Source organism: Mauremys reevesii, linkage group 3 (genome assembly GCF_016161935.1).
Source record: "Mauremys reevesii isolate NIE-2019 linkage group 3, ASM1616193v1, whole genome shotgun sequence".
In the NCBI taxonomy this organism is placed as follows: Eukaryota; Metazoa; Chordata; order Testudines; family Geoemydidae; genus Mauremys; species Mauremys reevesii.
This window is the reverse complement of record NC_052625.1, coordinates 170,341,750-170,630,107: the sequence shown is the minus strand read 5'-3', so window position 1 is coordinate 170,630,107 and position 288,358 is coordinate 170,341,750. Positions and strand designations below refer to the sequence as shown.

The following is a 288,358-nucleotide window of genomic DNA, read 5'->3' as shown; positions in this document are numbered from 1 at the left end:
ACGGCAGCATCTGGACACAATGAAGGGAGTCTCTCAGATCCGCTGGTACCATCAGAGTTGGGCTAATCAGTGCATCGACTAACCCCATTTCCGAATGTCTACCAGACAAAGGTTGTGGGGGCAAGATGATGGAGTCCTCCCGAGTTGAACAGGACCACTCTGGAAGCGAATACTGAGGCCTTGAGGAGCTCCACTATGACCAACCCACAAAAACAACGAGGAGTCTGGTGACACCTTAAAGACTAACAGATTTATTTGGGCATAAGTTTTCGTGGGTAAAAAACCCACTTAAGTTTATGGCCTCAACCCACGAAAGCTTATGCGCAAACAAATCTGTTAGTCTTTAAGGTGCCACCAGACTCCTCATTGTTTTTGTGGATACAGACTAACACGGCTACCCCTCTGATACTTATGACAAACCCAGTTGATCCTGCTGTTGCTGAGCCTGTGACCAAGGAGCTGGGTACCAGCTTTATTGGTAAGGCAATGTGGGGAACTGCTACAGGGCCACTGGAACCCATCAGTAGTCATGCTTCTAGAATGTGAGCATTGGGCCATGTTGAATGTTTGTATCCTTAGAATTGGAGAAATCAGAGACCTCCACTAGAGGAAGCCAACAAAGCTGTCAGAACCATATTCAAATTACAGTAGTTAATTTTCATCTGTATTCTTTACTCTCAGACAGAATGGATTGATTTAAATCAAAAATTATTTATATCCTGATTTAAAATCAGCAAGCAAGAAACCTTTGATTTATGAGGAGATATTAATAAGAAGACTGGGACTTTTCAGTTTGGAAAAGATGACTAAGAGGGGATATAAGAGGTCTATAAAATCACGACTGGTGTGGAGAAAGTAAATAAGGAAATGTTATTTACTCCTCCTCATAACACAAGAACTAGGGGTCACCAAATGAAATTAATAGGCAGCAGGTTTAAAACTAACAAAAGGAAGTATTTCTTTACACGGCGCAAAGACAACCCGTGGAACTCTTTGTCAGAGGATGTTGTGACGGCCAAGACTAAAACAAGGTTCAAAAAAGAACTAGATAAGTTCATGCAGAATAAGTCCATCAACGGCTATTAGCCAGGATGAGCAGGGATGCAAAACCATGCTCTGAACTGTCCCTAGCCTCTGTTTGCCAAAGCTGTGAATGGGCAACGGAGGGTGGATTACTTGATGATTACCTGTCCTGTTCATTCCCTCCGAAGCACCTGGCATTGGCCACTGTAGGAACACAGGATACTGGGCTACATGGACCATTGCTCTGACCCAATATGGCTGTTATTACGTAAATAATTTTAATCTTTTTTTGCATGTGTATTTGAATAATTTTCCTAAAGAAAGGTTGATTCTTGTTGGTTGGTAACCACCAAAATGTGTTGATTTGAAACTACATATATACACACACATACATATACACACACACCCACACTTTACACTAAACTTGGTACTTTCTGCTAACCAGGAGGACATACCATGTATACAAATTTATTTAAGCTATTATATAGCATAACATACATTTATTGAAAGTCTTAATTTTTACAATTTTGTATTATGTTACAAAAATGGTAAATGATGCATTTCTTATTAGATGATTAATTTTTTGTGATTTATGTCAAGCTCTGTTTGGATAGAAATTGGAGTTCAATTAAAAATGTATAAAAATAGCTTTTAAAACTTTTGTTAAACTATCTTAAATGTGCTGGATACAAAAGAATGGTTTGCATTTAAAGCTAACTTATTTATTAAACAAAAGAAGTATTACCTGTAGGTAGTGAATCTAGCTGATTATTTCTGGTCATCATGTCCTTCAAGACTTTAGAACTTGTAACTCTCATACCCTCACAACTAGTTTTTATTTATAGACTGAAAGAGGAAAACAAGCTTTCCTGCTTTTTCAACTCCCAATCAGTTTCTTATCTTCAAATGAACTGAACTACCTGAAGAAGTGAAATGAAGATATTGTTATAAAAAACTGGTTTAGCACTTAAAACACACACACACACACACACACACACACACACACACACACACACACACACACACACCAGATTTCATGTGCTTAGCCTGTTCATTAGTTTGGCTTGCTTTAAAACTTTGGCAGCAAGCAGATGTAAGCTAGGTCTAAATGAGTTCTCCCCTGACAGCTATCTGGGAGGAGGAGAGACTTCAGGAGCAAACTGTATTTACATGAATACACCTACTTTGCATAGGTGTCCAGCAGACAGGAGCTGTGTAGCTCCAAGTGATCAAGTTTGGCTGGTGTTGGGTTACAAATCACTTTAGTACTGAATGCAGGGGTAGTGACATTTTATCAGTTATTGTCTGTGTTATATAAAGAAAGGGGAGCAGAACTGTGCTTAACCTGTTCCAAATGAAGGGGTTGTCCTCAGTTGAAAGGATGATTAAGCCAGGGGCTCGAATACCAGACCCCTGTGAAAGTAAGAGGGGTGGGGACAGCGAGCCAGGAGGAGTGGGCTCTGTCCAAGTGTCCCAGGTTTGGTTTAACATGTTCCTCCCCACTTTTCAAAGATAGAGCTAAATAAGCTCCATTAGAAGCCTTTTGTTATTTTAGGTGCTCCAAAGATCTGACAATCACTTGTGGTGGGACAGTGTTTCTGCCCAGCCTAAGAGCTGACTAGCAGATGTCACAGCAGAGAGGCAGGTGGCAGAAGGTGACCGGTGAGTGGAATAGGGAGGGGGCAAGCAGAGGGAGCTGCTGACAGGGAGCCAGCAGAGCAGAACGAGCAGCTGGTAGGGTGGCCAGCCAGAATAAGTTCTCAGAGCAAGCAAGGTGCTTTCTTCCCTGGGTGGGAGATGAACTCACACAGATGTGCCTCTGGGTCCTCGCTGATCAAGGATAACCACTGTGAGCCGGGATATGGTGAGGGAGTAGAGGGGCACAGAAAAGGAACTTTTGGTTGTAGAACTCAAAAATATGAGGCAGAACGCACTTCCCCATGCACTCTGGGGTGGGTGTCCTATCACAGTTTTATGATTATGAATCCTGCTTGTAGCATTTTCCCTAATTAATGTCTGGTGACTTCGCTCCTTGCATTAAAAGTTTCTTTTCTACTCTCAGATTCTGTGCTTGTGAGTGGGGAAGTACTGTCTCTCAGAGGTGCCCAGGGGTTCTGTGTGATTTTCCCAGGTTACTGGGTGGGGGCTTCAGCTGGTTATGTGTTGTATCAATGAAAAGGAACCCCTAGATTTTGAACCTGGCCCTGGTTGCTGCCAGCGCCACCTGGCAGAAGGGTTACACAAGTACTGCCTATTTTTTTAAATATTTACATTAATGTAATAGTTTAAATTTAGGCTGTAACACAGGTTATCAATTTCAAAAAATAGTTTTAAATAGATTTTTTAAAGAAAAATGTATGTGTATTAAAAATCTGATTTTTATAAATCATCCATTTTTATCCACCCTGCTCTCAGCAGCATAAAAGTTTAAACAACAGATAAGTTCTTGAACTGTTTAATAGACTGGTAAAGGGAAGACAATATAATTGTTTTGTTGTGTTTTTCAGTGAATGCTAAAATTTGATATATCTGACTTCCCAAATTCCAAAGCAAATATCCTCTTCCATTTGAGATAGAGGACAAGTCTTTGTAATTTACTTTACAAGCAGTTCTTCTCCTTCCTTCTTAATCTAGCTCAGAGTTTACATGAGATTGAAGAGTATACACCTCTACCCCACTATAACGCGACCTGATACAACACAGGTTCGCGTATAGTGCGGTAGCAGTGGGGCTCCGGTGACGCTTTAAAAGGTCCGGGGCTCTGGCTGCTGCAGGGATGCCCAGGCCCTTTAAATCACCGCTGGAGCCCTGCCGCCGCTATCCCGGGCCTGCGGCAATGGGACTCGCCAGCGATTTAAAGGGCCCGGACTCCCCTCAGCGGCCAGAGCCCGGAGCTCTTTAAATCACTGCTGGAGCCCTGCCACTGCTACTCCAGGGCTGCGGCAGCGGGGCTCCACCGGTGATTTAAAAAGCCTGGGGCTCCCCGCAGTGGCTGGAGCCCGGAGCTCTTTAAATCACCATCAGAGTCCTGCCGCCTCTACCCTGATATAACGGGGTTTCAGCTATAACGCGGTAGGGATTTTTGGCTCCCTATGACCGCGTTATAGTGGGGTAGCGGTGTAAAGTATTTTAGTCCCTTTTGCCTGATTTTTCACCACACACTGCATTGCCCTATTCCTACAGAGAAATCTGAAGTAAAATGTACACTGCATTCAATATCCTTTGTTTCTCAACTTTGTGCTCTTTATCCATTTGTTGATTATCCAGCATGGAATGATAAAGGATACCACTCTTACAATCCTACTAGTTGTGGCCAGGAAAAACAGTCAGCAAGAACCACCAAGCAAAAAACCCAAAACAAGACAAAACATATAATAAAACCCACTAAACATCTCTCAGGCCTTTGTTATATATCACAAACCCAACAAAATCAGTAAACAAGCAAGGAGGAATCAGCATATTGAGATGTCCTTCCTACATAAAGATAGCATATTACTAACTTTGAAATCTTCAGAATTCAGTAGGGTACCATTCCGCTCTTGCTTTCACAACAATTATGGAATTATTAATAAAAAGTGAATTATCAGTCAAGACAATCAAATTCTCTCACTACAAGACGACAATGTTTCATAGCTATGATATTCGCTACTTCTAGGAAAATTCAAATGTGCATTATTATATACATGTATTTGTTTAGATATATCTATTACTTCCTTGGATGAATTCTAAGATGACTCAAGAACCTCAGAGTTACATACAAACACTAATCACATAGCTTTATGGCAAATAAGATCAGATATACAGGCATGAATATGGAACAAAAATTATGGAATGAGGCATTTCAGTTCAAATTGATTCTTTATTAAGATGTGAAAATACTATATTTTTGCAAGTGATACTAATAAATAAAAATACCCAGTAAAGAACTTTTATTTAATGTTAAGTGACTAGTTACAGCTATAGAGCATCTTACTCCAATTAAGTTCAAGACAACAATCATGCAGATTGGTGATGAAAAAGCAATATAAACAATATTTTATTCATTTTGTGCAATCTTAGTATACAATTTCGATGCTATCTTCTTCTAAATCAGTTCACATAGACTGAAATGCAATTTCAAAACAAACTTTAAGGAGCATATTCTACTCCTGTTCCACACATGGAGTTATGTATAGCATAAGTCCATGAATGTATAGTGTAGTTAAACATTGAAAAAGAAAAAAAATCATAATCTCCGGATAGATATTTAACAAAAAGTCTATGAACATTACAAAAGAAAATGTCACACCACTGTGTTCTCAAAACAGAAATGTTACCAAAGCATAACAATAAATTATATTAAATTTAATATTTGTCTTTATAATTAAAGAATGATGTCTGAGGACACCACTTTTTAAAAAATATTTGTATATATAAGAAAGTCAGACCTTACATTTACATATCTCAAGTTCCCATTTAGATACAGCTTTCTTTTATAATAAGTTTCTGCCTTGAGACTATATCCTTTATTGGAAATTTAAAAACAAAAAATGAAAATTAACTTCTCAGTTAAGCTGTGCATCACATATACATCATCAGGGTGAAATACAGGCACTTAACAGTATAATGTGCAAGGCATAACTTTTACTGGAAACAGTATAAACGGAGCTTCCACTGGAGGGAAAAATGGCATCCTTGACTCTCCTCCCCCAATCAAACATTGAGGGTTCCTAGTAGATTTGCTTCAATCCCTTTATGTTAGCACTAACTGTCAACATGTCACACTTTTGCTCCGGCTCTATAAATGCTTTCCATAAACTGTAGAACAAAGCATCTTTTTAGCAAGGATTTTCTATACTCATGCCCAGGACAGAAGTTTGTATAAACCTGTTTCTTGCCTAAGATGAATTTGTATTTTTCCTAATAGGGCCAAATAATAATAATACCTAACTCGTATACAGCATAACATAACTCCAGCCCTTTCTCCCCTATTCATTTTTGTATTAATAAATTTACAAACCAAGAGACCCAGTTTTGCAGCAGCCAACCACTGCTGTTCCTTTATATAATTTTAAAATAGTGTCTCATAATGTTCTATTTTTTAAAAAGACATGCTTTGACATACTGTTTCCCTACAGGCAGATCTATATAGCAGAGATTTCACTGATTTCAAATGAATATCCATTTGGATACTGCAAACCAGGAGGACATACATATGTGTATGCACTGGGGAGCAAATGTGGCAGTGGAAAGAGAGGCAACAGCAGAAACGTTTTAAGAAAATTGCAACTATCCTTTTTGGTTAGCAGAGACTTTGTGTGAAAAATATTTATACAACACAATATGCTTGGCATATTAACAGTACATTTTAATTTCTTATAAAGGTTTTATTTTGTCTGAAATGGGTATTTGAGCTTCCTACTTATGGTGGTCATATTGCTGTAGAATATATAATATAGAAAGAGTTACAAATGACATATCTTATACTCTATCTAATTTGTAACTATAATACAGTTTAACATTCAGGAGAGAAAAATCCTAACATCTGTATTTGATGAAACATTAGGGTTTTTTCCCTCTAAATGTTAAAATAGTATTTATACAGTATATATAAAACAAAATGGAAACTGGTTTTAGATCTGATGTTGGACATACTGCTAATTATGTCATTAAAATAATGGCATGTTATAAAGAGGCACTTTTAGTGTTTTATATACATCTCACATCTCTAGTGTAAAGTTTCATGTTTCACCCCTTTTCACTAAAAATAAAAGTATCAATAGCTAATTAGATGGAGCCTTATAACAAAAAACCATTAAAACTTGTGTGTGTGAATCTACTTGCAATTGCTTAGCTACACTGAAAATGCCAAAGGGCATCATCAGAGCCTTTCTTACCAAAAAATAAACGTAGGACCAAGATTAAACAATTTGAAGGAGAACAAGGACCAGCTTTTGTAAAAACAAGAACATTCACCACCTCCATGAGAAGCAATATATCCCTAGATTGAAGGGTAAGGGTTTTGAATATTGAATTCCCCTTACATCCAACTGTAATGTCTGCTTTCCTAATGTTTAATACATTTTTTTACATTTTATTTTTAGCATGACAAATTTGTTTTTAAAAACTGCCAACTTTTCACAACGATAAGGACCATTCAGTATAAACTTCGGAAGACTCATTTGGTGTTCTCACATTTCATGTACTATACATAGCACATTGTGAAAATTTAGCATCTTGTATGGACAAACCAGAGAAGCATGTGCTCATGCTGAAGATCTGAAAAACGGTGTAACAAATGGAAGCATTGTTATGACAAGCTGCAGATCAGCACTGTTACTTAAAGAGACAGAATCAAAAATAAAATCTTGAGTGATCCTTAAGAATCAGAAACCCCAGAACCCCACGCTCGTGGAAGTTCCTACATAAGGCAGTCAAAATTTACAACCTGTATTTTACATTCACTAAGGAATTACTTGTTTTCTTCTTTTTGGTAAAACCAACAGCCCAACATACTGCAGAGTCTGAATATGAAATATAGGCACAAATAGGTTCTCCATCTTTTTAGTGCGGAAAACCTGACTATCTAACAATGTAATAAGAAAATGTGAGAAAAAATCTCTAACAATTCGAATAAAACAAAGTACTGTATAAAGGTGCAATATTGAGCAGATTTAATTTTGGTTTAAATACACATGTAAATCATGGAACTTTTCTATTCTTATTTGTAAAGTATTTCACATTATCAATGTCATTCTAGTTCTTCCCAGTTATCAGTAAGGTTACCTTTGCTCTGTCTTCTAATACTAACCAGCTTTCCTGCTGATTTGATACTCCACCTGGAACTGTTTCCTGAGCTGGCCAGGTTTGTGTATTTTGTGGAGCCTTTGGTCTCATCTTCCCAGCCTGACCAGGATGGATAGTCACTTAAAGTATTTCCTGCATCACTGATGGGGTCTCCAGCAGTAATCTGTGGTGGTTCCCACCCTTCAATCTGATCTGGTTTCCTGCTTTGGGTGTTCTGTTTTATTGCCAAACTGTCCCAAAATCCAAATTTCTTTTCTGACTTCACATCTTCTTTTAATTTTAAATTAGTTCTAGAGAATAACAAAAATGTGTTATTTAAACATTGATGTTTCTCCCCATTAAAAACATCAAACTCTCTTTAGAGGACATACTTATTCAAGATACCAAAAGATAAACTTTCCTAAACTGGTTCTGCCAAAGCAACTCACAAAAACAGAAGATTTGCCAAAGTGTAAGATGTTTTTTTAAAAACCGAATAGCTTTTTTAAAAATCCTCTCTGTTTCATACAAAGCTCCCACAAAATCAGTATCTAAATATGTAACAAATCTTTGTATCATTAAATTATGTATAATTGTTATATGGGACTTCATTCCTCTACTATATTTTCACATCTCTAGCTACCAAAAAGTATATGTTTGCAACACCCTTATATGAGAGTGTGGAAAATTCAAAGCTATCCTTGCAATTTTTTTCTTTTGAACAAAAGGAGAATATTTTTAACAACACACAAACAAATCAAATCTCTATATTTTTTCAGTAGAAAGAAGTCTGGAGATGATTTTCACACACTGAAGAAGAGATTAGCCCTGCAAGTTGTTCTGCACAAGTTGGCCCCTCTGTCTGCGTTAAGCTTCCAAGAGGTCAATGGATGTGCACGAGCCTCCCAATATGAACAACTTGCAGGATCTGTGCCCTGGGAGATCATGAACAAAATTGTAAAAATAAAGAGCAAACACACACAACCACAAAAACTTTTCCAGCTGACAGAGGAATACAATAATTTAGATATGAGAAAAGGAGGAAAGAGACAAGAGATTTTTTCCTAGTTTTCAAAGAAATACTCTGACAAAAAAAACCAAAGCCAGCAATATGAGCATTTGAAATATTTTATGCTACATTTCATTATCTTTATTCATAAGGAATAGTATTCATTACTCTATGAATGATCACATTGCAATTAGTGGAATCACTTGTTAAGTAAGGTGCTACGCAACCTGACACTCTATACCCCTTTGTACTTAATGCCCTAACTTACCCATGCACTAAAGCAGAGTTTGTATGCTTTTTTTAAACAGAGCCAAGTTTTGAGAAGTTAAATTTTGTTTGCAACCAAGTTCTAAAGACTTTTTAAAGTGTGTTTATAACCATCAATGTTTGAAGAATATATTGCATCCTAAAAATAATTTGTTCCAGTTTTCTTTGAGCAGTTCATAGAGAAATGTTCAATTATCTAAACTACTTTGTTAGACTTAACACATGCATACGAAGTTATGTAATTTCATTTCTCTAATTAAGCAAAGTGTACAATGGTCATTCATAATACTAATGTAATTGTTACAATTCCAAGTTATAGACTTGTCCTCCAGAAATAGCAACAAGGTCATGCAGTAATTCTTATATGTTAAAATTATGTTTGCAGTTTATCCAAAACTGAGCATGAAGACACATTCACTGAAGTTAAGGTGTTAGCCCATGATGGTGACCATGCCATGCTAACAATATCCAGGCTTCATTACTGTCAGCTTCAGAAAGAGCAGCTCGCCAGACTTCTGGTCTCAAGCAAGGTACAGTGATATGATAATCTAGAACAAGCTATGTGGGTGAACGCAAGACAAATTAGGTGTTACAATTCAACCAGATCTTATGGTTCATATCTTTTTATTACATTATTTTGGAACTATGCTTAATAACATTATAACATACATTAAGACAATTAGGCAAATTTACCCCAGCGGTAAAAGGAAATGAATTATGAAAATGTTTATCATTTGCCAACCAGTTTTAGTATTCAGTCACTGTAATGCTAAGTTTCATACATCAATTGTCACCCTGCCAGGTTATGTCCAAAATATTTAATGTGCATTACAATGCTTTTATAGCTACCAGCTTTCCTGAAAAGATTTGTATTATATTGGCCGCAATGCATTGCCATAAAAATCACCTTATGAAATCTCTGCTATCTCTTTTTTTTTAAAAAGAGGGACTTTATACAGGGTACTTGAAATAATTTAGATTTTAAGCTATGTATAGGTTAATAAACTTAATATTTGCAGTGTGCAGCATTTAAAATGCAAAATGTCAAGTGTTTATACAAGTAAGTTTGTATATAATTAAATAGTAAGACACAGAAGATCAGGTACTAGTGCTGATACATACATAACCTTCGATGTGCAATGAGTTATGAAGTGAAGCAGATTCAAAGTTTCCATTACCCACTAATAATGCACAGTCAAATGTCCTTATTGCAGTTAAAGTACCCATTGAATATAGTTGGGGAAGAGGGGGTTAAAGATGAAAACACTGTTTTAATTTCAGCTTGCAACCTCTGAAATAGGGAAATTTTTAATATCCCAATTAAATAGAAGTGACTGAATATCAGTACTTTAAGAAATCTTTCCTCTGTTATTAAAACCAAAAATCTGTTTTGGCTATTTTAATCTCATAGACTCATAGATTTTAAGGTCAGAAGGGACCTGCATGATAATCTAGTCTGACCTCCTGGACCTTGCAGAGCACAGAACCTCACCCACTCACTTCTGTAACAGACCCCTAACATCTTTGGCTGAGTTACTGAAGTCCTCAAATCATTATTTAAAGATTTCAAGCTACAGACAATCCATCATTTACAGTACTTTAAACCTGCAAGTGACCGATGCCCCATGTTGCAGATGAAAGCAAAACACCCTTAGGGTCTCTGCCAATCTGATCCAATGGAAAATTCCTTTCCAATTCCAAATCTAATTAGACCCAGCCTTAGATTTCCCAGTGATTTCCTCATTTTTCATGGCTAGATCACTTAGTTTTATTTTCTATAAAATAATAATAAAAAAGATCAAGAGCTGTTTACAACAAAATTAACCTTAAGGTGCATTTGTACTCTGAAAACTGATTAACAATGACAATGTTTTCTCATGTTTACAGAGTCTCAATTTCCATATCATGTGTGCTTGCTTTACAAGTCGGAAGATATTATGCAACTGGCAATTCTACAAACTCAACCTGAGAATCTGGACTTAAACTGGGTTCTTTCCTTTTCACATTAGCATTCCATAAGTAACCTGGGCTCAAAGTGACTGTGTAACTATTGTCTTCAGGTTTAACTTGATTGGCCGTGTCACTGGAGCTTAGAAAACAACTATACTAAATTAAGCAGAAGAGCGAGAGAAAGTTGGATTCTTTCTAAGATGTGCTTGTTCTGGAGTGTTATTAAGAATAAAAGTAGTCAAAACTTTTGTTACTAAACTGAATCTTTATATGCAAGGAACAGATATGACGGATTAGAAAGTACCACTTTACACAGTCCCTTTTCAATATCCAACCACACTTTAAGGACTTATTTGAGAGGGTTTTTGTTTTGTTTTTGTGGTTTTTTTTTAAAAAGTAATACTGGCTTAAAATTTCAGAGTGCTGCTATTGGTTATCCAGCACTTCACTTTAACCCCAATCAGTTACTTAATTTTGATTTATACAGAAAAATCAGTCATAAGTATTAAAAGAAGCTTTAGACTGATTTTTTCTCTACAAAATGAAATTTAGTTGAATCAGAGGAGGAATTACAGTGCAATAGATATTATGCATATAGCACTGATCACAGTTTAAAGTGCCAAATTATACCTAAGAGGGGAAAAAAATCAAAACCTTTTAATTACTTTCTACAGTAAAAGGCTGTTATTCCAACAATATTTATTGTGGCTGTCCCCCAATATGTACAGGAGATTGCCCAGCCTAGTAGAGGGGGGAGGGATAGCTCAGTGGTTTGAGCATTGGCCTGCTAAACCCAGGGTTGTGAGTTCAATCCTTGAGGGGGCCACTTAGGGATCTGGGGCAAAAATTGGTCCTGCTAGTGAAGGCAGGGGGCTGGACTAGATGACCTTTCAAGATCCCTTCTAGTTCTAGGAGATTGGTATATCTCCAATTATTACCTTTATTACCTATTTAGTAGAGCAGGCCCTACACGTTTTAAGTTCAAAGCTTAAATAAGAGATCAAATCTGAAGAATGCAAATTTAATAGTTTCAAAAATATAACCATTTAGCTTTCAGAAACTTTCAATAGATTAGTAATTTTTTTTTCTAAATTGGTTCTTTAGGTCCTACCTTTACTAACTCCAGTGATCCTGCAGCCATTATCCTCAGCTTGCTGATTTTCTTATTCATTTGCCACTACGTTTTACTTACCCTTTTGATTTTGGAGCTTTGCATCCTGCTAGCAATTGTTGTTCATCATCTTTATTGAACATAGAGGTCACTTCTTTCCAACCCCGAAAACTTGCACTCTGAACCTACAAAAGGTAGTAAAAATACCAGTGAAAATGCATTAAAAACTTACTCCCAGGGCTTGAAAAGCCCACGCCCTATGGCAAGTATAAATTAATCTTGTCCAGGCAGTTACCATCAGCTTACACAGAATGTCTTTCTCCTCCTTCCTCCCAATCATCCTTCTGAGAGAAAGGCATTTCTTAAAGACGTATCCTGGGCCAGATTCACTGGTCCATTAAAGCTACTTTGCACCTTAAAACCAGCTGACCTGGCCAGTGAGTACAAAAGTAGTAGCTCCTATGACCCTCTGTGACAGACTCAGTCACAGAGATCCCCTTGGGACTTCCACCTGATGTGCTGAAATTACCTCTGAGCCTGTTTTCCCTGCCAGCTTGAGCCAGGCACGCTAGCCTGCAGCAACACAGACCCAGGGTCTGGGCCACACCCCCAAAGCTGCAGACTTTAACTAAAAACAGCTCAGCAGGTTACCTTTCTCCAGCACCCAGACACCCTGCTCCCAATGGGATCCAAACCTCCAAATAAATCTGTTTTACTCTGTATAAAGCTTATACAGAGTAAATTCATAAACTGTACGCCCTTTATATCACTGATAGACAGATTTGCACTGCTGTTTGCTCCCCCAGGTATTAATCACTTACTCTGGGTTTATTAATAAACAAAAGTGATTCTATTAAGTATAAAAAGTAGGATTTAAGAGGTTTCAAGTAATAACAGACAGAACAAAGCAAGTCACCAAGCAAAATGAAACAAAACACACAAGTCTAAGCCTAATACATTAAGAAACTGATTACAGGTAATATCTCACGCTCAAAGATGTTCCAACAAGCTTCTTTCACAGACTAGACTCCTTCCTAGTCTGGGCCCAATCCTTTCCCCAGTACAGTCCTTGTTAGTTCAGCAGGTGGTATTTCAGATGGTAAACAGGGGTTCTCTCATGACTGACAGCCCCTTTTGTCCTGCTCCACCCCCTTTTATTGCTTTGGCACAAGGCAGGAATCTTTTGGCTCTCTGGGTCCCCACCCCACCTTCTAAATGGAAAAATACTAGATTTAAGATGGATTTCATTATCAGGTGACATGGTCACACGTCACTATAAGACTCCTTGTCTCCATTCTTCCTGGGTTGACCCACACATACACAGGAAGGCTTTCAAATAACTATGGCTATTTACAATTGATTGTTTCTGGAGCACCCTTAATGGCCTCCACTTAATATGTTTACATCAGTGATACAAGTTTATATCTTATTCTCCTAACTCCAGATATAGAAATAATACATGCAAACAAATAGGATGAACACACTTCGTAGATTACAAGCTTTCTAATGACACCATACAGGGGGTTTTAGCGTAAAGCATATTCCAGTTATGTCATATTCATAAGCATATTTCCATAAAATATATGGAGTGCAACGTTACAGCCTCCATCCTGCTTCTTTTTTTCTGGCACAATGAGAGTGCATAGAGTGTATACATCTGGGCATTCACAGCTACCAGACCCCTTTTTTGGGGCCTGAGGCTCTTTTATGCCAGAGACATAGCCCAGCAGTCTCATGGCCTTAGGATTTGGGGAATGCAAAGACAGTTTAAAGCCACCTCTGTTAACCTTTCTCCATCTGTGCTGTGGTCCTGCACAGACACAACAAAGAATGGCTCTTAGCCCTTTGGTTGTGAAGATAATCTTCCAAACATGACCACTGTGTAAAATGATCTCTTCCCAAGTCTGCAGATAGACAGCTCCAGGACCTCTGCCGCTATTCAGAGCTTTCCTGAGCTGGAATATAGTAAAAACTGACCAGTCCTCTTAGTTTTCACTGCTACTTTTTAAAATCCTGTGGCCAGCAATGAAATGGACATGAATCAGGTTATTTTCACTCTGCTGTGGCTGCTTGGGAAAGCCCTTAAACATCAATGGAGGAAGACACTGGAGTTATTCACTGAGGAGGGCACAAAAAACAGAGGTCATGTAAGCAGCGAGGTAGAGGACCAGAGACAGCCTGTGCTCAGAAGCCAGGAGACTCTGTGGTTATAGGTTTATGGGAAGAGAGAGAGAGAATCATCTTCCCTTGCAGTAGCCAGAGGGGATTTGGAGGTAGCTTCAAATTTAGTCCACATCTAACTAGTCAGACATAGCTACAAAACAGACTCTAAACAGAATTCAAGAACAACACTCTAGTAGGAGTCCCAGCATACTCCTTTTCTCAGAAGAATGGAAGGGATCTCTCCAAGATATCATCATTCCCATTTTTCCATACTGGTCTTTGGGAGTAGACTTAGTCCTTTGGCTACAAGAAACCTGGCACATCTTCCGGTCCTATGTGGGAGTGCACAAGGGTACACAGATCAATGTGAAGAGGTGGGTAAGAAAGACTGGAATAAGTGTGGGTGAAGGGGAAAAAATACAGGAAACAAGGTGTGATGCTGTATGGAATCTGTGGAACACTTGAGGATATTATGAATATCAATACTGTAAAACTGTAATGACTTGTTCCAGATGGGCCATGTAAGGTATCTGTAAAAATGTTATAATTTGCCAAATATTATAATCTCATTTATGTGTTTGTATCACCTTTGTATTATGAGTTAAAGAGATGTCTGTATTTCAAACTTGTACTATGCTTCTGGGTAACACCCTGCAGACCGTTTGGCATCAGCACTGCCTAGCCTGCTTAATGGCCCATTAAGGCCCATCAGCTATAAAACTGGACTGAAGAACTTGTGGATATAAATGCAGAGGAGGCCTGGAATTACTTCAAGTCAAAGTTGCAGAAACTATCAGAAGCCTGCATCCCAAGAAAGGGGAAAAAAATCATAGGCAGGAGTTGTAGACCAAGCTGGATGAGCAAGCAACTCAGAGAGGTGATTAAGAAAAAGCAGAAAGCCTACAAGGAGTGGAAGATGGGAGGGATCAGCAAGGAAAGCTACCTTATTGAGGTCAGAACATATAGGGCTAAAGTGAGAAAGGTGAAAAGCCATGTAGCCAAGGACCTTGCAAAGGTAATTAAAACCAATAGTAAAAGGTTTATAGCCATATAAATAAGAAGGAAACAAAGAAAGAAGAAGTGGGACCACTAAACACTGAGGTTGGAGTGGAGGTTACGGATAATCTAGGCATGGCCCAATATCTAAATAAATACTTCGCCTCAGTCTTTAATGAGGCTAATGAGGAGCTTAGGGATAATGGCAGGATGACAAATGAGAATGAGGATATGGAGGTAGATATGACCACATCCGAGGTAGAAGCCAAACTCAAACATCTTAATGGGATTAAATCAGGGGGCCCAGATAATCTTCATCCAAGAATAGTAAAGGACCTGGCACATGAAATGGCAAGCCCATTAGCAAGAATTTTTAACCAATCTGTAAACTCAGGGACTGTACCATATGACTGGAGAATTGCTAACATAGTACCTATTTTTAAGAAAGGGAAAAAAAGTGATCCAGGTAACTACAGGCCTGTTAGTTTGACATCTGTAGTATACAAGGCTTTGGAGAAAAATTTGAAGGAGAAAGTAGTTAAGGACATTTGTAATTGGGACAAAATACAACATGGTTTTACAAAAGGTAGATCATGCCAAGCCAAACCAACCTGATCTCCTTCTTTGAGAAGGTAACAGACTTTTTAAGACAAAGGAAATGCAGTAGATCTAATTTACCTCGATTTCAGTAAGGCATTTGATACGGTTCCACATGGGGAATTATTAGTTAAATTGGGAAAGATGGAGATGAATATGAAAATTGAAAGGTGGATAAGGAACTGGTTAACAACAGGTCATACTGAAATGTGAACTCTCAGGCTGGAGGGAGGTTACTAGTGGAGTTCCTCAGGGATCAGTTTTGGGACCAATCTTATTTAATCTTTTTATTACTGACCTTGGCACAAAAAGTGGGAGTGTGGTAATAAAGTTTGCAGATGATACAAAGCTGGGAGGTATTGCCAATACAGAGAAGGACCTGGATATCATACAGGAAGATCTGGATGACTTTGTAAACTGGAGTAATAGTAATAGAATGAAATTTAATAGTGAAAAGTGCAAGAACTCTCGCTCCAGCCTGAGAGTTCACATTTCAGTATGACCTGTTGTAGCCTCCCGTTTAACCAGTTCCTTATCCACCTTTCAATTTTCATATTCATCTCCATCTTTCCCAATTTAACTAATAATTCCCCATGTGGAACCGTATGGGAGGAGCCTATACAGGAGAGATGGGCTCCCCCCTAAACCAAAGTGGAACCAGGCTGCTGGCACTAAACATTAAAAAGGTTGTAGAGCAGTTTTTAAACTAGGAGATGGGGGAAAGCTGACTGCTGCAGAGGAGCATGTGGATCGGACACAGACTTCTCGTAGGGGAGAGTCTGATGATAGAGAATCTCCAGGTTATAGTCAGGAGCAGAAGACGGAAGAGGATAATGTAAGGGCCGGATCAGATGATAAACAGTCACATAAAAAAGAATCTGGCACATCAGAAAAGGGCAGACAAATAAACAGGGACAAGTTTTTAAAGTGCTTGTACACAAATGCTAGAAGTCTAAATAATAAGATGGGTGAACTAGAGTGCCTTGTGATAAAGGAGGATATTGATATAATAGGCATCACAGAAACCTGGTGGACTGAGGGCAATCAATGGGATACAATCATTCCAGGGTACAAAATATATCGGAAGGACAGAACAGGTCGTGCAGGGGGAGGAGTGGCACTATATGTGAAAGAAAATGTAGATTCAAATGAAGTAAAAATCTGAAGCGAATCCACATGTTCCATAGAATCTCTATGGATAGAAATTTCATGCTCTAATAAAAATATAACATTACCGATCTATTATCGACCACCTGACCAGGACAGTAATAGTGATGATGAAATGCTAAGAGAAATTAGAGAGGCTATCAAAATTAAGAACCCAATAATAGTGGGGGATTTCAATTATCCCCATATTGACTGGGAACATTTCACTTCAGGACAAAATGCAGAGATAAAATTTCTCGATACTTTAAATGACTGCTTCATGGAGCAGCTGGTACGGGAACCCACAAGGGGAAAGGCAACTCTAGATTTAATCCTGAGTGGAGCGCAGGATCTGGTCCAAGAGGTAACTATAGCAGGACCGCTTGGAAATAGTGACCATAATACAATAGCATTCAACATCCCTCTGGTGGGAAGAACACCTCAACAGCCCAACACTGTGGCATTTAATTTCAAAAGGGGGAACTATACAAAAATGAGGGGGTTAGTTAAACAAAAGTTAAAAGGTACAGTGACTAAAGTGAAATCCCTGCAAGTTGCATGGGCCCTTTTTAAAGATACCATAATAGAGGCCCAACTTCAATGTATACCACAAATTAAGAAACACAGTAAAAGAACTAAAAAAGAGCCACCATGGCTTAACAACCATGTAAAAGAAGCAGTGAGAGATAAAAAGACTTCCTTTAAAAAGTGGAAGTCAAATCCTAGTGAGGCAAATAGAAAGGAGCACAAACACTGCCAATTTAAGTGCAAGACTGTAATAAGAAAAGCCAAAGAGGAGTTTGAAGAATGGCTAGCCAAAAACTCCAAAGGTAATAAAATGTTTTTTAAGTACATCAGAAGCAGGAAGCCTGCTAAACAACCAGTGAGGCCCCTTGACGATCGAAATACAAAAGGAGCGCTTAAAGACGATAAAGTCATTGCGGAGAAACTAAATGGATTCATTGCTTCAGTCTTCACAGCTGAGGATGTTAGGGAGATTCTCAAACCTGAGCTGGCTTTTGTAGGTGACAAATCTGAGGAACTGTCACAGATTGAAGTGTCACTAGAGGAGGTTTTGGAATTAACTGATAAACTCAACATTAACAAGTCACCAGGACCAGATGGCATTCACCCAAGAGTTCTGAAAGAACTCAAATGTGAAGTTGCGGAACTATTAACTAAGGTTTGTAACCTGTCCTTTAAATCGGCTTCGGTACCCAATGACTGGAAGTTAGCTAATGTAACGCCAATATCTTAAAAGGGCTCTAGAGGTGATCCCAGCAATTACAGACCGGTAAGTCTAACGTCGGTAAAAGACAAATTAGTCGAAACAATAGTTAAGAATAAAATTGTCAGACACATAGAAAAACAAACTGTTGAGCAATAGTCAACATGGTTTCTGTAAAGGGAAATCGTGTCTTACTATTCTATTAGAGTTCTTTGAAGGGGTCAACAAACATGTGGACAAGGGGGATCCAGTGGACATAGTGTACTTAGATTTCCAGAAAGCCTTTGACAAGGTCCCTCACCAAAGGCTGTTACATAAATTAAGCTATCATGGGATAAAAGGGAAGGTCCTTTCATGGATTGAGAACTGGTTAAAAGACAGGGAACAAAGGGTAGGAATTAATGATAAATTCTCAGAATGGAGAGGGGTAACTAGTGGTGTTCCCCAAGAGTCAGTCCTAGGACCAATCCTATTCAATTTATTCATAAATGATCTGGAGAAAGGGGTAAACAGTGAGGTGGCAAAGTTTGCAGATGATACTAAACTACTCAAGATAGTTAAGACCAAAGCAGATTGTGAAGAACTTAAAAAAGATATCACAAAACTAAGTGATTGGGCAACAAAATGGCAAATGAAATGTAATGTGGATAAATGTAAAGTAATGCACATTGGAAAAAATAACCCCAACTATACATACAATATGATGGGGGCTAATTTAGCTACAACGAGTCAGGAAAAAGATCTTGGAGTCATCGTGGATAGTTCTCTGAAGATGTCCACGCAGTGTGCAGAGGCGGTCAAAAAAGCAACCAGGATGTTAGGAATCATTAAAAAGGTGATAGAGAATAAGACAGAGAATATATCATTGCCCTCATATAAATCCATGGTACGCCCACATCTCAAATACTGTGTACAGATGTGGTGTCTTCACCTCAAAAAAAATATTCTAGCACTAGAAAAGGTTCAGAAAAGGGCAACTAAAATGATTAGGGGTTTGGAGAGGGTCCCATACGAGGAAAGATTAAAGAGGCTAGGACTCTTCAGCTTGGAAAAGAGGAGACTAAGGGGGGATATGATAGAGGTACATAAAATCATGAGTGATGTTGAGAAAGTGGATAAGGAAAAGTTATTTACTTATTCCCATAATACAAGAACTAGGGGTCACCAAATGAAATTAATAGGCAGCAGGTTTAAAACAAATAAAAGGAAGTTCTTCACGCAGTGCACAGTCAACTTGTGGAACTCCTTACCTGAGGAGGTTGTGAAGGCTAGGACTATAACAATGTTTAAAAGGGAACTGGATAAATTCATGGTGGCTAAGTCCATAAATGGCTATTAGCCAGGATGGGTAAGAATGGTGTCCCTAGCCTCTGTTCGTCAGAGGATGGAGATGGATGGCAGGAGAGAGATCACTTGATAATTGCCTGTTAGGTTCACTCCCTCTGGGGCACCTGGCATTGGCCACTGTCGGTAGAGAGATACTGGGCTAGATGGACCTGTGGTCTGATCCGGTACAGCCATTCTTATGTAAAGTCATGCATTTAGAGATTAATAACAAGAATTTTTGTTATAAGCGGGGGACTCATCAATTGGAAGTAACAGAGGAGGAGAAGGACCTCGGATTATTGGTTGATCACAGGATGACTATGAGCCGCCAATGTGATATGACCGTGAAAAAAGCTAATATGGTCTTGGGATGCATCAGGTGAGGTATTTCCAATAGAGATAAGGAGGTGTTATTACCGTTATACAAGGCACTGGTGAGACCTCATCTGGAATACTGTGTGCAGTTCTGGTCTCCCATGTTTCAGAAGGATGAATTCAAACTGGAACAGGTACAGAAAAGGGCTACTAGAATGATCCGAGGAATGGAAAACCTGTCTTATGAAAGGAGACTCAAAGAGCTTGGCTTGTTTAGCCTCACCAAAAGAAGGCTAAGGGGAGATATGATTGCTCTCTATAAATATATCAGAGGGATAAATACCAGGGAGGTAGAGGAGTTATTTAAGTTCAGTACCAATGTGAACACAAGAACAAATGGATATAAATTGGCCATCAGAAGACTTGAAATTAGATGAAGGTTTCTAACCATCAGAGGAGTGAAGTTCTGGAACAGCTTTCCAAGGGGAGCAGTGAGGGCAAAAGACATATCTGGCTTCAAGACTAATCTTGATAAGTTTATGGAGGGGATGGTATGATGGTATACCCTAATTTTGGCAATTAATTGATTTTTGACTATCAGCGGTAAATATCCCCAATGGCCTGTGATGGGATTTTAGATGGGGTGGGATCTGAGTTACTACAGAAAATTCTTTCCTGGGTGTCTGGCTGGTGAGTCTTGCCCACATGCTCAAGGTTTAGCTGATCGCCATGTTTGGGGTCGGGAAGGAATTTTCCTCCAGGGCAGATTGATAGAGGCCCTTGGGTTTTTTCGCCTTCCTCTGCAGCATGGGGCACAGGTCACTTGCTGGAGGATTCTCTGCACCTTGAAGTCTTTAAACCATTTTTTGAGGACTTCAATAGCTCAGACATAGGTTAGGGGTTTATTACAAGAGTGGGTGGGTGAGATTCTGTGGCCTGCGTTGTGCAGGAGGTCAGACTAGTCTATCATAATGGTCCCTTCTGACCTTAAAGCCTATGACTCTAATTGACCCATTGAGAGAAGGCAGATACACCTTATGCCTCCGCAAAACATGCAGGGGCAAGCCTATGGACAGAACTCTAAGGCTTTCAAGCCATGTGCTGGGCAGCTTGTGCTTGAAACAAAGGAAGCACAGGCCACATGGCAAAATACTATAAAAGGCAGCTGCATCTTCTCCATTTGCCTTCAATTCTGCTTTTTACCTCTGGAGGAACTTTGCTACAAACTGAAGCTCTGAACAAAGGACTGAATGACCCATCCAAGCTGTGAATGTATTCCAGAGGGACTTTCATGCCAGCAAACTCACCAACACTGCTAGGAACCTGATATATGGACTTTGAAGTCTTTGTATGTATGTAACTGTTTTAGCATTTACCATTTCTCTTTTTGTTCTTTCTTTTTTCTTTATAATAAACTTTTAGTTTTAGACACTAAAGGATTGGCTGGCAGCATGGTATTTTGGGTAAGATCCAAACCTATACTGACCTGGTAATGTGGCTGACCCTTTGAGGTCAGAAGAACATTTTGTATATGTGAGCAGTGTTTTTAAAACAACTTCTCACTTTACTGGACCTACGTGGTGACTGGGAGCCAGAGAACTGAAATTCAATAAAGGGGTCTGTGTGGTTTCTTTTTTTGCTTCTTGATAACCAGTGCGGGGAATCAGAAGCAGAGTTTGTGACTGGTTGAGGAGAATAATTTTGGTGTTACCCACCAGTCTTGGGAGTATCTGCCCTCCCTTTTGCGACCTGCCTGACCTTGGCATTTCCAGTGAGGGCTGCCGTAGGCACCCCAAGTCACACAAGGTAGAGAACAAAATGTCAGCGAAGGGAGAAAGAAAATTATTAAAATAGCCCTTTATCTTTTATAATATGATCTAATTATAGCCAAATGGCAGTCTAACCCATATGAAATCATGTAATCCAGCCTAAATTACAAGTGTCTTAAAGAGGAAGTATAGGGATTAAAACAAGAATTTTGCAGACTTAGCTTCAAACTCACCTTTTATCAGCACTATTCCTTAATTCAGAATTGAGATGTGCAGCTGCAACTTCTGCATCCCTAACCTGCCTTGCACTGTTTTGAGAACTCCTCCAGCAATGCCTCTAGCATGATAACCCAGACCAAAGAACAAAATGTTCCGAAGTTGTAATTTTCCCAGTGAAAGCCTGGTAATCTCTTCTGTGTTTTATATTCAATTTAAAATATCTAAATTAATTTCACTGAACTTGATACCGATTTAAAGATCTCCATTTGGAATAACTAACAGGCCTAGTACTCCAAACCAATAAAATGTATAGGTCTGCAGATGCACTTAAGAGAAAGAATGAACAGCCAATCTCCTATCTGTCATGGTGTTATTCAATAAGAACATAATATCCTCTTCAGAGAGCTATTCCTTCAATACATAGCAATTTACATATTTACAAAAAAAAAAAAAGGGGTGCCTTCAACACAAGCCTATGCTCTTGGCAGATATATAGCTATGGTAATAGTTCTGTAGCAGAAGTCTTTCCAAAATTATTTACTATACTTCCTACCCCTTAATGGAAACTTCTAAAGCTTATTCAGAATTTCCAAATTTAAAACTTCCAGTTCAATTTATAGAAGAGTCTTAACATCCAAAGCAGCATGAATACAACTTTTACTGAAAGTTAAACATGCTGTACATTATCTTTGACTAGGACTTCTCTCTAGGTCCTCGCACCCACGCTATGTCTAAATCTGGCAGATAGAATGGATAGAAATTCTATATTTGAATAATAAGAATATAGCAGTAGGAATATACTACCAACCACCACACCAGGATGGTGATGGTGATGGTGAAATGCTCCAGAAGATTAGAGAGGCTATAAAAATTGAAAACTCAATAACAACGGGGGATTTCAACTATCCCCATATTGATTGGATACATGTCACCTCTGGACAAGATGCAGGGATAATATTTCTAGACACCATTAATGACTACTTCTTGGAGAAACTGGTCCTGGAACTCACAAAGGGAGAGGCAATTCTTGATTTATTCCTAAGTGGGGCACAGGATCTGGTTCAAGAGGTGAATATATCTGAGCCATTTGGTAATAGCGACCATAATATAATTAAATTTAACATCCTTGTGGGAGGGGATGCCAAAGAAGTTAACCACAGTAGCACTTAACTTCAGAAAGGGAAACTAGACAAAAATGAGAAATCTTTTAATTTTGTTTAACATGCTACGGTCACAAAAGTGAAATGCCTGCAAGCTGCACGGAAAATTTTTAAAAACATCATTATAGAGACTCAAACAAAATATATATCCCCAAATTAAAAAGCAATAATAAGAGGACCATGGCTAAAAAACAAAATAAAATAAGTGATTAGAGGCAAAAAGGCATCCTTTAAAAATTGGAATTAAAATGTTACTGAGGAAAAAAGAAAGAATCACAAACTCTGGCAAGTAAAGTGTACAAGTATAATTAGGAAGGCCAAAAAAAGAATTTGAAGAGCAACTAGCCAAAGATTCAAAAACTAACAGCAATTATATATATGTACATCAGAAGCAGGAGACCTACCAAATAATCAGTGGGGCCACTGCACATTTGAGGTGCTAAAGCAGCTCTCAAGGAAGAAAAGGCCATTGCAGAGAACCTAAATGAATTCTTTGCATCAGAATACACTGCAGAGGGTGTGAGGGAAATTCCCACATCTGAGCCATTTCTTTTAGGTGACAAATCTGAGGAACTGTCTCAGATTGAGGTGTCAATAGAGAAGGTTTTGGAACAAACTGATACATTAAACAGTATTATCTCAGGACCAGATGGGATTCACCCAAGAGTTCTGAAGGAACTCAACTATGCAACTGCAGAACTACTACGTGTGGTATGTTACTTATTACTTAAATCAATTTCTCTACCAGATGACTGGAGGATAGCTAATGTGTCACCAATATTTTAAAAAGGCTTCAAAGGCAATCCTCGCAATTACAGGCCAGTAAGCCTAACTTCAGTCACGGGCAAATTGGTAGAAACTATAGTAAACTATAAAATTATGAAACACATAGATGAACGTGATTTGTTGGGGGAGGGGAAGGGGGAAGAGTCAACATGGAAATCATACCTCACCAATCTACTAGAATTCTTTGAGAGAGTCAAACATGCGGACAAGGGTGATCCAGTGGATATAGTGTACTTGAACTTTCAGAAAACCTCACTAAAGGCTCTTAAGCAAACTAAGCAGTCCTGGGATAAGAGGGAAGGTCTTCTCATGGATCTGTAACTGAATAAATGATAGGAAACAAAGGGTAGAAATAAATGGTCAGTTTTCAGAATTGAGAGAGGTAAAGAGTGGTGTCTCCCAGGGGTCTGTACTAGGACCAGTACTGTTCAACATATTCATAAATGATCTGGAAAAAGGAGTAAACAACGAGATCTACCCCACAATGAAGATAGAGGTAAGAAACCGTTTTCAGGCTCTCTGCACAAGTACTATGGCGGAGAATGGTTTGGGAGAGTCATCTGAGGGAAGGGATCAGAAGGACACCCCATCGACCAGAAGGCATGGAATGCATTGTCCTAGGGATGGGAGTTCCACCACCACCACTTCCAAGAAGAGACGACGGGTGGTCAGGGACTTGCTCCTAAGGGGGACGGAGTCATCCATCCGCCATCCAGACCAGAAGCTGGAAGTGGACAACAGGGGATGGACCACTCAATGATTGTCGGTTCTGTTCATTCCCTCTGAAGCACTAGGCATTGATCACTGTTGGAAGACAGGCTACTGGGCTAGATGGACCATTGGTCTGACCCAGTATGGATGTTCTTATGTGCTAATCATCTCTAAGATATATCCTTTCCTATGCACACAACTAAAACTCTCATTCAAGCTCTCACCATTTACATCTCAATTACTGCAACATCCATCTCTCACCCTTCACAAATACAACCTTGCCCAGCTCATATCCATTCAGAATACTTCTGCAAAGATCATTTCCCTACCCCATTACTTTCACCATGTCACCTCTCTCTTTGCCAGAGTCCACTGCCCCTCCACCACCCGCTATCACATCAAGAATAAGATGTTTGTTTTCATTTGCAAGACTCTTCCTAGCCTATCCCACGCTACCTATCATCTCTCATTTGTTATATGGAAGTCAACCCTCACCTACAATTGGGCCATGATCTCAGCCTCTATTGCCCACTTGTTAAATTTTCTAGAAGCACCTTCGTACTTTCTCCCTTACTGACCCTCATATTTGGGAGGAGCTCCCGGTTAGAGTTACCACCTTTCTAATTGCTGGTAACCAGACCCCCGAGCCCTCTGCTCCCACCCCGCCTCTTCCCCAGACTCCACCCTTCTCACCCTATTCCCCCAAAGCCCCGCCTCTGCTCTGCCTCTCCCCCAAAGACCCCATCCCCATTGCTCGCTCCTCTCTCCCCTCCCCAATGGATTGTCTCAAGGAGCTTGCCTGCAGGCAGGAGGCAGCCACAGCTGAGCTGGGGCTGGCACAAGTTAATGACCCAGAACCTGCCCTCCACTCCATGGTAACCAGACTTTTGGTTCGAATTCCATTTAAGGTTTCCAGGTTCCCTTTTTGACCAGACTTTCCAGTCAAAAACCAGGCACCTGGCAACTCTAAACGGCACCTGAACACAGAAGCCAAAAACTGGACTGTCTGGGTAGCAGCCCTATTCCCAGTAAACATCTGCAATACTCAAGTATCAGAGGGGTAGCCATGTTAGTCTGGATCTGTAAAAGCAGCAAAGAGTCCTGTGGCACCTTATAGACTAACAGATGTATTGGAGCATGAGCTTTCGTGGGTGAATACCCACTTCGTCAGATGCATGTGATACTAACTCATGATTCTCCTTAAAAACTCTCCTCAAAACTCTCCTTTGCCATGATGCCTACAAAAAACTTGACAACAGTTAGGCTGCTGGTGCACTGAGACCACAGCCTATCATGCTGACCAACAGTGTTTTATAGTTTCCTCGTACCACCCCCCCCCAGGTATGTCTATATCCATCTGTTTCTTTCTTGTCTTGGCTTTGTAAGCTTCTTGGAGCAGGGAGAGTCTTTTTCTTGTGTGTCTGAACAGATCCTAGCAAAATGGAGTCCTGCTCCATCACTAGGGTTCCTAGGTGCTACGATAATACAAATAATAAATAAATAAATAAATAAATAGTGTGAGCAAAAGAGGAATCCCTAAAAGCCATTAGGATTAAAAAGTTTCACACACACAAACTTCATTTAATGACAGTTAAATTTGAATCAGGACACATCTCACCAATTCAAAACCTGAAAAGCATGGAAATAAGTTAACAGTAAAGTCTCCTGTGTTCCTTGACATTTTCACATTGTCTACCTCTCGCTCAGTAATATTCCCCAACCCTCCAAAAGGCCTTCACTTTCAACTCCAACAAAAACCAAAAAACAATGCATACTTCAACTTCCTCAAACTCACACTTTAGCGTAACACCTTAACAGTGACCTCAAATGCTGTTGCACTGATGCTCTCTCCCCCATGTGCTGACTGACTGTTTTCTCCAAGCCCTTCCCACCCTTCCTTCATGCTCTTCCTCCCTCTCCTTCCCATTATTTCTCTGTCTAGCTAATTTCTTCCTAATACAACCTCACTGGAAGCATTGAAATAACAAACCAAAAAGTGTGGAACTAACATGACATTTGCAACCAATTCATTGTGTATTCTGCTTGAAAGTTCTATCCCTTTCTCCTACCCTATGTATGACTTTTCTATTTACATTGTAAGTGCTTTGGGGCAGGACTGTCTCTTGTTCTGTGTCTGTACAGAGCCTATTACTCTGGGAGCCTGTTCTCAACTGGACCCTGGACACTATTGTAATAAACATGATTCATAACTGTATCAACACATTCACTATCACACATTCCATTCATTTGGGAAGTTATTCTACCTTAACTTTAGTGAGATCATCGCTAGAGTGGTGCACTATCATCAGAGTATGACTAAATTGAAACACATTCTGCTTTTCCTATCTCTTGGAAGTAGAAATACAAGGAATCTACAAGGCTTTTAATCTGTCACATTATTTCCATGGTTTTCAGGTTTTGAGTTCATGGGCTGTGTCCTAATGCAACCTTAACTGTCACTAAATTAAGATGGTGTATGTTTATTTCTTAGGTGTTTTATATATAAGACACTCATTCATTCATACACGTGCACAGGCTTGAAGAACCTTAGTAGATAGTTCCAGGGTCAGGGAGGTGAGAGGAGGAGTTGACAAATGACTGAAATGTGAAAACACTTGCATTTTAATGTGTCAAAGCCACAATTTACACATAATAGTTCTTAAAACTACAAATGTGTGTTACAGGGTGTTTTCTCATTGTGTGAATTAAATAAATCAGTTGTTTTTAAAAAGAAAACGTTATAAACATTTGTCACGTACAACCATAACACCCCTTCACATAGGTCAACAGCAGGATTTGAACCATCAGACCAGAAATCTACCATTTGACCCACAAAAGTAATTGCTAGTCTCTACTTAGTTCAGCCACTAGCGCATGATTTTACGCACACTTTCCCAGTATATACATTTATTTTCTAGACAACAGTAGTATACTGAAAGTCAGAAATTCTTAGTTCGGTACCAGGAGAAGAGTGTGGTTTAGCAGTTAGAGTCAAAACAACAAAATGTATTCAACTGCAGCTGGATAGCTAGGATTTGAGTCTATCACATTAAAGTCCTGGGTTGTTTATCTGCAGTGACCTGATGTAACCACTATAATTTATTTGTTGAATAGATAGGCAGCTCATACATGACAGCTTTCTCGAGCCGTTAAGTGCATGGGAATAAAAGCTAAAGCTGGTTAAAAAAAATTTGTATGAAACATTTTGCTGATCAAAACCAAAATATTTTGTGGAAACATATTGGTTTCAACTAAAATTTTGTTGGAAAGGTTTCTCAGGTCGAGGACGGAATGTCTGGTCTGAGACAAAGAGATCCCTCCAGAATAGCCAAGACACTCACCTCACCTGTCCGATTCAGAGCAGGGACTTTAATCTGTATCCCCCACATCCCAGGTGAATGCCCCAACTATTGGGCAATTGACTATTCTGCAGTGGGTAGCTCTTATGATTTTACACACACACACAAAACAAACAAGCCCAACATTCCAAAGGTCCCATTCCTCCAACGAGGAGGAAAACAAATGTCAAAACATCAACATTTTTTGTGAAACAGAAATGTTGTTTTCCCATCAGCCTAATATAAACCGCAGTAGTACACATGAGATTTAAACTCATGAACTCCTCTTTCAAACTTTCCCCTAACCTACTGGGGTATTCAGTTGGGGAGTGTCACTGTCTCCCCCACCTCCATAGGTGTGTCATGTTATGTTGTTACTGAAAAAAAGGCTTGGTAGAATTTGATTGTTTTTGCAATTTTGATGGATAATATTAATGTTTATTTTTAAGCTTTTTAAAAATATTTTTATCAATAGAAATTTTCACAGTGAGGGAAATTATGGGAGGGATCAGACAGTAATGATGTAATGACCATAGAGGAGATTCAAAAAGTTAACAGTTTTATAAAGCTTTAAAATACAAACTGTCAATATCACGTCAAAAAACACAAATTAAATACTCTTAAATCAAACTCTAATTTCTAAAGAAGCAATTTTCTTACTTTGCCTATCTGTAAATTTCAATGATCATCGCTGGCAATATTTTTTAGTAGGTTTGTGTGTATACTGTGAAATCGATGTTTACTGACATTTACCAATAAAAAACTAATCCTTCCAAGCCTACTGATAAATCTGATAGGTTTGTGAAAGTGAAAAATCATGACCCAGATTACCTAACATAACTGATATTGTATAAGCAGAATATGAAGAGCAGCACATGAAGAAAAGCACAAATCCCGGAGTATTTAGATTTCCAAAGGGTGTCTGAAAAGCGGTAAGACATCCAGTGAAAATTTTAGAAAGGTCATTTTGCAAACCTTATACATTTCTCTGTAGAAACCCAATTTTCAAACCACAATGAAAAAGTCATAGTAGTAAAATTTTACTTTGTTAATTTTTTGTCATCGTAATGACATTATTACAAAATAAAGGTTTCAAGCTCCAGTTAAACTGAAAAATTCTCACTCAACCTTACCTAGGAAGTTATGACTAATGATTTCATAGTTAGTTTGCAAGTCTCCACTGTCAATGTAAAGGTCAGGAGTGGGTACTCCCACCTCTAGAAGTCTCTTTTCCATAAAGTATTTAGAGAGAAAAATCCATTGTAAGGGTAATCGGATGATTTGTAGATCCCCAAACTCTTTGAGTGTTGTTTCACATCTCTGATGAACAGGAAACAATCTAATTTCCACAGCTTATTGGTATCATTATGCCAAACTCAGTTATATACTCAAACAATGACCTTTAAAATTAAAGAGATGTAATTTAACAAAGCTATAATTCAACTAAAATCTCGTCTGACAAGAAAATAGAATAGTATTAAAGACTATATTTGCCTGTGATATTAGCCTTTTAGAAAGGTAACTTTAAAGTGGACCCATGAGGGGCCAGGATCCATCTTACATATTGCAGTCAACTGTTCTCATAGTGTCTCTGAGAAACAAAGCAGAAACTAATGAAGGAGCATCCCTTGGAAGTCCAATACCCATCAACAGAACTGGAGGTATATGAAGGTCTGACCTATGTTGGCTGGACTCATAAAAGCAAGGAGTGTTCCCTTCAGAGAAAAGCCAGCCACTGCAAGACTCCCCTTTCTTACCCTATCTGACATTTTAGGTGATTAAAGGACTGGCCTGTTGTAATGCAGTGTCCCACACAGTCCTACTTCAGTACCATTCAAGGTCAATAGGACTAATGATTAAAAGTCAATCAACTAGAATCAGGAAAACCATCTTCTCTTTACAGGTTTCTAAGGATCTGATGCCCTCAGAGCAAATTCCTTCACTTCAGCTGGCCAAAACCCCAGCTCCAGCAGTACTCTACTTTCTGTACCACGAAAAAGCTGCCTTTAACTGGCACAGCTGAAAGCGGGATCTTGCATAGTCACTTCCACAAGAAATGACACAACATAACATCCTTCTGAGAAGAAGTAAATCATCACTAAAGAGTCCCTTTTAAGCTGAATTATGTACCTTTGGCAGTAAAATTATCATTAAAACTGTGCCAGAGGGCTAGAATGGGCATGAAGAACTGGAAGCGATAAGAATGAGAGTCACAGTTAAAAGGAAACAGAGCAGGAATTCTGACAGTGGCTAAGTATTAAAAAGGAAATTGCAAAACACTATCTAGAAGTCTGACACACTGAGTACATGATGAACCTCCACTAAAAATTTTAAATTAAATTAAACAAAAATAAAAATGAGAGACTATTTGTAAATGTAACTGAAGGTAGGATGGCAGTCACTAAAACATACAGAATACCTTACCTTGAGAAATCACAAAACTCAGTAAGAGTTAGACAGTGAAGTTAGACATCTGGACATAAGATTGTACAGGTGTGTAACAGATGGAGACAAATAAGGTGTCAAAACAGGAGAGTAAAATATGTTTGGGCTGTTGGGTTTACTACAAAAAATTAATTCCCTTTTAAGGTAAACACTGGTTATAAATTTGACTGCATTCCACCCAGACATTTTCCTCTTCCTCCTGATTACATGGACTCTAAGTTGGGGGAGCTTTGAGAAAACAAGAGAGGGTCTCCCTGCTCTCAGTTCTGGTGCCACAGCAGTCCCTGGCTTCCAAGAGTAGCAACTGGAGAAAAGTCTTGCTCAGCTCTCACAGCCATATGATGGAGAATATTCTGTGCAGACGGAATCTTCAGAGAATTTAGCTGCCAAACTCTTAACAAGTCTCTACTTAGCATTTGTGAACTGAGTTTTTCAGAGGTTCATAAATTGACCCAGTTTGGCCATATTTTCACCAGAAAAGCTTAAGGCACATTTCTGACACTAGGTCAATCCCTTTGCCAAAATTTCAGGCCCATTCCCCAACGCATGGATGCACTAGAGCAGGGGTCGGCAACCTCTGGCACGCAGCTCACCAGGGTAAGCACCCTGATGGGCCGGGCCAGTTTGTTTACCTGCCACGTCAGCAGGTTTGGCTGATCGCAGCTTCCACTGGCCGCTGTTCGCTGTCCCAGGCCAATGGGGTGGCGGGAAGCCGCGGCCAGCACATCCCTCGCCCGCGCCGCTTTCCAATGCCCCCATTGTCCTGGGACGGTGAACTGCGGCCAGTTGGATCGGCCAAACCTGGCCGATGTGGATGTGGCAGGTAAACAAACTGGCCCAGCCTGCCAGGGAGCCGTGTGCCAGAGGTTGCCGACCCCTGCACTAGAGCTTTTCAGCAAAGATTTGTAAGAATTTTTTTCACCTGGGCAAAATAATGTATTTTCTACTAACTATGATCTGAGAAATGAGTGAACTGTTTGCACAGAAATGTCTCCAAAAAAGTTCAGCCTGATACAGATACCTGACATGGAAATTTTTCCTCCAAATGGTTGAAGTTTGGCAAAGTTATAAGAAACTGAAAACAGGGTCTTATAATGGAAAGTGTCAGGCAACCTTAACTACAAGTGTTGCTAACTCCACTGTCTATAATAAATACATTAGGCTTTATTGCATATATGTATTTAAATATAATACCAAATACATCTCTTATCCAATCTGGAACTTGCCCCCAAATACCAAAAGACAAGAAAAACTGTTTCTGGACTCAATTGCTGGCAAAAGGCTGCTCTGCTCTGTGGTTTGAATAGGCTGGAGCTCCAGCGCCTAGGCTGACTTCATATCCACCTACAATTTCCAATACATATGGTAAAAAGTGAATTACTTACTTCCTCACAAACCAGCTCCACTCCATCTTTCCAAAACTGGCCTGTTAGTCACTGTGAGAGTCACCAAATTCCCTCTCCAACCACACAAAACTTCCAGCTGTGCTTTATTGTCCTTAGTTATATTGATTCAGTACAGGGATTCTGCTATAGCCATGAAGTACATCAATGGCCTCCCAACATGTGTAATTCTTTAACTCTTTATCAAAGATTAAATGTTCCAAAGAACCTCACTGCATCACAGTTTTTAAAAGTTTAGATTACCCAAATAAAGAACTGAAATGATTCTACAGACACTAACAGTTGGAGAAAAAGGCAATAAAGGGAAAAGGCAGGGCTGCCAAAAAATTTCTCTAATGTATCTGTTTAACAGAAGTTTGTATGATAATGACAGCTCACTGATTTAGCTGGTGAAATGTTTCCTTGAAACCAAAACAAGGGTTACAAGTCTTTACAAAATAATCAAGAAAGCCTATAAAAAGTACCAAAATAGAAACAATTTTAAAGAATTATTTTTCATTGTTTTGAATTTCCAACATCTGGCCTGAAATCCATTAAAATTTATCTTTGATACAAGGAGTCAATTTTTTCGAGTACCATATTTTACATGAAGCAAAAAAAAAAAAAAATACAACCCCATCCCCCCAGGAAAATTATAGTGCACTTTGAACTTATAATTTCAGTAAAAACCATCATTTAACACAGTGGTTTTCAAACTTTTTTTCTGGTGACCCAGTTGAAGAAAATTGTTGATGCCCATGACCCAATGGAGCTGGGGATGAGGGGTTTGGGGTGTGGGAGAGGCTCAGGGCTGGTGTCAAGGGTTGGGGTGCAGGGGTGAGGACTCCAGGGTGAGGCCAGGAATGAAGGGTTCACGGTGTGGGAGGGGGCTCTGGGCTGGGCAGAGGGTTGGGGTGCGGGAGGGAGTCAGGGCTCTGGGCTGGGGCCAGGGATGAGAGGTTTGGGGTCTAGGAAGGGGCTCTGGGTTTGGGGGGGCTCAGGGATGGGGCAGGGGACTGGGGTGCGGGCTTACCTCAGGTCAACAGTGTAGCAGGGATGCAGAGGCAGGCTTCTTGCCTGTCCTGGCACCATGGACTGCACTGTGCCTCCCCTCTCCTGCCAGGAATCAGCCAATGGGAGTGTGGAGCTTGGGGTGGAGGCAACCCTCGCCTAGGAGCCAGACCTGCTGCTGACCACTTCTAGGGCTCAGCACAGTGTCAGAACAGGTAGGGACTAGCCTGTCTTAGCCGGGTAGCACCACCAACGGGACTTTTAACGGCCCAGTCGGCAGTGCTGACCAGAGCCGCTGCTACCCAGTCCCTTCCATTCCACGACCCAGTTCTGGGTCGCGACCCACTGTTTGAAAACCACTGATCTAACAAAGATGAGGCAAAGAAGTAACTTTCATACATTATTAATAGAAAGTATCCTTTTACACTAATTAAACTATAGTTAAATCACTTTTCTCAATTCATTTGGAAATTCAAAACAAGTTCTTACTTGCAATAATTAAGCTCAACTTCTGATCCTTTAACCTTCAAATCATGCATTTTTAAGAGTGTATGTTGTGGGGAGGTTTAAAGACATAAATTTTACTGCAGAAATTGTTTTAATTTGCTTTTGCTTAAGATGTAAAACAGAGTCCCAAACCACTTGTGGACAGAGGGCAAGTCAAACATGGAAAATTGTACCTATACTATAGTTAAGATACATCTATTTGACTTTTTATCTTTTATAGCTTGTTATACATACCCTTTGAAAATTTTCTTAGCCCTCTACTTCAGTTATTCCTCTGGTTCCTTTTTTATTTTATTTTAATAGTACTCCAACTTTTGAGAAAAAATTAGTAAAAGACTTGAACAGATATTTAAAATGTTTTTCTTCAAAAAAAAAAAAAGAATTAATACAAAGCCACAGCTAATAAAAACTCAAGTCAAGGTGCAGAAAAGAAATAAGGATTTTCCTAACATGCATTAACAGAAAAATGCATAACATGAAACAAGTTTCATTACCGAAGGAACAAATATTTACCTTTGTTGCAAGTTGTGACACAGAAGATGTAACTTCATCATGAAGAAACTGGTCCTTATTCTTGGGGTGGAGGGAGGGGCAGGGGGGAGGAAGGAAATATACTATAGTCAGTTATAGTTGAACAGTAAGTAATACTTGTTTCAGAATATTCATGATGTCTCTATTTTACTCATCTCATCGGTAAATTATTATGAAGATATACTATTCAACTCAAATGTTAATAAACCCTAATGAAAAATGAAAGTTGTAAACAAAACCTCATTCAGATCAATGCCAAGTTGTGTTTCAAAAGTTATAGACAAACCATCGCAATATATAAAAGTAAAGAAATAAACTTCCACCAGGGATTATCTTTACCTCAACATTCTATTGATGTCGTTTTGAACTTTATTTGATGTCTCATTTCAATGACCACGTTTTACTACTATCTCATGTATAGAGGTATTTTTTTCCTTGGATGTAATCTTACTAGTTCTCACAAGTTAAGCAAGATGAAGCCTGCTCAACAGGCCAAGCCTGCTCACTATATAGACTGGAGACTTCCAAGTAAAACCAAAGTACTGCGGGAAGTGGTAGCACATTTCTCTCCAACTCAGAGCTAAAACTATTATCCTACTGGGACACTACTATACCATGCTGCCACAGGTGCGGTCTTCAAAATGAGACAAAGTAAGATCCTAATCACTTGTGATAATTAGAGACTCTATGCATGTCTTCCTTAAAATCCTGCCCAAATTCTATTCTGCTTACACAAATTCCCCACCATGGGCTACAGTCTTCTACTTCAGTTCCCGTCCCTAAATGTGGTGTAGTGTTTCTGGAACCATTACACTGGCTGTTATATCCCAGAGAAAGCTGCATTTTGGAGATAAGTACAGTGATATCCACATTAGCAGTAGCAGGCCTAATTGTTAGAGTACAGGACAACATCAGGACCTCCTGGGATCAGAAAAAACTAAAAAAATTACTTGCTTGGGTATCTGGCAAGTCAGTTAACCTCTGCATTTTGGTTAGCTATCTTTAAAATGGGAGAATACTACTACAGATCGGAGTTGAAAGGATTAAAGAGTTATGGCTTATACAGTACTTTAACAATGAAAAAGTGTTATACAAATTCTAAGTATTATTAAATGGTTAATACTTTTCTTTTAAAAATGTTGAGGCTTTGAAAAGGAGCTATATTAAAAATAAAGTCATCCCCCGCCCCCCATTTTCACCTCACTCCTGTGTCAGCTCTAACAGAGTTGGCACAGTTTACAAGACCTTACGCTCTACTTGATGGCACTTCTCTCTTTTGATGTTTAGATGTAATATGTTATATAATAAAAATAATATATGGAGATATACCTATCTCATAGAACTGGAAGGGACCCTGAAAGGTCATTGAGTCCAGCCCCCTGCCTTTACTAGCAGAACCAAGTCCTGATTTTGCCCCAGATCCCTAAGTGGCCCCCTCAAGAATTGAACTCACAACCCTGGGTTTAGCAGGCCAATGCTCAAACCACTGAGCTATCCCTCCCCCCAAAAGACAAATACAATTACATTTCTGAATGCTTCATCCAATCAATTCAAAAGTTCTGAGCATGTTCTAGGCATCAATGGGGAGAAACCTACTCATGTTGGTGGAAAGTGAAAAAATAAAAGGAGGAAATGGAGGACACACAGAGCACCTGACATCTGGTTAGCAGAGCTACCAGGTTCAACCACCTCTTTCATTGTCTATAGAGCAAAGAACCAGTTGATAGCAGCGAGTAAACACAGTCCATCATACCAATACTCCTCATTTCAGCTCAGCTCATCCTCCCACCAGAATTTAGACAGAAAAAGAATGGGAAAGGGGAAAGGAGGGAGCTCCTGGCATGGAGTGGGGATCTGCAGGGAGTCTATTAAATAAAGAGGCAAGGGAGATTGACACAGGAGAGTAAAAGAATGCAAGGTACCCTTGCTGTTTGCAATGAGCTTGGCCTACACAAGCAACAATGTGCGGCCTACTAGTATTTTAACTAAGGGTTTGGCACACAATTAATACCAACATTAGTCCCAAACTCTGCTGATCTTTTGTTGCAGTCTGAGAAGTAAGATTCTTTGTATGTGTTCACACACATAAATATGCTCATGTAATGGAGATGTGAGCAGGGTAGGGGAACACCACAGAGTTAATTAAACAAATTCAAATTAGCTCAGTGAACCCCCCAGGAAAGAAATGGATGAGAAAAAAGCCAGTTAAACATTTCCATCCACACTTATTATATCTTTATAAATACATATTTTGAACACAGCAATTTCAAGATGACAATTATTACTATTAATGAAACTACATTCCCTGCTTTTTTTCTTTCAGCACCACACATTACTAAATGCTTTTGTGATTGATAAATAATAGTATACATTTATTTCTCCTATTATTATAGGTGGGGAGAGATTATAGGTTTTTTTTTTTAAAAAGTTTTATTCTAGAATTTCTCTACCTGCATATTTCATGCTCAGTTTCCTTTACCATGCTAATTTTTCCTACATAATAATTTTTGATGTTCTGATTATTTCAGAATTATTCACTGTAATTTAGGTTTAGATAATGTACAATATTAGACTATTTATTTTCGCTTCCATGTTGAACTCTTAGGGCTACAGTCTTCTGTTGCTGAACAGGTAACTAAATGCTAATGTTCCATGCATTTGGGAAACTCTGATCAAAAACAACTTTCTTGGTTTGGCAATAGAATGTCAGTACACGCAATGTTTCCACAAGGAAACACAAGTGTCCTTTTGTTGGACATACTGTAAACCATAAAGTACTCAAGGGATTAATTCCATAAGCAACAAACTTCTTTATACAAAGATTATACTGTTGATCTACTTTTCCTCAGTTTCTCTTGTTGTTAAGTAATAAACTAGTCTCTTTTGATCATTCACTTTAATAATAAAGAATGTATCAAAAGGGGGCATACAGGGCAAGAGCTGCCCTACTACATAAACGGCAAATTATTAATTATTTCCAATCAGTGCGTCAACCTCATACTAAGCAAGTCTGGATGTCGAAAATCAAAAGCATGAAAAAAGTAAACAATTGATAGCAAAAATAAAACATCTATAAGAGAGATTTGGGTAATGATCACTTTTACTGTAAATTCTTAAATATAAATTGTTGCTCTCCTGCTCACCTTTCTTAATTCCCCACCCCGCTCCCCCAACTGATCAAGGAGTTAGGCATTGTAATTTTAAAATGTCTATATTGTGGTGATTACAAATTTAGGCTAGGTTAAAAACTTGAGATATTTAATTTCTCAGGGAAAACATCAAAGTATATTCCCAGCCTCCCTCCATGCCTGAAAATATGCTTTGAAAAAGGGATCTGAAAATCACCCAGGAAACTACAAACCTGCAAATTAGCCTATATAGTTGGAAAGATTCCCGAGTCACAGATTACAGATCAAACAGTAGAACAACTATATAGCCTGATCAGAGACAGTCAGGGCAGATTTAGAAGAGGTGGTCATGCCACCTGATTAACTTCTTCGAAGAAGTGACAATGAGAGCTGTTGCGAAGTAGTAGATAGTTTACTGGAGTTCAAGGTGGCTTTGGTATTGTGTCAAAAAAGATACACAGGACTAAGTATATTATAAAGGCAAAATTTCTTGTCTGAATTAAGAATTGGCTTCAAGGACAAAAGACAATGGTAAATGTCAACAGCTTCAGGTAAGAAGGAAGCAACAAGAGGTAGTGGAGTGACATTAGCATTATGCTCCATTTTGTTCACTGTGCATGAATATATCTGGAAAAGGGACTGTTCAGGAAGGTATACATATTTACAATCATGTCAACATTTGAAGATGAGTGATTGTGTTTAAATGAACACAGAAAGAACGGACATAGTAAAAGCTTTAGTGACATATTTCATTTAATATTATGACAACTACCTGAAATAAAATAAACTTAGGTTGGAGGTGAGCACTGTCACATGAGTGAGCATGCAGATGTTAGAAAAACTAAATCTGCACATTTCAGAAGAAGAAATTAAGAAGGGTTGTGTGTCAATATTACTCAGCAATATTTTTTTACCTCTAGGACATAAGGCTACATGTTCAAGTACCATGCAATGATTTGGCTGTATATCCAATGTTGACTACTAAAGGTGCTGCATTGTAAGGTGCCAGCCTTTCGAAAAGTCATAAATCAAAGATCCTTCTGCTAGCAACAGTGGATGGGAACTAGAACAGGTGATCTAATTATAAGAGTGCCAAGATTTTAGGCTTCATTTTGTGAGATTTGTTTGCCTATTTTCAGAGGAAAGTAGCTAAAATCAATTTGGACAGATTATTCAACTTTAGACTTCCCAATACTATCACTGGTGAAAAATATTAACTAGATTATTTCAGAGGAAGAGCAGATTCAAGATATGAATTAGGGGTCAACCACTGTTTTCTTTTTATTAAATATTTTAATTCTTCCCATTATTTTGTGTACCTCCATACTGAGCCACCTCAACCTTCTCAAGTAGAGTTGGGTTCAAAAGATCATGTTATTTAGACTTTTCTCATTATAGAATGTTTTTTAAAAAGGAACACCATTGAACCATACAAACCTAAAAGTATCGCTGGTCAGAAAAAGGAATGTCCATGATGCTGGAAATTCTGACATTTCAAATCAAGATAAAAAGTAAAAATATAAAAATATTTTGCAGAATGGAAATTCTGAAACATTTTGATTTACCAAACAACATTTGCCAAACAACGTTTTCTGAGGGAACATTGTTTCATCAAAATTTTTTAGCCACACTCTACCTAAAAGGTGACATCTCACACACACAGTAAAGTGCATATTTGTTACCTGCCTCCTGATCCAGAAAATAAGCCCTCCAAAGCTGAGAATGCAGTCACACCATTTTGAAAGAACACAGTATTTGAAGCCTATATTTATCAGCACCCAGAGGCATTTTGACATGACATAAATGCTACATCTGAAAACTCAAAAGCTCTCCCCTATCAGTTCTGGCAACATATCCCAGTTTAGCATCTGAAAATAAGTTTTCAAAATGTTGAAGCTCAACACACTATTTTGGAGATTTAGCATTTACTTTATTATCAAATCCACTGTTTTGTTTGGTATGTTGCTTTTAATACCAATTTTGGTGTTAACATAGGCCTATCTGTGCTGTACTTCTATATTAGGCCTAATACCGTAGTCCTTTCTCAGGCAAAGCTCTCATTGAACTCTTTGGGAGTTTTAGCTAAGTAAGGACCAGAAGATCAGACACTATTTATTTGCTGCAGAATTCATTCACTAGTTTTGTTTAATTAGTCTCCATAAGAGAATCTATAACTTGAGTGTGCAATTATTGGCAAAAAGGTTTTACTCTTTTACTAACTTCATTTTTTATTTTAAACCATCTTCTTCGACTGAATCCTCAAATGATTAGAAGTTTAACCCAGATGGAAAAGCTTAATTCTCTTTCATAAACTGGATATTTTAATTTACTTCCTATAAGTCATTATTTTATATGTATTACAATAGCACCAAGAGGCCCCAAACTGTTCAAACATATAGAAATACATTAATTAGCTGATTTCTTATGGGCAGGATAGGGGAGGGGGATCTTGAGGAGAGAACTGAAGGAGAAGAGGATAGTGGCTTTATGGATCAATTAATAGAGAGCATTCCATGCATAAAGGCCAGCGTGGAAGAAGCCACAGAAGTATTTCTGTGAAAAGCTGACATTGGCATGCCTGGGAGCAGAGCAGAAGTGGCACATGAAATGACATGACAAGAGACAAGAGCTAACAAGTAGGGAGGAGCAGAGTTATGAGGGGCCTTGAACTTGATGTAATGAAGCAGGGGAAGCCAGCTGTGGCCAGTGCGGCCTGGAGGGGTACCCCCTTGTTGTATCAACCAGGCAAGGTACTAACAAACTTCAACAGGACTTTATTTTTAAAGTGGAAACCTCTTTACCAAGCTGCTGCTGCACCCTCTGTAACTCTCACTCTGCCTCCTCAACTCCTCCCTGCTCCTTCCTGTTTCCTGTCCTTTCATGTGGACAAATTGGAGAGAGTACAGCGGAGGGCAACAAAAATGATTAGGGGGCTGGAGCACATGACTTATGAGGAGAGGCTGAGGGAACTGAGATTGTTTAGCCTGCAGAAGAGAAGAATGAGGGGGGATTTGATAGCTGCTTTCAACTACCTGAAAGGGGGTTCCAAAGAGGATGGATCTAGACTGTTCTCAGTGGTAGATGACAGAACAAGGAGTAATGGTCTCAAGTTGCAGAGGGGGAGGTTTAGGTTGGACATTAGGAAAAACTTTTTCACTAGTAGGGTGGTGAAGAACTGGAATGTGTTACCTAGGGAGGTAGTGGAATCTCCTTCCTTAGAGGTTTTTAAGGTCAGGCTTGACAAAGCCCTGGCTGGGATGATTTAGTTGGGTTTGGTCCTGCTTTGAGCAGGGGGTTGGACTAGATGATCTCCTGAGGTCCCTTCCAACCCTGAGATTCTATGATTCTATGCTCCCAACAGCCAGTGCTCCCAGTTCTAATAATTATAAGCAACATCTAAACAGTTTGAGCATTAGTCTGCTAAACCCAAGGTTGTGAGTTCAATCCTTGAGGGGGCCATTTAGGGATCTGGGGCAAAAATCTGTCTGGGGATTGGCCCTGCTTTGAGCAGGGGGTTGGACTAGATGACCTCCTGAGGTCCCTTCCAACCCTGATATTCTATGATTCTAAACACCACACCCCTCCACACCAGTGGAATGACTGATCCAGATAAGGGGGATGTGGGGCACTGGGACATAATAGAGCTTCTCCATCAGCAAACTCAGATGCTGCAGACCCTTGTGGACATTCAAGTTCAACAATCCTGGGCTCAACTCCCATTGCAGTCTGTGAAGAACTGCTGCATAGTACTTCCCTACATGCCACCTCAGCATTCCACATGGCCTCAGCGCCCGCATGCCTACCCCTACCACTCTACACCTGGGGAAACATAGACAACCACAGCTTCACTATACTGACCTGTGAGAACCACAGTTGATGTATGCGTAGCTACAGAGGACATCAGTGTTCCTTCCTCTTTTCATTTATTAAGGTTCAATTTTTTTTAATTAAAATGTTTTCCTTGCAGGTATTTTTGGAGCTGTTTTTTGTAAGTAAATAAAACTTTTGTTTTGAAAGTTATTCATCATTGTTAGTTTACAACACATGGTATATAAATCCTGCTTGCAGTGAAAGTAGTGGTCTCGTACACTCACAATCCATAGTATTAGTGCCAAACAGTGCAGTCATCATAAACACACAGCAAACACCCCAATATTAATAGGTCCACTGTCAGTGATAGATGCACAGATGGGCATCTAGCACCACACAATTCCTAACAGGCCCCCAGACTGCAGCGCCAGGTTGAGCACAGTACACTGCAGCACATTAATGTGGCTTACTGTTAAAGCTCTCCTTCAGAGTCTCCCTGAGCAACATAGCTCTGTGCTAAGTTCTCCTAATAGCCCTTGCGTCTGGCTGTTCAAACACAGCCGACAGCCACTCCACCTCTGCAGCAACCTTTCCCCCTTCGCTTCATAGATATTAAGCAAGACACAACAGGCAGCTATAATCATTGGGATATTTCTCACACTGAGATCCAATCTGGTGAGTAAATACCACCACTGCCCTTTCAATCTACCAAAAGCACATTCAGTTGTCATTCTGCACCTGCTGAACCAGTAGCTGAATCTTTCCTCAGTCCTGCTGAAATGGCCGGTGTACAGCTTCATGAGCCAGAAGAGTGAGGGGTAGGCTGGACCCTGCAGGATCGCTATCGGCATTCTAACATTTGCCAGTGGTAATCTGCAGGTTCGGGGGAAAGGTCCCTGTTTGTAGCTTTCTGAACAGGCCTGTGTTGTTAAAGACGTGAGCATCATGCACATTCCCTGACCAGTGAACACTAATGTCAGTGAAGCATACACAGTGAGCCACCATCAGTTGCATAATTATGAAAAAATATCCCTTTCTGCTGAGGTACTCTGTGGCAAGGTGCTCTGGGGCCAAAAAAGGGATATGTATGCTATCAACTGCTCCACCACAAAGCCATCCACTACATCCTGCACATTGCTGAGAATCACTGTCCTGCATGGCAGGAGATAATTAATGGCTCTACACACTTGCATGACAAGCCCCCCACGGTGGATTTGCCCACTCCAAAATGACTTTCCATGGACCAGTAGCAATCTGGCATTGCAAGTTTCCCTAGTGTGATTGCTACTCACTTCTCCACTATCAGTGCAGCTCTCAGTTTGGTGTCCCTGCATTGGATGGCTGGGGTGGGCTCAGTACACTGATCCAGGAATGTGGCCTTGAGCATCCAAAAGTTCTGCAGCCACTACTCATCATCCCAAACCTGCATTATGATGAGATTCCACCAGTCAGTGCTCATTTCTTGGCAGGGGCGGCTCTTGGATTTCCGCCACCCCAAGCAGGGCAGCACGCCGTGGGGGGCGCTCTAGCGGTCGCCGGTCCCACGGCTCCGGTGGACCTCCCGCAGATGTGCCTGTGGAGGGTCCGCTGGCCCCACGGCTCCGGTGAACCTCCCACAGGCACGCCTGCGGATGCTCCACCGGAGCGTGGGACCAGCGGCCCCTCCGCAGGCACGTCTGCGGGAGGTCCACCGGAGCCGCCTGCCGCCCTCCTGCTGGGATGCCGCCCCAAGCGCGCGCTGGGGTCTGGAGCCGGCTCTGTTTCTTGGGCCCAGAAGCAGCATTCCACCATTTGCAGCTGCTCCGTGAACACCACCAATAACCTTGAAATAATTCTCACCAGGTCCCACAGCAAAACAACTGCCAGGAACAACAACAATTGCCATCATGTTCCCTGTGGTTCTTCTTGAAGCTCTGCAAATACCAGAGAATCATACATCCTGTGCTTGCAATGCTCATGACAATAGTGCAGATTTGTGCAGGCTACATGCTTCTACCAGATATGATAGGCAGCAACAAGTCTTGCGCAGATTCGTAGGAATTTGAAAATAGGCACAAATATTATGGAACAGAGATATTATGGGATGAAGAACACTGCATTATAGGAAGTTGACCCCTTGCTCCCCGTCACCTCTGTGCGACTCAGTTCTGTCCCACCATGCATTGCCAAAACTACTCAAAAGACATAGCACTGAATGGTGGCAGGTTTCACACTGGAATACCTATCGTGCACCACAATCTGCATCAACACAGCACTCCTGGTGAGTATGCACAATGCCACCAAAAGGAGTCAAGTATGCCTATGCATAAGCAATATACTAACTTTGGCATCTGCATGCCAACATAACTGGTGTCAGCAAAACTTTGTAGCGTAGATATGGCCTCATTGTCAATAGCTGTGATTTTTATGGACTAGAGGGGAGCAATGTAGGCATTAGGGAGGCCAGAGATGGGGTGGTTACAGTAATCAGGATGGGAGATAAGGACCTGCAGAAGAGTTTCAGTTGTCTGGACAGAAAGAAGAAGGCAGAGTTTAGAGATGTTACGGAGTAAGAAGCAAGACACCACGGTGCAAATAAGTGGTAGTCACATTAACACCACCCTATACCGAAAACCTACCGACCGCTATGCCTACCTTCATGCCTCCAGCTTCCATCCCGGGCACACCACACGATCCATTGTCTACAGCCAAGCACTGAGGTACAACCGTATCTGCTCTAACCCCGCAGACAGAGACCAACACCTAGAAAATCTCCACCAAGCATTCTCAAGACTACAGTACCCACACGAGGAAATAAGGAAACAGATCAACAGAGCCAGATGTGTACCCAGAAGCCTCCTACTGCAAGACAAACCCAAGAAAGAAACCAACAGGACTCCACTGGCCATCACATACAGTCCCCAGCTCAAACCCCTCCAACGCATCATCAGGGATCTACAACCCATCCTGGACAATGATCCCACACTTTCACAGGCCTTGGGTGGCAGGCCAGTCCTCGCCCACAGACAACCTGCCAACCTGAAGCATATTCTCACCAACAACTGCACACCGCACCATAGTAACTCTAGCTCAGGAACCAACCCATGCAACAAACCTCGATGCCAACTCTGCCCACATATCTACACCAGCAACACCATCACAGGACCTAACCAGATCAGCCACACCATCACCGGTTCATTCACCTGCACGTCCACCAATGTAATATATGCCATCATATGCCAGCAATGCCCCTCTGCTATGTACATCGGCCAAACTGGACAGTCTCTAAGGAAAAGGATAAATGGACACAAATCAGACATTAGGAATGGCAATATACAAAAACCTGTAGGAGAACACTTCAACCTCCCTGGCCACACAATAGCAGATTTTAAGGTGGCCATCCTACAGCAAAAAAACTTTAGGACCAGACTCCAAAGAGAAACTGCTGAGCTCCAGTTCATCTGCAAATTTAACACCATCAGTTTAGGACTAAACAAAGACTGTGAATGGCTTGCCAATTACAGAACCAGTTTCTCCTCCCTTGGTTTTCACACCTCAGCTGCTGGAACAGGGCCCCATCCTCCCTGATTGATCTAACCTCGTTATCTCTAGCTTGCTTCTTGCTTGCTTATATATACACACACCTGCCCCTGGAAATTTCCACTGCTTGCATCCGAAGAAATGGGTATTCACCCACGAAAGCTCATGCTGCAAAACGTCTGTTAGTCTATAAGGTGCCACAGGATTCTTTGCTGCTTCTACAGAACCAGACTAACACGGCTACCCCTCTGATACAAGATTTGGATACAGATGAACTGTGCAGTGTAAAGAAAGGAAGAAGTCAAATACAACAGGTGACAGTAAGGACGGTGGTGTTGACTACTGTGGGAGAAAGCAGAAAGTAGAGGTTTGGGGATAAAGAGAAAGAGGGGGTTTTTTTTGCAGTGATTTCAAAGAGAAAGAATAATAAGGAGGATTGGACAGAAGTAGACTGATCTACCTCTCTTCTCCTGACCATCAATGTAAAGATGGTAATAGAAACAATATGAGCAAATAAGGTCATCCAGACAGAAGGTGTAAAAGGAGGAGAGAAAGGGACAGAAAAAGAGCTCTGTGGGACCTTTATAGAGAGTTGGAGAAAGAAAGAGGACTTAAAGAGTTGCTGAAGGAGGGATCAGAGAAGTAGGAGGAGAGCCATGAAAGGACAGTGATGAAAGCCAAGGAAAAACAATGTTTCAAGAAAATATGTACAACTGACAAAGTCAAAACCAGTAGAGTTCAAGAATGATAAGGATGAAATAGAAGACTTCAATTTGGCCAGGAAAAGGTTATTGAAGAACTTGTCAAGCGAAGTTTTGCTGAAGTGGAGAAGACTGAAGCTAGAATGGCGGAGATCCAGGATGCAATTGCAAAGACAGGAATGAGGCAACGTTGTAAGCGACATAATTTGAGGAAATGGAAAGCGAAGGGGAGAAGCTAGTTGGATTAACATTTACTGCTTTCACTTAACAAAAATAATTTGATTTAATTATGAACAAAATTGAAACACTAATACTTAAGTCCATTCCTGACTTTTAGTAGAGTATCCCAAATCTCTACATGAATAACCAGGAATGAAATTAAAGTAGAAATATGTCTGGCTTACAGTCCAAATCAGAATGTGCCTGTTAGCAGAATCTCTTCTCTGAAGCTAAAAGACCAAGACCTCATTCTCCAATTCAGTCAACTTAGCCAAGCTGTTCACGGAGCTTTACTGTTTCTTGATTCTTAACATCAAAAACTGATGTCATTGCCCTTATTTGATTTATTTCACTAATATACATCTGAAAGCTTTACTGATTTCTTATCCACTCCTTCAGGGCCTGTCTGAGTTTTATTAATTTAACATGAAAGCCTGTGTTAAAACTGTACCAAAGACTTTTAAACACATTAATTAAAAAGATAACTACATTTCTGTAGAGCCCAGCTTTGAAATGTTCAGTGAGAAGGTCTAAACTGTAATTAACATGAAACAAGTCTCTGCATTTCTTTCTATTTGAATATAATAGAAATTAAGATAAAATGAGAACAGGTCAAGGAAGAGGAACTCCAGTATTTTATATTGTCTTTATTTTCTTCCTTTAATTTAAGAATGAAAATTTAGTTCAATTCTCCCTCCACCGATAATCAGCTATCTTACTAAAACAGTCAACAACATCTCATGTAGAGAGTCCCATATCATATTGACACATCACTGACATCTTAAGTTTCATTTGCTATATACTATACTTTAAAAAATATTAAACATACATAAGAACTTTAGTCAATGAGCACTTACTCAATATGAATGCCAACGCATTAAGTCCTACAAAAGTACAAAACGTATTTTCAAGTACAGACAATTGACAACTTGAATCACAATGAGTATCTTACAAAGTAAATTTATATTCGTCATGCAAAGTTGAAAAGCTCTTTGAAAACACATTAGAAAAAGCAAGTTAAGAAGAGTACATTAGATTTTACTAAATACTTGTGCTCTTTAGTTTTATTAAAATCTACTCATGTATTAATTCTTACTTTAGCCAACAAAGTACATTTTGTGCGCAAAAGGGTTTATACACATAATTAAAAGGCATTTTTGTGATTTAAGGAAGAATTGTCTAGTAAAAAGTACATGAAGTCAAATGTATAGTCTGACTAATCTTTCAGAGTTTGTCTTTTCACTCTCAGGAAACAGTTTTAAACAGCGTCAACAACCCAACCCACCTTTGTGTTATGCAGACACTTCCATCTTCAGGTGCTCAAGGATGATGATTCTGTTTTAGGAAACTTTTGAAATTGCATTGGAATGAAAATCTCTTCATCATTTTTGTGAAAATGGTGTCAAAATGTCCATTTTCTGATCAAAACCTGAGCTTTTTGACTTAGGAAGATAGGGTTAAGTTGGTGTCTGTTAAGGGTATGTCTACACAGCAGCTAGAAGCTATGATTCCCAATTCAGGGACACATGCTAGCTCTGCTCAAGATAGCAGGATAAAATTGCAGTGTGGCTGTGGCAGCATGGAAGACAGCTCAGGCCAGCCATCTAACTACACTCACCAGACTCCCTATGTACGTAATTAGGAGGTTAGCAAAGAAAATACATGTATGTACAAGCAAACAGGGAATCATACCTCTTAGCTTCTATATTATGGCAGTTAGGGCACTAACCAGTGGTGTAGGAGACTCAGATTCAAGACCCTGCTCTGGATGGTTCAAAGCAGTTTCAGATCACTCTGAAGCAAACAGTAAGAACTCTGAATCCCAATCTCCCACAACCCAAGCTAGTGGCCTAACCACCAGGCTATAGAGTGAAAGCTTGAGCTCTCTCTCTAAAATACTTTTTCAAAACAGATACATATTTGCAAAATGTTTTGGCTTCAACAAAAAGCATATTTTTACAACATTTCATTCGGTCTAAAAATGTTCTGACCAGCTCTCTCTCTGACAACATAGATGTTACTTCAAATTATTTTTAAAAGTCAGAAACTATAATAGTTATAAAAGTTTTAACACTAATTATGTAAACTGTATGCCAGAAGTCTTTGAAAATCCTATTAGACTTGACTTATAAAAATATAGATATCTGATTTTAATGCTTGGGGAAGACAATATACCACAAATTCAAAGTGAGATTGAAATGGTCTCATAACACAACCTGAAAATATTGATTCTCTCTTAAGAAACTAGAAGATTAGCAAAAGAGAACTCGAGGAAAAGGAATAATGATCACATTAAGGGGATCTATTTTGTCACCATGAAAAGTAAGTTTATGCCAAAAAACAATACTGAGCTCTCTCATTTACTTACAAGCATGCAAACAAATACTAGTTTTGTGGTCCAGCCACTGAACCATATATTCAGATAATTGAAGAGATCCCAGGCTCCTAGTTCTTGTTGAGCTAACTCTTTGATCAGGGCCAAATATTTATGTTATGTACAGCATGATTAGCCAGGCTGTGCAGTGAGGAGGTACACAGTATTAGGGGGTGAGGACGGAATCACTCTCAAGCAGAATTCATAGCAGAAGCAGAACCAACTCCACAGCAGTATGTTAGAAGCATGATCCTGTTCCTAGAGAAATTAGTGGCAAAATGCATTTATCTCAATGGTGCATTATCAGGCCCTAAACCATATCAACTGCAATCTAATTGGTTGTACAACATTATGTTATACATCCTCCTTAAGACTCTTACCTAAATACTGAGGTGTAAAAATACAGAATCTTTGTTTTGAGTGATGTTCTAGCCAGAAGGTTCATTAGAATTAAAATAGATTCATCCAAAACAGCTTTCAGAGTGGTAGCCATGTTAGTCTGTATCAGCAAAAAGAACGAGGAGTACTTGTGGCACCTTAGAGACTAACAAACTTATTTGGGCATAAGCTTTTGTGGGCTAAAACTCACTTCATTAGATGCATGCAGTGGAAAATACAGTAGAAAGATATATATACACAGAGAACATGAAAAAATTGGTGTTGCCATACCAACTCTAGCAAGACTACTCAATTATGGTGGGCTATTATCAGCAGAAGAAAAAAAACTTTTGTAGTGATAATCAGGATGGCCCATTTCAAACAGCTGACAAACAGTCCACCTTAATTGATTAGTCTTGTTAGAGTTGGTATGGCAACATCCATTTTTTTCATGTTCTCTGTGTGTATGTGTATATATCTTCCTACTGTATTTTCCGCTGCATGCATCCGATGAAGTGGGTTTTAGCCCATGAAAGCTTATGCCCAAATACATTTGTTAGTCTCTAAGGTGCCACAAGTACTCCTCGTTCTTTTTATCCAAAACAGCCCTTAGCCATATTTTTAAAAATTAACATATACTCTGACTTTTCATTTTCTCTCTCTCTCTCTCTCTCATAATAAAAGGTTTAAATAAAGGAAACTTTGTTAACTAAACAAATGTTTTACACTACATTTAATATTTTACTACAATCATCAAAGTTGTTTTGATTTCAACAAACAGGCAATTATAGCTTATTTTGATTTACAGAGCTCTATAATTACTGCACTAATATATAACATAGATTTGGTAAAAAATTTTCTGACTACACACCAATGGTAAGACATCAAGAGTTATTGAATGAATAACTCAGCATACTCCTGTGCTGGCACACCCATCCAGTAAAATTAAACTTCAATCAAATGCTATAATTACAAGGCACTTGCAAAAAAAGAATACATCAAAACTGGTAATAGAGGTATGCCATTAGACTCACAATTACTAATGTAATCAGTAACTATTTTAGTTGTTCTGTTTGACATTTGACTAATACCTCTCCCTTACCCAAACACAGCCTTTACTACAGCCTGTAAATGTATCTTTGTAGTATTTATACCATCTTTTGTGTGCTGAGGGATATCTGACAGCGAAAAGTCTTGAAACAACATTGTGTCTACTTTAATAATAGTAACAGCTGCCTCTCCTTAAGTATAAAAACACTCCAGCTATAACCAAAGTCCCCTCCTACCCCCCCCCCCACACTTTTATGTTTAATGGGGATTATGCCTTTGGGGATCATTTGTTTATTGTGTTTAATGGACTAGTTGCAGTGCCTGTGCCTGGGGGTGGGAGAAAGAACGTGTCCTGTAGTATGAAGTCGTGGGAATGAGTGTGGCAGGTCCCAGCACTGCTAGAGGACCGTTTTTAAGGAGGGAATCACAGAATCCCAGCAAACAGCAGCAGTTTATACCCACTCTACAAATGCCTCGTCGTCCCCGAGTCACGCCACGCCTCGCCACCCAATGGGGACAGACAAGTGACCCGGGGGAGTGGGTCCCACAGGGCGCACGGGGTTGCCGAGATGCCGGGCACACTTGTTATTAACCGAGTCCCCACTCCGGTTACCTGCGCGGCGGCGCTGGCGGCTGGCTGAGGTGGCGGCGGCGGCGGGTCTCGGAGCCGGGTCTCTTCCTCGTCGGGAGAATCGTCCAGGAGAACTTTGCTGCTCTTGTTGAGTTTCCACATGATGGGGCGCGGAGGTCCCGCCTCACTCAGCCCTGGGACTGACGGGGGAAAGGGAGTGACTCTGCGGCCCCGGGCGCGTCTGCCCGGGGGGTTCCCCTCCCCCCGGCCCCAAACCAGCCCCCTCCCCTCTCCTGCCCCCGCCAGTGCCCGGCTCCGTACCAGGGGGCTGCGCCTTCTCGGGCCCCTCCCGCCGCCGGCCGCTCTGTCCCCTCGTCGCAGCGGCTGCGAGGAGCTCGGCGGGGAAGGTCCCGCCCCCGGCCGGCGGAGCGGTCCGAGCGCGGGGCGGACGGGCCCGGAAGGCGGTGGCAGGGGGAGGGAAATGCCGCCGTCTCTCTGTCCCCTTCTCACCTGTGACCTTCCCCCACGGGAGCCGCGGCCCGGAGCCGCCGAGCGGCCGCTGCCATGTTTGGGAGAGGGCGGGGGGAGCACGGGCTTTCCGGTCACCACGGCAACCAGCGCGGCTCCGTCCGGCCTCCGACATCCCGCCGAGGCCTACCGGGGGGCGGCTCTCTACGTGCCCGTCGCCGAGCGCTCGCTGCCCCAGAGCACAGAGCCTCCGGTCCCTTTCCACTATCCCATACAGACAGTGCCGCACACAGGCAGCACCCCATCCTTTCCAACATCCCACTCCTTCACAGCACCCCCAGGCCACCCCCAGAGAGACTGCACCCCGGCCCTGCACAGAGAGCCTCCGGTCCCTTTCCACTATCCCATACAGACAGTGCCACACACAGGCAGCACCCCATCCTTTCCAACATCCCACTCCTTCACAGCACCCTCAGGCCACCCCCAGAGAGACTGCACCCCGGCCCTGCACAGAGCCTCCGGTCCCTTTCCACTATCCCATACAGACAGTGCCGCACACAGGCAGCACCCCATCCTTTCCAACATCCCACTCCTTCACAGCACCCCCAGGCCACCCCCAGAGAGACTGCACCCCGGCCCTGCACAGAGAGTGCCCCGGTCCCTTTCCACTATCCCATACAGACAGTGCCGCACACAGGCAGCACCCCATCCTTTCCAACATCCCACTCCTTCACAGCACCCCCAGGCCACCCCCAGAGAGACTGCACCCCGGCCCTGCACAGAGAGCCTCCGGTCCCTTTCCACTATCCCATACAGACAGTGCCACACACAGGCAGCACCCCATCCTTTCCAACATCCCACTCCTTCACAGCACCCCCAGGCCACCCCCAGAGAGACAGCACCCTGTCCCTGCACAGAGAGCCTCCGGTCCCTTTCCACTATCCCATACAGACAGTGCCACACACAGGCAGCACCCCATCCTTTCCAACATCCCACTCCTTCACAGCACCCTCAGGCCACCCCCAGAGAGACTGCACCCCGCCCCTGCACAGAGAGCGCCCCGGTCCCTTTCCACTATCCCATACAGACAGTGCCGCACACAGGCAGCACCCCATCCTTTCCAACATCCCACTCCTTCACAGCACCCTCAGGCCACCCCCAGAGAGACTGCACCCCGCCCCTGCACAGAGAGCGCCCTGGCCCTTAACAGCACCTCACTCTTTCACAGCACCTCCACAGATAGAGCCCTGTACAGACAGTATCTCACCCCTTCACATACCCTCAGACCACCCCACCACCCCCACACACAGCACCCCTCCCCTTCACAGCATCCCACACTGAACATGCTGCACAGAACACCCCACCCCATCACAACACCCACCCGCAGGCAACACCCTTTCACAGCACCCTCAGACCACCCCCACACAGCTAGCACCTCACCTCTTGACAGCACCCTTGCAGAGAGGACCCCACCCCCTCAAAGCACTTTTAGACCAGCCTCAACACAGAAAATACCTGGGACAGACAGTGTAATATTAGGGACAAATATTTCACTAGGAGGGTGGTGAAGCACTGGTTTGGGTTACCTAGGGTGGAGGTGGAATCTTCATCCTTAGAGGTTTTTAAGGCCCAGCTTGAAAAAGCCCTGGCTGGGATGTTTTAGTTGGTGTTGGTCCTGCTTTGAGCAGGGGGTTGGACTAGATGACCTCCTGAGGTCTCTTTCAACCCTAATCTTCTATTATTCTATGATCTCACCCCTTTACAGCACCCCCATGTATAGAGCACCCTGCACAGAGAGCACCCTACCTCATCACATCACCTCAAACACAGAAAGCATCCCACACAGACCGCCCATGCATAGGCAGCAGCATTCCACCTCTTCACAGCACCTCCACACAGAGCACTGCACATAGTGAGCAGTCTACACAGCACCCCTCACACCACCCCTTGAGGGGGAAGGGATAGCTCAGTGGTTTGAGCATTAGCCTGCTAAACCCAGCGTTGTGAGTTCAATCCTTGAAGGGGCCACTTAGGGATCTGGGGCAAAATCAGTACTTGGTCCTGCTAGTGAAGGCAGGGGGCTGGACTTGATGACCTGTCAAAGTCCCTTCCAGTTCTAGAAAATAGGTATATCTCCAATTATTACCACCCACACAGAGAGCACCCCATACAAAGAACAACTGCACATTACTCACCACACAGACAAGACCTCTGGGCTAGCCTACACACAGAGAGCACCCCAGACAGCAACTCCCAGAGCACCCTACAACACACCCCAACTTTTCATAGCACTCCACACACAAAGCAACATACAGAGAGAATTTCTCACAACAGCCTCCACACACATAGCACCCCACCCATCACTACCCCCCCAAACACAGAGATGGCACCCCTTGCAAACCATTCACAGAGACATCACCCAGTACAGTTCTCCACACATAGCATGCTACACAGTCAGTGCCCCTTGCCTCCTTTGTAAAGTTCTTTGAGATCTATTGATGAAAAGTACTATATGAAATATCAGTATCATTTTATTATTATGATATTAGTATGCCACTGCACACAAATACTTTCACATAGACAGTACCTCACATACAGACAGTATCCCCCACAGCATTCCATACATACACATATAGCAACCCACACAGTCACTACTCCCACACGGACAGTACTCTACCACATTACCTGTACATTGTCACTTCCCACTGATCACCCACCACTCATACAATAACCCCCACACAGACAACCCCGAGAACAAGTTCCTACAGTACTCTACACACAATCACCTCTCACTCATTGCACACACACAGCATCCCTAACAGTGCCCTCTCACTTCCATATAGTCACCACCACAGAGTCAGCACCCAGTCACCACTCATCCAGTGGTGAGCTAGAGCTGGTTCGCACCAGATTGCGTGAACCAGTTGTTAAATGTTGAAGCAGTTTTAGAACCGGTTGTTAACCTGCTTCCCTGCGAGGGGGCACTGCGGCTTTGATGGACTCCGGCCAGGAAGTGATGTAATTCCTCCTCCGGCCACCGGGGGTGCTGCGCATGGGAGCCATGTGGGCCACTGCCTGGCCCTGGGCACGGGTCCTGTTGCTGCTGCTGCTCCCCCGACCCCTGGCCCTGGGACTCCCGCTGCTGCCTGGTGGGTCCCCGGCTGCTCTGCTGGGCCTGGGCTGCGTCTTGCTGCTCAGGCTGCTCTGAGCCGCTCTCCCTGTGAGTACCCGCCACCCTGCCCGTAGCCAGCCCGTCTCCAGCCAGCCCCGCACAACCTGCCCGCAGCCAGCCCCTGCTGCACCCCCTGCCCACACCAGCCCAGCACCCTCTGCCCTGCCTGCAGCCAGCCCCGCACCTCCTGCCCGCAGCCAACCTCTGCCGCAACCCCGAGGGCCTGCCCGAAACCAGCCAACACCACACACCCCCGTCTCCAGTCAGCCCCGCACCTCTCTGCCTGCCTTCAGCCAGCCCCTACCTCCAGTCAGCCCCTGCCCTGCCTCCAGCCAGCCCTACAACCCCATCTCCAGCCAACCTCGCATCCCCTTGCCTCCAGCCAACCCCACACCCGCCTGTCTCCAGTCAGCTCTGCACCCCCTGCCCTGCCCACAGCCAGCCCTGCACCCCTTGTCTCCTGCTAGCCCTGCCCCACACCCCTATCTGCAGCCAGCCCCACATCCACTGGTGCCCTGCAGTTCCCAGGGCAGTAACCCTGCACACCTGCTTCAATGAGGGGGGCAGGGAGCAGCTGGGACCCACACATGTGCACACCCTAGGGTGACCAGACAGCAAGTGTGAAAAATCGGGATGGGGGTGGGGGGTAATAGGAGCCTATATAAGAAAAAGACCCCAAAATCAGGACTGTGCCTATAAAATCGGGAATCTGGTCACCCTAGCACACCCCCCAGGGAGTGGCGGGGACCCACACATGTGAAACGGAGCTCATTTCGGCCCATCTTTTTAAAAAAGAACTTTAGGTAGGGTTAACATATATCCGTATTTTCCCGGACATATCAGGCTTTTTGGTTCTTAATTTGCCATCTGGGAGGAATTTTTAAAATTTAAAAATTTAAAATTTAAAAATTCCTCCTGGGAAAATATGGACGTATGGTAACCCTACTGGAACAAAAAATACATACTGTGGCAATCCCTTAAATCAGAACTTTTTCTAGGGAACTGGTTGTTAAGATTTTGACAGCTTATCACTTCACTCACCCCACAAACATCACCTTCTACACAGAGTAGCCTCCTCACTCATGCAGAGACTGCACTCCACCCAGTGTCTCCACACATGCAGTTACCTCCCACTCATCCCACTAGATCTTCAACCATCCATAAAGATTTCCAAGATAGAAAAGACTGAAATTTCTAATTAGCTGAGCAAAGTGAGATCTTACACTCAACTCAATGGCATTTCTCTGTATGTTCAACCTGAATATACCAGATTTGATATTTTTAATATTTTATAGGTAAAAAAATAAGCAGGCAAATATCTTTAAACTTTCGCTCATGCTGTCAGGGAAAAAAGTTAATGGAAAAGTTTAAGAGCATACTATGAATGGACTGTAATGAAGGGGTGTCTATTTATCATTGCTGGTTAGTGACGGAAACAGGAGTTTGCCATTGAGCAAAAGAGCAGTGAGTTTTCCTTCAACAGTAATAACAACATTTAATTGTAAATAAAAATTTTTCTTTAGGTATTCATTCAAATTTCACCAAAAATATCTAGTTAACATTTCAAATCAAAAGTAAACTTAAAGATCTGAGTAATCATACAATTTACAAATGTTAATTAAACCTTGGAACAAGTATGTAGGAGAATCTAGGTCACTCATCAGTCTTCCCTGAATTCTGGAAAGGTGGAATCATTATTATTATTTATTCTAATACTTATTTTACACATAGGGAAACAGATTAAATCCCCTGTGTACTACCAGCCATAGCCTTTTGCAGCACACCTCTCTAGGAGAGAACATCCCTGTCTACACCTGTTCAGCAAGGCTGAGAGGCTGGTGTAAGTTCTAGAAACTCTTTAACCTCCAGTACCTCTCCTTCAAAGTTACAGGGTTCTCTTTTCTCCAGGGACAGCCGCATGAAATAAGGTTTGGAACTGCTGCTTTCTCCAAGAGATGATCCCGGTGGATACAGAGTCCCTTCATGTAAATTAATATTCATCTTTCAAAGATTGAACAATCAAGCTTAGATACCATAAATCACAAACTAATCTGCATGTCTGTCCCAGCCAGTTTCTGTTTTGTCTTTTTCAAATAGACAGATTGGTATTTTCTTCAATAGAAATTCCCACACAGGCACTCATTTTTCATTGTCATGAATTAGGGATAGATGTCCAGAGATCTGTCACAGTGCTCTTGGAAGCTGACTGCATTTGAGACTGTATGAATTGCTTATCCTTACATGAAATCACACATATCCAGCACATTTGCTCACAATGGAGACTGAATGCTGCACTCCCTATTGTGCACCATACAAGGACTTGCAGCATCAAGGCCTAGGTGAGTATATCTGTAGCCTACTTGCTCTGCTCTTCTGAACCAATTATAAGTACTTCTAGCAGTGTTTTGCTTAGGGCCCTTTGGGGCTGCAATGCACTCCTACCTGCCTGTCAGGAAAAGTGGGCATATTTAAAATGGAATGCTGAGTCCTCAAGGCCTGTTACTCAACATGCTGTACATACAAAAGGGGAGTTAATTTACCTCAATGCTAGTGGATTCTGATCCCACACTGAGTCAAAAGTTGCAGGGTCAATATAGCAGTATCACATTTTGTGTCATAAAACAATGTCTGAATAACATGAACTGAAACCTTAGATGTATCATCATTCTAACCATAGCACTGGTCTGTTCTGAATGAAGATAGGGTTTCTGATTTTTCTAGTTAATTATAATGTATAATTTAAACTTGCGCACACATGCATGCACTTCCCTTGAACCTGCAGTCATAGAATCTATAGCAATACCATTTTAGGCCCCACCCTGGAAAATGCACCTGAGGCGTTCCATTGAGTTCAATGGCATTCATATGTGTTAAGTTTAAAATGCAAAAGTGTTTGTGGAACTGGGGCCTTACACGTTATAATAGGTTTTCCATCCAAGTCTGCTTTATTTTCCTTTTTATCCCCATCTCCCATAGAACTAAAATCTATTAACAGTGTATGGTAAAATTCCTTTCCACATCCTCCATTAATATTAACTGAAACTTGAGAGGCTGAAAGACAAAGCACGTTTTCAATTATTAAAGACAGATCAGATTTAGCATGAAAGTTCCCTTTAAAAAAGCAGGCTGGTTGTAACTGGTTTTTCTTACTCCTCATTCATATCTAAAACTCAAAGATTAATCAAGTGCAAGAGACAATCTCTAACATTTCTAATTTACATTTAATTACATTTTCTCATATTAAAATAGTAGATAATGATTCTTACCTTATTTAATTTAGTTTTCATTTGATCATGTTAGTTGCTATATAAATAAATAGTTATGAATACATGAGCCTACAGTTTCAACCTTATGTCTTCCTTCCCCCTTCCCCCTCACTGTTGTTTGTTACCTAACTTGAAACATCATGTCTAACATTAGGTTCTAACCCTGAAAATACTTTTGCACATGCTTAATTTTGCCCTCATGAGTGGACCCACTGGACTAGTCACATGACTAAAATTAATCACATGTATATGTTTTCAGGATTAAGGCCTTAGAGTGCAAACTCTTCAGGGGAAGGGACCTTGAGTTAAATCCTGGTCTCATTGAAGTTAATGGAAAGACTCATATTGACTTCAATGGAGTCAGGATTTCACCCCTTGCCTTTCTGTTTGTTCTGAGATGCCTAGCACACTCTTGGGAAGTATCAATATTTCATAATCCTGTTTCTTTAAACAGTTCAGTTTGTTTACAGATTTCTGAAGTTTAGAAACCTTTGGGTTTTTTATCCTCTTTTATTAAAAACTAATTATATAAAAATATCAAATTTTTTCCTCTGTCCTTCAGATTAGAAAGTACATCCCATAAACTAGGCTTGCCTGGTGTGAAGGGGAGGCCAGACTCCTAAGGGATGCACTCAGTTCCAATGTTTTCTCTTTTATCCTGCTACAGCATGGTCTAAAAACTGATTCAGTGGTGGTTATCAGCAGCATGATAGGAAGTGTGAGAAACTGGGACATTTTTCAGGTGGCAGGGGGGAAAGTTGCCTATATAAGACAAAGCCCCTAATATCAGCACATCTGGTCACCCTAGCAGTGTGACTTATTTCCTAGAATGCATTGGCTTTATAATGTAGGAAGACTGTGTCTGGAGAAATCCCACCAAGACATAACCAATTATGCCTCAAATATTAACTCAAAAAATATTAAAAATATACCCCTTCCATACTGAGTGTCCCCTACCAATAATATATAAAAACCCAACTTCCCAAATCATTTCCACACCTCAGAAAAGGAGAAGCTCTTATCTAATTATTAAAGTGAATCATCCCTCTCCCCAACATCAGTGATGTCTTCCTGGAAGTAAAAACCTATGTCCACAACTGAGGAGAAGAGAAGTGGCAATAGTGATTATAAATAGACTTGGAAATATTAGATTTTTTATCAGTAAATGTTAATAAAAACCTATTTCAGCATACATACAAACATATTAAAAATATTTTCATCTACGAATAATCAAAATTTGCAGATAGGCAAAGTCAGAAAATTGTTGTTTGAAAACTTCTTAGAGTTTGATTTAAGGCTATGTACTTTGTATATTTTGACATTTGATACTGACAATTTGTGCGTTAATGTTTATAAAGTTTTAACTTTTTGAATCCCAACATCTATTGTCATTAAATAATTATTTTCTGATGCCCCATAATTTCTCACAACTGAAAATTTAAATCAATAAAATTCAGAACAAAATGCTTAAAATTCATATTTGTGCACAACTGTGAAAATGTAAATCAATAAAAATCTAAAAAAGTTTAAAGATAAATATCAAGATCCATTGAAATTATAAAAAAATAAAAATCAAATTTTGTCAAGCCTTGCTATAAAATACCAAATGATTTGATCCACCCACATTAGTAATATGTCTCCAACTAGGGCAAAGCTTTTGTCACAGGTGGAAAATAAAGTAGTAAGTGCAACCATTATAAAAAGGAAATACTTCTTAACTTTAACTTCTTAAAAAATTAACAAATCAGTGTCAATAGCCTATTGTATTGCATAGGCTGTGTCTCAGGTCCAGCAAGGGATAAGATGTTAAAAAAATATTTACTGTTGCAACATTGAATGGTTAAGTATGATTCAGGGTTTCATGCCAAGTTATTGCTGGCTTATGTCCATTGTAACAACCACCAGTTAAAATCTCTTTAACCCATTATTAAACTCACAGAAAAATAAACAAAATGTTTAAAGCATTTAAAGACTAAGAATTAAGGAAAGCTTTCATTTTAACAAATTTCCTTATTCCCTTTAGATGTGCAAAGTCTCCATACGGAAAAACTTAGCTTTATAGATTGTATTAAAAGTTCTTTTTGGAAAAAGAGAGACAGCATTCATTTATATGGTCTTGAGCTGTTATTATTTTTGAAATTTAATCCTGTTTCCTTTAAAAAAAACATATGTCAAATGGGATAAAAAAAGAACAACAAACACAGAAAATGAAGCTTCTGTCTCTGGTCCTTACTTTTACTTGCATACTAGCTGCTGGGAAAGTGAAGGCAGAGTACAGGTTTGTAGATACCACAACGAGAGCCGGCATACTTTTTACCAGCATCAGGCTGTTTAAGGCATTACTTTGACCTTGGCTTTTTCAACACAGGCTCTCAGCAGTGTTGCAAAAGGTGAAGTTGATTTTGCTGACTAATCCAGATTCTTATTAGATAGAAGGCAAAATGAGAAGGATAAGAAAGAAGACAATTAGGGTAGAGGAAGGAAAATGCCAAACTAGGAAGATGATGACAGCCAGAAGCTAAGGCTCACATCCCAGGGTTTTTCAGGATTTAGCTGAAGCTGGTAGAGGTGGTGACATCCTCCTTTTTTCTGTCTGATTAATGTGGTCAGGACCTCTGTCTGAATCAGGACAAAAAGACCCAATGGTGTTATGGTAGATCCCAGGATGCCAAGAGATTTCTGGGAGGGTGCGAGGATAGTTGCAGCCATTATGGCAAAGCTCTTTCTTTCCAATCCACTCATCCCATTGTTCTCCTTCAGGGACCCCCAAATAAACAATGTCCAAAAGGGGTGACAACTTCATCCAATTTAAAATTAACCACTCAAAACATATTTTGGTGATTTCAGCTATAAACATTTCCTCCCATTTTTAGAATATTTCAACTTGTCATATCAACTCATGAGTCTGTCAGGAGCTTTAAAGACGCCTTATCTTTCTTCTAACTTAAACAGTCTAGTTAGTACCAGTCTTTCTGTCTCCAACTTCTTCTTACCCTTCTATACAATTTAGTATAATGAGCTGACCTGGGCTTTTGTTGCCTTGGGCAACACAGAATACAGGCTTCTGCACAATAAACTGCTATAATAAATGAAAATTTCTTCCCAATCTCATGGCAGTAATCAAAGAAATAATCAAAATGTAGGACTGGAAGGGACTTTGATAGGTCATCTACTCCAGTCCCCTGCAGGGGTCTGGACATTTTCCCATGACGTCCACCTCATGGGAAAATCTAGGATCCTGGATGATAAGCAGGACAATAACGGGTTTTGGATGGCAACAGTACACAAGTTATATAAGTCTCCCAAACTCTGAACTCATACTAATAAAAACTTTATATTACATCACCCCATCATGTTCTGTTTGTCATATTTGTTTCAAAGAAGCTAATTTATAAATGATTGAGAGAGTTTTACAATTTTGTAGTTGTAACTCTTTTCTTGTAAATCCAGGTTTGTACCAGTATAATAAAACCACCTCCCACAAGTGAAACATGCTATACTGGTAAAAAGGCAGCTTTGCCAGTATATCTGTGTCTACACTAAGGACGTCTGCCAGCGTAGCTATGTTAATCAGGGATCACACCTGTTCACACCCCTGACTGACATAGCTATGCCTGTAGAAGTCTTGCACAGACATGGTATTAAAATTGCACTTCAAACAGCTCCAATTCTAAAAAAGCAGCTTATTAGGACAATGTTTTTGCTTTTCCCCTAAAAAACTACATTGGCTTAAGGCCGAGGTTGAGCAAGATTTACTCCTGAAGCAGAAGCAGTTTTTCTATACATAAAAAATGTTATGACTTAAAATCTTATATCTCACTGCCTTAGCTCATTACAAACAAGCACTTTATTCCTTAGGGGAGATTTTCAGCTCCTCAGTGGAGCTCGTTACTTGCTTCTCATACTGGCAGGTCTTAAAAATAGGGCTGTCAAGCAATTAAAAAATTAATCGCGCGATAAAAAAATAATTGCACGATTAATCACACTGTTAAGCAATAATAGAATACCATTTATGTTTTCTACATTTTCAAATATATTGATTTCAATTAGAACATGGAATACAAAGTGTACAGTGCTCATTTTATATTTATTTTTATTACAAGCTAATACAAGTTCTGTAGTGCAATCTCTTTATCATGAAAGTTGAACTTACAAATGTAGAATTATGTACAAAAAATAACTGCATTCAAAAATAAAACAATGTAAAACTTTAGACCCTACAAGTCCACTCAGTCCTACTTCAGCCAATTGCTCAGACAAGCAAGTTTGGTTACAATTTTCAGAAGATAATGCTGCCCACGTGTTGTTTACAATGTCACCTGAAAGTGAGAACAGGCTTTCACATGGCACTGTTGTAGCCGGCATCACAAGATATTCATGTGCCAGATGCGCTAAAGATTCATATGACCCTTCATGCTTTAGTCACCATTCCAGAAGACGTATCCATGCTGATGACGGGTTCTACTCAATAACGATCCAAAGCAAAGTGGACAGATACATGTTCATTTTCATCATCTGAGTCAGATGCCACCAGCAGAAGGTTGATTTTCTTTTTTGGTGATTCGGGTTCTGTAGTTTCTGCATTGGACTGTTGCTCTTTTAAGATGTCTGAAGGCATTCTCCACACCTCATCCCTCTCAGGGTACGTCTACACTACGGGACTATTCCAAATTTGCATAAACCGGTTTTGTAAAACAGATTGTATAAAATCGAGTGCGCGTGGCCACACTAAACACATTAAATCGGTGGTGTGCATCCACGGTCCGAGGCTAGCATCGACTTCTGGAGCGTTGCACTGTGGGTAGCTATTCCATAGCTATCCCATAGTTCCCGCAGCCTCCCCCGCCCCTTGGAATTTCTGGGTTGAGATCCCAGTGCCTGATGGGGCAAAAATCATTGTCGCGGGTGGTTCTGGGTAAATGTCGTCAGTCACTCCTTCCTCTGGGAAAGCAACGGCAGACAAGCATTTCGCAGCTTTTTTCCCTGGATTGCCCTGGCAGATGCCATAGCATGGCAATCATGGAGCCTGTTTTGCCTTTTGTGACTGTCACCGTATGTGTACTAGATGCCGCTGACAGAGGCGATTCAGCAGCGCTACACAGCAGCATGCTTTTGCTTTTGCATGACAGCAGAGATGGTTACCAGCCATACTGTACCATCTACCAATCCATAAATTGGTAAAAAGATGATCATGGTTACCAGTCCTTTTGCACTGCACCATCTGTTGCTGTCATAAGTGCTCCTGGCTGCTCTTAGCCAGGGGCGCAAAAGCCAAAATTGGGAATGACTCCCTGAGTCAATCCCTCCTTTTTGGTATCTAAAAATAGAATCAGTCCTGCCTAGAATATGGGCAAGTGTACTAGAGAACCACTGTATCATAGAACCAGAGAGCACAGCTGCTCTGTGTCAGATCCAGCAGAAATTATGAGCTGTATGCTATTCACAGGGGGTGCTCCTGCAACAACCCCACCTGTTGATTCCATTCTTCCCCCAGCCTTCCTGGGCTACCGTAGCATTATCCCCCCACTTGTGTGATGAAGTAATAAAGAATGCAGGAATAAGACACAGTGACTTGTTAGTGAGAAATGAGTGGAAGGCAGCCTCCAGCTGCTATGATAGTCCAGACAGGACAGTAAGGAGTGTGGAGGAGAGGAGCCCAGCATCCCTCTGCTAGTCCAGGGGCAATTGAATCTTTGCTTTACACATGAAGGGTGGGGGCTGATGGAGCTCAGCCCCCTGTTGCTATGATGAGGATGGTTACCAGCCATACTGCACCATCTACCAGGAAAAATTAGGGCCAGGCGCCCTTGATCGACCTCACGGATGCTAGTCGGCATGGTTACCAGTCCTTTTGCACTGCCCCATGTGCCAATAGGCTGATGATGACAATGGATATCAGTCTTATTGCACCATCAGCCACCCATGGCGGGGGGGGGGAGCAAGGATGTTGGTGTTGAGTGCTGCAGCATCGCGTCTATCTGCAGCATTCAGTAAAGATAGGGTGACATGTAAAAGAGTCAAGAGAGGATTGTTTTCCCTTTCACTTCTGGGGCTGGGTGGGGGGGTGCGTAAATTGCCGAACTATGCCCTGACCCACCGCGGACACTGTGTTTGACCCTAGAAGCATTTGGAGCTCAGCCAAGAATGCAAATGCTTTACGGAGACTGCAGGAACTGTGGGATAGCTTGAGTCCTCCAGTCCATGAGCGTCCATTTGATTCTTTGGCTTTCCGTTACGCTTGTCACGCAGCAGTGCGCTGAGTCCCTGCTATGGCGTCTGTCTGGAGATTTTTTAAAAATGATTTTGAATTTCGTCTTCTGTAAGGGAGCGCTGATAGAACAGATGGGAGCTCTTTCTTTATTTTGATTTTTAACTGCATCACCACACGTGCTGATCGGAGCTCCACACTGGGCAAACAGGAAATATTCAAAAGTTCGCGGAGCTTTTCCTGTCTACCTGGCCAGTGCATCCGAGTTCAGATTGCGGTCCAGAGCGGTCAGTGGTGCACTGTAGGATACCGCCCGGAGGCCAATACCGTCGATCTGCGGCCACACTAACCCTAATCCGATATGGTAATACCGATATTAGCGCTACTCCTCTCGTTAGGGAGGAGTACAGAAACCGGTTTAAATAGCCCTTTATACCGATATAAAGGGCCTCTCAGTGTGGACGGGTATGGCGTTAAATCGGTTTTACGCTCCTAAAACCGGTTTAAACGCCTAGTGTAGACCAGGCCTCAGATTTGGAAGGCACTTCAGATTCTTAAACCTTGGGATGAGTGCTGTATCTATCCTTAGAAATCTCACATTGGTACCTTCTTTGCATTTTGTCAAATCTGCTGTGAAAGTGTTCTTAAAACGAACATGTGCTGAGTCATCATCTGAGACTGCTATCACATGAAATACATGGTAGAATGTGTGTAAAATGAACAGGAGACATTCATTCTCCCCCAAGTTCAGTCACAAATTTAATTAACACATTATTTTTTTAATGAGCGTCCACACCAGTCGGTCTTATCTCTATACGCCCATAGAGTCCTCCGTGTTCCATTTCCAGCTCTGATGCCGCAGAGTGTTTACCCCATGTTCCCCTTCCCAGCTCTGATGCCAGAGAGCGTTTATCCCGCAGAGCCTTGCCTATGTCCCTGTTCCCATTCTCATTCCCACCCCCCTTAGCAAACATTATTCCAATTTTCCTTTCCCCCACTTCCTGTTTCACCCCAGTTTATATACACTTCTACCCCGATATAACACAAATTCAGATATAACACTGTAAAGCAGCGCTCTGGGGGGGTGGGGCTGCGTGCTCTGGCGGATTAAAGCAAGTTCAATATAACACGGTTTCACCTATAACGCAGTAAGATTTTTTGGCTCCCGAGGACAGCGTTATAGCGGGGTAGAGGTGTAGTAATATTCTCAGCTATATTTTACTGAACCAATCATTTTACTGAAATTTAACTAACCAAACCTATTGTAACATAATTCTCGAACCAATTATATCCCACTACCCTAATTAACTTACACGTAGCAAAATTAATTATACTGCAGACAGAAACAGTTAGAGAACCAGACAGATTAACAATAGAAAAGTGGGGGCCATAAAGATACAATAATACAGAAATGAGGGTTTCACAACCACAACCATTGATAAGTGATTTCTTGCCAGACAGGATGCTATCAAACTAAGTTTTCTTTAACCATCTTAAGATCAGTTTCTTTATCTGGTGGTGATGGGCACTATCAGGACAGGATTGTATTCCTAACAGCCCAATGCCACCTTATTTTAACGTGACTGGTTTGGAACAGGATGTGACCATATGCTTCCCAGTTTTGGTTAAGCAGCAGAGGCAGCCATAAGGTCTTAGCCTAAGAACCAGGCCTCAGGCGATCCTAGTGAGAAAAGGCCCATACACAGGCAGACTTGTGATTTTGATTCTTTGTTTTATACCTCTATAACTAGATAAGTGATAAAAATACACCTGCATATCTATATTCTAACATAAGGGATTGTTTACATGGGGAAATTTACTTCCATAACTATAATTTTATATAGCTGTGTAATTATACAGCTATAGTTATACCAATATACTGATCTAGTGTTGGGGCCTGGCGGGTCAGTTTATTTGATGAGGACTAAATAAATGCAACCCCTTGTGGGGATTGCTAGAATTGCCTGTGGACTGTGAGTTCTTAAAGGGCCAAGAAGACGGGGAATACAGAGGCAAGGTGCCATAGATAGGGCCCTACCAAATTCGTGGCCATGAAAAAATGCGTCACGGACCATGAAATCTGGTTTCCCCCCATGAAATCTGGTCTTTTGTGTGCTTTTACCCTAGACTATATGGATTTCATGGTGGAGACCAGTGTTTCCCAAATTGGGAGTCCTGACGTTTCAGGGGATCAGGTGGTTATTTTAGGCGGTATTGCCACCCTTACTTCTGTGCTGCCTTCAGAGCTGGGCAGCTGGAGAGCGGTGACTGTTGGCCAAGAGCCCTGCTCTGAAGGTAGCGCCCCACCAGCAGCGCAGAAGTAAGAGTGGCAATACCATACCATGCCACTCTTACTTCAGCGCTGCTGCTCCTGGCGGCTCAGCCTTCAGAGCTGGGATCCCAGCCAGCAGCTGCCGCTCTACAGCTGCCCAGCTCTGAAGTCAGCGCCAACACCAGCAGCTGTGCAGAAGTCAGAGTAGCAATACCGGACGCCCCCTTTACAATAACCTTGAGACTCCCACACAACTCCTTTTTGGGTCAGGACTCATACAATTACAACACGATGAAATTTCAGATTTAAATAGCTGAAATCATGAAATGCATAATTTTTAAAATCCTATGACTGTGAAATTGACCAAAATGGATTGTGAATTTGGTAGGGCCCTAGCCATAGAATGACCTTTGGTCATGAGGGGTGCTCGCCAATGTTACAGATCATCTATAACATATTATTGGCATCTATAAATGCTTAAAATATCTATTAATAATTTATTAATACTTTATAAACTATTTATGTAACCTTATCATACAAAGTATATATCATGTTGTATGTTTTGACAAGATTATGTACTGCCTCCCAGCAAAAGCGAAGGACTGTTTCTTACTTTTGCAAAGAAAATTGGTTACAATTTCTAAAAATACCTAACAAGACTGCAGTCACTCGCAGCCTGCAAATAACATCCATCTAATAATACAAATGTAAGACAGTGGTGAGCATTTATGAAAGAAACTGCTTTCTTGGTGACATTTTTCACATTACAACTGACCAACAGTGCTACTTTGTTGAAATTTATAATGCAGTGCAAGGGAACATTTCAAGGTATCTTTTCCTTTATTTCCCAACTAAGAAGCTGAAGTTACAGCATGTGTGCAGTGTAATTAAAATTAAAAACCTAAGCAGAAAAAATCCCCTTTTTTCAGTTGGTTTTCAACTAGTCAATTTTTGCTTGGTGAAAATTATATTATAAAAGATGACCCTGTAATAAAATAAAAGTTTATTTCTCTTGAAAATTACACCAGCTACTTTATTTTAAAATACTGTACATAATTCTAAAGCAGTTAATACTTAGCATTGCCAGTTTTAAACAGTCATTGGGATGTTACCACGTATCTGCAATATAACATTTTAAAGTATTTAAGGGAGGCTTGCAAATTAAGTTTTGAGCCTCATAAGCTCTGAATGAAAACTGCTTTGGAGACTAGTGCTTTTCTGATGGAACTTCAATTGCTGAAAAGATATCAGTTCATCAGTTTAGCATAGTTTAACACAATTGCTATATTAACACATAATCATATATGTATGACCTATGAGGGAAGATTGAAAAAATTTGGTTTGTTTAGTCTGGAAAAGAGAAGACTGAGAGGGGACATGATAACAGTTTTCAAGTACATAAAAGGTTGTTACAAGGAGGAGGAAGAAAAATTGTTCTTCTTAACCTTTGAGGATAGGACAAGAAGCAATGGGCTTAAATTGCAGCAAGGGCATTTAGGTTGGACGTTAGGAATAACTTCATTACTGTCAGGGCGGTTAAGCACTGGAATAAATTGCCTAGGGAGGTTGTGGAATCTCCATTATTGGAGATTTTTAAGAGCAGGTTGGACAAACATCAGTCAGGAATGATCTAGATCAGAGTTTCTCAAACTGTGGTCCGTGGACCACCAGTGGTCCGCGAGCTCCATTCAGGTGGTCTACGGATAGTTCACTCTAAGTTGCACACCTAGGTGGCCGCACACGAGAGAATGAAGGGCCACCCTCCTAATTAGTGGAGCCACGCAGGCATGGCTCCACTAATTAAGTGCCTGGATGCTAGAGAAGTTGCACATGTAAGGTGAGGTAGTGGCCTTGTGGGGAATAGGGGGTAGGTGGGAGAAGACGGGACGGGGGAATTTGAGGCATGCAGAGCTGCAGTGGCCAGAGAAAGAGGTGACTTTCCCCAGCTCCAGGGCTGCGGCTGCCAGGGAGAGACAGCCCTCCTTCCCAGCCTCAGCTCTGTGGCTGCTGTGGCAGGGGGACACCCCCCCTTCTTCTGCGCTCCAGCTCGGGGGCTGCCACGGTGGGGAAGAGAGGGCACATCTATCGCCTTAGAAAGGTAAGACTACTGATATTAAAATATGAGTTGTGTGCTTTTATTTGTAGAACAAAAAATGTTAATTATTATTAAGGTTTTTTTTATATAGCGCTTTTATCCAAAGCACTTTACAGTAGTTAGCTAACGGTACAAACAACATTTGGAAAGATCATTAAGTGGTCTGCCGAGACCCTCAGCAATTTTCAAGTGATCCATGAAAAAAAAGGTTTGAAAACCACTGGTCTAGATAATACTTAATCCTGCCATGACTGCAGGGGACTGGACTAGATGACCTCTTGAGGTCCCTTCCAGTCCTATGATTCTATGATTAACATATAAAACAAACTTAAATGATATTAAGGTTGTGAGAAATGCCTCTGGGCTGCCACAAAAGAGATCTGGTTCTAGCTCATTCTCCACTATCCAGGTCAATTTAGGCTGGAACCATGGCAAAAACAGCAAGTTCAGATCATAGGGAGTACCCCATATCATTCTCAAGCAATCCCTTCCTGTCAAACCAGGAACGGCAGAAGAAACCATGTCCAACCCTCATTGTGTGGAAAGACAGGATGTTCTGAGATTGGGCTTTTAAGGGGGAGAAGAAAGGTAAAAATTATTTAGTGTGGGGGAGGCAGAGATCTAATATGTTGCCCAGGAAAAGAGAACACCTACAAAAAGCATTTTTTTGGCTCCAAATTTCCGTATGTCCTTTTTATTCTTAAAGATATTGATCAACCATCCAGATTTTGTTTCTGTTCTAGTATTTCTCGTTGTTTCTTGGAGTCATTTGTAAAGTTGGTATAATACCTGTTATGGTCAGCAGGTTTCAAACCCATATTGGCATGGTTCATGGGCAAAGCCACACTCCAGTCTTCCACCTGGCAGCCTGCTGGGAATAGCTTACGTTAGACCCAGGAACCCCAGCCCCAGTGTGAAGCTGTGGCCCAAGGTCCAATTGGCAGACTGACTGGCTTGCTGGCCTACTTAAGCCAACAGCAGGACCAGGAAGCTTTCTGAAAAACTGAACTTCCCTCTCCTCTGGTCTATGTGACTTGTGCTTGCTGCTTCCCTGGCTTGATCCCCTGGCATTCCAATATGCCATGATTCCTGGCATCTGACTTGTGTTTCCTGACCTCTAATCTAGTTACTACATTGTTTTCTGATCTCCAGTTTGTCACCTGCTTCCAACCTACGAGTATGCTGACCCAGCTGACTCCTGTTGTGTGACAGTGAGCTCTAATCTCTGACTGCCCATGCTCCAGCTGTGATATTATGTACCTCACAGAGGTGTTTTGAATATAAATGAATGGGTCAAATTCATCCCTGGATTGAATTGGGGTCAAAGTTTGAAGACTTTTGAGATCCTTGAATGAAAGGCCTTGTAGAAGTGCAAAGTATTAGTAAGTATTATTATACTGTTAATTGAAGTTATAATCATATTTATACTGTCAGTCTGTTACTGTGAAAAGAATTGTGATGATCCACTTCAATCAAATTCTGTAGACCACAGGCAAAAGGAATTTTGACTGAATGAGGAAGGTAGGATTTAGCCATAAGATTTAATGTAAGGTTCATATACTAAAAAAGGAGGAGGAGTGACAAGGAAAGAAGGCCAATATTTTCCAGTGTAGGTACTTAAACATAAGTTTCTAAATCCATACTTATGTTCATTCCATTTAGCTATCTTTCAATAGCTCCAGCTGCTATTGTCTTAGATGGGAGCTGGGAATACTCAGGAGCTCTGAAAATTAGGCCTGTTGTACTTAGTAATCCAGCTATTTCTAAGAAAGATGCATTATAACTGAGATGTGTACTGTGGGTGAGGAACATCTTAGAATCATGCAGCACTGGAAGGAACCTTAAGTGATCATCTAATCCATTCCCCAATGCCAGCACAGGATGAACTATAGCTAGACCATCCCTGATGGATGTTTATCTAACTTGTTCTTAAAAATCACAAATGACAAGGAATCCACAACCTCCCATGATAAACACTGGAACAGGTTAATTATCCTTATAGTTAGGTTTGACATTATGGAATCTTTCTAAGTCTCTTCTTGTAGTAATAGGCTTAATTTTCTTCTCCTACCATTGGTGGATATGGAGAACAATAGATCGCAGTACTCTTTATAACAGCCCTTAACATATTTGAAGACTGTTATCAGGTCCCCTCTCTCGTTTCTCTTCTCTAGACTAAACGTGCCTAGTTCTTTCAACCTTTCCTCATAGGTCATGTTTTCTAAATAATTTTTCTAATATAATTTTTTGTTCTCCTCTGGACTCTCTCTGGTTTGTCTACATCTTTCTTAATGTGGGGTACCCAAAAATTGGACACAGTATTCTGCAGCTGAGGCCTCACCAGTTCTGAGTAGAATAGTTATTTCAGATGGCTTACATATGACACTCCTGTTAATACATCTCAGGGTAACACATGCCTTTTCACAACACATCACATTGTTTACTCATTCAGTTTGATCCACTGTACCCTCCCCCTCATTACAAGTCTCTTCTGGCAACAGACCATGATGCTGTCACCTGCTGCCATCTGCAAGTGGTTTGCTAGTGTGGCTATACCTGTATACCTGCACTGGCAAATCTTCCCAGTGTAGATGCAACTTCTATGGGAAATGTGATTTTTGCCAGTATGGTTTATACTAGTTCTCCAGATTAGATAAATGACTCTGGTGAAAATGCTTTTTTTGCCAGCATAACAGCATCAACACTAGGGCTTTTGCTAGTATTAAAAAATCACACCACTAACCAATATTATTATTCTGGCAAAAGTTTCTAGTGTAGATAGGACCTTAAATTCTATAACACCATATAGACAGCAGCTATTTTAATCATATATTAACATTTAGTTTACTAAACAGAATGTATTCCTATATTAATACTTGGTCATTAGTTCAACCTGTAACTTCTGATTGTTAATTTTTTATACATAAAAGAAGGATACTTCTTTTGAGTATTCATTTCTTGGCTCCTTCAAGCTCTCTAACTGAGATGAAACTTATTAAATGAGCCTACACTTGGAAACACACAAAAAAAATTCATCTTCATTGCCAGTGTATTAGCATAAACCTGGTAGAAAATTCTAACTAAATTCAGGAGGTATGTAACTGTTTCACACAGGAAGGATACAAAATATGAAAAATTCATCCAGCAATATAAGAGGAAATACTAGAAAAATAAAGAAAACAGACAACATTATAGTATAAGTCATTTGTGGGGAAGATAAAAATCAGCTATGTAAGAAGACTTACAGAGAAATGAGCACTGTTTTTAATTCCTACTATAAAACTATATATTGCTCACTACAGAGAAAAAGCTGAAAGCTAGAGCTACTCAGAAAATGGAAAAACATTTTGCATTTTTCCCATTTTTTTGTTTTTTTTAATCAAAATTAATATTATAAAAATATTCCAAACAACTGTAGTGAAAACAACCCCCAACCTTGTCATCCGGTAATCACCCCCAGACCAGGAATTTTTGTTTTGGGAAGATATGCAGGAGTTTCTCTTCTACAACAGTCTCAAAAAATATCAGTTGCATATTTGACAAAGCAGATATAGCTTTCCTTCTTCTGGAAGTGGAAACTTATAAAGCAAACAGCTGTCAGTTCCTCAGTTTCTTCTCCTTCAAGAGAGTTTGCATGATGTGATATTGGCTCTATTTTCATGTTCAGAAAGTACGGGTCTGTTAGAGGGCCTCTCTGCCTCCTCTACATACTCAATAATTTACAGCCACATTAACGATGTTCTTATTTGTGTCACCGTATGTCTGTAGTTCTGTAACTACAGATGAGTGAAAGTTAACAACAATTCCCTGATTATGCTACTCTCTTGGTTTGTGCAAGATAGATATGTTACAAGAAGATTCTGTGGATTGTGTCAAATCCTCTGATTTGTAGGTATTGGCAGGAACTACATAGTCTGGAAGATGAGGCAGAATAAGAGCAGTAGCCACAGCTTGGCAAAATAAGGAGATTATGGTAATACTTCCTCCTTACTGTCCACAACTGAGCTATCATCATTTCTTGGGTGCTCCCATTCAAATTGCTTAGGTCAATGATATATTTATCTTCCTTACTATTTTTAATCTCAGCAAATTTCATGAACAGATGGAGTGGACTGAGAATGTGAGCATAACCCTTGAAGGAAAACACCAATGGCTTTTTTTTTATTATTTAAAATTTATATTGGTTGGTCTATCAAACACAGTGAGCTTTGCCTCTCTTTTTTAAAATAACATTGTAATTAATGCTACAATAAAGGTAAAGCCACTGATGTGCTGGAGCTGCCTCATAGGGGCTACTTTGTTAAAGTTGTAGCATCATTTTGACGGAAAAATTGGTCTGAGTTCCCTGCCTCTGATAAAGTTCAGCTCTTCCGTACATACCCTTAGTTCACCCTTACTGGAAATGACTTGTTGTTCAGGCTCATGAGTACTCTGAAGCAAACATTTTTCTTTGACTGGGACTAGATTACAACAGGAGCTGAATTTAAAAAAAAAAATTCTCAACAATATTCCACTTAAATACCTTCATCCCTTCTCTTGACTTCAGATTTTTTGAGCTGAGCTCAATGAAACACTATCTTTAGTATGATTGTCAGGAACAAAGTATAACCTTTTCCAGTAAAAGGACACTTACACTGATTTTTGTTTAAATGGGAAACTGTTAGGTTCTCCAATCTCTCAGTCTTCCCCTCTGAAAGCATATGCCACAGGGCTGCTTGAGAAGAACCCTGTATGAGATTCAGGCAGCAAGCCTGAGCCATCGCCCATGCCACTGTGGCTACATTGCTATTTTTGCTTCACTAGGTCAAGCAGAGCTGGTGCATGTACATCTACTCACATTGGGAATCATCTCCCAGCTGTTGTGTAGACATATCCCCTGACTCATAGCTCTTTCTCTGCTTCTTCTCATTCCATGGGGAAGTTATTTACTGCAGTCCTTTACAGTATTGTATCTTTCTTCCTCCCTTGTGCAGTCTGAACACTGCTGGCTCAAGGCATTGAGAGGCAGAACCATGACTCCACCCATTCCATGCTCACCTACTGAAGTTGGGAAGTGGGAAGTGTTACCATGCATGCTGTATGGTGGGGAGGAGGAGAGGGCATCTTACTCCGCAGTGCCAGCCACGTTATATTGACTTATAATCTGGTCCTATGGAAATATTAACAAATACAAGTATCAACTTTATTTCCTTTTATATTGTGCCCTCTACAGCTTTTAACTTTCTTCTGGCTTCTGCTACTGCTATAGACAAAAATATTCCCTTATGTGTGCATCTTTGACTCAGCCTTTGGTATGATGATACACAGTGCAGAGCAGCAGAGCAGCTTCTTAGCTGTGAACAGACAGCACCACAATGCAGTACTTGGCATCTCCTGCTCCAGTGGAAGAAGTTCTTGGATCACCTTCTCTACAGGCTTGTCTGAGTTGGAAACTTACTGAAATAACAATTCCAGAATAATTTTTCCAGAATATTATTTCAGTATAAGCCCCCATGTGTACACTCTTATTCCAGAATAAGTGTGTTCCTTTCCAATTTAGCTTAATATACTTTCCAAGCAAAATCAGAAAAAGAGTATCCATGTGGGGGCTTATAATGAAATAACTATTCCAGAATAATAGCTAGAATAGCTCTTTTGGTAAATTGCCAAGTGTAGACAAACTCTCAACATTCTGCAACCTGTACTTTTCTGGGAAAGGAAAATCCTTTTGCCAAAGAGTCTTACAAGATAAATGGAAAGCCTTTTAAATGTTATCTACAGCTGTTGTGACAAATGATCAGTCAGTAGGTACTGACTTTATTTTTGGAGCTTGAAGAAGTGAAACCAGAATTTTAGCTTGTATTGCATCACTGTATTACTCATTGAGTTGCTTTAATCTTAAATAGGGAAAATGATTCACTTGTATCTAATGGCAAGGAAAGGAAATGCTCCTTAGAATACTGAAATGATGCATTGGTTTATTTCTCTTGCATTGTTACTGAGGTTTGTCATTATAGTTATAGGGACAGATACTGGGCCTTGTCACTGAAAGGGACTATAAAGCCAGTTTAACTAACTTTAGGGAATCCTCTGGTGGTACAAAGTAGATGTAATTGGTTCTATCTCCCTCCTTCCCTAAACATAAGGAGCATGGCCAATGGAGAATTTGTACCTGGAGTTCCCTTGCTTCACTCCAGTGATTCCCAGCTGCCAGAATTACCTCTTGTGGCTTCTGCAGCCTGCTACAAATTAGAGCAGCCCTGAATCTGGAGTTCTGTCAGACCAGAGGATAGGACAGATCATATACAATACACGTGTTTCAAGTGTTGTTCATATCCCAGTAAGTACTCTGTAAGTGGTATGTTTTCCTATAGACTGTAATACTCAGTTTCATACAGTTTAAAGATGGAAGTCCAAGGTGTTTGCAGAAAGGAAGTTAAGAGGCCTGTTATAAAAGGTAGGAGTCCCAGGAATGCTGGGAAGACTCAACTTTATTTCTTGGTCGCAGACACATCATCTGGGTCTAGTTTAGAAAAGGTTAATACACGTGCTACATGGCAGAAGTCAGCATCCACAGACTCTTACACGCCCAAAAGATAGAAAATAATTGTCATGTGATCATACAAATCCTTCTGCTCAATTTGGCTAATAAAAGGCCTCAGTTATTCATAGTACAGGGATCTGCATGCTGAATAGTTAGTGAAAAATAATGGTTGTTCATTGTATTTTCAGCACTCAAAAGAACCTCACATTTTTGGACAGTGAAAAATACTACTACTAACATAGCTATTAATTATTAGTTATATAATAACTATGCAAATCAGAACCCTTCAGTCAATCAGAGTGCAAAGAACTGAAATAGAAATAACTGTGTAGGTTGGTCTGTAACTCTACAGAATTCCTCTGCTTTGATTGGTTGAAACCATACTATTTCTGTATAACCCTGAAAACACTCTTAGAGTTTGAAATTTGCAAGCTTTTTTGTTATGAATAGCAATCATGAATAGCACATCATCCAAGGACCTGGAAGTAATTTACACATCAACTAACTTCTTATAACACCCCTGTGAAGGTTAGATGGGTTAACTGAATCACAGAGAGAGAGGTTACTTGCTCAAGGACACACAAGGAGGTAGCAGCTGAAACAAGAAGTATGACCCCTTTGTGATAGCTCTCTGACCTCTGCTCTAAACACCAGATGGATTCCCCTTTTCTGGTCTGTCAGGTAAATCTGGTCTACTGTAGTCTATATTAGGTATTTACAAAATGCCTATCAACTTGGAATCAAAGATTATTTAAAAATGCATATTTTAACCAAGCACCAGTCTAAGAGCCATCAATTGGGAGAAAGGCCTATTCATCATGATTACAGTTACGAATCACCAATTATCAGATCTTATTTTCAAAATGGGTGAGCGTATCTCCCTTCATTTGTAAGCACCCACAAGATGCCAGAGAAGAGCTAAAGGATATTATCTTAGAAGGCCATTTAGTAGCAAAAATATCACTACAAGCTTCCATGGATGCTTTGGACATAGCAGTTAGATCCATGGCCACCACTGTGATCATGGCTCCAAGCCTCTTGCATTCCAAAAGAAGTGCAAGGCATTATCAAGGACTTGCCAGTTGAGGGAAGAGAACTACTCAGCATGCATATCGACAATGCACTGCTTTCTCTCAAAGATTCCAAGGCTGTATTATATTGTTTGGGCATATGCACCTCAGCCCTGCACCATAAGCCCTTCAAGTACCAAGGGCAGTCCATGCAAAACACACCTACCTATCATCAGAACAGATCCTCCAATTATCCTCCTAGGGAAAAGCCTATATACGCTCAGAGAACATCATGATCTTCCTCAACAGTTGGTCACTCCACACCTGCATCCACCTGCTGTAAGGCCATGCATCACCTAGCCATGAGTCTTCACTGGTAGACTACTGTCTCTGTGAAGTCTGAGGTAGCAGTGCTTTGGCTCCCTGGCCAAGGCACGCTTCAGTCCTACCCTTCCAGGGCACTATAGTTTTAAAGAAATTGGGACTAAAACCAAAAAAAAAACCAAAAAAAACCCAAACTCCACAACTCAAAAAGAGGTTCATCCAATGAACCATCATTGGGACTCCCCACTTCTGTTCAGAGCTTGTCTTCACATAGGCCATACTTCAGCCAAGCTTCTAGCAGGAGGCTTGTCCATCCGGTAAGCAGGGCCGGCTCCAGGCACCAGCGAACGAAGCAGGTGCTTGGGGTGGCCAATGGAAAGGAGCGGCACGTCCAGGTCTTCGGCGGCAATTCGGCGGCGAGTCCCTCACTCCCTTTCGGAGGGAAGGACCTGCCGCCGAATTGCCACCAAAGAATGAAGTGGTGCGGTAGAGCCAGGGGCGGCTCTACAAAGTAGGCTGCCCCAAGCAGCGCGGAGCGCTGCGCCGCCCTTCCCCAGTCCCGCGGCGGGTCCCCTCTTCCCGCGGCTCCGGCATCCTGGGGAGGCATTTGGCTCCGGTGGAGCTCCCGCCGGCATGCCTGCGGCAGGTCCACCGGAGCCCGGGACGAGCGGACCTGCCGCAGTCATGCCTGCGGGAGCTCAACCGGAGCCGCGGGACGAGCGGACCTGCCGCAGTCATGCCTGCGGCGGGTCCCCTCTTCCCGCGGCTCCGGTTGAGCTCCCGCCGGCATGCCTGCGGCAGGTCCACCGGAGCCAAATGACGCCCTCCCCAGGATGCCGCCCCAAGCGGGCGCTTGGCCCGCTGGTGCCTAGAGCCGCCCCTGGGTAGAGCTGCCGGCGAAGTGCCACCGATTGCGGCTTTACCTGTTTTTTTTTCCCCCACTTCGCCGCTTGGGGCAGCAAAAAAACTGGACCAGCCCTGCTGGTAAGCCAGCTCAGTCTCTGTGCTGCAACCCAGCTTCTCTCACATTCGGAGTAGCAGAACTCTGCTCTCCTTCCTGCACAGTCCTGACCTAGGCTAGATCTCCTCCCTTTAACCGCGCTCTCCATGTCTGACACCTAGTGCAGGTATAGTGGTGCATGGTCCATTGGCTCCACAGGCCCTCATTAACCCTCTCGTTCCTCTCTTCTAGGAGAGAAAAAAACCTTGGACTTAGTATATACCTTGACAGGCAAAGCCCTTTAGATTCTCTTTCCATCTCTTCACTGCCATCTCTGGTGCTTCAAAGAGTCGAGCCATCTCCACCCAGAGAATATCAAAACGGGCTATGCGCTGCATACCACATGGCTGATATACCTCTCCCCTCAATGTTAAAGTGCACTTCATTAGAGCGAAAGCTCCCTCTGCATGCTTCAGAACTATCCCCATATCTGAAATTTGCAAGGCAGCTATATGGAATAACCCCTGGCTTTTGTTATGCACTATGCCCTTGACCGAAAGCAAGATCAGATGCTAATTTCAGGAGGGTAGTGCTGCAATAACTTTTTAGTTAATGTAAGGACTACTCAATCTCACCTTCCAGCTTGTGCACTGCATATCAATCACCAAGAGTGGGAACCACACAGATACATACTTGAAGAGAACACTTATGTACTTTATAGTGGATCCATGACCCGGCCTCCATCCTTGCTTTTTTAGAGTCCTTATTATCTGGGATTCTGAATTATCAAGTATCAGAGGGGTAACCGTGTTAGTCTGGTTCATCCGAAGAAGTGGGTATTCACCCACGAAAACTCATGCTGCAAAACGTCTGTTAGTCTATAAGGTGCCACAGGATTCTTTGCTGAATTATCAAGGAAACTGAGTGTTCATTGTGGCTTCTCTGCCCTTTATGCCTTTGGGGGTTGAGAGAGGGTAATGAGGGTCATGCAGAGGGCAGGTGCAGCCCAATAGACACTGATTTTCAAATGAATCAGATCATGTGAACTCACAGTGGGATGCACATGGATGAAAATATCACTTTAAGATAAATAATCATTCTTTTATACTAGTATAACAAGTGGAACAGCCATTTTGTATCTTATTTATTGTAATGCAAATAATATGCTAAAGGCTGCCAGTGGGAGTGTCTTTGATCTACAAGCTATCATGGACCTCACTGAAGCTGATGTGCATGCCAGCCAGCTTTCATTCAGGATAAATGAAAAAGAAATTAAATGTATTTATGGTGTAAGATAGCTGAAACAATAGAAACCAATGGCCAAAACACTAGACCACGTGGGAAGGCCTAAGCATGAAGTAACTCAGGGAGAACAGTAGGGGCTTCACTGCTGGGGCATTGATTGGCAGCTGTTTGTGTCTGAGAGTGTCAGAAGCAGAAATAAATCGGAAAGCTGGGAGAAAGCTAAAGACGCATGGATGGGATGGTCCTGAGAGGAAGCAGCAACTGAGCTCCTTGGGGCACAGGGCTGGATTTCTGAACAACAAAACTGCCTCCTATTTGTTCCCAGTGTGTTCAGGGAAAGAGGATCTTGTGTACATTCCTCACAAATAAACAGGATTGCACCAAAGAAATATCTGACTATCATCAACACAGCTACACCCCAAATATTGGGTAGCCACTTGGCCCAAGGGTCAACAATAATGATATCCATCAACATACTGACAGTCATGATACTTGCCTTCTGAGTAAAGGACACAGCTTGAGAGACCAGAGAAGGATCCAGATCTTACTTACTTCAGGTTTTCCCCAGGGTAATTCCAAAACCACAGCAGAATCAGACTAAGACCACCTAATGAAGCAAAGGAATAAGTTATTCAGTAATTGAATTCAGCAAAAGCTCCCATCAGAGCAGAATAAAGGAAGTGATTTAAGTAATCAGGTTTGTGTTTGTATATAGACAATCTTAGACAAAGAAACTCTGGTTTCAATCAACCCTGTAATAGAAGGTGTCTGTGGGTTTCAGAATGAAGGAACGAACATTATCTTTTTGGGTTTTCACTAAAATCCCCAGAAACAATTCTCGCTCAGCTATAGTAGATCATCTGAATGGAAGTGGTTCTGATCTCTTCTAATTCTTCCTTCTTTCTTCTCTGTACTCCTCTCTCTCCCCATGCCACCTCACTGTTGAAATATTATTTATAACCGTTTTTTTTTTCAAATTACATTTTAGTACTGGCAGTTGCCCATCCATCTTTCAAGAGCATCACTATGAATCTCAGAACCTTCAGACTCAAGGCTTTCTTTTCTTTGCTCATTTCAGAGATACTGGTTCCGTGCAGCAGCAGAAGAAAACCTGGTTATCAGGTATAAAATAGAGCAATAATTTACTTTGCCACAGGCAGATACATAAAAATCTTCATTTTTCTGTCTATCTCACCTGCTGTTCTGTGCAGCTGAGATCCAGTTGCAGAATGCAATGAGGAGGTTACAAGAAATCTCATTGTCTTCCACATCAAGCACAAACGTCTTGTCATCACCTTCAGTGAGCTGCACAATTCTGTGCCTGTCTATATCTGCTCTAATCTATTTCTGCTTTTTAACTCACCCCTTCTGCTCTGCCACATCTGTATTTCTGTTTCCTTTGGATCCATCACCCACTTTTCTCTTCTCACCTTTTTTAACACTGCCCCTTATTCCTTCCTCTCTGGGTACACCAGATAGCCTCCCTCTTTTCCTCCAGATCTCTTCTTGAAACACATTTCTTCCATGGAACCTATAGTACAATCTTTAATCAATCTTATGCTGTCATGTATATTGTTTTCAGCTTTGCTTTGTGATAGATCCATCTCCTGGTCACATGGTACTTTGTTGGTCTGAATTGGTTGGTTGATATTTTAGTTGGCTCTTCCTTTGTGTTTTGTATAGCAGCAAACACATAATCATTATAAGCTGATAACAAAATTGCCAATCTGAGGTTCAAGCCTCTGGAGGACAATCTTACCATGAAAATGCAAGGGTACTCTCACTCCTGGATGAAGAAATGTGATCCAATGAGAACATTGCATGTGTACTTAATTCTGAGTCTGTGGGAAAATATTCTCTTTATTTAAAAAAGAAGAGATTTAAATGATTTTGCATGTCTCAATAAACCTGATTAAACAAACTCTGCTGCCAGTTTGTCAATCTGCCAACTTTTGCATTATGCTCCAAATACAAACCCTAAAATGGACATTCGGCATGTTCATAATGTAAACCTTACCTCTATGAGACATGCCAACATGCAGAATGCTAGTAATTCTACCTTTACAGTGGAAGCTTGTTGGAGCATGGCCTTACTATGAAGTAAGATAAGTAACTTTAAACAAATCTATTGTATGCTGTTGAAAATGCTTCTTATATATTTATTTCTTAACTTAAAATGTATAACATATTTAAAAAAAAAAAAAAAACAACTTTGCAGTACCAGATAATAGTGGGGAAAATATGAGGCAAGCCTTAGCCTTAAGGCTAGCTCCTTTCTTTAGCCTGCAGACTTACTGTCTCAGGCTGAACAACTCTCACAAGATAAGCAGGCTTGAGCCTTGCTAGTACTTCGATGATGGACTTCCCAGGACACCCCATGTTGCTGTAGATTGTAGTGACTCAGTAGGTGTCACTTTTCCTTCTTCACTGGAACTGAACTAAAGTCCTAATATGGTGTGAGGGCCAAGAGCACTGTGCTGCTGGGAGTCCCATGGTTCAGATGAGATGAAAAGCTGGAGGTCTTGACCATTTGCAGTAATTTCATATCCCATGGAACTTTTGGCAGGAGTAAATGTGTCCATTTTGCCATCTTGACCAAATTCTAATTTGGGTAGTTACATGCTGCCCCGAGGCTGCTCTAATTTACACAGGGGGCTGACCTGGCTCCTGGAAGCCCTTGGAATCAGGACAGCAGAAAGATGCTTAAAGCCACTTGTTCAATTCCCTCTCCTCTGTGGAATTCTAGCACACCTGAGGATCTGGTCAGAGGAGTTACTGCACTGCAAAAATATCAGGCCTTATGCATTTTTTGGCACCATGATCATCAGAGGCTATGCAAATATAATAAAGATGCCAGCGTAAGATATTACACTGCTGTTAGATGGGGCCTATAGCACTAAGCCTTAATGGCAGTATGAAACAAGGCATAAAGACAAGAGTCAGTGAAATATACAAATAAAGCCTTAGGCCTTGATCATGAACCATTGAAATCAATAGGAGTTTTGCGACTGACTCAAGTGGGTGCAGGATCAAGTTCTTCATGCAGGAGAATGGGGGAGCAGAGATATTATTATATGAGCATTTGCAGAGCACCGTTCATTTTTATTTTGAGAAATTATACTGTGGTGTCTAATTCTTTTTCCTGGCTGGTTTTTCAGTTATATGTTAAAGATGTTACGCAAGATGCTGTTATTAAGGAAATAACAGTGGATATGAAAGCACAAAGCTTCCATTTCTTTTAATGACATCCTGCTGCGAATCACTGACCTTGACATTTCTGTCTCCATGTTTATTTTTTCTTTGGGGAATACTTTAAATTCCTGAGCAATAATGTGGACTAAGATTAAATACCAAGCAAAGATTTCTAAAGGTGGCTCTTTTACTGAGAACGTGGGTTTTATTATATTTCCTAGGGAGATATAAAATTCACAGCCTAAGAAGAGTAATATGCACTGTTCACTTTGCTATATGTCATAACCATGAAGACACTTTACTAAAGTAAATGAAGAGCTGATTAGACTGAGTAGTTAGAGGGGTTAAAAAAAATATCTCAGAATGAATGTGCATTTTAAACTTCCAGACACTAATACTAGACACTGGGATTCTTTAATTGATCAAACAGAATATTCAGAAGGCCCTGAAAAAGGAAGCATATGTATTATCCTAAAGATTTTTCTAGAAGACCAATACTTCACAGGTTGGAATTTTCAGAAATAGCATCAGTCAACCAAACCCAGGAACAAATTTCCAGTTTGCCAAAAAGAATGAGCATTTTCTCGTTTTCCAACCACACTGACACTTAGCTGATCAGACCAGTGCTATTTTTTTGTTTTGTTTTCTAAAGTTGTCCTCTATGTTTCTCCAAACTCTGGCCTTTATTTATTATTAATGGGCCTACAGTTTATTAATTGAAAAAGATAGATGTCTCTACTTAAGAGACTACCTTAATATTTTCATACTGCTTTTACAATAGCATATTTATATATAAAAACATCAATACATGAAATAGTTTCCTCCTCCCTGATTTCAAGAAACATCTCAAACTTTTCTCTTTTTCTCAAATCGGCCTAGGGGCCTCAACACACAGGACTGGCTACATTTTTGTAATGTTTCCTTGACTGCAGCGTAGAATGCACTTAAGTCCAAATCCAAAGCCCATTGAAGGCAATTGAAGGACTGTCCTTGACTTCAATGAACTTTAGATCAGGCCCATATACTGTTACTCTTGTAGATCAATGAGTTTGACTAATAAGGGCTTGTCTACACTGGCAAGTTTCTGCACAGTAAAGCAGCTTTTTGCACTCAAACTGCAGACGTCTACACACTGCCAAGTCACTTGTGCACAGAAACTCCTCAGTTGCAGCACTTCAAAAAAACCACCTTGACGAGAGTTGTAAGGCTATCTTCACAGAGGCTCCAGCGCTCTGTTGCCAGTGTAGATGGTTGCTTTTTGCACTGTAATTGGCCTCTGGAGCTGTCCCATAGTGCCTCAAGTGACTGCTCTGCTCATTGTTTTGAACTCAGCTGCCCTGGAGACATGCGCCCCTCCCCTTTCAAAGCACCATTTCTGACAGCCGTTGCGTGGAATGCTCATGCTGTTGAACACAGAGGCAAGGGGTGTGTGTGTGTGTGTGTGTGTGTGTGTGTGCGTGTGTGTGTGTGTGTGTGTGAGAGAGAGAGAGAGAGAGAGAGACTGCTGTGCAGAGAGGTGGGGGCTGATGTTGGGGTTTCCCCCTGCCTCAGGACTGGTTGCTTCCTGGTGCTGTCTGAACTTACAAGACATCATGCTGACACACTCTCTGTCCCCCAAAACACACTGTCTCTCTCCCACCCTCCATACACACACACACTCCCTGCCACACACTCTCTGCCCTCCCGCCCTCCACTTCAGTTGAAAAGCAGCTGGCAATGTAGTAGGATGCCCGTGAAATAATGGGATTGGGAAACCTGCATCATGTGATGCTGTGCCTGCCCCATGAGGCATTGCAAGCCCTTCCCAAAGCACCCTGTGGCCAGTTCCACAGTGGGATAGCTACCACAATGCACTACTGTCTTTGCTGTTGCAAGAGCTGCTAATGTGGATATGCTCCAGTGTCACAAGGAACACAGTGTGGACCCGCAACAGTGGTTTAATTCCTTCATTTTAATAAAAGTGGTATGACTTGAGGCACAGAAACTTGCCAGTGCAGAGGTACCCTAACTGTTCCAACTCTTGCATCTCTCTCATTACAGTTGTAAGATCTGGGAGACAAAAGCCTGCTTGCCCTTCTTTATATCAATACATGAATAAGGGTAGGAAAAAGTAAGAGGAAAGATTCTTCCCATTGACTGTAAGTAAGTGCCGTTTGCACAGCTTTCTCAAGGTCAAAGGGAAAAACCGTCGGGAGGTGACATTTGTACAGATTATGTATACTATGGCCCAGATTTTGACACCCCCCTTACAATAAGTAACACCAAGTAGTTTCACTGACTTCAATAAGGCTCCTGGAAGTGTAACGTACTACCAAATGTGAGTAAGAGTGTCAGAATCTGGACTCATACAAACTGACTTAAGTCATTGCTGGATCTATTTAGAAATTGACATTTTTCTTTACAAGGGACACATTTCAACAATTTTAACATTCTCTGATAACGAGCCAGTGGCATATTTAGTAAAAAACCCAATGTTCAAACAAGTACCATTTCTCATCCAGCAGCACTGACGTCAAAGTGTCTGTCTACCAAACTACCTCAGACAAAACAGCCATTTTTCACAAACGCTGCAACAAGTTTTAGGGTCCATATGACATCAGCTGGAAAGTTCTGTATTGCTTATGTTATGAGAAATAAATAAAATTAGGTAGTGATAGAACCTGAAACACAGGCTAAAAAAGCCACACTAAGAAAAAAATACATAACCTATCCAGAGAAGCTGGAATAGAGGAAATTAAAGGGTGTTAGTGAATAAAGGAAGGAGGCTCATAGCTACTAAAAAGCAGAAATTCATTATTGATCATCTTGTCCCTGGACATCCTTAATATAGGAAATCTTGTTAATGGTTTTCTCTTAAGAATTTGTCACCATGAATCCATCTTATAACCAAATCCCAATCACATGTCTATACTTCACCAGTAGGCTTTTTCTTGGCCTCGAGATGATATGGTTGCAATGTGCATGTATGTGGCTTTTATAGTATGAGATATGCCTTTCTGCATTTCTGTTGCCTATCTAGCTGTAAAAAGCATAAAATGGAGAACAGCATTTTATACCCAATCAATACCTTATAATGGGGCTTATGCTGGCTCAGCACACTAATGTCCTATTGACTATCCTAGTGTTAACTCTTTGCTTTCAGTGCCACCAGAGCAGCTCAGACTTCAATCACGCTGACTATGGAAGAAATTCTTCGGACAAAAAGAACAGTTGCTTCTAAGGGCTGAAGAAGCAATGGGAAAACCAGGGCAGACCTTTGGTCAGACAGCATTTTGTTAGTCCAAGCCCATTCTTCCCAGAGAGGTACTTCAGGAGGTACTTCAGGAGACCTAAGTTTCAGTTTCGGGTTTTACAGGGGGAAATGGCCAAATTATTGGAAATGTGTAAGTCTTAAGATGACAAACCGACTATATTGCTTGCATCAGTGGACACAACCCCACTGAAATCACATTTGTGCCTACTTATGTCAAAAGTGAATTTGGCCCAATAAATCTAAATATCTAAAATGGCAAGTTTATGGGGCAGATTTTTTCAAGGAGCTGCCTAAGTGAAACCTGTTTGCATGCAGAGGTGCTTGACGTGACGTGTTTTCTACAGAGAACCCCACTTAACAAACATAGCGTGGGAGAGGCCTTGATTCCTTGAGCTGTAAGATCCACACATGGATGGGATTTCAAAAAGAGCTTAACATTGGCCTACCTCTGCTCCCACTGAAGTCAATGAAATTTTCACCATTTACTTCGCTGAGGTAGGCCACTGCTGAGTGCTTTTGAAAATTCTTCTCCATCCACACCACCCCTTCGCTCCCTTAATAATACTGCACATTTCATTGCAGACTTCACTCCCTTAATAATACCACACATTTCATTGCATGCTTTTCATAGATATGTAGATTTTTTTTAAAGCCAGAAGGGACAACTATGATCATGGGGTCTGACCTCCTGCATAACAATGGGCAGAACCACCCAGTGACTTTTGCCTCAAGCCCACAGCTTCTGACCAGGTTAAAGCATATCTTCTAGAAAGATACCAATCTTGACTGAAAGAATTTGAGTGACAGAGAATTCACCACATCCCCAGGTAAACTATTCCAATGGTTAATCACCCTCAGTGTTAAAAGTTTTAATCGGATTTCTAGTCTGAATTTATCTAGTGTCAGCTTCCAGCCATTAGATTTCATTTCACTCGTCTGCTGTTTAAAGAGCCAGAGAGACAAGGTGGGTGAGGTAATATCTTTTAATGGCTCCATCCACCCACATGCACCCCTCCCTCCCCAGCAAGGAAGGAAATTCCATTCTTTCTTTCTGTTTTTAATTCTCATCTCAAACCATGTGATATGGTGTATTTACATGCCAATAGGATGGGTTACACATCATTTGAAATAATAAACACTTTGGGTGAGGAGTTTGTTTTTATTTTTTGTGGCTTTTCCTTCTCCTCTGCCTCTTCTTTTGTTTTGTAAATACATGTGGAAGGAATTCACTATATCACCATGTGTTGCTGTGCCTTCCTTGTGCAATTTATTTTGAAAGTAAAATGTGAATGAAAACAAAACCTGCCCATTTACATTTACAAATACAGACATTTTTACATGTGGACTGTTGCATGCACATATTTTACAGGCATAATTTAGGAGCTAATGTGCTAATTCAGAAGGCTTGTTTGGAAATCTGCCCCTTTATGCATAGGAGTGGTTTCTCAAGGTGAGTATTCAACTGCAGTTATTTGGCATTATAGATGGGTTAGGTATCAGAGCTAACTTAAGATGAAACACATTGGATTATTTTTATAGAACAACCTTAATAGGCAATACTGCAAAATGTTGTACAACAAGTCAAAGAGCTGTGTTCAATAAGACTCCTTAGGCCCACTGAGCTGTGGAATCCACTTCATTCCTGAGATTTCCAATCTGCTGGAATGTTGTGCTAATTCAGAAGGCTTATTTATAGTGACGACATTTCAGTTGGGATTTACACTGATGTAATCACCCTCTCCATGGCAAGGGTGTTACACTCACCTTTGCTACTGCAACAAAATGGGGCCAATCTTGGCAGTAGCAGTTAAAATTAAAGCTGCTTTGCCTGACCCCACTATGAAGGCTGATCAACATGTTGACAAAAATACCTCCCGTCTCTCCCCCAAGTATTTTGTCTAGTTTTAGAGATTGCCAAAAGATTTCAAAAAATCCAAGGAAAGACCAAAATATCGGAACCTTTTCACTGAACATTTGTGCTAATTTTGACCAGCTCTGCTGACTTCTTATTTTCTACAGGAGAACTCTCTTCTCTTCTGGGTCTCTAGTACTCCCATCATTGTGGTATCTAAGCACCATACAGAATTAAGAACAAACAAAGAGGTTGTGATGAGTTCCAGTCCCTAGATGATCAATTATCTGTGCAATGCAATTCAATGGACCATTTCAACAGAGAGAAAATAAATTACAAGTTTGTTGATACCCATTAACACTCTTTGAATTGTTTAAATATATTTGGGACTAAGGGCAGTTTCCCTGCATCCCTCTATAATAATGAGTAGTGTTCCTTAAAAGAAGTCACATTAGATTACATTTCCCCCATTCTATAATTCTATTATCTCATAAAATGGTATAACCAGAAAAAAAAATGGGATCCAATTTTCTCTGCGAGTCTAACACTAGATATTGGGTAATATACAGATACACAGAAAGAGTAAAGGAACTGAAGCAGGCTTGAAAGGCTAACAATATGATATACTGTTAAAAGAACAAATATTTACATATATTTTGGGGATACCAAACTAAAATTTTAGATTGAATTCCAAGCAGCAATAACACCCCATCAAGCTCTAAATTAGGCTTCTCTTCTCAGTTTCTGATTTGAAAATGGATGATGTCAGCTATCCAAAGTCTCAGCCCTGCCAGTTGGCCAGCTGCTCACTCCTGAGTGAAAGGTAACACTTCAAGCCTTTCAGTTCACTCCTCGGGCAAGCCAGGGATTTCACTTCCACTCCAAGCAATAGATCCATCCGGACTGCCCAAGTCAACTCTCTTTTAACTTCAGTAAGTCTAAGGCCTGGTCTACACTAGGGTGGGGGGGTTGAACTAAGGTACGCGACTTCAGCTACGCAAATAGCGTAGCTGAAGTCGAACTACCTTAGTTCGAACTTCTTACCTGTCCAGACGCCGCGGGATCGAAGTCCGCGGCTCCCCCGTCGACTCTGCCACCGCCGTTCGCGGTGGTGGAGTTCCGGAGTCGACGGGAGCGCGTTCAGAGTTCGATTAGATGCGATAGTTCGAACTCCGAGAAGTCGAACTCTACCCGTCGACCTGGCTGTAAGTATCGATGTACCCTAAGATGTGCGTAGTTTCCTTGGCAACTTACCTGTGGCCAACACAACAGTTAAAAGTAAAATTCAGATATGCCACTTCAACTCATCAGTGCATCCTCCCTTGGAGAGCACTACTAATGGGTGAGGAAAGATTTTCTCTTACTATTTTTCTGAAAAATGATATGTGTAGTGCTGCAGGTGTGCTGAGTACTACAGGATTGCATAATATTTATTTGGAGATGTATATTTCATCAGAGATCATTAATATTACTTATTATTTGCAACAACAATCTAGTCAGCATTATACAGAACACAGTTCCAGTCCTGGAGAATTTATAATGAATATAAGATTCAATAAAATGCATAAAGCTTTTAAAAACATCTCCCCAATGAAAAGAGAACAGATTCTGATCCCCTAACTCACCCTGAATAGTACCTTCCTCCATGGAAAGACCTATTGACACCAATAAGTAAGTGTTACTAAATTGGAGTAAGGTATCATAATATGGCCTGGAGGAAGCAAAATGGCTATGACATCTTGTCAAGGGGCAGGTAAACCATGTCAGCCCCTTAGGGTAGTGTGGCACTGTGGTCTGAGTCAGTAAGGCTGGCTTAGGCTTCAGGACCATAAGACCTAGTAGCTAAAGTCTAAATAGCAACCCTCTTACCCAGGGCACTATGGCCCAACAACTAGAGACAATAGGGCTATCCTGGGGTTCAGGACAGGAAGGCCCAGTGACCCAAGTCTAAGTAGCCACCCTTCTTCCCAGGGCAGTATGGCCCAATGGCCAGAATCAGTAGGGCTGTCCCCTGCTGTTCAAAAAAGAACTAGATAAATTCATGGAGGATGATGGTGTCCCTAGCCTCTGTTTGCCAGAATCTGGAAATGGGTGACAGGAGATGGATCGCTGAATGGTTACCTGTTCTGTTCATTCCCTCTGGGGTACCTGGCATTGGCCACTGTCAGAAGACAGGATACTGAGCTAGATGGACCTTTGGTGTGACCCAGTATGGCCGTTCTTATGTTCTTTTGTCCCAGGGTTCAAAATAGTAAGGCCTGGTGGCCAAAGAATGTAATGGCCTTCAACAGTCCAATTCACTTCCCCGCATGTTGGTGGTGTCCATGGTGGGTCAGCAGAGTAGGGAGACCTGGACCACCATTCTCCACAGGGTCCCGTCCCAGCACCCTAGAGAGCAGATAACTCCCTGCTCAGTCTCAGTCACCCGTCGCTACTGTCCCATTTCTGGGTTGCTTCTTACCCCTTCTTCCAATGCCAGCAGTCCCTCAGCAATCACTGCCTTGCTTCTGTCGGTCTCGGATGGGGTTTGGTAGAAGCACCAACCTGGCTGGTGTTGGCATCTGGTTGCTCTGGTACTCTCCCAGCAGGAGTCTGCAGTGCACATCTGCTCTCATCAGTGGTCATCCCAGCTGAGCTGAGCTGCTCCCACTTATACAGTGGTTCCAGTCAGAGCATACCCAGAAGGTGTGAGGGGACGTGGCTTCCTCAACTCATAGCATGGGGTTAAGGCCCATTTGCCCAGTGCTGGACAGGTATACGCTATCATATATCCCAGATAGTCACCAACACATGTTTTAACTGAAAACTATGACATTTTGTTCATGAATACCAACTACACAACTGGTGAGTGTGGCATGTATTTTTAAATAGTGGACAGAGTGAATATTAATACTACAGGGTGAGTACATTAATGTCCTTTGCAACTTCAAAATAAAACATTAGCTTCAGTGGAGAAGCCGTCACTATATGTGAATTTTAATTTTGGAAAACTCGTCAGATTAGTGCACTTATTTGTGGTTTTCTTTTTTATAAATGAAACATCAAGTGCAAGAACTCAGTTCTTTTATTGTTTAATTAGAATTGCTTGGAAAATGAGGAGAATGTTAGAAAGCTCACCAGAAGATCTGAATTTAAAAGTTTTTGTCGCAAAATATATGTTCACTACAGTGAACTCTCCAGGCTATGGTCATAGGGAGGAATTCACCTCTGTGCAGGAGGGGATGCACAAGGCCCATGCACAGCTTAAGTTCTATTTATGATCTATTGCAGTGGTTTTCAACCTTTTTTCATTTGTGGACCCCTACAAAATTTAAAATGGAGGTGCAGAATTCAACCTGTGGTCTGCAGACCCTTACCATAGACGTCTTAGATTGAACAGAATTCCACTATAAATGTTGCACATGCTCAGCAAGGCATTTGACGCAGCATGAGAAAGGGCACTGAACTGTGGGTTTCTAGGGAAATGGCAACACTGCTGGGTTTTCACCTGTAGGTGGGGGGTCTTCACATAATTTTGATTGATTAGAAAAACGGAATGCCTTTTCTGGGATCTGAAACTGTATTTTCATAGTCACCATCCATGGACCCCTTAGACATAGTCTGCCGACCACAGGTTGAATACCATTGCTTTAGAGCACAACTCTAGCATGAGTTGGAGAGGCATCTATCCATCTAAGGTACTTATATGGCTCCCATTAACATAGTATATGAGCATAGTATATGAGGGGTGTTCAGGGAGGGGTAGCACCTCTGGTGTAGGGGCATGTCGTGTCCTTCCAGGGCAGCTCGTCCACCTTTGGTCCCCACCTGTCACTCAGCTCTCACCTGTGGCTCTTAGTAGCTGTAGGGGGGTGGCTGGGGCCTGGCTGGGGGCAGGGGCTGGCTGGCGGTGGCTGGGGGCAGGGGCGGGCAGAGGGCGGCTGGGGCGGGGCAGGGGCGGCTGCGCGCAGGGGGTGGCTGTGGCAGGGAAGGCGGGGAGGGCACAGATACTCACACGGGGGGGGGGGCTGGGAGCAGCAGGAGGCAGCCGGGGATTCACCAGGCAGCAGCAGGAACCCCCAGGCCAGAGGTCCAAAGAGCAGGAGCAGCAACAGGGCCAGGAGGCAGCTCACATGGCTCTCGCAGCACAGCGCAGCGCCCCCCGGCGGCCGGGAGGAGGAATTACAGGCTTCCCAGGCAGAGCCCATCAAAGCTTCCCTCGCAGGGAAGCTAGTTAACAAGCGGTTCTAAAACCGCTTCTAAATTTAACAACGGATTCGCGCGAACCGGTGCGAACCGGCTCCAGCTCACCCCTGCTTAGATCCTTGTACGGACCTCGGCCTTCAGGGAGTTCCCCTCTCCTGGACTTAGATGGTGTAACTCTCATTACTGAGAAGACTCTGATTCTACAGCGTTGGGCTGAGCATTTCCAATCCGTACTGAACCACCCATCTTCCATCAATAAAGAGGCGATTGACAGACTGCCCCAGGCGGATATCAACTATAGCCTGGACGTTCCACCATCAGAGAGTGAAACCCTACAGGCCATCAGCCAGCTGTCCAGTGGCAAGGCCTCAGGATCTGATGCGATTCCAGTGGAAATCTATAAGGATGGTGGTGCAATGCTTGTTAACAAACTTACTCAGCTGTTCCAGTCCTTCTGGAATCAAGGGTCCATTCCTCAGGAATTGAAAGACGTGTCCATCATACACCTCTATAAGAGGAAAGGAAATTGAAAAGTTTGCGATAATCATAGAGGAATATCACTGCTTTCTAGCGCAGGTAAGATCCTTGCACAAGTGTTGCTGAATCGCCTGATTGACCACCTGGAACAGGGTCTACTACCTGAGACACAGTGCGGCTTCCGCAAAGAGCGTGGCACTGTGGACATGATCTTCGCAGTCCGACAGCTCCAAGAGAAGTGTCAAGAGCAGAATCGCGAATTGTACACCATCTTCGTGGATCTTACCAAGGCTTTTGACACTGTCAGTCGCGAAGGTCTGTGGCGCATCATGTCGAAGTTTGGGTGCCCTGACAGATTTATCCTGATGGTACGTCAGTTCCACGACGGCATGACAGCTAGTGTTCTGGATGACAGAGAAGCTTCAGAGGCCTTTCCTGACACGAACGGCGTCAAGCAAGGGTGTGTGTTGGCACCGACCCTGTTCAGCATAATGTTTTCAGCTATGCTGTCAGACGCCTTTCAGAACAGTTCCTTGGGAATCAGCCTGAGATACAGGACTGATGGGAAACTGTTCAACCTGCGAAGACTCCAGGCTGTCACCAAAATAAAGGAGACTGTGCTACGAGTTTGCTGATGACTGTGCCCTGAATGCTGGATCAGAGCAGGAAATGCAAGCTAGCATGGATAAATTCACAGCAGCATGTGACAACTTCGGCCTCCTCATCAACATAAAGAAAACCGAAGTGTTGCACCAGCCAGCTCCGAAAGCCCAACACCAAGAGCCCACCATCACAGTGAAGGGACAAAAGCTGCAAGCAGTGGACCAATTTACATACCTTGGTAGCACCCTTTCTTGTGCAGTGACAATTGACATCGAGGTCAATTGCAGAATTGCCAAGGCAAGTTCTGCATTTGGCAGACTGCTGACCAACGTGCGGGACCGCCGTGGAATAAGCCTTGCTACAAAGCTTAAAGTCTACCGAGCAGTAGTGCTAACTACCCCGATGTATGCCAGTGAGACTTGGACTGTATACAGGAGGCACGCTAGGCAGCTGAACCACTTCCATATGACTTGCCTCCTGAGGATCCAGTGGCAGGATAAGGTGCCAGATACAGAAGTCCTCTCTAGAGCAGGCCTGCCGTCAGTTTACACTCTGCTCATGAAAGCCCAGACACGCTGGGCAGGCCATGTTGTAAGGATGCCAGACTACCGCATCCCCAAACAGCTCTTCTATGGTGAGCTGTCTCAAGGAAAGCGATCGCACGGGGGACAAAAGAAGCGATACAAAGACACGCTGAAAGCCTCTCTTAAGTCCCTGGATATCGACATCACCTCCTGGGAAACCTTGGCACAAGATCGATTGACATGGCATACGCTGATCCACCAAGGCTGCCAGACATCTGAAGCCAGAAGGATAACCATAGCACAAGAGAACCGAGCACTTCGTAAAGCTAGAGCTGCAAATGCTGTAACAGTGGTGCCCACGCATGTCTGCCCAACATGTGGCAGAACATTCCGTGCCCGTATTGGCCTTGCCAGCCACCTGCGGACACACTGCGGACAGCTTACAACCTGCTAGATGTCAAGGTCTTCTTCAAAAAACGATGGACGAACATCATCATCATCATATGAGCACTTCCCAATCTTTAATGTATTTATCTCTACAACTCCCCTTTGAGGCAAAGAAGTGCTATTATCCTCACTTTACAGATAGGTAACTGAGGCACTGAGATGCTAAGGGCTAGATTCACAAGGGAGACTCAGGTGCCTAACTAGTAAAGTTGGTGAGGTGCCTAAATTTCTGTTGCTGGACATGTGCACAGCCACCTAAGACCTGACACTGCCAAGCAGCGTGTCACCTAACTCATGCCTAAGCCTCAGTGGGATTTGTAAGATAGGAGTTTCCTTGCCTAGCTCACCTGTGGGGACTGATCCAGTTGGCATGCTCAGATGCCCTGTAAAAGATCACCTATTGGACTGGGCCTTGTACAAAACAGAGAGAGAGTGATAACTCACCTCCCTCCCAATAACCCAGTGGTCAGAACTCTTGCCTACAAGTTGGGAGACTGATGTTCAAATCCCCCCCTCTGCTGGATTCAGAGCAGGGACTTGAACCCATATCTCTTCCCTCTGACATGAGTATGCTAAACACACAGGGGTAGGTAGCTAATCTCTCCTGCTGAATCTGTTCCTCTTGGTATGAAATACTTAAACATGAATTGGAGCAGGGATTGGAATCTGGGTCTCCCAAGAGAGTGAACTAAGCTATCAAGTCATTCCCACTTTGTCTCTGTACCAATGAATTTATGGGTCTCATACAAAGTAGAACAGTTTCACTAGATGGAACTAATCTTCCAGAACCTTATTCTTATGTTCAGTAATAATAATATATGGAGATATACCTATCTCATAAAACTGGAAGGGACTGTGAAAGGTCATTGAGTCCAGCCCCCTGCCTTCACTAGCAAGACCAAGTACTGATTTTGCCCCAGGTCCCTAAGTAGCCCCCTCAAGGATTGAACTCACAACTCTTGGTTTAGCAGGCCAATACTCAAACCACCGAGCTATCCCTCCCCCTCTTTCTGTGAAGAAGTAGCCCAATTAAATCAACAAGATTACTCCAGTGAGTAAAGATTACTCATGTGGGTAAGGAATTGCATGTTCTGGGTGTATTTTTAGTTATATTTGTTTTAAAACTTAATTGGGAGGCAGGAGTTGTGTTGTGAACAATATAAACCATTGATGTAAGTCACAAACTAAACCAAACAGCAAGATAGAGTAGTTATTAAAAAGAACTGTCCTGAAGGGGAGGAGACCAGAGAGGAACAGAAGTAAGAGGGAAATGAGTCAACGGATTTTTAACATGTTAATTCATGCTATTCCCCTTTCACGAGTTTCACAGCCCTGTTTTTTTTTTGCTTGTTTGTATTTTTTTCCATTCCATATCAGTTTAAGTCTCTCTCTGAGGGAAACAAGATATAAGAGGACAGTTTTTGTTGCAGTGAAACAGATTAAAAATCTGAGCCAGACAGATCAGAGGGATTATAGTAGCCCATGAGAGTAAAGAGATTTGCAAAACAGTAGTTATTGAGAAATAATGGTACAGGGAAATGTATGCGCTCTGATAATAATGGCATGCAGCTCATCCAAGTAAATTGATTCTCATCTTAGAAAACAACCATATAGTGATTATATCTATTAGATAACCAGCGTTCAAAGAATTCCATAGCTAGGAAATAACCTGTCAGTTTCAGCTTCAGTAACTGTACAGCATCCCAGGATTCTTGGTAAAACATCTCCATTTCAACATTTTCTTATATAATGCAGATATTTGCAACAAGGTGACTGATTGACAGAGAATAATTATTTCCACATTCCTGTTGAACTGGAGTATTGATTTTTGGTACACTCGGTCATTCTGAGGCACTTAGTACAGGAGGGAAAAACAAATCCCAACATTCAACTTTGACTTTTCCATCAGAGAATACCAGAGATCACTAGTCTGTCCTTTCACATTTCAACCATTAAAGTGCTCATCTGAGCTAATACCTAGGAATTTGTTAAACTCTGCTTGGATATCGTCTCTCTTTCTTCCACCCCTTGTTTTTCTTGTCTGTTTAGTTTGTACAGTCTTAGGGGAAGGAACTGTTACTTACCAACATTTGTACAGGACCTAGCACAATAAGGCCCTGAGCTCAGCTGTGGACTCCAGGAACTGCTGGAATACAAATAATAAATAAGTAATAATTAATTTGTTATAGGCTGCTACCATCGCTCCCCGTAAAACACTTACCACACAGCATAAGCAGCTGGGGAGGGAAAAATATAGAAACTAATAAAGAAAGATATGGAATATAGGGAGGTGTCAAATGGAATGTTGGGGGGGGGCACTCTTGTGATAGATAGGACTGCAGGTGTCCAGAAGGTCACAGCTCTAATTAACAGATTTTAAGAAAGAAAATTGTCAAAGGCAATTGTTTTTACAGTTTTATTTTTACACATTTTTGTATTACAGTAACTCTTATGCACCCTAACCAAGATCAGGGCTCACTGCCAAACTAGGACAAATCTAATGCAGCCCCATGGGATCAGTCCTGGGTCTGGTCCATTCAGTATTTACATTAATGACTTGGATAATGGAATGGAGAGTATGCTTCTAAAATTTGTGGATGACACCCAACTGGGAGGGGTTGCAAGCACTCTGGAGGCCAGTATTGGAATTCAAAATGACCTTGACAAATTAGAGAATTGGTCTGAAATAAACAAGATGAAATTCAATAAAGACAAATAGAAAGTGCTTCACTCAGGAAGGAAAAATCAAGTGCACGGCTACGAAAAGGGGAATAACTGAGTGGTGGTACTGCTGAAAAGGATCTAGGGGTTAGGATGAATCACAAATTGAATATGAGTCAGTAATGTGATGCAGTTGTGAAAAAGGCTAATATAATCCTGGGGTGTATTAACAAGACCATCATAAGTAAGACAGAAGAGGTAATTATCTCACTCTACTTGGCAATGATGAGGCCTCAGCTGGAGTACTGTGTCCAGTTCTGGGCATCACATTTTAAGAAAGACGTAGACAAACTGAAGAGAGTCCAGAGGAGAGCAACAAAAATGATAAAAGCTTTAGAAAACCTGACTCTCATGGGGTGCACCTCTTACCACCAGACTGGCACCTCCTCCTGGTTGCTCTGGGGATTAGCTCGAGGCCAAAACCCCCATTGACAATCTACACACCATCACTCCGTCTCTGCTTCTGCCTACAGCCCCTCTCTTGGCTTCCAGAACTGCAGTGTGCTCTTCATGATTCAGCCCTCTACCGTGTCATCATCCAGGTTTGCCTCTTGCAGGGGTGAATATTCCCATCCTATTCTCCAGCCATTTCCCCAGCATCAAGTGGGGGAAACCCAGGCCCAGGGTTCCCGGCCCAGGGACCCTGTAGAGAGCAGCTTCCTGCTGCCTCTCCTTAATTCTCCACCAGTGCTCTTCAATTCCCAGGGCCACTTTCCTGCAGTCCCAGCATCTTCTTCCGCCTCTTCTCAGAGCCTCCAGACAGCATGTCCAAGCAGCCATTCAGGAGCTCCCTCTTGCTCCCTCAGTCCCTGCCAACAGCTGCTCTGTCCAAGCTGCTTGCTTCCATCCACCTTCTAGGAGCCCAGGTCTCCCTCCTTGAGCTCCAGGCAGCAACCACTGACGTCTCTGGCCCTGCAGCTCCTTTCAGGTAAGCCTGCTTGGCCCTGATTGGCTGCCCCATGCAGCCTCTCGCCAATTGGCTGCTCCCTGCGCAACTTCCCTAGGCTGTTTTTAAACCCTCTCTTTCCGGTGTGGGGTGAACACCCCAAAACCTAGGCATGTTTAGTCTTGAGAAAAGAAGAGTGAGGTAGGACCTGATAACAGTCTTAAAATACATTAAGGGCTGATATAAAGAGGATGGTGATAAATTGTTCTTCATGTCTACTGAAGGTAGGACAGGAAGTAATGGACTTAATCTGCAGCAAGTGAAATTAAGGTTCAATATTAGGAAAATATTTCTAACTATAAGGGTAGTTCAGCTCTGTAATAGACTTCCAAGGAAGGTCGTGGAATCCTCATCATTGGAGGTTTTTAAGAACAGGTGGAACAAACACCTGTCAGGAATGGTCTAGGTGTTCTTGATCCTACCTCAGCACAAGGGGCTGGACCAAATGACCTCTGAAGGTCTCTTCCAGCCCTACGTTTCTATGATTCTATAATTGTGCTAGTCACAGTACAAACAGATATTAAGAGACTCTGCCTTGAAGAACTTATAATTAAAATGATTTATTTTTTGAATGGAAGTAGAACCTAGCAGCCCTCATCAAGGATCAGGGCCTCACTGTGATAGGCACTGTACAGACGTATCATGAAAAGTTGGTTCCTGACACAAAGAAATTAGAAACCAAGTTGGTGAGACAAAGAGTGGAAGAAAGGAAGTTTTATTATCCACATTTTATAAATGAGGAAGGGAGGCAAAGAATAATCTCCATGATCAGAAGTAAATATAAAGTTTGAGTTTTACTCACCATAGCCCATATCTCCATTTCTCTCTCCCTTAGTAAAGTGAGTGATTGCAGGTCCTTGGCATCTTGTCAGCACAAAGCACAGAACATTATTTACAGTACACCATGGATCTACGGGTAATCATCCACAGAGCTATTACACAACTATGTATACACAGATGCATGTACTGAAAATAAATGAAAAAAATATTTATATACAATCCTTCAACATTACCCATGGGTGAACAACATCATAATAAGTAACAACCCCTATATAGCAAACACTTCGTTTACAGAAAGAATTCAACAATAAAGGTATTGTCATATTAATATTCAGGTAAAAAGGTTACTAGGCTATAAAAAGGTATGTATAAGTTTAGTTTTAAGGAACCAAGAATGTCAGCTGTGCAGCACAATTCCCTCCTTAATTCCATTTTGGAATGGTCACAAAATACACAAACAATGCAGCCCAATGGCAGATGAATTTCTACACAGTCAATACAAGTATCCGTTCATCTATCAAATGTATCCCTATCATATCAAAGTGCCATGGATATACATTATAATAGCATTGTTTCTGTCTGACAAGGAGCATGGCATCATGATTTAGGGAAGGTTAATACAAATATATGTGTCCTACATTTGCCCTGAAGTTGGCAGGACTCAAGTTCAGGTTGATCTTCTGTGGTAGAGAATAGCTGAGGGCCTGAGGGAGAATGCTTAGCCCCCGATAGTTTCACTTTGGGGACCCTCAGTCGTTGTAAAGCCCCAGTAGAGTATAGCTGATATAGTTGGCCACACAAAGAGAGGTGATTTCTAAGATTGCTCACCACAGTCTCATGCAAAACATGATGGTTCTAAATCTAATGAACATGTCTGAATTCAGTCCTCATCCTAGGACTCAGTACCCATAGGACTACTTTAAAGTACCCGTGTCCCAACACCAAAGAAAGGGATCTTCAGGAGGTCTACATCTCAGATGGGGGGCTCTCAGGATATCCAGTCTGAGGGCCCTATCTTACCATCAGCACAAGAGAGGCCTTTCATCCAAGATCCATAGCTTGGATACAAAGGGCCTTTGCTGGCTCCAAGCTCTCTCACACAATGGCTCTTTTCTCCTCCCCTCCAAAAGAGGCTTCCCAGGAGAGCTCCCCATGCTTAGTGAGCAGGTTAAATGGACCATTCTGCTTTGTCTGAAGGTACCTCTTCTCCACCCCTAAAGCAACAAAATCCTTGTCCTTTATTGCTTCCCTCCCTCAGACCGTGTCATCCAGAGGGTGAGCTAGAATCAGAATGGGACCTGTGCATTTTAGCACAATCCCTTCCCCTCCCCACCAAACACCTCAGAAAATCTTAGGAGATCATGCTGGAGCAGTGGGGATACTTGGTCTTCCACAGGACAAAAACCTTAACTCTTTCTCTAGTGGATGAAAATTCTTTGGCGAGTGGGGCAGAGCTCCTTATGTTCTCCCAGGGGACCCCCTCAAAGTTGACTGTGCCTATCCACCTTCTTTTGGTAAGATGATGCAAACAGGCTGTGCCTCTCCTGACTCTGTACCCATTCTACCAAATAACCTCCTCAGTCTCTAAGCTGACTCCCACAACCTCTGGTTGTCCCCCAGCAAATATGACTCAGTGGTGGCTTCCTATTCTAATTCTCTGCTTCTAGAGGTCAGTGTGTTTCTTCATAACCACGCTGGCCTGGAATGTAGAAAGGGCTGTTAAACAATCATTCAAACTGGGGACACTAAGATTGTTATCACAATCAGTGCCTCACACACTTTGAGAATGGCCATCCAGTAGCTCATGGATTCCAGGAGGACAAAGTGGTTTACTCCAAGCTGCCTTTCTTGGTACACAGGAACCTATCAAAGTGCCTTATTGATGTTAATGTTCTGAACAACATGACTCCAGGATTCCATCTGCTTAGGTGGTCAACATTTTGGGAGTTTCTGTCCAGATCTGGAGATCTTTTTAGATCCAACGTTGTTCACCCTCTTGACAATCAGAAAACAAATGACCTCAATGATGGCAGACCCCCAGCCAGTTTCTCAACCTGCTTCCTCCATTTTGTGAGCATCACATCTGATTTACCTCAGTTGAACTTGAGTCAGCTGCTTTTCATCCAGATATTTATTTTCCCCAGGAACTGTGATGCTTGATAATGGCACTGTCTCTGCTAGATTTATGTACCGCCGGGTATTGTCAGTGTATGCCTGGCATCAAAGCTCACAGCATCGCACTGTTAATGGTTTAACACAAAGGTGAGAGCTCTTGAAAGTCACAATGAGCAATTACTCATCATAACTTTCTGGGATCTATCCAATAAGAATGAGCAAAGACAGCTTACTGCTACTCCATTTGTATCTACATTATTTCAGTCCTACGTGCATTCAGCTAGAGCCCACTGCTTTTCAGGCAGTCACTTACTTCTCTCTGGCACTAAAACAGCTGGCCAATAGCAATGCCTGCGGTTAATGTGAAAGACATGTAGCGGTAAGTGTCATCAGCATATTGTTGGCAATGAAGGTGTGAAGGAAACCAGCTTAATGCAATTCCAGCCACCTCTGCCAGGACTCATAAATGAGTCAGAACCATCTTTTGATGAATAGCATTGAAAGCTGTCACTAGATCTAACATTACTAAGATGGATGTTTGCCTTCTCTCTATAAGTGAAAGAAGCTCAAGAGTAAACAATATCTTCTCCATACCATATTCTGGTATGAATCTTGACTGGGAGGGATTCATATCAGAATATGGTAAGATCAGGTGTTAGAGCCAGTTTGCCATCTTGATAACTGTGCCCAAGAAGGGGAGCTAAAGGACAAGGCAGTAGTTGATGAGATTGTATGTGCTGAGTTGTGGACTATTGAAATTTTCAGAATGGTTGGAAGGCTGTCATTTTTGAAAAGGGCATTTGCAGTCTAAGTTAGCAGTGGCTTCAGGCCAGGCACTCCTCTTTAGCATTCATCAACCATGAAAGTCATAGTTCTATTTCATATGCACAGATTTTTGTTCGTGTCTTGACAACCTTTGGTTTTGAGATTTGGGCAGCCTCTATCAAAGAAGAGGTTGGGTTTACTGGCCAGTGCTCCTATTCCAGTTCCTCAGACTCATTGGAAAGAGTCTCAAACTCAGCTGACCTTTTTTGAAAAACAGGCTGAGTGCTCCACACAGCAGGATGTGTTCATCTGGGAGAATGCACTAAACTGATCCACCATCTGGAACATCTCTATCTAGTCGGCATTTTGCAGACACAAGGATTCTGAGTTTTTGCCTCCCAGGGCATCTTGATAGACTGCTCAGTGAAAATGTTTGCTTAATACACAATGGCAGTCAACAAAGCAGAAGTCAGGCTTTGTTAAGGACGGATAACAAGTTATAAAGAAAATATTATAATGCCATTATATAAATCAAAGGTATATTCTCACCTTGAATACTTTCTATCCACAATGGCCTGATACAATACACATTTTGAATGTGGTGCTTTGGTCCATTTCCCTCACTTGGCCAAACTGCTGTGTTTACAGCACTAGATAGTCAAATTCATCCCAAGGCCCTCTGCATTTGATTATCTGAGCTCATCTCATCTAAACAGGAGGGTGCACGTTGTGCTTCCCATATTCTTCACAGCATTATGGTCATCTCCTTTCCTTTCACTCTTTTGCAAGATAGCATCAGTTGAGGCCTCTGTGCTTTTTTATATGGCAAAGGAAAGAGACACAGGGACACACACAGAAAGGATGGAAAGGAGCGGGGGAGAGGGGAGATTTAAATATGTTCCAAAATGTTATCAACAACAATGAAGAAAAATGATTTACAAATTATGGGGGGAAAGGACCCTTTTAATTTTACATATGGAAAATACCCCTGGAATTTCTTAAAGCTTCTGTTCAGACATCTCCTCTTGAAACTTGATATTATCAAATTCCAGTAAGAGATGAAAGGTGAAAATAATACCAAGGCAAGCTCAAGGTCTGAAGCATAGTGTGTAATCCCTAAGTGAATGAAATGGAAGGATAAAAAGAATCAAAGTTGTCTGATGAAAGATCAGATTCCTACCAGATCTACACTACAGACAGAAACTAGGAACCAAGGAAGGCTATAGTTTTCTAAATAGGTAAGGGTCAAGGATTTGCACAAAGAGTAGGTTATATAATGGCATTCTTCTTCACACCTCTTCATTATTAAGCTCTTCTGTAATTTGAGTATCAGAGCTCTGTCCTTGCCCTTGAATGCTCTCTCTCAATCTCTCTTTCTACTCCTGTAGTACAAAGGGGCCAGAAAGCTGCTCTAACAGGATAGCTGATATGGGGAATGGTGACATGGAGTCAGTACGCTGAATCCCTCCTAGTGTAGAGCTTCCATTTCCAGCTCTGTGCCAATCCCCCTGGTGTATCTTGATGTGCAGCCAGAGCACATAATACTTAGGAAACCCTAATCCTTAGAGGACTGTTACAATCCAGGAGACATTAGAAGAGCTTTGAGGCTGCTCTAAGTTATGCAAGGGGTTAAATGGCCCCTGGCAACCCTAGGGAGCAAAGTAGTACAAATACAGTCTTAAGGCACCATTCCTCTCCCCTTCTCTCCAACTGCGCCAAGCAGAGCTCTCATGTTGCTGCAGGTCTGGCTCAGAGAGTATAGCACAATCATATACACTAGTTTTTAATAGGTGGAATTCTTACTATCTTTTTGAAAGAAATCCAGACCATAGACTCATAGATTTTATGGCCAGGAGGGACCATCATGATCATCTAGTCTGACCTCCTGCACATAGAATCATAGGACTGAAAGGGACCTCAAGAGGTCATCTACTCCAGTCCCCTGCAGTCATGGCAGGACTAAATATTAGACCATCCCTGACAGATGTTTGTCTAACCTGCTCTTAAAAATCTCCAATGATGGAGATTCCATAACCTCCCTAGGCAATTTATTCCAGTGCTTAACCACCCTGACAGTTAGGAGGCTTTTCCTAATGTTCAACTTAAACCACCCAATTTGCTGCAATTTAAGCCCATTGCTTCTTGTCCTATCCTCAGAGGTTAAGAACAATTTTCTCCCTCCTCCTTGTAACAGCCTTTTATGTACTTGAAACTGTTATATTCCCTCTCAGTCTTCTCTTTTCCAGACTAAACAACCCCAATTTTTTCAATCTTCCCTCATAGGTCATGTTTTCTAGACCTTTAATTGTTTTTGTTGCTCTTCTCTGGACTTTCTCCAGTTTTTCCACATCTTTCCTGAAATGTGGTGCCCAGAACTGGACACAATAATTCAGCTGATGCCTAATCAGTGCGGAGTAGAGCGGAAGTATTACTTCTCATGTTTTGCTTACAACACTCCTGCTAATATATTCCAGAATAATGTTTGCTTTTTTTGCAACAGCGTTATACTATTGACTCATATTTAGCTTATTGTCAACTATGATCCCCAGATCCCTTTCTGCAGTACTCCTTCCTAGGCATTTCCCATTTTGTATGTGTGCAACTGATAGTTCCTTCCTTAGTGGAGCACTTTACATTTGTCCTTACTGAATTTCATCTTATTTACATCACAGGCCACAGAACTTCGCTCATCCATCCACTCCTGTAATAGACCCGTAATGTCTTGCTGAGTTACTGAAGTCCTCAAATAATGGTTTAAAGACTTCAAGTTATAGAGAATCCGCCATTTACACTAGTTTAAACATGCAAGTCACCCATGTTCCATGATGCAGAACAAGGTGAAAAAGCCCCAGGATCTCTGGCAACCTGACCTGGTGGGAAATTCCTTCCTGACGCCAAATATGGTGATCAGTTAGACCCTGAGTATGTCAGTGAGACCCACCAGTCAGACACCTGGGAAAGAATTCACTGTAGTAACTTAGTATAACTCAAGTATAAGCAGGAGCTATACTCTCCGACCTAGTCACAACCAGTAGTGAGAGTGCTATGCTCAAGGTTCTGTGCATTGCCCAGCTATGCACCATCACCACTTCTCCAGTATGCAATTTCAGCTCAGTAAATTCCTTGGTGTATAACACACATTAGAGGGCAAATGATTCTCTTGTTTACTCTGATACCTTTTTTAAGTTGGCAAAGTCCTTAGCAGCAAGGTTGTTCTTCCTGTACTTTTATAAACAAGAGATCAGCAGGATTAAAAGAAAAATAAATGAACATTTACATGTATAGTAAGAACATTCACATTCCATTAGACAAGTGAAGCATGGACTAGTGTTTTGTAAACAGAAGGGAGTTCCATGAACTTCTGAGATCTAATTCTGTGGCTCTAACTTTGGGTCTCCCCTGTGACACTTGTCACATAATTTAACCTCTTGCCTTAGTTTCCCTCATCTGTAAAATAGGGCTATCAGTATTACCCACCTGCAGTGCATTCTGGGGGTGTTGTTGATCATAGAATTTTTTTAAGTTGAAAAATGCTTCTTCTTCTTATTATTATTATTATTGAAGATGGAGATTAACATGCTTGTATTTTGTAAGATCACAAGAGTGACTGAAGTAAAATCACTCACATAACTTACTGGGTAACAGTTTTTAGGCAAGAATGATGTATGTATACATAAAATTCCAATATGAAAGTGAAGAAACATCTCTTTCAGGCCACATTGTGTCACTGGTTTTTAAACAGAATTCTCCATTAGAATCAGTGGGAAGCACTGTTTACAAATCAATGGCACAATATGGCTCTTGATTACTGCGGAAGTAAGTGATTAGATGCTGAGTTAAAAGCTGAAGTGAAAGGAGCTCCTTGAACCTTGATACATTACTCTTTGATGAAACTTTCAGCAACCTCATTAAACTACTGTATTTGTGAAATAGTAACATGAGAGTCATATAGAAAAGAACAGACAAATATATCCACTTATTCTATATCTTAGTGCTGTTGCTAACTATTTTTAAACCAAAGGGTAAAAGCCATGAAATGATGAGCACTAGTATAAAAAAACAATGTCAAAAAACCATTTGCCCTGAAATCACTGTAACCTGTATAAAATTTCAAAGGACTCTTCTGAAAGCAAACACCTGTATAAGCATAAAAAAGTACTCTGCAATTTAGATGTAGTCTATTCATCTAACAGTGCAGATGATGACATGCAAAGGTATATTTTTAAGGCAAGCTTCTGCACAGAAAAAGTCTGTATTAACCTGGGCATCCTTTTTATTATTATTAGTAGTAGTAGTAATAGCAGCATTTCAGTTACACCTTATAGGCCCCAACCAAGATGAGAGTTCTACTATGCTAGGCACTGAATAAACACACACAGAGAGAAATCCCTGCCCTGAAAAACGTATAGACTATACAGACAAGAAAAAAATGGGGAGACGTAACAGAGAGGTGAAGTGACTTGCTCAAGGCCACGCCACAGACCACTGGCATAACTGGAATTAGAATGCAGCTCTCCTGACTCCTAGGCCAATGCCCTATCTACTAGACAATACTGTATCCTTGTTTACTAACCGTGTGGACTCTCTGGGTCATCATCATCCCTGGGGCAACTGTAGTGTTATCAATACAGTTACAAAAGTGAAGCATCTGACATAGAGATAAAATCTCCCTCGTGGCTTTTCATTTTTTAATTAGAAACTTGATACCAATTTTTCAGAGTCTAAAATCCTACAGTGTTTGGAGGAAATATCTTAGACAAGTGATTTTATTATTCAATCTGCAGCACCTCTTCTCCATAGTGAAAACATACACATAATTCAGGGAAGGAAACATGCACTTTCCCATTTAAGCTTTATGAGGATTATTATTTGAGTATTGTGGAGTCTAACTGAAACAATCATAGTTACAGATGTTGTGAATACTATGAATTTGTTTTCAATGAATTCATAGTTCAGGAAATACTTTTTCTGAGTTCTCTTCCCACATTTGTTCATCATTTAGGTCATTTAGGCAAATTGTTCCACATAGTTAGGCCCCTGAGTCCACACGGAGTCCCTTTGAAGTAATCTTTTTCATTACCTTTCCTGAGTTTTCAGCATATTTGTTCTATGGTGCATGCATTTTAACAAGCTTTTTACATAAATTATATCCTGTGACGCCAAAACCTCCATTGCTTTTCCCCTCAGTCTCTATGTAGTCCCCTAGCCAATCTCTGGATTCGTGGGGCCCAATCTTCCTCCCATTAAAGTAATACAAATACTTCAATAGAAGCAAGATCAAATATTTCACAACTTTGTTTGCCACAGATACACAACCACAGCAATCTTTTGAAGTACCAGACAAATTGGGCCAAAAGAAAACTGATGGGGTTCAACAAGGACAAGTGCAGAGTCCTGCACTTAGGAAGGAAGAATCCCATGCACAGCTACAGGCTGGGGACCGACTTGCTAAGCAGCAGTTCTGCAGAAAAGGACCTGGGGATTACAGTGGACGAGAAGCTGGATATGAGTCAACAGTGTGCCCTTGTTGCCAAGAAGGCTGACGGCATATTGGGCTGCATTAGTAGGAGCATTGCCAGCAGATCAAGGGAAGTGATTATTCCACTCTATTCAGCACTGGTGAGGCCACACCTGGAGTATTGCATCCAGTGTTTGTCCCCCCACTACAGAAGGGGTGTGGACAATTTGGAGAGAGTCCATGGAGGGCAACGAAAATTATTAGGGGGCTGGGGCACATGACTTATGAGGCGAGGCTGAGGGAACTGGGCTTATTTAGTCTGCAGAAGAGAAGAGTGAGGGGAGATTTGATAGCAGCCTTCAACTACTTGAAGGGGGGTCCAAAGAGGATAGAGCTAGGCTGTTCTCAGTGGTGGCAGGTGACAGAACAAGGAGCAATGGTCTCAAGTTATAGTTTGGGAGGTCCAGGTTGGATATTAGGAAACACTATTTAACGAGGAGAGTGGTGAAGTAATGGAATGGGTTACCTAGGGCGGTGGTGGAATCTCCTTCCTTAGAGGTTTTTAAGGCCCAGCTTGACAAAGCCTTAGCTGGGATGATTTAGTTGGGGTTGGTCCTGCTTTGAGCAGGGGGTTGGACTAGATGACCTCCTGAGGTCTCTTCCAACCCTAATATTCTATGATTCTATCACCCCATATTTTCCAAGGCAAAGTACTAGCATAGCTACTGTTCTATCCAAGCGTCTCTATAGATAGCATTATTTTAGTGCAGGGATTCTCAACCTTGAGGTTGTGACCCGAGGTGGGGGGGTTGGGGTTTGTGAAGTGGTACCAGGGAAGTTGCAACTATACTGCCCTTCCCATATTGCCAAAGGAGAGCTAGATCCCAGCTAGCTGGGATGAGTTGGTGGTTTTGTCCTGGCCCATTATTATGTTAGAAGATATATTCAGATATATTTTGTCCTGGCCCAGATACGGAGGAGTTTGAGAATTATTATGTTAGAAGATATAAACACACAAGTCATTAGTATTCAAGTCTCTATACTGGATTTCCGGACATTCTTTGATATATGTGCGCTACAACATTTATCTCAAATAGCTCAAAACCAATCCCAGTGTATTTCTCCACAGGATCCCTTCCCAATCTCAGTATCTCTGTCTGATGAGAAGAATAATGAAAATATTTGATTTACTATTTAACATTTTCATTTCATTTGACTTTAAGAGATACACTTATGCGTGCAAACTAAACAGCTACAAAATCTTCTGAGGTTGCTGCTGGTAGAATATAATAATTAACTTGAACCATCAAGCTGTAATGCAGACTTGAGAAGTTATTGCCGACCAAAGTGGATTAGTTTAGTTAAAGATTGTTTGGCATCAAGAGACATTCATTTAGATGTGCCTGACTTTGAGAGTTAATAAAAACAAGAGATAAATTCTGTGAAGCAGCTTTTAACACACATTAGTGAGCAAGGCCTAGTGTTTATTCATACAGCGCTGCTATTTAAATATTTTCACACAGCGAGGGAAGATAAAAAGTAATTCCTGGCATATATTGTCTCAAAACTAACAAATTATGTGCCAAATTAAATACATCTCTGGTGTTTCTAAAAAGCTTTACAGTATTAAGAAAGCAGCTTTAACTTACAAGCACTCAACACTTTTGCTCTGTGTTAAATTGCTGATGAATCGCTGAATCGCCAAGATTTTCAAATTTAAAGTCATATACACTAAAAAGGTGAAGATGTTGAAAACACAAATGTTTCTCTTTGGAGGTCCAAGGAGAGGCAAGGAGATCAGCATATTAATACCATGATTCAGCAAGGCACTTTAGCATATGCTTAAATCTCTTTTACCTCATTGGGACCTAAGAACATGCTAAAAATTAAGCCTGCCTACAACCCTAATTTTTCACTGCTAGAGACTTTGGATTATAGTAAAATTAACTTTGTGGTCACATAAATTGCCTATGGCTGGATATTGTTGACGTTCTAGAGACACATGCTTATGTCAAATCTCCCCACACTATACTTGCCTATCGCCAGTGCAGTCAATCCATCGCTTTTATCAGCACCAAATAAATCTGGTAAAATTATTAAAAGCAAATGTTGAGAAAAAGAACACACATTCCTCATGAGTTTCATAACTTTGAAATTATAGCTGCATTTCAGCCATTTTATACAGTTGTAGTATATCTACTGAGCATCTCATTTTGTTGTGTTAGTTCTACTTAAAAGCAGGTCCAATATATGATACACTTATCTAGGCAAAAGCTTTTATTTTAACACAGTTAGTGGAAGTGGTAACATCCAGTTATCTTATATTCACCTTTGCACATGAGCTGAATGAATGGCAAACAGGATACAGTACAAAAATAGAGCTGATCAATGTAATGTACATTGATTAGAAAGTCATAAGAAATACAGACATTTTGTGTAACAATCTATGTACCGAATCTCTCAGAGATAGATGAGAGGTCTGACATGATTAAATATTTTCCAAACGCACTATTACTTTTATTTTTGCCTAAAGATTGAAGTTTTCTCTACTGCCTCACAAGTGAAACAAAAGATAGACTATTCCACCCCACCATTTTATATTTTAAGTAGAAACAAAGTGATAGCAGATGCTAGGTAATTTGTCGGAAAACGACCCGCTAAAACCTCATTTTCTAATTTGCTTGAATTTAATCACACATGTTACTGGAAAACAAACAAACAAAAAAACAAAAATAGCATAGCAGCGTTTAAATCTGAATCTCTCTGTTATTTATAATGTTCCAGTGAACAATCTTGAGACCTGAAAATATTCAGCTGTGTAGGATGCCCCTTAGTGGCAGACTATAAATATTGTTGACAGAAGAAATAATTTTCAACACTGAAAAAAGAAAAATAGTATTACGTTTGGTTATTAGGTTAGAACACAAGAGTTTAAATACTAACTACATACAGAAAAGTGCCTACAAAGCTATGTTTGCACAAAATCTCTGAAACAGTTAAATCAAAATGAATAATAGTTATAGAGCTTGCCTGAGTAAAATGCTCATTAAATAAAATTGTACAGAAACAGAAATTGGGGAGGGGAAAAGCACAAACTCCAATTCTATTTTAATCAGAATATGTGCTGTGGATCAACAGGCTAAGCAGAGGAATGTGATCAGACAGGTTGAACTCTGCACAAGAGACAATTCTTTATTTGTACTGTTCCCTTCTAGAATAGAAAATTTCAAAAGCTACACAGCCACATACACAAAAGGAAACCAGACTTAAAAAAATCATATCAAGACATAAAACACCAATAAAGACCTTCATATATTTGCTTTGGCATTATCCTTCCTTTCTCAGACCATATGCACAGTATATAATCTGCAGCATTTTTTTGTTTATTACACTGGAATATCTGAATATATTTTTGTATAAACATTTCCAGACAAAGCTAACCAAAGGATTGTAGATGTAACATGCGATATTAGACGGTAGAGCCTGCAAATTCTGTAATACTCATAGCTATATATATAAAACAGTGCCAACCGTCCATGGGATGTGTTTTGCTATTTGTCATGAAAAATATATTGCTTCCAACCCTCCCTTTCAAAATAAGGCTTTGTATTGTTGATGATTTGCAGAAGCAGTAACAAGGTGACCCTAATTGAGCTAGCACCCCCATCAATCTGTTTGCACTTATTCTGATTTTAATTGTACTTCATACGTTCACATTTCTCTCAATGTACATACTGCATATTGACAGAAATCCATCACATTTACAAACGCTCCATCTTGCTTGCAAATCTTCCCCAAATCATTAGTCTTTTTTTATTTTATTTTATTTTATCTTTTTGCCGGTGAGATCTACAACCCTTCTTCTATCTTTTCCAGCTTGCATTTAAAAATCAAGATTGAAAAGTGTCTCATGACCTCCAAGCTGATAATGGAGAGACAAATAATTCATCAGCTCTATTGACATAAACTTTTATTTCTTGGATCATGTTCCATCGGTTTAAAGGGTCAATGGGAGTCTCTTCTCTTGAGTTAGCCGGCGTGTGCTATAACCAGATATACTGATCCCAAACATTCCTAGGAGCAAAGCTGTACGTTGCATCAATATGTCTGTTGTGTTGATAACAATTTTTCCAGCAGCTTGAGTCTATGGGAAAACCAGGACAAGTTATATGCCAATTCTTCTGAGTTTGATACTAAGGTAGCTCATTACAACTTCCAAGACAGTCGTCCCTCTCGTCCGCCTCCCCCCCCCACAACTTCACATTATTTAATGTGGCACGACTCTGCTTTCTGCTGAAAAATATCATCAGGCAAAACCTCATTGTACTGAGAAATATTAAGATTTCTCCCCTTCTACAAGGCAGCTACTATTGCAATCTCACTTTCTTGAATGTTAGACATTAATTCTTTACTGAAAGTCTGAATAAGGAATGGAGACTATAGCTGACTGGTGTTGACTGGTACATACATCTTCTTAGGAATCAAAGAAATGAATGCATGGGAATTAATTAATTAAGTCCTTGGAACATCAATCATAAGTTAAAATGTACTGCGTATCTTTCCAGTGGCAACATTTGTAACATTTAATATTGTTTAAGCACCGTTCAGGTATTTATTTCTTTTACTCTTTCCCCTGTTAACCCAGGGTGAAATCCTGGCCCCATTGAAATTAGTGGCAAAACCCTCATTCAGTGGAGCCAGGATTTTGCTCCCAGACCATAGTTATAGTATGGATGCTTGACTGAGAGCTTGCTGCTCTAATCCTGATAAATGTCATAGACAACAGGATACATTAACATGTAAAAAGAAAGATTTCAACACAAAAATTGCTATATAAAGATATCACAAGTAAGAGGCAAACAGGAAAGAATTCTATGTTAAGATCGCAACAGCATCCTGAGCTCAACCATACTGTCCGTAAGCTACAATATTTCATGCTTTTGGATATGTGTGTTATATTGCCTACAGATGTTATAAGTTTTGCAAATACCAAGATATGAACTGAGTTAAGGAGGTTGCCCCAACAGCCTTTATTCACAATCTCCTTTATATTGATATTTAATTCCCAAGTATTAAACTTATTTAAAGGCATTTTCTATATTAGCAGAATTATTTCTTCATGTACTTTACTTCCGGAGCTCATAATTGTTCCAGATTTCTTCATCCAAATCACCAAACTAGGTAGGCATGTTTAATTAATGATCTGTTTTAGCTGTTTTGGAATGCTGCCATTCTCTTTGTTGTTAGCATTTTCCTACTGTCTCAAATACACTAAGTTATTGCCATTTAAAGCTTCACTCAGAAATATTCATCATTTAAATACATTAAAAACTTAAAATGTATCTTCTTCCAAATATTCTGCATTAGGTATTCCAGAATGACACCAATTATCAAGCATTATCATAACTCATTTACTTTTCAGCAGATGCTTGATTAAGACTTCTATGAGTTCTTCTGAAAGTTAACCCAGCAGAAGCCAATGTTCTCTTGGGTTGGTCACATGATGTTATGAACTAGAATCCCTTTGAGCAAGACAGATATCAGTATTTCAAAGTTCTAATTAAAAGAGAAAGGAAGAAGAGAGAATTTTCATACCTGCAATAATCTTATATACCCAGGAGTGATCCTCCGCAGACGAATAACCATTTTACCAGAGTTTTTGTGGAGTTTCAGTTCCTAAAATTTTAGGACACAGTGGTACTAAACTCTGGGGGTTTCTTTACAAGATGACATCTTAATGAAATAAAAGATTAAATCAAATTTGGTTTGTTATAATGCCAAAGCACTTTGAGAAGCAATATTAGACGGACGAGTACATTTTTCCTGACCTGGTGCAGTTCTTTCCATAAGCCCTTTACATGCCTGTGTCCTACTAGTATATAAAGCCCAAGTCAATTGCATAAGCTGTCACATGTGATCCATCTGTAAAGCTTAGGTGTTGGCAGAAGGCCTTAACTATCATGCCTGGGGCTAGGTATGTCTGCAATATTGGAAAACTCTTTAGATATGTCCGAAGCTCATTAGGAACAGAAAGGAACAGTTGCCCTGCTTTAAAACAAAAGACCCTAAGCCTGTATAATAAATAGTATTTGAGATAAAGAAGGAGGTCATTGAAGCATTGTGCAGTGACAAAGCAAATTGGATTCTACTGATTTAATATCTTATGTACATATATTTGTATCTGAATGGCAGTTTACTATGTAGTCAGTTTAATTTAGCCATGATCCAACTTAAAAGGATGTACTATATTAGGGTTATACAAATTTGAGTAGACACTTAGAAGTAGGCTGTTTCTTTTCTATGTGTATTCCATTATATTCTGTATGCAGCATAGGTATGGTCCCTTTTTCTACTGCTACATCCTTAACTCATGGAAGTGGGTCCCCATCACTTGGCTAACATTTTCAATTAATTTTAAAATACAAATGCAAATTAATAATAATAATACAAATACATTTTCTCTTAACTGTGGATGCCATCTACCGTAGTGACTTTGGTCCCAATGCTGCCCTTCTTACTCATGGGGTAAGGTGCTACTCTATGTGAGTAAGGGTGGCAGAATCTGGTCTTTTATAATTAATTTTCCTTTCTGTAAATAGAAATATTCAGGGCTAGACTGTGGTAAGTATGGGGAAGATCCCTTACATCAATTTGTGCCCCATGAATAAGGGCAAGGCAGAATTTACCCTCAAATATTTTTATATTCATATTTATATATATATACACACACACACAATCACAGTGCCAGATCCTCAGCTGGTGCAAATCAGCATAGCTCCAATGAACACAATGAAGCTACACAAATTTACAACAACTAAGGATGTGAAATACTCCATGGAACTAGGCTAATTTACAACAGCTGAGGATCTCTCTATCTTAGCATAATCTGTCCTTGAATATTGAAATCTTATGCTTAGTAAAGAAATATTCATCACTTAAATACAGCAAAATGATTAAATGTATCTCCTTCCAACTATTTTGCATTAGGTATTCCAGAATGACACCAATTATCAAGAATTATCATAATTCATTTACTTTTCAGCAGATGCTTAACTAAGGGCATGTCTATACAGAAGAGCAATGTGCACTACAGGAGTGTGATTTCTAAGGTGCACTAATGTGTTGCACACTAATTGGTCCATGTAGGCTCTGCTGGTGCACACTGGACGTTCCCTGGTGCACTTTAAGGCAGTACTGATTGAAACAGTATAAAGCCCAAGTCAATTACATAAGCAATTGAGGGAACCTTTAGTTCACACCAGAAGAAAGCTAGAGTGCAATATTCTCAGTGTGCGTGAGGATGGCACAGTCATCAGCATACTGAAGATCAGTAATGGATGCCCTGAGGACTTTAGACTTTGAGCAGAGACATCGAAGATTAAAAAGCTGCCTATCCATTCTGTATTGATGTCAACTCCATTGGGGAGGTGGTCTTTAATGAGGACAACAATGACTGCTTAAAAATGGAGAACAGTGTTGGGGCAATAACACATCCTTGCTTAATCCAAGTTTTGATGATGAAAGGGTCCGTCTCCAGGCCATCACAGAGAACGGTGGCAGTCATCTGATCATGAAGAAGCCTTAGGACCTTAATATATTTTAGAGGCCAGCCAAATCTAGCCAGCACCTTCCACTTGGCTTCACGATTGATGGACTTGAAGGCTTTTGTCAAATCGATGAAGGCCATATACAGATCTTGATTTTGCTCCCAAGACTTTTCCTGGATTTGGCAGTTATCCTGTGGGATGGTCTAAAACTGCACTGAGATTTCAGCAATATTTCCTCAGCAAGGGGAAGTAATCGGTTTAAGAGGATTAGGTCACACTGGGTTTTTTTGCACAAGCTTACCAAAGCCTAGGATTCTCACTCAATATTGAGAAGACTAAAGTGCTCCATCAGCCTGCCTCAGGCCTTGCACATGACCTACCACAAATCACCATTGAGGGACAGACTTTGGAGACAATCGAGCACTTCTGCTATCTCGGTAGCCAATGTTCTCAAAATGCAAACATTGACAGTGAGATCCAGCATGCAAGTGCTTCCTTTGGGAAATTGCTCCAATGCTTTTTCACAGACCGTGACCTATAGCAGGACACCAAGATACAGGTCTATAAGACAATTATTATTCCTACATTCTTTTTTGGATGCAAAACCTGGGTGACCTATTGACAGCACCTCAAGAGTCTGGAGAGGTACCACCAACGATGCCCCTGGAAGATCCTTCCAATCAAGTGGGAAGATCGCTGCACTAACGCCAGCCACCTCAATGAAGCCAATGTCACCAGCATTGAAGCAGTGATCCTCATGCACCAACTCTGCTGGGCTGGACATTGTGTGCAGATGCCAGACTCTCGCCTCCCAAAACAAGTGCTGTAGTCTCAGCTCACCCATGGTCAGAGATCACATGGTGGTCAGAGGAAATGCTACAAAGACACACTGAAAGCGTTTCTCAAGAAAACTAATGAGGACATCACAAGCAGAGAGGAGCAAGCCACCAACCGACCTCAATGGTGCCACATCCTCCATCAAGCAGTGGCCCACTTCAAGGAGAAGCACCTTGCCCTCGAAGCTGAAAAGAGAGAGAGAGGAAAGAAAAAGAGAGAACTTTCTCTCAGCAGGCAGCTGACCCACCAGGAAATCTCTGTACCTACTCTGGGTGGATCTGTAGTTCCAGGATCAGACTCCTGAGTCATCTCAGGATCTGTATGTAAATCTGTGGTAGAGATCATCCTCAAATCGAGGGACCGCCAATGATGATGATGATGATGATGAATGTGCAACATATTAGTGTGCTTCAGAAATTAAACCCCTCTAGTGCACATTGCTGCTCTGTGTAGACAAGCCTCCAGATTTCTATGAAGGAGGATCACTTGCTGATGATATGGCCCACAAAACACATTCACAACAATTTTACACCAGTTTAACTTAATTGACTTCAGTGGAGTTACTTTTGATTTACAAAAATGTAACTGAGGGCAGAATCAGATCCAGGGTGCCTGCTATATTCCTTACAGCTGGGAGACTGGGAGCCCAGAGTCTTGGGCTTTATTATTCCTAGTCCCACAGTAAGACCATGATCTGAGATAAGCCTAATGTTTAGGCACCTTGAAAATCACTGGGATTCACAAAGTCTGCGTTGGGCACCTATAGAATGAATGAGGAATGACAGGCACCTACAAATGGGATACACAAAAGCTAGCAGGCTAGACAATGCTTTTCCTAAGCTAGTCAATGGGAGATGCCAAAGCTAAGAGGTGTGTGCTAAGCCCCATCCCTCTCATGGAGATAGCCTGTCTCTCCTCATTCACTGTGGCTAAATAATTAAGACAAAAGTTATTGGAGCAGGGTGACTGGATTCTGGGGCTCCCAGGTCCCAGGTGAGTGCCGAATCATTCTCATGATCTCTGTCTGGCCCAATGATTCTTTCATTATTTAGCCACAGTGGAGCAGCCTCCCCTGCAACAAACCAGAGTATCCTATAGCCCAGTGGTTAGGGCAAGCCCCTAAGAGGGGGCACATCTCTGGTCAAATCCCTTCTCCCTCTCAGGTGGAGAGGGCACCTGAAGCAGGGGTCTCCCACATCCCAGGTAAGCACCCTAACCAATGGGCTAGAAATTATGAGGAAGGGCCTCCCCCTCCTCAGTTTCTTGCAAAACCAGCATAGGCACCCAATGCCAAGAGAGGGTTTGCAGCTAAGAATCCCAGCCAGAGGGAGATACTTCCCTGCAGCCCACGCTTAGGCTCTAAGGGGTGGGACTTAGTACACACCCCTTGCCTTGGCATCCCCCATTGGCTAGCTTTGGCAAGAAGACACCTAACATGCTGGCTTATGTGAATCTCATTCTTAGGCACCTATTTCTCCCCATTTATTGTACAGGGAGTCTAGGCTAATTCAGGCTTTGTGAATCCCAGTGACTAGCTAGGCACTGTGATGCCTGGCAATCACAACACCTAAGTTCCTTTGTGAATACAGCCCCATGAAACTCAGTTTACCCATATATATTACTGGAAAATGTTCAGGGCCTGATTCGAGGGCACTGAAGTGAATGGAAAAACTCCTGTTGATGTCAGTGGACTTTGGCTCAGGCCCGTCTTCCCATTATAAGTGGAAAAACCAGCTGAAACGGAATGCAACTCTAAAGTCACTGAACACACAGAGATGAGTTTGACAATAGAATCTGTACTATAAAAACAGCAAGGGCAGCCTCCTTTCTTAGTAGTAGTAGTTGTTTCTGGCAGCATACAATGTGCTAGCTTCTGTACAAACACAAAAGAAGCCATGATCCCTGCACAAAAAAGCTTGCACTCTAAATCATCAGGCAGAAGAACTGCATCCCTTCGGAAGTATATAGAATTTTTCTTTGGAGTCCAGTCTTGCTCCCATTCAAATCAATGTGGATTTTCCCATTGACTTCAGCTGGAGCAGTATCAGGCCTCAAATGGATGGGTCTGAGTAGATACATAGATTGATGTGGATGCACATACATGGAGAACTAGAATTTAAGAGCCAGGAATCAAAGAAATGAATGCATGGGAATTAATTAATTAAGTCCTTGGAACATCAATCATTCATTCCAATGGAGGCCTTCACTACTGAGTTTTGGCCACCATGTGGTGGTATGTGAGAATATTAAATTAGTTGCAGTCTCTAGTCCACTCACATATTTCAAGAAGGCAACCCTCGGTAGGAAAACTGGCACTGATGGCTTCTCCTGTGCTCCTGGATTAAAAAGGGCCTTCACCTCCATATATCTGAGTTAAAAATAGCAATGATCTCTCTTCTCTTTCTTCCTGGCCACTACATTGGCAGATTCCTTCACTAAATCCTAGATTCCCTAGAGCCACTGGTTTGAAGTTCAGCAACAAAGGCTCAGTCCATCAGCCTTCTTTTTTAAAGTGAGCCTGGTTCTCCCCTCACTTTGCACTGACATAAAATCAGTGTATCCTCATTGATTTCAGTGGTGTTATCCCTGATTTACACCAAACACTGAAAGCAGACTCAGATCCAGTATTTTTAGCAGGATATTCCTATAAACTTGACACAGTTTTCACGCTATAGCAAGACACCAGTGAGAAAATATGGCACTTTAAAACAAACAAGAAACTGTGATTAGACAACTTGAAATTATTAAATGTTTGTATGAGAAACTTCAGCATAAACCCAGAAAAGGGCAAAGCAGATGTATATACATGAGAGGCAGTCTTAAACACTAACAGCTATCAATTATATCAGTTAAGATATTCAACAAAATATGTAAATACTTTTCAAACTTTGCTGAAAGTCATCATTGTTTATTGATCCATTTCTTACAGCAGATATTTCTGCATGCCCTTCATCCTTCTAAGATACAACAGATAAACTGAGATCCATGATTTCAGGTTGGATTGAAAAATCTGAGGTCCCATCTGCTGTGTACAAGAAAGGTCTCCTGGCACTATCTCGAAGACTGGGATGCAGCCAAGATGTCTTTGGTCAAACTTTCTTCTTCTGCATTGCTGTGCGGCATCAGGTCCACACGGTGACTGCCAAATAGCTGTATTATGGTGCTGTATGTAGATAGTTTTAGGAATTAAGTTCAAAGCTACAAATGCAAGTTAATACCACCATGGGGAGTGACTGCTGTGGGGGATGGCCCAAGGGCTTCTCTCTCACTAACTCCCAGCTGCCAGAATGGTGGTAGAGCTTTTTCTGGATCTCCTCTGCCAGCCCTGCAGAGCCCTCTTTATATTTGCCAAAAAAAAAGGGGGCTGAATTTACTGATGACTGCCATTCTAACCCTTCTGATATTTCTGGGTGCAAGACAGAAGTATACGCATAGTATACAGAGTTTCGATGTATGTTCTGTATATATATGCATAAAAAGTCCTATTTGACTAATCTTATTTTAGCAAAAATATCCATTTTTTTAGGTCTGATAGTGATTCCTTGCCTGTCACTATGTCACTCTGTATAATGTGACGGCTACTTTCAAAATAAAGTATCAAGTTAACAGGAGTCTTCCCTAAGGAAAGCCTGTATAAAACCAGCAAAGATCTTCAGCAGCTGGCCCATTATTAGCAGAGCTTTAAATTTCATGCATTTTAAGGATCATATGACAGGAGGTGGCTTTTTTTTCCCAATGCTACTTTTATTCTAGTGACTGGGATGGATTCTGCAGTTATGTGACAGTACAAAAGTGTTCCAGCAAAAATCAGTGTTTGTCTTCTTAGCACAGCAGAACACTTTGGCAACAAAGTAGTTCAACCTCACTACACTTTACATTGTAATGTTGCCTTACAGTACAACATTCTACTGAGAGACTCTAGCTGCAGCCATAAATGCCACTCCAGGAAACCTGGCTCTGACTATGTCATTTGCCTTCTGTTAACTTCATGGCTTTTGGAGAAACAAGGTGGGTGAGGTAATATCTTTTACTGGGCCAACTTCTGTTGGTGAGAGAGACAAGCTTCACTGCTCTTGGAACTCTCAAAGGACCTGTTGCACTGCTACAGAAAACGTATGATTTTCTCAATTTTTTATCTGCTTCCAATATTCAGACAGTGCAGCGTATGGAAAAATGGGTCATTCATAGACAGAGCTGGTTGAAAAATTTTCAAGAAACCTTTTTCCATTAAAAATGCTGTTTGTTAAAATCTAAATATTTCACGGAAATGTACTGGGTTTGACAAAAATTTCTCATGTCAAAATGAGAGCCAGACAGAGACCTCATAACAGCCAATAACTTGGTGATTAGGGCACTTACCTGTAGGAGACCGAGGTACAAATCAGACAGAACAGGGATTTGAATCTGGTCTCCCACTTCCCAGACAAGTGCCCTAATCAGCAGCTATTGACTATTCTGGCTTAGGTCTTGCTTAGTTTTTGGTTTGTTTTTTTTAAACACACAAAAAAATCAAAAGTTCTCATTTTCTTTCCTTTTTTGAAACCCCCAAATTGTTCACAAAGTGGAATTGCTGTTTTCTGGCCAGCCCAATTCTTAGTCCTACTTTGGGATAGAGGGCTGCCAGCAGTAAAGCGGCTTCAACTCCATTCACTGCTACGATGCAATAGTACAAATAAGGATCTTGTTTGATGCTCACTAAAGATCTACGGTAGTGGATTTTTTTTATTCAGCTCCTCTTGTGATAGGCCTTTGTGAAGATGCGGGGTTATATGCCTTTAAGATGAAATGGCCCCTAATGCAGAGGGCCGACACAAAGTCTAAACATCACATAAATTCTATTTTTAAGGCTTTACCAAATGGTATATAATTCACTTCGCTCAATGCTGAAATGTTTCAGGTGGAACACAGTGGCTGTTTTAAGAGCACACAGCAGGTTGATGAAGTAGAATAGCCATCATTTAGCTGTAATTCCACAGCACAGATTTATACCAGAAATACATAATTCCAGTCATTCTTGGAACTCACATGTCACTTTTCTCCGCAAACCAAACATTCAGATTTTTATCATACCAACACCGATTGTGTGGGTTAATGTATTCTATGTGGGGTTTTTTAGAAGTTGCGAGTCATGAATCCTTGTTTTTTTTTTTACCTAGTAATACATTTTTAGATGCCACCTCCAAAATATCTGATCAGCAAGGCTGTGGAAGCCTCTTTCTTTAATATATTTTTTGGGGGGTGGGCAGGGCTGGATTTTGTATGTGACTTAGGTCAAAATTAACCAATGGATTAATATTAAAGTGGAAAATATTGCCATGTTTAATTATTACAGCTTCAGCAAAGTGTACAGGAACAAGGAGCAAAAACCCTAAATTACCCCGTACCTAAATAATCTTTTAAGAAAGTTATTTGTTTAAATTCAGCAATAATTGATAAGGAGATTTTCAGAATCCACAAATACTTCCTAATTTAGCAATTGTACATGCTTGTATCTAGCCTGGGAAACATTCACAGGCCTGAATCACCACTATGCGACTCCAGTTTTATGCCAATTTAACTCCATTGTAATACATTAGTGAACTGGCCAATAATAAATATAAAATGTCAGAGAATTCGCTTGCTGTCTCTAAATTACAGAAAGTGCATTCCAACAACATACCAAGAGATAAGTTACTGTAGCCTTCTTAGTGTGACAGAAAATGATTCAAAGCTTTAAATTAAATTAAAGAGTTTTGGTGAGGGATTTGCCAGATGAATTTCTATTCTTGCACCCTTTTGGACACATTCACTGTTGTTTCTGTTCTCTTGTAATTGTCTTACATTGTAGATTATGTATGGTTCTTATTTTTTCCTATCTGTGTTCTTATTTAAATATCCTAATCCCTTAACAAGGCATCTATTATTTTTGGAATGGCATTGTGCCAGCACAGTTGTTGGCTATTTAACTTGATTAGATAGGTATTCTTAGGCATAATCTCAAGTAAAGGTATATTCATTATGCTGTACACACTATGGCTGAACACTGGAAGATTCTCACGTTAACTTAAACACGGGGTAAAAGAACACATGAGGTAACTAAATCATTGAAAATATTTTAATTAAAAAGTGAAACATTTGTACAACATTTATATTTTGATTAGGCAGCCTTTATTCTGATTGACTGCTGAGGCCTCCTAACTGTGAGATGAAGTGGAAATGATATAAAGAATTTAAATACCTTAGTGGAGTGAAAGTGTAACACAAGAGGAGGAACAGTGAAAATCTACACTTCTGACAGCCATAGGATGTGGGGATTTGGGATTTCTCCTAAGATTTTGCTGTATTCTCCAGGATAATGGCCAAAAAAAGTTTCTAGCCCTTTTGATTGTAGAGATGCCATTTTGTTCTATCATTTTGCCGTGTCAAATGACTTCAGACATTTCATTTTTCTTGTGTGCAAGAATGACAACCAGACTAAGCACAAATGTGACAGTGGTAAATGTGGTTCTTGTGACCTTCACTCACATTCACTTTCCTCTGCTCCCACTTTCTCCCCTAAACTCAAACTCTCCTCTCTTTATCCCTCTACTTTCACTCTTCATTCATGATTTCCCCTTTATTCACTCCTTATTTAGGGCTTGTTCACAAGGCGGAAAAAGCCCAAAATAGTTGGTGTGGAATAGCTAGTGCTGAATAACCCAAAAAGCAAAAAAGCACTGTAAATATATGTTTACACTAGAAGTGTAAATTCTGATTTGCAAAGATACAACATGTTAAAAATAGAAATGTAGCCATGGTGGCATTAGCTGTGGGAGGGGCTAGCCATCTGAGTACATAGCTATGGTCTCGGAAAAGCCCTTAGATCTTCACTAACTCCCAAGCATGGGTGCTTCTTGGTGAGTTTCATGCAGAGTGGGAACCTAAAATTGTGATCTAGACTCCCCCCCACCTCAGTGCTTTGAGACTGCACTGCAGGAATACTGCATGGGGCCTGCACTGCACAGTCTCTTCCTTCAGAGAATTTCACACTTGCATTCCTTTTAAAAGACTGTTAACTCTGCAGTCTAATCACAATAATTTCAAAGTCAATCAAGATACTTGCTTCACTGTTGACAGATGGACAATGCCTTTAGCCAAGCATGGTTTCAACTGCATGTTTCAATTTTGCATTTCACATATGGATTTTTATTTTTGTTGCAATGCAGTAACTATAAAAACTGACTGGGCCCTGATCAAATCGTCAGAGAGCATCAACCAGTTCAGCTCAAGCCAGCTCCGAAATCCAGTCAGACCTGAGAAGCATGAATTTCTTCCCATCTGAGCCAAAGATAGAGCCACTGTCATTAAGCCACTGTGTGATTCATGGTATTGTTCCTTGGCTCATGCAGCTTCATGGAGTCAAGATGAATCCATGGGCCAAGATGGGAGGGAAAGTGCTGAAATGACCGTTGCCTGAAAGTTGCCCTTCATTAACCTGCTAGCAGTTCGGTTTTCACAAAAGCTTCATTCCTTACACTTTCCATGATGCAGTGTACAGATCTATTTATTTCTAACATCATCTGCAGTACTAAAAGCTTTATCCTACAGAGGTAATTCAGTTGCTGAGCTGAAAGTAAGTGCACATTTTCAGGAAGCTATTGAAACTTCCCTGAGTTTGTTTGGCACCATACAAGATGAAGCACCATATCCAGACAACGGTTAACACAACCAAGAGTAGCAGCAATACAGACCTACCAGGCCACTAATCTGAATGTGGTACTGTGAAACAGGTGTATAGGCCATCTTACCAAACTGTCGCTAACTGTCATAGAAAAGCAAGACACAGCAACAAACATAGAAGGCACTATTAAATGGAAGGTGCACTTGCAGATGGGCAGCAGTTTCTATAAAACAGGTAGCTGAAAGCTTATGTTCGTACTTCTTACCAATTGCAGCACAATGGTGAACTGCATCGTACTGATAAAGCTATCTGTACTGTATGGCTTGAAGGGATCCTTGCACAAAAATAAAAGAGTTTTACAGCTGTTGTCCTGATGCAGAGTATTCTTGGGCCCAGAGTCACACTCAAGTCATTTGTATACAGTAAGTATACATTTCTCATGCCTCAAAGTATACAGTAAGCGAATGCTCAGCTATGATGATTCTTATTCACATGCACCGGGTTTATCTGACTGCCAGATTTAGGGATGGGAATGAATATTCCTGTGGGGCATATTGGCAGCTTTTGAAGCACTGGGCATTGCATGAGCCCATGGTTCTCTGACTGGGATAATATCCAGGTCCATGGATTCTGATATTGCCCAGAGAAGGAAAAGTAGCCTTTCTCCAGCAGGCTTTTGGGTAGTCTGCTTGATCATGCACATTTTTCATTCAAAATGTTTCTTTCTCAGTTCTCCAAAAAGGAAGAATGACAAAGATTGACTTGATTTGGGTTTGTGACAGCTTATAGCTTTTGTAGGCTTATAGGTTTCATAGTTTATTTTCTGATTAGCTCCAAGCAAAGAAAATGTTCTTGAAGAGTTTAAAAAGCTCTCCTCCCCAACAAGATGAGCAGGGCCCTAGCCCTTTCCATAGAATTTAAGTAAAAAGACAAGTTCTAGGGTAGCCAGGATACCACTGATTAAAACCAGAGTTAGAGGATTAACTTACTTTGGCTTATGTGTACAAGCTAAGTAGCTAACCAGATTTGAAGACAGAAAGGAACCCTCCCAGGCCATACTGGCAGACTTCTTTTTTTTTTTAGCCTTCCAATGGAGGCCTAAGCCAAAGAAACTGTTAGAATCCCTCAGATCCCTTCGTGAGGTTCAGCATTCTTTCCTATCTTTACATGTGGGTCATTTTCACAGAGACCACAATAGGCCAAATTCTAATGTAATTCTATTATATTATGTTAATGAGACTTTTGAGAGCAGCAGAAACTGGCTCATTGTCATCATTCACATCAAGTAGCTGTAAAAATCATGTCCCTCTGTTTCCTTTATTTTACTGTGTATGGTACAAAACATTTCAATTCTCCCTTCCCCCTTAAAACTAAACAATCTAATTGTGGCCCTTGCAGTAGGAAGGATGGGATACTTCAAGTTACATTTTGTTTTAAATTCCCTTTCCTTTCATGTTTAGTTCCTGTTTTAACTGGTCCTGCTGTGATTGTGTTTGTTACTGTGCTACTATGCAACTGTTTTTCCTTTGTTTTTCCATAGTGAAGCTTCAGGGCCAGATTGTGATGCAGCCTGTACCGGGGGGAGTTGGTTGGGTGAGGAGGCACTGAATTCTGTCTGACTTAGAAATCCTCCTGGGAATCTGCCTGTGTTCGCCTCTGGACTAGGGCAGTTTTGGATAGAGAGTAATTAGGGCTTTTTCCCTCACACCAGACACCCTTTCAGATGGCTAGCACCAGCTGAGAGAAGCATTAATGCTGCCTACCATGACTGTGCCTGGCCCATGGTTCCAACTCTTCGGGGCTGGGTACAATTTGGTCCTCACTGAGCAATCTCAGTGGCTGAAAGCCATTATCACCTTGGTGAAAAGCACTTGGTTCCCAGCTATAGTGCTGAGTGCAGAAAATGTTACTTTATGCTAGCAGTCAGAGCTAACATTTTGCTTTTGTACTTTGGAAATCTGCCATAATGCACCCATGAAACTATCACACACAACTGCTTTGTCATGCCCTGAAAGACTGTCATAGTGTAAAAACTGCAAATGTTGCTTCTCAGGCTAATTTCTGGATCTCACTTTATCATTAATCAGTACTTAATGTGCAGTTCAAAGGTTCTTCCTTCCCCTATCAGCTGAATGTAACAGAACAGATAACGGACAGACTAGACACATTCATCTGATCATCTTGTTGAACACTGCAAACATTAGAAACAAACACCCTCTTTCTTACTGGTGGCGGAGTTAATGATATGGATCACATCTTGCAAAGAAAGAAAATGAGTATGAATTTTCCTTTGATGCTTGGAAGCGTGGAACCTTTCAGAATAAACACTCTTAACTAACACAAACCATTCCCTGCAGAGCAGCAAATTGAAAATAAACACATGAGATGTAATTGAAAGGTGGTTTGTTGCAAACAGTTTTCACTTATTCTTCTTTCCCTGTAACTGCATTTTTAAAATATGTCCCACTCATAGAAAATATTATGGATAGTAGTATATTATGACCATCAATACGGCCTAGTTCTTAGACTTTCTAAGGTATTTGACTTAGTAAAACATATGACGTTCCAAATATAAATAGGGCACTATATAATAGCAATAAAGAACAGGTTAAATGGATTAAGAACTGATTAACAGATCTCAAAATAAATGTATCATTAGAAAATCGTCATCAAATGAAGGTGTTTCTAGGAGAGTTCCACAGACATTGATGTTAAGAATGATGCTGTTTAATATGTTCATTGATGATCTGGAAGTAAATATAAATTTAGTGTATAAATATAAATTTGGAGATGACACAGAGACTGGCAGAATGGCAAATAGTGATGACGACAAGGCAGTCATACAGAGCAATCTGGTTGCTTGGTAGGCTGGGCCCACTGAAACAAAATGCATTTTAATACAGTCAAATGCAAAGTTATACATCCACGAACAAAGAATATAGGCCATACCTACAGAGTGGGAGACTGTCTCCTGAAAAGCAGTGACTGAAAACGATATAGGGGTCATAGTGCACAAGCATCCCATTATGAGCTTCCAGTGCGATTCTGTGCCAAAAAATGTTAATACAATCTTTGGATGTATAAACAGGGAGTTGTACATGGCAATGGTGAAACAGTACTGGAATACTGCACACAGTTACGGTGTCCACATAAGGATATTGAAAAATTGTTAGGGTGCACAAAAGAGCCACAAAAATGATTCAAGGGCTGGAGATTCACAGTGAGACACTTAAAGAGCTCAATCTATTTAGTTTATCAAAAAGAAGATTGCATGGTGACTTGATTACAGTGTGTCTCTACCTTCACAGTGAGAAAATACTGGGTACTAAGGGGCTCTGTAATCTATCTGAGAAAGGCATTATAGGCAGCAGCATTTGGAAGTTGAAGCCAGAAAAACTCAAATTAGAAACTAATTCTTACGGATAGGTCTGAAAATGTAACTGCAAACATGGAATGGTCATTGAGTGGGTATGTTTCCAGTGGGGGTCCTGCAGGAACTGGTTCTTGGTCCTATGCCATTTAACATCTTTATCAATGAGTTGGAAGAAAACCTAGAGTTATCACTGATAAAGTTTGCACATGACACAAAAACTGGAAAAGCGGTAAATAATGAAGAGAACAGGTCACTGATTCAGAGAGATCTGGATCACTTGGTAAACTGGGCACAAGCAAACAATATGCATTTTAATTAAGCTAAATGTAAATGTATACATCTGGGAATGAAGAGTGTAGGCCATACTTACAGAATAGGGGGGGGGGGCTCTACCTGAGAAGTAGTGACTCTGAAAAAGATTTGGGGGTCATGATGGATAATCAATCGAACATGAGCTCCCAGTGTGACACAGTGGCCAAAAGAGCTAATGTCATCCTGGGATTCATTAATAGGGGAATCTTGAGTAGCAGAGCGGTTATTTTACCTCTGTATTTGGCACTGCTGTGACCACTGCTGGAATACTGTGTCCAGTTCTGGTGTTCTCAATTCAAGAAGGATGTTGATAAATTGGAGATGATTCAGAGAAGAGCCATGAGAATGATTAAAGGATTAGAAAACATGGCTTATAGTGATAGATTCAAGGAGCTCAATCTATTTAGCTTAACAAAGAGAAGGTTAAGGGGTGATTTGATTACAGTCTCTACCTATATGGGGAACAAATATTTAATAATGGGATCTTCCATCTAGCAGAGAAAGGTATAACTTGATCAAATGGCTGGAAGTTGAAGCTAGAAAATTCAGACTGGAAATAAGGCGTACATTTATAACAGCGAGACTAATTAACCACTAACACAGTTTACCAAGGATCATGGTGGATTCTCCATCACTGACTTTTTAAATCAAGATTGGATGTTTTTCTAAAAGATCTGCTCTAGGAATCATTTTGGGAAAGTTCTATAGGAGCCCAGACTAGATGATCACCATGGTCCCTTATGGCCTGAGAATCTATGAAATTAGGCATATTTTTAACAATTAGGATGATTAGCCATTGGAACAAACTACCAAGGGAAGTGGTGGATTCTCCATTTCTCGATGTCTTCAGATCTAGACTGGATGCCTTTCTGGAAGATATCCATTAGCTAAACACAAGATATTGGGCTCAGAACAGGAGTAAATGGATGACATTTAATGTGATATACAGGAGGCCAATCTAGATGATCTACTGGTCCTTTTTGTCCTTAAACTCTATGAATCTATGCACTTGCTGAATGAACATGGAGTGGGAGTCTTTTTGCATGTCTTTGGACATCTAGAGAACACTGACTCATGGCAAAGACAAAACACATCCAGTGATAAAAATATATCAGAATCCCTCAAGAAGAATTCATTTTTTCAATGACTGCCAATTTAGAAGTTTAAGATTATTTTATTTGATGCACATACATGTTACACTGGGTAACTGGGTTAATGTGAAAGGGTTAAGCACAAAAGCTAATGAAACACTGTGCCACATATTTAGTTTAATGTGGCTGGAAAAATCAATACACTTTGGTCTGTCAGTTAGCAATCTCAGATTTAATTGAATAACATGTCAAGTATTTTAATCTGTTTACCAGTGTAAACAGAATCTAGCACGACACTAATGCTAATAAGCCAGGATACTTTTCCTGAATTGCAATTGGATTTGAACATGACCTTCATTTTATGACCTTCAACATGCTCAGATATAGATCAAACAGCTATCATTATGTCTATAGAATTTGGTGACGATCTCTGTTATTCAATTATATATTCACTTATCGATTCACTTTCTAAACTCAAATAAAAGGTAATCAGTTAAATATTTCTAGTGATGGCTACTTCCTGGGTGTGCATTTGTATCCATTTCCATTTTATTATTGTCACTGGGAGAGGGCATAATTAAGACAGCAGTCTATTATTGAAGCCGTTTGATAAACAGTTGGAGCCAGATTGTGTTTGCCCCTTGCACAGAGGAGAACTGAGGATAAGAGCACAAAGAAGCACTCCTCCTTGCTTCTTCTGGGCCAGGAATAATGCAGTCCTTGCACTCTCCTGAGACTGGACTACTTCCTCTTAGCTCCCCCTGGGATACTAGATAACAAAGGGGGGCAGAAAGGGGGAAGGAGGAGGTGGGCCCATGGACTGAACCCTCATCAGAAGATCTTACCAGTAACACAGGGAGAGCATGCAGCACCATCTGAAGGGTTGGTGCAGTGGGCATGCTTCTCCTCATTGCTTTGAATCACGGGGAGGCACATTCTGGCTTGAAGCTCTCCCTGGTAAGGTGCAGCTGGATATAGTTCCCCAAGCATCTAGCACCTATCAGGCAAAATCTGGTCCCTTGATTCTGTACATTAATTGTAGGGTTAATATAAAAATATTATTTCATTTGTAGTCATAAAACAGCCTTACTGATCATATGTTTTGGCATATACAGTTATGGACCAGGACACCATTGTGCTAAGTGCTATACAAACACAGAACAGAAAGAGTTCCTGCCCCAAAGAGTTTACAATCTAAGAATAGGGTAAGAAATGACAGTGGAAAGGGTACAAAGAAACAGTGATGTGGTGTCCACTGATCACTCAGAACCAGGGAGTCTGACAGAGATCTGCTGCATTGAATGTCTGAGTTCTAACTAATCAGCATTATGTTATGCAGCATATTACGCAACAATCCATTTCCACTGGCTCATGCCGGAGCCTCTGAAGGGTGCATTTCTCCACATCATCTTCTCCAGCCAAACACAACAATTAAGAATCAATATTAATGTAATACAAAATGTTAAATACTTATAACCAACCTGCTAACTAAACTAACTAGCAATAGTCAATTAGTCTCTGAGGTGCCTTGCCTCATTGTTTTATACACCTACAAGGCACCCCGGAGATATCAGCCCCACTGTTCTCAGTAAGTCCATTACTTCTGGTTGTTCCTTATCCGGAGGCTCAGCTGTCTCACCCCTGTCTACGACCTTGTTGGGAAAGATGGCCAGTTCAGGGACCCTTATCGCTAAGGCCCTACCAAATTTACGGCCATGAAAAAACGTGTCACAGGCTGTGAAAACTGGTCATTTGTGTGCTTTTACCCTATACAATACAGATTTCACAGGGGAGATCAGCATTTCTCAAACTCGGGGTCCTGATCCAAAAGGGAGTTGCAGGGGGGATCCCAGTGCTATTTTAGGGGTGTGTGTAGCCCTGGATGGCTGGAGAGCGGCAGCTGCTGACTGAGGGCCCAGCTCTGCAAGCAGCAGCGCAGTAGTAAGGGTGGCAATACCATACCATGCCATCTTTACTTCTGTACTGCTGCTGGTGGCAATGGCTCTGCCTTTAGAGCTGGGCTCCCGGAGAGCAGCCAGCTCTCTCTAGCTGCCCAGCTCTGAAGGCGGGACCACTGCCAGCAGCTGTGTAGAAGTAAGGGTAGCAGTACCGCAACCTCCCCCCTACAATAACCTTGCGACCCCCACCCTCCCAAACAAGTTTTTTTTGGGTCAGGACCCCTACAATTACAACACCCATGAAATTTCAGATTTAAATAGCTGAAATCATGAAATTTACTATTTTAAAAATCCTATGACCGAAACTGATCAAAATGGACCATGAATTTGGCAGGGCCCTACTTATCTCCCTCCCTTCTGGACTCTGGAGTAGCTGTTGAATATGCACAAACACGTGCACTGTTTTCTAATGGCTTCAGCCAGAATCCTGCTGATATATTAAGCTTTTTCTTTCCTGCTACTTATCTAATCAGGGTTGGCTACTTTTATAGCCTCCTTCTTCTAAAACTCAAGATTATAAACCTGGGTGTTGTGCAAATTGGTCTTTTTAAGGTTCACTGATATCCAGTCCATGTATTGAGTTTTTGGTCTTCCCCTTGGTCATCTTCCATCCATGATCATTGTAAGGGCCATCCAACCAATATAACTGTTGGATCTCCCTTCTGGACATGTCCATACTAACATAACTTAGCCTTCAACTTGTCTTCAACTGGGGCACCCAGCATTAGGCCCCTCACAACCTAATTTAATTTCCTCTCATGGAGTGTCCAACCATTTGCCCATCTCAAAATCTTCATTTTCATGGCGGAGAGCATGTTGATTTATTTTCTTATGGCTTGCCATGTCTCTGTTCTGTACATTAGGATGGGTCAAAGTACAGTTTTATATACTCCACCTTTTAACTTTATTAGCATCTTTTAATCACAGAGAAATGGGGTCATTTGCAGTAACTACCTTTGGTACAATGCCAGGAATCGCTCAGGAGAACACTATAGTCAGCAACCATTAATCGAAGGTACTTAAATTCTTTCACTCTAAGCTCTCTTTCTGTATTATCCTTTATGGTGGATCCTCCTCCCTCAGTTATCATAGCCTCAGTCTTATCAACATTCACTCTAAGTTCCACCTGCTCAACACTGTTCAAAGTTGGTTTGCAGGGTCTCACAATGTTCCATCCATATAACTACATCAGTGAACAGCATATTCCAAGGCAGCTCCTTTCATATATTCTTACTTATCAAGACAACCGCAAAACAAAAAACGGCTGAACATTGACCCCTCATATAGGCCAATGTTTACTGGAAATTCTCTGGGTAGCCCTATTTGGTTTTGGCTATGGAAGTCACTCCAACATACATATCCTGGATAAGACAGACATATCCTTCCTGCACACCTTTCCATCGCAAGCTCCACCAAACTCATTCTCTTGGCACATGATTGTAAACCTTCTCCAAGTCCACAAAAAAATCATGCCCTGTTGCCAGCTCTTTTCTCTGGACTTCTCCATGGGGAATTGTACAGCAAATATGGTATCAATTGTACTTCTTCCTGGCATAAATCTGTACTGACCCTTCCAAATTTCACCTTTTCCACGCAGATTCTTTTCAATAATATTACATACATTCACAGCATGTGACATCACTTTAATTGGCTGATAATTACAATCAGTGGGATATCTCCTTTATGTTTAAAAATGAACACCACAAAGCTTTTATGCTATTCAGCTCATATTTTCTCTTTCTTAACAACATAGTTTAACAGATTTGTAAAATGTTCGATGGTTTCCCTCCCTAATGACTTCAGCACATCCACCAGTACTTCATCTGGCCCTGTGCTTTCTCCTTTTTCATTTTCCTTAAGTGCCTGTACAATGTCTTCCTCTTGCATGCTATGTTCTTAGTTCCTCCCTTGGATTTTCCTCATTCATCACTCTTTCAAAATAATCACTCCAGACTTTATTGATTGATTCACTATTTGTTTGTAATATGTTCATTTCTAACATAAGCTAACTTGTTGCATCCCTCGTTGTTTTCTCTCTTTCCTAGGTGAGTTTGTAGATGATCTTTTCTCCCTCATATCCTCCCAGTCGGTTATATAGATGTTCATTCAAAGGCCAAAATTTTTAGCTGTCGCAACACTTCTTTTTTGCCTCCATATATGCTATTTATAATCTTACATGCTACTGGCCTACCATTTTGTTTAAAAGTTATCTTTCTCTTCTCAAAAGATTCTTTAACTTCAGGATTCTACCACCAAGTCTCCCTTCTTATTCTTTTTGGCACTGGTTTAATCACTGCTAGGATTCCATGTGCCATTTCCAGCAATGTTAATTTTAGTTTATGCCAGTTAACCTCCACACATCACTGCGTTTAGGAAGGCAGTCTGTGCATTACTTCTTGTTTAAAGATTTTTTCATTTCCATCTTTATGTTTCTACCACTTAGGCCTTTCTGATGGCAAGGGTTCAGATGTTTCCAAGTTCTCTGCATTTTGAAGTCCACAATAAGTCTGTGCTGGTTCACGTTGCACTTACTAGGTATCTTTCAACTGATTATTCGTGATCTATTACTTCTTGTTAAAAAGAAGTCAATTTGGGACTTGTGGCCTCCACTGGCATAAGTTATGAGAAGGCGTTATCTCTTTTGAAAGTGTGCGTTTGTAATGACCAAGTCTAGTGCCAGACAACTTTATAGGAATGTTTACCCCTCTGAGTTTCTGGTTCCAATATTGTATCCTCCATAGAATGTTTCATATCCAGCTTTTGCAATTGCAACATGTGCATTTAGATCTGCTCTGATAATTATCTTCTCATTGGGTGGTATGTTTCCAATAAGGCATGGGAAAACTCCTCTTTTCCTTTTGATCCTCTCTTAGCTGTGATGCATACCCACTTACTGCCTGGATAGTTATCTCTTCCTAACACTGTTTAACACTCATCAGTTGGTCTGATCTTCTGGTAACCTCAAACACATGCCATTCCATAGTTTCATTCAGAATAACTCCAACACCACTTCCTGAATAGTAGATTTTGTAACCCTCTACCAGTATCTTAGATTTACAACCTTTCCATTTAGTCTCCTGTACACGTCATATTTACTCTTCTCCTCTTTATGCCCTCAGATCGCTCCAAGCTTCTTCCAGTCAGCATTGCTACATTACAACTTGCACATCACAGCTTACTTCACTTAATCACTCGCTTCTTACTTTAGCAGCCTGTGCCCAGTTACAACAGTTAGGTAAGGCTGTTGTACATTGCTTGCAGGGAATGTCTTAGCCCTCTGAGGTACAATGACATGGATATCAGTTCACAAGTATAGTGACTGGACAAGCTTCACAGGTTGGCTGTCCAAGCCTGATACCCTTGGTTTAAAATCAGAATTTGCCTTCTTCTACATGGGTTGCCTACCAAGACTTCAAAACCTCACTTGCCCCGGAAAGACTTACTTTAAGGAGAAGTTTATTAGCTTTGACATCCATTTTCATAGGGTCTATGTGGCATTTTATACAGGTAGCTGCACCACTACCTACCCCATCATGCCACACTGAGAGATGCCACCAGTTGGTCCGTGATTGGTTATTGGATATTAATAGCTGTCTTGCATCTGCCTGAAGGGAGTTGGTCACTCCTTCATGGGAGGATGCTTCAAAACATACAAAAACATTTGGCATCACCTATCTCTCTAAAACATTTACCCCTTGTAGGTAGTGAAAAATGTTCCCTTTTTACATATTTAATTATTTTGGATCTATACATAAGGAGAACATATTTTTTCTCTCTACAATGACCAACAACTATACCATTCTGTTGGTTTTTCTACCCTCTCTCTGATTCTCAGAGCAATGAGCTGAACCAGCTCCTCTTTTAGCCTCTGCCTTAGGGCAAAGGGAACTTTCCCTTTCCTAGAGATGTGAATTGTGGGGCACTTGGGCTCTTTCAGCTCTATTCTATGTTGAGAGCTCAAACACTTCCTCAGTTGTTTTGGTCCCCTGCCTTCCAATGAATGCACCTTCTTGATGAGACCAAGGGCTTGATATGTTTTTAATCCAATAGTGGATTCTCTTTCTGGTGGTAATATTACAAATTGTATCTTTTCCAATATGTTATTTACCCATACACACACGACAGGCAGCCCTGAGTTCTACCCATTTACCTTCCACTATGGCTTTTCTTTCAGTGATAATACCACTGTTTCTGACACCGTGGCTTGTACATCTATATCCAATTTAAAATTTGCTTTCAGATTGGTAGTCCAATCATCTTGTGGTCCAATGAAGAATTCCTCTCAGCCAAAGATGCTGTGGTTGGCCTCTTTGTCCATGCTGTGCACAGTCTGTTGGTGCTTGCAAACTGTTACAAATTGATGTATCCATTGTAGTTCTTGAATCTTTCCCTCATATGCTAGGCATTTTCTTGGCTTCTGCTGTTTGCTGCATCATGTGCAACTCCATGTGCTGTTTTTGGTGGACTCTGACTTTGAGCTTTGCATGCTTTTCTACTTCAGGTCTCTCTTCTTGTATGGTTTTGGATTACCTATCATCTCTACATTGCCAGGGCACTATCCACCCTCCCAAACTTCAGTCTGGACTAGGTGACTTATTTTGCTTGGCAAATTGTAATTGCTTTGTCAGTGGTTAGTTCTGGATCTTCCAACAGTTTCTCTCTCTGAGTTGTTTGTCTCAGATCCCCATCACAATCTGGTCTCCTATCAGGGATTCTGTTAACCTCTCACAATTGCAAGATTGTATCTTCAGACTTGGATCCGTCACAAAATCTTTTATAGGTTTACATTCTTTTTGTACTCAGTTTAAAAAAAAACCCTCATGTTTCATTTTTATGTTGAGTGCAGTACTCCTCAAATTTCTATAATAAAATTTCATAGTTAGTCTCTTCTTCCTGAGTAAAATGAAAACTATTAAACACATTAAGTACTTCAGAATCACCTTTGTCAGAAAAAAGATTACCTTTAGACTGTTTTCCTTTCTGATGGCATCCATTGCTTGCAGATAAAGAGTGAAGCATGGTTTAAACCTTCATCAATTGTCTTCCATATTTTCAGAGAGTTTCAGCTCTGGAGGGGCTTTTAAATTGGTCCATTCACTCTACTTAGGGTATTTTCTTAATTCATTTTATTCCTGGTACTATGTGGCATTCAGTAAATATTCAGAGCCAGAGAGTCTGACAAAGGCATGCTTAATTCTGTGTCTGAGTTCTAACTGATCAGCATTGCATAACATGAGTCTCTGCATAACAAAAAAAAAAAAATTTACACTCACCTTCTCATAACTGTTGTTCTTCAAGATGTGTTATTCATGTCCATTCCAATTAGGTGTATGCGCGCTGCGTGCATGCCAGCTGGAAGATTTTTCCCTTAGCAGCATCCACAGGGTCAACCTGGGCGCCCCCTGGAGTCGCGCCTTCATGGTGCCCAATATAGCGCCTTGCTGACCCCTCTCCCCCTCGGTTCCTTCTTGCCAGCTACTCCAACAGAGGGGTAGGAGGGTGGATATTGGAATAGACATGAACAACACATCTCGAAGAACAACAGTTACAAGAAGGTGAGTAACTGTTTTTTCTTCTTCGAGTGCTTGTTCATGTCCATTCCAACCAGGTGACTCACAAGCCAAAGTTCAGGAGGTGGGGTTGGATCATCCGCTGATTGGAGCACGGCTCGTCCAAAGGCCGCATTGGCTCTGGCCTGTTGTGTGATCGCATCGTAAACGTGTGTATCAGGGACCACATTGCCACTCTGCAGATTTACTGGGTGAGAACCTGCACCAGGAATGCAGCTGAGAAGGCCTGAGGCCTGGTGGAGTGAGTGGTGATCTACAGAGCGGGCACCTTCACCAGGCTGTAACACTCCTGAATGCATGATGTGATCCACGAGGAGATGTGTTTGGATGAAACAGGGAGGCCCTTCATTCTGTTCGCCACTGCTATGAATAACTGGATGGACTTTTGGAATGGCTTAGTTCTCTGTATACTGCAGACATCCAGAGTGAAGCCTTTTCTCCCTGTCGCAGGAATGTGGCTTGGGATAAAACACTGGGAGGAAGATGTCCTGGCCCATGTGAAATTGGGAGACAACTTTAGGGAGAAAAGCCGGGTGGGGCCTGAACTGAACCTTGTCCTTGTGAAATACTGTGTAAGGGGGCTCAGATGTAAGGGCCCTGAGCTCCGACACTCTCCTAGCTGAAGTTATCGCCACCAGGAATGCCACCTAGTAAGAGAGATAGAGCAGGGAGCACGTCACCAGCAGCTCAAATGGAGAGCCCATAAGCCTGGCGAGGACCAGGTTAAGGTCCCAAGCCGGGACAGGCTGATGTGTTTGCGGGTAGAGCCTGTCGAGGCCTTTGAGAAAACGGCTGACCATAGGGTTCGCAGAAGCCGTCTGCACCCAGATGGAAGGCAGAGATGGCGGTCAAGGACAGGTCCTGTTGTTTAAGATGGAGGAGGTAGTCCAGTATGAATGGGATTGGGGCGAGTATCGGCAACTGATGGTGCTGCTCTGATCAGAGAGAGAATCTCTTCCACTTGGCAAGGTACGTTGCCCTTGTCAAGGGCTTCCTACTGCCAAGGAGAACTTGTCTGACTTGATCAGAACAGGACAGTTCCATAGCATTTAGCCATGGAGCATCCAGGTTGTGAGGTGGAGTGACTCTAGGTTCAGGTGCTGGAGGCGGCCATGGTCCTGCGTGATTAGGTCTGGGAGCAGTTGTAACGTGAGCAGGGTCACCATAGAAATTTCCAGGAGCTTTATGAACCAGTGCTGGTGTGGTCATGCCAGAGCTATCAATATGACCCGGTCTCGGTCCCTGTGTACCTTGAGGAACACCTTGTGGACCATCGGTATCTGTGGGAACGTGTAAAGCAGATGGTCCCCCCAGAGGAGAAGGAAGGCATCCACGATGGAACCCTGGCTGTGATTCATGAAGGAGCAAAATAGTTGACACTTCCTGTTGCTGCGTGTGGCGAACAGGTCTACCTGGGGAAAGCCCCAGAGATGGAAAATTGAGCTCACTACGTCCAGCCGGAGGGACCACTCGTGGCCGTGAAAAGTTCAGTTGAGACTGTCCGCCAGCTTGTTTTGTACCCTGGGGAGGTATGAAGCCTGCATGTGTACTGAGTGCTCTACACAGAAGTCCCACAGCATGAGAGCTTCCCCTCACAGGGGAGAGGAGCGTGCACCCCCCCTGTTTGTTAATATAAAACATCACCATGGTATTGTCCATGAGTACTGATATGCATCTGCCTGATACGTGGGCTCTGAAAACCTGGCACACCAGATGTACTGCTCTAAGCTCTCTGACACTGATATGCTGAGCGAGGTCCGCCTGAGACCAGAGGCACTGAGGTCTCCCAAATGAGCCTCCCAGCCCAGCTCTGAGGCATCTGTCATTAATGAAAGGGGGCTGGTGAAAGGTACTCCTGCACAAGCCACCACAGGAGGGAGTCTAGCACAGGGCAGGGCAGGGCAGGGCAGGGTTACAATGCTATCCAGAGCATCTCAGGCCGGTCGATAAACTGACGCCAGCCATGACTGCAGTGGGCAACCTCTGAGTCTGGTATGCTGCACTACGTAGGTAAACACAGACATATGCCCCAGCAGTTTCAGGCAGATCCTTGCTGTGGTCGTGGGGAACTGTCTGAGGCCCCGTATGATGTCCCCTAGAGACCAAAATCTGATGTCCAGGAGGTACGCCCTGGCTTGAGTTGAATCCAGCATTGCGCCTATAAACTCTATCCTCTGCACCGGGGACAGAGTGAATTTTGCCTCGTTGAGGAGGAGACCTAGTTCGAGGAAGGTCCTTCTTATGAAGCTGACCTGATCCTCCACTTGGGACCTGGAGTGGCCTTTGATCAACCAGTAGTCGAGGTAAGGGAAAACCTGAATCTGGAGCTTGCACAGGAACGCCGCGAAGACTGCCATGCGTTTGGTGAAAACTCAAGGTGCTGCTGACAGGCCAAAAGGAAGGATGGCAAACTGATAGTGGCTGTTGCTCACCACAAATCTGAGGTAACATCTGTGAGGTGGAACTATTGCTATGTGGAAATATGTGTCCTTCAAGTCAAGGACAGCGTAGCAGTCTCCTGGATCCAATGAGGGGTAATGGAGGTCAGCGAGACCATATGGAACTTGAGTTTCTTTACAAACTTGTTGAGCTGCCACAGGTGCAGGATGGGTCTGAGACCCCCCTTGGCTTTCGGTATTAGGAAATACCGGGAGTAGAAGCCCTCGCCGCTTTGCTCCCGAGGAACCACTTCCACTGCCCCCACTGAGAGGCGGGATTGCAGTTCCTGAATTAGAAGTTGCTCGTGAGAGGGGTCCCTGAAGAGGGACGGGGAAGGGGGGTAAAGGGGCAGGAGGGCACAGAATTGGATGGAATATCCCCTCTATCGTGCGGAGCACCCAATGGTCTGAAGTGATACGGGACCAAGCACGGTAGAAAGGGAATAGACTGGACGAGATGTCCCAATCAGCCTCAGCTGGCCCTATATAAGATGCTGGGAGCCAAGAGCTCAACAGTCTCTCTCTGCGTTCAGAGAGAGAAGGGCCTGGCTGCAGGGAGGCTAACCAGGGTATCTGGAGCGGAGCTGGGCTGGGAAAAGGCCAAGGGAGCCAGGGAGCTCTGGCCTAGGAAAGCCCCAGGCTGCAGGCCTGGTAAGGCCTATTAGGTACTGGGTTGCAGGGGCAGCCCACAGGCAGCAGGTCCAATGGCTTATACTACAGTCTGCCCCAGTGAACAGGGGCTAGATGGAGACTGGGCAATAGCCAAGACTGAGGTGAAGTAGGGATAGTGGGTGGGGGTTCCCCTGGGAGGGGGAAACCCAGAACTGTGGGGGTACTGCCAGGGGGCTGGTGAGCTAATTCCCACGGATGACCAGCAGAAGGCGCTGCAGGGGTGAGTCTGAAATCAGGGTTGGAAGGGACCTCAGAAGGTCATCTAGTCCCACCCTGTCCTCAAAGCAGGACCAATTCCCAACTAACTCATCCCAGCCAGGGCTTGGTCAAGCCTGACCTTAAAAACCTCTAAGGAAGGAGACTCCACCACCTCCCTAGGTAACCCATTCCAGTGCTTCACCACCCTCCTTGTGAAAAAGTTTTTCCTAATATCCAATGTAAACCTCCCCCACTGCAACTTGAGACCATTACTCCTTGTTCTGTCATCTGATACCACTAAGAACAGTCTAGATCCATCCTCTTTGGAACCCCCTTTCAGGTAGTTGAAAGCAGCTATCAACTCCCCCCTCATTCTTCTCTTCTGTAGACTTAACAATTCCAGTTCCCTCAGCCTCTCCTCATAAATCATGTGCCTCAGCCCCCTAATCATGTTTGTTGCCCTCCACTGGACTCTTTCCAATTTTTTTACTCCCTGTTCTGTCATCAGGTACCACTGAGAACAGTCTAGTAGTGTCCCTATGGGTGCTCCACTATAGGTGTATTCACATCCCTGCACCTCAGATTGTTATTCAGGACCAGACCCAATACTAATCTAGTATTCTGTCTCTAACAGTGGCCAGATGCTTCACAGGAAGAACCCTAAAAACCCTAACACAGGCAGAGATGGGGTAATCTGCCCCCTTTATGCTAAACTGTAACAGAGCATAAGGTTTAATATCTCATCCAAAATTTACCATTAATAACAACTTTGCATATCCTTATCATCTATAGAAATGTCCAATCCATTTTTGAATTATGTTAGGTTCTTGGCATCAGTAATTTCCTGTAGCAGGGAGTTCCACAGTTTAATCTGTTTAATGTGTGAAAAAAGTACTCCTTTTATTGGTTTTGAAGTTCTCACTTTTTAATTAAATTAAATTGGGCAGTGACCACCAGCCTGGAAAATTTCAGCCTGAAAGGTCAAAATTTTCAGAAGTTTTGAGAACTAAAAACAGGATGTTAGAATGGAAACTATGAAGCAAATGACACTTAAATTAGTTACCCCTGTGATATTACTAAAAAAACAGGGCTTGCTTTATTTATCCTCATGGTCTGTCTGTGCACTTACATTTATTACTCAAAAGTCTCCTTCTGTAATGCTGCTCTTATACCAGCTTTCTTCTTATATTTTAGTATGGCATTACTGCATACACTCATAAACAAACACACACTTATAACCTTGCATTTATCCACAGAGAACTTTATCTGATTGAAACTTAATTTAATAACTCTCCAAGATCTCCTGCAGTTTTATTTTATCCTCAACTGTGTTTATAATCCTAGTTAGTTTACAAGCAGCAGGTTTGATTAGCATACACTTTATCTCATATTGCACATCATTTATAAAGATATCAAACAGTATTAACCCCAACTGACTAAATCATTAAATGTTTCTTAAGCTTGTTTTCTTTGCAGTACTTGACTTTTTTGCAGAAAATGAATGGATTTTAAAGTGGCTACAGTGAAAACAAATTAAGAGATTAAAAACAACCCTTCTCTCCACTTCTAATTCATATTAAATACTTTTTTTTTGAGTGAGGAATTTCTTTTCATGATTCTTGCGACTACACAGCTTACAAGACAATATCCCTATATAATAGTGTGTAAATCAGAAGGTACATTTCAATTTTTAAATAAATGACTTTAAAATACTATTACAAATTGTACATAAGAATAACAAACTATGAATAAGCAACAAAGTCCTCAAGTGATACACCATCTCTCAGTTGACACTATTTCCTTAACAATCTCATATACATTTGTGTTTTCCTTTAGACAGAAATTCTTCCCTACTGCATGAAATTATTCATGACAAAAGTGAAGATGCTCACATGAAGTAATTTCTGCTATGCCAACATAACAGTCTTTAAGAAGTGGGACACAAGAACTTTCCCACTTTCTAATAATCAGTCTCTTTTAAAAAAAAGACTGAAGGGTTAGTGCTGTTGTTAGAAGGGAAAAGGACGGAAAGGCAAAAGGAGGAGAGTGTGTGTGTATAAAGACAAGAGACCCTTATGCTTTCTGTCTCCCTAGGCTCGGCCTCCCTGTCCAGGATCTGTCATCTGGTAGGATCCCTTCCCCTGCAAAGAGGACCCGTCCCACCTTAAATAATGAGGAGTTAATTAATAAAGGTAAAATCAAATAAAATGTATTGAAGGGTTCATAACAAAGAGTGGGGCAGAAAAAAGGGGGAATAAACAGCAAAATGGCGTAATACAGTGATTACCCCCTCAAACTCAACCCAATAAACCAATAAAAAAAAACCCCTTCTTCATAGATTAAAGCGACGGCAGGTGCTTGGGACCTCAATCCTCTGGCTAATGGCAAGCCTTTGGAGAGGAGTTCCAAGGTGTCCCTTGATGTTCCTTCAGGATCACGGGAAAGCAGAACAGATAGGACACTCAGGAGATGTTGTTTCTTCTCTCTCTCTCTTCTTTTTATAGGTGAGGAAGCTGTTGGAGAAAATCCCTAACCCTTCTACCACCAGGATGGATAGATGCCTGCAGGTAAGACCCGTGACCGTCCCTGACTGTCACTTAGATGGACAGCCCTGAGGCCCAGTCAGGGGCAGCCTTTTATACACTTGCCCGGGAAACCCCTTAGAAAAGGCGGGAAACCCCTTCTGGAAAACCCCTTAGGAAAAGAAAAAAAAATTCTGACTGGAAGTTGTTTAGAACTCTAGGAGAAATAAAAGAGCGGGAAAAGTAATCCACAGCTCATGTGGGCATAAAACTCCATTTTGGAACCAACATGGATTCTTGTAGTTACAAAACATCTGAAAGTGAACCCAACCTAAACTGTCCACGATCACCAACACTGTGTATGGTGAATTTGAAGCCTCTTGAAGAAGCAATCAGCAAACATTTGGGAATTTCTGGAAGTGAAGAGGAGGAATGAAGCATAAGACATTTTACTACAAAGGATAACCAGTTAATGAATCTTATTCATTAATGAGTATTTACAAAAATTGGGGAGAGGAGTGAAATATTCCCTGTGTCCTTATTCTATCCTAATATGCCAATATCTAAGTGGAGCTTGTTATGGCTGAAAAGAGACAAAACATCAAACCAGTCATGCAGTTAGTTAAAATGGATTAAGGCAGTGGTCCCCAAACTTTTTACCTCGTGCCCCTCATAGAATCATAGAATATCAGGGTTGGAAGGGACCTCAGGAGGTCATCTAGTCCAACCCCATGCTCAAAGCAGGACCAATTCCCAACTAAATCATCCCAGCCAGGGCTTTGTCAAGCCTGACTTTAAAAACCTCTAAGGAAGGAGATTCCACCACCTCCCTAGGTAACCCATTCCAGTGCTTCACCACTCTCTGAGTGAAAAAGTTTTTTCTAATATCCAACCTAAACCTCCCCCACTGCAACTTGAGACCATTACTCCTTGTTCTGTCATCAGGTACCACTGAGAACAGTCTAGATCCATCCTCTTTGGAACCCCCTTTCAGGTTGTTGAAAGCAGCTATCAATTTCCCCCTCATTCTTCTCTTCTGCAGACTAAACAAACCCAGTTCCCTCAGCCTCTCCAGCCCCCTAATCATTTTTGTTGCCCTCCGCTGGACTCTTTCCAATTTTTCCACATCCTTCTTGTAGTGTGGGGCCCAAAACTAGACACAGTACTCCAGATGAGGCCTCACCAATGTCGAATAGAGGGGAATGATCACATCCTTCAATCTGCTGGCAATGCCCCTACTTATACAGCCCAAAATGCTGTTAGCCTTCTTGGAAACAAGGGCACACTGTTGACTCATATCCAGCTTCTCGTTCACTGTAAAAGAGGTCCTTTTCTGCAGAACTGCTTCCTAGCCATTCGGTCCCTAGTCTGTAACAGTGAATGTGATTCTTCCGTCCTAAGTGCAGGACTCTGCACTTGAACCTCATCAGATTTCTTTTGGTCCAGTCCTCTAATTTGTCTAGGTCCCTCTGTATCCTATCCCTACCCTCCAGCGTATCTACCACTCCTCCAAGTTTAGTGTCATCTGCAAACTTGCTGAGAGTGCAGTCCACGCCATCCTCCAGATCATTAATGAAGATATTGAACAAAACCGGCCCCAGGACCCACCCTTGGGGCACTCCGCTTGATACCGGCTGCCAACAAGACACGGAGCCGTTGATCACTACCCGTTGAGCCCGACGATCTAGCCAGATCTCTATCCACCTTCTAGTCCAATCATCCAGGCCATACTTCTTTAACTTGCTGGCAAGAATACTGTGGGAGACCATATCAAAAGCTTTGCTAAAGTCTAGGAATAACACAGCCACTGCTTTCCCCTCATCAGCAGACCCAGTTATCTCCTCATAGAAGGCAATTAGGTTATTCAGGCATGACTTGCCCTTGGTGAATCCATGCTGACTGTTCATGATCACTTTCCTCTTCTCTAAGCGCATCAGAATTGATTCCTTGAGGACCTGCTCCATGATTTTTCCAGGGACTGAGGTGAGGCTGACTGGCCTGTAGTTCCCCGGATCCTCCTTCTTCCCTTTTTTAAAGATGGGCACTACAGTAGCCTTTTTCCAGTCATCCGGGACCTCCCCCATTCGCCATGAGTTTTCATACCCCAGTCTGCGTCCCGTCCCCACCAAGTCAGGGACGGGAGCGGGGACATGGCTCTGGGAGTGGGGGACTGGGACAAGGTAAGGGGTCTGAGGCTGGTAGTTGGAGGCAGGGGTAGGGCTGGGAGTGGCGCCTTGGCCAGCAGCTGGGGCCTTGGGTGCGGGGCTGGCAGCCGGGACCCAGGGAGCAGGGCCGGGGCCAGGAGTGGGGGCTGGCTTGGGCCCCAGCTGTACCCCTTCAAACATTACTTGGGGGCACCCCACAGTTTGGGGACCTCTGGATTAAGGGTTAGAATTCAAAATGTCAAAGAAAAAGAAGAGAGACAAGGTAGATGAGGTAATATCTTTTATTGGTCCAACGTCTAATAGCCTTGTTCACACTGAGTAGCAATTTACTCTGCGAGTAGTCCCACAGAAGTCATTGGGATTACACATGGAGTGTTCTTCCTTGTGAGTGAGGGTATCAGAATCTAGCCCCTCTGTATGCAGCAATTTAAGATTGAGCTGCACTGTTTTAAATGAATACTGCACATGATCAAATTCTTTGTATGGTGAGGGAACAGACCAAGCATTAAAATGGAAATATTATTACAAGACATGGTTTAGAGTTTCCAACTATAGAATTCTATCATACTGAACACAGCTTTTCATGATTGGCTCGTTTTCTTAGAGTCATTTCCTACTTAGACAGCACCTTTTCCATTCCAATCCTAACTGCATAGAGGACAAAATTGTCTAATTCACCTAAACGTTGATTAATTACTGTATATTCTCTATCATAAGCTGGTTTGTTTATCAGCTGACTTCTCCAAGATGGATAAGTAAAAATGGAATTTTTATGACCCGTTCATAAGCCGACCCTATAATTCAGGGGTCAGCAAGCTTTGGCTCCTGGGCCACCAGGATGAGCCGCTGATGGGCTGAGATAGTTTGTTTACCTCGAGCGTTGGCAGGCACAGAGGTAAACTTATATAAACTTATATAAACAAAGTGTCCAGGTGCGTCAGCTGCTTACCCTGATGGGGGAGAGAAGCTGGGGGTCACCCCTCTGACCACCCCCCACATGACCCCACTCTACCCTGGGACCCCCCCACTCTCCCCATCCCATCCCTTCCCACTTTATCTGGGGAGGATGTCTCTGGCCTGGCTGGAGCTGCTCCAGCAGGCTGGGTAGTGCAGCTGCAGCCTGCTCTGGCAGGCCAGACTGGGCAGCGCGGCTGCAGCATGTTCCAGTGGGCTGGGCTGGGCTGGGCGGCACAGCCGCAGCGTGATCCAGCGGGCTGGCCAGTGCAGCCACAGCCTACTCTGGGGGGCGGGGCCAAGCGGCACGGCTGCAGCCTGCCAGTCCTGGAGCTGCAGCTGCTTCAGAGGCTGGGGGGAGAGCAGCATGGCCAGAAGTGGAGAGACTCTGGCCCCGCCTCTTCCCTTCTGGCTGTGCTGCCTCTCCTTGCTCCCTCTGTTGGGGGAGGGGCTGTGTCCCACCTCTCCCTCTCTATACCCGTTCATAAGCTGACCCCCTTCTCTGGTGCTTCCCTTTTTTACTAAAAAAATTCGGCTTATGAATGAGTATATACGGTAATTAAAAATGAACTAATATTACAATACAGAGAAGATGTTTGTGGAAGATCAAATACATTAATCAATGTTCTACCATTATTAATACTTTCTTCCATCTGGAACAATACAATAAAATAGGTCCCAGCACTGAGAGGAATGGATATGAAACTATTTCTATTATACATCTCAACCCCTTCCAATTACACAGTGCTCTCCATCCTATTACACCGTAACGGGCCCGTCTTGCCAGCAACAGAATGTTAGTAAATGGATAGGAACCACAGACCACACCCCATCCAGTCCCAACATGCCTGGGGTGCGCTGCCAGCAGCACTAATTCTCCTTTCCTTTGTGCTGCCAAAGTGCAAGCAGCCAAATTAAAGCTGCTTGCTCATGCAACCTTAATTTGGCCCCTTTGTGCATGTTCTTTATTATATAGTTTTTAATTATATGAACACAAAGTATCTTGCGCTTAGCACCCCTGCCTCATTCAGTGCACAGGATGGACAGTGCTCAGTTAATGAGCAGCTATTCTATATTTTGTTTTCTCCTTGTTTTTCAATGTGTGGTGCAATGCCTTATTTGCTGCGCACTATTCAAACCCTGCTCTGAAAAAATAATTATTTATTTCCCTTTCTATGGTGCTCCTCACTATAGCATCCATCTACTTCACAAACATTCACGAATCTTCACAACACCCTTGTGATGTGAAGGTGTGGGGAACTGAAGCACAGGAGATCAAGGTCAGAAGTGTTAACTGATTTTGGGTGCCCAATCTGAGATACCCAGTGCCTGACTTTTCCAGGTGCTTAGCATTGTATAGCACTTTATACATTCACTTATCACCATCATTATATGTATTGCAGTAGTGCTTAGGAGCTCATCATGGACTTGAACTCCATTGGGCTGAGCACTGTGCAAACACAGAAAAGAAAGTCCCTGCCCAAAAGATCTTACAATGTAAGTATACAACAAGAGTCAATCAATGGAGCAGACAGACCGACAGGGGAGTACAAGGAAACAATGAGATAATTTTGGTCAGCATAATTAAACTGTCAAGTTTGTAGGCCTCACAGGAAGGAAGAGTTTTATGGAGGGATTTGAAGGAGGACAATGAAGTAGCTTTGCGGATGTTTGCAGCTCTGAGTGCTCAACATTTCTGCAGAACAGACCCCAGCCTCTCAACTCAGGTAAACAGAAAATGAACGAAATTAGTGACCACCTGTGAAAAGTTTGATTTAAGTGACTTGCCTAGCATAAGAGATGCTCTGTGGCAGAGGCAGTAATAAAATCCAGTTCTTCAGGGCAGCATTCAGCTGCCTTAACCAGGAGGCAATCCTTTCTCTTCCAATAATACCCTGCTTCCTTCACTGCACATCTTCCCACTTCTGCAAAACCACCTTGATTGATCCCCAGAGGGGTCCATCCTGTGCACTGAATGAGGTGGGATCCTATGGAAAAAACAGTATGTGATCATGTAATTAAAGACTATCATAATGCATATGCATAAGGGGGCTGAATGAAAGTTGCACTGTAAGTCCTAGTCTCATCCCTTCATACTCCTTATGCTGGGTCCCAGTCTCCCTCTTCACGCCCAGCCTGCGTGCCAATATGGGGGTTATTAACGGCACAGGAGAGAGAGGTTCCTTGCGCTCACTTCTGGTGCCCAGTTCCACTCTTGCCCAGAGTACCATTACAGGGAAAGTCAGACTCCACCCTGTAGTTCTGGGCTGGAGGGAGCAGGCACAGTCCAGTCACACACAGGAACTGTGAGGAGATGGAATCTTTGGAGATGGTAGCTATTAAACTCTAGCAAATCTCTACTGAGCATGTGCAAACTGCAATATTTCAAAGATTTATAACTTTGCCAGATTTGGACAGATTTTCACAATGACCACAAGAGACATATCCCTGACACAAATGCCAGCCCTTGCCAAATTTCAAGTCCCTTCTACAATGCATGGAGGAACTTACCAAAGCTTTCTAAAGAAAAGATCATCAGAATTTTTTTTAAATATATTTATAATTATATATGCAATTTAAAATTATTTAAAGTTTTAACAAAACAACATGGCTAGAAAAGAGATTTCTCAAAGTTTTAAAAACAACTTTATTTTCCTTTTTGTCTTTCTCAAAAACAGTGGAACTGTTGTGGCTGAACTTTCCAAAAAAGTCAGCCTGCGGCAGTCACCCAGCATAGAAAATTTCAGCTCAAATGATTAAAGTTTGGCAAAATTAAATGCAACTAAAAAAAGGGTCTTATATAGGAAGTGTTGGGCTACCTTACCAATAGGTGGTGTTATAAATTCCACCTAGAATACATTCTGACACTCTGTAAACAATAATAGCTAAGAACAACATTTTCTAGAAAGAAATTACCAATAAACATTTAAGCTTAATGTAACTCTTGAATCAAAAGGGTTTGAGCACCTAGAAACCATCCCATTTGTCCCTAATCCGTCAAAAAGATGCATCTGTTTGCACAGATCCAACTGTGCAAACAGATTCGGGGTCTATGTTAAATGATTTGGTTGACACATGCCCATATGTAAGATGTTCCCAACCAACCAAAATACAAAATCAAAATACTTTTATATCTTTTGGAGGAAATCAATTATATGAAAAATACCTCATTTACCTTGCTGAATATACAGCATGTACACTGCTATTTCTGAACATTCGCTATTCAGCTTACAGTTTGTATATTAAATTTTAACTCTGCACAGATGGACACACACACATGCTTTATTTCCTGTTCTTCACAGGAAGGATATCTGTAATCCAGTAGTGGAACAGAGAAGAGATTATCTTGGCATGATCTGAAAAGAAAAAAACAAATTCTTCCTGAAATATTTTTGTGGTATTTTTCAGCAATCAAATATATGAAGGTTAAAAAAAAGCCATATAAACATCTGTTTTCATCTGACAAAATACAAACAAAATAACCCTTGGAGCTTGAGACACCAATATAAACTTGAAGACGACAGACCTAATTCATTCCTGGAATAAGCAAGCGCAACTCTTCATAGGAGATTAGTTGCTTGTACCAGGGCTGATTCTGGCCTTATACTGTTCAGTGCAACCACTGAATTATTTCTTAATCAAGAACACTGAAAAGTGGATTAAAATGACACAACCACAAGTGTATAGTTGAGGCTGAAACAGTCTGTGATCTGCATCATTTCCTTAGGTATTCTCTGAATGGAGAGTGATTTCACCTATCCTTTATTCATTATTAGTTGTATTACAGCAGCACTCAGAGCCCCACCTGAGCTTGTGCTAAGCAATGTGCAGCTACCTAAAAGCACAGTATGGCCAGATCTTCAGCCTTTATACAGAGATTCCCATTTATTTAACTCTATTTTGGATAGGTATATCTACGGTACTTATTGCTGCGCTATTACATTTAAGACTGCTCTATAAAGTCATTTTAATGCAGCTTTCCTATTTTATTTCCTTTTGTATGAATACTCTGCAAAAAATGTTATTTTGAACACTGTGAAGGCATATGTACTAATTTGAAGGCATATGTACTGTACCTAGATGCAGCATAACTATTACTTTTCCTGGCCTGCAAAACACAAACAAAATATTTTTAGAGGACATCTCTCCAAGTAAACCAGCAAAAAGTAGCTTTCAGCTCTTTAGCGAGTGATAATTTCCTAGGCAACAAGAGAGGAGTCTATTTTAGACTCGATACTTGCCAACAAAGAGAAAATGTTAACAGACAAGGGAAGGGGGCTAATGAGTAGAAACTGAATGAGGTCATATATCAGGGAATAATGACATTTTTCTATTGGATAATTACCTATTCTCTTAACACACTGTCAGGATTAGGACTAAGAATCGCTCACTCTAAAATTTGCAATTCCCAACAGCATATAAAAGCTTTATCTTCTAGTCACAGACCATTTTTTGTGACATGAAGCAGCCCAACCTCCCCTCCAAAGTAGACTCACAAGCAGCATTCTGTTTCCCACACTTTCTGGAAGAGGTAATCGAAGCTTCTACTATGAGAGATTCCTTTATATTTGACCCCTATTCCTACCCTCTTCAGGTGTATGGAAGACTCTGGGTAGAGAGGGCTAGAAAACGGTACACATTTTTTGTGAAAAATTTCAAAAGAATTGAAAAATGTTAGGTTTTCCTTGCAAACATGTTCACAATTTTTTAAATTTTGAAAATGAACAAAAATATTTTTAGAAAAATTACCATTTTTAAATCTTATTTTTAAAATGAAAGTTTTTTATCACCTCTAACTTTGGGTTTCAGAGTGGTAGTCATGTTAGTCTGTATCAGCGAAAACAATGAGGAATCCTTGTGGCACTTTAGAGACTAACAAATTTATTTGGGCATAAGCTTTCATGGGCTAGAACCCACTTCATCTGATGCATGGAGTGGAAAATACAGAAGCAAGTATAAATACATGAAAGGATAGGAGTTGCCTTACGAAGTGTGAGGTCAGTCTAACGAGACAATTCAATTAACAGCAGGATACCAAGGGAAGAAAAATAACTTTTGAAGTGGTAATGAGAGTGGCCCATTTCAGACAGTTGACAAGAAGGTGTGAGTAACAGTAGGGGGAAATTAGTACTGAGGAAATTAGGTTTAGGTTTTGTAATGACCCAACCACTCCCAGTCTTTATTCAGGCCTAATGTGATGGTGTCCAGTTTGCAAATTAATTCCAGTGCTGCAGTTTCATGTTGGAGTCAGTCTGCCCACCCAATCCCCTGGCTCTGGTTCTGGAGTGATCTAGGGGACCACCTCTAGATTGGTTAGAGTGCGCCACATAATCATGGGCATCCTGGATTTCCCCTTCTCTTTTCAGGTATGTTTCCTCACTTGGTATGAAGGCCTAAGGGCCAGAGAGAGAATGACAGCTTAAAGTGCGCATCTCTACAGTTTCACTGTCCTAAGAAGGCTCTGCCATGTCTTCTCCCTGCAACTCTGAGGTGTTTCCCACCTCTCCTCTTCCTGGCATCTGTACCACCACCATTGCATGCTCTGCCAAAGAACAGGAACTAAGAACTTAAAATAAAATCTACATTTCCTTTTTCTTCTTTTATTTTTTCTTCCTTCTGTCTGCTGAACAATACCTCCCAATCACAGTAATGTTCTGGGAGGTGTGAAGAGACTTCCACATGAATATTTTATTCAATTATCTTTTCTATAACCGGGTAAAGCAATAACACCATTATAAAGTTCAGAGATGAGGAAGATACATTATTATGTATAAGGAGAGGGTCTGCATAAAGACTTTTATTCATTCTTCTTCATGACTCCCCACTGCAACATCTGTCATTAAAGAAAAAATACTCACACAAATTATTAGCCATTTGACCCAGGTGTCTTACGCTGAATCATAACCACAGGGAAAGGGGTTCTTTCGTTAACATATTGCTTCTTGAAACACAGGAAAAAGAATTGGTTTGTTTTGCAAAAATAAGCCTCCCTGCTAACACTAATAAAAACTGTTCTCCTTTCAAGAAGTTAATGAGGAATGACCCTTTATTCTAGGGCATCATGACCCAGTAAAAAAACAAACAAACACACCAAAAACAAAGGCAAGAGAATCATACGAGCAAGTCCTGATGGAATTTAGATATCGTGTTTGGGAAATATTGCAGTTACTAAGAAGTACTCTTATGTTTTATCTTCCTGAATAGCGTTTCTGTAATGAGCAGCTGGAGTTTGCTGAGGCAGCAAACTTCTGTAATAGCTACAAGGAAGGTTCTCTGATTTTATCAGCTGTCTATCGTAGATTAAATCTGGGGTTTTTTGGACTGTGAAAGAAAAAGTTTATTCATTAAAAGGTATAAAATAAATACATAATTAAAAACCTTATGTCAGAAGTAATTTCTTACCATTATATTTTTGAGATTTCAAAAAATAAAGTTGAAAAGTGATTACCTCTGCTGAGGTAAGTTAGTATAGAGCAGGCCTTTAAATAACACTTAAAATACAGAAGGCTGGTTCTTCTCTTACATTGGTGTACATGATGAATAGAAATTTGATTGTATTGTCCAGTGGAAAATAGGTGTGAGTGACAGCAGAACTGAACTAGGAGTGACTAAAGACATGAGGAGAAAATCAACTGGAAGAATAAATAAGGCTGTACACCAGCAGGGATGTTTTCGGTCTTCTAAAAGAGGAAAAATACTTATTTCAAAGGGCACCTCTGCTGTGAATGCTTATTTTACATTTTCTGAGTAGATTTTTCCAAATTAATGTGTTTTCTTTTCCTTATTCTGTTCAGCAGTTCTCTTTTACCAAAAAGAGAGCGACAGAGAAAAGGTGAGCCTAATCCAAAAGCCCACTGAAGCCAGTAGAAAGATTTCCATGAACTTCAATGGGTTCTGGGTCATGCGCACAGTGACTATAATGACTTTGCACATGACTCAACTCTCACTTCTCATTGACTTAATGGAAGCTGAATTAGGCCTTTTATTAAAGGCCCACTTCTGTTACCCCTATTAATGCCGAGTTGTATTTTGCTTTGTGAGTTTTTAGTGAAATCAGTGGGATGTACTTAAGTACTATGTACTTAAGGGTGGCAGAATCTGGCCCTAAAATTACAGCTCCAACTTTAGGCAGTTCACCTGTAATCACAGTGAAGGATGATTCTTTACATTTACTGTACACATGGATTTTATTCCACATGCAGATGCACTGCCAATCCACCAGGTCTTCAAATATTGAAACATTTCAAATGTGCTTTTTGAAAGAGTAGGGAATAATAGCTGAGTTCTGGTGAATAGCCTCAGACTGTAAACCCTTCAGGGAAGGATAATGATGCTTCAAACCCTATTGGGGCCTTGTGTGTTACAATCATATAAAATTATAGTAGGTTCTAATGCCAAGTCCTCTATGAGAGTTACTGTCAGGTATCCAATGACTATTGTCTTCGCTTACTCGGTTACTGCACTACTAGGGCAGAATATACCCTTGTATTCACACCGTAAACTCTATTCCAGTGGTTCTCAACCTGCAGCCTATGGGCCAACTGTGGCCCAATCAGCACACAGCTGTGGCCCATATGACATCCTCAGGGCCATAAAGGTAGTATTTTTATATGGTGTGGGCGTGATCCACATAACACAAAGAGCTGCATATGCGGCCCACAATGATAAATAGGTCAAGAACCTCTGCTCTATTGTAATAATCTTTGTAGAAAATATGCCTTGTAAAGTATAATTCGAAAATTCATAATTTGTTGATCAGTTCTGTCCTTGTAAAATATGTGTGGCAACATTGTATGTGAAGTTATAAGATTCCCCTGTATGATGTTGCTAACACTTGTTCCAAACCCCACAGCCCTGCTGGAAGAAGTCAGGTCCTAAACAAAGGAAGGAATAGGAATACTTGTGGGACCTTAGAGACTAACAAATTTATTTGAGCATAAGCTTTCGTAGGCTAGAGCCCACTTCATCAGATGCATAGAATGGAACATATAGTAAGAAGACAGATCTACCAGTGTTTCTCAAACTGGGGTTGACGCTTGTGTAGGGAAAGCCCCTGGTGGGCCGGGCCAGTTTGTTTACCTGCCCTGTCCGCAGGTCCGGCTGATTGTGGCTCCCACTGGCTGCAGTTCGCTGCTCCGGGCCAATGGGAGCTGCTGGAAGCAGCGCGGGCCGAGGGACATACTGGCCACCACTTCCAGCAGCTCCCATTGGCCTGCAGCAGCGAACTGTGGCCAGTGGGAGCCACCATCGGCCAGACCTTCGGACGGGGCAGGTAAACAAACCGTCCCGTCCCGTCAGGGGCTTTCCCTACACAAGCGGCGACCCCAGTTTGAGAAACACTGATATATACATACAGAGAACATGAAAAGGTGGAAGTTGCCATACCAACTCTAAGAGGCTAATTAATTACGATGAGCTATTATCAGCAGGAGAAAAAAAACTTTTGTTGTGATAATCAAGATGGCCCATTTCAGATAGTTGACAAGAAGGTGTGAGGATACTTAACATGGGGAAATAGATTCAATTTGTGCAATAACCCAGCCACTCCCAGTCTCTAGTCAAGCCCAAGTTAATGGTATCTATTTTGCAAATTAATTCCAGTTCAGCAGTTTCTCATTGAAGTCTGTTTTTGAAGCTTTTCGGTTACAAAATTGCCACCTTTAAGTCTGTTACTGGGTGACTAGAGAGGTTGAAGTGTTCTCCTACTGGTTTTTGAATGCTATGATTCCTGATATCAGATTTGTGTCCATTTATTCTTCACCACCCTACTAGTGAAAAAGTTTTTCCTAATGTCCAACCTAAACCTCCCCCTCTGCAACTTGAGACCATTGCTCCTTGTTCTGTCATCTTCTACCACTGAGAACAGTTGGGGGGCTGTCTGTAAGCAAGGACAGGCCTGTCTCCCAAGATCTGTGAGAGTGAGGGATCATCTTTCAGGATAGGTTGTAGATCTTTGATGATGCACTAGAGAGGTTTTAGTTGGGGGCTGAAGGTGACAGCTAGTGGGGTTCTGTTATTTTCTTTGTTGGTCTTGTCCTGTAGTAGGTGACGTCTGGGTACTCTTCTGGCTCTGTCAATCTGTTTTTTCACTTCAGCAGGTGGGTATTGTAGTTTTAAGAATGCTTGATAGAGATCTTGTAGGTGCTTGTCTCTGTCTGAGGGATTGGAGCAAATGCGGTTGTATCTTAGAGCTTGGCTGTAGACAATGGATCGTGTGGTGTGTCTTGGATGCAAGCTGGAGGCATGTAGGTAAGTATAGCGGCCAGTAGGTTTCCAGTATAGGGTGGTGTCTATGTGACCATCGCTTATTAGCACAGTAATTTCCAGGAAATGGACCACTTGTGTGGATTGGTCCTGTATGCTTGCCTTAAATTGCATTTAAGCAGTGAATAGAGTCATCAAACAGGGAGGGAAAACAAAGGAAGTTCAAACAGGTGGGAAAAAAAACCAGCGGGGAATATCTTTCCACATAGACCCTTTGTCTCCTGCGTCTCAGCTGGAAATGTTTTTAAGAGGGGGCCTGAAACTATAAAAGGGAGGGAAAAACACTACAAGGGACCCGCCCCTTCCTAGCCCATCACATTCACTACATCTGAAGAGACAAAGGAAGAGCCATTGGATTCTGGGAGAGGGGTCCTGATCTAAAGAGTTTGGCCAGTAAGACTGCTAAAGCATGTAGTGAGAAAACTTTGCTTTGAATCTAATATAGTTTGTTAAGTTAGGTGCCAGTAAGCTTTTTATCTCTATTTTTATAACTACCTCTTTCTTTGTAGTTAATAAACTTGTTTTATTGTTTTATCTCATCCAGTGTGTTAAAGCTGAAGCATCTGGTAACTCCATTTGGGGCAACAAGTTGTGTGCATATTATTTCCTAAAATGAATAACGGACTTAATATTTTTGTATTGTCTAGGAGAGGGCTGGGCAGTACAGGACATGTTTCGGGGGGGGGGGGAAATCTGGGACTAGGACTGCGTTGGGGTCACCCTGTGGTAATTTTTAAGGCTGGTAAGAATCAGGGTGTGGCTGGCTGGCTGGCTGCAGTGCACATAGACATTGCTGGGATTGACTTCCATGCTGGAGGCTGTTTGTGAACAGTCCAGGCTACAGCAGCAAGACACTGGAAAGGGCACCCCAGGTTAAATGGCAGGTATGACACAACTACTTATTAGTCTGAATTGTACCTTGATTGGTCACAACTACCACTATCTTACTCATTACTTTTCAAGACACTTTAAAACACTATACGCAATGGTATAGGTATAGTTCACAATACTGGTTTCTTATTCTAAGCATTGAGAAGAAACAGGGACTAAACCTATTCAAATAGTTGATCTCTTCCTATGCAATTCTGAGAGCCATCACCTCTCACTAACTTCTTTGGGAGCTGAGGATACTCAGCACCTTGCAGTACTGGCCTCTGTTGTGGTTTCATATCAGTCATAACCCCCCCCCCCAAAGGCAAATTAATGTCTTCCTTGTGAAGAACGATGCTTTCATAATCTTGTAATAATCTTACTTTCACCATTATGTAGTTATTTAGTTACTGTTTTATCTCTGTATGAGAATGACAAATTTGAATATTTGAACATTTCTACATGTTAAGAACATCAGCGATATGATGAGTAAACTGTACATACCAGGCAGCATCATGGAATGTTCTTGGAATTGTTCCAAAATGCCCTTCAATCTCTCAGTATCCTGCAAAAGTACAAGGGATTTCATCTGATGTAGAAGTATCACATCTGAGGAAGCCATGCTGTGAGATTCAAGATGTTGTAAAATCTCTTGGACAGTTGCTGAACTCGTAGGTGAATCTGTGGATTTTGATTTATCTGAACAAAGAAGGCCAAATAAATATAGGAACTTTCTCCATGTTTACTGAAAATTTGTTAATTACCTTTACTTTTAAAATACATCTCCTTCCTTTTTATTTACACTTCCTTAAAACCAATACTATGCTGTACTGATATGCAGCCTATTTCTTCTTAGATATTAAAATAACATGATAGGCAGGAAGATGCTGAATATGAAAAGTAAAGAATATGCCAATAGGACTACTAATGAATTGTGAGAAATCTAAACTCACCACCTAGCTTTTCTAATAAGAACAATTGTGATTTATGCTAAAGTAGGAAGGTCTAAGGAAAAAACTGTACTATAGTCAAAGCAAGTGTCTGTGTACAGTACACACACATTTTTATAGATATACATATATAGAGAGAGGGTCTGCTGTAAAGCATTTTGGGAGACAACTGGTTATCTTATTCCTGCATATTAATATTTATGCTTTGAAAATATATATTATAGCATGCAATAAAATTAGAAAGGAAACTATGACTTTCCATACTGTGCTGTTGCTTCTCCTAACTTCTCCAATTCCAGTACCTTTGAATGGTTTGTCCCTATAAGCCCCTCTAGACAGGCTTTCTTTAAAGTTAGCTTTTCTAATAAAAACAATTGTTAGCGATGTGTTTAGATTCCTCCTCATTAATCTTTCTAACAGAAAAATAAAGGTATAATTCAATGTGGCCATTGGTAAATGATGCTGAAAGCAGTGGCTTCCAATTTTATCTAAAAATGGGGAGGGAAATGGGGTGGTAAGGTACCCAATGAGAAAGCTTGTGATAAAAGCAAACAGCATAATTTCAGATCTATATATAAACCCGTTTGCCTAACAGGCAAGTTAGTCATACCTTGATATGTAAATGTGACATATAATCCATAACATAGATTTGCTTTTGCCTGACAATTTCTCTTTTGTGAATAACCAGGTCCTGTCTGCTCTGCAGCTTTGGAGTTAGGACCAATCTGTCAATCGCTGACAGAATTTAGCTTTGCCTGTTTTGGAAACTGACAGTCTGAATACTTTTTGTTAGAACTGTGCAGCCAACACAGCTATGGGAAAGCGAACAGGATTCCAATGAATTGTTAATTAAGAGTCAAATTCTACTCTCAGGGTACATTTGAGCTGAGAGGTGAATGTCTCAGCTTGTGTAGATATACCTGCACTAGCTCTGCTCGAGCTGGCATGCTGAAAATAACAGCGTAACGGGGGTAGCATAGGCAGCAGCTTGGGCTAGCTGCCTGAGTATGTATCTAAGGTGTCTGGGTGGGTACACAGGTCTACATGAACTGTGAATCACAACTCCCAGCTCAAATTTAGACATACTCCTAGTTACAATAGTGTAATTCTAGAGTAACTCCGTTAAGGCCACTTGGATTTACACCAATTTAAACAAGAGCGTAGTTTAGTCATAAATTCTAATTGCAAAATCTTTATTACTGATGACAATATATGAGCCTGAAAAATTGTATTTGGCTTTCATATAACAGGCTTAGGCCTTGTCTACACCGCCATTTTACAGCGCTGCACTTTTGTTGCTCAGGGGGGTGAAAAAACACCCCCCTGAGCGCAGCAAGTTTCAGCGCTGTTAAGTGGCATTGTAGACGTGCACCAGCACTGGCAGCTATGCTCCCAGCACTGGTAGCTATTCCCCTTGTGGAGGTGGTTTTTTTACAACACCAGGAGAGCTCTCTCCCAGCGCTGGTGCCATGATTACACAGCCACGTTAAAGCGCTGTGGCAGCAGCGCTATAACATTACTAGTGAAGACATGCCCTTAGTATACAGACCTGAGATAGAGTAGACATCTTTTTACGTGTAAACTGAACACATTTTATCTGAAAATCATTGAGGAAAAAATAAATATGAATTCCCCAAATGCCATTTTTACAGTCATTTTTCAAAGATCTCTATACCTTAAAGGTGAATTTTATGAGACGGGTCTGACATCTTTGGCTTATGATGGACATTTTATATGCAGGCAAACTATTTAAAATTCTCTACATAGTTCCACCAGGAATGTCAAAACTGTGAGTTGTGAAAAGGTGACATTACATGTCCCAGTTTTAAAGCTATGTTCTGGATCACAACAATGTAAACAACAGTATTTTGCACTTACAAAGCATGTTCCATTCTTCATTATACTAAATTGCTTTAGAATATGCACAGGGAATCACTTCACCCATAATTAAGTCACTTCACTCATCACTAGTCGCTTCTGAAGTGGATTAATGACAGAAGCTCCATAGAACAATACTTCAGTAGGAGGACAAGGGAAGAATATTGTGTCCACTTGAAACAATAGGGATTTGCCTGATCCCAGTCACCTGAATTAGAATATAATAGGACATCAGATCTAACACCTTGATAGTCTTTTGAAGGGTGCTACAGCATCTTTAATGGCCACAGGTTACTAAAACCTCAGCTATGCATCTCATCCACAAGATCCTTAGGCCCTTCAGTAAAGCTCCTACTGTGCTTCCCCATTTCCTCTAGGTGACTGGTAAGTTGGAAAGTCATTGTAGCTCTCCCTGTACATCACAAATGAATCAGACACTGGAGAAGGGGGAGGCTTCCAGAAAAGTAGGTTGGAAGATAAGGACAAGAAAACTCAGATTAGAACAGCAATTACTTCTCTAATTTGAATGTTTCTGACATCAAGCAATTCATCTGGATGATCATTCACAGAAGAAGAAAGAACAATTTGGATGATTTAGCACTTTTTATCTAAGGTTCACAAAATGCATTACAAAATATTATACACATTATAAAGATGGGGAACCAGAGATCTGATCTTTTACATCTGGGCACCTACTTGCATATTTAGAGACCTAAAAAAGGGATTGAGTTTTAGAAGTGCTAAGCACTTGTAGCCCTTACTGACTTCAATGCAGTTATACTAGCAATCGATATACCCCATTCTATATAGAAATAAAAAGCATATTTTTTCCCTAATTTCAAGCTGTTACTGAAAAAAAAAAAAGGTCGGTACATACTGTCAGCAAAATAGATTTCTTGCGTTGCCTTCAAGAAGTCCAGAATGCCATCTGCTTTTTCATGTATGTCTTTAAAGTCTGCTCCTTCACTGTTGTCCTTCTCAGGCTGGTATGTAAAATCCACACCAGTGGTTTTTGTTAGCATGCCAGCTGCTCTCATCTTTTCTTTTTGTCGTTTCTTTTTCATTTTCCTCTTTTTGTTTTTGCTTACTTTTGTGCCATCTGTCTGCTGCAGCTGTAAATTATCTTGAAACAGAGTCTTAGGCTTCCCAGATTCTGTTTGCTCTCCATGTAAATTATCAGGATTTCCAACAGTGTTCTTTCGTTTCTTCCTTCGAATGTGCCTTTTCTTGGGTTGTACATGAGAATCCTCCTCTGTAGGTTTAAAAGAGGCATATTAACCACTTTCCCCCCCAAGTTATGACTTATCTGGGTATCCCTAATCTTACTCTCTTTCCTCAGTGTTGCTTTCAGTACTACCTATCAATGACACTTCTTGAGTCCAATTGGTCCAGAAAAAGAAATTACCTCACCCACTTTGTCTTTCTAATATCCTGGAACTAATACTGCTATAACAATACTGCAAACATCTTCTTGAATGCATCAGACAGGAAGGCCAGTGTCTCTCCGCTTCCATTGCTGATGGAGACTTTACTTCTTTTCATCCCATTGGTATGAAAGGCCTCAAGACTCATGGCCATATTATGAATGGCCTTACATAGGGAAGAGGACAAAAGAGCATCCCTCCCTCACCATGCATGGGGGCACAACATAATGACAGTTGGAGGTTCTGCTAGGCTACCACTGGTGGCCGATAACAGAGCCAAGACCCCACCCATCTGAATACCAGCTAGTGAAGCTGACGAAGCACAGAAGAACATTGTGTGCAATACCCTACAAACGATTGATGGAGCTCCTGTATGCCCCAACTGTAGGGCTGTGCCTTAAAGGCACAATTTAGTTCTCAGTCTTTGGCTCTTTCGTCTTCTCCATTGACATCACTGATAGCTCTAGCCTTGGACATCACCTTTAAGGGGAAACACATTTAAGGTAACAATGCCCTTGACTCACAATTGTTGATCTCTCTAACTGCCTCTCTTGACTGTCATTCCCTGGCTATCACACTAACTTCCCTACTGCTTCATTTTTTAAAAGGCTGAAATGTCAAGGGGATGAAGTCTCTCTTTCTGCTTTCATGCTCCTCTATTCCGAGCTTATCTTTGCACCCAAAGCCAGAACTCTGACGTCATCCATAACACTGAACTTGCCTCCTCTCCCACACATCACCTCAGAATCCAAGTCTTGCCTGTTACACCCACAGAAGATTGCGAAAATCCACCCTAACTTTGACTGTGCTGCTGCTGAAATCTTTATTTATGCCTAAAATAATTTCTTGTCTAATTAACTGCAATTCTCTTTTATGGTCTAATGACATCCTTACTCTCTTAAACTTCAGGGGGCCCTGAACATTGCTGCCATTCTACTGTCTCACTTCAGAAAGCAAGACCATTTAACCCTTATTATCCTTTATTTTCACATTCTGAATTCAACTGGAAACACAGGTTCTGGTTCTCTGCAAGCTAGTTTTACACCAGTGTTACTCTGCTGAAGTCAAAGGAGTTTCTCTACTTCATTACACTAGTGTTATGCTACTGAATCAGGTCCACACTCTTGGTTGCTCCGCACACTTTGTCCACTTGCCTCTGACATCCACAACTTGTCTGACCCTCCAATCTTGGCCTCTATTTTCTCAGTAGTTGGGGGACTTTTCATTTGTGCTTCCTCTTTTGTCTCGAACTCCATTAGCTTTGAGCCACTTTCTCTCTTTTAGTATCACTACAAGACCCTCGGTTCCTCTTTAGCTATGGATGACTCACTGCAAAGACATTTTTGATACCTTCTATGAAGGAGGCTGTGGAGCATTTCAAATGCATGACATTTGAGCTAAACATCTTTATGTAGGATTTGGACATATGGGATGTAGGAAAAATACCGTCTGTGTAGCCCTGGAGGAGTAAAATATGAGAGCTAAAGGCAGGGATGAATGGGGGAAGAAAATATAAGCAAAGCACCAAAGTTGCATTTTAAGATCTACTTCAGCCTTGACTGAATTCACTTTGTAATAAGAAGTAAATCCTATGGTAAAATTTGATAACTTTTCTTCTCTGAAATTACTTAACCTTCTGTTTACATAAGCACATCAGTTTTGGATCATGAAAGCGGCTGTAAGCTGTTTCAGCTGCCAAATGCTCCAAGACATTTTTAAGGTAGCCTGAGACCATTAAGGCTCAGGGCAGCAATTTCATACTGTGGAGCAAGGCACCCACAAAAGGCTTGAGACTCTCATGAAAAGGTCTCAAAAGGGAGGAAAGGGCTTAAGATAATAGAAATTTTGAGTCAAGTCCAAAGGTTTTCCTATTCTTTGTAGCTCAGGACAGGAGGAGGTCTGGAGACAGCAGGGTGAGCAGGCAGAATGAACTGATTCTTCTCTTATGTATACTGGCTCCCCAATGGTGTGCTTCCATTGATTTCAATGGAGTCACACCTGATTTACACCAGTGTAAGTTAGAGCAGAATCAGACCCAGCATTTTTATAAGGTGTACTTAGTTCTCTTCATCTTTCTTAAGTTAAACTTCCTGTCCTCTAGTCATTTCTTGTGGGCCTTTTCTGAACATCTTCCAGTGTTTCTACATTTTTCTGGTATTATAGTCCAAAAGAGAGTGAACTTGCCACTTTGCTTGATTACTCCATGGCACTCCCTGCTTGCCCATCAGGATGTGACATATCACATGCACTGATCCCATACATGAGACATTTAGGGTTAAATTTTGCCACCTTTACTTACTGACTGATTTCAAAGGGGCTCTCTGAGAAGTACTTTTAAGGTGAGTCCAACATATTAGAATCTGACCTCTCCTAATTAGCAAAACTCACAAGCTTGCAATACATATTCAAATTTCTGAGGTTCCACTGTAAATTAATTTTGATTGATCTGTTGCACCATATATCAGTTTGTAGGGCTTCTCGGATTCTTTGAAAAATTCAAGCGACATAAATTTTGCTCTAATAATAACTTCTTACTATTGATTCAAGAAGTCTGTTATTTCTGGGATATTAGTAAATTCTGAGAATTTATATTGTATAAGCAATTCTAATAAGAACATGTTGAATATGTAGTTAAATCACAATCATAAAGACATCATAAACACTGCTTCTGACTGAAATAAAGGGATCAGATCATTAATATTCATTAGGATGGATGGATTCATTTACACAATATTCATACATTTGAAAGTCCAGTTTAGGCTTTCAAGGAAAAATAGAAATGCTTTTCTGTTGCATACTGACTTCATTTATTAATTGACATTCTTATGCATCCATCCCCATGGCATCTGGCCACATGACACAATTAAATACAAACTTGTATTTAAACTGTACACATCAGGCCTGACAAATACTCCCCATTTGTGTCGTCCCCTGGCCTAACCATAAGGAGAAATTCATTGATAGCAACTGAAAAGATGTGTCTTGTACTGCCACCTTAATGTCAGTAAACAGTCTCTGGTGGATCAACACATCTAAATAACCTCCACTGAAACACCGAACTTTCACTCCCACATGGAGACTGAGTAAATCCACAGTAGATGGGTTCACTCACTAGGGAAAGAGGTGGTGCCTAAAGTAGATGGGTCCTACACCACATAGGAACAGATTTTTAGGGCACTGAGCACCCGCAGCTCTTACTAACTTTAATTCAAGTTGTAGATGCTCACCACTTCTGAAAATCAGGCAGGCAGACCTTTGAAAATTAGAGTCAATAGCACCCCAAACTGATAGAAAGACATGGACATCCTATGTGCATTTGAAAATCTCCCCTACAGTGTGCTAATGTTGACACAATCCAAAGCAGGAAGGTTGCTGTGTTCTTCACTTCCTAGTGGTTTTCCTAGTGTGCATTAGAATAGTACAACATGGTGGTAACAAGGGCATAGAAGACTATGACAAGGAAGACAAAGCTGGACATGGTTCAGCACAAACTCAAAAGGGCACTGTGATTTTTCTTACTACTTAGCCCCCAAAAAGATAGCTATGTACAAAAAAAGTAGAGATGGGGAAAGATGAAAAATCAAGTGTAATGTCTGATGAAATATAGTTCTTCTACATAACAGGTTTATGAAAAGATTCTTTTAAAATGCATTGTTAGTGACAGATACTGCAACTGTAGCAGTCAACTTTATCATATTTGCGCAGGAACTTTCTAATTCACACAATGGGCTTTCTGGAAGATGTCTGTGGTATTTATATTCAGAGAACAGCATTCATCGTTTGCTCAAATGAAATCAGTTGTGTCTATTTTCCATCTGTTTTAAGCTGTTTTTTCCTTTCCTGTCATTACATATTTTTCCATGGTGCACCAAGCAGTAACTGAAGATGAATTACATTTTGGTTTAGGTTGTTTGAGAGAGAAAAAATATGCTATATTTGGTGTAACTTAAATTATCAGCAGGCTGTAACTTGTCCAAGAGAGGAAAAACAGTGGCTAGCAAATGCATTAAGACTTATGGTGCATGGAAAATAATAACAATTCTTAAAATATCTCAAGACCATAGCACTAGAAATTGGTATTTTCAGTCTCTTGATTTTCTGAAACACAGAAAATGCAGTTGTAATGGTTTTACTCATATGTAATTTTGTTGGTGCTGAAGAAGACAACAAAAGATTATCAGCTCTACAAGGCAAGGACCATTATATCTTAGCACTACTGTAAAAAAATGAACAATAATAAAGTAAAAATCTCTACTCTCTATGATAAACTGACTTTTCCATCCTAAAAGGTTGAGTAGGCCTGCACCAGAAATGTTCTTCACAGTTATATGGAGTTGAAGGCCAAAAGGGACCAGTAGATCATCTAGTTTCAACTCCTGTATATCACAGGCCACTAAATTTCACCCAGTTACCCTGGTATTGAGCCCAATAATTAGCATGTTTGACTAAAGCATATATTCAGAACGGCATTCCATCTTGATGTGAAGACATCAAGAGATAGAGAATTGACAACTTCCCTTGCTAGTTTCTTCGAATGGTTAATCATCCTCACTGCTAAAACTGTGTCCTATTTCTAATTTGAATTTGTCTAGCTTCAGCTTGGTTCATGTTATATGTTCTTACTTCATGCAAACATGGGCTGCACTAATCCACAGGCTGCAGAGAGCTCCTACTAATGAATTTGTAAAAAAGCAACAAAGAGTCCTGTGGCACCTTATAGACTAACAGATGTATTGGAGCATAAGCTTTCGTGGGTGAATACCCACTTCATCAGGCACATGTAATGGAAATTACATTACATGTGTCTGACGAAGTGGGTATTCACCCACGAAAGCTTATGCTCCCATACATCTGTCAGTCTATAAGGTGCCACAGGACTCTCTGTTGCTTTTTACAGATCTAGACTAACACGGCTACCCTCGAGTAATGAATTTGTTTTCCCTAGTAATATCTATACCCAATACATGAAAGTCCCAATCCAAAGCATCTTGAAGTCACTTAAAAGAATCCCACTGACTTGAACAGATTTGTGATCAGGAGTGCTGGTACCTTACATAGGGACCTGTGGTTACAGAAAACTTCCTTAGTCGCTATGGACAAACACCACCACCCTGCTTGTCTGCCAGATCTATAATATGGGTGCCATCTTGAACTCAGATCTCTCTCTAGGTCAGAGGTTCTCACAACAAATTTTTTGGTGGCCTCAGAGTGTGGCCTCTCTGTCCCTCCCTCCCATGGTCCTTCAGCGAGAGCCCACCCCAGGGAAGAAGGATCAGGAATTCACCAGCTGACTGCGGAGTCTCAGGCTCCCTGTGCCCTGGCCAGATGGAGCGGGGGACCTGCCCAAGGGAGTGCCCCGGTGACCGAACACTGCAGCCACCTCCACTGACAAGAGCTGCCTCCGACACCTTGTATGCCGTCCCTAGGTGTCTCCAGAGGCGATGCCCCAAGCCCCTGAGGAGGCTGCACAGTGTAGGGCACTGATCCCCACTGGTGGCATCAGCACAAACACCAAGGTGGGGCATCTGACTGCCCTTGGTAACAGCTATTCAGGAGCAACAGCTGGGCGCTGCAGGCAAGGGTCGCTACTTTGCCCCCGCCACCCAAATCTCTGCCCATACTTTGGAGACTGTCATGGCCCCCAAAAAATCTGCTGGTGGCTGCATTTGAGAAATGCTGCTCTAGGTCCTCATATGCAGGCTACATCTAAATCTTGCAGATTCTTTCTGAATAACATCTCTAAAATATGGCCTTTCTTTATCCATCCACACAGCTAGAACTTGTATCCAAGATCTGATTACCTCAAGTCTTGATTACTACACATCCTTTTCTCTGGCCTTCACCCATGCAATCTTGACCTGCTCAGATCCATTCAAAATGCTGCTGCAAATATCTTTTTCCTAACCTGTCACTTTGACCATGTCGCCCCTCTTTTTACAACTCTCCTCGGGCTCCCCCTTCTCCATCACATCAAACATAAACTGCTTGTCTTACTTTCAAAAGCCCGTCATAGGCTATCCCCATTCCCCACTCTACCTATCATTGCTCATTTGCTATTGAGCTGTTGATTCCCAGCTCCAATCAGCCCAAGGTGCGAGCCTCTATCACCCACTTGTTACATTTTCAAACAAGCACCTTCAGGTTTTCTCCCATGTTGCCTCGCATGCTTGGGAGGAGCTCTCTATAAACATCCACAAAACAAATTCGTTATCTCCTTCAAAACTCTCTTTTGCCATGATGCCTACAAAAATCTGACAACAGTTAGGCTGCTGGCATGCAGAGATGATAGCCTATCATGCTGACCAATGCTGGCCTCATTGTCCCCTTGTAGTCTCTTGCAGGTCTGTCTCCATCTGTTATCTCTTGGCTTATGCTTAGATTGTAAGTGTTGGGGGCGGGGGGCTGTCTTTTTGCTCTGCGTTTATATGCACAATGGAGTCCTAGTGCATGATTAGAGCTCCTAGGTACTACAATAACACAAATAATACATTAAAAAAAAGGAATGAATCTGGATCTTGGAGCTATGACAACTCAATGGCTTGGTTTTTAAACATAAGCAACTTGAATGCTTAATGATCTCTATCATTTTTTATTTTAAATTCCATTGTATGCATTTTGGCTTTTCTAGACTGACTTCCAACCAGGACCTTTCAATCAGCCACCTTCACATTTAGACTCTAACCATCACTTCCTACATTTTCTCAATGGTGTTCTTCAACACCATTTGTAATGACTTTTGACACAAAGGGAATGTTTACACTGCAAGTTGAAGGTGTAATTGTAGCATGGGTTGGCATACTTGTGCTAGCTTTCATGTAGCTAGCACATGTAACGATAGTACTGAAGACATGGTGGCACAGATTTCAGCACAGGCCAGCAGCCCCAGTAGAAGCCTACCGAAGATCCTGAATACATACTTGGGTTGCTAGTCTTTGCTGTGCTGCCACGTCTTCACTGCTATTATTATCCTTACTAACTAGATTAAAGATAGCATGGATTTGCCTACCCATTTTACAATTACACCTTAATTTGTGGTGAAAAGCAAAAAAAGTAGGCAGATCTAAAGATTCACAATCTGGGGAGAAGTGGCAATGAAGGTTAAAGCCAGGTTTCTATGACAATCATTATCCTTTTTTTAGGGCTACTGAATCAGAAATGCTGTAAAGGTACCAAGCTGCAGGTGCCCACAGAACTTTTACAACTTAGCAGCTGCAGAGCCTAATTGCTGCTAAATAGGGAGAGTCTTTTCTTAATAAGATTATGTTTTTGTATTTGAACGGAAAGTATCAAGTTTGTGTGGTTGCAGGGTTCCCCCCCCCCAATAATTTATATTAATAAAACTGAAGACATTTTAAACATTTCAAACCGCACATATTTTCAATACAATCAATTTGATTTTCTTCTAGTTTTGTAGGCCACGGATTAACATTTCAAAGAGTCTTCTTTACAAGCATGTTTTCAGATTTGGTCTTCAATGAACTGTCAGTTTGAAGAACCCAAAGGGTTCCCATTTCCCTTGAAAAATAAAACAGAAATTATGAAAAAAAAAGCCAGAATATTAAAACACTTGAGCAGCATTTAAAATTAGCATTTTCAGTTAGTAAGGATAAATTGATGTAGGATATAAGGCCTAATGTGGACTAATGGACTACAGACTATTAAATGACAAGTGATTTAATGTGGAAAAATGTGATATTTATTTTAATTCCTGGTAATTAATAGTATGAGGGACAAAAATTTAGTTCCAATTTGAAAATGATTTATGAAAGACCAAAATGATATAGTCGAACACTAAAACTCTGCCCTAATTTATCAATTTTAGTTAACGTGCTTATCGGTTATTTAAAATCTGCTTTAATTAATTTATTGCATTGTACTAAACTCTACTGATTTTTAAATTTCTGACAGCATGTCTGATTGTTAGTTAGGGTGTAACCTTGTTTATGATGTAGTTCCTAAGGCTACAATTAGTAATTTTTAGCTGCCAGTATAGCCATTTTTAAAAGAGTGGAGAATGAAGTATAATGAAGTATTATAAGGAACGCGAAGCTTTGGAGTATTTTTATTTTGCAGTATCTCCTCCAGAAGGCTTGTTTTGTGCTGTTAATTCAGATTTGGATTGAATTTTGTAAACATATAAAATAGTGGATGAAAACAGGCATGCTTCAAGGTGCAGGGGCAACTATTTCCTAACACTGGATATTCAAAGTTAAATAGCTTAAAATGTACAGTTAAGTTAGAAATTTCTTAATGTAAGCAATAAGACATGGGTGAGGAGGCACAATGCTACATTAACTACACCCCAGGTGTATTCTAAGAAATGGAATGAAGAACATCATGGACCAGGTCCTCCAGTGGTGCAAACTGGCATAGCACCAATTTATGTCAACAGATCTATGTTGATTTACAAGCATCTGAGGATCTGGCTCCAGAATCTTCTGCACTGATTTAAATTTGTTATGAAATGTGCACATTTATAATTTTTTTAAACAACTAAAATTATTTTAACAAATATGTGGATTCTAGTCAGGGATATGCCATATATATCCTGTGTAAAATGCTACTGTGGTGATCTGGAGTTGGGAGTATTCAGTACTTTGAAAAATCAGTCCCAAGGTGTCTCATGTTGGGCACCCAAACATAGAGGCACCTAAAGTTAGCAGATTCTTGGAAGCATTCACGTGTGGCGATTCTGCCACGTGCAGTGCCCCCTTAGCTCCCATTTACTTCAGTGGGAGCTGGGGTTGCTCAGCACCTCTTCCTTTAAACACCAAGGAGATGGACTTTATTATCTCAGTTCAGTGATATGGCACCATCAGTGAAATAAGATCCCTGCTGTAATAAGGGAAAATACACAAACTCCTCTGAGTTTGACATTATACTTAATATAAGCCTAAAAATATGGCATCTGCATCCAAAATAAGGCTTTTCACATTACATATTTAACACCATAAACCAAGATTAGTGGTGATGCTATTGCTTTTATTATTTACTGGAGCGTTGCCCAGCATCTTTATAGACTGAAAATGTGTCATCTTTTCCACTTCATACTATTTCAACTATCAGTGGCCATATAATTTTTACAAGCATGCACAGTAATTCTTTTCACTTTTCTGATATTCTGTCTACATAGGTATTTATAAAGTGCCAATTACTGAAATATCTGAATACTTCACAGGCTTTAATGAATTAATTGATTCTCCCAGCTGGTTCATGATTTAGGGAAATATTGTTATCCCCATTATGAGGGAATCAGAACCCGCAGACAAGATGGGCAGGTGGAATGACTAATTTAAGAATCTTACATCACGGCCTGGTTTTTCCAGAGCTCTGAGCTGCTTGTTGACTGTGGGTCAATGTCAGGACTTAGGCAGCTTTGTGCATGCCTACCAGCAGAAACGTAGGCAACAGCTGAGCAGTGGCTTTGAGAATGGACTCATTGCCTAAGTATTTCTGTGAATTTGGCCCTTGATCTTTCACCACTGAAGCCAAGGGCAGCTTTGTCATTAACATCAATGGGAATATGATCAGACCCTGGTTGACTTGCTCAAGATCAGACAGGAAGTCAGGGGTAGAGCTGGGAATGGAACACAGCCCTCCCAAATCTCAGTCCAGGCTCTTAGGACAAGGGCATTTTTCCTCTCCATATTTGCACACACAGAGCTAGAGAATTGGGGTAACAGACACTGATATGTAAGGAGATTTGGTACCAAAGAAACAAGGATCTAATTTTTTTAAATGTATTACTATATGTATGTGTGTAGCTTGGGAAACATGCATTTTGTAGGGAGTTCCTTGACTCAGATCTGATTCTCTCATTGTGTGTACCATTCAGTATGCAGTTAATAGTAAAGACTTCCTTAGTGATAGGGAAGAACACAAGCTTCAGAGGAAATCACAATTCCTCTGGTTTAATTTGAATCAGATTTCTTCCACTCTGAAAATAAGACATGGAAAATAGTCAAAGACAGCTGGAAACTGAAAGATGATTTGATCTTGATACACCAAGACAGCAGGCCAGAGTGTTTCTTCTAGCATTTACCCCATCAATCCTTTTGGATTATGGTGGATTACAGTATTTGATTCGTCTCAAATTACAACTGCCAAAGCCCATTATTTAGAAGATATAAAATCTTTACCTTGCATCGTTTATTGTACAATATCAACCTATAAGGACAAGAATGGGAAACGAGGCACAGTCTTCATGTGTTTTATACCTTTATTGTCCTAAATGCCATACTGAGAAATGGATGAAGGTTTTATTCTCTAAATTGGTGAATCATTAATAAGCAGCCTGTTATCTACATCAGGTACAAAAATACAGAATGTAGTTAGGTGGCTGGAGGTCTGCACCCAGTGTGAAGACTGCTTTGTGGCAGCTTACAAGTGCATTACTTAACATAGCGAGAAGGGAACTCTTTCTCTTTCGTCCTTCCTGACCTTTCAGCAATGTTTAATACTGTGTACCACAACAGGCTGATGTAGTGATTGTGACAGCAAGTAAATTTGGTTGGCACTGTTCTGACCTCCTCCTCATCGTAGCTGCTTATAGATTTGTTAGTTTCTATGGGTAGCTTCTCATCCCATCTCTGTTACTAGATTTGGAATTGCCCTTTGCTATACAAGTTTGTTAGCATTTATATGCTGCCTCTATCATTCATTATTCACCATTAAAATAAGCTGATGACACCCAGCTACATCTAGCATCTATTACTGTTTTACTGTTCCAGTGGCTTGTAGAAGTATGGGACATTACAAATAAATGTTTTAACAATATTGATCAGCTTAAAAAACCCCCCAAGACTCACTGTCAGGTGGTCTGTCACCACCCTAATTTAACACATTTTAGGAGGTGTCTGTTGTGCTACCCCTGTCCAAACATCTTGGAGTCCCTTTTCCTTCTTGTTTATCATTTGACATTATTCTTTCAACATTGGAGTGAAGAGTGTAAGGTTTCCCCATTTCCAGAAAATATGAAGACTTTCAGAATTGCTCCAGTAGCATGATATTCAGAACTGTCAGGACTTCATTACAACTCAAGTAAGGCATCTCTAACTTGATTTTCAATGAAGCTACACGTGTTCAGAGTGGTGCTAGGGTTACAAATCACATTACTGATGTGCTGTGGTATCTGCAATGGCTTTCTGCCAAACATTTTAATCTGACAATTTCCAGAGCCTGGGATCGTCTTAGAGAACAAAGCTTTTTATGCCTTGTGACTCCACTTACACCCTCGTCTCTCTGATTTGACTGACATCTCTTTCTGAGAAAGCATTTATTCACACTATGCTTCAACTGCACAACTCAAATTTGACATAATTTAAGGTAGTCAGATCCTAGGAAGTTTTTAAGAACCAAGGTCTGTAGACGTACAGTACTGAAGCATCTGTACAGAAGGCTTCACAAACAAGACAGTATTTGTACCACCTTATCTTACTGTTTACATGGAAAGGAAGCCTTGCACAGGTGGGATTCTGGTGACCTCAGAGCCTAATTCTCTTCTGCTCTAATACAGGGGCAGATGACACAACCTGAGGCTCTTGGTTTAGTTGTGAGGAGCTGGAGACATGAGGACAGATCTTCAGCTGGTATAAATGGTCGTAACTCCATTGAAGTCAAGAAAACTATGACCATTTTACACCAGATGAAGAACTATCCCATGGTAACAAAGAATCCTGTGGCACCTTATAGACTAACAGACGTTTTGCAGCATGAGCTTTCGTGGGTGAATACCCACTTCTTCGGATGCAAGTCTTGCATCCGAAGAAGTGGGTATTCACCCACGAAAGCTCATGCTGCAAAACGTCTGTTAGTCTATAAGGTGCCACAGGATTCTTTGTTGCTTTTACAGATCCAGACTAACACGGCTACCCCTCTGATACTTATCCCATGGTGTTATCACTGAAGCGGTCTTTCACTAGAATTCACTTCTGTTGTTGATTTATTATAGACTTTTTTAACCTTAGAAACGTAAGAACTGTTATAGCAGATCAGACCAGTGGTCCATCTAGCTCAGTATCCTTGCTTTGATGGAAGCCAGCACAAGGTGCTTCTGTAATAAAGTTTTATATACCTTGTACATTTTATTCATATCTTGTAATTGTGGATGTTCCCATCCACACATCTAATCATGTTTTTAATTCTACTGAACCAGGGTTTCTCAAACAGGGGTCACCGCTTCTGTAGGGAAAGCCCCTGGCAGGCCGGGCTGGTGTGTTTACCTGCCCCGTCCAGAGGTCCGGCCAATCGCGGCTCCCACTGGCCGCGGATCGCTGCTCCGGGCCAATGGGAGCTGCTGGAAGTGGCGCGGGCTGAGGGATGTACTGGCCGCTGCTTCCGGCAATTCCCATTGGCCCGGAGCAGCGATCCGCGGCCAGTGGGAGCCACGATCGGCTGGATGGGGCAGGTAAACACACCGGCCTGGCCCGCCAGGGGCTTTCCCTCCAGAAGTGGCGACCCCTGTTTGAGAAACCCTGTACTAAACTCTTGCCTCAAAAACAGCAACAGCAGTGAGTTTTAAAGGTAAATTATGCAGGGGATAAACAATTATTTCCTTTTTTCAGTTTTAAATTTGTGTAGAGAACTCAGGAGGTGGAAATAATTCAGTTTCTTGTGACATTCACCTATTTTTTTTTTAATTTTATATATGAGGATATACAGCCAGACCACTGGATGTATATATTTTTTAATAAATAAAAGGAGTGATTTTTTAAAACAAAAAGGACAATATTCATAGGGCCCTTTTTTTTGGTTTTTATTTTATTTAATTTTCCCCCAAGAATTTAGCAATGTTTATCAGCTGAAAATTGGTTAAAAACTATTATTAATTTTTCTGGGTAAACACTGGGGTTTATTTTGGTGGACGGAAGGACGGGGGAAAAGTATGCAGTAAATTAATGCTTTGATGCATGGAATTCAATGTGGTTTGCTGCAGAGCTAAAAGAGAACTCAAAACACAATGCCACCTCTGAGTTTAAGAAAACAATACTCTCTAATCCCAAAATAAAACTTTTCATTTGAATAAACAGTTTCCTTTTCCAGATTTAAAACTATTAACCTATAAATATTTATATTTAATGATTGGGCCCAATATTTTAAAATATTTATAAACGTTCACTGGCTTATGTGAAGTCTTTCAATGCAATTTCCAAAAGTCCTGTGTAATGTAGGCTCGCAGGAATCTTTTAATTCTCCCAGTCTTGAATGTAGCCGAATTTTGAAAATACTCTCTCCAATCAGCTGAGCCAGCTTGAAATGTGTACATGTTGGGCATGAGATTCACCAATATGTTCACATGCGCAAACACTTCAGTGCTTGGGTGGGGAAAGATTTGAGTTTATCAGGGCCTGTGCCTATGGGTCTGTGTTGCATGCTGGAATGTATGGACATCCTGAAAAATCCTGCAAGCAAGTAACCTGAGTGATTCACTGCAGTATGTGGCTGTGAGCTCCCTGGAAACAGCAGCACTATCATTGCCCTTAGTAAGGCCATGACTGAGAATGAAGGTCAGCTGATGGAGAGAAAAAGCGGATTCATTTTGGATAGTACTATATTAGTCATGGAGAGCAGGATAGGAGTACATTACAACAGCAAGATGAGAGATAATAAGGGCATAGATATTATTTATTTAGAGAACAAGTATAATAAATACAGCAACTAAGTAACTTTTTGGAATACACCACCCACTCAAACGTAACTTCAACCCTGCTCCAGATAGATAATTCATAAAAGTGAGTTTTTATATCCATTTAACCCTTGCATTTTTCACTGCATCTGAGTATCTCAAAAAACAAAACAAAATAAAAAACAAAAACAAACAAAAACCCAAGACCCACAACAATGCTGATTAGTATCTTTTGTTGGACCAATTTCTGTTGGTGAAAGAGACAAGCTTTTGAGCTACACAGACCAGAAAAGGTCTACATAGCTTGAAAGTTTTCCTCTTTCACCAACAGAAGTTGGTCCAGTAAAAGATATTACCTTCACCTACCTTGACTCTCTAATATCCTGGGACCAACAGAGCGACAACACTACTACAAAGTGCTGATTAAGTCAACTTTAAAGGCTGAATGCTGTACTGAGTATGACTGTCCACTAGCAACTCATTTCACACAGATCACCCAACAGCACTTAACGGCAATGACTTTCAGTCGCTACTAATCTGTGCTGGTAGAAGTCAGTGATGTAGACATTTAAAGCATCATCCTAACTTGAGACAGAACTGAACCAGTGTCCTAAAAGCAGTAACAACCTGTGGCCATGACCCTACAAAGGGCCATTATAGTTATATCAGCAAGTAGAATGAGATAGCCATAAAAAGGAAATTGCTGGATTGGCATGATTCTATCTTCTAGCAGAGGTCAGTGAGCATTCCTATGGAGACTACCTCAGTATTGTTTTCTCTAACTTATGATGTAACATACTTTATTAAAAGAGAACACACATTATATGTGAATTATATTATTAAAGCCATGCACATGGCTGGTTTATGTAAAGGCCCATTCTTTTTCCTGTTGCTCTCATCTTCCTTCCCCATACTATTCAGACAGATTGTTACACAGACTTGTTGAATCATGCCTTAAACTGACTGTAAGCTCTTCAGGTCAGGGACAGTCTCTTCGTCTGTTTTGGTAAAATGTCTAGCACAATGGGCCACTGATCTTGATTGGAGCCTTTAGGTAGTTATAAATCAACAATAGTAGAAAATTCACTCACAATGCTTCCTCCCCCCGTTTTTTTTAAAATGATGAGAAAGAACTGGAACAAGTCCATTGGAATAAGTTAGGTTGGACAGTAAGAGACACAGCTTCAAGTAGATGTGCACTTAAGTGATTGCACCTGTCATAGGTGCACAAGCTTCCAAATGTATGTGTAAACCTACAGCACAACCTCATCTTGCACATGTATATTTTTGGGGTAGCAGTGGCTCAGGGTCATATGCTTGAGCCTGGTGTGTGCAAAACAGAGAGCATAATTAGATGTGCACCAGTGGACACGTGGGCCTAGGTGAGTAAGAGAAATAATATACCATTCAGTGGTGATATTGGAAGGTTAGTAGATAGAGAGGGCGCTATTGGGGATTATAGTTTTACATGCTGTCAACCACGCAACTGATGCCAAAATCAGAATACCATGTATGAATAATAATCTGTAAAGTTCTCTGAGATCTATAAAAGGAGGGTTAGAATAATTATCTCCATATTACAGGCAGAGAAACTGAGGCGGAGAAAGGTGAAGCAAACTACTCAAAGTCGGTCACAGCGAGTCAGCACCACAAACAGAACTAAGGATTTCTGACTCCTAGTCCAGGGCCCTATTCATTGTATCATGCTGCTGGTATGTTCCACCACCTTTAGAGTTCCTAGCAGCATTAGGGGTTTGAATGAGGTGGATCTTGAGGCAAGTCCATGTGCCTGTCCTTCTCTGTGGGTCCCCACAACAAGCCAGAAGCTGCATGATTTCTTCCTTTCCCCTTCCTAAGTTGCCTGCTATCACTATGACAACAGGAAGCCTGCAGCACCAGCTGCAGGGGAAGAAAGAATATATAGCAGCAGTCTAGAGAGGAAAAGAGACTGGGTGGGCGGGGGGCAGGAAAGAAAAAGTATAAGATAGAAGAAAGAATGAGAAAACAACCAGGAAAGGGAGAAAAAAATTGGTGAGACACTGCCATTGAACCATGGCATGGTGTGAAAGCACAAAGGGGCTGATAGGTACAACCCATCATAAGGGGGGAAATGTTTAACCAAACAAGCTTGGAAACACTGAAATATATAATTTAGACAGTTAGCCAAAGGCCCCAATTCTCCTCCCACTTAACCCAGTGTGACACCCATGTAGATCCACTGACTTCATGCTACTCCTGATTTACAGGAGTGTAAGTGAGACAGGCCAGTCAGGTCCTTTGAGAAACTAAGAATTTAATTGAGGATGGCAAAAAGATGGTGAAGGGAGAAATATATTATACAGAGCTAAATAAAACAATGTAAATGCCATAAACAACATTTAAATGTCTCTTCACTACATGTGTGGGGTGGTAATGGTGGTGTTTCTCTCCATCTCTTGACATTCATAGTCCTGGCTCCAAATACTTTATAACCTACTCTTCTGTCATTCAAGTCTTCAAGACCCACTTTTCTCCAATGCATACACAAAGTGAACCAGTAGTGTATAAATATAATTTTAAAATCTCCATTGAACCATTTATGACCAAGCCTAAACTAAATCACTGTATGATAACATTGCTGTAATCTTTGCCTTTCCTTACCACATCCCCCACCCTAATGTTTCTGGTCTTTAACTGACATCACAGCTAGCTCTCTAGGTAGAAATCCTGTCTTTCTAGGTTCCTGAAAAGGCCTACTGTATTTATAGTTGCTGTAAGAACAATGTCTAACTCCACTTGGAATAGCAGCTTAAAAAGTCAATAGTATGTAGAAGCTCAAGACTTCTTACCATGATACATGTGGTTGTGGAGATGCTGGGATTTAGGAAAAAGACAGAAATACAGATGGTGAGGGCTATGAATGGAACAACACTTCTGTTACACACAAACTTGAGGGGGGAAACTTGAACATTTCCTCATTGGATGGCACAATTCCGCAGTAAGTTTCATACTCATCTACATGAGATTTAGGCTTGTTTTCATTTGAAATAAGAGTTTGTTTTAAGGTCCTAGTGGACAGCAATATGCATCACCAAAAATCGCCGTTATACTCGCATGTCAAACTTATAGTACATTGACTGAATAGTGAGGCAAAGCTTTACTGGGTTCAGTAGATGTGTGTCAGTCTGGAAATGTTCACACGCTCGATCATGACAGAGTGATGCCCTTTTTCGCCTGGAGTAGCCCACGAGTACTACTCATCTAGGCTCTACTTCAGCAAGGTACATAAGCACATATCTAAATACAAGCATTGATTGATCCCCTTGAAATGAACATGCTTAAAGTTGCTGCATTGGAGCCTTAATAAATGGTGTTCAAGTCAGGTCTCATATTAATAAGTTTTAAAAACTGATCCCTATATTCCTTTACCTTTTCCAAATTTAGCAGAACTGGGAAGTGACTAGTAAAGACAAGTTCTCCACCACCCAGATAACTTTCAACCAAGCAGAATACTTGCGTCCCACTCAACACCATGAAACTAGAGTAATCCCACTGATTTAAGTGATGCTGCTCCTGATTTACAACAGTGTGAGATCACCATCAGACCTTGAGTTTCTCATGAACTCAAGACAAAATGTAATAAGAAAGACTAATCAACCACTGGGTATTTATTTGAACTCTTTGAATAAAGCTGCCTGATTAACATTTCATCTAAAAATGATAGCAGTGATTACATCCATTAGTATGATATATGTGGGAAAAGGTACAGTATTGCAAAAGGAAGAATTGCATTAAAGAGCTAACTATCAAGGATCTTCAAGGGGAGAGACTTTGAAAGCCCAAATTTCTCAGACAATTCTTCCAAGTTATCTAACATTTCTAATGGTTAGCGATGCTCCTTATTCTGCAACAAATTACAAAATGTCAAGTACACTTAAGCAAAAGAAACTGACTATACAGGAGAAAGTTGCTAACCACAGACACCAAGCTTTCTGTAGCTATTGATTAATCTAAATACATCATCAGCTTCCAGAGGAGGCTTGCATTAAGGGCCTCAATGTAAGTGTCATTGTTGCCCTAGTTTGCATTCCCAGGATGGCAAACATAAGAGGTCTTGACAGTTTAGAAGTGGTTGCTAATTAGAAAACATTAGCCATATATTAATTTCTACAAGAAAGATCCTGACTGTAAGTCAGGTCCAAACACCTAGAGTTTTACAATAAGCAAAAATTATTGACTTCTTGATTAAAATGTGATAGATTTTTTTTTAATTATTTGAATATGGTGAGAATTACAGGCTGAATGTCCAAAAATAACCTGGGAGCTGGAACATCAAACACAAACACATTTACCATTTTCTCCCCTGACCTCTCAATGTCCCAGGAAAGCCACAGCCACCATTTATCACTGTTACTTGCTCGTTGACCTATTGGACATGCAGGGTAAGTCAAATTCCAGTTTTGTTTTTAAAAAAGTATTACTTACTTAAAATAAATAAATAAGGTCCCCATCCTACAAATCCATAATAGCTCATAAGAAGGAACAACTCCTGTAACTAGGCATTTGTGGAAAGGTTAAATAAAAAGGCTTATTTAAAAAAAACAGTTAAAAAAGAAGGGTATGGGGTGTGAGATGAGAAAAATCCCTGTCTCTTATAAACCAGTTGCAATCGCAAAGAAATCTGTGGCAAACTGGATATCGCCTGCCTACTGCCATTCCATGGAACAGAAATTAGTGAGTCTGGACACATCATGGACTTCAAAAAACAGACTACAGTATTATGTTAAATTTAAGTCAAATAAAACTCTGAATGCCCCTCTTATCCTTACTACTGAGGACATTCTCAATACAATCCTAAATTAAATGTGATTTTGTTTGTAGGTTCCCTTTAAAAGTATATGCTCTTTTTTTTTCTTTCTAAGGGCAAAAAACATCTGGATTCTGTGATGAGGAAGGAAGTTATACAGGAGAACCTCAGAGTTATGAACCACACTCCTCATTTGGAAACGGAAGTATGCAATCAGGCAGCAACAGAGGCAAAAAAAAAAGGGAAAATACAGTACAGTACTGTGTTAAATGTAAACTACTAAACAAATAAAGGGAGAGTTTAAAAAAGATTTGACAAGGAAAGAAAATTGTTTCTGTGCTTTGCTCATGTAAATTAAGACTGTTAAAAGCAGCATTTTTCTTCTGCATAGTAAAGTTTCAAAGCTGTATTAAGTCAATGTTCAGTTGTAAACTTTTGAAAAAACAACCATAATGTTTTGTTAAGAGTTATGAACAACCTCCATTCCCAAGGTGTTCATAATTCTGGAAGGGGAGGGGCCTCAGGGGTCAGCCCTGAGCTCTAGCAGCAACTTAAAGGGCCCGGGGCTCCGGCCTCTGCCTCTTGTATTATATCTTTTAAGATCTGCCATATATATACACACATACATTATATATAAACACACATACATAAACACACACACACACACACACACACACACACAGAAAAATAGATAGAAGAATACTAATCTCAAACTCTCATCAGTCCAAAGACAATAAATGTTGACAAGGAGAGAGTATTCAAGAGCGGAAATATTATAATTACCTCTATGCTTTACTGAATAATATATTATAGGTATTGTCATGACCGAATTATATGGTCTGATTCTAATGTGTTTAATAAGTTACTCAGAGAGCTTGTTAATGATGGATAAGCAAAGAGCTGTTCAGAAATTTTTAAAGTTATTTTAAATTAATTGAAAGCAAAAGTAACTGTGGTCGAGTCAAGATTCCAAGACGCTCTCAAATTATACTTTTAAAAACAAACTATAATTCTGGATTTTGACCAAACTGTTCTTAACACAAGGTCATCTCAGGTTACTGTAGTAAAGAATCACACATACTTGGAGAGCGTTTCTCAACCATAGATCTCAAAGTGCTTCTCAAAAGTGGACAAGTATTCTAATACCAATGTTACATATGAGAATCTGAAACAGAGGCCCCAGTTTAAAAAGCACTTAATCTTAGGCACATTTGTAAGTTTCATTGACTTCAATAAGACTTAGGCACATGCTTTATGCTTTACTGAAACCAAGCCAGAAAGATTAAATGACTTGTTCAAGGTCACAAAGTAGACGACAGCTTGCACAGTCCCGTTTACATTATACTGCATAAAAGAAGGTAGGGACAAAAAATACAAATATGGGACAAAGAGGGTAGAGGGAGGAGTAGTAAGAATCCAACTTCATGTACCTTCCTGACGATTTTTGTCAATTCCTCTTAGTTCTTTTCCCTCCTGGTTTCAGCATAAGCTCCATATTGCTGCAATATTCATTTGTACTCAAGCACTGCTACTGATCAATCAAACAGGCTTGTTGTTGTGTGGCAAGGCTAACCCTCTTCCTCCCTACAGGTGTGGGGTGCACTCGTTCTGTACACTCACTCCAAGTTCTAATAAACCTAGTGAGCAAGTAGATAAGCACGATTCAAACATGAATCTCCTCAACAACAGATTTTTATATTACTAAGCCTTCCTCGCATGCCTGCACCAGATCTTCTTGAACAAATCAACCCTAATAGATGCACAAGAAGCAGCAGCTACCTGAGTAAGCCATGGGCAGCAAAATCCCCATTTCAATGAGGGCTGAATGTTTTACAAATATATCTGACTAATATTTTTGGGGAGACCTGTGAAACAATCACCATTCCCTGAAATATAAAAAATTATTGTCTAACAGGATCAAATTACTGTCCTAAGAATTCTTTGGGATAAATCCCTATATTTAACTGACTTATTTACAGTAGAACCTCAAAGTTACAAACACCAGAGTTACAAAGTGACCGGGCAACCACACCCCTCATTTGGAAACAGATGTACACAATCTGGCAGCAGCAAAGACAGACCCACCCCCCAAAAAGCAGCTACAGTACAGTACTGTGTTAAACAAACTATTAAAAAAAGGGAAAACAGAATTTTTCTTCTGCATATAACGTTTCAAAGCTGTAAGAAGTCAAAGTTCAGTGGTAAACTTTTGAAAGAATAACCATAATATTTTCTTCAGTTACAAACATTATAGAGTTACAAACAAACTCCATTCCCAAGGCGTTCGTAACTCTGAGGTTCTACTGTATGGAAAAAGTATGAGGAGGGACATCTTTATGTTCTTCCTCTCTGCCCCAGCCTCCTGGTACAGAACTACTGGGTTTTTTTCATCTCCAGTAGTTACTTTCATTTATATTTTTATTCCCTCTAAAGCACCTGGCATTGGCCACTGTTGGAAGACAAGATACTGGGCTAGATGGACCATTGGTCTGACCCAGTATTGCCATTCTTATTTTCAAAACTCTTTTTTTTAACAGAACCATACTTAAAAAAAGTAAAATCACAAGATGAGATTCTCCTTCATGAAGCTCAAAGCTTAGCTCTATTACCAAGTGGCTTAGTCGCCCCAGTTTATCAGGAAGGAAATTTGGAACAGTGTACTTATGTAAGGCTATATTGTACTTTTGCAACCCACTCTGTAAAAGAGGCAGTGTGTAGTCCATGAGATTTGGGCTAGATGATTGACCAGCTTAAGCGTCTGCACAGGGACATAGCAGGAAATAAGTCACCCTGTCAGATCCCTGTGCAGCCTTCCCAAACGATCGTGCAATGCTTCATACTCATTCCTCCTCCTCTTCTCCCTCCACTCCCAAACGCTAAAATGGGAGGATGGGAGGGCAGTGGGCAGAGAAGGATGGGGAGTTTGCAGAGCCTCGTCTCTCCACTCCCAATGTGCCAGCCAGCAAAGCTGTTTGCATGAATACCAGTTAGAGATTATTATCCTCCATGATAGTTCACATATGCTGGCTAGCACATGGAGAGGGTGAAGCCATGGCTGCACCTACTTCCCATAGCTTTCTGTCCACCTGCTTACAGTGGGGGAAATGCAGAACTTATCTCCTTTGTACTTGGACTTAGTCTGGAAAGGCAATAGGGGGGTGGGCCTTATGTGAGCGGATAGGTCAAGCCGCAATCTGGCCCTACTCTCCTACCCTGAAAGAAGGGTATATGGTCTCATCTCATTTGAGATTATGTAGCTCATCCTCATGTTGGCAGTAATAATAGATGACATACACAACACTACAGTTTAAAAAACAGGAAATACATAACTGATATTGGGGCAGGAATAAAACAGGGGTGACCAAGTAAGGAAGAAAAAAACCTGCTGCTTTATCTATCTGCTGATCTAGGTTCCCCTATTCTTTTGGGTGCATGCTGTCTTCTTAGAATCTAAGATTTCTGGCACAGGGATCTGTTCTACCCTGCATCCAGGAAAACACCTAGCACACTTTGGGGCACTACACGAAAAATAAACGTAATATGGATGCACTTCACAGAGAGAATAGATCCCTGTGCTTCACATCAAGCATGATAAAGTTACTTTATATGTTATACGCTATCATTGCTTATGACAGACAGGCTTACATTGAGAGCATTACTGAACATATTGGAGCAACTGCTCCTTTTAAGGGTTTATCTTTTTGAGGAGAGGAAGTTAAATTAAACAAAAACAGTTAACTTTTTTCTGCATGGTACAGCATTATTGTTTTACCTACCTTGAAATAAGAAATAAAAGGTCTGCAGTTCAACTCTAGTTCATTAGCTTAAAACAAAGTTCAGCTAACGCTGTGTACTAAGTCAGAGTAATTGAATACATGATAATGTAACTTCTCGTTGCTCTGCTTTTATTCAGAATGCCCTTATAAACAAGATGGTGCATCACAAGGGGCTTATCCTGGAGAAGTATATTTAAATAAAGAGATAATATGGAAAAAAATTGGCAGAGTCAGAGATCAAAATTAAAGAGCTTGAAGCTATGAAGATATTGACTTAGCTCCTAGAATTTGATGGATGATAGCTTATCTATAGCTTCAACATTGAAGTTTGTGTTAATGCCCTTGTCAGAAAGCATTAAGTCTAGTGCTAAAAGAAAGTTAGCTACGCGAGTTTAAAAATATGTAATATCAAAGTGAATACAGAGAAACATTTGTAAGAGAAAGTAAGAACTTCTCTGCATTTTTCCTTCTATTCTATTCCTTCTATTTAGAACCCTACAATGCATCAAACAAGACTGATCAGGCTTTAGATCACTACGGCCCAATTCCTGCAAATACCTCAATATGTGCACAAAATGAAGTCCCTGTATTAGGTGCCTTAGTCCCACTTTTGGGACCACTGTGATACACAAAACTCCAACCAAACCCTGAAGGTGTTTAAACTCACTTGGCCCCAAAATGTTTTTGCAATAAAAGTTCCTTGGGCACCAATGTTTGTGCCTCTGAGCATGCACGTTGCTGCCTCTCTCTAGGCATTTGGATGCCTACCTCTCACTTAAGACCAGAGAAATTAATGAACCAGGGTGGACAGGTTTTTGGCTGCCTACATTGTGCTTAGAGGCTGCCTCACTAGGCCCCTCAGGTGCGTTCTCAGAAGACAGCTGAGGAAACGGAGCTCCCTCATAACTTTTAGCCCAGAGGCAAGCGTACTCACCCGGGATGTGGAATACCCCTGGGTTCAAATCCCTTCTCCTCCTCATGGGGATGGGAGACTTGAACCCAGGGTATTCCACATCCCAATGAGTACTCTAACCACCAGGCTACAAGCGATGAGGGAAGTCAACCTCCTCTCCATCTATGAATTGCTAGCAGCAATAGTTGCCTCTGTCTGAGAGTGGTGGGTCTTATCACACATCCATCTCATTGGCATCTCCCACTTGATAGCTTAGATAGCTCCCTCTCTAGCATATTGTTTTTTTGTGAATCACAGTATAAGGTGCCTAACTATCCCCTTTCATTGTATAGGAGCCTAGGCACCTAAATCAGGCTTTGTGAATTAGTGATTTTCTAGGAGCCTAGAAGCCAGGTGGTATGACTCTCAGTGTCACAAAGCTTAACATATTTTGTGCATCCAGCCCTCAGATCCTAATCTTAAGAGTATTTGTTGAGTCTATGTTGCAGGTTTCTCTTGAAAGAAAAAACAGTTTTTGAAGAGCACCTACATGGAAAAACAAAACAACCCTATCGCCTCCCCGCAAGATCTTTTATAGAAGGAACCCAACAGCGGAGCCCAGTCATCTTCAAACAAGCCTGTAATATATATTGGAACTGTACAAAACAAGTATCAAGCATCATAGATGAAGCATCAAGATGCAACCCAAGGCTTTTTTACCTCAAAATACCTGAAAATAACTTATGCAGTCACAATGATGTATATGTAATTAAACTAAGGGTAAATATAGTAGCAATGTATATTATTTATCCTTCATGATAGGGGAAAAGAGCTTGAAGCACTTAGAATAATGTGCAAACAGAGTGATGGATATTCACCAAGATATACTTTAGTGGTCTTTTTCTTCCTTAGACTCAAGCCTGGAAAAGACTGTCATAAATCAGAATTCTCATCTTCTAGCCAGATCAACCACCAGGCAACTATCACAGAAAAGAGGAAGAGGAATAATGCATATATAGAGATGTGCAGCGTCTTAGGGCTGACCCTGCTACACTCCAAAGCTGACAAATACTTTTTCATTTTTAATATGTAACTATTTCAATTTATAAAATAAAACAGTTTGTGTTTAAGTTCTCAATCTAAATGCTTGATATTCCATTTTACCATGACTGAGTTTTATGTAGTAAAATGTCTTTTTCCAGGCTATCTGCTCCTATTTTTTATGCCTGATGATATTGTATCTTCCCTCTTTAAAGTCAATGGCATTCCATTGGCTTCACTGAACACTGGATCAGGCCATAAAAAAAACTATACAGGTCAAATAAATCGAGATGAATGAAAGTGGGATTAGCAGCAGGACCCATCAATTCAGGAGGCAATATCTCAGAAGGCAAATTGACCTGCAGGAATACATTAGCTAGTTCCTGTCCGACCTTGCAGCGGAATAAACCTAGAAAAGTCTACAATCCAATTACCATTGATATTATACCCAAATACAATGAATCTCTTGTCATTATACTATTGTTGCACTTCTAAAGGAAATAAATTACATTTAATGCCTAAACTGATGGCAGCACTCCATACACTAGGATCACAGTAAAAAGATATGAATGAGAACATTTTACAGATATTAGTCAAAAGAGTGTTACTATAATTATTTTGATCAACATGCCCATAGCACCCTGTGTTTCACTTGAAATGATCACATTTTATGATTCTAGGAGCTATAATGCAATCATATAAATACACATTTTCAAAGAATCATGCACGCACACAGACAGATGTGTGAGGGCACATACTCCTCTGTGCACATGGGATCGTATTTATTTTCAGACACTCTTAAACACACCTGAACAGGCTAAGAATTCAAACAGAACTTTGTGTAGTCAAGGTCTGGGATTTTGTGTAGATTGTCTGGGATTGTGTAATCATTCTGGAATTTTGAGAAAAGCTCTATGGCTTTCTAGCCATTTTTTCCTCCCGGGGTAATTGCAGCTCACAGTAACATCTCATCACTTTTTTCAGCCCCTGCAAGGAATACTGAAGAAGGGTCTTGGACACAATGACATAACCAAAGAGGGGATTAGTGGCATGAACCCTCTGTGACAGATATGGTAATTTCTATATTGCTATATCCTGGACAAACCTTATTGAACTAATTCAATTACGTTTAAGTATCTTAGGAGTTCACTATATAAAAAATGAAAATGTTTATGTATTATTGTGGGATTTTATGTAGCATGTCTAAGGAGGAGATCTGATTAACCTAAACCCTGGAAAACGAACTTTTGAGGGGTTTCTGCACTAAAAAAAATAAATCTGCACACAATATTTTAAAATTCTGCATATTGTATTTGTCAAAATAACACTATATAATCATTCCAGTGTCAATTATTTTGGTAATTTATTTCAAAATATCTGTTAGCAACTATGTCTGTAACAATACAGATACAAAAAAAATTCCCTCAGGAGTAGAAGTTAAAGAAACTCCTATAACAACCCAGTTCCTGTTTCTCTGTCCCCTCCCGCCCAGAGGGGGGGGGCCAGACACCCATACCTCCTTCCCCCCGAGAGCCCAGCTGCAGGGACCCCCCCAGCCCAAACACTTGCACCCCTCCCCTCCAGAGCCCAGCTGTAGGCCCCCCTAGCTCAGACACTTGCACTCCCTACCTTTCCAGAGCCCAGGGATCAAGAGGGGAAAAACAGCCTGATGGTGGGTCCCAGGCTTGTTTGGAGTTTCCTGCACACTGCCTCCTTCCTTCAAGACATAGCTAGGAAACACAGATGCCCAGAACCTTTCAACTCCCTCCCCCTCCACCAGGCAGTGTCTTCTATTTGTGAGCTGGGCTCTGCCAGGTCCAGCAGCCCCTAGTGGTGGCCAGCAGCTCTGCAGCCCATTTTGGGGGGGTGGGGGTTGGTGGAAGAAAATTCTGCACAGAACAATAATTTCTGTACAAATTCTGCATTGTGCAGTGGCACAGAATTCCCCCAGGAGTAGAAGTATTATGAGCTTCAAAAGGGACCAGTTGAAATAATGTGAACTTTTAAAGTTAAGCGGGTTTCCCAGGAAATTTCCAGAGGGAGGCGTATGCAAATGTAAACCCTTTGGTTACACAAGAACTCAGCCTTTTGAAGCTTTGCCTTGAGGATCCTTCTGGAGCCCTGAACCTTTCGTCTGCTGACCACTTGTTACAGGAGGACAGATCAAAGACCCAAGCTGTTTAAAGCAGTGAATCAGATTCATGGTGGGGCTTGTTCTGAGCTAAGATAGTTATGAACTTGTAGCCACGGAGGGGTGGGTGGGAAAGGGGGAGTGAGGAGAGGGGAAAGGAAGGTTGAAGAGCTGTTCCCAGCTCCAGCAAAGCCTCTGCTGGGTGGTGATTTTTGGTAAGCTTATTAACATGTGTGTAGGTTCTTTTATTGTTCTCAATACTTTTACTCTGTAATGTTTTCATCTTAAGAATAGATGTGCTTGTTTAGAAATATTTGTATGGAAATTTAACTCTGGGAAGCCATGCTGTATATTGCCTCTGAGGAATGAAGGCAAAGCAGGCCAGCTGAAGCAAGCTTTCTTGCTGAGGAATTCACAGAGTAAACAGAGAACTCTGCAACCTGAAAATATCCTGGTCAAGAGGGAGAGAGACGTGTGTATCTGCTCAATAGAGGTGACATCTGGGGAGCCAGGAGTCTAAAGCGGAAGCACTTGCTGGATCACGGAATGGAAATACCGTTGCCCTAAACTGTGACACCCTCTATGAAGTCTTGTTTGCTACTGGCATAAATTCCAGATAAAACAATCAGAACAACAGAAAATGATGAAGTACGAAATAAAGTGGGAATTAAGCCAACAGAGAACTGTTTCCTCAATTTGAACTGATTTGATCCGGATGGTGGCGACAGACAGAGTCTGGCCTGGCTAAATTATTCTTAAGGGTTTGCTGCAACAGAGTTACATGTGCAGAAAAGATTTTATCTTAATTTCCGAAGTTGTGTTATAGTGCCATTGGTAGCGGCACTGCCAGTATATTATAACAAAGGAATTATCTAGCTGTAACATCAACAGATATGTTTATAAAGCAACATTATAGCTGTTGATATGAAGAATCAGCCATCCATGAATAATAATATAATCTATGAGATAGGTATATCTCCATATAACTGGAAGGGACCTTGAAAGGTCATCAAGTCCAGCCCCCTGCCTTCACTAGTAGGACCAAGTACTGATTTTGCCCCAGATCCCTGAGTGGCCCCCTTGAGGATTGAACTCACAACCCTGGGTTTAGCAGACCAATGCTCAAACCACTGAGCTATCCCTCCCCTAAATAATGGGCACCCAATAATGAACCTTCACCTGGGGCCTAGTTTTGATCACTGTCACAGTAATTTTACACTTCAAGAGAGTCACTACTGGGATATAACTGAGACTAGAATCAGGCCCAAGATGTTTATTCACAGACCAGGACCATATGCAGCAATGCTAGTAGAGAGATGGTTCCACTCTATTATTCGGCTGGCGTGGAAGGGAAGTCTGCTTCCCACGGAGCCGCCCAACAGCGACCTTCTCCCGCTCACCTCATGCGGAGGACTTTGAGAAAGAACTGAATGACACCTTAAGAAAAATGTGCTTTCTATCTATTTTTTTGTGGACCTTTTCTTTATTCTCTTTATATATATTTAATATATATTATATTAATTTTTAGGTTAAATTTTTTTAAATTATATTTTTTTTTTTTTAAAGTCCATTTGTGTCATTTTCTTCTTCATATAATATAATATATATTATATAGTTTTATATTTAGAATTTTGTTTTTTTTTAATTCTTTTTTTCTATAAATGTTTATCTCTAGTGGGCCTGAGCAAAGTCTTTAGCTGGGTGCGTGTCTGATTAAAACAAAAACCCTCATTTGGTCTAATTAAAAATATTTTCATACAGCTCCTTTGAAAGAAAGAAAGTTACTTTCCTGGGCCAGGAAGTTAGAAATGGCAAACTATTAGCAGCAGTAAAATGTCAGTAAGCAGGCAATATGTTTTAGGTGTTAAGAGTTTTGAGACTCTGCTAGCAAGAGAGCATCAAGGGAGTCATATGGGATAGCTGTGTGTCAGCCCTAAGGATCACATCACAGGATGCTGTTACTTTCACTTAAGAAATTTTGTTTTACGTATATTATATTTTTACAGCCTGTAACTACACCTAGTTTAAAAAGCCCAAGGAAAAATCCCCGCCATGCAATTATTTAAACTGTTCTTGCTGTATTGTCCGAGCCTTCTTTGAGATTATGGCCTCAATCCTGCAAAGATTTATGCATGGATTAAATTTTGCTGGTGAAGTTTATATGCTTTCATTTCAGTGCGACTATTCATGTGCATAAAATTAGGCATATGGGTAAATCTTTGTAGGATTAGCATTAATCTGTTAAAAATAAATACTTTTGCATTTATCAACTATTATACAAGTGATTAGAGTCTAAATTGACTCCTTCTGAACATTTGAGAGAGGCATCAAGTAAATCTGAGATTGCCTTCCATTAGTCAGAATAGTTACTGAGTGATTCTGTGCGAACAGTTCTTGCAAAAAGAGGTTAAGAAACTATATTTGCAATCAAAATTTTGGAATACTGGAAAAAGTAAGTTTAAACCACAAAAGTGAGCTCCAAACTGGCAGAGTGAAACAGATGTATTAGATATACACGTTTATTCACTTAAAATAAAAAGAATGAAAGGATGCTTAAGAGGAGAGAGGCATGTTTTATTTTCATGAGTTACAGTGACTATACCCATGAGCTGAACAGCCATAAATCAGTAAAGCAGTCACTGCAAAAATTTGAATGCAATGTTTGTACTATCTTTAAAGAAGGAGCTATGATACCATTGTAAATTTTATACTTCATTATTATAAAATATATTGGTACCCAATATGCACAAATATTGCTTCAGTTACATTTTTAAATATTTAACTGCAGATGAGGAACATAACCAGAGTAGTCCAGGACTGGTATCATAATGAAAATGGTCCGATGGTTAAAACATAGGGCATTGAGATGACTCTCAGGCCTGTGCTCTTTATTATCCCATGTTTTACTCTCAAGTCATCTAAGTGCCTCATTTTCTTCACTTGTAAAATATTACCACATGAGACTGGGGATTCCTAATTCACGCATGTTTGTGAAATGTGGAAAAGGGGCATGTCCGTACACCTGTCTGTGTAAAGGACGTGAAAGGAGACCAAGTTAAAGGGGTCAGCAGAGATTGTCCATCAAGGCCTTGAAACTTAGGACAAGAAGTTTCAACTATATGCACTGCAAAGTAGAAACCCAGTAACCTGGCCTATGATAATTGTGTTATTAAAATAAATCTTAAAAATAAATTAAGAATAGGTGTATTAGTCAGAATGTGAGTCTGATTTAATACAAAGAAAAAAGTGCACAATTTAAATTTGGTTCTCGAATAGTTTCCTACAAGGGAAGATCAACCATCTTAAAGGGCATTTAGAAGAAGAGAAATGGTTTAGAAAAATTAGTTTTTATTTTTAAATCCCAACATAATTTTAATAAAATAACCTTGCTAATGTATATTTTGTTTTTATACATGGATTTTTTTAATGAAAAAGACTGTCCGCAGTCTTTATATGGAGAAAGATAACCCTAAACTTTTTTTTGTGATGTCACAGTTCCAGAGTAATCTATGTCTTTGACCCTTCACTCATTCTCTCTGTGGGCAGAGACCAAGCCTCATAGGGACCAAGGTATAGCTACATTAGTCTAGCTGTGCCAGCATAGCGCCCTAGTGTGTAAATACAACCAACATCAACAGAAGAACTTTTTCTGAACTCCTCCCACCAGCTCACATCTCCTTGAACTAAGTTAGCTAGTTGACGGAAGCATTCTTCTGCAGACTTAACTGTGTCCACACTTGGGGTTAGGCTGGCATAGTTATGTCTGTCAGGAGTGTGTTTTTTTACATCACTGACCAATATAGCTGTCTTGGCCTGACTTTTAAATCTTCAAATCATAGGACTGGAAGGGACCTTGAGAGATCATCTAGTCCAGTCCCGTGCACTCATGGCAGAACTAAGTATTATTTAGACTGTCCCTGACAGGTATTTGTCTTTCATGCTCTTAAGCATCTCCAATGATGGAGATTCCACAATCTCCCTAGGCAATTTATTCCAGTGCTTAACCACCCTGACAGTTAGGAAGTTTTTCCTAATGTCCAACCTAAACCACCCTTCCTGCATTTTAAGCCCATTGCTTCTTGTCCTATCCTCAGAGGTTAAGAAGAACAATTCTTCTCCTTCCTCTTTGTAACAACCTTTTATGTGTTTGAAAAAATTGGGTTTGTTTAGTCTGGGAAAGAGACGACTGAGAGGGCATATAACAACACTTTTCAATCTTCCCTCACAGGTCATGTTTTCTAGACCTTTAATCATTTTTTGTTGCTCTTCTCTGGACTTTCTCCAATTTGTCCACATCTTTCCTGAAATGTGGCCCCCAGAACTGGACACAATACTCCAGTTGAGGCCTAATCAGCTCAGAGTAGAGAAGAATTATTTCTTGTGTCTTGCTTACAACACTCCTGCTAATACATCCCAGAATGATGTTCGCTTTTTTTGCAACAGTGTTACACTGTTGACTCATATTTAGCTTGTGGTCCACTCTGACCCCCAGATCCTTTTCCGCAGTACTCCATCCTAGGCAGTCATTTCCCATTGTGCATGTGTGCAACAGATTGTTCCTTCCTACGTGAAGTACTGTGCATTTGTCCTTATTTAATTTCATCCTGTAGACTAAGTAGACTAAGTCAAAGATACAGTCTGCTTTTCTCTCTCTCTCCAGTGTCTCTCTCTCCTTTCTCCTACCCATTTCCCCAGGCTGCTCTTTTTAATGTCTTTCAAGTTCTTTGTTTCAGTTTCCTGCTTGTGGATCCCGTGAGGTTAGAAGCTGGGATCTTCACCCTCACACCTCCAAGGATCAGCCAGACTCCTGATTCCATACCGGTGGAGATAAACTTCAAAATAATTAATATTTCCCTTGTCCATTTGAGTATCAGCAATGGGGTGAGCTTCAGCCACTGCTTGGTTGCCTGCGGAGAACTCCAGCAGGAATTAACTCTTAGAGTACATCTTTACTGCACAGCTAATCTGAGCATCTGAGCTACAAAAGAAGGAGCTAGTCAAATTCTAGCCTTAGATACATCTCTGCAACTTCCTTAACATCTATGGCATTACAAAGATGTCACCAAGTGCTGAATTTGGCTCTTTAATTCTCAAATAGAAAGTCAGCCCATGTGGACACACATCTTAAGAAAAGCCACTTCTTTTTGTTGCAAAACAGCGACATCCACTGGCAGCAACAGTTAAATACCTGGTTGCTCCAGTTAGGTTTTACTTGATAATTGTGTTGTTATATTTTCTTTACGAAAGATATGTTATTATAGAAAATGTGATTTAGTGCAATTCCTTACCTGCTGCATCATCACTACTCTCCGAGTTTTCAGCATTTGTGGGACTATCTGTTCTTGGATTACCGGGGACGTAGCCTTCAGGAGGAAGACTTACTGTGTATAACCTTGGAAGCAGGATTTCATTTTCTCTACCTGTAAGGCAGAAACAAAGTGTCTGTCTATTGATTTTGGCATAGATTTGCTCATACAAGTTTTTGACCCATGCATAGACACAATGGCGATAGGACATCTAGGAAAACCGGTCAAAAAGATAGAGAGCATTTCAAAGAAGGAGAATTGTCAAATTATTTTGTAAACAACTGGGATGAACAAACTATGGAGGTTACATTTTGTGGTTGCTACAGAACAATCAGAGAGGACCCAGAAGTTATTCTGAAACGTATTGTCTTTATTTTCAGAGCTTTCCTTCTTCTAAGCTTTGGAAGAAGTATCCCCCACAATGAGCCATTTTAGTTATTTTTTTTAAAACTGCCTTACTTCCTCATCCTCTGAATGAAATGAACACTTTTTTAAGTGTTTATTAAAAAATGGATGGGGAGTAATAAATTCTTTCCCATCAGCAAAGACAATAATGATACAATGTGTTCTCTCTATAGCCAGCTATCTCTGCAAACTGTGAGGGGCAGAACCATGGCTCTACTTCTCTGTTCTTTTGGAGTGATTTATGCCCTGGCGGTAAGAGAAGGACCAGTACATATGATTCTGAAATGCAGACACTGCCAATGTGGTTGTTAGGTGCAGGGGATTTGGGTAAGGGGGTGTCTTTTCTCCCTGAACCCAGTACTAAACTGCCGCAGTCAGGGCTGTCACTATTGTTATGCAATGATGGTATTTTAAACTATTTCGATATCTAGAAAAGGAACACATTGCTGAGGATGCACTTTTCCAAGATCAAATTGCTTCGATTAGGATATCAACCAGGTCAGCTGTTGGTTAGCTGAAAGGCAAGTACACAGATCACTGAACCACGCAGTTGGTCGTGTCTCTCATAAAATACTCTTTAAAAATAAAGAAACTTCAATATGATTTGTGGCGCTATATCTCAGCAATAAGGACATTTCAGAGAGTTCAGGGTTTCAGAAAAGCTGTATCACAGTTCCATGCATCATCAGGATGCACCCATTTATTTCTGACAGCATGTTGGAAAATAATTTGCTTTTTTGAGCAAGCCAGAACATTTGACAGACGCTGATTAAAATCTTTTCATTTTAAAGGCTAACAAAGGAAAACAAAGAAATAATGATATAAGATATAAACTAATTAATTATACACTCTGGAAAAAAACCCACCACCAAAATTAATTTTAAACTATTCTTCAATGAATTTTTTTCATTACGCTGATACCAAAACCTTGAACTGCCAGTACTTGGGGCTGATTTTTCTCCACCAGTCTTGATTAATGATGAAGTGTTAATCAGTGCTAGAATTAAAAGACAAGGACATCTGAATGTTCTTAAATGTGTTACACTCTATTGAAAAATATCAATGTTTGCTAATGTTTCAGTGCAATGTTCTTGGATACTTTGGATTTGATTCCTACAAAAAAATTTTACTCAAACTATTAAATATAATTTGCAAGGTCATTTTGAATTTCAATATTTTAACTCCAGAGTGCCACTACATAACAATAAGATTTCAGCACCTACAGTTGCTGATAGATATACAAGAAGAAAGACTAACGTGTCTAATGGTTGAAGAAATTCCATTGAGTTAATTGTGATGACAGCTACTGCCTCATATTGATTTAAAGTAAACTGCAGCACCAACATCACAGGAATCTCAACCCTTTCTAGGAAAAGGTGTTTAAGCAAAATATGCTTTTTTGTGAACGTGTATCACCAAATTCTCTGCAGGACAGCAATAATTTCTGTGACAAGGTAGACAAGTGATTAATTCAAGGGGTAATTTAAATACTTTGAAAAAAATTACCATATGCTTACTTGAGTTGTGTTTAAATTTGTACTCCTCAATCAAAAGTCTACAGCACAGGTGTCTAGATCTTTTAACATGCACAGCATTTTAGATCTGGTCTACATTAAAAGTTAGGTCGACCCTGGCTATGTCCCTCAAGGCATGAAAAATTCATACTCCTGAATAACATAGTTAAGTCAACCTAACCCCTGGTGAGACAAAGCTAGGCTGATTGAAGAATTCTTCCACTGACCTAGCTACCACCTCTTGAGGAGGTGGATTACCTATGCCAATGGGAGAGCCTCTCTGTTTGAGTAGGCAGTGTCTACATTAAAGCACTAGAGTGGTGCAGCTGTAGCTGTGCTGCTGTAGCATTTCAAGCGCAGACAAACCCGCAGTCTTTGCTAACATTGTATAGGTATATCAACCTTGCCTTTCCTATAGTTCCCTAAACCATTCACTACACTCCTAGCATCTGTAGCAACTGAGGCAGAGATCCTACAGACAATAGCCTCATTCAATGAGCAACCCTGATTCTTCAGTATACACCATCCCTCCTGTTCACAGAATGAAGCAAGGGTCCCCTGGAAAAATATAGGATTTAGTTACATAACCAGAGACTGTTTCATAACACACATGCACAACATGTAGAATTATTATTGCATAGTTCATTTATATTAGACAATGTACAGAATAAAAACTAATTATATACAACACACCAAAAATACATTGAAATATTAAGGTTGCAGAGTCAAGCACTCAGAAGTAGGGCTCTACCAAATTCACAGTCATGAAAAACGCATCACGGACCATGAAATCTGGTCTCCTCTTGTGAAATCTGATCTTGTGTGTGCTTTTACCGTATACTATACCGATTTCACCGGGGTGGGGGGGTGGGGGAGGGGGGCATGACACCAGCATTTCTCAAATTGAGCGTCCTGACCCAAAAGGGAGTTACAGGGGGTGGCTGTATTGCCACACTTACTTCTGTGTTGCCTTCAGAGCTGGGTGGCCAGAGAGTGGTGGCTATATTTGGCTAGGTGCCCAGCTCTGAAGGTGGCAGCCTGCCAGCAGCTGCACAGAAGTAAGGGTGGCAATACTATACCATGCCACCCTTACTTCTGTGCTGCTGCCTTCAGAGCTGGGTAGCGTGAGAGTGGTGGCTACTGACTTAGGGCCCAGCTCTGCAGCAGCAGAGCAGAAGTAAGGATGGCATCCTTACCTCTGCGCTGCTGCTGGCAACGGCTCTGCATTCAGAGCTGGGATCCTGGCCAGCAGCCACCGCTCTCCAGCTGCCCAGCACTGAAGGCAGCGCTGCCACCAGCAGCAGTGCAGAAGTAAGGGTAGCAGTACTGCAACCCCCCTCTACAATAACTTTGTGACTTCTCCCCTCTCCCCAACTCCTTTTTGGGTCAGGATCTCTACAATTACAACTCTGAGAAATTTCAGATTTAAATAGCTGAAATAATGAAATTTATGATTTTTAAAATCCTATAACCATGAAATTGACCAAATTGGACTATGAATTTGGTAGGGCCCTACTCATAAGGTAGGAAGTGCTAGAATTAAAGGCAGCACAGGCAGAATTAAAGACTGTATCATCGCAACCGTAATCACACGATCACATACTATTTTTCCACAAGACCAGTGTCTCCTTCAATGCACAGGACCTGCTCTCAGGATCAGTCAGAGTTGTGTGGTAAAGGAGACTGCCTCATTTGTTGCAGAAATTGGAAGGTATGTAGTGAATGAAGCAGAAGACTGCAGAAAGAGAACAGAGCTTAAGACTGTTGAATGCTACCCTGCAGAACTGGACTCTAACCCTGTCTTTGCTGAAGAGCTTCTATCTGATGCTAGTCAAGTCCCATGAACCAAACTTTTCACAGGTGGTCACTAACTGTGTACAGTAACTCCTCACTTAACGTTGTAGTTATGTTCCTGAAAAAAAGCGACTTTAACCGAAACGATGTTAAGCGAATCCAATTTCCCCATAAGAATTAATGTAAGTAGGGAGGGGTTAGGTTCCAGGGAAATTTTTTTCACCAGACAAAAACTAGTACACACACACACACACACACACACACACACACACTTTAAACAAACAATTTGATACTGTTCACAGCTATGATGATTGTGAAGCTTGGTTGAAGTGGTGAAGTTAGAGGGTGGAAGAGGGTGGGATATTTCCCAGGGAATGGCTTGCTGCTAAATCAGTAGTTCTCAAACTTTTGTACTGGTGATCCCTTTCACATAGCAAGTCTCTGAGTGCGACCCCGCCCCCTTATGAATTAAAAATACTTTTTTATATATTTACCACCATTATAAATGCTGGAGACAAAACAGGGTTTGGGGTGGAGGCTGACAGCTCGCGACTCCCCCCACCATGTAATAACCTCATGACCCCATGAGGGGTCCCGACCCCCAGTTTGAGTACCCCTGTGCTAAATGATGAACTAGCACTCAGCTGAGCACTCAAGGGTTAACACATTGTTATTAATGTAGCCTCTCACACAAGGCAGCACAAACACGAGGGAGGGGAGACAGCATAGCAGACAGAGACAGACACACACCTTGTGTGTGGGGGAGAGAGAGAAATACACGCTGTCCCTTAAAGTAAGCTGACCCACTCTTCAATGCACTGTCTTTTTAAGTGGATCAGGAAGCTGAGACCAGCAGCTGCTGCCCCAAGCTCTCTCAGCTGTCTTCAAGTAACCAGGGCCTGATGAAATGCACCCTAGAATACTCAAGGAGCTGATTGAGGAGATATTTGAGCCATTAGCCATTATCTTTGAAAAGTCATGGAATATAGGAGAGATTTCAGAAGACTGGAAAAAGTCAAATATAGTGCTAATCTATAGAAAGAGAAATAAGGACAACCCGGGGAATTACAGACCAGTCAGCTTAACTTCTGTACCCGGAAAGATAATGGAGCAAATAACTGCAAATTATTTGCAATCATCTGGAACAGGGGTTCCCAAACATGGTTCACGGCTTGCTCAGGGTAAGCCGCTGGCGGGCCACGAGACGCTTTGTTTACCTGAGCATCCGCAGGTACGGCCGCTTGCTGCTCCCAGTGGCCGCGGTTCACCGTTCTGAGCCAATGGGAGCTGCAGGAAGTGGTGCAGGCCAGGTCACTGCTTCCCACAACTCCCATTGGCCGGAAATGGCAAACCGTGGCCACTGGGAGCTGTGAGCGGCTGTACCTGTGGACGCTCAGGTAAACAAAGCGTCTTGTGGCCCACCAGGGGCTTACCCTGAGCAAGCCGCGAAACAAGTTTGGGAACCCCTGATCTAGAAGATAATAAGGTGATAAGTGACAGTCAAAAACAAATCGTGTCAAATGAGCCTGATAACTTTCTTTAACAGGGTAACAAGCCTTGTGGCTGGGGGGAAGCGGTAGACGTGGTATATCTTGATTTTAGTAAAGCTTTTGATACTGTGTTCCATGACCTTCTCATAAACAAGCTAGGGAAATGCAACCTAGATGGAGCTACTATAAGGTGGGTGCATAACTGGTTGGAAAACCCGTTCCCAAAGAGTAATCATCAGTGGGTCACAGTCATGCTGGAAGGACATAATGAGTGGGGTACTGCAGGAATCAGTTCTGGGTCCGGTTCTGTTCAATATCTTCATCAATGATTTAGATAATGGCATAGAGAGTACATTTATAAAGTTTGCAGATGATACCAAGCTGGAAGGGGTTGCAAGTGCTTTGAACGATAGGATTAAAATTGAAAATGATCTGGACAAACTAGAGAAATGGTCTGAAGTAAATAGGATGAAATTCAATAAAGGACAAATGCAAAGTACTCCATTTAAGAAGGAACAATCAATCAGTTGCACACATACAAAATGGAAAATGACTGCCTAGGAAGGAGTACTACGGAAAGGGATCTGGGGGTCAGAGTGGACCACAAGTTAAATATGAGTCAACAGTGTAACACTCTTGCAAAAAAAAGGCAAACATTGTTCTGGCCTTTATTAGCAGGAGTGTTGTAAACAAGACACAAGAACTAATTCTGCCACACTACTCTGCGCTGATTAGGCCTCAATTGGAGTCCAGTTTTGGTCCAGTTTTAGGAAGGATGTGGACAAATTGGACAGAATCCAGAGAAGAGCAACAAAAATGATTAAAGGTCTAGAAAACATGACTTATGAGGGAAGATTGGGTTTGTTTAGTCTGGAGAAGAGAAGACTGAGGGGGAGGATGTGATTACAGTTTTCAAGTATGTAAAAGGTTGTTATAAGGAGGAGGGAGAAAAAATGTTCTGAGAAGAGGACAAGAAGCAATGGGCTTAAACTGCAGCAAGGGAGGTTTAGGTAGGACATTAGGAAAAACTTCCTGTCAGGGTGGTTAATTGCACTGGAATAAATTGCCTAGAGAGGTTGTGGAATCTCCATCAGTGGAGATTTTAAAGAGCAGGTCAGACAAACACTTGTCAGGGATGGTCTAGATAATACTTAGTCCTGCCATGAGTGAAAGGGACTGGACTAGATGACCTCTCAAGGTCCCTTCCAGCCCTATGATTCAATGATTTCTTAAATATCTTTTTAAAATGTCATTTCTTATACTAACCATTGATTACTTAAATTACTTCTAATATGTTGCCTCTCATTTCCAATCAATTTTTACAAAAAAATTAAATAGTTCTACTAACCTGACTTTTCTTCTATTAAACTGTAGTACTTAACAGAAAGCTGGGCATATGCTCCTTATACAAAGTTGAGTTTAGAGCAAAAGCATATTGTCAACATGTGTCTATGTGACCCCTTCAGTTTATTATAGCTAAACAAAGGCCCTAAATTAGTGACTTTGATTCCTTTTAAGGAATCAAAGGTATAAGGACACGAAGCAAATTCTACTCCTTCCCACCCCTCTTACATAATTACTTTTACATTTTCAGGCAGGGTTACAAGTAGTCGGAGGAACTCCTCTCTGTCTTCTTATGGAGGAAAAAAAACAGCACTGTCATGTGTCTCTCCTTTCCTCCATTCCATGCATTTGCCTGCAGTAAGTTTGACCATGACCATTCAGGCCAGGACATCACCATTTAGAAGATTTTAAAGACATTTTAAAGACATGCTTCTAGGCTACTGAGTTTCCTAACAGGCTCCCTATGGATTAATCCAAAATGTAGGCTTGAGCAAAAGGATTCATTTGGAACCGTCAACCTTTGAATCTATTAACGTAGATAAGTTTACCCAATGGAAATTTTAAATGTTCAGACTTCAAAAATATTTGGTGTGTTAATGTAATCACAGAGTACTTGTTTATTTGAAAAAGATAATAATTGGGAAAAATGCAGCAGTCTATAAATTTACCTCTTCACTCCTTTAACATAATATGTAGCCTACCACTAAAGGCTATTAGGAAGAGAAAGCAGAAATCCACTTTGGATCTTTGGAAGACCAGAAACCAATTTAAAGAGAAAGCAAGTCAGTGACACGGCTGCTTTTAGCAGGGCTGAATTTGGTACAAGGGAATCAAAAAAAGGAAGAAAGTGTGGCTCAATGCACAATTCTCATTCTGAAGTATGAAGATCTTTTTTTACAGTATCCTGGAATTTCTATACCCCTTTAACATTGAAACAAATGGATTATAGTACATTTTATTAATTTAAAATCAGTCCCAATTTAACTACATTAAAAATGGTAGATAGACTCTTTGTTACAGGGATAAAGTAGCTTTTAAAAAACTGGAGCAATTCTTCTCTATTTAGTCTCACTCGGTTTTAGATTAGGCCCCAGCTACATTAAAGACAAAATTTTATCCATGAACTGCTAAAGACAACCATGTTCCTATTGCAAAATGAAGTCTATGGGGCCGGATGCGCTGCATCCGAGGGTGCTAAAGGAGCTGGCGGATGTGATTGCAGAGCCATTGGCCATTATCTCTGAAAACTCATGGTGATCCAGGGAGGTCCCGGATGACTGGAAAAAGGCTAATGTAGTGCCCACCTTTAAAACAGGGAAAGAGGAGGATCCGGGGAACTACAATCAGCCTCACCTCAGTCCCTGGAAAAATCATGGAGCAGGTCCTCAAGGAATCAATTCTGAAGCACTTAGAGGATAGGAAAGTGATCAGGAACAGTCAGCATGGATTCAACAAGGGCAAGTCATGCCTGACTAACTTAATTGCCTTCTATGAGGAGATAAATGGGTCCGTGGTTGAGGAGAAAGCAGTGGATGTGTTATTCCTTGACTTTAGCAAAGCTTTTGATACGGTCTCCGACAGTATTCTTGCCGGCAAGTTAAAGAAGTATGGGCTGGATGAATGGACTATAAAGTGGATAGAAATCTGGCTAGATCGTTGGGCTTAACGGGTAGTGATCAATGGCTCCATGTCTAGTTGGCAGCCAGTTTCAAGCGGAGTGCCCCAAGGGTGGGCCCTGGGGCCGGTTTTGTTCAATATCTTCATTAATGATCTGGAGGATGGCGTGGACTGCACCCTCAGCAAGTTTGTAGATGACACTAAACTTGGAGGAGTGATATATATGCTGAAGGGAAAGGATAGAATACAGAGGGACCTAGACAAATTAGAGGATTGGGCCAAAAGAAATCTGATGAGGTTCAACAAGGACAAGTGCAGAGTCCTGCACTTAGGATGGAAGAATCCCATGCACTGCTACAGACTAGGGACCGAATGGCTAGGCAGCAGTTCTGCAGAAAAGGACCTAGGGGTTACAGTGGACGAGAAGCTGGATATGAGTCAACAGTGTGCCCTTGTTGCCAAGAAGGCTAATGGCATTTTGGGCTGTATCAGTAGGGGCATTGCCAGCAGATCGAGGGATGTGATCATTCCCCTGTAGTCGACATTGGTGAGGCCTCATCTGGAGTACTGTGTCCAGTTTTGGGCCCCACACTACAAGAAGGATGTGGAAAAATTGGAAAGAGTCCAGCGGAGGGCAACAAAAGTTATTAGGGGGCTGGAGCACATGACTTGTGAGGAGAGGCTGAGGGAATTAGGATTGTTTAGTCTGCAGAAGAGAAGAATGAGGGGGGATTTGATAGCTTCTTTCAACTACCTGAAAGGGAGTTCCAAAGAGGATGAATCTAGACTGTTCTCAGTGGTAACAGATGACAGAACAAGGAGTAATGGGCTCACATTTGCAGTGGGGGAGGTTTCGATTGGATATTAGGAAAAACTTTTTCACTAGGAGGGTGGTGAAGCACTGGAATGGCTTACTTAGGGAGGTGGTACAATCCTCTTCCTTAGAGGTTTTTAAGGTCAGGCTTGCCAAAGCCCTGGCTGGGATGATTTAGTTGGGGATTGGTCCTGCTTTGAGCAGGGGGTTGGACTAGATGACCTCCTGAGGTCCCTTCCAACCCTGAGATTCTATGATTCTACGATCACAAAGCTCAGAACAAAGTGTATGAGAGCTAGGGACAAATCATGATTGAGGGGATCCAGCTAGAGATCTTTAGCAAATCCAAAGTCTGTCCACCTACAATGATAGGCAGCAGTATTAGGCCATTAACTAAAATTAAGCAATTTTGTAAATACAGTAGCTTAGTCTCCATCAGCTGTTTTATGTAAAAGGATAAAAATCAAATTATAGAGTTAAGTATCAAGCTATTTATCATGTACTTTATTGTGAATCAATATAGGACGTGATGTATAGGCCAATTTCCTGCAATATCTTTGGAAGATCTTATTGAATTAAATTTAAATAGCTGTGGAGTCATTTGTATTATGAACTTTGCATTTATCTATTATTGTGGGATTTTACATAACTTCTCTAGGGGGGAAACTTAGCCAGTGTTTACCTTGGGAAGTGTTTTGAGCTTCAAAAGGAGTATTTTAAACAATGTGCCAGACAAGAAGGAACATGCAGGATAGACAAAATAAAGTGGGTTTCCTTTTGTAGGAAATACCTAGGGGGAGAGGAATGTAAATTATCACCATCAGACCTAACCTTTAGAAACTATGCCCTGAGGAGAGAACCATTCTCTGGCTGATTACCTACTCAAAGTCTCTGAAGATCAAAGTCCTAGACCAGCGGTGGGCAACCTGTGACACGTCGGGGTAATCTGTTGGTGGGCCGCCAGTCAGTTTGTTTACATTTGCTTGGCCGCCCGCAGCTCCCAGTGGCCACAGTTCATGGTTCCCAGCCAATGGGAGCTGTGGAAAGTGGTGCGGGCTGCACGGACGTGCTGGCTGCCGCTTTTTGCGGCTCCCATTGGCTGGGAATGGCGAACTGCGGCCACTGGGAGCTGCGGGAGGCCGTGCAAATGTAAACAAACCATCTGGAGGCTTGCCAGTGGATTACTGTGATGGGCTGCAGGTTGCTCACCACTGTCCTAGACTGTATAAAAGAAATGCTAACCCAGGGGTAGGCAACCTATGGCACACGTACCGAAGGCAGCACGCACGCTGATTTTCAGTGGCACTCACACTGCCCGGGTCCTGGCCATCGGTCCAGGAAGCTCTGCATTTTAATTTAATTTTAAATGAAGCTTCCTAAACATTTAAAAAACCTTATTTATTTTACATACAACAATAGTTTAGTTATATATTATAGTTTATATAGTTTATAATATAAATGTATTACTAGCACGCGAAACCTTAAATTAGAGTGAATAAATGAAGACTCGGCACACCACTTCTGAAAGGTTGCCGACTCCTAGGCTAACCTATTCATAGGGGTGCTTGTTCTGAGGTAACTGCTGTTATGAACCTGTAGCCACTGGAAAAAATCCTTTGTGGGGTTTGAAGAACTGACTTCTACCAGAGCTCTTGTTGGAGTGAAGGGGTGATCTCTGGTAAGCTTATTAGTATGCAGTTAAGTTCTTTTATTTTTTGTAATATATTTTCTCTTTAATGCTTTAACCTTAAAAATAAATGTGATTGCTTATAAAGAGCTGTGAGGTAACTTAACTGTGGGCAATTACATTGCTACATAATTTCTGGAAGAAAAAGCGGGCCTGCTTAGGCAGTTTGCCTTGCTGGGGAACTCACAGGGTAGGCAGGGAACTGTGCTGCCTGGAAAAACCCTGGTCAGAAGGGAAGAGAGACATGGGTGTCAATTCAACAGAGGTGATGGCTGGGAGCTTATAGTAGGAGCGCTTGCTGGAGGATGGATGAGGAATACAGGTTGCAGTTGCCCTGAAGTGTGACATATTTTGTGTTCAGCATTATTTTTTCTGTCAGATATCTACAGATTTCAGACATATTGGGAAAGCACATAGTGATACTTCCAATATGGCTTAATAATTAAGTTAGCACTTTGCCAATTATTTCAGCCAGAATTGTAGATCTCATTGGTTGAATGTTCCTTCCAAAAGTCTAATAATAGAACCCGCTGTCAATCAATGTAATTTTTATAGAATGCAGCAGCTTCAAATCCAAAAGGCCATGTCTATGCTGCAATTTGTTAATTACCTTCAGTGATTAACTGATTATATCATTACTGGGACTTTTTCCTGGAACAGTCACAGAAAAAAAAGTTATCCATAACCCTATACAAAGTACAAGTTTGCTCAAAGATTTTGTTTTTAAACTGAATTTTTTTCTAATATCCTTCCTTCCCTTTGGATAATTGAAAAATAATCAATATAGCAATTAGTTCCCATTAAGTGCAAGAGTGATAGTAAGAAACATATTTTGGGGAAAAAACCAATGTATAGTATGCCAAATTCAACACAGATTTACATCATAAGCAATCCTACTGACTGCCAATAATGGTTTTGTATTCTGGGCGAGGGTAGAGGGGGAAGGCACTTGTAAGAGGACACAATGTCAAATTTGGCCCCAAATGCCCATGGTTTTGCCTCTGAAGAGCAGCCACCACTGGAATGATTTCTAACTGGACATTTAAGATAAGTGTCTAGTTTTAAGAAATGGAAATAAAAAGATGCTAACCTAGAAGGCTCCCAATGACTCATCCATCAGATATTCCAACATACCTAATGAAAACAAAGATGGCTAGAGGCTAGGCTTCTATCAACTCATCTCCCCAATCTCTTGCAAAAAATTCCCAGGTGTAAGGCCAAGTGGGTCTTGAATCTGAGCCTACAAAGCTGATCAGTGGCAAACACCTCCCCACTTCCACCCAGTAGCAGCTGTAACTGGCTCATGCTCCATTACCCACAACCTGCTGCAGACACAGACCGTGGGAAGTCTCACCTCAGGTGATCCAACATGCAGCAGCCTCATGCATCCTGATTGGCTCCTGCCCAATAGGAATCCAAAGGGGTGTTTCAGGAAGTATCCAGGTGACAGCATTGATCTCCTGTAGCTGCCATGACCATTCCTGCTTTCCTCTCTTAAATTCCTGGCTTTGACCTCAGTTTGATTTGTACCTTGCCTCTTGATCCACACCCTGAAACCTCACTGGGATTCTGATTCTCAGAGATTGACTATGAACTCCTCTGCTACTTTCAGCCTCAGGTTTGACCCTGCTCTGACCCTTGGTCCCAACTGCCCTTGTCAGGATCCTGGCGGTTTGCTTGGACCACTCTAGTCCATGGCGAGGGCCTACTCTGAGGGAAAATGGAGGTAACAGTCCACTCCCTACCAAGATGTCCGCATAAGTGGATTGCTCCCAGAAGACGCTCCCCATGCTGTGAGCCCAAGTATCACAGCTTGCAACAGATAATCTATCTAGCTCCAGGGTTGGCAACCTCTGGCATGCGGCTCGCCAGGGTAAGCACCCTGGTGGGCCGGGCCAGTTTGTTTACCTGCTGCATCAGCAGGTTCGGCTGACCACGGCTCTCACTGGCTGTGGTTTGCCGTCCCAGGCCAACGGGGGTGGCGGGAAGCTGAGGCCAGCACATCCCTTGGCCTGCACTGCTTCCCGCAGCCCACAGCAAGCCCTGGCACATATTAAGCATTGCAGCAATGGTCGAGGGTGCCAAAATACAAGTTTGCCCAGGGCGTCATTTTCCTTAAGGCCAGCCCTGATGACCACGCCCAGGCCTGACAGAGTGGGTTGACCTGGGTGAGCCCTGAGTTAGTGCCCCCCCTACTGCTCACTGACACACACCCTAGGAACAGTCAATGCTCCATGCACCTCAAAGTCCAGGTCTGCCTCCGTATTCCAGGGGTGTCCTACTGAATTCCTCTACAGACAGTGGTGGATTCCTGGGTAGACAACAACTTTAGTGAAGCCAATACAGCCCAAGTCTCGTGTATCCTGATACAACCAAAGACAGCCCCTGACCTAGTGAAAACTTTAGGTAGCTCACTCCTGTTGTTGAGGCCAATGACACAGGAGAGTGCGCCTCTGGAAGTTGCCATTCGGGACCATTGGGATGACTGACTCGTCACACTTCCCCATAATCTTCAGCATTTCACAGCCAGTGGATCATGCTCTGCACATCCTTTGGCACGAGCACCAGGTTAGCTTCCGCTCAGAGTTTTGTCAGCAAATCTGTCCATGCGCACCATCTGATGAACCCTGGAACCAAGACATCCCACCCCCTCCCCTGCATGGGTCCTGGTGGTGTGTCAGGTGGGACCACATTAAGTAGCTACAGCACTTCCTGAGGTTTGTTAACTTTTATAGTTTTCAGACTAAATCACCCCACTGACAGTGCTTCCTCACACTCAACCAAAAAACCACAAAAAACACCCACCATCACCTTATCTCTGGAGGCCCAACAGAACATTTCATTGGCTCAAGACGACCTTTACCAAAAACTCCGATCCTGGCCCAACCCGACCCTGCATGACCCTTTGTTGTTGAGACAGACACCTCCAATGTGGTAATTGGGGCCATACCCTCTCAAAGACCTGGTCTCCAAGAGCATTTCTTCCCATGCACCTGCTACTCACAGAAGCGCACTCCAGTAGAACAGAATTATGAAATTCTACAGATGGAGCTTCTAGCCTTCAAAGAGTGATGCCACTACCTGGAGGCTGCTTGGTACCCAATTCAGGTTTATACAGATCATAAAAACTTTAAAAGTACCTTCACTGAACCAAAGCACTGAACCAAAGGCAGCTTTACTGAGCCCTGTTCTTCACATGCTTTGATTTTACCATCATGTACCATCCAAGGGCCCAGAGCAAGATCACCAATGCCTTGTCCTGAAAAGAGCACTCTCTGGCCAGCAAAGAGCCCCCTCATGCGGAATCCGCATGCATTCTTAAGCCCCAGAACTTCCTGAACACCGCGATTACCACAAAGTTTCATGTCACTGATCTGCTCAGCTGCAGGAGGATCCGCTCAGCTGTAACTCGAGGAGGCCAGCCAGGGGCAATACCTTGGCCAGGATGGCTTGCTGTATGACACGGGCAGCTTGTATGTTCTCCCAGGACCCCCTCAGTTAGAGGTACTGTCGCTACTTGCCATTAGCAGTCCATCTGAGTCTCCTCAAAACCCGCTGTTTTGCCCCAAATGTGCAAGACAATCCACTCAGATGTTGATTCCTGTGAAATGTGCCCATGCCAAGATGCCTCACGTGCAACTCCTTGCCACCCTAATACTTTCTATGATCCTATCCAGACCCTGGGCAATCATTATCCTGGACTTTATAGTCAAGCTCCCAATGTCTAACAGGTGTACTGTGGTTCTCATTATGGTTGATCAATTGACAGAAATGGCCCACTTCATCCCAATTGTGCACCTGTCCCCCACAGAAGTAACGAGCCACCAGAAGCTGGGCCAACATCCATCTCCATGGACTTCTGGAGTGAGTCACAATTGATCAGGGTCTGCAGTGTGTGTCATGGTTTTTGTGTGAATTGCTCAGGGTCCATGCTTACACATCCACTGCCTATCACTCCACACTGACAATTAGTACAAATTAGTGAATCAAGTGTTAGAATAATACTTGCGCTGTTTCATGAATTTTCACCAACTGGTCAAGCCTCCTACCCCACACAGAATTGCTTTCAACGACTGATCACATCTCCATCAGGCAGAGTCCATTCCATCCAAACTGAATTCCATCTCCAACCAGCTGTACCTTTCACCTCCACTAATCTCCTGGCCGTTGACTAGGTATGCCAGATCCATGAGATCCAAGAAGAACTCAAGGAGCATCTGGACGAGGCCAATAACTAGGCCATACCAAATTCGTGGCTGTGAAAAACATGTCACAGCCCTGAAAAAAATCAGACCTCCCTTTGTGAAATCTAACTATTGGAGAGGAGGGGAGGAGCAGGGCTGGGGGCTCCAGCTGCTAGTCCTCTCTGGGCTGGAGAGGGTCAGGACTTAACTCTTCCCCTGCACAGCTGCTCTCAGGAGGAGATCAGACCCATCTCCAGGCACCTCCCCAGCTGCAGGAAGCTCCAGGGCTGCTGCCTAGCCCTGGTGCTTCCTGCAGCCACAGGAGGTTCAAGGAGGTGGAGATGGGTCTGGCTCTGATCTCCCTCATGCAGCTGAGGAGGGACAGGACTCGCTCTTCCCCTGCATGAGCGCTCTCGAGGGGAGATCAGACCCACCTCCGAGTACCTCCCCTGGCTGCAGGGCACTCTGGGCTGGGCAACATGCCCCTGAACTTGTGGCAGTCTTCCACACAACCATCTGGACAAACCGGGGCTGGTAGAGGGTGCCCTTGGGGTCAGGGGGACGGGGAAGGAGGAGGTAAGACCCAGCAGGTTTGAACCTGGGCCTGCAGAACTGCCAGGTAGCAAACACCTTTATGTGCCCCCAGCAGCAACTGTAGCCAGCTCACACTCCATTGCCCCTGACCCACTGTGAACACAGACCACAGGAAGTCCTGCCTCAAGGAGTCCAACAGCACCAGCCTCACGGCGCCTGATTGACTCCTGGCCCTATATAAACCCAAGGAACGTTCCAAGAAGCGTTCAAGCAACAATGAGGATCTCGTGTAGCTGACTGCCACAGGAACATTCCTGATTTTTGCTCTTGAACTCCTAGCTTCAACCTCTGCTTGATTTGGACCTCGTCTCCTGACCTGGCCCTGAAATTTGACTCTGATCCTTGGCATCAACCCCAGGCTGGGATTTGACTACGAGCTCCTGCATTACACTCAGCCTTTGGTTTGATCTGGTTCTGACCCTTGGGCACAACTGCACTTGTGAGGAGACTGACACTAGGACAATGAGGACGGAAGCTGATTTAGTCCTATTCTTTTTCCTGCATGAAGCAAAAAAGGCAGAAGTGTCTATTCCCTGTAATCTGTTGCTGAAGTGAACCCTTTTATAGGGATTAATGAGTTGGTCAGGAGTCTGAGAAACACAAGTCCTAGATCATCCCCCTGTTAAGAGCTTGAGCTGTACACAATCCAGCTACTAACAGAGACCTGTGTGACGGGTTCCCACCTATAACTGCAGTACCACTGAGCCCCCCTGACCCACCATCCTGGGCTCCCTATACACTGTACTGTTGTGACCAGCCTGCCAAGCCCTCTGCTAGGCTTCAGCACACATATGGTAGGGACACACCCAGCTGCAGTTATATACACACACAGGTTCTTTAACCAGCCCCTGCAAGGAAGGCACAGCTAAGGCACCTCCCAGTTCCTAAGGCACACCCCTCCTCCCCCAGAGTGTTAAATTATACCAAGTTGCACTGCACAGATATCCATACAGTGTAAGCTCATGAAATTCGCCCCCCCTCCCTTAATGTGGAGAAGGATATACAACAGCTTTCTGCCCCCAGTTATGATTTCCACACACTGGTTTTAGAAAAAGCAAAAGTAAGTTTATTAACTACAAGAGATAGATTTTAAGTGATTATGAGAGATAAACAGATCAAAGCTCTTGATTTGGTTACTTAGCAAACAAAAATGCAATCTAAGCTTACTATATTAAAGAGATTGGATATGAATAGCAAATTCTCACCCTAAATGATGATTTAAGCCAGCTGCAGAGGTTCTTAAGGGGCAAGCTGCATTTGCTTGCAGCTTAAAACCCCAGGTATTCCTTTAACAGGCTAGAAATCACTCTAGCCTGGGTCCTGCACTTCCTCCTAGTTCAGTCCTTGTTCCTCAAGTGTTTCGAAGTCACCTTTGGGTGGGGAGTCAGTGAAGAACCATGATGATGTCACTCCCCTGCCTTAAATAGCTTTGCATATGGTGGGAACCCTTTGTCTCCAAGCTTGGTTCCCATGGTTGGAGTCCAGTACCAGGTGATCTGGTCCCATGCCCCAGTAGTGTCATAGCAGCCATGACTCAGAGGCTGTTTGTAGTGTCCTCAGGAAAGCTCCCCAGTGGGAGATGAGCTTCTTCTAAGACCTATTATTCTCCCTAATGGTCCACTGACTTGAGTGGGCCCTTCCTAGCCAGCCATCTAGACTGACACTCTTTGCCTAATAGGTGTTCCCCAGGTGTAAACACATTTGTAATAGATACATGGAGAATATTCCTAACTTCAGATACCAAAATGACACATGCATACAAGTAGGATAATCATATTCAGTAAATCATAACCTTTTCAATTATATCTTACATGACCTATCTTGCATAAAATACCTAATAATAATAATAATATTACTATAAAGAATATGGGGTGTAGTGTCACAACCTGTATTAGGAGACATTAGAATGGGTGAGGAGAGGGGAAACTCTGCACTTGTAGCAGGGTCACATGCATGCCTGGGCCAAAAGAATCTCCTTTGCTCCAACTCTTATCTTTCACATGACTTTTCTTATTAATGGTAAGGCAGAACAACCAAAGTACCAAAACAATCCTGCCCCAACAAAAAACAAACACAAAACAAAAACCAAGAACACACATTTCTTGAGTGCAGGCTTCTTGTTGTAGGTCCCCTGTAATCCCCTGCAAGCCACTTGTGCAAGTACATAGTTTCTCCTATTTTAGGGAACACATCATCAACATAACAACAAGGAAGATCCTGAGGTGGGTCATGATGAAAGAGAGGGACTAATAGAAAAACTCTTAGGAAGCACAGAGGTGTGAGGGATAGAAGGATATGCATCCTGGAAGTCTACAGATGTTTGGAAATCCCCTGGACTAATTGCAGTCAGAATTAACTAAAAGGTATCTTATCTTGAATAGTTTCTTTATAGACTGTTTCAGCCACTGGAAGTCAAGGACCGAGCAGAAACTTCCTACTCTTTGGGACATCTGGAGGAGAAAACAAATGCCAAAAATCTTCTGATCTTCCAGAATAGACAGACAGTTTTTACATATAGATGGTGCTGCAGTGCCTGCAGGAAGGCATGTAGGCCAGATTTCCAAAGGTATTTAGGTAACTAAAGATGTGAATAAGTGCCTCAATACACCGCTACCTTGATATAACGCCACCCAATACAACACGAATTTGGATATGACATGGTAAAGCAGTGCTCCGGGCTGGGGGGGGGCTGGGCTGTGCACTCCAGTGGATCAAAGCAAGTTCAATATAACACGGTTTCACCTATAACGCGGTAAGATTTTTTGGCTCCCAAGGACAGCGTTATATCGAGGCAGAGGTGTACTATGAAAATCTGACCCTATGTGCTTTGGCAGAAAGGATGTGATCTTTTTTCAAATACAGACACAACCTGTTCGTCCTGGGTGATGGTTTTCTATGACAGTAAGAGGAAGGCCCACTTTGCGTTGTGTTACTTTGGCCCACAACTAACAAGACACGAACACTGTAGCAGTCAACACCCAGGAGCCCAATCATGGACCAGGACCTCATTGTGCAAGGCACTGTACGTGGAACCTTTATCTGACAGAGACTAGCAGAAAGGAAGAGGATTTTATGCTCAGACAACACGGAGGTGTTGCCCTAGAAACACGTGAGACTGGTAAGAAAGGTACTCCCTACTATTTGTTTGAATTTCCAAATCGAAAAGTTTGGATACAAGTGCAAATGGAAATTGGAGTAACTCTAATCCTGGTCTCTTCTGTAACTGAAGTGAGAAATCACTGACATGTTCGTTAATGAATTATTTAGGGATGCATCTTTAAACTGTTTGGAACCCCTGGAAGGTACAGTCAGAACATAAGAATGGCCATACTGGGTCAGACCAAAGGTCCATCTAGCTCAGTATCCTGTCCTCTGACGGTGGCCAATGAGAGGTGCCCTAGAGCACAGGTGGGCAAACTTTTTGGCCTGAGGGTCACATCTTGGTATGGAAATTGTATGGCGGGCTGGCTGGGGCGGGTGATTGGGGTGCAGACTGTGGGTTGGGGCTGGGGATGAGGGGTTTGGGTGCAGAAGGGTGCTCCGGGCTGGAATCAAAGGGTTTAAAGTGCGATCAGGGTTGGGGTAGGAGATTGGGGTGCGGGGAGAGGCTCAGGGGTGCAGGATCCAGGCAGTGCTTACCTGAAGTGGCTCCTGGAAACAGCAGCCTGTCCCCACTCTGGCTCCCACGCAGAGGCGGGACCACACGGCTCTGCGCGCTGCACCGTCCACAGGCACCGCCCTTGCAGCTCCCACTGGCTGCGGTTCCCAGCCAATGGGAGCTGCAGAGCTGGCGCTTGGGGCGGGGGCAGTGTGCGGAGCCCCCTGGCTGCCCCTGCTTCCGGGAGCCAGCAGGAGCTGCTGCATGAGCAGAGCAGAGCAAGGCAAGCCCCCGACCCCACTCCCCGGCTGGAGCAGGGAAAGCTCTCAACCCCTCTCCCTGGTGGGAGCTCAAGGGCTGGATTAAAAGGTCCGAGGGGCCAGATGCGGCCCACAGGCCACAGTTTTCTCACTCCTGCCCTAGAGGGAATGAACAGAACAGGTAATCAAGTGATCCATGTCCTGTTGCCCATTCCCAGTTAGGTTATTATTTTCAGCTTATTATTAGAAATTCCTTTTTCCCCATGGGTAGTCTAGAGATTCTTCTGGCTACAACAGAACAGACATGCCAATACCTAGAGGACATTTTGGAACTACGTCTCTTACGGTATTTGAGCTTCTGATAGGTGGGGATTTGCATGACTGAATCTGAAGAGAAGATACTCTCTTCATTCTGCTCCCGTGGAAAAAGGACAGCACCCCAAAATAAAAAAATATATTTGGCCCAACTTTACTCGATTTACTGCCAATACAGTCAAGGGACAAAAATGGACAAACTTAGCTCATTATGTCCTCTACCCCAGCCAGTCAAGACAAGTCCATTTTATCAAGTTGTTACATATGTACCATTTTTACTGTTTCTTTTCTCAAGATAATTAGTTTCCCCGCAGCTGGCTACATTTAGGTTTAGAGTTTGTTTTTACTTACAGCTAATGTTAGCATTTCTACTCCAATTAGGCAACTGTTACATACTATTAGAGGAACTATTTGTTAAATTGTTTTTGGTTGCTGCAGCAGCAAGCAGCGCTCTGACATCTAAACTATTTAAAATTAAGATGCAACCAAAAAGAGAAGTATGTGTGCGCGTGTGGGTGGGGTGGAAAGGGTCCATCCAGCAACAAAACACATTTCAGTGGGGATTTAAGTCTTGGTGTCAAGACCATTCCTGTGATGGCCAGGGTTGCATGTATAACCGATGTAGCCCACTCAGACCTTGGGGGGGGGGGGGGGGGGGGAGAAATGATGCCGAGTGTAAGATGCATCAATTGAGAACCATTTTTGCCATGGTGACAGGATGATGGTTTCTAACTGTGAATGGAGTATTAGTATATATTCATTCACATTTGGTTATTTATGCCACTAGAATGAGACACCTGTGCACTTTCACACCCTGGAGGGACAAACAAAAATGTGTGACATTCCAATTTGTTTTATGACAGTTATAATCTCTACGGCTCTTTTACTCACAATAGACAGCTTTTCAGGAGTAATTGACAATGAAAGGGAAGATAAATTGTTTAGTCTCCAAAGCTGTTTACTACATTGTATGCTGCAAAAGATCCTTAAGCAGGTGCACTTCAACAATCATGACAAATCAGCAAGCCAAATATTGGCTGCTTCTTTAAGTTTTATTTTCCTATTTTATTTTCCTAGACATTTGTCACTTCTGTTAAAAAACTCTGGAATAGTAATGTGACAGACATTGCAACCACATACAGTATCTTTGGGAACCATATTGTTTTAAATATATCAATGTTTTTTATATTGTTGTAGGCTAGGAATTCTTCTACTCCCTAGGTAGGGTTACCACAGCTCCTCCAGGAACTAAAAACAGTGTGTGGGGTAACAATTGCATTCCCTGTGATTATAAACAGCTTCAGAGAAATACCACCTTCTAGGGTGGCTTGCATATTCTGGGTCAGAGCAGTACTAGAGATCAAGAAGAAAGGGCTTTTGGTTTAAAGGGGCCATCTTGAACTGAGAGAGAGTCTTTTTGATTCAGCAAAAAGACATCACCTTTTGTGCAAGGGGGCAGGACCCAAACTTCCTGGAGGGTTGGAAAGACTGGAACCTGCAAAGGTCTCCCCAGAACTGATGGGGAGCTATAGATAAAGCATTTAAATCCCTGTTTTTCTTTTTTGTTTTCTCTGTATGCTTTTATCCTTGAATAAACATACTTTGCTTTGAAACAGCCACATGGTATCTGGTAAGTCACTAACTAGAGTAACTAAAAAGCAGGAGGCTAGATGTTTGTCACACCTGCTTGGGGATAATCAGAGTGAAGGGCAAGAGAAGTGCAGCCTAAAGCCCCCAGCCAGCAAAGAGTGGGAAGTAGTGTCCCTGTGTGTACTCCATTTCAGATGTCCTACTGTGGATGGTAGGAGCTTCGGAGTCATGTGCGTTGTTGCAGGGAGCACGGTAAGGCCTAGTATAGTGTCTGACAGAGCACTGAGTGATGGCATGTTTTGCAAAGGCGTGCTCTCAGGCCCATGTGGTAACCCTGCATGTATCTATTAGAGGAACATTGTTCAGGAACGCTATAGATGTGGCCATGGCATGCATAGAGTGGGATCAGATCCCCTTGTTGTGCAGTCGATAGCAAAGTTGGATACATTCAGACAGTCTCTAGGTTGATAAAGCACAGCCCTTGGTGTGTTCTGTTGTGAAAATAAAGTCTTGGGGATTTCCAGAACAGTTTGGTTCTGTCTAAATAAAATGCTATGGCTCCTATGACTTTGAGTGTCTGTAGGATGGCCTCTTGTGAGTTCCCATGTGGTTTTGGGTAAAACAGTAACTAACTAATTAAATTACACTTACTAAACTACAACCCATCTAATTATTTCTACAGAGGAAAAAAAAACAGGCAGCACTGCCACTGAACTACGTCTGCAGACGAGGACGGTTGAGAATGAACTGAAGGGTCAGGTCGTGTGCAGCCTACATGAGGCACCAATGGCGCTGCGAGACTATTACCACACACGTGTGCCCTGATCGAGCACTGCTACAGAAAATCTCCAATCTGCAGCACAGTGACGCACCGATACCTGAAGTGGAGCACACACAAGGATACTACTCAAAGAAGAAACAGAAGTTCCTCAAATAAAAGAATTTATTCAGCCTGTTTTACTATTGGAAATTCATCATGAATGCAGTTTATACTCTCAGGAGTTTTAATAGTACTTTGTCAATTATACAGTATTACATGCAGTTCTTGTATGCTAAACTGTAAGCTGTTTAATTAAACTTAAATAATATTTGTTACATTTGCTTCCCTTCCCCATTAGTGCTGCTTCAGACTTGAAGACAAAAAAGAGTTCAAGTGACTTGTTTCTGCAGGACCTTAAACTGAGAATAGCTCTAGTCACTTCAGTTTCCTTTCTCAGTGGTGAAGAAAAAGCAAAAGCCAAGTGGGATGGCGGGCTTCGCAGAGAAGAGAATAATTGAAGACTACAGATCTTGTTCATAGAGTAATTATTTTTCAGCCTCTTCCTCAGCACCGGTCTGCTGCTCAGCACCTCTCAATCAGTACCAAATCCCAAATGAGGCTATAGTAAAGATCAAGTGGGAAAGTGTAGACAATTGTAAGAGAAAACATGATTCTAAGACGCTCGTAGAAATCTGCTGTCAAAAGTGTACAAGCCTACTTTATAGTCCATCTACTTACTTACAAAGCCCCTCCACCATAGGACTGGAGTGCTAAAGACAAAAAACCCCACTCATCAGGTTCCAGCTTTGCAGATTTCAAGAGAAACCATCTTTCCCAATATTTATCCTTGCTATAGCTAGGTCAAGCCTTAACATAAGCCAAAAGCCAAGAACATTACTTACATTAGCCAGGAGGTGTAAAGTTTTAATGCTGTCTATTAAAGTGAGTCTCTTGTGCCCATATCACAGAGTCATAGAATACCAGGATTGGAAGGGACCTCAGGAGATCATCTAGTCCAACTGCCTGCTCAAAGCAGGACTAATCCCCAGACAGATTTTTGCCCCAGATCCCTAAATGGCCCCCTCAAGGATTGAACTCACAACCCTGGGTTGAGCAGGCCAATGTTCAAATCACTGAGCTATCCTTAAGTTTCCTAATAAATAAATGTTGCCAGGCATTTCTTTGATGCAATACAGGTTTTGAAACATGTTATTTAATATGGCATTTGGAAACACTTTGGGAAGCTGGATGGAGAACAATTCTGTCTTTCTATCTGTACCTGAAGAGGACTAATATCAGCAGGGTTCAGTTTTCCAATCATTTCAGCCAATATGACGGTTGTAAAAGAGTGGAGATTTTACCATGACCAATTCTGAATTTGAAAAGTTGTACAATGTACTAGACAGGTAGGGATTTGAGCACCTTTAAGACCAAAAGATAGCTACCAAAGGCAAAATGCTAGTTTCCTGGGTAGACCTAAGAAATAGGAAAAATAGACCCCCTTAGAAAGGCAGAGAAGGATACAAGCGTTTCTTAGATTCAGAGGTGATCTTCTAGTTCCAGTGCCAAACACCTTTCCTTTCTTAAAGGGAATGCTGACTAAACTGAGCTTGTGAATGATATCTACTCTCCAAGTCATCCACCACAAAGGACACACATTTCTCCCTGGAGTTCCTCAATTATTTTGGTTTTTTTCTTGAGCTTTCATCCCAGAACTTATGCAGCAACACGACTAATACTACACAGTACTACTAATTTGTCACTTTTGGGAGAATTAAAACAAATTTTAAATTATAGCCTATTTAAAACTATACATTATGAAAAGTGTTTTTTAAACAGGCAGGTGCTGCCTGAGCGGTTTTTAAAAACTATAACAGTCTTTTAAAATGAGTTCCTATTTTTGCATCTTTCCAAAATTAGGGCTCTTACTGTGCTCCTGTGTTTTGTTTATCTTTACAGTGATAATGCAACAAAACACAAGCAGTGCTATTTATCTTATTATTAGCATTTATTGGTCATAAAGTGGGCAACTATCAATGCTTGCACTCCCAGACAGGGGGATTGTTGTGTTTTGGGCTTTTTTTCCTTGTACATTTTGGAAACTCTAGTCAGATGAGTTTATTCATAGGTTTTAGAAAGAAACATTTATTCTATGAGAAGGTAATTAAAAAAAAAAAAAGAGAGCCTGTGTTCATACATGAAGTCTAAAGGAAACAAAGCAGCAGTCCTCAGAAGAGACAGACTTGTGTCCATGTGAAATTACCTACTATTTTACATAGGAACAAGACAGTCTTTTTGGAAGATGTTAGTTTTAATGGCAGCCTGGTATAAGAAAGGATTCAGGGCTAGAACTCCTCAGTTCTAATCACAGTTCTGCCATCGACAAAGCAAGATAAATCACTTCTATATGCCTCATTTTTTACCCAGATGGAGAATGAAGATAATATTTACTCACAAACATTGTAGGATTCTTTTAAAGAGTAGTTAATATCTGTAAAGCACATTGAAGATATAAAGCATAGTCAGTGGCAGTGTCAAATATTATTTGGAAGTTCGTAATCGAGACTAGAAAAAAAAATTAGGCCTAGATCATCTAACAAATCTGAATGCAGAGGGAGCCATTTCAGTCACATTCATAGCACTGTTCTCTTCCGTCTCCACACTGCAAGAAGGCTTTGTTGCAGAGACTGAATTCCACGATATGGGAGGTGGTGGTGATGTGGAAGGCTTAAGGTTGAGGTGGCAAGAGGAGAGAATGTTGGAGCAGTGGGGAGGGAATCTGACTAGTTGGAGAGTGTGTAGGTGGGAGAACGTAGAGGGTCAGCAGTGAGGGGCAAACAGTTTCATGCATTATAATGCCAAAACGGACCGTTGGACTTCACTGAATTAATTACTGTTTGAATTAAAGCACATCCTTTACAAAAAAAATGCAACCCTGATTTAAACATTTCCACTGACTGAGAATCCACCATACCCTTGGTACATTGTTTCAATGTTTACTTATCCTCACTGTTAAAAGTTTGCACCTTATTTAAGAACATAAGAACGGCCATACTGGGTCAGACCAAAGGTCCATCTAGCCCAGTAACCTGTCTTCCAACAGCAACTAATGCCAGGTGCTTCATAGGGAATGAACAGAACAGGTAATCGTCAAGTGATCCATCCCATCGCTCATTTCCAGCTTCTGTCAAACTGAGGCTAGGGACACCATATCTTCCCATCTTGGCTAATATAATTGCTAGTCTGAATTTGTCTAACTTCAACTTCCAGCCACTGGATCTTGTTATACATTTATCTGCTAGCACTCTATTATCAAATATTTTCCCCCATACAAGTACTTACAGACTGTGTTCAAGTCACCCCTTAACCTTCTCTTTGTTAAGGTAAGTAGATTATGCCTTATAATGAAAGACTTGAGGAGCTCGTCTTCCAATCCATCTCACGGCTCTTTGAGCCCTCTCCAACTCATCCTTATCCTTGAATTGCGGACACCAGAACTGGACACAGTTTTCCAGGAGCACTTGCTAAGTGAGCCAATATAAAACTTCCTACTCGTACATGATTCCCCTGCTTATACATCTGTACACTACTAATCTCACTAGTCTGGGAATTAGCCACACACAAATTAGCCTTTCCCTCCAGGCTCCAATTTTTGTCTAAACAACCACAAACAAAAAACTTCCAGATAGGACTTTCTACTCAGCCACAATTCCAGCCCTAGGACTTCCCACCCAGTCTGTCTTCCGCAGGGCCACTGAGTAGATGGTTCTTTCCTGCAGCTTCTCTGTATTACTCCCTCCCTCCTTCCACCTGCCCCCACAACTCTTTATAGCTAACAGCTGTCCTCTTCTCAGCCTCATCTGATTAACCTTCATCTAGTGTTAAGGAAAAAAAAAGTTACATTAATTGTGTTGTGGGGAACTGTCCAGCAAGTGTATTCAGAAGTGAAGAATAATTCTTTAATAGTTACAATAAAAAAAACAACTTTATTTAACTTGGAAATTGAAAGAACTAGCAGGAGTCTCATTAAGCGTGGGCCCATATGCAATTTTCACACATCCTTGAAGTACTTCCTACCTTATTGTAATTGTATGCAGCAACTACTGTCACTGCAATTCATTATCAGTTAGCATATGCAATATCCTAAGACAGCGCAGTTGGATGACCACTAGTTCATGAGTTATTGCAACATAGCCACATTATCCCACATATACTTTATCAATCATCATATACAAGTTACATTTATGTAAAAAACCAGATTGCTAGTGAGGAAGACAGTTACCACTATTACAATAAAAGATACTCTCAGGGGCAAAAGTGTAAATAGAACTACTAAAATACAGGATAACAGTACAACATGTTTGGGGTATATTTTACCCACATATATTTTTCCTCTGTCAAAAACTGTTCGTCACACTAAATTAAAACTTTTTTTTCCTGAATTTGTCACTTAAGCACAAGTACACAAGTCCGAAGAACAGCATAGTTGGAGGACAACTAGTTCATGAGTTAACACTACATGCTCGTGGAATACAACATAACCCTCATTCATGTTCATGGGGTAAATAAACAGGGCTGGCTGCCCCCAGGCCTCCAGCCTTTAAGGGGAAGGCCACCCTGTTACAACATCCAAGGATCATATTAGCCTTTTTAGCCACAATGTTGCATTGGAAACTCATGACTGGCAGAGAGAGGGGAGATGAGGTGATGACAGCAAAAGCAGTGGAAAGGGAGAACTGGGCTGTGGTAAGTGTGAGTTCTGAGTGATTATTCTAAAACCTAACTGACACAGAGTTTAGGTTGCACAGTGGCACCTTGTAGAATTCCAGAATAAGGAGAGTGGCTAAACAAGGAAATACAAAGTTGAGGTACATGCCATTCCCCATGTGCACAGGAGGCTGGTGTGGAGTGGAGATTAAATGGGTGAGCCTAGCCAGAGCAACGATTACCCTAGCTGCATGTTGATCCCTTCACTGCCCCTGCCATCATCACCTCCTCTCTCCGCCAGTCCAGCACAGTCCCCTCTCCATGGGAAGCAGCTCAATGTACAGCTCAACCTACATAACAAAGAAAAGTGCTGCCTATGATTTTTTGCACCAACAATGGGCACCAAACTGCAACGGACAACTTTGCTTCTCTAAAGTATAATGATTTACAAGACATGAAGGGGAGGGTTAGCTGGAAATACGGGAAAGGTTCTGTGTAAAGAAGGAGACACACAAAGTCTTCTCTCACATGCTTAAACTTACTGTAACCAACATAGAAAGTCTATTAACATTCTGTGACAGTCAGTGCCCCATTTCTCTCCCTGCCCTGTCAGCCACTCCACTCTCCTAACATTTCAAAGTACAAACCTTTACATTAGAACAAAACATACTGCGAGGTGAACTACAGACCACTTAGGAATCACATTGAATCTTTTGTCTTTAGTGGGTCAGAGTAGTATCTCTACTGTACATCTTTATTTGGACAGCTATAGTTATTACAGACAACTCCTACAAAGAGCATTTTTATGTTTTTTAAAAAAGTTAGGAAATTCACTGACAAAATATCCTTTTGTTAGTGCAGAGTTAAGGTTGCCTGGTAGAATCATGTGCCTTTCCAGAATGTCAAGTTCAACAAAACTCAGAATTCTGAAAACCAGGATGTACAAAATCAAGGTTGCTCTGGTGGTATACCTTAACTCTCAGACTTCTGAGTCTTGCTGAACTTGACATTCTGGAAGGACACACAATACCACCAGGCAACCCTAACTTTGCATTAACAAAGGGATTTTTTTTTTTTTTGGTCACTGAAAAATTTAGTTTGATCAAGATGCTGAATGGTATGCACTGCATAGAACTTATAGGTAGACCCAAAAGCAATTTTGCGTTTAAAATTTGGGGCTCAATGCATACATAGGACAAGGTTCTGCACAATGTGTTCATATATAACTGTTTTTTCTCTTTAAAAACAAATGTATTTTTATTTACCCAAATATTTTCACATTGCAGTAATTTGCAGATTATATTACCTGGGGAACTGGCACATTCTGATGAAGTCTGAGCAGTCTCAGAATCCTTCTGCTGTGGTTTTGAGGCAGGAGTTTTTAGTACCATTTCTTCTCCACTTGGAACAGGCACATGAGAAGTGGAGGGAGTAGCAGCAAAGAGCCTCTTCAGTACTTTCCCTATGAACACTATGGGATAATAAAAATAATTGTAATGAATAAAAGCAGAAATATCTTTACAATAGATGTAAGTCACTGTATTTTGAGATCTTTTTTTTACCCTCTAATCAATGAAGAGTTGCTTCCCTTTCCTCCAGTTGTAAGCGCAAGCTGCCATCTTTTCATGTAAAACCCTCCAAGGGTCATCAGCAAAATTTTGAACCTGGAATAGTCAGCATGCCTCCTCCCTGAGCTAAAGGAGTAAATATTAGCTGGTGGCAGCAGTTATATGCTGCTATCCTCTGCAGCCAGGCCAGGCCATTTTACAAGAATCCTACACAAGCATCTTAAGACTGCTTAACGTCTCTTGTTGGCACTGCAAGACATTTTCTTTGAGCCACTGATTAAACTGTCATAATTGATTCATTTTAATCGGACATGAAAGTAATGAGGATGGCAGCAATAGCACATGGTAACCCTATTATTTCTATTAAAGAGGTAGCTTTCTCACATGCCCTTTTGCCTTCCACCCCACCCTATCATCTCATGCTTACAGTACAAACTGCTACTAGCTATTTAAATGTAAAGGTCATTTAGATAAAACAAAGCTGTAGTTAAAATTGTCTTCTTCCTAATGAGCATGCCTGAGTATTTTAGTCACTTAAACCATATTTTGTTTTAGTCAGAGAAAGCTGGTGTGTAGAGTGTGACACTCTTGGGTTATGACGTATGCCTGGTCAAGCAGAGATTTTACAGAGCAGAGGAGAATAGGTTTGGAGATATTTAAAAATGGATCAAAGGTTAGATAACTTTTTGGCAGGAAAAGGCACACTTATCTTAAGGATAACCTACTGTGGGATTCTAACAAAATAATTATAATGTTGCCTGGAGAAATGGGGGTTTATTACTTTAACAGACTGGTAGGGCTCCCTCTTACATTATAAAGCCATTTTTAAGGAATAGTATTCCCTCTAGGCCAGTGATGGGCAATCTGCGGCCCATCAAGGTAATCTGATTGCAGGCCACGAGACATTTTAAGGATGTTGACCTTCCGCAGGCCCCCTGCAGCTCCCAGTGGCCGCGGTTAGCCATTCCTGGCCAATGGGAGCTGCGGGAAGCAGTGGCCAGCACGTCCCTGTAAGGCTGCCCATCACTGCTGTAAGTAATGGCTGCTATGACTCTACAAGGACATGTGACCAGGCCACATGATGCTGCCCTCCATCTTGGGATGTCAGTACTCTTCCACAAACTGGCTTGGGAACCAAGCTTTGAAACAAAGCGTTCCCACTACATACTAAAGCTATATAAGGCAGGGAGTGACATCATCTGGGGGTCTTCACTCCCCACCCAAGAAGACTCCTGGAAACACCTGAGGAACAAAGGCCGAATCGAGGGAAGTGCTGGACTCAGGCTAAAGAGATTTCTAGCCTGTGTATGAAAGACTTGGGGATTCTAAACTGTAAAGCAAGCGCAGCTTGCCCCTTAAGAATCTGCAGCCTGCTTGTGTCATTTTTCAGGGTCAGAATTTTTTATTCATATCCAATCTAGTATATTAAGCTCAGCTTGCACTTTTGTTTATTTGCTAGGTAATCTGCTTTGATCTGTTTGCTATCACTTAAAATCTATCTTTGGAGTTAATAAACTTATTTTATTTCTTAATCTAAACCAGTGAGTTTGGAGTGAAGTTTTTGGGAATCTTAGCTCAGAGGGGCTGTTGTATTTCCACTCCACATTGAGAGAGGCAAACTCTCTGCGCGTACGCTGTACAGTTCCCTGTGCAGCGCAAGACAGTATAATTTTGGGTTTATACTCGGGTGGGGAGGGGGGGGGAAGAGAAGCAGCCTGGGGAGCTGGGAAATTGGCTGGTGTCTGTTTGCACTCAGGTAGCACCACTGCTGTCATGTTGGATGATAACGGGGCCTGGGTTAGGCTGGATGTGTCCCCATCCAGCTGTGTATCTTAGAGGGGTGCAGTGGTTCCCACAGCTCTCAGACTGCACCCCGGGGTGACAACCCATGACAGGTCCCTAATGTAGTGCCTAATGCTTCTATTCTTATTTATAATAATTAGTCCCATTGACATCAGTAGTAGTACTCTTGCCAGGTCATTAGCAGTATCAGTCCCATTTTAAGGCCAAATTTTGCTCATCTCACTCATAGGATTAGTCCTATTGATTTCAACTGAACAACTTACATCAGTAAAGTGAGCACAGTTTGGCACTTAGTGGTGACTAGTACTACGCAACCTAAAAGACACCAGGGGAAACAGTCATCGACCACAGTATACATACACCCATTGTAATTTCATTCAGAACAAGACTCTCTTTAAATATTTAAACTGTCTCACAGCACTATTTAAAAGCCTAAATTATTTTACTACGAATGAAGTCTTGTGCCTCTAGGAAATGACAAGGTATGAACAACGAGTGTGGAACATTCAGGGAGAAAAAGCATGTTATGCTGTAATCACAATTTCTATTCCTTAACTAGAGTAGTAGTTTCATTGTGACTGTGGCTTAGATTTTTATTCAATAAGCATACTGAGAATACTATGGTGGTGTGGGGAAATAAAGGGTAAGAGAGCCTTTAGACTCAGTCCAGAGGATGGGATGGTGCAGCTACATGTCACACCAAGAAGAAATGACGACTCACTTTCAGTTCCTCCAGTGCCTACAGCCTGCTTTTGGAAAGGGGGGGGGGGGAAATTATTTTGCCCATTTTCATGGGGCACTTGCTTGCCCTGCTACTGACTTGTGTGTGTACATATGTACCATGGGAATCAGGGCAGGTGCATCAGGCATGCATTTTGTGCTCTCTCTGCCTTCCTGTCCCATATGCCAAGCTCTGATTTAAGCAGCCCTAATGCAGTTGCACATGGCAGGGGGTGTGGCCTTGCTCTCCCCCTTCCCTTGCTCACTGGCATTGTTATATTTCTGGCAAATCAAAATCTAGCCCAATTAAAGTTTTGTGCTCAAGAGTGGTGCCAAATTTACAACAGCAGAGACTGCATTACTGTGTGCCGTCATCCTTCCAAGTGACCATTACAGATAACGATCCAAACAAATTGGTTCCAATCCAGCACCTTTCACGACCACTAAATTCATTAAAGAAAAAGCTTCCTAGAAGTGTTAGGAAAGATGTAGCGAGGTTAAGTACAGAGAAGATTTTCCCCATGCTGTGCGTGTCCAGTATGCAAATATATAGTCTTTGTTCAGTGAGAAAGTAACAATTATTTGCACTGGTCACAGTGGTGCCCTACCACCCTTCAGAGATGAAAGCATGTTCTAAGCTAGGAGACCATTTTCTACATTTACATAAATTTGAGAACCTTTGAAGTTAGGGCTATGAAGGAGATAACCTTTTTAGGTAAAGTTATTTTTTGGCTTGAACAAAAATAGTTTTAATTTATTCAGTGCCAGAACTTGGTAAAGTATTGATAGAATCATAAATTTGAATAGGACAATTAATTCAGATTGGATTATGTGCATTGTCGTGCGATCTGAAGACCAATAAAGGACTACACATAGGAACCAATGATAAATACAAAGTATATCAAAACAAGAGGGAAGGGCTTTATCTTGAGTAAAATAGGGAAGAATGCTAAATTATAGCTATGCTCTTCATTAAACATTTAGAGGTAAAAGCAGCACATTAATTTAGTCTCCTCTGGAAGTTTAGAGTGTGTTTCGAACATCAGCAGAGACAAATATAATGGACTGAAGGAGATTAAACAAAATTTTAACCTAAAAAAATAAATGCAGGCAGATACATTTGCAGAAGATTAAGATCTAAACCAGGGGTCGGCAACCTTTCCGACGTGCTGTGCCGAGTCTTCACTCTGATTTAAGGTTTTGCATGACAGTAATTCACTTCAATGTTTTTAGAAGGGCTCTTTCTATAAGTCTATATTATATAACTAAACTATTGTTGTATGTAAAGTAAATAAGATTTTTAAAATGTTTAAGAAGCTTCATTTAAAATTAAATTAAAATGCAGAGCCCCCCCAGACTGGTGACCAGGATCCGGGCAGTGTGAGTGCCACTGAAAATCAGCTCATGTGCCACCTTTGGCATGCGTGCCATAGGTTGCCTACCTCTGTTCTAAACAGACAATGAAGGCAGTAGGCCAGCAAATAGCCTGGCTTTCATAGTTATTGACTATTCACAGCTCGCACTTACATAAACTGATGTTACATAGGCTTGCTTAGTACCTCTGAAAATCAGGCCCTATGATATGCAAGTTCAGATACCCAAAATTAGAGGCCACTTTTGAAAACCTGGCTCCCTCCCTGTACCCTGGCTTCCTCTCCTTTATGAAGAGCTGTGATCTACACATGATATTTAGAATGAAGGGTTATGGAGTGTTTTACCAAAAAGTTAAATTTTATTGGAAATATGAATTAAGATGAAATCTACATCTGCTGATTGTAAGAGAGAAAAACAGCTGCCAAACCACAACAAGCTAGTCTCCAGTTATGCTGTCCATGTATACAATGAAAATGCAAAGGACCTGGGATCCATTTAAATATCAATTTTATTTTTGCATAGTTAAACCCATCCACAATGCCAACTAGAATTTCCAACAAATTATGACTTATTATTACTTTCATTATTGAAGAAAATGGGCTGATTCTGGAAGCACGCATGCACATACAGGCCTCCTGCCCACACATCCTGACATCTTTTCTCGAGTCTGATTTTATTCCTCTTGTTTAAATAGGAGGGGCTTGTGTCAGTTTTTAAAGCAAGGGTCATCAATTCTGGAACTCACCTCAACACTTTGTCCAAGAGAACCCAGATTCTCTGACCTTCATGACATCCTGCAAGGTTGATTTATTTTGCCAGGTGTCAGTTTGCATAGATTTCTGGGAGGAGAGACTTTTCAGCAGAGAGTAAGAAAGGTTTAAAGACCCTATGATCGTTCTGACATTGCAAACAGATGCTGTACAAATCATTATAAGGGACTGAATAGGGGCTTTTATAGAGTTAAATACATATTAAAGAAAGGCTATATCTTGAAAGGTATTAAATGACAAATTCATGTTTTGCACTTAATACAAGTCCCATTCAAGCCAAAGAAAGTTGAGGATGTTCAGCGTCACACTGTAAACCAGTGGTTCTTAACCTATTTACCAAATTTTAGCTTTAGTAATTCTTGGATTAGTTGGATAGGGTAGGAGGGAAATGAAATCTATAAGTAGTTCACAGGTTCTTGTCAGTGAAAAGCTGAAATATATGAAAAATAAGTGCTAAGAATGTGGGATGTTCCAGTTTGGACAAGAAAGTTGAAGCAGCAACCAAAGAATGTTTTATCTTTCCTGGTACTCAGTGTGGGCAATAGGCACCTGCTATTTTTAGCAACGAGAGCAAGTTGTGACAGATACTAAACTGCTAGACAAGCATTAGTCACTGCAGAACTAAACATAAAAGCAGTATATAGAAAGAGGCATATAATACATCACAAAAATAAAAGCAACAAACGTTTAACCAAAACAAAACCCCACAACACCCCATACACAATGCACCAAGCACTAACCCACATTAAAGAGAAAGCAAGCCAGTATAAAAGAGAGGTATTCAAGCTGGAACTCACATAACAGAACACGGTTTCTCAAACAGGGGTCGCCGCTTGTGTATGGAAAGCCCCTGGCGGGCTGGGCCGGTGCGTTTACCTGCCCCTTCTGCAGGTCCAGCTGATCGCGGCTCCCACTGGCCGCGGTTCACTGCTCCTGGCCAATGGGAGCTGCTGGAAGCGGCGGCCAGTAAGTCCCTCGGCCCACAGCGCTTCCAACAGCACCCATTGGCCTGGAGCAGCGATCTGCGGCCAGTGGGAGCCGCGATCGGCCGGACCTGCGGACGGGGCAGGTAAATGCACCAGCCCGGCCCACAAGGGGCTTTCCCTGCACAAGTGGTGACCCCTGTTTGAGAAACCCTGACATAGTCCCATTATTCCTAGTTACAGCTCCTATGTCCCAAACAGAGCTCTACATATTTAGCTCTTCATCCTTCCTCCGAGAGTGATCCCGCCTGTCTCCTAATAATTCTTCATTCTCCTCTCTGCCCAGAACAGCATGCAGTTTTCCATTCACATTTCTTGGAACATTGCATATGATATTATATAGAGTGCTTATGATAACAAGTCATGTCTAACTCTGGGTTCTCTCCCAGGCTCAGGTGGCAGCTGGACTTAGATGGGCTACTGTTGTACAATTTTAGGTGTGTTGTTGCATTTGTGCTGTTCCTGGATGCTAACATAGCAGTTGTAGCTGAGAGAGCTTACCCTCCCCATCCCAACCCAAATCTGCACATGGCAAGAAAAGTGCTGCAGTTTGTTTCAGATGTGAGCTGTATCCCAAATATCCTTATCTTGGTCACTTCACAACAAACTGTGCATGGGGTGACGTGACGACTACTTAGAAACTGAAGCTAAGGCAGTTTGCCACAGCCCGTTTATTAAGTGGAGTCTCATATTGGGAGTACATTATACCAGAGCTTTAGGATTTTCACTGGCTGGCAACAGGTTTCTGGGTAGAATTACTATTCCTAGATTTTTAAGGCCAGAAGATCATCTACTCCGACTTCCTGTCTGGAAACAGAATTCCATCCAGTTACCCCTGTACTGAGCTCTAATAACTTGTGTTTGGCTAAAGCATTTCTTCTAGAAAAGGCATCCAGTCTGAATTTGATGACATCAAAAGATGGAGAATCCACCACTTTCCTTGGCAGTTCCAATGGTCAATCAACCTCTGTTAAAGCTTTTCACCCACTTTCTAATTTGAGTTTGCCTGGCTTTGGGATCCAGCCAATGGCTCCTGTTATGCCTTTCTCTGCTAGATTAAAGAGGTCTTTAGTACCCGGTGTTCTCTCCTTGTCATGGTACTTATACACTGTAGTCAAGTTACCCCTCGATCCTCTTGTCGATAAGATGAACTGATTGAGCAATTTTAAGTCTTTCACTAAGGCATTTTCTTCAGCCCTCAAATCATTTTGGCTCTTTTCTGCACCTCTCCAATTGCTCAGTCTTCTTTTTAAAATGTTGACACCAGAACTGGATACAGTATTCCAGTGTCCATTTCACCAATGCCGTACATAAGAGGTAAAAGTCATCCTCTACTTGCTACTCCTCTGATTATACGTACAAGGACAGCATTAGGTCCAGTGGCGGAATACCGTATGGGCCAATGGGGCCCAGGTTCCTGACCAATTGGGGAACCCTGAAGGGGTTCACAGCCACTGCTCCTCCTCTCTCCCCCTCCATGCTCCTCCTCTTCCCCCTGCGGCCCTGCCTCCAGCCCAACTAGAGAAGCCTGTATGGAGGTGATGAGCAATTCCCCCCGCCCCCAGGCAGAGCAGGCTGAGTGCTGCTTGTCCAAGCCTCATGCAGAGCTGGCCCAAGGCTCCCGCCCTCACGTGCTGGACAAAGGGCCCTCCCAGCCCCACGCTGGACTGAGCCCCCCCCACCTACCCAGTGCAGCACTGGAGCAAGCCCCTCCCCTCCCCACCAGGTACGGAGCTCATCTCTCCCCCCTCCCCTCCTTGGCATGACACTGTTCTGAGCCCTCTCCCTTCCCTCACATCCCCGTGTAGCACTGAGCTCCCCCAAGCCCATCTCCCACCCATGTGGGGCTGGACCGAGCCACTCGCTGAAGCCCTCATCTCCCCTGCGCAGGGCTGGCCTGAGCCACACTGCTCATAACCACCCTGCCCCAAGGCCCACCACTCACCCTCGCCCACTCCTTTTTTGGCAAACTGGATATTTTTGCCATTTGCTCTTGCCAACTGGTGATCAGCTGGTGAGAGCAAATGGGACAAGTGCCCAGTTTTCCCCAAAAAATCAGGACATCTGGGGCCAAAATGGGGCATATGTTCATTCTAGGCCAGGGGTCCCCAAACTATTTTAGTCACACACACCCCTTATCCACATCCCCTCCGTCCCCGGGAACCAGGGCAGGAGCGCGGTCTGGGCCCACAGTCAGGGGCTGTGAGTGGGTGTGTGGCTGGGAGAAGAGCCACAGCTGGGGCTGGGGGGAGGACTGCAGTGGGGCCATAGTGGAGCTAGGGGAAGGCTGGGGCCTGCCATGTTTCCCCTGAACATTCCTCTGTGCCCCCCTATGGGAGTGTGCCCCACAGTTTGAGAACCACTGCCCTGGGCTGTGATAAGAGCTGCCCACGGGGCCCGGGCAGATGTGGGGAGCCCTGGAACCTACACCTGCCTTGGGCAGGGGGCCAGAGTGCCAGACAGCAGCCCCCAACCCTTGGTCCCTGCCCCTCCCAGGACACGCCACCCAGGGCAGGTGGAGGGACTAGGACTCCCCACATGGGCCGGCTCTACCATTTTTGCCGCCCCAAGCAAAAAAAAAAAAAGTGCTGCTCAGACTGTGCCACCCCAAGAATGGATGGAATGCCGCCCCTTAGCATTCGCTGCCCCAGGCACGCGCTTCCTCCGCTGCTGCCTGGAGCCAACCCTGCTCCCCATAGTCGTCCAGGCTACCTGGGCAGCTGTTACCATGGCCTGGCTTCTGGGAAGGGGAGCAGCAGGGGTGGAACCTCATGCCAGGGGCAGGATGTGGGGGCCCCAAGTGTTCTTTGTTCCCAGTGCCCCAGTATATCTTAATCTGCCTCTCAGTAAATCTTTTTTGCCATAGCATTGCACTGTTTTGTTGCTTGTTCGATAGGGTCCCTACATCCTTTCCAGAGACACTGCTTTCCACAATATAGTCCCCCATTCTGTAATTGGACCTGCAAACCTACATTGGCCTTGGCACAAAGTTGCAAATGGCTTGAGTCCAGATTTCCTGTGAGATGGTAATACTGTGCATTGCCATACTGCTTCAGAGGTCAACAGAAGTTAACAAGGGGGGTTCTGGAATTCCAGTCATTGGAGTTGTTTTTAAGAACAAGTTAGACAAACACCTCTCAGGGATGGTCTAGGCCAGGGTTTCTCAACTCAAAGTTGGATCACCAGAACGTCTGAAAGGGTAGAGTGGCAGCTCCTGTCCCAAGGGGCTGGCTGGGCTTGACTCCTTGCCCCAGGCACAGCAACCTCTGGGGTCCTAGTGCCACTGAGGTTTGGCCCAGCTGTCATGATAATGCAGGGCCATAACCACAGCAGGGCAAGTAGGGCAGCTGCCCAAGGTGCAAAGCCGTGGGAAGTAAAAAACAGGGCAGTAGGGGGAGGAGCCACAGAGCCCTCCAGATTTCTGACCTCCATTTAGCACAGACATTTTCAAACTGTTTGAAATGAAGACACTTACTTGCTACTGTCCAGGGGAGCATCTCCTGGCAGCCAGGCTCCAGGGAGCATCGTGCTACCCACACCATCCCATTTTTCCACGCCCCCAACTTTGCACCGGGAGTAGCTGCCCTGAATGCCCCGCTGTAGTTACGCCCTGGGTGCTGAAACCCTGGAGATTGTAACACCCAGAGTGGAGAGCCAACCCCAGCCAGCCTCACAGCACAAGTGCTGCCACTGTGGGGCACTTAATTATATTGAGAGACTTTGTCTAATGGACACCTATGAATACAATAAATTAAAAAAAAAAACTTGCTACCATTTTGAATGTCAATTATATTACTATTGGGAGGGGCTCTTCTAGCAATTACAGGTTTCTTCCTTTTTAATCCATGTCTGAATTTTGGAGGATTTCCTCCTTTAGTTTTTCCACATTAGTTATTTTATACTGTTTTTGTAATCAATATATCCTTATCTCCTCTCTGTCCCCAGTGGTATCCACAACACCTATTTTAGCATAACTTGATCCTATATTTCCAAACAAAATATATGAATTCTATACATTTTCATTTTAGAAAATATTCACCATCGTGCAAATCAAGAGTCATGTTAAAACTATAACAAAATACCCAAGTTACAATTATTTTACACACCTTCTAATGAGTACATTGTATGTGTGTGTGTTTACAGAAAGACCAAATGATTTAGGCTGACGCAAGGGTCATTTATGATCAGACATTCTGGAGTGAGGACATATAAGTCTTTTTTAGTTCCCTGTGCATATTCTGCTTCCTTATACAGCCAATATCTGCACCAAATAAGGAAGGGTTTACAGAAAAAAAAAGTGATCAGGCCATTAAAGACTATAGTTATACTCATACATAGTGAGAGAGAGACCTTTTCCCCTCCTTCCTAATGCAAGTCATTAGTGTTTTCATAACTCATTTTGGTGCATGATTATTCTTTCAGGTATCCGGGACGGTGGACGATGAAGATACAAAAGGAGCACTTAAAGACGATAAAGTCATTGTGGAGAAACTAAAGGAATTCTTTCCTTCAGTCTTCATGTCTGAGGATGTTGGGGAGATTCCCAAACCCATCACCTTATAGACTAACAGACATATTGGAGCATGAGCTTTCGTGGGTGAATACCCACTTCGTCGGATGCATCTATAAGATGCCACAGGACTCTTCACAAAACTAAGTGATTGGGCAACAAAATGGCAAATGAAATTTAGCTACAACTAATAAGGAAAGAGATCTTGGCGTCATAGTGGATAGTTCTCTGAAGATGTCCACGCAGTGTGCAGCGGCAGTCAAAAAGGCAAACAGGATGTTAGGAATCATTCAAAAAGGGATAGAGAATAAGATGGAGAATATCTTATTGCCCTTATATAAATCCATGGTACGCCCACATCTTGAATACTGTGTACAAATGTGGTGTCCTCATCTCAAAAAACATATACTGGCATTAGAAAAAGTTCAGAGAAGGACAACTACAATGATTAGGGGTTTGGAATGGGTCCCAAAGAGGGTAGGACTTTTCAGCTTGGAAAACAGGAGACTAAGTGGGGATATGATAGAGGTATATAAAATCATGAGCGGTGTGGAGAAAGTAAACAAGGTAAGTTATTTACTTATTCCCATAATACAAGAACTAGGGGTCACCAAATGAAATTAATAGGCAGCAGGTTTAAAACAAATAAAAGGAAGTTCTTCTTCACACAGTCAAACTGAGGAACTCCTTGCCTGAGGAGGTTGTGAAGGTTAGGACTATAACAAAGGTTTAAAAGAGAAGAACTAGATAAATTCATGGAGGTTAAGTCCATTAATGGCTATTAGCCAGGATGGGTAAGGAATGGTGTCCCTAGCCTGTTTGTCAGAGGGTAGTGATGGACGGCAGGAAAGAGATCACTTGATATTACCTGTTAGGTTCACACCCTCTGGGACACCTGGCATTGGTCACTGTTGGTAGACAGGATACTGGGCTGCACGGACCTTTGGTATGTCCCAGTACGGCCATTCTTATGTTGTTATGGTTTTTTTTTCGTTTGTTTTAAAAGACATATCTAACAAAAATGCATATCATCGTGCTGCAAGTAGAGGGCCAAAGCCTAAACTGTCAGTTTTGGCTAGGTTGCAGCCTAGATTGCCCAGAATTTGCTTGGTTTTGAAAAGATATATTATGCAGATTACATTTTAATAACTCCCCACCCCTTGTACCATCTTTCACCAAACCCAATACCTATTAGCAAAGAAGATCCACATTTTCTACTACTATTCACACAGAATTCCTTTCAATTTGTCTTTCCCGGACCTGTCACTCATGAGAAGCTGAAGTGGATGGATCTATTTTTGTCACTGCATTGGATTACAGACTGACTGACTATAATTGAATTTAGTTAGTTTTTGGGACTGGTGTAGTGCGAATGTGTGCTATGTAGCACAAGTGTACTGTGTCAGCTTCCTTTTCAGTCAAGACTACTTTCTCTTTTACCCTTGATACTCCATGACAGAGGTGTACAGGTGTCAGAGACTAATGTGATTTAACTCCAGTGCGAATTTAAGCCAAAGGTCACAGGTTGAAGTGAAAGTGCAGGAAATACCACATCGCCATAAAGATCAAAATTTGGTCATATCGGGTAGTTACAAGTCTCTACGGAAACACTTGGATCAGTAGTGATGAACTGCTTTGGTCAACGAGGAAAAAAAATCTTAGCTGCATTTGAGTTAACAATTCACTTGCTTCTTCCTAGAGAAACTGATGGGAGTTATGCATTATGAGAACTGTATTATTAAATATTGTCAAGGACGGTGTTGGAATTAATAATATTTTAAATTATTATTATTAATACAGGAAATCAAATGGTAATTTAACTATAAATTCCTTTATTAATTCCCAAGGCCAAATGCGATTGCTTTAAACATGCCTAAAAATCCTAAATAATAAGCAATTTACTACATCTAAACAGTGATAAATAATTTAAAAGTATCTGATCAAGATACTGACAAATGGGCTAACTAAGAGGTGCTTAGACTCATGCTGGTAGGCTTCATTCAGTGTGGTCAGGTAGGTATTAGCAATGAACCCTGTAAGAGTTGACTTTTTATTCCTTTTAACAAACAAGTGATGTTATTGCCAATTACTGACTTCAGCTAAAAACCAACTTGAGACAATTTACCGTTATGTCCAGTCTTAATCCAGATAAGATTTATAACCTCCTTTCTCCCCAAGACTTTTCCTCCCCCTCCTTCTTGGTGTCCAACTGTTTTTCCATTGCACCGTAGTTCACAGATATGTGTTATGGGAACGTCAGTGTTGGCTCAGTTTAAGACAGATTCTCTTTGATTGCAGATGGTTTTAAATCAGTCACTCCTATTGGTTAGAGGCCGTCTTTTTAGAAACTTCCCCTTATCACATTAGTTATTCTTTGAACTAGACATCCTCCCTACACTTGATTCCTTTCAGCCTTAAAAACATTATTTTCAAGGCCTTTCTTCTTCTTACTAGTCAGGGCCTTTCTTTACAACACATATTTCCTTAACCAATAAGCTATTTTTTAATTTTATATTTATCCCTAGCTCTAACAATCTGTAGGATAAGTACTGTTGTTATTTTTTGATTTATGCACTCAAAAAATAAGTGGTCTGAAGATGTTCGTCAGTTCTTTCAGGATTCTGTTAAGAGTGCCTGGTTAATGTCAATTTCCATTGTATTGAGGGTAGAATTATGAGCAAAGCCAGCTGTCTCTCTGGCCAGAGCAGAATCCTAATACACACAATGGTATTTCCAAGGTACTGAATATATGGCACTCTACTATCTATGCTTGCAGGAATTATGTCAAGCATGACTTTTAGAGTCATAGACTTTAAGGTCAGGAGGGACCATTATGATTGTCTAGTCTGACCTCCTGCACAACGCAGGCCACAGAATCTCACCCACCCACTCCTGCAACAAACCGCTAACCTATGTCTAAGACACTGAAGTCCTCAAATCACGGTTTAAAGACTTTAAGGTGCAGAGAATCCTCCAGCAAGTGACCTGTGTCCCATGCTGCAGAGGAAGGCAAAAAACCCCCACGGTCTCTGCCAATCTGCCTTGGAGGAAAATTCCTTCCCGACTCCAATAATGGCAATCAATTAAACCCTGAGCATGTGGGCAAGACTCACCAGCCAGACACCCAGGAAAGAACTCTCTGTAGTAACTCAGATCCCACCCCATCTAACATCCCATCACAGATCATTGGTATATTTACCACTAATAGTCAAAGATCAATTAATTGCCAAAATTAGGCTACCCCGTCATACCATCCCCTCCATAAACTTATCTGGCTTCAAGACTAAGCTTGATATGTCTTTTGCCCCCACTGCTCCCCTTGGAAGGCTGTTCCAGAACTTCACTCCACTGATGGTTAGAAACCTGCGTCTAATTTCAAGTCTAAACTTCCCAATGGCCAGTTTATGTCCATTTGTTCTTGTGTCCACATTGGTTGCAGAAAAAAAACATCCCGATGTGTAAGAAAGAATAGTAAATATGGCAGGCGACCAGCTTGGCTTAACAGTGAAATCCTTGCTGATCTTAAACGCAAGAAGTGGAAGATTGGACAAATGACCAGGGAGTACAAAAAATATAGCTCAGGCATGCAGGAGTGAAAGCAGGAAGGCCAAATCACACTTGGAGTTGCAGCTAGCAAGGGATGTGAAGAGTAACAAGAAGGGTTTCTTCAGGTATGTTAGCAACAGGAAGAAAGTCAAGGAAAGTGTGGGCCCCTTATTGAATGAGGGAGGCAACCTAGTGACAGAGGATGTGGAAAAAGCTAACGTATTCAATGACTTTTTTGCCTCCGTCTTCACAAACAAGGTCAGCTCCCAGACTGCTGCACTGGGCAACACAGTATGGGGAGGCGGTGACCAGCTCTCTGTAGAGAAAGAAGTGGTTTGGGACTATTTAGAAAAACTGGACGAGCACAAGTCCATGGGGGCGGATGCACTGCTAAAGGAGTTGGCGGATGTGATTGCAGAGCCATTGGCCATTATCTTTGAAAACTCATGGCGATCCAGGGAGGTCCTGGATGACTGGAAAAAAGCTAATGTAGTGTCCATCTTTAAAAAAGGAAGGAGGATGATCCGAGGAACTACAGGCCAGTCAGCATCACCTCAGTCCCTGGAAAAATCATGGAGCAGGTCCTCAAGGAATCAATTCAGAAGCACTTAGAGGAGAGGAAAGTGATCAGGAACAGTCAGCATGGATTCACCAAGGGCAAGTCATGCCTGACTAACCTAATTGTCTTCTATGAGGCGATAACTGGGTCTGTGGCTGAGGGGAAAGCAGTGGATGTGTTATTCCTTGACTTTAGTAAAGCTTTTGATATGGTCTCCCACAGTATTCTTGCCGGCAAGTTAAAGAAGTATGGGCTGGATGGACTATAAGGTGGATAGAACGCTGGCTAGATCATTGATCACTACTTGTTGAGCCCAATGGCTCCATGTCTAGTTGGCAGCCGGTTTCAAGCAGAGTACCCCAAGGGTCAGTCTTGGGGCCAGTTTTGTTCAATATCTTCATTAATGATCTGGAGGATGGCATGGACTGCACTCTCAGCAAGTTTGCAGATGACACTAAACTTGGAGGAGTGGTAGATACGCTGGAGGGTAGGGATAGGATACAGAGGGACCTAGACATATTAAGAGGATCAGGCCAAAAGAAATCTGATGAGGTTCAACAAGGACAAGTGCAGTTTACAAAGTCATCCAGATCTTCTTGTATGATATCCCGGTCTCTCTCTGTATTGGCAATACCTCCCAGCTTTATGTCATCCGCAAACGTTATTAGCGCACTCCCACTTTTTGTGCCAAGGTCAGTAATAAAAAGACTAAACAAATAGTTGGAAACTCATGTTCCCCAATTAAGGAGCCATGGTTAAGAGACCTCTGTTTAAAGATTTTTATTAGATCAGGCTGTCTTGTCATATTATCATCCTCCAAACTTATGGAACTGTATAGCCTCACAGCCTTAATGGCTGGATGCCAAGAGAACTATAACAAACTGCCTTTGAGCTAAACAGTGACTAACCCTCATGCAGTAAACTAGGAGGGGATGTGTGATGCACTGTACCTCAAGGTAACACCCAGCACCTCCATGTTCATTCTTGTAAAATGACCATGTGGTATCTAATGCAAAGTTTGTCCTGTCATGTCAGGTGTCTTTGGAAGGCTCATGATGCACTGAGCATTGTTGTTACAGTAATGTTATAGGTTATAATTTCATGTATGTAGTTATGAGGCTGAAAATGTATCCTCATGGCTTAAAATACGCCCACACAAAAACTCTCCAAGAGCAGAGAGGCAGTTCACACCTCATCAGGGCAGTTATAGGACAAACCCAGCCTCACAGGAAGAAAGGAGACTGGCCTAGGCAGCAACAAAAGGATCTGTTGAACTCTCGAGTCACTCCCCTTCTTTTGGCCAGTTTGGGACTGTGATGAGGTAATGCTCACCTGACTCTGAAGGGAGGGGGGGGGGCACGAAACCATATAAGCTTGTATGTCCAGCAGGCATAACTAGACACTGCAAGACAGAGGTTCCTAGGGTTGTGTCTGGGACTGGAGATATTGGCTAGTGTCATTCAGTTGCACAATCCAAGGAGCAGTTACATGCCAGAGACTGTGCGTGAACAGCCCAAGAGTGGGGGTTCTCACAGCAGAGCAGAGTAACACTGGCTCAGAGTCAAGGATTTGAGTGAACTAGTAGATCACTGGTCCAGATAACACCAGAGGGGAATGTCACAGGCATGTCTTATAAGGTATCATTTTAAATCTCAATTTGCTAGTCAGGATCGTTCCGATAAAATTGCAGCAACACTCTGTAAAGTTACAAGAATTCCCTGTATGATTTTAACACTGTGTTCCAAATCCCACAGACCTGTCCAAGCAGAAGTCAGCAAACAGGTCTGTGCCAGCCAAAGAAATGTGTGCTCTGCTTAATTTGCATTTAAGCAGCAAATAGAGTCATCAAGTGGGAAGGGAAACAAAGAAAGCTCAAAAAGGTGTAGAAGGTGTCTGAAACGGAAGTGTCTGAATAACTATTTGAGATAATAAACTGGAATATTATTCCCTTTAAGAAATAACAGACTTTAGATATTTTGTACTCTCCAGGGCAGTATAGGACATACATTTCTGGGGGAGGGGAAATCTGGTACTGGTGGTGTGTTAGGATCATCCTGCAAAATAACCAAGGATTGTGAGAGCCAGAGTGTAACCCAGGTGTGGCTGAGAGGCTGCAGTTACACAGACACTCGGCTTGCGGCTTGGATGGTGGAAGGCTGTTTGTGGGTGGCTCAGGTGGGAGCTACTTCACCAAAGCACGGGTGACCCAGCTGCCCATTAGTTTGGATTGTACTGTGGTATGTTATAAGTTCCTAAAGCATCTCTTTTAGAAAAACATCTAATCCTGATTTTAAAATAGTCAGGGATGAAGAGTTTACCATGACCCATGGTAATTGTTCCAATGGCTAATTACTGTCACCATTAAACATTTATGTCTTATTTGCATTCTGAAAGCAGGTTAGCTAACTTGAGTTAAAAACATATTTATTTATTTATTTACTTATTGCAGTGTAGATACAGCCTGTCTGTGTGTGTTCCTTGGGTAGGGGGACCAGATGTCCTAATTTTATAGGGACAGTCCCAATATTTGGGACTTTTTCTTATATATATACCCCCAACCTATCCCAATTTTTCACACTTGCTATTTGGTCACCCTATACTTGGCCACCCTGCCAGCTCTTGCTGACACTCTATGAGCAACTTCTGGGCACTCACTGAGTTGCCACCCTTTTCTAGGCCCAGGGTCCTCTAGTGTGTTCTCTTTGATCTTTCTCTTCTCAACCCTGACAAGACAGCTTGGGCACCAGAGGACTATAAGCTTGGCTATCATGTTTGAGTATTTGTTGGGATGCTCTTTATTTAGAGCATTGTTTTACCTTTCTTACTTGGTTCCTCTGACAATCCCTTTTGACCGAACTCCACAAGTAACCTATCATGAACGCACAGAGACATGGAGCATATTAATAAAATATAGATAAGCTCATCACACACACTAATGCTGTGTGTACCAGTCTCATGCCCCTCCCCTCCACTTCCAGCAAACCTCTCTGCCACAGAGATACTCTTGTTTACACATTGCTTTGAAGAGACAAAGATTCTCTATTAGGTTAAGATCTAACTTTGGGTTTCCACAGATATTGTAGGTGAGGGGTTCTCTATAAAAGCCTAGACAGGCTAGGTTCCATTTCTCTTCTGATTCCCTACATTAGTTAGCTGTTTGGAAACTACACATTGGTTTAGACACAGTTTAAGGAGAATATTTATTCACTGATTTAAAGTCTGATGCTGCGATCACGAATTTGGAAGATTTGGAGCACACTCTGGGAAGTGAACATCTCACTTTAATGTCTGACCTGACATAGTAATACCTTAACATGGTGTTTCTAATGGGAGCAGTACTGAAAATTGTAAAATGAAAGGTACTCAAAATAGGTTTCACCATTTAAAATAAAATAATTTGACAGATGCTCAGAAAGGAAACAACTTATTGCACAAATTGAAATATCTTTTCTGCTTGAAAGAAGGACAGTCTTGTGGTTAAGAACTAGACTGAGATGGAAACAATCTGGGTTCAGTTTCCAGCACTGGCACAGACTACATGTGTGACTGTGGCCAAGCAAATCACTCCATATCTCAGTTCCCAAACTGAAGTGGGAATAGTAATACTGTTTTAATTCACAGAAGTGCTATGAGATTAATTTGTTTGTGTTCTGAGGTGCGCAGATACTATGGTAATAGGCATAGGAGCAGCTGGACTTTTATTCTTTGCGGCCAAGGGCGGGTGCATCTCCAGTCAGGCCAATGGAGCCACAAACGGGGAGGAGGCAAATTCCATGCCTGCCGGAGGCTTGCAGTTGGGGGGGGGGGCAGGCAATGCCCACTGCAACTCCCAGCTATGCACATGTAGGTCCTTATAAGTAACAAGATATATAATGCTTATACACCCTGGTTTATTGTATGAGCATTATGAATGATGGGTTCAATATTTGTTTTTAAAGGGGGAGCAGGAAACACATGCATTTTTCCTAGGGAAGAAACTCACTCAATTGTCTTTATTTTACAAGAAGCTAAATAGATCACATAGATCTGCAAACAGTGCAGAGATGGGGGGCATGTGAGAGAAGGTGGGTGTAAGAAATATCAATTCTTTGGGCATCAGCCCATCAACCTTGTCTGCATTACCAAGACTGATATCAAGAGTCTCAGGCCAGCCTCCACAGGCTAAAGCTGCAGTTGTCTTCAAGCAGTAGCTGGTTCTTCCTTATGCTAAGAGGACGATAAAGAAGCAGAGGCTCAAGAGTTAATCCTTTATAACACTGTCTTATTCCCCTGTTTGATGGAGAAGAACCTGGCATATATGGACTGCAGGAGGTTCTATGAAGCAGGGGCTCAAACGGGATCCGTTCTGTGATTCTCTGACATGATTCTATTTCAGGATCCCTAACATTGCATTAAGTTTATATAATTCCTGTTTTGTTTTTCCAAATAAATAAATACAATCCATAGTTATCTGGCTTGCAGAAATTGCAAAGTCTTTGCTCGGTAGGGGATAGACTTGTAGAGCTTACAAGATCAAGAACCAGCCATTGTATACTTAACTAGCTGCATATACAAGCTCATTGTGCATCTCTGCATATGCACACTTTACAACATAAAATGTTCTACTGTTCATACTCCACATTAAGTTTTAAAACTGATAAAAATTGGGAAAAACAGCTGCATTTTAGAAGCCTAGAAATTACACTGTTCCATTAGGATTATTTAAGTGCAAAGCTTCAGCTTTCAAAGTTCAGATTTTTAGAATTAGGTGCACACTCACACAAAACAAGCTCCCCAAACCAAAAATCCCTCAAAGATTGTCACATTGCACAAACAGGAAAAAGTCCCCACAATATTGTAACTCCAACTGCATAAAACAGCTCCAAGCATTTGTGCACACACACTCACCTTGAGGACAACAAAAAGCATTGACAGTTTCAGCCAAAAGTGAGAGAGTTTTTTGGGGGGGTTGGGGGGAGATTGTTAAGATGAATTTAGAAGCATTACACAACCTTAACAGGAATTCAACTTCTGGGGTGAAAGGAAAAAGCAGCAGCAAGTGCACAACAAGAGAAGGGTAACTTTTGTCCAAGAACACAGGTATAAGCACCTAGTCTTCTAAAATTACTGCAATCTTCAGGATCCACATAGGGCCGGCAGGATCTTGTTTCAATGGCTTGTTGAATATCCCCGTTCCCCCCTCCCCAAAAAAAACACCTTGCAAGGCACTTTAATGACACAAGGGCAATTAATTAAAGCATCCAGAGGCTGCCACATGTTCATCTACAAATACGGTCTATCCTTGCAGACCTAAGTGTCACACACTGGACATGACACTCACCCACCCAGCTCCCTGCCTGTCCATGCCGATCTGCATGGAATTTCGTACATGCAGCAGGATTTTGCTATAGTTTTTCCTCCCTGCTACCAGGATTTGTTGTGGTGCTGGGTCTTCAGGCAGCTCTCCATGCTAGCTCTGAGCCCACGTGGAGAGGCTGGCAGTAAAGCAGCAGCAGCATGCTGTCCCTGGGATGGGACAGAAGCTTTGGCGGGCGGGAAGGGAAAGGTAGAGCAGTGGCTGTTCCAGACCACCACCAAACCTCACAGGCACTGGAGGCAAACCCCAGACTCTGCCAGCTGCCCATAGCACCCCCTAAGCTGCTTCAGGCGAGCCCCTCTTCACCCATCCTCCCCTCAAGACAGCACAGCCTGCGTCAGCCTCAGTCCCCCGGTCCAGCCCCCTCTTCCTGGGCTACTGGGCTCCCCACACCAGTAACAACCCCCATGCAACCCCCAGGCTTCCTCCCCGCTCCTATTCCCTGGCCCGAGGGCTCCTCGCCCCCACCCAGGCTCCCTCCAACACCTGCTGCCCGCTAGCTCCCGTCCGGCTCCGCACCCGCTTCCCCGGGGCAGGGCTCACTCGGGAACTTTAGAAGCGGTTCCCGGACCTAGGCGCGCAGCCCCCGCGGCAGTGGGCGAGCGCCCCCCCAGCGCCCCGGGGCAGACAAGGGCCCCCTGACGCCAGCCCGGCCCCCCGGCCGCACCTTGCCTCCTGCCGACAGACATGGTCCCGCCAGCCGCTCCGGCCGCGGCGCACGGCCCCGACAGCGCGCCCCAGCCTTCCGCCTTCCCTGCCCGGGCTCCTGCCAGCCGCGCCCACCCCGGGCCGGGGCCGGCGCCCATTGGCGCTGCCGGCGCAGGGGCGGCCCCCGCCGGGGCGCAGAGCGGACCTTCCCGGCATGGCGGCTGCGTCCGGACGGCCCCGCGCCGCGCCCCGCCGCGCCGCGCCGCGCCTGCCGGGCTCCGGCCGGGGGAGCGCGGCTGCGCAGAGCGCAGAGCTGTGTGTAGAGCGGGGTTTGACAGCTGCAAGCTCAGCAGCAGCCCCGGCGGCAGCAGCAGCGCATGGCTAGCGCCAGGGGAATGGCAAGCGGTGCGGTGCCCCGGCGTGTGTGACCGCTGCGCGGGGAGAATGTTATACACACGCCGCTCCTCCTCCTCCGCCGCCACCACCACCTGCCCGGGCTTCCCCCTCACCTGACCCGCCAGCCCAACATGCAACCCGGCACCTGCTAAATCAATAATGTACTAGAATGTCAGCGCTGAAAAAGGTAAGGACACGATGATGGGTATCTTCTGCCTCATGCCGCTGAGCGCCCCGGGCTGGGGGCACTGCTGCTCCCGGGCTAATGTAGCCTCTGCAGGCGCGGAACCAGGGGACGCAGTGGCAGGATTTGCAGGACTTGGGGTGTAAGCATGAAGAGAGGGGAGTGAACGACTGGGCTGAGCGTGGGTCTTGGGCTGCAAAGTCTGACAGACTCTTGTTAAAAACAATGAGAAGTGCAGCTGCTGAGCGCGTTTGGGGGCGAGGGTACAGCTGCTGCTGGGCTTGTTTTGTGGGCGCAGCTAATCCTGTTGGAATAGTGGGGGCGGTGTGGCTGTTGGGGAGGGAGTGCATCTGGTGAGGTGTCAGGGGGTTCTTGTGGCATTCTGGTCGTAGCAGGAGCTGCTTTGCTGCTGTCGGGTTGGCGGGGGTGGGGGGGAGGAGGGCATCTGCAGCTGTGCCTCAGGAGGGCAACGTTAGAGAGCGGCAGCAGGTGCTAGCAGGGTTGTTGCAGGTCCTAGGGATGGGGCTGCTATTGTTAGGTATCGGCGTGAGGGTTGCAAGAGGGAGTCTTTCTCGTTGCACTGCGTTGGGGTCGCATCAGTTGCTGAGCACCGCTGGGATGTTGGGTTTGAGCAGCTGCTGCTGGGGTGGTTGGTTGTCACTACGCTCGCTCCGGTCCCAGCACTTCTGTGCTGATGAGGATGCAGCTGACTTTGGGGGGCTGCCGCTTCGAAGCTCTCTGGGCTGCTGCCGTCGCTGGGTGTCCAAGGTGCTGACCGGCCGCACAAGGTGTGAAGCCGTCAGCTGCGGCTCTTCTTGCAGAAGGCAAGAGACGGTGACAATTGCGCTTTTTGGCCCCGCGTGCAAAAGTGGAAGCCATACAGCTGACTGGAGCGTGAAACCGGCTGAGGGGATTTGCGATTAAAAGAAGCATTGCACAAAATGCGCGCGCGCGCGCGCACCATGCCTAGAAACACACAGAGAACATGTTAAACGTGTATGTTACAGACTGACCGGCCGGGGGGAGGGGTCCCCCTCCCGGATTTATTTCCATGCAGTGGGGCAGAGTGAGGCTTTTGGCTGGAATGGAGAATTGATGTGTGGAAAGGGGGACACCGTGCATCTGATTCCTTTGCCTGGGAGGGAGGAAAGTGCTGTAAGCGAGGATGGTGGGTTTTAACAGACCATCGTTTAAGGGTTGCTATGTGAGGATGAAACCAGAGAAAAGGCTGGTGTAATCAAGCCTCCTCCTCCACCTCCTCTTCGCGGTCTACTGCACTGGCGGCGGCGGTTCTCTAACGCGGCCAGCAATGAGTATTGGTCCTGGGGCAACGGCTTGGAGGTGGGGGGATGCTGGGGTGTGGGAGATTATCCCGTGTGCGGAGGTAACTGATAACGGGCTCAGCCCTGGACAGGGGTACCATGGAGAGGGCTGCGCAGCGTGCAGCTAAAGTGAACGGGGGGCAGGGACGAGAGAGAACGGGCTCGGAGGGAGTTTGGATTTGGCGAAAAGGGGGAGATCCATTTCCCTTGCTTTGGTCGCTCAGTCCGGGCTCTTCAAGAAATGGAACCGAGATGCTGCTGGCGTTGTCCCTTGCCCGGAGCTGGGGTGCTGCCTGTTGGGGAGGGTAACTCCGGCTTTGAGGGGCGGTAGGCTTGATCTGTGCAGTCTGCATCTTGTATCAGAGACCGATAAGGTTAAGGCAATAAATCATATTACGTGTGTCTTATCAATGTAACCAACTTGTGAAAGATGAAGCTCCAGTGACTTCCTCCCATCTTCCTAAACAGGGAGATAAAAGGAGGGGTGGAGGGGGGGGGGAGAGATACATAGGTCGGCATTATATCCCAGATAGTGATCAGGGAATTTTGAGGATTGCTTTTCAGAAACCCAGGCTAAGTGCTTTTGTAGCAACCAAAATCACCGTCACTTGGCATTTTCATGCAATTGCATTGATGTACTAGACACATTGTTATGTACAATGAATAACTATTAATAAAAATAATAATTACTAATTTAAATACACCCTTTGTGATGGGGAATCAATTACCAGCTACCATGCCTAATTACTTTATGGAATAAAGGGTTGCACACCTATCTAGAACCCCCCTAGGGAGCTAGGACCACACCTACACTCTCCCCCTACTGTAACAAAGTCAGATCTAATCTCTATGTAGGCATATCATGACTGGAAAGTTATAAAACACTTCTAATATGCCCCCCCTGATATTTAGTTGCTCTTGGAAACTAGTAGATCATATAAGGCTTGTAAAGAGGAAGAGCCAATAGTCATAGCAGTTCAGTCTGTTGCCTTGATGCTAAAACGAAGAAGTCATTAATCAGGATTTTCTATCAGCCAAATTGTCTTGTGGTGGCTGCTGGTGACAGAAATGCCATTCTGTCTGTGTTAGCAGTTGCAACCGTTTTCAGTGTGTTTTGTTGCATTTTCTATTTCATGGCCATTCAGATAGTGAATTTCAGGTGGTATGATCTCTTCCTTAGATGCAGAGAACAGATTAAAAATTTGTATGCACCAAGTACATATTGGAGGATGAGGGAAAAAGGAGGAGTACAATAGTATTCTGTAGGTATTCAAATCTTTCAACTCAGAAATAGAAATAATTAACCCACCCCTCATCATTTTACCAAGACCAATATGTTCAGTAACATCAGTTATGCAAAATTCAGCTGAATAATATGCCAGCAAAACCATAAAGAACGCCTAATTTTCACCTTTTAAAAAAAGCTTCCCAGAGCCATTTTCTCCTCATCCCTCCTCTTTTCCCTTGTAACTCTGAGGGGTTAGGATCAAATGGATGGTGAAGTTTTTCACTAGAGTTGGATCCTCAGCACCCTTACAGAGTCCCTCCTGACATGGGTAGTCCAATTAACTTCGGTGGAAATACTGGATTTGAATAAGGCTTTGCAGGATTAGGGCTTTAAATTGTTTGTCTAAACAGTACAAATGTCAACTTTAGACCAAATCTAGTAATTCTGATTCAGTGGGGAAGTCTCACTATCCAAAGATGAAAATATATAGATATAAAAAATTAGTCAAGATGCTGAGACTATGTTTTATTTCTTTCATTGTCCAGGTTTTGACAGAGGTTGCAATCTAATGATCTCACTATTAGGGCCCTGATTTTTTTCAGTAGTAATTTGTGTATTCTTATCCATAAACTCATTTTATATATGTGTATATCTTCAAGTTGCATTATACATACAACTAATGGCATTTTCCCCTAGTATTATAAATTCTTTTTTAACTCAAGACATTAAATATGCCCTTTTTGCAGTTTGTTTCCATTTGTATTTTACTACATCACAGGTTTAAATTGGTTTAATTGTCTTGGAAGCAAGTGAGAGTTGACACACTTCCAAATTAAAGCACTTAAAACAAAATCAAGTGTTCCACTAAACTTAAATCACTCTAGATTGTGTATACCCAGGAACAAGACTATAAAACTGAAGTGCTCTTTAATTGTTGGTGTGTTTCCATCTATATTTCTCTGGAAGCTACAATGCTGCATAAACTGGAGAACTGACAAAATTTGAAGAAATCCAATACTTCAGATCATCTATATAGGGTGACCAGATAGCAAATGTGAAAAATTGGGATTCCGGGGTGAGGGGGGAGAAATAGTTGCTTATATAAGACAAAGTCCTTAATATTTGGACATCTGGTCACCCTATCTATGTAGTACATGACTAGAAGTATGAACACTTCTACACCAAAGCTTTTCTTGAACATGTGAAGTAGTCCAACTGTGAATAACTGACAACCCTGGTGTGGGTTATTTTTTTCCTCAGGGTAGTGTGAGCTTAATTCTTTGTACTGTATCCTGGAATACACCATGGGAGTACATTAGCTGTAAAGGACTGATCTTAAGAAATGATTCTAGATGTGCTGCGGATGTTGGAATTATTTTCTAATGCAAATATATTCAAGATACCTAATGTACAGCTGTCTATGCTATCAGTTTCCATTCAATATTTGTGTTCTCTCTGGAAAGTTATTAGGACAAAATGGGGGTAGTAGAAGATTTCCATTTTTTGTACTTTCAGAGCTCAGCAATTATACATAAATTAAACCTATTAAAAAGTCATTCCACATGGATTAAACAAAACATTTAGTTTCATGAATGCAACTTTATATTTTTCCAGCTGCATTATTTTTTAAAAAGATCAACCAGATTTTACTACTTTGGCTTTTAAAAGAGATTTTGTTGTTTTTATTCATGAATCATTTTGTATGCCTTTGAAGATATCTGGTCATAATTTAAAATTGTATCAGATGATGTTAATGATTTTATGACCGAATGTTATGCACTTGAGAGTCAATTCTGAGTGTTATGTTCAGACCCTGTGTAATCCTAGAATAAAGAATACATTTATTATGCCTGCATTATTTAACTAAACAAAAAATAAAGACTACATCTGTCAGATGTAGTTGATTCTATTTGAGATTTTTTTTTTAGTGTTTTTTTCTTAGTGCTGTAAAATGATATTTGCACGCAGTTACACTTTTCAAGCAATATACCTAATTTCCATTAGGAAAAAATGTAGGACATCCTTATTGACTAGCTTCTTATTATTTATAGTCCTACTTTGCAGGTTATTTAAATATCTAGTGTAATTTTAAACTAAATTTAGAGTGAAACCTTTTTAAAATAAGCACTCAATAAACAAAGAGTACTTAACAGAGGTGATCAGGAGCAGTACTATATTAAGCAAGAGCCAAAATCTACAGAGTGGAGTCCTGGCCCTATTGAAGTCAATGGCAAAACTCCCAGTGATTTTAACGGGGCCAGGATTTCACTCACAGCTTTTACTTAGGAAGTCCCACAGAATTTAACACTGTTATATATGATATATTCTCAAGAAAAAAAAAGTTGCTTGATTAGGGTTTCAATCTGCATGGTCCTGAGCACCCTCAAATCTGAGATTACTTCAGGCATAATTCTATTCTAATAAAGCCCTCACTCATGCCTAAAGTCAAGTTACTGGAATATTCATTATTAAAATAAAATGTGATAACTGTGAAGGCAAGTGGTTGCTCTATTAGGTATTGAACATCTGTGATCCTGAAAGGTTCTGAGCACTCACAACAATTTTTAAATCAAGATTGGATGTGTTTTCTGCACGATATATTATAGTTCAAATAGGAATTAATTCAGGGAAATCCTATCTCCTGTATTATGGGGTAAGGAAGGAATTTCCCCCAGGTCAGATTGGTAGAGACCCTGGGTTTTTTTCTTTGTTTATTCTTTTGCCTTCCTCTGCAGCATGAGGTATGGATCACTTGCAGGTTTAAACTAGTGCAAATGGTGGACTCTCTGTAACTTGAAGTCTTTAAATCATGATTTAAAGAAGGAGGCCAGACTAGATGATCATGATGATCCCGTTTGACCTTGGAACCCATGAAAAATTCCCATTGAAACTCAGCACTATGAGATGTCTCTTATTGTCTTCATCGTATGTTGATTATCCTGATAGACCTGTTCCTTCTCTTCACAATTACAGCATTTTACTCTGATAGTGGATGCTACAATAATATTTATTAGAAAGGGATTCATAAATAATATCTTCAGTGATGGAACTTTGGCTTGATAGAGAGCTTTGTTAGAATACATTATGCAGAATACTCAATGGAATACTTTTTTTTAGGTTTAAGAAAAGTGTTAAAATTGTACACCTACCTTTAATATGCAAGGGGAAAAATCTCTTGCAGTTATATGTAGACAAAGCAATTTCCTTTTATGACTGTTATAATCCTATGAGTAATTTTGGTAATAGAGAGAACACTGAAACGTCCCTTGTTTTTTCTATGGTTTACCGTCAGGGGGCTCTTTCAAACTACATCAGTCAAACAAAAACAGCTGCTGCAATTTTAGCGCATGAACAAGACAATCCTTATTAGCTGTTTCTATTCATCACCATAGTGAATTAGCTTATTTAAACATGCATGATAAAACAGACGATTGAGGTCCATTAAAGCAGAAAACTAATGTTAGCCCCTCAAGTATGATGGTAAAGATACTTTATATCAGTTGTTAAAAATGTACTATACAGTACAAAATATTTCTGTATTGATAAAGCAACAAAGAATCCTGTGGCACCTTATAGAACAACAGTTTTTTTTGCAGCATTTGCTTGTGAATACCTTCTTCTCTTTCTTGCAAGTGAAGAGAAGTGTAGTCACAACTCAAACATGCTCTACTTCTTAATCTGTTACAATACAAATTCTTTGTTGCTCTTTTTGCTCTAACAGCTACCCTACCCCCTTGATAAAGTATTTCATTATTAGGATAGAGGGAGGACCCTTCCTTTTAATATCTAGGGGGGGGGAAAATAAATGCTGTACAGCTTACCTTGCTAAACTCATAGATATCCATGAACTGTACAGCTTCATTTCCTATACTAGTTAAGAATACCTGTGTATAACATAGACAGTATGTCAACAGCTATGATCAAACATATGTATAAAGATATGGATGAATCAGAATCCCTATTGTAATAGACCTGTCTGTGACCACAAATTGTCATGCTACATTCCACAAATACCTCAATAATAAGCATATGCCCCCTGAACCATATTACACTTCAGCAGAACTAATTCTTCTTCTTCGAGTGCTTGCTCATATTGATTCCAATTAGGTGTGCGTGTGCCACGTGCATGGCCGTCAAAAAGTTTTTCTTCTAGCAGCATCCATCAGGTCGGCTGTGGAGCCCCCTGGAGTGGCACCTGCATGGCGCTCAATATACGACCCTGCTGAACTGGTGCCCCCTCAGTCCCTTCTTACCGCCTGTGACGGTTGTGTGAACTTTGGCATCTTGCGCTGCAAGTTCTCCACGTTTCCCTGGCTCTATAGGTAGTGCTTGTTTTGTTTTGTTGGTAGTTCTTGTTTTTTTGTTTTATTTACCCTAAATCATGACTATTTTTCTTTGGGGCTCCATGCCCAAGTCCCCGGGACTCAAACCCTGCAGGTCCTGCTCCAAGCCCATGCCAACAGGCGACCCCCATGACTCTTTCCTAAAGTGTCTGGGGGAGGCTCACCAAGCCAAGATGTGCAGGATCTTCAAGGGTTTTCGTCCTTGGACTAAAAAGGAGCTGGACTTTTGCCTGAAGCAGCACCTTATGGAGGTGGCACTTAGTCCCCAGTCTCCTTCGGCGCAGCAGACCCAGCACTTCAGTGTGCAGCGCCCCAGCAGTGGTGGTGGAGGCAGCACTGCGGCTGGACTCTGACCGAGACCCATGGCACCGCCGCTGCCCGGCACCTCAGTTGGCGACATTGGCTCGGCACTGCTCCCACTCCCCAGGACCAAAGCAACACCGGAAGCCGGAGAAGGGTGTCTCTCCTGTGCAGAGACCCGCTTCCCCAGAGCCCCAGCCACTGGGGAGCATCCCGGAGGGGAGCATCCGGGAGCAAAGATCGTGGTCATGGCACTGTCGACTCTGGCCCCACTGGGGGAAATAGCTGAGTCCGGTGCCGCTGGACTCCCCAACCCGCAGCGTGGTGGAAGTCCAGCTTTCTACTCCGGACACCTTTGTGGTGGCAAGAGACCTCATCGCCATGATGGCATCGGTGTCCCCTCGTTAGATGCCAAGCCCCCCTCGGCCGCCAGCAGATGGCACCATCTCAGGGCAAGCCAGCGTTGATCCGCCTGTCGGCACCGTCAGCACCGGTGGTCGAGCCTCGGCACTGCTCCCATTCCTGGCACCATTCCCGTTCCCAGCACTGCTTGGAGTCCCGCCGCCGGTCGTACTTGTGGCATCGCTCCGGTTCGTGCCGGTGCTCCTGATCATGGCACCGCCCTGCCCGCCGGTTGCTGTTACAGATCAGATCCCAGATCTGGCACTGATCCCAGCGCTGTTCGTCGTCTCAGCACAGCTCCAGGCCACAGTACTGCTCCAGGTCCCAGCACCACTCCTCAGCTTTGTGGCATCGCTCCCCTTCTCCTCGTTGCTGCTCACCGGAACAGATTTGCTTGGCACTGCCCTGGCCCTCACGGTCCGGTTCTCGTTCCTCGGGTTCAGACTGGGACTGCCGCCAGTCAGACTGTGGCCACCCTGATGCGGGGGCAGGGCCTTGGCAGGTGCATGGGCAAGGACCTGCCCAGTAGTCGTTCTGGGTGCCATGGGCGTACCATCAGGCCCAAGGTGTACTGTCTGGTGCTTCCCGATTGGCCATCTCTGAACCACGGGTGCTGGAAGCCTCTGCCAGTAGGCCTGCTCATGGGGGCATGGAGGAGATGTTGTTCACTCTTCCCACTTTGGCACCTCCTCCGACTCCGGTTCCTGAGCCAGGCCCTGCGGTCGGCGACGCAGGACATCGGGCCCCCGTGGCACAAGAGGGTCAGGACAACCCTCTTCCCCCCGTGGCCTTTTCATCCTCCTCCCCTGACGAGGCTGTGTTGGGCATCTCTGTCTCTGGGCCCCCCTCCCCCCCCGTTGATATCCGTGCCCATCAGGACCTCCTGCGCAGAGTTGCATGCAACATGAACCTGCAGGCCGAGGAGGTGGTGGAATCGGAGGACCCAGCGGTGGACATTTTGGCCCCAGAAGATCCATTGAGGGTGGTCCTGCCCCTCATCAAGACCATCCAGACTAATGCCAAAATCGTCTGGCCTCCATTTCCCCTATTGCCAAGGAGGTAGAACATAAATCCTTTGTCCCCTTGAAGAGACATGATTACTTGTTCACACACCCGCAGCCCTGCTCGCTCATGGCTGCGGCCATGAACGAGGAGGAGAGGCATGGACAGCCAGCCCCTGTGCCCAAGTCAAAGGATGCCAAGCAGCTGGACTTGTTTGGCCACAAGGTTTACTCTATGGGTGGGCTCCAGCTCTGGACTGCCAATCAGCAGGCACTCCTGAGCCGTTACAACTTTAACTCCTGGAACTCCATGCTGAAGTTCAAGGAGCTTGTGCCTCCTGAGTCCAGGGAGGAGTTTGGGGCCCTTACTGATGAGGGCAAGACAGTGGCACAGACCTCTTTGCAGGCCTCACTGGATGCTGCAGACTCGGCTGCGAGTACCTTGTCCTCCGGGATTGCCATGAGGTGCACCTCCTGGCTGCAAGCCTCTGGCCTGCCCCGGAGGTTCAGCAGATGCTTCAGGACGGGGAGGGTCGGTTTGCAGAGCAGACTGACTCTAGGCTACATAGCCTTAAGGCCTTGAGGGTGACCATGAAGTCCCTGAGTATGCACACCCTGGCAACCCAGTAGAAGCACTTCATGCTCCAGCAGCCGCAGCAGCGCTTCCACCCTCCTCGTCCGAGGCAGGACTTTTGCAGGCGGCAGGGACAGAATGGCAGGAGGAAGCCCTCCAACCTCCTGTCTGGGCAAGGCCAGGGCCCTACCAAACCATCGTCGGGTTCCAAACAGGCCTTTTGAAGGGATGCCCGAGGATGGCATACCAGACTTACCCCAGGATCCCTCCCCACCTTTTTTGAATCATTTATCCCATTTCCACCGTGCTTGGTCTCAAATAATCTCGGACCATTGGGTCCTTTGCATGGTGGAAGTGGGATACTCTCTCCAATTTTGTTCCTCCCCGCCCTCCCCCATCCCTCTTCAGGGACCCCTCTCACGAGCAACTCCTTATCCAGGAGGTTCAGGTGCTCCTCACCTTGGGGGCGGTAGAAGAGGTTCCGCGGGAACTAAGGGGCAAGGGATTTTACTCCCAATATTTCCTAATCCCCAAGGCCAAAAGGGGCCTCCAGCCCATTCTGGATATGCGCGGTCTCAACAAGTTCATGGGCAAGTTGGTCTCCCTGGGTACCATTATCTCTTCCCTGGATCCTGGTACACCGCCCTCGACATCAAGGATGTGTACTTCCATATAACGGTTCATCTGGCGCACAGGCGCTCCCTGCGGTTGTGGTCAACTGCGAACATTACTAGTTTATGGCCCTCCCATTAGGCCTTTCCACAGCCCCCCGGGTGTTCACCAAGTGTATGTCGGTCTTAGCTGCCTTCCTCCATTGACGGTGGGTGCGACTGTATCCTTACCTTGATGACTGATTGCTTCGGGGCTGCACCAGAAAGCAGATGCAGTCCCACCTCCACCGTCAGGTGTACGTTCTGATGGCTGGGTCTCCTCCTCAGTGTAGCAAAGTTGACCGTGGAACTGACCCAGAGGATAGAGTTCATTGGGGCAGTCCTGGACTCCGTTCAAGTGCAGGCCCTCCTACTGGACTCCTGTTTCCAAGCTATAGTGGGCCTCATTCGGGGCCTTCAGAATTCCCTGAACTCGACAGCAATAAGTTTCCTGAGTCTCCTCGGCCATAGGGCTTCGTGTACGTACATGACCCAGCGCTCCATCCGTTACAAGCATGGCTCGCCTTAGTCTACTACCCGGGGTGCGACAGCCTGAATTCGGTGGTCGCCATCCCGGAGCGGGTCCTCGCCTCCCTCCGCTGGTGGCTCGATCCCCGGACGGTGTGCGAGGGAGCCCCCTTTCAAAGCCCCCAGCCTTCCTTGTTCCTGGTCACGGATGCGTCAGCACTCATCTGAGGCGCTCATCTGGGAAACCTTTGGACTCGGGGCCTGTGGTCTCTGTCCAAGCTCTCCCTCCATATCAACATCAGGGAGCTGATGGCAGTGCACCTTGCTTGTCAAGCCTTCCAGGCACACCTGCGTGGTTATAGTGTGGTGTTCTCACGGACAACACCTCGGCCATGTTCTACATCAACAAGCAAGGGGGGGCCTGTTCCTCCCCCTTCTACCAGGAAGCAGTTCGACTGTGGGAGTTCTGTATAGCCCGCTCGATTCACCTGGTAGCATCCTTTCTTCCCGGGCTCCAGAAAATGCTGACGGACCGCCTCAGCAGGTCCTTCCACTCGCATGAGTGGTCCCTCTGGCCAGATGTCGTCCACCCCATCTTCCAAAGGTGGGGGTTTCCCCAAGATGACCTGTTTGCCATCCGCAACAACAGGAAGTGCCCAGCGTTCTGCTCCTTCCAAGGTCACAGCCCGGGCTCCCTCACAGACGCGTTCCTGCTTCCCTGGACGGGTTGCCTGCTTTATGCCTTTCCTCCATTCCCCCTCATGCACAAGGTCCTGCTCAAGATCTGCAGGGATGGGGCGAGGGTGATTCTGATAGCTCCAGCGTGGCCTCGCCAACATTGGTACACCACACTATTAGAACTGTCGGTGGACGTTCCAGTCCTGTTGCCTCTTCTTCCCGACCTGCTCACTCAGGACCACAGTCAACCCAACCTGTGGTCTCTCCACCTCATGGCATGGATGCTGCATGGCAGAACCCTACGGAGCTTCTGTGTTCGGACCCCGTAAGGCAGGTCCTGCTGGGCAGCAGGAAACCCTCTACTCGAGCCACACATATGGCAGAGTGGAAACTGTTTTTGTGTTGATGTGATCAGCGCCACACACACCCTCTCTGGGTGCAGGTGCCCCTCATTTTGGAGTACCTCCTGCACCTGAAACAGCAGGTTCACTTCGCTGCCATCTCAGCCTTCCACCCGGGTGCATCTGGCCACTCTGTCTTCGCCAACCCAATGGTCAGTCACTTTCTCAAGGGCTTGGACCATCTCTATCCTCAGATCCGGCAGCCTGTCCCTGCATGGGACCTTAATGTGGTCCTTTCAAGACTTATGGCCCCCCGTTCGAACCACTGGCCACGTGCTTCCTCCTGTATCTTTCCTGGTCACCATTATGTTGGTGAGACGCATCTCTGAGCTGAAGGCCCTCACCTTGGAACTGCCTTAACGGTCTTCCACAAGGATAAGGTACAACTCGGACCACACCCACCTTTCTTCCCAAGGTGGTGTTAGCCTTTCACACCAGTCAGGATATTTTCCTGCCCGTTTTTTACCCTAAACCTCATGCTGGTCCCTGGGAACAGCAGCCGCATTCCCTCGATGTTCCCAGGGCCCTTGCTTTCTACATCGAATGCACTAAGCCGTTCAGGAAATCGACCCAGCTCTTCCTTGCCGTGGCAGACTGGATGAAGGGCCTCCTGGTCTCCTCTCAAAGAATCTCCTCCTGGATCACATCCTGCATCCACGCTTGCTATAAGCTGGCCGGTGTGCCAACCCCAGCTCTTATCGCACACTCCACTGGGGCCCAGGCCTCATCAGCGGCGTTCCTGGCCTAGGTACCGGTCCAAGAAATCTGAAGGGCAGCGACTTGGTCCTTGGTGCATACCTTTGCCTCTCACTATGCCATCGTCCGGCACGCCAGAGATGATGTGGCTTTCGGTAGAGCAGTACTGCAGTCAACATTCCTTCACTCCGACCCCACTGCCTAGGGTAAGGCTTGGGAGTCACCTAATTGGAATCGATATGAGCAAGCACTAGAAGAAGAAAAAACAGTTACTCATCTTTGTAACTGTTGTTCTTCAAGATATGTTGTTTATATCCATTCCAAACCCTTCCCTCTGTTGGAGTAGCTGGCAAGAAGAAACTATGGGGGTGCCAGGTTGGCAGGGTCATATATTGAGCGCCATGCACGCGCCATTCCATGGGGCTCCACGGCCAACCCGACTAGGGGAAAACTTTCCAACGGCCATGCACACAGTGTGCATACACTTAATTGGAATCGATATGAGCAACACATCTCAAAGAACAACAGTTACAAAGATGAGTAACCGTTTTTTGCTGTGTTTCTTTCTCTGACTCTGTTTTTAGCTTTTTGCTTTTCTCTTTTGTCTGCTCTCTGATTTCCTAGACACTATCCTTCTTACACAGCTTACCCAACTATTCCATTTTCCTCACTGACTTTTCCTTTTTCTCTGTCTTGGTGAGTTTTGAGAAGTGAATTGCAAATAGCTTGTATTGTTGTAGCTGTGTTGGTCCCAGGCTTTTAGAAAGATAAGGTGGGTGAGATAAAAGATATTACCTCACCCTCTTGTGTCTCTCACATAGTTTCAAGCAAGACACTGGCCCTTAGCTTGCCTATTAATTTCTGTTTTATAGCCACATTCTTCTATCATTTACAAATGTTTTTCTCTCTCCTTTTCATAATGAAATGTGTGACACAGAGGAATAGTGGAGTCTTTATTTCAAAGCTGCAGTCACCTGATATGGGTCAGATATGCTAATAGTTAATATTCCCATCACAGAATAGGAGTCAGCATCCACTAACTCCAGTAGCTGCTTTTAAAAGTTGTTGCTAATAAAACAACTGGCCCATCTGACAATAGTGAAACTGCGCCTCTGATAGCACTTTGTATGTAATCAAAGTAAACACATTGAAAGAGTAAACAAAATATTTCCTCTTTACTCTTAGTTGTCATGGGTGACTTTAGTAGGTAAACTTTGTTCATGGAAGTATTTTTTTTATTAATATTGACATTGCCTCTTTAACACTTAGTATATGGCATTTGCAGTGTAATCAGAGCAGTTTCTGTGAACACATCAGTTTGTGCACCTATATTCTACAATGAGAAGTTGGACTGCTTTGCCAGTGACTGTACTGTGGAATAAAATTCAAGCAAGTAAAAAAAAAAAAAAGGTGTTTTGGGTAATTCAGTGCTTTACGGAAACATTATCATTCAGGTACCAGAGAGGACCAGTTTTGTATTAGTGGGTGCAGGGCTTTGGAGCAGAGCCTGGAGCTGGAGCATGGACCAGTAGGTTTTTGTCCAGAGCTGGAGCAGAGCCGGAGTGGAGCAATTCAAAAATTTGATTGCTCCAAGTCCCTGAGTGGGTGTCTTGTTTGCAGAAAGGAGTAGAATGAAGTTTCCAGCTTTCCTGTCATTCTCTTACCTTCACAAGTAGCCCATAAAAATAGCATAAAACAAATTGCTTCAGTACCTTCTGGAATGTTGTTCTTTGAATGGAAGGCAGGAAAGAGAGAGAGAGAATCTTAGGCACTCTCCACTTCCTTTTTGCGCTCCCTGGGCAGCCCATAAAACAGACCTACCCCTGTTCAATCCTTGACCATTTATGGTTTAATAAGCCACTGGGATATGAAGCTGTGTACCAAAGTTCATGCTACATATCAGATTTTGTCTGAACAGAGCCCTAAAAGAGTGGGCGAGAAGCTGACACCTTTGCTTCATTCACTTAGGGTCTGTCTATACTCCCCCCCCCACACACAAAAAGTGTTCTAACTTAGGTTAGATAACCTGACTTAGCTAACTCTGGTTAAAATAGCAGTGAAGATACAGCAATTTGATTTTTAAGTCAGGTTAAAATGTAAGGTCAAGTGTAAGCCTATAGAGCAGCCTCAAGTTGAACTCAAGCTGCTAACCTAAGTTAAAAGCGGAGTTGTTGTGTCTTCACTGCTATTTTAACTGTGTTAAGAACACACCTTTTTAGCAGTGCAGAGATTTCCTAAGGGTGAAATTCACCCTGTGCAGTGGATCAGTACAAGGCCTATCTTGTACTCCCTGCACAGCAGTGGATTTCACCCTAAATGAATGAATAGGGGATGATACTAGTTATCCTCACTCTGATAGATGGGAAAGTAAGCGATGTTCCCCTCCTGAGTCTGAATTATATTTCTCCATCTCACTTGTAAATTTGCATTACCAGTAGTTTTCTGGATCTCATTTCATACAAGAGGAGATATCAGTAAAACAATTAAATTTGAGGTCTCATTTGTCTGTGTAAACTCTTCCTTCTATGCCCCCTCGTTGAATAGGATCTCTGATTGTAACGTAGTTTAAATAATGCTTATCCACCTTATAAAACATTGTCATCTACACTTGAAAAATGCTACATATATGCAAAATATTATTGTTTTCCACTGTCTGGTAATTCTTTTGGGCTCCCATTGGTGAGAAGGATGGCTGCTATGCACATAAAGCTCACCTTCCCTTAGAAGTAAAATGCAAACCTCTCTTTTCTTGCTTGCTGCTGGAACATGAAGCTGGCTGCATGGTTTCCTTCATGGCATCTCATAGATCTATCTTCTAACCACTGGCACATTTTTCTAGCTGACTGTAATTCTTACTTGGATCTCATTCATTCATTCATTCATTCATGCCCCAACAGATCTCCATAGTCTTCTATCCTGGGCCATTCGCTCTAGCTGGTTCCAGGTATAGCCCATTTTTGCTATCAACCTGAAGGTTGCCTTGGGGTTCCACTGCAGTGCCTGTCTGGTGATGTTGGTTGGCTGCTTGCGTAGTGTATGTCCTATCCAGCCCCACCTTCTCCTTCTAATTTCTTCCTCTGCTGGGAGTTGACGGGTCCTCTCCAAGAGGTGGATGTTACTGATGGTGTCTGGCCAGCGGATCTGGAGAATCCTTCTGAGGCAGCTATTAATGAAGGTCTGGATCTTCCTGGTGGTTGTTTTGGTTGTCCTCCAGGTTTCAGCTCCATACAGTAAGACTGATTTCACGTTGGAGTTGAACAGTCGAATCTTTATTGCCAAAGACAGCTCTCTGGAGCTCCAGATGTTCTTGAGCTGTAAGAAGGCTGCTCTTGCCTTACCAATCCTTACTTTGATGTCTGCGTCTGTGCCACCCTGCTGGTCGATGATGCTACCTAGGTAGGTGAAGGACTGCACTTCTTCCAGGGGGCTTCCATTCAGTGTGACTGGGTCGTTGCTGATGGAATTGATCCTAAGGATCTTGGTCTTGTCCTTGTGGATGTTGAGGCCAACCTGTGATGACGTGGCTGCCACTACGTTGGTCTTCTCTTGCATCTGCTGTTTACTGTGCGAAAGGAGTGCAAGGTCGTCGGCAAAGTCCAGGTCATCAAGCTGGGTCCACAATGACCATTGGATTCCATTCCTACGCTTGTAAGTGGATGTCTTCATAATCCAATCGATGACGAGAAGAAAGAGAAGTGGTGACAACAAGCATCCTTGTCTGACTCCGGTTCGCACCTGGAAACTGTTTGTGAGCTGCCCTCCATGGATCACTCTACAGTGTATGCCGTCGTATGAATTCTTGATCAGGTTGACCACCTTTGCTGGGATGCCATAGTGCCGAAGGAGCTTCCAGAGGGTCTCTCGATCCACGCTATCGAATGCTTTCTCATAGTCAACAAAGTTGATGTACAACGAGGAGTTCCACTCCATAGACTGCTCGACTATGATGCGGAGCGTTGCTATCTGGTCCGTGCATGATCTGTTCTGCGGAAACCTGCCTGTTCATCTCGTAGCTGTGGATCGACGGCATCCTTCATTCTCTCTAAGAGGACTCGGTTGAAGACCTTCCCTGGCACCGACAGGAGTGTGATTCCTCTATAGTTGGCACAGTTGCTGAGGTCTCCTTTCTTGGGGATTTTGATGAGATATCCCTCTTTCCAGTCAGCCGGAATCACTTCTTCTTCCCATATTTTCTCAAAGAGGGTACAGCATTTCCACTGAGGCATCCAGGTCTGCTTTCAGGGCCTCTGCTGGGATATCGTCAGGTCCAGCCGCCTTCCTGTTCTTCATCATGGTGATGGCTTTTCTGATCTCGTCTCTGGTTGGTTTATCGCAATTGATTGGGAGGTCCTCGTTGGCTGGGTCGATGTCTGGTGGATTTGGTGGTGCTGGTCTGTTCAGGAGTTCCTCAAAGTGCTCCGCCCATCTGTTCATCTGTAGTTCTATTCCTGTTATAGACTTTCCTGCTTGTCTTTAACGGGACGTTCTGGCTTGCTGAACTTTCCAGACAGTCGCGCTGTTTCATGTTACCGCTGTATGCTGCCTGCTCTGCTTCTGCTGCCAGTCCATCCACATAATCTCTCTTGTCCTTCCTAATATTCCTCTTCACTGCTCTGTGGGCTTCAGCATACTCTTTTGAGCTTTGGCCTTTGCTGCTCTAGTCCTGCTGTTGTTGACTGCTGCCTTCTTCTTCTTTCTGTCTTCTATCTTTGTCAAGGACTCTGCTGTGATCCACTCTTTCTGCTGGTGTTTCTTAATTCCAAGCACTTCCTGGCATGCTGACCTAAGTGTGTCTCTCACTTTCTGCCATCTGTTGAGTACACTGTCTTCCTCTTCCTCAGACCGATCCTGTAGTACTGAAAACTTATTCTTCAGCGTCAATCCAAAATCTTCCTTGGTCTTATGGTCCTTCAGAAGGTTGACGTTGTACTTCGCTCTTCTGTCTGACGCGTCTATCCAGTTCTTCTTCAGCTTCAGCTTCAATCTGGCCACCACTAAGTGATGGTCGGACGCCACGCCTGCTCCTCTTCTAACTCTAACGTCCTGCAAGGATCTTCTGAACTTCTTGCTAATGCAGACATGGTCGATCTGGTTTTCTGTCATGCCTGCTGGCGTACCCAGGTACTCTTGTGGATCCGCTTGTGAGGAAAGATGCTGCCTCCTATGACCAGATTGTTAAGTGCACACAGATCCACAAATCTCTCTCCATTCTCACTCATCTCTCCCAGAGCATGGGTCCCCATGACTTGTTCGTATCCTGTGTTATCAGGTCCAATTTTGGCATTAAAGTCTCCCATAAGGATGGTAATGTCTTTGTCTGGGAGAGTCTCTAATATTTTCTGGAGTCTGTTGTAAAAGTAGTCTTTGTCCTCCTCTTCACTGTCATTGGTTGGAGCGTAGCACTGAACAACATTCATCTTAATCCTCTTCATTTTAGTTCTGAAGGATGCTGTGATGATCCTGGGACCATGTGCCTCCCAACCAATCAGTGCTCTCTGTGCCTGCTTGGACAACATGAAGCCTACTCCCTGTGTGTGGTGTGCGTCGCCTCTTCATGTCCTGAATACAGCAACAGCTCTCCTGTCAACAGTCGTCTCTGTCCAGCTTGCGTCCATCTTGTCTCGCTAATGCCTAGTAGGGTCAGGTTGTTGCTCCTCATCTCTGCTGCAACCTGCGCCGTCTTTCCTGACTCGTACATGGTCCTCACGTTCCATGTGCCGATGGTAATCCTCCTGGTTGTAAGAAGGGTGATCGGCTTAGTGGCTTCCTCGCGGCTTTCACCACCCAGCGTCATGCATCTTCGAGTTGAAGACCCTTCTTTTTCCAGGCTAAAAGTCTCTGTTAACTCTATTGTTGGCGTTTCTGTAGCAAGCTGATTTTTACAGGGTGGAGTTGCTAGCCCCATGCCCAACCCTCCTCCTTTACCCTGACTTGGGACAGGCAGATGGCCCCAAAGGACCTCTCTGATTGTAACGTAGTTTAAATAATGCTTATCCACCTTATAAAACATTGTCATCTACACTTGAAAAATGCTACATATATGCAAAATATTATTGTTTTCCACTGTCTGGTAATTCTTTTGGGCTCCCATTGGTGAGAAGGATGGCTGCTATGCACATAAAGCTCACCTTCCCTTAGAAGTAAAATGCAAACCTCTCTTTTCTTGCTTGCTGCTGGAACATGAAGCTGGCTGCATGGTTTCCTTCATGGCATCTCATAGATCTATCTTCTAACCACTGGCACATTTTTCTAGCTGACTGTAATTCTTACTTGGATCTGCTACTTATATATTACTTAAGGGCAACTAATTTTAAAAAATTACTTATTTATTTTAATGTCTTGGAAGTTGCATTTGTAACACTGAATCGGATATTCTTTCAATCCAAGGAGTTGCTCTTAACTATTTCAGCTTTAAGAGGGTTAATTTTGTGCTAAAGAGGTCTTCATAATAAAGAACCCACTATTAATGAAGTTCTCAGAATGGCTAAATGGAAAGAAAGCAGCAAAAATCAATCAGTTCAGAAATTTAAGTTCATTGATTTTATTTTCTGAAATGGAAGCAGACAAACATGATTTGCTGACTGCCAATCACTTTTTAGTAAGTTCCATTTGGTTGAAGGTTCAAAAAATTCAGACAAAATAGCCAAGGTTCATTAATATTGGGTAGATTATTTTATATGGGATCTTAAATAATTTGTCAATTTTGGAAATTGTCAAGAATATCTGCTGAGAGCTGCTTATGGTATATAGTATTTAGAAAATGCAGCTGTGCATTTACAAGTCCAACATTGTTTATGCTATGAAGTGAGAACCTGAAATTCAGAGGGTCTCATCTTCTTGCAGCAAGCTTCTTTACCCCTCTAAGAGGTGAGAAATAAAGTGCTCATCTCAAAAATTAGTAAACCTGAGAAATTAAGAATTCCATCAATGATGAGATCCTAATTCTGCTAATAATGCACCAGTTGTATTATTACCGTAAGTAAGACTAATTCAGTTGTTTCCCCCAAATATTAATTTAGAATTGCACCTCAAAAATTCCAATATTTGTAGGTATTCACTTCTAAAAGTGTTGCTCTAAAATATCTGGACTACTGCAATATCTTCTTTTTTCTGTAGATCAATACACTCTCAGCATTGACCTCTTTAGGGAAACTTGGAACAACTAAAATCCTTCACAACCTCACTTGAATTGAGGATTGGCAAATTAAAGATGCTTGCCTTGTCTTACTTCAGAATGTGCCTGTATCACCTCTCCCCTCCACCCATAAGTAGGGGAAACATAGTGCATGAAGATACAAGGTCTGTAGCTAGTTAATAAACTGCAGGGAAATATAATATTGAACAGGACAAACCATAAATAAGGTAGGTTTACTTAACGGAAAGCTTTAGCCTGATCTCAGGCCAAACATTACCCTCCCATTTTCTCCATAGTCCAATTTCAAATATTTCCTGCAAACTAGACAAAGTGTTTGAAACCTTTAACTGTGTTATAGTGTCTGGGATGTAATATTTCCTCTGCTATTTCCCCCAAACTCTTGGCTAAAATGGAAGCAAAAAAAATTGTAATTCATGTTCAAAAGGACAATAGATCTCCAATTACTTATATCTTCCAAGTCCCCCTTTTCTTGGTTGGGGGGGGGAAGGGCCTTCATAAAAGGAAGTTTTTAACTTGCCTCCATTCAAGGAATCAGTGAAAGTCCATGGAAGCACCATAGAAAAGGGATCAACAAATCTCTGATTTTGCCATCTATGCATCAGGAGGAGTTTCCTTTTTTATTGGAAAAACATAGCTGCAGGAACTTCTGTCTCCCCTGTTAGCCTCATAAGCCAGTACCATTCCTCATCTGCCAAAGCTGGAAAACCTGCAATAATATTCAACAACTTGCATCTGCAGAAAAGGAGGAATGTTTTGTCCCTGAATGAGCTCACTGGAATACTCTGGAACTACCTCAGTATAGCAGCAGGTCCCTGCCATGCTAGGATTCTGTAATTCTACCATATCCCACTGCGGTCTTTCCTTTACATCCTGTAAATACATCAGAAGAGGCTGTCCTGCCTTTTGTCCTGAAGTCCTTTTCAAATATAGCTGATTCCAGCTTTCTCCTTTGATATTAAATCATTTCTTGCTTCCTCTAAGATTCTCCTGTCTACATGTTCTCTAGCTTGTGGTCAACTATGAACTCTCAAATGACTCTGCAATGATAAATAACACTTGTAATCAGTTGCATATCAACATTCTGAATGAAACATAGAGAGGGCACCAAGTTGCACGTGGTCAATTTACACCATTTCATCTGGGATGCATAAAACTCCGACAGTTTCTTGTTCCATAAAGATGCCTTCAGCCTTTCTAATTATCAACAGCATTATTGAGTAAACAAGTATTTAGCATCCAGTAACCTCAGCCAAAAGTCCCTGTCCCATTCAACTTGGATCAAGCGGTGGTCAGTGAACTGTACAGGCTGCACTACACATCTTGTATCACTGAAGTAGCGTTCACATACACCTCTCTAATCAACTACTTGATTCCCTTTTTAAAAAATGTAAAAGCCCCAACCCCTCTTAAATGAGAATGCCCGAAACATTTTGCAACCCTAAGGCAACTGCTTGTAAATAAGTTTCATCAACTCATAAGCCTTTAAGTTATTTTGTCTGTTGGTCACTACAGATAAACTGTTAAAATACCCCCCCCCCCACCCCCACATAAATCCAGCTGTTGAGCCAGCAATAAGAAAGGAGTAATCTCCATAAAAAGATCTTTCCTCAGCCTTTGATACTCTGGGCTATAAATGGCAACACAGTGATACCTCACACCCAAAAAATAGAAATCAAATAACAATCCCTTTCCTGGTTACATTTTTGCTACTCTCTGCACCACTATTGCAGATGTATAAATCTTACTATTACTCCATTATATGTAACAGGCCCAGTGGACCAGAAGGATGGGCCCCTCCTCCAAGTCCTCTGAGCAACCAAAACATCATTCCTAGAACATAATCTTATTTCCTGGATCCCTACTAAATCCAAAAACATGGAATTAAAATCTAAAGACCCTTCAAAATTTAAAGACCATTTGCCTCCAGCACACATACAGGATGGAGTACACATTCCAAGTTGCTATTTTCAGTAACTTCTAAACAAAGGCTCACATCCGAGTCATAACAGGTACTTGCAATCTCTGCCCAGTTGACCATCTTGGTGCTGTTTCTAATCCCTCTGATTTACCCCTTTCCCTCATCATTTCCTTTTGCCCCCTCCCCCTTTTTTTTGACTGATTCATTAATTTTCCAAGTCCCAGATCTCAATCCCAATGAGCATTGTTCTTCCTGAAGTTGCTCAAGCATAGTAACTCTCCAATCTTTATCCCCCCATAAATGTGCTTGTAGGGCAGATTGACCTAAATCAAAGCAACTGAAATCACCAATTTTAATCATGATTTCAATTAGCAAGCAGGAAACCTTGATTTAACTCATCAGTTTTAATTGTGTTTTGGATTTGTACTTTTTAGTTATTTTCTTAAAGAAAGGTTGATTCTCATTTGATTTGCACATAAACATGTTGATTTGCAACTAAATATAGCCTTTACACTAAAAATTGATGCCTCTTTTTGCTAACCAGGATGATACACGCTATCAAGACACATTTATTTAAACAAGTATATAGTGTAACTGACATATATTCAGATGCTTATTTTTTGCTTTTTTATTGTGTTAGAAAATGGTGAATGATGCTTTTCTTATTTACCAGGTGATTATTAAATTTTTACCTATGATTTATGTGAAGCTATATTTGGATGGACATACACATGCAAATAGAAATGTACAAAAGAGCAGTTTTAGTATTATTATTGAAAATTAAACTACTTTAAAAGTGCTGGATACAAAAGAAACAGGTTTATCAAAACAAGTTTTGCGCTTAAAACTAACTGATTTATTAAACAAAGGAATTATCTTACCTAGTATTTTATTTATAAATTGGAAGAGAAAAACAAGTTTTCCTGCTTTGTCAGCACTCAATTGATTTATTAACTTTGAACCAACTAGCAGTTGAACTGAACTAGCTGAATAAACTGAAATGAAGAAAATATTCTCTTTGCTCCTGTAGAAGAGGCTACTGCTGTCAGAAGCATTTCAACAAACTCTGGTTGCAGGTGTTTAGCTTTCTTGGCAGCTAACATGTAGCACTTACAATTATTTTTGTATTTAATTTAAAATTTAATAAATTTGTGCCTTAACTTAGGCTGTCAATTCCAGATTTAATTTTAAATAGGTTTATTTCAATGTGTATTTAACTTTAATTAAATAAAATCTGATTTCAATTAAATAAACAAATGTTTTTTAAATAATCAATTTTTATCTACTCGTTGAGTTTGTAACATGTCCACAAGCTCCTCTTTTTGCTTCCCCTTGCCTGAGGCAGCACCAAATACAGAAAACCTGTTATTCATTGGATTGGTGAAAATGCTATGTAATTAGGGTTGCCAACTTTCTAATTGCACAAAACTGAACACCCTTGCCCTGCCCCTGCCTCATCTCTTCTAAGGCCCCCCTCCCTCTGTTACTCACTCTCTCCTGCTTTCACTCACTTGCTCATTTTCACCAGGCTGGAGCAGGGGGTTGAGGTGTGGGAGTGGGTGAGGGCTCTGGTTGGGGGTGTGGGCTCTAGCATGGGGCTAGAAATGAGGGGTTCAGCATGTGGGTGGGGGCTCCAGGCTGGTGCTGGGGGTAGGGAGCTGAAGGGGGTAAGGGCTCTGGTTGGGAGTGCGGGCTCTGGGCTGGGGCCAGGGATGAGGGGTTTGGCATGCAGGAGGGGGCTTGGGGTGGGGCCAAGGGGTTCAGAGTGTGGGAGGGGGCTACGGGTTGAGGCAGGGAGTTGGGGTGTGGGAGGGCTTACAGACTCTAGGCTGGGGCTGAGGACTCAGGGGTGGGGCCAGAAATGAGGGTTTCAGGGTGCAGGAGGCAGGGTCAGCTCCAGCGCTTTTTGCCACCCCAAGCGCCCCCCCCAAAAAGGCACAATTGGCGGCACTTCGGTGGCAGCTCTGCCACCACCGCTTCATTGTTTGGCGGCAATTTGGCAGCAGGTCCTTCCCTCCGAGAGGGACCGAGGGACCTGCCGCCGAAGGCCTGGACGTGCCGTCCCTTCCCATTGGCTGCCCCAAGCAGCTGCTTGCTGCGCTGGTGCCTGGAGCCGGCAGCGGGAGGCGGCTCCAGGCTGAGGCAGGTGGTTAGGGTGCAGTGGGGAGGTGAGGACTTTGGCTGGGGGTGCGAGCTCTGGGGTGGGGCTAGGGATGAGGAGTTTGGAGTGTGGCGGGGGTTCCGAGCTGGAGCAGGGGGTTGGTTTGCAGCAGGGAGTGTGGTGTGCAGGCTCCAGGAGGAAGTTTGGGTGCAGAATGGGGATCAGGGCTGAGGCAGGGGGTTGGGATGCAGGAGGAGGTTTGGGGTGCAGGCTCTGGGAGGGAGTTTGGGTGCAGGAGGGGGCTGGGGTACAGGAGGAGGGTGCAGGGTGCGGGTTCCAGGCAGAAGAAGCCGGCATGTCCCTGTGGCCCCTAGGTGGGGTCAGGGAGGCTCTGCGTACTGCCCCTGCCCGCAGGCACCACCCTTGCAGCTCCCACTGGCCGCGGTTCCTGGCCAATGGGAGCTGTGGAGCTGGCACTCGGAGCAGGGGCAGCGCGATGAGCCCTCCTGGCTGTCCTTCTGTGTAGGGGCCGCAGGGACTTGCCGGCTGGTTCTGGAGAGCTGCATGGAGCCAGTTAGGAAGCCTGCCAGCCTCGCTGCATCGCCAACTGGACTTTTAATGGCTTGGTCAACCACACACAGAACCTAAATATAATATATTGAGAAGATGTTGCACTATTTTATTTATCAGGAAAAGTTTGAAGGAGCCTTTAAATTCACCTTTTCAATTCCTAAATGTATTGTAAATTTTAGATTTAAGCTTAATTGGAAACCAGTGCAGAATATCTGTTCCCGGTATATTTTCATTGTGGAAGAAAACAGGCACTGAGTTAATAGATGGTTGAAATAAAAAAATGGCTACTGTACCATCTCAGTCCCTGGTTTCCTTCCTAAATCCAAACCATTTCCAGAAAAATTCCACTTCACCCTAGGAGTAAAAGCTGGTATCAGATTCTCTGCTGCCTAGTACATGAATAAAATCTCTAGTGGGACATTTGACTACATCTCCTGTGTAGTGCATTTGAATCATGTATCTTGGCCAAGGAATCTTAGGAAAATGTTTCCAACTGTGACTAGTCCTGACTGGAAGCCTTATCCTGACCAGCTGTGATTTCTGCATATGATTCTTTGGCAGCTCCAGGACTGGAAACAAACACCCCATATCATTACTTTTCCTCAAATGCTCACTCAAAATATGCAGTTGTACTCACAACAGCACTGGGACATCCTTTTGTGTTGCTGGGGACCTCAGGATCAAGAAAAAAAACAAAAGAGCCCACTTCAGAATCTAAAAATGCCTCTTCTGAGCTACTTTTCCTTTCAGTTGACTCTCATCCTTGGTAACCCCCTGAGTGGAGCCCCTTCAACAGAGGAGACACAAGTACTACCCCAGCTCCAATTACAGGGAAAGGGGAAGCCACAGATGTGGTAGCTAAGTTGCCACTTGCCTCTACATTTGTGACATACCACAACCGTGGCAAAGTGTCACTGTATGGCTGAGGACCCCAGGAAGAGTTTGACACTTAGGACCAGGGCCGGCTCCAGCTTTTTTGCTGCCCCAAGCGATTGAACTGTCGCTGAAATGCCGCCGAAGAGGAAGAGAGGGAGTGAAGGACTCGCCGCTGAATTGTCGCTGAAGACCTGGACGTGCTGCCCCAATAACGGATGGAATGCCGCCCCTTTCTAATGGCCGCCCCAGGCACCTGCTTCCTTTGCTGGTGCCTGGAGCCGGCCCTGCTTAGGACACACTCTGCATATCATTTCCCAGAGAGGGGGAACCCAGTTCTACCATATCTGTTCCAGGTGCTCCATCTGGCAACTACTTCCCAACAGCAGGAAGTTGCCTCACAGAGCAAACTCTTCTTTTGAACAACATTCACTCCTATTGATTGCCTCTTCACATACACCCCTTCTTTCTCTCTCCACCCCCAGCACAGTCGCAATTTTCCCAGAGGTGTACAAAGAATCAGGTCTTATTCCTAGCATTTACAAGGTCAGAGGGTTGGGGAGAGAAAAAAGACAGACTTTTAGAGAGAGAAAGGGAACTTTTTGACTATGAGACCAGTCAAGGCTAGGGAGCTGTCTGCTGAGGTCAGCAATTTGGAAGAGAAGTCTTACCCGGAGGAATGGAGTCCTGGAGAAGGATACAGAATCCTGAAAGGACACTGACTCAAATCCCAAAGAATGCTCAAAAGTGGAGGGGAAACTCAGGCAGGGATTTTTATACAGGCATTTCTTATTTTGCCTGGGTCTGTACAGCATACCTCTTGTGGTGTCTAAACGAAAGGGTGAGTGCAGTAGAAACCCTACACAAAGTCTGTCTCTATTTGCTTCAACTGTCATATGTTCCTGATGGGATAAACTGTAAACTAGAGTGCCAACACTGGCACTCAAGATACTGCGGTGTCGGGTGGGGCCTGGGGCATTTAAATCTAGAGAGTTGGGCTGCAAAATCCCAGCTCCCAGAAGGAGGGAGTAGATGGAGGCTCTGTACTCTGAGAGCCTGCCAAGAGATGCAAAGCCAGAGGGAGTGCCTGGACTCTGCTCAGACTCAACAAGCCAAAAGCACACTGATCCAGTGTGGGATTCAAACACAGTAGCCTGGTGAGTGTCCAGTAGGGAGAGCTTGCCCAGGGCTGTGGGGAAAAAAACCTGTCAGGGAGAGGTGACAGTATTGATATCAGTGGGAGCCTCACAAATGAAATCAAGGGAGAGCAAAATATTAAAATTATAATGCAGATCTGATTGGAGAGTTTTGCCCTACTTATTTTGATAGAGCTGTTTCTCCACTAGAACTATCAGCTAATGATCCCCTTGATTAATAATAGACTGGCAAAAATTCCTTCCAGGAACTCTACTGGCTTCTATCTGTGGATAATCTTTTCAGCTTGGTTATTAACTCAAATACAACACATTCTGTCTCGTAAACCATTTTTAATTTCAGGACAGGATTTCTAGAAATAGAGAAAATACAGCCCTTTGACTTCTTTTAATGTTGCATAACTTTTCATAGTGTCTACTTTGTTGGTTTTAAAAAAAAATCATACTCAACCATTTTTATGGATTAACGCTTTAAAATAATTGACCATAAGAGAGGTGATGTGGCTTTAGAAGAGGATAGGTCTATACAAATAAAATATTTTTCCTAAGAAAGATTGTTTTTATGCTTAATTGTTTTTTGAATCCCATTCCCACCACACACACTTTCTCAAAGCATTGTAGAAAATATGGTGTCTGAGTTAATGGAATTCCATAGCATGTATGCCATTGAAAGTAACCAGACTTGATGTGTTAGAAACAAAACTTTCATTAAATTGATGGTTTCATTGCAAAGCAACTGAATGCCAAAAGGAAGACTGATAAAGTTGTATTACTTCCCAGCTTGAGAGAGCATTGCTTTACAAGGAAAGCTGGTCACAAACTGTTTTGTATTACCATGCATTTGTTGTTTGTCATGATGTATTATTTAAAAGGTCATGTGAAAGAGTGGGTTTAGATTAATGTTGGAAAGCTAGCCAAGAGTCTTGAGGAGGGACTTGAAGAAGAATTAAGAGATTGCTTGGCACCCAAGAAGAGGAATGCAGTTCCAGGCAAAGTAGATGGTAGGAAATAATTATGGATCTGTGAGTAGGAGGAGAGACAAAGGAACTATAAAAGAGAGCAAGCAAAGGATAAGAGTGATGGAAGCATACAGCGATGAAGGAGTAGAAGGAAATGAAAATGGACACATGAATGGGGCAAAGCTCTGAGGATGAAGTGTTTGGAATCTGATGTTGGAAGAGGAAACAAGTGAGAAAGAGTTAAGGAAGGGAATGGTTAGTGAAGTGGGAGAGGAAGATTATTTTAGCTGAAACTTTATGGTTATGCTGGAGAAGATATGGGTGGGTGGGTGGCTGGAAATGAAGTTATTTAGCACCTTTGCCAGGAACAGCCTTAGCTGTTTTGCCAGCCAGGACAGAAAACGTTGTTTGGCACCCCCTGGCCATTCACCCCCACACCCAATGAGCAGCTGATGAGAAAAACAAAAATTGGCCAATCTGTGGAGAATAAAAAAATGCTGAGCAGTACAGCAACCTGCTGGAAATTGGCAATCCGGGAGACTGCCCTGCTCGCATGCCCCTAGAAGTGGCCCTGATCTTTGTTTCTGAAGGATCCCTGAACACTTCATTAACTATATAATGTACAGGCTTTGAAAGGAAAACATATTTCCAATCCTGCAAATTAAACCAAATTGAAAATTTATTTTTTAAGCGGACATAGTTGTTTCTAACTGCTCAATATTTAACTGTATTTCCATAAAAAATTACCAAAGAAGCCTAACTGATGATGACGTAGTTATCAGGTTGTATTTCTATAATGCACTTTATCTAGGAATGAAACTGAATAACTTAAAAAGCTCCGACTGGTTCCAACAACAATGGTCTATCCACTGAACTACAAAACATCTTCCCAGTGGTCTTATCTCTTCACTGGCTCCTGGCTGAATAATGAATCAAATTTACGGTTCACTCCTCATCTTCAAAGCCTTTCATAGGGCCTGTCCAAGTTACCTGGAGGAATGGCTCACTTGGCATGATCATGACTTCCTGCAACAACTACATTTGTCTGGAACAATGGAACTACCAGCTCCAGAGTTCAGTCTCAGATTTGGGAGCACAGGCAGCAGAGCTTTCTTGGTCTCAAGCCCTTGTCTGTGGTACTCCTTTCAGGAAGAAATCAAAATGATCATGAATATTCACATCTTCATAGCAAAATGTGAACCACTTTTCCAGCCTTGCCTTCCCACAATAGTACCATCCTCCCCTGAGAAAAGTCAACAAATTCCTGATGACTGGAATATTGAGAGATGTAGAGAAACAGATAACTTTATATATTCATGCAAATAAATGTGTAAGGGTATCAGACATGGTTTAAATACCTAGATAGATGAAAAAGTTTTCAAGTGTTTAATTATAAAACTCTATTTATGAAAACCCACTTTTGTTATCCAAGATTACTACATTTTACTATAAACTGGTAATAGCATGTTGCCTTTATTTTTTTGTGTACTTTTCATATGAATGATTTTTCATACATTTTTTTTGTGCTAAACAGTACTACAAGATGCTGTTCACAGGTATCTACTGTAAGTTAGAAAAATTGTTTATTATTTGAGCAATACTTTGTGATGATTTAATTAAAGTATTAAAAAGCATCTCTACAAGGGAGAGTGGAGACAGGGTTAAGATTATGCATATAATCTTAACTTTTGCATTTCCTGTTTTACGTATTTTTTCACTACACAACCTTAAAAAGCCCTTTGTACTTGTTTTTTTTTTTAATTTCCCATGTTTTTTTAAAATAAACTACGTTTTCCCACTGAAAAAATCCAAAACATAAGTGACTAAAACATAATAAAGTACATGGAAGATTACTATACCAAAGAACTGAGAAGTACCAGACACAACAAATTAGTACTAATAATTTTATAGCCATTATAGAGATGAAATTCCTATTGATTTCATTTAAAAATTCCATGTGCAGGCTCACTCTTGCTCCTATCCAATTGGCAAAACTCCAATTGACTGGAATGGGAATAGACTAAAACCCTTTAGCCATCTATAAATGCTAGATTGTCATTTCACAACTATTCAAAGAAAAGTTATGTTCATTTTCTGTCGTGTATAGGTAAAAACAAAGACTTGTATTAAAAAAAAAAAAGAAAATGGTTTCCTGTAATGTAGATGTACATCACCAGGAAACAATAATGACATTCTTTAAGAACTTCCATAATATAAATACGTTAATAAAAATCTCACTATTTGTTTTCCCTATAGATGGTAACAACACTCAGCACTTCAACTGGTACAGAATATATCTGTATATTTATTTAGCAATACTTGCAGGGAGTACACTACACCTTTGTTCTATAGGCTGCATTGGCTTCTGTTCAGTTTCCAGATGCAGTTCAAGGGGCTGATTGAAATTTCTACACCCCTTCATGGTCCAGGTCCTGTATACCTTAGAGGCCATCTCTCCATACTTCAAGGGTCTTCTATTTTCTAAAACATTTCTATTCTCAAACTAACATTTGAGTTGGTTTTGGAGTTTGCTTGTTATAATGAGGGATTTATTTTGGTAATGTGGCTAACATTGGGTTTGCAAGTATTTAATCTTGATGGTTGATAGTAATTTATTGTAAGTGAAGGTGTGGATGTGTGTAGGAGCATTCTATAACATTGAATAAATAAATAATGCTTATTCTCTGAATCCTCTCCCCCTTTTTCTATCTGCACCTAGAATTAAGAAGGATTTCCAAAGTAGATACTGAATAGCACTCACCTACTAATGATCACTGTAGATAAGATTAAATTAAGACTTTTATTTTAAACCCTCAATTTCACATGCTCAGAACTTTTGAAAAATTCCATTTCTGGGTTGACTTTTTTCATACTTGCTGTCATTCAAGAAGTAAATATCTGGGAAAGATGAAGCAAAATTATTTCAGTCAATTTTCACATTAGATGAAAGTGAAAAAAATGTATACTTTTAACACATTTAGGCCCAATTTGGAAAGATACTTAAGCACATGCCTAACTTTATGCATTTGAGTAGTCCCATTAACATCAATGAAAATTATTGAAAAACTAAGAAAAGGTTCAGCAAAGAATCCTGTGGCACCTTATAGACTAACAGACGTTTTGCAGCATGAGCTTTCGTGGGTGAATATCCACTTCTTCGGATGCAAGTAGTGGAAATTGCCAGGGGCAGGTTTATATAGGCAAGCAAGAAGCAAGCTAGAGATAACGAGGTTAGTTCAATCAGGATGAGGCCCTGTTCTAGCAGTTGAGTGAAAACCAAGGGAGGAGAAACTGGTTCTGTAGTTGGCAAGCCATTCACAGTCTTTGTTTAATCCTGAGCTGATGGTGTCAAATTTGCAGATGAACTGGAGCTCAGCAGTTTCTCTTTGAAGTCTGGTCCTGAAGTTTTTTTGCTGCAGGATGGCCACCTTAAGATCTGCTATTGTGTGGCCAGGGAGGTTGAAGTGTTCTCCTACAGGTTTTTGTATATTGCCATTCCTAATATCTGATTTGTGTCCATTTATCCTTTTCCTTAGAGACTGTCCAGTTTGGCCGATGTACATAGCAGAGGGGCATTGCTGGCATATGATGGCATATATTACATTGGTGAACGTGCAGGTGAATGAACCGGTGATGGTGTGGCTGATCTGGTCACAGGACCTAACCAGATCACACCATCACCGAGTTAGCAGAGACGGTTACCAGCCCTACTGTACCATCTGCTGCCTTGCAAGTTGACAATGACGGTTACCAGTCACACTGTACCGTCTGCTGCTGTCATGGGTGCTCCTGGCCGGCCTCGGTGAGGTCGGTTGGGGGCTCATGAACAAAAATGGGAATGACTCCCTAGGTCATTCCCTTATTTAAGTTTTGTCTAACAGACAGTCAGTCCTGCCTAGAATATCAGGCATGCCTACTAAAGAACCAGAGAGACAAACGGCCGCTCTGAGTCAGAGCCCCAGACATCCCGCAGAAATGATGAGCTGCATGCCATTCTAGGGGGTGCCCCTGCAACAACCCCACCCGTTGCTTCCCTCTTCCCCCACCCCTCCTGGGCTACCGTGGCAGTGTCCCCCCATTTGTGTGATGAAGTAATAAAGAATGCATGAATAAGAAACAACACTGACTTTATTGCCTCTGCAAGAAGAGATCAAAGAGGGGAAGGGGGGCAGCCTCCATCATTCATTCATTCATGCCCGTCACCCCAACCGGGGTATGGGCCGCCAACCACAGATCTCCAGAGTCTTCTATCCTGGGCCATTCGCTCTAGCTGGTTCCAGGTATAGCCCATTTTTTTGCTATCAACCTGAAGGTCGCGTCGCCAGGTATTTCTTGGGCGGCCTCTTTTCCGCTTGCCTTGGGGGTTCCACCGCAGTGCCTGTCTGGTGATGTTGGTTGGCTGCTTGCGTAGTGTATGTCCTATCCAGCCCCACCTTCTCCTTCTAATTTCTTCCTCTGCTGGGAGTTGACGGGTCCTCTTCAAGAGGTGGATGTTACTGATGGTGTCTGGCCAGCGGATCTGGAGAATCCTTCTGAGGCAGCTATTAGTGAAGGTCTGGATCTTCCTGGTGGTTGTTTTGGTTGTCCTCCAGGTTTCAGCTCCATACAGTAGGACTGATTTCACGTTGGAGTTGAACAGTCGAATCTTTATTGCCAAAGACAGCTCTCTGGAGCTCCAGATGTTCTTGAGCTGTAAGAAGGCTGCTCTTGCCTTACCAATCCTTACTTTGATGTCTGCGTCTGTGCCACCCTGCTGGTCGATGATGCTACCTAGGTAGGTGAAGGACTGTACTTCTTCCAGGGGGCGTCCATTCAGTGTGACTGGGTCGTTGCTGATGGAATTGATCCTAAGGATCTTGGTCTTGTCCTTGTGGATGTTGAGGCCAACCTGTGATGACGTGGCTGCCACTACGTTGGTCTTCTCTTGCATCTGCTGTTTACTGTGCGAAAGGAGTGCAAGGTCGTCGGCAAAGTCCAGGTCATCAAGCTGGGTCCACAACGTCCACTGGATTCCGTTCCTACGCTCGTAAGTGGATGTCTTCATAATCCAATCGATGACGAGAAGAAAGAGAAGTGGTGACAACAAGCATCCTTGTCTGACTCCGGTTCGCACCTGGAAGCTGTTTGTAAGCTGCCCTCCATGGATCACTCTACAGTGTATGCCGTCATATGAGTTCTTGATCAGGTTGACCACCTTTGCTGGGATGCCATAGTGCCGAAGGAGCTTCCAGAGGGTCTCTCGATCCACGCTATCGAACGCTTTCTCATAGTCAACAAAGTTGATGTACAACGAGGAGTTCCACTCCATAGACTGCTCGACTATGATGCGGAGCGTTGCTATCTGGTCCGTGCATGATCTGTTCTGCCGGAAACCTGCCTGTTCATCTTGTAGCTGTGGATCGACGGCATCCTTCATTCTCTCTAAGAGGACTCGGTTGAAGACCTTCCCTGGCACCGACAGGAGTGTGATTCCTCTATAGTTGGCACAGTTGCTGAGGTCTCCTTTCTTGGGGATTTTGATGAGATATCCCTCTTTCCAGTCAGCCGGAATCACTTCTTCTTCCCATATCTTCTCAAAGAGGGGGTACAGCATTTCCACTGAAGTATCCAGGTCTGCTTTCAGGGCCTCTGCTGGGATGTCGTCAGGTCCAGCCGCCTTACTGTTCTTCATCATGGTGATGGCTTTTCTGATCTCGGCTCTGCTTGGTTTATCGCAATTGATTGGGAGGTCCTCGTTGGCTGGGTCGATGTCTGGTGGATTTGGTGGTGCTGGTCTGTTCAGGAGTTCCTCAAAGTGCTCCGCCCATCTGTTCATCTGTTGTTCTATTCCTGTTATAGACTTTCCCTGCTTGTCTTTAACGGGACGTTCTGGCTTGCTGAACTTTCCAGACAGTCGCTTGGTAGTATCGTACAGCTGTTTCATGTTACCGCTGTATGCTGCCTGCTCTGCTTCTGCTGCCAGTCCATCCACATAATCTCTCTTGTCCTTCCTGATATTCCTCTTCACTGCTCTGTGGGCTTCAGCATACTCTTTTTGAACTTTGGCCTTTGCTGCTCTAGTCCTGCTGTTGTTGACTGCTGCCTTCTTCTTCTTTCTGTCTTCTATCTTAGTCAAGGACTCTGCTGTGATCCACTCTTTCTGCTGGTGTTTCTTAATTCCAAGCACTTCCTGGCATGCTGACCTAAGCGTGTCTCTCACTTTCTGCCATCTGTTGAGTACACTGTCTTCCTCTTCCTCAGACCGATCCTGTAGTACTGAAAACTTATTCTTCAGCGTCAATCCAAAATCTTCCTTGGTCTTATGGTCCTTCAGAAGGTTGACGTTGTACTTCGCTCTTCTGTCTGACGCGTCTATCCAGTTCTTCTTCAGCTTCAGCTTCAATCTGGCCACCACTAAGTGATGGTCGGACGCCACGTCTGCTCCTCTTCTAACTCTAACGTCCTGCAAGGATCTTCTGAACTTCTTGCTAATGCAGACATGGTCGATCTGGTTTTCTGTCATGCCTGCTGGCGATACCCAGGTACTCTTGTGGATCCGCTTGTGAGGAAAGATGCTGCCTCCTATGACCAGGTTGTTAAGTGCACACAGATCCACAAATCTCTCTCCATTCTCACTCATCTCTCCCAGAGCGTGGGTCCCCATGACTTGTTCGTATCCTGTGTTATCAGGTCCAATTTTGGCATTAAAGTCTCCCATAAGGATGGTAATGTCTTTGTCTGGGAGAGTCTCTAATATTTTCTGGAGTCTGTTGTAAAAGTAGTCTTTGTCCTCCTCTTCACTGTCATTGGTTGGGGCGTAGCACTGAACAACATTCATCTTAATCCTCTTCATTTTAGTTCTGAAGGATGCTGTGATGATCCTGGGACCATGTGCCTCCCAACCAATCAGTGCTCTCTGTGCCTGTTTGGACATCATGAAGCCTACTCCCTGTGTGTGGGGTGCGTTGCTCTCTTCATGTCCTGAATACAGCAACAGCTCTCCTGTCAACAGTCGTCTCTGTCCAGCTTGCGTCCATCTTGTCTCGCTAATGCCTAGTAGGGTCAGGTTGTTGCTCCTCATCTCTGCTGCAACCTGCGCCGTCTTTCCTGACTCGTACATGGTCCTCACGTTCCATGTGCCGATGGTAATCCTCCTGGTTGTAAGAAGGGTGATCGGCTTAGTGGCTTCCTCGCGGCTTTCACCACCCAGCGTCATGCGTCTTCGAGTTGAAGACCCTTCTTTTTCCAGGCTAAAAGTCTCAGTTAACTCTATTGTTGGCGTTTCTGTAGCAAGCTGATTTTTACGGGGTGGAGTTGCTAGCCCCACGCCCAACCCTCCTCCTTTACCCTGACTTGGGACAGGCAGATGGCCCCAAAGGACCTCTCTGGTGGAGTTGGCAGCCTCCAGATGCTATGATATTCCAGGCAGGAGTGAATCTCCAGAAGACAAAACTTAAAGAAAAGAATGACCTGGGGAGTCATTCCCATTTTTGCCTGGGCGCCCCCAGCTGACCTCACCGAGGCCAGCCAGGAGCACTCATAGGACGACGATGATGGCTATCAGTCCTACTCTACCGTCTGCCATCCACAAGGGAAGGGAAGGGGATGCTGCTGTGTAGCGCTGCAGCACTGCGTCTGCCAGCAGCATCCAGTAGACATATGGTGACATTGAAAAAAGGTGAGAAAGGATTTTTTTCCCTTTGCTTTCATGGAGGGGGAGGGGCGACGACATATACCCTGAACCACTCGCGACAATGTTTTTGACCCTTCAGGCTTTGGGAGCTCAGCCAAGAATTCAAATGGTTTTCGGAGATTGCGGGAACTGCGGGATAGCTACAGTCGTCAGTCGCCCCTCCCTCCGTGAGCATCCATTTAATTCTTTGGCTTTCTGGTACGCTTGTCTCAGCTCCTTAAGTTTCGGCACTGTGTTGAGTCCCTGTTGTGGCCTCTGTCCATCATAGCCTTGGAGATTTTTTCAAATGTTTTGGCATTTTGTCTTTTGGAACGGAGTTCTGATAGAACAGATTAATCTCCCCATACAGAGATCAGATTCCCATATGGTCCATCTGGAGCTCTTTTTTGATTCTGGGACTGCATGGTCACCTGTGCTGATCAGCGCTCCATGCTGGGCAAACAGGAAATGAAATTCAAAAGTTCATGGGCTTTTCCTGTCTACCTGGCTAGTGCATCCAAGTTCAGATTGCTGTCCAGAGCGGTCACAATGGTGCACTGTGGGATAGCTCCCGGAGGCCAATACCATCGAATTGTGGCCACAGTAACCCTAATTCGAAATGGCAATACCGATTTCAGCACTACTCCCCTCATCGGGGTGGAGTACAGATATCGGAATTAAGAGCCCTTTATATCAAAATAAAGGGCTTCGCTGTGTGGACGGGTGCAGGGTTAATTCGGTTTAACGCTGCTAAATGCGACATAAACTCGTAGTGTAGACCAGGCCAGGGCCATAAGAGCAAAGAGACGCTGACTTTCTTGGGGCTCTGTATTTATGGACAGATGAGACAATGACATGATAACTTTGGTGCCCTCTGCTGTCTAAATTTGATTTTTCTTACATTTGTTTCTGCACTGGAGAAGCAAACGAAGAGTGCAAATCCTGTCATAACTTGCCACCTCATTCATTACTAGAATTCAGACTTTTCTTTGAGTCGTCTTACTCTAGAAAAATCACAGTTAACATTCTTTTGCACTTTCCTTAAATGATTCCAAACAAAGGAATAAGGATTCCTTCACTGTTCATCATGTACAAAACTGTATATAATTTTGGTAACTTTTGGAAATTATCTCTGAAATATCTGATACTGCACGATTTATTTTAAGAATATGTCAGGGGATTAAAGTACTTATGGTTTAAATAAAATCTGTCAGACAATAGCAATACTAAATTTAAAATCAAAATTACATGAGTAATAACTAAGTGATCTTCATTGCTTATTCTATATGCCAGTACAGATGACATCTGACAACAATTGAACCAACTAATATCCACCTTCTATTAAACATTTGTGGAAAAAAACCACCTTGTTTAAGTCATAAAAATGGCATATTGATATGCACAGCTCCATTTTTTGTATCCCCCTCGTTTCAGACTTCCTATTTGTCTCCGGTGTCTGTATCTTGATGTGTAATTCTTGACCTTAAACTCCCCTGCTCCCACATCCGTTTCAGCAAGTCTTCCTTCCATCACCTCTACATTCCACTGCCAAGTTCAGCATTGCTGAAGTCTGCATTCGTGCCTTCATTATTTAGACTGTTGCAAATTTTTCTGTGCTGTCTTCTCAAGGTCCAGCTCTCCAAACTCTGGCAAGTGCAGAATACTGCTGAATAGCTTCCCACAAGGGCAAAGAAGTGTGACCACACCATCCTTATATATCTTGCAACTCTACTTGATTTCTATAATCAAAGCAATTCTTTTAAAGTTGTTTTTTAACAACTGGAGCAGATGTTGCTTGTCAATTTTTTTTTTCATTCTCATCTCACCTCCCTTTCCCTCTCGTCATTAGATCCCTAATACTATTGATTGTCCATTTGAATGTATAGAATGGTGTTCATATTCACACTTGAAAAGCACTTAACTTTGTGGATAATGCCAATGGCATATGTATTATATGTATGCTATTATCAAGTGTTGCCTAGCAACCTCTATGGAACATGTTCTGCTAGTTCCTTTTCATGCTTTATATCTACTTTTTGTAGCCAAAATGTAGCAACAGTACTTGATATGTTTTGGCTGCCTGTGTGGATAGATCCTGGTTTTGGAAACATTTGAAGATGCACATTGAGAAACTGAGATCAGACAAACAGACTTATCCCGTCAGGTGTTTTGATATTGAACGTCTTACCTTCTGTATTGCCAGCCTCTTACCAGAATGCTTCATGACACCTTATGTCAAGTCAGCTTGTTTAAAAATTCAGTGAAAAAAATCTGATAGTTCAATGTTAAGGTTTAGATTTTAAAGCTTCCAAAAGCAAGAAATTCAGAGCTGAGGTTCATGGGAGAGGAGGTAGTTAGAGCTCATGGGCTTGACACAATTCTCACAATGATTGACACCAATATAATTCAGTCAAATTCATTGGAATTATTCCTGATTTGTACTGATATATTCCTGATTTTGCACTGGTGATTGGTTTCAGGCCCACAGTTGTCATGTGGTGCTTAAGATTTATATTCTCATCTATGTGCATTTAAAAATTCTTTCCTAACATTGCATTAACTTGAGTTGTTTGCACTGAATATTAGGCTTTTCTTTTAAAGGGAGAAAAATCTGAATTAGAACCAAAGGGGTTGGCTTCGGTGCCTGGTCAGTCTTTTAAAGTAGGTCAGCTGACTGTGGATTGACCTGCTGAGATATTCTGGGATTTTCTCTCTTAGCAGGGGTGGCTCCAGGCACCAGCGCAGCTGGGGCAGCGTACCGGTCGCTGTGAGGGCAGCAGGCAGGCAGCTTTTGGCAGCATGCCTGCGGGAGGTCCTCCAGTCCCGCAGCTTTGGCGGCAATTCGGCAGCAGGGACGCCGATAGCACGGCACCGGCGGACTTCCCGCAGGCATACCGCTGAATCTGCGTGACCAGCGGACCACCTGCAGGCACGCCACCGAAAGCCGCCTGCCTCCCGTGTTTGGGGCGGCAAAAAACATAGAGTCACCCCTGTCTCTTAGATGAAGCTGATTATCACTAGTAAGAAGGAGTACAGGGCATAGCTGGTGCATGCACAGAATAAGCCAAGGATAGCAGTCTGATGTTATTTCTCATAGCCATATGAAGTGCCATATGATGTGCCTCTTCTTGTGGTAAGTGTTGTGTCATTTTAATCACTCCTTGAAGTTAACTATATAAAAGAATCAGATGCATAAAACATCTTGACATTGAGAAAGTTTGGTAGGTAAAAATCACAGGTGCAGTTCAGGATTTAGGAAGATAAGCAAGGCGAAAAATGTGTCCTCAGATATGTACATAAATTGCACTGGCTTCAATTAGAGTTGCATGCCTGTAAGCTAAGGCAGTGGTCTCCAAAGTGGGGTGCGCGCACCCCAAGGGATGCACAAGAGGATCCTTCGGGGTGTGTGACAGGAGGAGCGCCGCCGGAGCAGCGCCACTTTTTTTCCCTCTCCCTCGGCAGTTTGGCCGGGAGTCCGAGCGGCTGATCTAAGGCAATGTTTAGCCGCAAGTGAGAGTCAAATGAAGAAGTAACCTCATTTGGTGTTTCTTTACTTGTGAGGAATGAATCTCAGCTAAACCTTTTATCTCAAAATTCTACCTTTTAAGCTGGAGAAGAATTTTCATTTGCAGTCAGCAGTAGTACTAGGTACCTGACACTATAAATTACACAACACCACAGTCTCCTAGAATCTTCAGCTTTAACAGATCTGACTGCATAATTTCCTCTTCCCAAAATATATGCATCCTCTATTTGGTTGATTTGTCTATCAATTTTATAAACAGCAGCAGTCTATATATTGATGCTTTTAAACTTAGAAAGATATCTTTTTTCTGCCCTTCTCTAGACATAGAATTGCAGAAGACCTATGTTTCACAAGACTCTCAAATGTCAGTGAAAGATGTTTTCCATTAAAGTAATTCACGTGGACTTAACATACCAAGTAAATAGTCTTTGCCATTTGTATGAGTCAAAATGGGTGCTAATAATTAAATATAAATTGGCCACAGCAATGGAATGTTTGGTCAAAATTAAACTTCAGCAATGCTAGGAACATCAAAATGATGAATTGCCCATGTTCATTATGTCTTTTCCAGTAACAGATGTCTTTGCCAATTTAAAAAATTCTTTTATTCCTGATTAAGTAAAGTCTTTAGTCCTTAGGGCTTAAAGGCATGCCAAGTTTCAGACTGTAAAACGAAAATGCTTGAGTGGCTGAAGCATGGAAAAAAGTCTTGAAGTCAGTGTTTTATATGCTGTATTTAGATGAGTCAAAATTGACTGAGGTAAATTTTAATCAAACCCAGTCAAAAACAAATTTATAATCACTCCCAAACTAAGACCAGCATTGCATAGTTTGAATCTGAAAGTATAATTTTTTCCCTAATCTTAAAATAGGAGTTAAGTGGTACACATTGTCCATATTTGGAAGTTTGGACACACATAAAAATAGGCCACAGTGGATCATGTTAATAATGTTTAGCTATGAAGGGGCCTGACCAAAATCCCCTTAATATACATGGAGACTCCTACTGACTTCACTGAATTTTGGATTAGGTTTTGAATCTATGCTTATGAAGTGAATGCTCCCACTGAAACATGCATCTTATTTCTGTTGAATCTTATGCATAAGATACTGAGCTGTAGAACAAAATAACCCTTTAATAAGTTTAAAAGTGCAACCTGTTCTTTGTCCTCCATCTATTCCCCCTATATTCTTAGTATCAACTGATATCTTTAAAAAAAAACATTGAATTAACAAATTAGAGAAGGCTATAACAGCAGAACTAAGTAACCAATCTCCATAATAATTCTTTATATTTCCTACTCCCAGAGTAAATATATCAACTGAAGGAAAATTGGCCATAACTTTATTCTGTTCTCCACAACTGTGACATGGTGTAGTGGCACTACTTAGATTGTGAGCTTTTTGGGGGCAGAGATTGTCAGTTAGTTCTGTATTATTACAGCACCTAGCACAGTGGGTCCGGGGTTATGATTAGGGCTCTGAGTTGCTACCACAATACAAATAAACAGTAAATAATTATAATGCTTGATTCTTGATGGGCAAAGTGTTTCCTGCAGCTTAGCCTTTTCTTCCCCTGGCATAGGTGCTTCAGAAAAGGTCTGTAAAAGTTGCCTCTTGGGAGACAGAAGGAGATGTCTGGTGAGGTAGGGCTCCATCTTATGGATTGAACCCCATCTGAGGAATTTAGTCATTAATATTAAACTGCTGATGTTTATTGTAAACACAGCCCTCTAGTCCTCAAGAACAGCCAAATCTTGCTAAGACTTTATTAACTGATGGAATTCTAGAAATATCAAGCCATAAGGAAAAAGTCCTAAAGGAATAGTCCACATGAGTATGCTAGAGAAACAAGCAAACAAGAAAAATCTTGTACTAATAACTTGGAGGAATGTCCAGAACAGATGACCCCATCACACAACCATGCTATACCCTGTACCAGGGAAGAGCCATAGAAACAAATCATTCCCGTCTCCAGATTGAATCAGGCTCGACTGTTTTCCAGAAGTGGGAGTTTCAAAGAAACACAGCGAGTATCAACTCTGGAGCACCACAAAGCAACCAGAACATATAAGCCACTTTCTCACAGCTACTATCCTTCACATTCTTCTGCACACACACAATTCTAACCTGCTCCTCTCCCCATGCACAATGTCCTCCTCCTACATTCCTTCATATTCCCCCTCCCCTCCTTGTTAAGTAGATCCGGTGCAAGAATTATTTAAAATAAATGTTTAGGATTCATGGTCACTTTTGCCTTTCTTCATAAGTGAATGTTTCTTCTTCAGCAGAGGCTAAAGGCAACTGTTCTCCACCAAATTCAATAAACTAAATTACTTTAATTAAAATGAAGAGGAAAAGTATAAGAAAATAACAAATTCAAATTCAGCACAGTGAGAAGGAGGCTTCTTATTACATCTGTGATCATTTAAATTCATTTTCAACTCTTAGCATCATTGCTAATAAAGCCACATGTATAAGTATCTTTTTTGCACTAACCCATCCTCTTCTTCAGTATGTGCAGGGCCGCCCAGAGAGGGGGGCAAGTGGGGCAATTTTCCCCGGGCCCCGCAGGGGCCCCCACAAGAGATTTTCGGGGGCCCCTGGAGCGGGGTCCTTCCCTCGCTCCGGGGGCTCCAGAAAACTCTTGTGGGGCCCGGGCCCCTGGAGCTTCTTCCGCTCCGGGTCTTCGGCAGCAATTCGGTGGTGGGGGCCCCCCTGCCGCCGAAGACCCCAGGCCTCCTGAATCCTCTGGGTGGCCCTGAGTATGTGTGCCTGTAGGGAAATTACAGGGTCTAATTCTCACCTGCCTTGCACCTTGTGAAGCGAGTGTAAAACACGATTGCATCAGAATGCTAATGTTTTACAACCACTTTGCACTTAGTTATCAAAGTGTAAATAAATGACTGCACAAGTGGCAAGGCAAGGAGAATCATGTCTGTGTGTGGAATCTGTGCTATTATAGTGATTTCCATAACAATTTACAGATGTCAGAATGGAGTATTCTGATGTCAATGCAGCTAAGGCAGAAGGGGAAGTAGTACTTTGAGGGAGAAAACTCTGAAATGGGAATTGACAAAGATTGGCTAAGGGCTCAATCCCTTCATTAATTTCAATAAGAGCCAGATCAGGTGTAATATGAACGTGTATACTTGTGATTTATCTCTTTTAAATCTTGATTTCCAGTACTGAAGTCCTTCTTTAAAAATATTTTGTTAATTAGTCCTTATTAATTGTTTTGTTGTGTCTTTATTAAGGCTGCTCCTTCCCTAAGCAGAAAAGAGAGATCTGAATAATAGTGTAACCTTTTAACTCTTTCTATTCAATAAATTCAAACCAAAATAATGAGCAAAAATGTAAAATGAAGATTTTGAAATCCAGTATAGATGTAACTGTAATAAATCATTAATGTATTAATGTTAACAGTGTTTTGGCCAAAGGTCTGCACTATATCAATGAGAGTGAATACTGCACAAGCAGTTAAGAGCTACAGTATCAGATTATTCAATGGAAAAAAACCCTTTAATTCAGCCATATGGCTTCATCATATTAAAGCTCTTGTTGCCTTCAAAACCCTTCCCAGCATGGCTCCTGGCTACCTCTCAACTTTTTATTTTTACCTCCCCTCCTTCACCCTACCCAAGTCACACCCTACTCATTCCCTTGGTCTTCTAGTCTCACTCTTATCTCCATACATCTTCCAATTTCTGCCCCTCCCTCCCAGTCCTGATCTAGTCCACTAGGGACTGCAGCTTCTCCAAACCTCCTCTTGAACATGCTTCTTTCCAGGGTCCTATAAGCCTTCATTTTTCTCTCAGAGAATTACCAACCGAAGCAATCCTGTAATTTTATTGTTGGAACCACAATTTCTCCTTCTCCTAAACCCCAGCATTTGTTAATGTCTTTTAACTTAGGGCCCAGAACTGCAATCGTCATACTATCTATCATAGTGCTTACTATCTTGAGTAATCACATCAAACTCAAAAGAAGGAGTGAGAAAGGATGAACAACAGAAAGATCTGGAGGAGCCAGGAGAGAAGTAGTCCTGGCAAAATTAAGGAAGCCCCACTGTATGGGTCCAGACCTGGAAACACATATGAGAATAACTTCACTCGTGTAAGATCTGTTGAATTCTATAAGTCTGCTCTGATGGAGAAAATCATAAAATCGTAGGACTAGAAGGGAGCTCAAGAGGTCTTCTACTCCAGTCCTCTGCACCCAAGGCAGGACTAAGTATTATGTAGAACAGTGCTTCTCAAAGCCGGTCTGCCGCCTGTCCAGGGAAAGCCCCTGGTGGTCCGGGCCAGTTTGTTTACCTGCCGCATCTGCAGGTTCGGCCGATCGCAGCTTCCACTGGCCACGGTTCACCATCCCAGGCCAATGAGGGCTGCAGGAAGCGGTGCGGGCCAAGGGATGTACTCGCCGCCCTTCCCGCAGCCCCCATTGGCCTGTGCGAGCTGCGATCGGCTGAACCTGTGGACACGGCTGGTAAACAAACCGGCCCGGATCACCAGGGGCTTTCCCTGAACAAGCAACAGCCTGACTTTGAGAAGCACTGCTCTAGACCATCCCTGACAGGTGTTTGCAGCAGGAGGAATGATAATGACCCTCCTCTTCCACCTTTTCTGTGTCTCACCTGGATGTTCTGTTCTGCTGGAGTGAGCTGCTGGGGTAGTGTCTGTGCAGTGCTCATGGAATGCTGAGGGATTTTGCCACACTGCGAAACAAACTGCTGTGTGAAACACTGACAAGTAATGGCCATTTTCAGCAGCTTATACCTTGTCTAACTCAAAATGGATTCCAAAAGAGCTAGAGAATTGCTACTACCATTGTAAGGCATTGGTAAGACCATATTTGGAGTGCTGTGTACTGTTTTGGTCACCCATGTTCAGAAAAGATGAATTCAAACTGGAACAGTTGTGGAGAAGAGCTACTAGAATGATCAGGAGAATCAAGGGCCTATTTTTGCGGACAATACCAAGCTCAGAGGGGATGCAAGTGCTTTGGAGGATAGGATTAAAATTCAAAATGATCTGGACAAACTGAAGAAATGGTCTGAAATAAATAGGATGAAATTTGATGAGGGCAAATGCAAAGTACTCCACTTAGGAAGGAGCAATCAGTTGCACACAGGGGCGGCTCTACAAAGTAGGCTGCCCCAAGCAGCGCGGAGCGCTGCGCCGCCCTTCCCCAGTCCCGCGGCGGGTCCCGTCTTCCCGCGGCTCCGGCATCCTGGGGAGGGCGGTATTTGGCTCCGGTTGAGCTCCCGCCGGCATGCCTGCGGCAGGTCCACCGGAGCCCGGGACGAGTGGACCTGCCGCAGTCATGCCTGCGGGAGCTCAACCGGAGCCGCGGGAAGACGGGACCCGCCGCAGGCATGACTGCGGCAGGTCCGCTCGTCCCGGGCTCCGGTGGACCTGCCGCAGGCATGCCGGCGGGAGCTCCACCGGGGCCAAATGCCGCCCTCCCCAGGATGCCGCCCCAAGCGGGCGCTTGGCCCGCTGGTGCCTAGAGCCGCCCCTGGTTGCACACATACAAAATGGGAAATGACTGCCTAGGAAGGAGTACTGCGGAAAGGGATCTGGGGGTCAGAGTGTACCAAAAACTAAATATGAGTCAACAGTGTAACACTATTTCAAAAAAAGCGAACCTTATTCTGGGATTTATTAGCAGGAGTGTTGTAAGCAAGACATGAGGAGTCATTCTTTTGCTCTACTCCATGCTAATTATGCCTCAGCTACAATATTGTGTCCAGTTCTGGGGGCCACATTTCAGGAAAAATGTGGACAAATTGGAGAAAGTCCAGAGAAGAGCAACAAAAATGATTAAAGGTCTAGAAAATGTGACCTATGAGGGAAGATTGAAAAAAATTGGGTTTGTTTAGTTTGGAAAAGAGAAGACTGAGAGGGGACATGATAACAGTTTTCAAGTACATAAAAGGTTGTTACAAGGAGGAGGGAGAAAAATTGTTTTTCTTAACCTCTGAGGTTAGGACAAGAAGCAATGGGCTTAAATTGCAGCAAGGGTGGTTTAGGTTGAACATTAGGAAAAAGTTCCTAACTGTCAGGGTGGTTAAATACTGGAATAAATTGCCTACAGAGGTTGTGGAATCTCCATCTTGGAGATTTTTAAGAGCAGGTTAGACAAACACCTGTCAGGGATGGTTAGATAATACTCAGTCCTGCTAAGAGTTCAGGAGACTGGACTAGATGACCTCTCAAGATCCCTTCCAGACATATGATTATATGATCTTATGAGAGGAGACTAAAGAGTGTGGCTTGTTTAGCCTAGCAAAATGAAGACTGAAAGGGGATATAATTGCTCTGTATAAATATATTGGGGGTAAACAGCAGAGAGTGTGAAGAGCTTTTTAAGCTAAAGGACAATGTTGATACAAGAACATGGGTATAAACTGGCCATGAGTAAATTCAGACTGGAAATTAAAAGAGGTTTCTAACTATCAGAGAACTGACGTTCTGGAATAGTCTCTCAGAAGGCGTTGTGGGGCCAAACAGCCTAATTAATTTTATGGTGGAGCTGGACAAATTTATGAGTGGGATTGTGTGATAGGTCACTTCTGCTTGAGAAGGTGGCGCGGGGCTCAGCCACCTGAGCGTCCTTGGTGGTTTATGTCTTATGTTCCTAAAATCTCATGTTTCACTAAAATCTCCAGTGACCTGCAGGGGGCAGGAAGGGATTTGTTCCTACTGTATTATGTTTGTTTATTTGTTTGTTTTGTCTCAAGCATCAGAGATGGCAACATCTGGAGATGGGACACAGGACAGGGTGGCTGTTGCTCTGAAGTGGTACTGAGGAATCTCTTTCTTGGGTGCTTGGCTGGCTGGTTCTTGCTCACATGCTCAGAGTCTAACTGACCACCTTAGGTGGGGGCAGGAAGGAATTTCCTACTAGTTCAGATTGTCAGTGAGTTTGGGTTTGTTTTGGGTTTTTTGCCTTCCTCTGCAGCGTGGGGCATTGGTTATTTGCTGGGATCATCTGGGTATATCTCACTTAAATAATTCCCTGCTATTGCAGGGGCATTGGTGCACCTCAATCCCTCCTATTCTCTGCCTGTGTCACTCAATTAATTTGGGGAAATTCTATAGCCTGTGTTATGGAGAGGGTCAGTCGAGATGGTCCAGTGTCCTTTCTGGCATTGGGTTTTCTGAGTAGTTTAGTCTCCTGAAGCCTGTAATCTATGCCCAGTTGTTGGATTTAGTGTGTTGGTGGCCTGTGGTGTACTGAAGATTAGACTACATGAGCTGGTAGTCCCTTCTGGCCTTAAACTCTATGATTCATGATTTTCTCTGTGCTTCATTCAGTGCAGCATGTGAATTCCAAATTTGGCAGGCACCTCCCTGACCCCAGACATGTGTGCCTGCCAAATTTCTAAGTCCTGCAGCAAACCATCGAAATGATGTAAGAACTCTTCAAAAATCGTCGGAAGAATTTTTTATAATGAAAAGTTTTAGGTAACTAAATATAATGGTTGCTGAGGTGTGTGTGCATGTATGTATGACACAGATCCTGTCATATACTTTTGAACCAAAAATGGACTTGCTTATATGTACCAGATGTGTTCACCATAAAAACCTTTAATACTCTGCCAGATATGGCTAAGGTTAACTTTAAATAAGGTATTTTACACAGCGGCGTCAAGAGGTTGAACAGGATAATGCAATTTAGCATTCCACAATTCTGCAGACACTTGCACACATGAGCAGACCTACTTTAATCAATGAGATTATTCACAATTAATTTTATGTTGTCAGGATTGAGCCCATGTACTGCAGATGCTATTCCAGTTTCTGCAGTTTTGCAGTGCACCTTTTGTTCCCACTCTGTACTGCAGATGGTATTCCAGCTTTCTCAAAATTCTCTGTTGGATCTGATGAATAATACCTCAAAGTCCTCTTCCCATTTATATATTCTTCAGTTGTTACACTGGTATCCTGACAGTTCTAACTATTCATATTTTCTGATATATCCTTCTGAACAGGGCACATCACTGTTGAAAAAATCCCTGTGCATCATATTCACTGCAGTAACGTGAATTCCAAGTTGTCCCACACTGGCTTGCTTTTTCCTCCCTTCCTTTAGCTCAGTAGGGGAGTCCTACATTATATGTAGTTAAGTATCACTAAGACTGTAAAAATGTAATAAGCCAAAAAGGAGTTTGAAGAACAGCTAGCCAAAAACTCAAAAGGTAATAACAAAATGTTTTTTTAAGTACATCAGAAGCAGGAAGCCTGCTAAACAACCAGTGGGGCCCCTGGATGATCGAGATACAAAAGGAATACTTAAAGACGATAAAGTTATTGTGGAGAAACTAAAGGAATTCTTTCCTTCAGTCTTCACGACTGAGGATGTTAGGGAGATTCCCGAACCTGAGCCAGAATTATCACAGATTGAGGTGTCACTAGAGGAGGTTTTGGAATTAATTGATAAACTTAACAGTAACAAGTCACTGGGACTAGATGGCATTCACCCAAGAGTTCTGAAAGAACTCAAATGTGAAATTGCGGAACTATTAACTATGGTTTGTAAGCTGTCCTTTAAATCGGCTTCGGTACCCAATGACTGGAAGATAGCTAATGTAATGCCAATATTTAAAAAGGGCTCTAGAGGTGATCCCGACAGTTAAAGACCGGTAAGTCTAATGCCAGTGTCAGGCAAATTAGTTGAAACAATCTTAAGAATAAAATTGTCAGACACATAGAAGAACAGAAATTGTTTTCCAAAAGTCAACATGGTTTCTGAAAGGGAAATCATATCTTACTAATCTATTAGAGTTCTTTGAAGGGGTCAACAAATATGTGGCCAAGGGGGATCCAGTGGACATAATGTACTTAGATTTCCAGAAAGCCTTTGACAAGGTCCCTCACCAAAGGCTCCTACGTAAATTAAGTTGTCATGGGATAAGAGGGAAGATCCTTTCATGAATTGAGAACTGGTTAAAAGACAGGGAACAAAGGATAGGAATAAGTGGTAAATTTTCAGAATGGAGAGGGGTAACTAATGGTGTTCCCCAAGGGTCAGTCCTAGAACCAATCCTATTCAACTTATTCATAAATGATCTTCAGAAAGGGGTAAACAGTGAGGTGGCAAAGTTTGCAGATGATACTAAACTGCTCAAGATAGTTAAGACCAAAGCAGACTGTGAAGAACTTCAAAAAGATCTCACAAAACTAAGTGATTGGGCAACAAAATGGCAAATTAAATTTAGCTACAACGAATAAGGAAAGAGATCTTGGAGTCATAGTGGATAGTTCTATGAAGATGTCCACGCAGTGTGCAGCGGCAGTCAAAAAGGCAAACAGGATGTTAGGAATCATTCAAAAAGGGATAGAGAATAAGACGGAGAATATCTTATTGCCCTTATATAAATCCATGGTACGCCCACATCTTGAATACTGCGTACAGATGTGGTGTCCTCATCTCAAAAAAGATATACTGGCATTAGAAAAGGTTCAGAGGAGGGCAACTAAAATGATTAGGAGTTTGGAACGGGTCCCATATGAGGAGAGATTAAAGAGGCTAGAACTTTTCAGCTTGGAAAAGAGGAGACTAAGGCGGGATATGATAGAGGTATATAAAATCATGAGTGATGTGGAGAAAGTGAATAAGGAAAAGTTATTTACTTGTTCCCATAATATAAGAACTAGGGGCCACCAAATGAAATTAATGGGCAGCAGGTTTAAAACAAATAAAAGGAAGTTCTTCTTCACACAACACACAGTCAACTTGTGGGACTCCTTGCCTGAGGAGGTTGTGAAGGCTAGGACTATAACAGGGTTTAAAAGAGAACTGGATAAATTCATGGAGGTTAAGTCGATTAATGGCTATTAGCCAGGTTGGGTAAAGAATGGTGTCCCTAGGCTCTGTTTGTCAGAGGGTGGTGATAGATGGCAGGAGAGAGATCACTTGATCATTACCTGTTAGGTTCACTCCCTCTGGGGCACCTGGCATTGGCCACTGTCGATAGTTAGAATATTGGGCTGGATGGACCTTTGGTCTGACCCAGTACGGCCATTCTTATGTTCTTACTGTGCTCTTGCATAGTACATATTCCATCTAATTGCAACATTAGCAGTGTGAACACAACATAGTCATCTGCCAGTTTCACTGTGCTTCAGACATGGCTGTGAGGTACAAGCACAGCCTGAATAGTGCTAACTGATTTGTTTGAGAAGATGCTCTAGAAAGAGGAGAACATCATAGTGTAGGGAGGAAAGACTCACAGCACTTCATACATTTTAAGGCCAGATGATACCATTAGATCATCTAGTGCAGTGGTTCTCAAACTTTTGTTTCACGTAACAAACCTCTGAGTGAGACCCCCCCCTTATAAATTAAAAGCACTTTTTATATATTTAATACCATTATAAATGCTGGAGGCAAAGCAGGGTTTGGGGTGGAGGCTGACAGCTCACGACCCTCCACATAATAACCTTGTGACTCCCTGAGGGGTCCCAACCCCCAGTTTGAGAAGCCCTGATCTAGTCTGACTTCCTGCATAACCCAGGCCATAGAACAACCTCTGTCTTTCCCCCTCCCGCCCCAGTAGCAAAACCTGGCTCTGCCATTGGCCAAAGACAGTGACGCACTAGAGGTAGGCATTTGAACTTGAATTTTAGGCACTGGAGGGAGAGGAGGAAGAACTATGCAGTCACACTCTGGGCACTAGAAAGTGAAGATTTCTGGAAGGCACAGGATTGGTGTTAGCTTCACTGGTGCTTCCTGACATAAAGGATAGAAGCCAGACCTCTAGGGAGGTGGTGTTATTACAAAGAGCCAAGGAAGGGGGTGGGGAAAGGACCTGAGAACAGGCTAATGGTAGGAAGGAGTCAAAGGAGGCAGTGGAAAGGTGTTTGACAGAGCAGACCTTGGACTGAAACTCAATGTAGGGGAACACAGGCCCATCTTCTACCAGCCTATGAGCAGGTGGCATGAAGCCCCTCTGTAAAGGGGGTCAGGACAATTCAGAGCCCAGAGAGAGGGGCATAAGGACCGTTAGGCGCTGAGTCGGGGCTAGAGACCTGATATAAGGTTTTAGGATTATTTGTTGGACTTTGCTACCCAAGATAGGGAGAGACTTTTAAAGTGACCCGGGTGGCATGCTGAGTCATGAGATCAAGATTGAATTTAATGAAGATATGCTGTCGTTCAAATGGAATTATTCTGAGGAAGTCCTATGGCCAGTGCTATAAAGACGGTCAAACTAGATGATCATAATGGTTCCTTTTGGCCTTGGAATCTGTAAACCTCACCCAGTAATTTCTGTCTTAGTCCCCTAACTCAGTGGTTCTCAAAGCCTGTCCTTTGCTTGTTCAGGGAAAGTCCCTGGTGGACCGGGCTGGTTTGTTTACCTGCTGCATCCACGGGTTTGGCCAATCGCAGCTCCCACTGGCCGCGGTTCGCTGCTCCAGGCCAATGGGGGCTGCAGGAAGCGGCGCGGGCCAAGGGATTGCTGGCCGCCCTTCCCACAGCCCCCATTGGCCTGGAGCGGCACACTGCGACTCCACGATAGAGGGAGAGAGGTAATTTCTCTGGTAGCACGTCAGAGGGAGAGAGGCTGTGGTAGCACATCAGAGGGAGAGAGGCAATTTCTCAGGTAACATAGTCCCATAAGTGCTGGGACTAGAGGTGCTGCCGCATCTCTAGCTTGAAATGATTTCCATCATATAAAGGGTTTCCAGTTTGATTCATTGGCTCCCAGCACCCCTGCATAGTCCTAAACCAGGAAGGGCTTTACAGGATAAAACGGACACCTGGAATTGCACTTGGAAACTTATTGCACTTGCATTATGTTTATAGCACAGATGAAGGCATTTTTCTTTATCAAATGCTTGCCATTTCTGCATTGGCCTCTGGCTATGAAAGATAGACTGTATTTATTTATGTGTTGCAGGAGATGATTATATAAGAGAGGTTCATAGTGCAGTGAATCAGAATATCAAGATAACAAAATGTGTTGTTGGATTTTCATTAGCCTTTTAATTCTGTTATGCCATTTCATGCAATGATTTGTAATCCCATGCTGACCCCTCCCTTTCCCATTTTGTTGTGCTGCTCTGGCCATGGATCTGGGAGAGCTGACCGCCTCTCTTGCTACAAAGCTGTGTGGTCAGTCCCTGGAGCTCTTACCTTAAATAGACAGCATTCGTTTTCTGGCCGAGAAGCTGAATCCCGAATTTGCTTCTGAATGTAAACCTCACATGTGGTGCACTGTGGGCCTGATTTAAGGCTCATTAAAGTCAATGGGAAGACTCCCATTGTTTCGAATGGGCATTGGATCAGGCCTGGAGCCACTAAATGAAGCAATGACTTTGTTTAACTGTGGTTTAATAAGGAAGCTTGAAGGTAAGTTATTCATAGCTGAATGACAACTTAATAGTCTAAATTATTTTCTGGAGTAGTTCTGTTGATATCAGTGGAATTACCACAAGGATGAATATGACCCAGTATTTTTGTTTACACGAAGGCTGATTGTTTTTCACTGATGTGACCAAGAAAATTAGATCTTGGCTTCATTTTTATGGTTAAACAATATAATTATAAAAGCTGGAACCTAGACCTAAGCTTAATATGGGATACTCAGATCTAACTAAAAATTCAAAATTGAGCTGTTCTGTTGATAGTACATACTGTACAGTAGCTGGAACATATTTTTGGACAGCATCCCTGGATTTTGCAAGTCAAATGCTGATATTCAGCAAAGATAATTCTAAAGGTAGAGTGTAACTTTAGCAAAAAAATAATTGAAACAGTAATGGTGTTGATTATACTATGAGGACTTAATCAAAATAATTTAAAATGTTAACAAAAATATGCTTAAGCCATGTATGCTTAATTCACTAAATTAAAGCAAGCTACTGGTTGCTTAGTTTAGTAAATTAAAGAGAAAGCTATTTAGTTTAAATGAATTTCAGTAATCTGAAGAAATTTGCACGTGGTAGATAATGCTTCAAGGCTGTACCTGTAATTACTATTTTTTTAAACTAGTTTGGCGAAAACACCATACAAGATGATTCATAGTCATAGAATCATAGAACCATAGAATATCAGGTTTGGAAGGGACCTCAGGACGTCATCTAGTCCAACCCCCTGCTCAAAGCAGGACCAGTCCCCAACTAAATCATCCCAATGATCATGTCCCACGATCTTCTGGCAATGCCTCTACTTATACAGCCCAAAATGCCGTTAGGCTTCTTGGCAACAAGGCCACGCTGTTGACTCATATTCAGCTTCTCATCCACTGTAATCCCTAGCTCTTTTTCTGCAGAACTGCAGCCTAGCCATTCGGTCCCTAGTCTGTAGCAGTGCCAGCTTTCTATCCACCTTATAGTCCATTCATCCAGCCCATACTTCTTTAACTTGCCAGCAAGAATACTGTGGGAGACCATATCAAAAGCTTTGCTAAAGTCAAGGAATAACACGTCCACTACTTTCCCCTCATCCACAGAGCCAGTTATCTCGTAATAGAAGGCAATTAGGTTAGTGAGGTATGACTTGCCCTTGGTGAATCCATGCTGACTGTTCCTGATCACTTTCCTCTCCTCTAAATGTTTCAGAATTGATTCCTTGAGGACCTGCTCCATGATTTTAGGGGTCCCACAAGATGGGACTGCGAGTAGAGCCTTCTCTGTGATAGGTCCTAGGTTTGGAAATAGCTTCCCCTATTGTTAACCTCAGCCCAGATTTGTTGAGTTTTGCAGTATGCTTAGAAA

General features: G+C 42.2%; 2 protein-coding genes and 1 long non-coding RNA gene across 12 annotated transcripts; 1 reads left to right on the top strand and 2 right to left on the bottom strand.

The window, feature by feature from the left end:
- Positions 1 to 5,035: 5,035 nt before the first annotated feature.
- LOC120402305 (testis development related protein) lies at positions 5,036 to 50,173 on the bottom strand. 4 transcript variants are annotated; one of them, XM_039532841.1, is made up of 6 exons: positions 50,016 to 50,173; positions 49,548 to 49,705; positions 33,738 to 33,797; positions 12,207 to 12,310; positions 7,789 to 8,099; positions 5,036 to 5,820 (listed from the first exon to the last, which is right to left on the bottom strand). In XM_039532841.1, exons 1-6 carry the CDS (start codon positions 50,146 to 50,148, stop codon positions 5,801 to 5,803), a joined length of 786 nt encoding a protein of 261 aa, XP_039388775.1. In that variant the 5' UTR covers positions 50,149 to 50,173; the 3' UTR covers positions 5,036 to 5,800. The 4 variants fall into 4 exon arrangements, with proteins under 4 accessions (XP_039388775.1, XP_039388774.1, XP_039388777.1 ...); XM_039532840.1 differs by having other exon boundaries at positions 5,036 to 8,099; XM_039532843.1 differs by lacking the exon at positions 50,016 to 50,173 and adding an exon at positions 49,827 to 49,990 and having other exon boundaries at positions 5,036 to 8,099.
- A 57,564-nt stretch (positions 50,174 to 107,737) lies between these two features.
- ERICH1 (glutamate rich 1) lies at positions 107,738 to 236,228 on the bottom strand. Of its 6 annotated transcripts, none has more exons than XM_039532444.1 (8): positions 236,094 to 236,222; positions 215,544 to 215,708; positions 187,547 to 187,678; positions 155,462 to 155,836; positions 152,261 to 152,455; positions 145,694 to 145,698; positions 109,942 to 110,022; positions 107,738 to 108,490 (listed from the first exon to the last, which is right to left on the bottom strand). In XM_039532444.1, exons 1-8 carry the CDS (start codon positions 236,113 to 236,115, stop codon positions 108,344 to 108,346), a joined length of 1,122 nt encoding a protein of 373 aa, XP_039388378.1. In that variant the 5' UTR covers positions 236,116 to 236,222; the 3' UTR covers positions 107,738 to 108,343. The 6 variants fall into 6 exon arrangements, 2 of the variants coding, with proteins under 2 accessions (XP_039388378.1, XP_039388377.1); XR_005596949.1 differs by lacking the exon at positions 145,694 to 145,698 and adding an exon at positions 144,798 to 144,978 and having other exon boundaries at positions 108,410 to 108,490; positions 109,942 to 110,079; XR_005596948.1 differs by lacking the exons at positions 107,738 to 108,490; positions 109,942 to 110,022; positions 145,694 to 145,698 and adding exons at positions 142,089 to 143,610; positions 144,798 to 144,978.
- LOC120402074 lies at positions 126,564 to 143,335 on the top strand. Of its 2 annotated transcripts, XR_005596952.1 has the most exons (4): positions 126,564 to 126,733; positions 138,076 to 138,173; positions 138,486 to 138,548; positions 143,227 to 143,335. It is a non-coding gene; the product is annotated as an uncharacterized LOC120402074 (long non-coding RNA). The 2 variants fall into 2 exon arrangements; XR_005596953.1 differs by lacking the exon at positions 138,076 to 138,173.
- Positions 236,229 to 288,358: the final 52,130 nt, after the last annotated feature.

What these genes read in the sequence shown, in the direction of transcription:
- ERICH1 (XM_039532444.1), bottom strand. Translation starts at nt 236,115, where the DNA reads ATGTCTGTCGGCAGGAGGCAAG. An exon ending in GAGTAGTGATGATGCAGCAG is followed by an intron (nt 155,837 to 187,546) that starts GTAAGGAATTGC and finishes TTAAACCTACAG; the next exon opens with AGGAGGATTCTCATGTACAA. An exon ending in GGTATATAAGATTATTGCAG is followed by an intron (nt 108,491 to 109,941) that starts GTATGAAAATTC and finishes GTTTTCCCATAG; the next exon opens with ACTCAAGCTGCTGGAAAAAT.
- LOC120402305 (XM_039532840.1), bottom strand. Translation starts at nt 50,148, where the DNA reads ATGTCGGAGGCCGGACGGAGCCGCGCTGGTTGCCGTGGTGACCGGAAA. An exon ending in TGTCACAACTTGCAACAAAG is followed by an intron (nt 12,311 to 33,737) that starts GTAAATATTTGT and finishes TACCTTTTGTAG; the next exon opens with GTTCAGAGTGCAAGTTTTCG. An exon ending in AAAGCTCCAAAATCAAAAGG is followed by an intron (nt 8,100 to 12,206) that starts GTAAGTAAAACG and finishes GTTATTCTCTAG; the next exon opens with AACTAATTTAAAATTAAAAG.